The sequence below is a fragment of the Rhineura floridana genome, chromosome 5 (assembly GCF_030035675.1).
Source record: "Rhineura floridana isolate rRhiFlo1 chromosome 5, rRhiFlo1.hap2, whole genome shotgun sequence".
Lineage (NCBI taxonomy): Eukaryota > Metazoa > Chordata > Lepidosauria > Squamata > Rhineuridae > Rhineura > Rhineura floridana.
The window spans coordinates 101,507,392-101,714,480 of record NC_084484.1 but is presented as its reverse complement, the minus strand read 5'-3'; the positions used below and the strand labels follow the sequence as shown (position 1 = coordinate 101,714,480).

Genomic DNA, 207,089 nt, shown 5'->3' with positions numbered 1-207,089 from the left:
TTGCTTTTTTAAAATGTGTTCTTAAATTTGTGCATTTGTTTTTAATGTTTTAAATTGTTGTAAACCGACGAGAGAGCTTCGGCTATGGGGCGGTATACAAATGCAATAAATAAATAAAATAAACAAATAAAAAGATTTGGCTGTTCTTGGCATGCTGAATTGATCCCAAGACAAATACAAGGTCTGTTCTTGTACAACTAGTCTCTTGGCTACTAGCCATGATAAATTACTTCTACACATATTGCGTGGCTGTGTAAGATCTGATACAAAAAAAGTTAAAGCATAATTTTGGGTATTTGTAACTCAATCCTTATTCATTGTATGTAGAAAAATCTCATTTAATTCAATGAGATTTGCTTCCAAGTACTCAGCCTCAAATTTTAGAAAAAGAGAAAAATTGAACAATCTCTGCTCTTAATGGCCAGCAACACAGCCCACTTTGTGTTTTAAAATTAATTAGCAAAAAGAAACAGAGGTTACATAAGTCATTCCTTTTGAAGGATTCCGCAGAAGGTTCATTCACATATTTAATGGTTCAAAAGTGCAGATTAAAAAGTGTATGCTGGCCCATAAGAACAAGAATCAGTCACTTTTAGGAGGGTGGCTTCCTCGCAAGCATTTTACAGAACCAAAAATGGAATTTCAGTACAATTGCATTTTCCAGTTTTGCAATCACTAGCACGGGGGGGGGGGAGGAATAATTATTGTAAAAATGGTCTTGTAGATGGTATTAAAGCCTAAGGTACACTAAATATCGATCCATTTCAAACTATCAAATCCAAACACTGAAGTACCAACAACAACTACTTAAGGAGACCCATTTTTATTGTTTCCATCATAGAACTGAAAAGGCTTTAATGAAAAAACATCTCAGGGTGAATGCTAGACAGTCTCTTTCATGATCTTGCTTAATTTCTGAATCTTGGTCTTTGTAGACATGTCAGCGTATTTATCTCCAATGCTGACAATCATTCCTCCCAGGATTGTTGGATCAATCTAGGAAAAAACAGGAGCATTTCCAATTAGACAGCAGACTAGTGGGAATGACTGGCTACATATTATTCATTATTAATTAATTAATTAAATTAATATCCTGCCCTTCCTCCTAGAGGGAGCCTAGGGCAGCAAACAAAAACACTAAAAGCACTTTAAAACATATTAAAACAAAACATCTTTAAAAGCATCTTAAAAAGCAATTCCAGCACAGACGCAGACTGGGATAAGGTCTCTACTTAAAAAAGGCCTGTTGAAAGAGGAAGGTCTTCAAGTAGACACTGAAAAGATAAGAGATGTCACCTGTCTAATATTTAAGGGGAGAAAATTCCTGTGCCACAAAAGTCAGTGCCACAACACTAAAGGTCTGCTTCCTATGTTGTGCAGAATGGACCTCCTGATAAGATAATATCTGCAAGAAGCCTTCACCTACTGAGCACATTGATTTACTGGATATTGTAACAGAAAAGGCTACAATGCTTGCATTTACACCTCATTAAATCAATAGTATTAAGACAGATTTCATAACATGGATATAGATATCAAGTTCCTTTACATAGAAGCATTTTTATAGGTTGCTCTAGCTCAAACTCTTTACATTTTGTTCAAAAACAGTCCTTATACAACAAACTTTACAATGCTAGAACAAAATGCGACTTTATATGTCTAATATTTACATATGTATCCTGTTTCTTTTGACTGCTCTGTTGTCAAGGTTTAAATGTTCTCTCTTCAGAGGTCTGAAAAAATACTAGGATTAGGATCTTAAATGGGACAAAAGCCAGAATGTCCATTTCACTAACCATTCTCCTCCCTGTTAAAGGCTGGATAGAAATGTGAGATCTGTTGTTCTTCTGTCTCTCTTTGTCTATTTGTCCCTACAAATTATGACAGGGATAGGGAACCTCTGGCCAGCGGGCCAAATTTAGCCTGCAAGGCCATTTCCCAAACCATGCCAACCTGCCTCACACCATGTCAGGTGTGATGTCACGTGGGGCAGGGAGAGACATGATTGGATCAGTTGCACATCCAGTCTCCCTGTGGGGAACTCAGTTGCACAGCTGAACCCTACAGCAGGGTTGAATAAAGATGTCAGGTGATTGGCAGGTGGGTTGTCCCACAGAGGTGGGGATAGAAAGCAATCTGACCTGCCGAACTAAAAAGACTCCTCACCCCTGGTTTATGGTAAGTCTGGACAACTGAACTGCCCAATTTGCATTAGATACATTTGGAAAGTGTTTTATTTTTTAACTAAGAGAGGCTTTCTAGGACTGATTAAGAAATTTGGATTGTTGAGGTGGCCCTTCATACCTAATTTACTAGAGAAATTATTTTGCTTTACATAAAATGTACATAGTTGTAGCCACACCTTTGTCTCCAATTTCAGTACTTCTCCTTTAGCTAAAAAGCCATTCAAAGCTGTCTTCAACTCAGGAAGATGGGCTTCATCCAAGGGCTAAAAGGTTCAGACAAAAATATAGAAAGTTAACATGTAATACTGTAATAGAAAGAAATGTATGTCAGACCTGGGGCATGAACAACTAGAAGTTCCAAGTATCTCTAGGTTTGGAAACAGAATGAGGCTGCATCCTAGCTAGTTTAGTTGATGGCATTTTGATATTTTAATTGTGTAAACTGAAATTCACTTTTTAGGAGACAACATGTCTGCAAGACCCATTTTACTCCATGGCATTTTTTGAGTAAAAAAAACGGTTTTAAGAAGTACCATACACTCACAAGTATGTTTTCAGTATAGAGATGTAGGGCCTGGACTAAATCAAAATTAGCTACATTTAATTTCTTTTTTAAAAAAGGAATCTTTCCAGGTACTACAATGTAACCTAACAGTCTTTCATGAATCAGTTCTATAAGGAAAGAGTAAGATAAGAAGACTCCCTTTCCCCTTCTCTTATTTTGCAAGCCTATTTTCTATTTTGCATGGAACAAGAGTGGAAAAATGAGAAGAGCTCTAAGAAATGGACTGGCAGAATGGTATATAGGATGTAGAGCAGTGGTTCCCAACCTTTATGAGTACGGGACCCCCTTTATAAGCTTAAAACCTTTTGTGACCCCCTCCCCGCAGGGAGGCAGGCTGGCTGCCAGGAAGGAAGGGGAAAAGCAGCCTTTATTTGCAGCCTTGCTTCTTTTTGCTTCACAAAAAAAGCCGTCTCCTCTCATTCTGAGTAAGGGTGTCGTCAGCAGCAGCAGTGCAAGGAGATGGCAGTCAGTGATAGTATTCCCCTCTTCTTCCTGGTAGCTCCACCCTCAGCCTCCTTTGGCATCTGCCATGTGTTCTATAGGCAGATGCCTGCCCTTGGTGTGCCTGAAAGACACTCTGGCACTTCAGCAAAAATCCTCCCCTCTTGTTTGGGGCAAGGGGGAGGTGTCATCTGCAGCCACAGTGAGAAGCAGAAAGTGTCCAGGGAGTGAAGACTAAAAAAAAAATTCACTTCTTTACTATTTGTGGCCCCCTCTGATTACTTCGTGCCCCCCTGGGGGTCACGGCCCCCAGGTTGGGAACCACTGATGTAGAGTGCTAATAAAACTCTAAAACTTGGTAGCCTCTAAATGTTAGACTACAATCCCCTTCAGCCCCAATCTGCACAGTCAAAGGCAAGGATGAGTTATAGTCCAAAACATCTGGAGAATAACAGGTATGGGAAGGCAGCTTTAGACTATCTATGAAACCACCAAAGACTCTCCCAAAATAGCCAAAAAGAGTCTAAGGCTGCAATCCATTTCTACTCAGACATAAGCTCCACTGGGTTCAATGGGACTTACTCCCAAGTAACGTGTATTGGATTGCAACCTTATATGCCATTTGCTTACCTGAGCAGTGGTTACAGAGCATAGTACTTCTCCACGGTATGCACTCATAATCTTACCAAATGCAGAAATTACACCTGGAGTGTAACGCAAGCGACCATTTTCAGCAAGCACATCTGGGGGGAAGGGGGAAGACTGAGTAAGTATTACTTATATACATTCAAACTGTACACTGTACCAAAAGTGCAATGAAACACTGACAAATTGTAAAGTAAACCTCCTTCCAGTCTATTATTCAAAGCACAGTTGTGGAGCCCAACCCATATTATTGTGTACATCCATCGATTACTACTTACTGATAAAGTTGACGGTGACAGGTGACAGTTTCTCTTTAAGTAAAACATCATTCACAGTCTTTTGCTTTACTACACTCTTTATGTGAGGGTTCATGACAATGCCAGATAGTTTAGGATCCTTCATAAGTGCCTGGATTTGTAATAAAAGCATGTGTGGGTCAAAATCAGATCTGCTTCTAGTAAATTCGATGACTGCAACATAATTAGAACTGTCAAAAGGTATTTAACAGGTGCTCTTAACTAAATCATAGTAGAGCAGGTTTAAATCCTACTTCTCTGGCTCTATAATAAACCATGGGAATAAGAATTTTTCCTTAACCAAGAAGAAAATATCATAAGCAAAAAAGGGGTTGCATCAATTTCTTCAGCGAAAATCAATACAGTACTAAGGTGTGCAACAGGGATATACAAAATCATATTACCATAACTCGAGCCAGCTCTTTCTCTATCTGTTCCAACTTCTTCTGCTTAGAAGCAGCAGAGTAGAGTGCAGTGGCATATCGGCCTTCCAGCCCATATACTTGAATTGGTGGCTTCGGGGACGGACGGACACAAAACAAATTATAAAAATTAATGCACAAGACAAGACTGATGCCGGATAAAATTTGCAAAAGGTGCTCAAGCACATTGCAACCTAAGGAATCCCACTCCATAGGATACAGAGATTTAAGATTTCATTAAGAGGGGCCTTACAACAATATATTTATTTATAGAAGTATTTATATCCCACCATCTCATGAAACATCAGGGCAATGTACAGCAACATAAAAACCAGTAAAAGCATGACAGAACAATCATTCAAATGACTGCCTACTTGAGAACAGTTTAAACAACTGCATAGGCCTGTCAGCATAAAAAAGTCCTCGAGAGATGCCTGAAAGTCAAAAGTGAGGATGCCTGCCGAATCTCTGCTGGAAGAGTGTTCCACAGCATGGAATTAGCAACATTAAATGCCCAACTTCTGGTTGAGACCAGATGGGCTTCTGTAACATGGAGGACAACTAACTGCTCCACCAGATTATCTCAGTGATACTGTAGCATATCCCTGGTATGTGTATTACCCAAGCCTCTGATAGAAGGAACTTTTGTCTCAGGATCAAGGATATAGTTCTCTCTTGGGAAGGGGTGCCAATTGCAAGGGTCCTCACTAAGGGAGAATCTGTGCCTTAACAGACTCTGGCCCTGGTTTTCTCAGGGGAGCTACAGACCTCATTTTCCCCAGCTCCTAACTTAACATTGTATTTCTAGGCAACCTTCCCCTTCCCCCAGTTTTCTTTTTCAACTGTTTCCCAATGATCCATTGCCTAATAAGCATGGTGGGGAGGAGGCTTCTCCCTTAGGCTACATTTTCAAAACATTTTTGTATTTCTGTAAACTTCGGAGTTCTCCCAAGAATGTTGATACCTCCCTGCTGTGCATGAGTGTTGCCATTTTGGTTACACAAAAATTGGCACTCACCCCCCACCCCAAGCATTGCTAACAGAGTGAGTGAATTAAAACTAGAACACTTAAAAGAAAATAGAATCCCCATGGTCCACTGATGAGTTTAACAAAACAAAACTGCACAGTTAGGATTACTTAACATTAAGGCATAACCAATTTGTGTTAAATAACCCCACTCTTGCTTAAGAACATGAGGGAAATCTTGCAGATCAGACCAAGATCTATCCAATCCATCGGCCTTTCCAGGAATCCCAGCAACTAACAGATATTAAGTGATCTACTGGAAACTGGTCAGTGACAAGTGTTCAAGACAAAGGCATGCGATGTCCACTAAACTCACTACACAGCAGCTGGATCAATTTGAAGAGCTGGTTGCTTGCGTCTGTCACTACATGATTACTAGCTACGCATATGGACATCAACACTGATTTAAGTGACACACGTGCTCCTGCTTTCTGTATTCATATCTTGTCACAAATATATCTAAAATCCTTATATTTATTTGGAACTAAATCACACTAACACCAGTGGAGTCTCTTTCTAGATAAGCATTTTCAAGCTCTACAGGTCACTTCAGTCGTATATACTTGCGACCTGCAATGACGTCCATATTACTGTAACACTTGCACAAGGTCATTTTTGTACTGCTATACCAAAGTACTGGATACCCCTTATCTACACGCTATCCTAAACAATGAGCACTCCTAATATCTTCTTAACAGCTGGAATAGCACAGTGGGGAGGAGAGCCTGGCTAGGAGTCCAGAGTCTGTGAGTTCAAATCCCCACTCATGTCTCCTGGGCGTCAAGGGCCAGGTAAAGATCACCCCCACAGTGAGTGGCTCAGGGGTTACATGCCTTGCCACCTGTGGGCAAGCTGCATAGTCCCAAGGAGCCCAGTTGCCCCCCAGTTGGCAGTTGAGGACAAGGAAGGGGCTGGCTTGTGCAGCTGTGGCAAGCTGAGCAGGCCCTAGCCAGCAGGGGAGAACTAGCCTCAGAGGGAGGCAATGGTAACCCCCCTCTGAATACCGCTTACCATGAAAACCCTATTCATAGGGTAGCCATAAGTAGAGATCGACTTGAAGGCAGTCAATTTCCATTTTCAATATCTTCTTATATGGGTCCTAGGCTATGGTCTGGAGGCACATAAGGCCAGCACCCTGCTGAAGCTAAGCAGGGTCAGGTGTGATCAGTGCCTGGATGGGAGACCACCTGGGAACCATATATAAGCCGCCTTGGGTTTCTATCATGGAAAGAAAGGCGGGGTATAAATAAATAAGTAGAATGGGTCACTATTAAATTGAATCAAGGAGCAATCCTATACATATCTACTCAAAAGTCCCATTGAGTTTAATGACACTTATTCCCAGGCAGAGAACTGCAGACTTAAATTGCACAAAGGCTTTTTAATTATCACAATTTTTTTAAAAAAAATACTCAAACTTACCTGTACCAATTTTGATACTGGTCTGATTAGAGAGGTACTGAAGTGACGGACCTACAAGAAGAAAAAGTCATTTACACTCTCTTTTTTAAAAAACAGTGGATAATATCCAACATAATAATAATAATAATAATAATAATAATAATAAATTTAATTTCTTTGTCGCCTATCTGGCCAATGGCCACTCTAGGCGACTTACAAAATCATTAAAATACAATTAATAAAATACAGTAATACAATATAAAAACAATACAACAACAATATTAAAACTGGGCAGGAGGCATTACAGTTATAACAATTAACCCTCCCCGGATACCCCGAAGGCCTGTTGGAAGAGCCAGGTCTTTAAGGCTTTCCAAAATACATTTAGGGAAGAGGCGTGCCGGAGATCTTGTGGGAGGGAGTTCCAAAGAGTGGGGGCTGCCACTGAGAATGCCCACTCTCTTGTACCCGCCAATCTGGCTGTTTTTGTTGGCGGGATTGAGAGAAGGCCCTGTGTGGCCGATCTTGTCGGACGGCATAATTGGTGGCATTGAAGGCGCTCCGTGAGATAAACTGGGCCGAAACCGTGTAGGGATTTAAAGGTCAATACATTTAAACATTAATCATACACACAGTAAACCCATTGAAATAAATGGACTTAAGCAACTTACTCAAAGTATGACTTGGCCGAATATCACCAAGCCAAAAAAATACAAAAATTCCAAACATAAACCGACGTGATCGTAACATGACTAGCAATTGGTACTTTGACTAGTGCTATTAGTAACCTAGTTCTATGGAAGTCAAAAGGATTTACTTCAAAATAACTTCAGTAAGGATTAGGTTAAGAATCAGGCCATCCTGAAATTGACTTGTATATATTCTGTACATTTTAACCTGCTATAACTTGAGGCACACAAATATAAGATACTCTCAGGAGATACTTCAATAGCTCTGTCAGTTAGACAAAAGATCCCAACTCATACCAGCATTGTGTTCCAACACACAGCAAAATGCAATTATAATTAATAGTGATGTCCTTACTGTCACATACCCTTAGCAAGTGCAAATATTTGACCTTTGTACTCTAATACTATAGGTATGGTAGCAAAATTGAGGTGATCGGGGGAGGTGTCTCATCATTAGCCCTCTATACATTCAAACTAGCATGACAAAATGTATTATTAAACTGAAACCAAATTATGTAGAATTCAAGCTATGTTGAGAAAAATAATCAAACATGGTGAAGAATCTTTGTCTGATGTAAAAGTTAATAGCATATATTCTGAGAGGAGAGGGGCACCAGGAACATTACTCTAGTATCTGCAAGAGATTCTTATTGTCTAGAGTACAATCCAAGTACTGATTTTGACTTCTAGAGTTTGAAATAGCTGGGAGCTGACATAACTAAGAGAATGTCTCTTCTTGCCAAATCACATACTTGTACTGATGGGAGAGCTCCTTAGGAGAATCACCACACCAAAATACATTTCACTGAAAAAGACATTCTTAGCAGCTGCCCCAAAATGCAGGCACTTCCTCTGGAAACACAAAGTCTGTCTGAGCATCTAAGGCTGCAGTTGGACAACAAGACATAATCTGGATGCTGTGTACATGTAAATGCTTCAAACCTACCTGTTTAACTATTATTTTAATCAATTCTAAATTTAGCACTAACTAAATTGGCACTGACTTTGGGCAAGATAAAAAAAAATCTAAACAAAAACACTTTCTAGTAATCTCTTTGGTCTGAATAGAACAAATACACTATGCTAAATAGTTTTTTTTAAATAGCAGGCTACATCATTTTGAACAACAGATTCCATCCAAGATGACACTGGCAATGAGGCTCCTAGAAACAGGGCATGCTATGTCAACTCAGGCACCTTTTGCAATGGGTCTCCGGATGCTGAGAACTACTACAACTGCCTTCACTGCAAAAAATAATCAGGTGTGGAGGCAATGGTCTCCAATTGGCTGTCTCCACGTGTGCAAGGCAATGCTACAGCACACAGATTAGAACTCAAGAATCTTATTTGTCTTTTAAGTCATTTTGCATGGCTTTCTCAACTAGCCAGTTGCATTCAGCATTTCTCCCCAAGAGACAAGCATCCCCAAACACCAAGGCAGACACAACCTACGGATAAATGCATCTCTCAAACACAAAACTCCTTCTCTACCCCCCCTCAGCTCTGGAATGTTTTTTTAAGTCCCTGGTTCCTCCTCCTCGGTGTTTCTCATGTAGCTTTCATCATAGGCAGGAAACCCCACAAGTCTCCTGTCAGAACCCTACCCTTGGTTACTATGACCTACTGAAGGGAGATCGGGTCTGGGGCAAGATCCACACAGTCAAATGAAACAGGGCAATGGGCCATAGCTCAATATCATAGGATATGTCCTCCATGTGGACGATCCCAGGTTCAGTCCCCAGCATCCCCACACAGGGGTGGGCAAACTCCATCTGAAACCCTGGAGAGCCGTTTCCAGTCAACAATACTGAGATAGATGGACCAATGGTCTGCCTCAGAGTAAGGCAGCTACATATGTGACAACGTAAGGAGAGTGTAGCATAAGAACATAAAAACCGCCTGCTGGATCAGACCAATGACCCATTTAATCCAGCATCCTGTTCTCACAGTGGCCAACCAGATGCCTCTGGGAAGTCCACAAGCAGAACCTGAGTGCAAGAGCACTCCCTTCTCCTGCGGTTTCAGGCAACTGGCATTCAGAAGCATACTGCCTCTGACTATGGAGGCGGAGCATAGCCATCACTGGCTAGTAGCCATTGATAGCCTTATCCTCCATGAATTTAAAGCCCTCTAAGTTGGTGGCCATCACTGCCTCTTTGTAGAAAAGCATGCCATAGTCCAGCCTTTCCCAACCAGTGTGCCTCCAGATGTTGTTGGACCACAACTCCCATCAGCCTCAGCCAGCATTGCCAATGGTCAGGAAGATGGGAGTTGTGGTCCAACAACATCTGGAGGCACACTGGTTGGGAAAGGCTGCCATAGTCTAACTTTGTGCTGTGTGAAGAAGTACTTTCTTTTGTCTGTCCTGAATCTTCCAGCATTCCGCTTTGTTGGATGTCCACGAATTCTAGTGTTATGAGAGAGAGAGAGAGAGAGAGAGAGAGAGAGAGACGTCTCTCCATCCACTCTCCCCAAAGTAGACCAGCTTGCTAAGGTTTCTTCCTCATCTTTTGTTTATTTTTACCGCGCTGGGTTCCTTCGGCAGGAAAGACGGGATATAAATTCAAATAGGATATATGAATGGAAACCTTGGCTGCAGACCATACGCACATCAGCCCCACAACCCCTGCAAATCCTCGGAGTGCCACCTCTCTTCCTACAAGAATCTTCTTGTTCTCACCCTCACAACAGCACAAGCGTGCCCAGTCTCAGAAACCAAAAGAAACACCTTTAGGTGCAGTAAAAGCCCCCAGCAGGGCCACCTCTTCCTCCCCACAGCTTCACAGCTCACCTTCTGAGACAACCCCGCTGCCGCCGCCATCTTCTCCTCCTGTAGGTCAAACCGGGCCCTTTCCTGTCCTACCTACAACAGCAGCGCATGCGCAAGGCCTCGACCCCGGTCACGCAGACACATGGCTTTCTGGGAATCGTAGTTTCTGTAATGCCGTCCACCCGAGTTGGGGGTGGGTGGGAAGCAGTAAGGCGGAAAACCATAAATTTGCATTAACGAAAAGGCTGACTATGTGACGTTGGGTCTCGGGGCAATATTTTTTCCTCAATCATAGCGAGGAATACAGCGAGGTAAACAGCTTTGCGTTTTAAATATCGTGCTTTGCAAACACTAGTGCCTGTATGGTGAGAAGAAAAGAAATGCTTAATAGAAGCAAGGCACGAAGTTTTTTTTTTTAAATGAAAAAGAAGCATCATTTACACCTCAACCATAACTTACTGACTTTTCGAAGCGAAGCTTACGGCTTATGTTGCGGTCGTACGGACACCCGTTTCTCTAAGTAGCTGTTTTTGTTGTTGTTATGTGCCTTCAAGTCGAATATGACTTATGGCGACCCTATGAATCAGTGACCTCCAAGAGCATCTGTCATGGACCACCCTGTTCAGATCTTGTAACTTCAGGTTTGCGGCTTCCTTTGGAATTAATCTATCTCTTGTTTGGCCTTCCTCTTTTTCTACTCCCTCCTTTCCCCCCCAGCATTATTGTATTTTCTAGTGAATCAGGTCTTCTCATGATGTGTACAAAGTATGATAACCTCAGTTTCATCATTTTAGCTTCTAGTCACAGTTCTGCTTTAATTTGTTATATCCTATTATTTGTCTTTTTTGCAGTCCATGGTATGCGCAAAGCTCTCCTCCAACACCACATTTCAAAGGAGTTGATTTTTCTCTTACCTGCTTTTTTCACTGTCCAACTTTCACAGCCATACAGAGATCGGCAATACCATGGTCTGAATGATCCTGACTTTCGTGTTCAGTGATACGTCTTTGCATTTGAGGACCTTTTCTAGTTCTCTCATAGCTGCCCTCCCCAGTCCTAGCCTTCTTCTGATTTCTTGACTATTATCTCCATTTTGGTTAATGACTATGCCAAGGTATTCATAATCCTTGACAAGTTCAATGTCCTCATTGTCAACTTTAAAGCTACATAAATCTTCTGTTGTCATTACTTTCTTCTTTTTGACGTTCAGCTGTAGCCCTGCTTTTGTGTTTTCCTCTTTAACTTTCATGAGCATTTGTTTCAAATCATTACTGGTTTCTGCTAGTAGTATGGTATCATCTGCGTATCTTAAATTATTAATATTACTCCCTCCAATTTTTACACCTCCTTCATCTTGCTCCAATCCCGCTTTCCATATGATATGTTGTGCATACAGATTTAACAAATACGATGATAAAATACACCCCTGTATCACACCCTTTCCTATTGGGAACCAATCGGTTTCTCCATATTCTGTCCTTACAGTAGCCTCTTGTCCAGAGTATAGGTTGCACATCAGGACAATCAGATGCTGTGGCACCCCCATTTCTTTTAAAGCATTCCATAGTTTTTCATGATCTACACAGTCAAAGGCTTTGTTGTAATCTATAAAGCACAGGGGGATTTTCTTCTGAAATTCCTTTCTCCGTTCCAATATCCAACGTATGTTTGCAATATGATCTCTGGTGCCTCTTCCCTTTCTAAATCCAGCTTGGACGTCTGGCATTTCTCGCTCCATATATGGTAAGAGCTTTTGTTGTAGAATCTTGAGCATTACTTTACTTGCATGGGATATTAAGGCAATAGTTCGATAATTACTGCATTCCCTGGGATTCCTTCTTTGGAACTGGGATATATATTGAACGCTTCCAGTCTGTGGGCCATTGTTTATTTTTCCATATTTGTTGACATATTTTTGTCAATATTTGGACATATTCAGTCTCAGTAGCTTGTAGCAACAATATACGGTTTCGGCCCAGTTTATCGGAAGGAGCGCCTCCAGAATCACCAAGTATGCCGCCTGACGAGATCAGCCTCACAAGACCTTCTCTCGGTTCCACCGGTTAAAACAGCTAGGCTGGTGCGGACCAGAGAGAGGGCATTTTCGGTTGTGGCCCCCACCCTCTGGAACTCCCTTCCTTTTGATCTTCGACATGCTCCCTCCCTACAGGATTGGGGTGGATTAGTTTTATACTGGATTAACTGAAGGTTGATTTTAGATTAATTATGCTTGTTTTGATATGTATATTGTGTCTATTTTGTGTTTATATTATTGTACGTCGCCTAGAGTGTCCATTGCCCCGGACAGATAGGCAACTCAAAAATAAAATTTTATTATTATTATTATTAGCAACTCTATTGGTATGCCATCTATTCCTGGTGATTTGTTTCTTCCGGTATTTTAAGAGCAGCTTTCAACTCACATTCTAAAATTTCTGGTTCTTCATCATACGGTTCCTCCGTGAATGAATCTGTCATCCTTGCGTCTCTTTTATAGAGTTTTTCAGTGTATTGCTTCCAGCTTCCTTTTATTTCATCTCGGTCAGTCAGTGTATTCCCCTGTTGATTTTTCAACATCCCTACTCTCAGTTTAAATTTCCCTTTCATTTTTCTAATCTTTTGGAATAGGACTCTTGTTCTACCCTTTTTGTTGTCCTCTTCTATTTCTATACAATAACTATTGTAATAGTTCTCTTTGTCCCTATGTACTAGTCGTTGTATTGTTGCATTTATGGTTCTGACCGTGTTTCTGTCTCCTTTTGCTTTTGCTTTCCTTCTCTCTTTAACCATTTTAAGAGTTTCTTTAGTCTTTCTCTCTTTTTAACAAGAGGTATTGTCTTTTTGCATTCTTCCCTGATAATGTCTTTGACTTCACTCCATAATTCTTCTGGTTCTCTGTCAACTACGTTTAAAGCCTCAAATCTGTTCTTTATTTGATCTTTATATTCTTCTGGGATGTTATTTAAATTGTAGTTTGGCATTATGATTGCTTTGTTGTTCTTCTTTACCTTTACCCTGATTTTCGATATGACCAGTTCATGATCTGTACCGCAGTCTGCTCCTGGTCTTGTTTTTGCAGAAAGTATGGAACTTCTCCATCTTCTGTTACCAATTATATAATCAATGTGATTCCTATATTGATCATCTGGTGATGTCCACGTGTACAGTCATCTTTCTGGTTGCTCAAAAAATGTGTTTGCAAGAAACGAATTATTGTCTTCACAGAATTCAAGAAGTCTTGCTCCTGCTTCATTTCTGTCTCCTAAGCCCCATTTCCCCACAATTCCTAGTTCTTCTCTGTTCCCTACTTTTGCATTCCAATCCCCCATGATTATCATCACATCTTGTTTTGGTGTGTGATCAATTTCCTCCTGTACTTCTGCGTAAAATCTCTCCAATTCTTCTGCTGCTGCTTTTGCTGTTGGAGCGTAGACTTGGATGATGGTTATGTTAATGGGTTTCCTGTTTAATCTCCTTGATATAACTTGCTCAGACTTTGCATTGTAGCTCCTAATTGCTTTTGCTACATCACTTCTCACTATTAAAGCAACCCCATTTATTCTTGATTTCTCATTTCCTCCCAAAAATATTTTGTAGTTGCCTGATTGAAAATGTCCCATTCCCATCCATTTTAATTCACTCATGCCAAGTATTGTAATGTTGATATGTTCCATTTCTTGCTTGACAATTTCTAACTTTCCCTGGTTCATGCTTCTCACATTCCATGTTCCTATTGTGTGCGTCATACAGCTCCGAACTCTCCTTTCACATCTGTGCGCATCGCCCTCTGGGCCTTCCTCTGAGTTTGGATGCATCTTAGTCTGGTGTCTCAGCTTTGACCATTCCACCTTGGGTGCCCCTGCTAGGAGTCTAGCCTCTAGGTCTAGACTCCTGACGGCATTGCTCTCAGCTTCTTCAACACTCTCAAACCCCCTCACCATGTTAAGGTGTGCATCCTAAAGTTGCTGTGCATTTTCTTTTTCTTTTTCAGATGACTACTAAGATCCTCCCTATGCTGTCCCTGTCAGCATGTTTTCTTTTATTTATTTATTTATTTATTTAATTTATATCCCACCCTTCCTCCCAGCAGGAGCCCAGGGCTGCAAACAGAAACGCTAAAAACACTTTAAAACATCATAAAAAGACCTTAAAATGCATTAAAACAAAACAACATTAAAACATTTTAAAAAAAGCTTTAAAAACATTTTTAACATTTTTAACCATTCTTTTTGTCACTTAGTATGACTCAGTTTTCAGCAAAGAATAACTTTTTACCCCCAAGAACTGCCAGCCTCCTTTTTTTATCTGTTTTCCTAAAGCGTAAATATTCATATTCTGTACCCCTTTCATTATCTCTTGTTAGGTTAGGGTGTAATCATTACCAACTGAGGGGCGGTAGGATTTGGAAGACTATTCCAGAACCTCAGATATGCTGCTGCTGCCACCATGATGGATACTGGCAGCATATGCTGGCAGAAAATTGCACCAGCAACATTATTTTGCCAGCCAAGATATGTTGACGGAATGGCTAAAAAGGGACGAAGTTGTGGATGGGATGATGGGAAACTGGAGTTGTGTGAGGTGCTTCAGAGGCTTCAGATCCCTGTCTGGAAGGATACCTGATGACTGGCAGTAATGGAATTTCTGCTGGCTGAGCCACTGACTGGGGGCTGATGGAGTGGCTCTGGTGTTATTTTGTGTAGTGTGTGTGGTGATGCAGGGCATGTGTGCTAAGGGTGTGTCCCTGTCATCATAAGATCATTGGCTCTCTCTGGCTGTCAGCAGTATGTGGGCATCCTTGACCATTACGGGCACAAACCCCAATTGGTGGACTGTCAGTTTTTACAGGAATGCTAGGGGCAGGGTGGGTGGTTTTTTTACAGTATTCATTGGTATGGAGTACTGGCACCTCTTTTGTTTGCTGCCCATAGCAGCCAATTTGTACTGGCACCTACAGTACTTTTATCAATATATGAGTATTGGCATCTCCTTTGTCAACAAAAAAGCACAGGCTGGGGGTGTCTTTTACACCATTTTTGTGTTATCTAGTGTATTTTTCACCTCCCCTGCCAGGCTGAACACACATTGGTTGTGGGGGCAGTGTAACAGTGGTGTATCTTTGACCGTGGCATAATGCAAGTGTAGGGTTACTCACATGATCAATGCAAGAAATTCACAAGTTGAAGCACAATGGTGGCAGAATGCCCACATGTTCTTACTCTGTCCAGTGTACACACACAAGTACAACTAAGAAGTCAAGTTGCCTCTCCCTACATAAGCCCTATGTCACCATGACCAGATTCACACCAGCAGCATCAGGAAATGAAGGCAGCTGTGCTCTCTGTTACCTTCAGCAGCATACGTTGCCTCTCGCACCAGCAGTATAGCACCAATATTGTAGTTACACCAGTGTATCCTTACAGTGGTGCAATGCTAGTGTAGACAGCAGCATATTTTGATCATATATTTGGCCAGTGGACTGGATATAACTGTAGGTTTGAAAAGTATCTGAGTGCTTTGATTTGGTGATATGTAGCAAACTTCCTATGGATTGTTTCACATGCACATTGTCATTACTTGATGCCTGCAACATCAAACGGTGGCTCACATGGCTGAATGGGCTATCACAAGCAGAAGTTTCATATTGCAGTGTTTTTCAGTGACTCTGTTCACACATTCAGCAGCCGATCGTCAATTGTTGATCTATCAAGTGCATATGTGTTCAAGCCCTAAATCTTTTGCATTTCTCTGCCTCCAGTCTTCATCCTGATAAAAACTGTGATCATCCTGGACCTGAGTGAAAGCATGTTTATGCTGTATTTCTTGCCAGAGTAAGACCTAGTCTACACATGCATCAGAACTGAGTGGTAATGAGGTGGCAGAGTCTTGAGATGGTAGAATGGATGGCATCATTTCAGAATGCAGGCAGGGACATCAAAGAATGCTTAATCACAGAAAAATCTCCCTGCATGTAGAAATCTAGCACAGCAGAAAGTGACATCCTAGATGTGTGTTTGTTTTTCAGTTGGTGGGGAATACATGATGGTTGGGGCATTCAAAAATGGCACGTTCCACCTAGAGTCAACTTCCCCATCTCATTCTGCTGCAAGTGTAGACCAGACCTATGTGAATTCTCCATTCCTGAAGAATATTATGAAGATACAAATGGGAACCTGTGTAAAATAATAGCGAGTGGAGGGGCTGTAGTAGGATGTGGAAGATGATTCTGTGTTCCTCTGCATGGCCATCCCTTACCCCACTTCCTCATGCATTTACAAAGTTACTCAAAGGCCCCTGCGAGCCTCAGCACTTCCAAACAAAACTTCAGCCGGGCCATTGTGGAATGAATAACATGGCTGCCCATTTACACACACATCCCCAGCATAACACAGCTGATTTGGCCTTTGTTCGAAAACACTTTGGTTTTCATTGTTGGAGTAAAAATCTTTTATGCTTTTATTGTTAGATTTTCAAGTAACTTTGTCATTTTGATTGTAAGCCATCATGGAGTCCTGTGAATCAAACAGGCAGCTGAAAAATAAGTGTCCAGCAACTTCAGCATTTAACAAGAACCAACATTCTTTTGGTGGGAAGACTTTGGTGAGAAGGCAAACACAATGATTTGGGTACAGCTAAAGATGTGAAGACCCAAAAAAAATCAGGAACAAAATGGGAAAAACATTTTACCCCAGTTTTACAGTCTTTTTCCAGCCCTTCACATTTCTAGGTACAACTGAACAGAATATGACGTATTGAGGGAGGGATGAGTGACCGTGTGACTAATCCTTCCATCCCAGCCTAATGTAACTGGCCTCAGCTAGCAATGTATGTACACTGGCCTACTGCTGAGAGAGTACCAGTGAACTGTATCTAGGATGTGTGTACTAGTTACAGAACAACTTAGGAGTGGTGGGGATGGACCATGGGCTGTCTTGCCTTATCCCTGGGCTGTGGTACACATTCCTTCAACTTGCACAGTGCAAATTTGGCAGGAGATGCTTTGAACACTAGATGCTGCTGTTGCTACAGACTGAGTCCTGATAACTAATAGAGTCAAATTTGGAGAATGGCATTATTGTAATACCTTAACCTTGATGTTCGGCAGCAACTGGGAGAAAAAAGTCATTAAGGGCCTCTCCCCATAGATGGCAGCTGGCAAATTGGCCATTACAGTCATTCTGTTTCTCACGATCCATTCCATCCCCTTAGCACTTTCAAGCAGAGAGGCGGGAAGAGATTGAAGTTAATGGGTGAGCCATGAGAAAACATGAAGCTGCTTTATACCAAGAGGAAAGGCTGTGGCTCAGTGGTAGAGCACATTCTTTGCATACAAAAGCTCCCAGGTTAAATCTGAGCATCTCCAGGTAGGGCTGGGAATGCCCACATCCCCATTTGAAACATGGGAGTGCTGCAGCTAGTCAATGTTGACCGCACTGAGATATATGGAACATTGGTCTTACTTGGTTTAAGGCCCCTTCCTAGGTTCTTATGACCCCTCTGACATGAGCAGGCTGCGGGGCCACAGAGGGTAGCCCTGCTCCCTGCTGACCATGTGTTCAGCAAGTATGAGGAGAGACCCTACATGTGTACCAATGTGTGCATGTAGAGTTTCTCCACACAAGGGAGAATCACTTTGCATGCGGAGCTCTATGTACATACATTCCTGCATGCATAGGGCCCCTTGACAAATGTGTGTCAGCAGGGCATAAAATGGGGAAAGCCATGTGCACCACCTCGAGCTCTTTGGAGTCCTACTTGCTGGCTTCCCATAGGCATCTGGTTGGCCATTTTGAGAAAAAGATGCTAGGCAAGATTGGTCTTCAGATATACCAGTGGCTTGATTTGTTTTCAGGCAGCTTTCTGTGTTCCTCCTGTGCCCGTGGGTACTTGAGTGTTCTACACCACATTCCTTTTGAGGGCAGAGAGAGGTAAGGAGAGTATTTGGCAGGCATGACTTCTCCCTTCTTTGCTTACCTGCGTGGGGTGTTTGTAGCCCAAACTGCAGCAATAGAATTCCTGCTATGTCGGTGAAGTCCTGAAATTGACAGCTGGTTAGATCTTTTGAGAATACAAGTGTTAGTAACATGTCCTTTCCATGTTGTTGTTCTCTTCTGTTTTGTCTGCAAAAGTGCCCTTTCACAATAGTTTCCATCGCCAAAGTTCTTACTTGTGGGTTCTAACTTCTTAGACATGAGAGCATAGTCTGATACAGTACTCCTTGATGGACAGCCTTCCCCAACCTGGTGCCCTCCAGATGTTTAGGAGTACAACTCCCATCAGCCTCAGCCAGAACAGCTGATGTGGAAATGTGTTCACTGGATGGAGCATATGTCCTACTCACTGTGTGCTATGAATAGATACAATAGAGTTTGGAATCTTATCCTTCTATAGGGGCAGGGACAAAGGAGGGCCTCTCTATTGAGTGTTGTAACTTGTTCCACCTTTCTTTCTTTTTGGCAAATGTAACATGCTGAAGTGGGGGTGATCTCTGAGCAAGCATAGGAATCCAACTTAACCAAAGGTAGGGAACCAGGTGTTGTGGGGCATGGCCAATAGTGAGGGATGATAGGAGCTGTGGTCCAACAGCATCTGGAGGGCCACAGGTATCCCATCCCCAATCTATTATTTCTCTACTGTACTCTAATCCCACTCCTCCTGCACTGGTGGAATCACTGGTGCATATGCTAGGCCAACTGTGGTGCAACACCCCATTGTCAGAAGCAGTGTGCTCCATAGTCAGAGGCAGTAGGTTTCCAAATACCAGTTACTGGAGACCGCAGGAGGGGAGAGTACTCTTGTTTGTGGGCTTCTCATGGGCAACTGGTTGGCCACTGTAAGAACAGGATGCTAGACTAGATGGGCCATTGGCCTGATCCAGCAGGCTTTTCTTATGTTCTTATACTGGCTCATCTTTGCATTCTGCCAAAGTAAAGGGGTCTTACTGGCTCTCATATTCTTCTGCAGTGGGTGTAATTTATGGATAGGATATGGATGAGACCTGCCTGGCATAATTGGAAAGAAGCAATCTAGTAATTTCCTTGCTCTCTTGTGATCACAGAGGTATGGCAGATGTGCATAATTGTGTAAGACCTCTGATAATGAGCAAACAGTGATGTCTTTAGGGGAAAGGTATTTATTTTAGGGATTTATACCCCTTTTGCTCTTCCATAAAATTCCTAGGGCAGCTAAATATTGCAAAGCATTGGAAGAGTGTTAGAATGAAGCTTTCAATTTTGTTTTCAAGGCTTGATCCTGCTACTATTAAAATAGTGTTTTAGATCAGGGATTGCCAGTTGTTTTGGGTCAGTGGGCACACTTGGAATTTTGAGAAATTACCATGGGTGCCAGTCACAAAATGATTGTTATAGGGATTGGCATAACACAAAAAGGCTGCCGTGGTATCATGTAGGAGAGGTCAAGGCAGTGTACACAGGAACAGAGCAGGAAGAGTGAGCATTTTCTCATGCGTTGTGTTTTTTTGAGGGAATGTTAACGGAGACCTTTGACACACTGGCACCCGTGGGTGCTGTGTTGACTACCCTTGTTTTAGATTGCCATCTTGTTTCCATCATTTCCCCCTTTTTTGTAAGTTATTTTTACTTTGTAGTTTTGCAGTGGGCAAGTAATGATAGGCCTTTTCATCTGTAAAACAATCCCAATTTAATTGTGCCTTGTTTCCTGCATCTCTACCCTTTAAGCCTCTCATGTCTGTGTTCTGAATGTTTTTCCCCCTCCTCACTCAGTCTTCCAGCAATATTGAGGGTAGGTACCTGTTTACTCACCCACCTGCTAGCCTGGAAGAAAAACCTCCAAATGTCATAATGAACTTCAAGAAAGCAGAAAAACAAGCAAACTTAGCATGCGGAATTCAAGTCTGCTTTGGCACTGTCTATCTTTAGCTGCAGTAGTGAGTCACATCATTGTGATCTGACTGTATAGCTAGGTTGAGGTAATACACAGGCCAGGGGACTAAGACAAAGCATGATGGGATTAAGCTGTAAAATTCCACTACTCTCCAAATCAGGTTTATAGGGACTTAAGAGGCTGTTGCTATTTTTCAGTCAAATAATATTTACAGAATGTTGTATAACATAATGCAGCTCCACACTTCTTCAAAGAGTTACCAAAGAAAATGGAATAATATCCGGAATCCACCAAAATTTCCTTGAGCACAGTGTGCACATTTATGTGTATCTCAGTCTGCTAAGTGTCATGTCTAACTAGCCCCACCAGCCACTCCAAGGGAATGCTTGATTTTTCTTGGATGATGCCTTGTTGCTTAGCAACATTGCTAGGCAGCAGGGCTATACATGATGCATAGAATTGGCTACTGTGTTGTGCAGGGCTGATTACAATTATTGTTTCTTAAGCTGTAAAATATTAATTTGCAGTTTGCAAATAGAAACTCTCTTTAAGAGATTAGAGGCCTCCTTCTCCTGCCCCCACCTCCATTGGTGGCTCGCAGCAATAGCTGATTTTAATAAAGACTACAGGCAGCCCCAAGGTGAATTTAACCTGATGTATTGAAAACATGGGATGGAATTCATGGGATACAAATACTTCTCATGCCTGGGGTAAAAGAGGCTGACGTGTGCAAACACTTCTCAAGGTGACATCGTGCAAATGATGTGGCATTTATGTACAGGCACTCAACTTGGTGGTGGTGGGGAAAGTAACCCTATTTTTTTCAGTTGCAGAAATATGTGGTTGGGAGGGGTGCTATTCAGAGGGAATGAAAAAAGACTGATCTTTGGTAAAATGTTAACTGGTTTATCGAAAACAAATCTTACCAGAGAACTGTTAACACAAATTCAGATTATGGTTACTCATATCTGCTCTGCCATCCATTGTGCATGATGTCTCTTGGAGGAGACATCTGCCTAATAAAACGTCTGCCTAGGAGCACCTAACTGGATTTTCTAAAGATTTCTAAGAAGCTGTTTTAAGGTAGCAGACAATGGAGGGAGGGGATGTAAAGCACTGAAACAATTTAAACATCTAAAAACAATTCCAGTACCGATGCTTACTATAAAAGATCTCTACTTAAAAGGTTTGTTGAAAGAGAAAGGTTTTCAGTATGTGCCGAAAAGACCACAGAGGTGGCATCTGTCTGATATTTAATGGGAGGGAATTCCAAAGGTTAGGTGCCATGACTAAAGGCCTGATTTCTATATTGTACAGAATGGATCTCCTGATAAGAGTGCAGTGATCAATTGGGTATATAAAAGGGGTGAGATCTTTTAGATACCTACATTAGGCACCACTGCACTCACAGAGAGAAGCTGTTTGCATTTTCCTCTGTTCAGAACAGATGGGAGGATGGGCATCTAATGAAATCCCGCCATCCATTGAAATTTGGGTATATTGAAGGATTGTGTTCAGTGTCGAAGAGTTCAAGGCAATGCCAACAGGAACTGACCAGAAAGAGCAAACACTCCTCTTGTGCATTGTAGACTTTCGAGGTGATATTTACTGAGACCTTACGCAGGCATCATAGGAGGTACTGCCAGCAGATTGGTGCCCACAGGGGCCATGTTGGTAAGGTTGCCATATGCCAGTCCTACAAATCCAGGCAGGCTATTTTGCATATTATGGAAATCATTTGCTAATTATGGAAATTAAGCATATTAATAGTTGCATTATCCAGTTGTTTTGTTTTTGTACTTTGTAATTATCAATAAAACTGAAGGAATATGTGAGAAAACTTTTTTTTTAAAATCTACATTTTCAGCCTTAAATGCCTAGGCTGTAGTTTCCAACACTATGGAATATTTAATTATGTATTAAGAAGATTTATATCCTGCCCTTCTACTGTTAAAAACAGAGCTCAGGGCAGCTTACAAATGTAATAAAAACAATAAAAGTGTAACTTTTAAGGAAAAGTTTGGGAACCCTTGGTGTAAGGCATCTGCCTAGTGCCTTTGCTGCTCTCACCCCTCATTTAGGTGCCTGGGATGCTTGCGTGTGGACATACTTCTTTATAGTAATGGAAAGTGATTCTTAATAATGTGTTATCTGCTCTAGATCTCCAGACACAAGGTTGCATAGGTGTTTATAGGCGTGATCATAAAATATTTTGTGAAGTTCAAGTTCTATATGACATCATTTAGTAAATGTGCTTAGGATCACACCAGTGGAATTTCCAAATAAGTACTTTCATACAGACTTTGGTTTTCCATAACACAGTGTTTGTCCAAGCTTTCATACTTGGGGGGCGCACTACTTGCACACCCCTTCCATAAGCACATCAAGGCTGGATACACACCTTAACCAAGACACAGACAACAGGGCACTCAAAACAAAAATAAAAAAGTGTGTTTTTGTTTTCTGAGGAGGAAGCTCTTCCTTGGGAAAGTATTATTATTATTAGCATTAGCATTAGCATTTAAATCTCACCTTTTCTCAAAGGAGCTCAAGGTGGAGTACACAGTTCTAGCCATTCTCACTTAATCGCCACAACAACCCTGTGACAGGTTAGACTGGCCCAGGATCACCCAGCAAGCTTCATGGCTGAGTGCAGATTCAACCCTAGTCTCCCAGGTCTTTGTCCAACACGCTAACCACTATGCCACACTGGTTCTCAACTTTGAAAACTCACCGCCCCCCCAATTTCAAAGAAAGCAAGACCTGCAGACAACAGGTGATCCATTTACAGGTCTGAGCTGGCCAAGTCCCCCCCCCAATGCTTCCAAATGCTGCCTTCACTCAAGACACAAAGAGACACTTTCCACCAACAGCATCCTGGGAAGAGCAAGGAACTCAAATCAGGAGGGGGGGGGAAGAGGAGAGGAAGGGAAACCATGCCTCCAATTTTCTCGGCAGGCCAGAGGAGGAGAAAAGTGGGTGGAAGCTGCAGACACTTTAAAGCAAAGGAACAGGAAGACATGCAGGTTGCTGCTACTGCTGCTGCTTTGCTCTGGAGGTGACTCCCCCATCCCTAGTTGGTTGGTTGGGGGCTGCAGTTGGCCAAGGCAGGGAGCTCAGTGCGCACGTGCACACACATACAGTGGGCTCATTCACAGGGGAGCTGAGAAGGATGCTTACTCCCTCCAGAGTATCCCTATTGCTAATGGAGAAGGAGATGGGTTTTTGTATCAGTTTCATTGTTTTTGTCAATTGCATGCCTCTCCCTGCTTCATCCTGGGGTGCAATTGACATGAAACTGATTAGAGGGGGGAAGTGAGTGAAGTAGGCAAACAGAAGAGTATGGTTCTTTGTTGTCAGTTGCATGCCCCTCCCCTGACTGTTTTCAGGTCATCTCTAAGCTTTCTGTGAAACCACATTGGCTTCTTCTGTCTTCCCCCTTTTTTCCTCAACGGAATTGTTTGCCATTGTACCTTTAGAATTTTCTCTTTTAGAAACTCCCATCTTGGACTCCTTTTCTCATTAGGGCCGCTTGCCATGGAACCTTACTTACTATTGTTCTGAGTTTATTAAAATTATATTTCCTGAAGTCCAGGGTACATGTATAGCTACTCTCAGCTTTTGCTTCCTTTAAAATCAACTCTAGTATAGCGTGGTCACTTTTCCCCAGAGTTCCTGTAACTGCCACTTCATCCACCAAGTCATTTCTGTTGGTTAAAATAAAGGATAGCTGATCCTCTAGTTGCTTCCTCTACTTTCTGTAGGAGAAAGTTATTTCCAACACAAGGGGTTGTGTTTGGCAGAATTTGTCTCCCAATAGATATCGGTTTAATTGAAGTCCCCCATTACTACTACATCATGCCTCCTCAAAACACTGGCAATTTGCTTTGCAAAAGTTTCATCCTCGTCTTCTCCTTGATTGGATGGTCAATAGTAGTCTCCAAAATGTTCCTTTTATTCCTTGCTTTTATTTTAATCCAGATACTACCAAGCTCATAAGAACATAAGAAGAGCCTGCTGGATCAGGCCAGTGGCCCATCTAGTCCAGCATCCTGTTCTCACAGTGGCCAACCAGGTGCCTGGGGGAAGCCCGCAAGCAGGACCCGAGTGCAAGAACACTCTCCCCTCCTGAGGCTTCCGGCAACTGGTTTTCAGAAGCATGCTGCCTCTGACTAGGGTGGCAGAGCACAGCCATCATGGCTAGTAGCCATTGATAGCCCTGTCCTCCATGAATTTGTCTAATCTTCTTTTAAAGCCATCCAAGCTGGTGGCCATCACTGCGTCTTGTGGGAGCAAATTCCATAGTTTAACTATGCACTGAGTAAAGAAGTACTTCCTTTTGTCTGTCCTGAATCTTCCAACATTCAGCTTCTTTGAATGTCCACAAGTTCTAGTATTATGAGAGAGGGAGAAAAACTTTTTTCTATTCACTTTCTCAATGCCATGCATAATTTTATACACTTCTATCATGTCTCCTCTGACCCGCCTTTTCTCTAAACTAAAAAGCCCCAAATGCTGCAACCTTTCCTCGTAAGGGAGTCGCTCCATCCCCTTGATCATTCTGGTTGCCCTCTTCTGAACCTTTTCCAACTCTATAATATCCTTTTTGAGATGAGGCGACCAGAACTGTACACAGTATTCCAAATGCAGCCGCACCATAGATTTATACAACGGCATTATGATATCAGCTGTTTTATTTTCAATACCTTTCCTAATTATCGCTAGCATGGAATTTGCCTTTTTCACAGCTGCCGCACACTGGGTCGACATTTTCATCGTGCTGTCCACTACAACCCCGAGCTCTCTCCTGGTTGGTCACCACCAGTTCAGACCCCATGAGTGTATATGTGAAATTAAGATTTTTTCCTCCAATATGCATAATTTTACACTTGTTTATATTGAATTGCGTTTGCCATTTTTCCGCCCATTCACTCAGTTTGGACCCATTCACTCAGTTTTTCTGTGCAGGGATATATATTTTCAACATATAGCATGACTCTGCCTCTCTTTCTATTCCTTCTGTTCTTTTTGAACAAGTTATATCCTTCAATCGCTGTATTCCAGTCATGGGAGTTGTCCCACCAAGTTTCAGTTATACCTATCAAGTCATATTTACTTTCCTGTATTAAGAGTTCAAGTTTGTCCTGTTTGTTTCCCATACTCTGGGCATTGGTATACAGACATCGAAGACCATGTGATTTATGGCCTGGCTTCTTTCCTACATTTTTATGAAGACTATTACTGGGCCCCATTAGAACCATTATCTCAGTTCCTCTCATCCATTGTGGATGAGAAACTGAACTCTAACTTCCAATTAGATTCTGTAGCAAAAATGTGTCAGAGTCAGGATGGTACTGTTGACAGCCATACCTGAGCCCAGATGTGGGTGTGTCATTTTCAACTCAAGGCCCCTGTGTTCAGTTGTCAGGCCTTGAGTGAGAACTGCAGAAGAACTGTGCTGACCAGGCAAGGGCAGACTCATAATATTTATACCAGGAATGAGGAACCAGTCAATGCTACTGATCCTCTAGACTACAGTTCCCACCATCACTGGATTTACCCCATATCGGTACATCTAAGGCATGCCTTTGCTGCGCTTAGGCTCCAGACGATGCCAAGTGCGGCCCTTTTTGGCCGGTACCATCAGATACCGTGGGAGCAACGACTATGCATCTGCGGATCTGGGGTTGTGGAAGATCTGCCCCACTACCTACTGGACTGCCCACTGTACGCACATCCCAGGTCCAAATTCTTAGGTGATCTGACTTCGCGGATGGGAGTTTGCCAGGACATCCAGCTCATCGCTTTTCTATTAGCCGACAATGATTATATGGTCACATACAGGGTAGCCCAATTTGCCCTGGCAGCGCAAAAACTGCGGGCCAAACATTTGGATGGCCCCCAGCCTCAGGGACAATAATACCGTACACTACCCTTATGGGGGAGTCTGCTAATTTGCATGATTTTAAATGTGCAAGGTTGGTCTGGAGCTGCTGGGGCAAATATTAATCCCGAATGATATCACATGTTTGTAACCTCAGACTTACAGGGAGTACCCTGTTCTTTTAGGAGATTTTAACTAATGCTGTGTTGTTATGTATTGTGTTTGTTATGTATTGCGGCAGCTTAATGGCTATGCAATAAACTTTCTACTACTACCATCACTGGATTCAGGTGTGGCCACCAACAGTCCCATCATCCCTGATGGGAGTTGTAGTCCAGCCCATTGATCATGTTAGCTGAAGCTGGTGGTATCTGGAGTCTCACCACATCTGGAGGGCCACAGGTTTCCATCCCTGATTTATACCAAGCGTTGCTAATTAGAGGGTTCATACTGCCTCCTGATTAAAAGCTTCTAGATGTAGTGCATACTTTAATTACATTAGATACATAATTTCCAACCATTACAAAAGATGTTTATTTTGCACATGTGTAAACAATTTGGGATCATTCTTTTACGGTATGATGTTTTGAATTAACACTTTTTTTAACTACACTGTTTCGCTTTTTTAAAGGACCAGACTTGTTCCTGGCATTCTGGAAAGAATGCAAAATATCATAGTTCTTTTCAGGTTCCTTTTCTGCAAATCTACTGGGCCCAGAGCCCTGTGGATCAAACTCTGGCTGTTTATGTCTTTGGAGCAGCTAGCCAAAAGAAGTTATTGTTGACAGTTCCAGCTAGGGTATTCACATCATAGCCCAGAATTCTCTTGGCCTGAGAAGTCAGGTGACGACAGAAGACCAGTCTGGGTCCACTTTTATTAATTTATTTATTATTTAATTTATATCCCACCCTTCCTCCCATCAGGAGCCCAGGGTGGCAAACAAAAGCAGTAAAAACACTTTAAAACCTCATAAAAACAAACCTTAAAATACATTAAAACAAAACAACTTTAAAAACATTCTTTAAAAAAGCTTTAAAAACATCTTAAATGAAAAGGGGGGGAAAGGTTTTTTAAAAAACATATTAAAAGCAATTCCAACACAGACGCAGACTGGGATAGGTCTTAACTTAAAAGGCTTGTTGAAAGAGGAGAGTCTTCAGTAGGCGCCGAAAAGATAACAGAGATGGCGCCTGCCTAATTTTTAAGGGGAGGGAATTCCACAGGGTAGGTGCCACCACACTAAAACTCCCAGAGATGCTACCTTCCCTCAGTTGCTGAGGGAGACCACGTGTCTCCCCCTTTATGCCTTAGAGCTTGTTGCTGAGGAAGGCAGGCAATACTCATCCTTCCCCAAATATTTACCTGCCCTAAGGCCTTAGAGCGCACCACTCTCTGTTTGCATCTACTTGTGTGTCATGTTAGGCCTTACACTACATAATTACACCCACATAGGCGCAACATCACAGCTGTGCTACTGAGCCCTTTGCACAGGTGCAATGCTGGAGCTACATAGCAAAGTCATTCCTGACATGGGCATACGGGTATAATCCTATCACACCTTGATAGAAACAAGGTGTTAAAATAAAAAATATATAAGGAGTAAAGCAATAATATGAATCCTCTATATGGTTATTAAAAAAGGTAATCATATAACATAATGATGGGGAAATCTATTAGCTCATCAGCCCCCTGCCAGCACAATACTATTCCCTACAGGATAGTCTCAATCGTTTTTTCCAGTTCATTTCTAAATTAATCTCAATAGCTTTGGCAATTATCATTCAGATCTCTTGCCATACATATTCTGCATGAACTCTGTTCAAGTTAGCAATTAGCTATTAAATATTAAGCTTACCCTGCTATGATGAATATGCAAAGTTAGGAAAATCTAAATGCAGAATGTAAGGATCAGTGGATTCCTTGGATTGGAAAGCAAATGCAAGACTGCAGTCCTCAGCATGCCTATTAGGAGGAAGCCACTTGAACTCAAGGGGACTCACTTCCAAGCATTCCATTTAGGATTACATAGCTTGGGGATGGTTCTGGCCAGGGCCAGCTCCAAAGGGAGGCTAGGTGGGGCCCTGGCCGAGGACCCCTGGGGCTACAAGGGCCCCTGAGGGGCCTCCCTCTCCCCTTCCACGATCTGTGGAGCTTCCAAGCCGCCTGCCATTCCCTCACACCACCTACCTTTCTCTGCTGACTTCTTTTGCAGCTGCCATTAACCAAGATGGCGGTTGAGGTTTCCCTGAGGTGCTGATGTCCCTGCTGCCATCTTGGTTGATGGCAGAGGTGCGCACGCATGAGTGCCATCAACCAAGATGGTGGCAGAGGCTTCAGCCCCTTAGAGAAACCTTGGCCACCATCTTGGTTAACGTAGTGCTGCTCACGCAGCCCACATAGCCTCAAAAGACAGGAGACAGGTAGGTGGGGCGTGCACATGGCTGCACATGCATGTGTGCTTGTGTGCGTGCACGTCCCAGGGCTCAGGGCAAGCTGGTGCCCAAGGGCCCCAGCTCTGGGTCTGAATCTGGTGCTATTCCTGTATAGCCAGGTGACAGTGATGACAAGGAATGCTTTTTAACAAGCTTAGATTGGTATGCCAGCTGTGCTCTTTAGTAATATCCTTATAAAAAATACTTCAATCTGTTGAGCTGCTATTTAAGACTTTTCCAAAACTTTACTGGTTCAAAATCCAGATGCAATAATATAACCAGCGAGAATTATATGCTTACTGTACAGAGTATATAACTATTAATATTGTTGAGCGCCTCTCCAAGCGGTGAGATTCCAGGGGTCCCTGCACTCGTCCTTGGCTTGGTTTCCTTGCGAAGAAGGTCAGCGGATACTGCGGTGTCTTTATGAAATATGGTTTGTTTATTTACACACATTCCAACCTGAGCTTAGGATGGAGGGGTTCAAGGCATCAGCAGTCCAATATCCAGCTTTTCCATCAGGGTTGCAGGAGGCATCCTAAAGCCATGGTGCAGAGAGCCAGCCTCTCTGCCTGCCTCCGGTTCCCAGGCATTCTCAGACAACTCTAAACACACTCAAAACACAAACCTCTGCTAGCTGCCGGGGGAGGGGGGGAAGGCTCTGCTGAAGAGTTTCAATGACAAAAGGATCTTCCTGGTCCATTCACCAGTTGCTGGGCACCTGAAAGACCCATTAGCAAACCGGCCACACTATTAGCTTGACAAAAGAAACTCATCTGGCCAGCAGAGCCGGCCCCTCACCCCAAGGCACAGGATTCCTAATCAGAGGCTGGAAGGGGACGCACAGGAATCATCCATTCTAACCCCCAAACTCACAACAATATTGTTCCATCTTCACTGGTTGTCCATTTGTTTCAGAGTCCAATTCAAAGGGCTGCTTTTGATCTTTACAGGCATAAGTGGTTTATCTCATGGACAGCCTCCTCCCATATGGACCAGCCCAGGTACTCACATCAACATCTGTCCTTTAGTTTGTGGGCTGCTCTCCTGAGAGAGACCTACTTGGCTCCAAAACTACCTCTCTTTTGGCAGCCAGTGGTTGTTTCAGAGGGCCTGTGGGATTAGGGCAAGCTCTATTGCTGATTAGACCCAAGATTCTACCTGAAGCATCCAGGATATCAGAAACCTTGGAAAATTGATTTTTCATTATTTATGATGACTATTCACTAATAAGCAAAAAACCTTGTGGTTTAAGAATATACCCCACAGATATTTCTATCAAACTTTTAAAAGCAGGGAAATTGGGCAGCTATAGTGAATGCACCAGGGGAGCAGGAGACCTGACCTCCTCTCTGAGATATTGTACTGCCCTACAAATTTGTCAAAATGCAATCAGAATTCGGGTTGGTCTTTCACAGTCTAATCCACTTCCTGTGTAGCTTGGAAGAATTTGGTAACATGCAAACTACACTTCCCAGGATTCTCTGAGGGAAGCCATGACTGTCTCACATGACATCAAGGTTTGGTGTGGCTGTGGCCCCCTAATTAGGCAAGCCCAGCAGCTGGGAGTCTGGCTTTTAGAACACTGACAGTTGGTTCTTACTGAGCATGCCCAACACTATCATTGAGTTCAAGGCAAAATTTCTTAAATTAATTAAAAATCAGCCAGGCATTTTTTTAACTTTTAAACTGCAGAAGATGAAGGTCAGAGTATGGGACAAGGTCAGCAACAGGATTACAGGTCCTCTGTGAACATGGCTGATTTTTAAATGAATTTCAACATGAGAACTCTCAGAGAAAAAGTCCAAAAGGGGTCTGAGTTTTTTTTCTCTCTCTCTAGACTTTGAACTCTTGATTCTTTCTGACTGTTTTGTTTATCGCCATGAAAATTGAGAGGGTTGTTAAGCAAGCGTTTCTGAAATGAGGAGTATAAGCTTTGTTAGGTTTTGTTTTGAAATTAGCTTATGGGAAGCATCAGAATGGCATGGGGGTATTTTCAATTTAACATTGCGGAATGTGACAAATCCATGCTGGCTATAGTATACAGCCACTCTCGTGGCTGTATAATTATGCCTGAGGAAGTATGTAGAGCAGGAACTGGGAAGCAGCAGTCCTCTAGATGTTGCTGAACTCCAACTCCTATGGGCCTCAGCCAGTGGTCAGAGATGACAGAAGCTGCAGTCCAGCAACACCAAGAGGAATACAGGCTCCTTGTCGCTGATCTAGACTAGAACTAAACACATCTTGATGGAGACCCCTGCTAGGTGCCTTCATTATCATCCCTGTCACCACTGCTGGATAAGTATTGATGGGAGGTGGTAGGGAGGGCTGGGTAAGCCCATTCTGAAGTAGTAATTTGTCACAATATTGAATGGGTTCAGGGATCCTAAAACCTTGAACTTTTGCCTTCAATATTCTGCCACCCTTTTTATTGAAAGGCAGCTGGTATAGCACAGTGGGGAGGAGAGCCTGGCTGAGAGTCCAGAGTCTGTGAGTTCAAATCCCCACTCGTGTCTCCTGGGTGTAAAGGGTCAGGTAAAGATCACCCCCACAGTGAGTGGCTCATGGGTTACGTGCCGTGACACCTGTGCAGCCGTGGGCAAGCTGCATAGTCCCAAGGAGCCCAGTTGCCCCCCCCAGCTGGCAGTTGCAGACAAGGAAGGGGCTGGCTTGTGCAGCTGTGGCAAGCTGAGCAGGCCCTAACCAGCTGGGGAGGACTAGCCTCAGAGGGAGGCAATGGTAAACCCCCTCTGAATACCGCTTACCATGAAAGCCCTATTCATAGGGTAGCCATAAGTTGGGATCGACTTGAAGGCAGTCCATTTCCATTTTCCATTTTTATTGAAACTGTACAATACAAAACTGTAAACAGCAACAAGTTCAACAGCAAAATAACATTGCAACTCTTTTATTAGGAAAGACCCTTTATTAGAGAAGACCCTTTTCTAGTCCCTTATTACTGACATCATGACTTGCAAATGATCATGCTGACCTCACAAGTATCAACCTATTTGTCGTCCCCAGTCTTCATAATTTCTCTTTGTGACCTTCCCCTTTTTTTGTGATAATGTTTAGGTAATCAGTTGGAGTTATTGTTGGATTGTTATGTTTTGAAATGATTTGAAACAATTGTTATGTTTTTTAATTAATTGCTATTGATGTCATCATTTGCATTTTTGTAAGCCACTTTGAGCATATTTGTATGGAAAAGTGGGATATAATTTCAATAAATAAAGAAATAAATAAACTTTTTCCAAATGGAAACATTCCCCTTTTGGGGCTTACTGTATTATTATAAAGTCATTCCACAGAACAAAATATGATTCTGGTTTTGCTAACCTTTGGATTGCATGCCTCCGATGCATAAGCTTCCCTGCTACTGCTACCTTCCAAAACGAACTCTATGGACAGCTCTATAGAATTTTTCCAATTTTGTGTAATAACAAATCTCACTACAATCAATGTAAAGTATACAAGCTTGTTTGGTTTCACATATTTGTTGTCTTTTTCAAAAACAGAAATCAGTGTTAGTCTGGGAGTTTTCACAATTTGCCCTATACTTTTAGACATTTTTTGCCTCTACCTGTGGACATTCCCACCAAAGATGTGTATAAGTCTCCTTTCCCCCACAGTTTGGGGACTCATTTCTCTGCGTATGTGTATTAATTGCACAGGGGTATAGTACTATTTGTGCAATATTTTCACAGAATTCTTCCAAATGTATGCCAACACAGATTAATTTGGCTTTGTTACCCACAAGCTTAGACTGCCAAGGTTCTAGGCCTCCCTTCCCCACTTTGGCTGGGGCTGCTTGGAGTTATAGTCCAAAAAAAATCTTCAGGGTACCAGATTAGGAAAGGCTGTTCTAGGATGAGGATTCCAAGTTGATTGTGTGGCAAACACTGGAGGTTTATTCTGAGGGAGGACAAGTTTCCTTACAAAAGCTGTGAGCTGGGATTTCCTTGATTTGGAAGCAGTGATGGATAGTACATGATGCTCTACAGTGATAAAAAAATTAGCAAGAGACTATGGTGGAGGAACAAGTAGTGACATAGGACACAAAACAATAATGCCATAAGCACCAGCTTTCTCATGTTTTGAACTACATTTCTGCCTTAGTCTAATGAATATATAATGGCAGCATTTGCCACCTCTTCATACCTTTGCATAATTGATAATAAAAAACTGTGGGAGACTAAGAACAGCCATATTTCCCATGATCAACAAAACTGAAATGAAATGAATTCAGAAACTGTAACCAATTTAACAATGCATATGCAGGGAACCCTTACACCAGCTAATTTTAGAATAATCAAATAAATCCAATGTGGTTTCCCTGTGAACTTTTTGTCATTGTAAAACTGTGTAAAACAGTAGTCCTCTGAACATTAGTCCCCTGTTGCAACTGTTCCTTTGTATGCAGACAAGGGATCAGAACACAACACTTCAGAATATGCAGATTTGAGGAATGTGATGTTAATTTAACTACTAGCAAATTTATAGTTTGTGTCTGGGTTTTTAACACTCTGAACAGGTCTAGTTGATAGTGTTTGATTCACAGCCCTCTGTTGTTTGCTCTGAAATGTCACAGGCTAATAGTTAAAGACTATTTTAAAGTGGATTGACTCCAGTTAGCTTACAGATTTGGGATTTGTTTTCCAGAGAAACATAACTGAAGCTATATCACCTGTGAACTCCTCACCTCCACCTCTCCAGGAAAAACAACAATGAGGTATTGTCACTTTTTCCATATTCCCATTACAATAACCTTGTTGGCACAGGGAAATTTCCTGGGGATTAATGTCCAGCTGGAGTTAATGGCTCTCAGCTGTGCTTCAGTTCATCCGCTCCCCTTGGCTGGTTATTTATCCCCAGGACATGCCTTGTACCTAAATGGCTGTTGCTAAACAAAACTACTGTCTGATGGGACTAAAAAACACTTTAGAAAATGCAGTTAGGTGTGCCACTTCAAATTATACATTTACCCATGTCTCATTTCAGTATGGCATCAAGTGATGCTTTTCCTTGCACTACTTATATCCCCATTTCCAGTAATTGCCAGAGGAGGGAACCGGATGGTTTCTCCACCATGGGTCAGCAGATCACAGGTAGCTCAAATGGGTTAGCTTCCTCTCTCTATGGAAAAAACCCAACTATAATCCTTTTTTTAAAAAAATTTAAAAATATTCTTAGGCCACTTTTCTGGACAAATGCCTTTCTAAAGCAGCTTACAATTAAAAACAATAAAGATAAAAAGAACAATTTTAGAACAAAACTGCAATTTAGCAACACCATAGATATTATTCAACTAAATTCTTGTGCATGCTCCCCACTCTCCTAACCCCCATGCCATCCCCAAATCTTAGGGAAAACCCAGAACAGATTTAGGCGGTAAAGGGAGAGGAGGAGAGGGAGAGATAATTCTGTTGCACAAGGAAAAATCCTTGTGCTGATGGAACATTCAACTTAGCACTGTGTTGAATACAACCATATATATATTGCACTTGCTTGAGAAAAGATCTAAGGATAATGAGTAACAACTGTGCATATGTTGCTTTACAGACAGATTGTCTAACAAGGCCCTGAATGCCCTGTGTGAGGGACAGGAAACCTGTAGTCCTCCAGATGTTGTTGGACTTCAATTCCCATCAGCCCCATCCAGCAAGACAAATGGATAGGGATGATGTACGTTTATTTATTTTATTTATTAAATGTGTATCTTGCCCTTCCTTCTAGAAGGAGCCCAGGGTGACAGACAAGAACACTAAAAACACTAAAACATCTTAAAAACAAAATACTTTAAAACTTAATAAAACAAAACAGCTTTAAAAACATCTTAAAAAGCAATTCCAGCACAAATGCAGACTGGGATAACATCGCTACTTAAAAGGTTTGTTGAAAGAGGAAGGTTGTTAGTAGGCCAGTTGGAGTCCAACAACATCTGGAGAGTCACAGGTTCCCCATCCCTGCTCTGTATTATCTAAAAGTCTTCAGAAAGACGCTAACAAGCAGAAGGGAAAAAACATCAAGGTATAAACATACTATTTAAATTAATGCAGTTGCTTTGGCAAGAACCTGTTATAACTTAGGAGGACATGTACAGAGAGGAAAATGTATTCACTGGGATTATTATTTCTAGTATAATATTTGCATTACATTGTATTTTACATTTATTTTAACTGGAATTTTTGAAACTTCAGGAAATAATAATAATAATAATAATAATAATAATAATAATAATAAATTTAATTTCTGTGTTGCCTATCTGGCCAATGGCCACTGTAGGCGACGTACAACAGTTAAAACATAATATGATAAAATACAATACAATGATACAATATAAAAACAATATGAGAACAATACAGCAGCAGACAATAATATTAAAACAGGGTAGGAGGCATTCCAGTCTTAATAATTAACCCTCCCCGGAAATCCCGAAGGCCTGTTGAAAGAGCCAGGTCTTTAAGGCTGTACGAAATGTATTTAGGGAAGAGGCATGCCGGAGATCTTGTGGGAGGGAGTTCCAGAGTGTGGGGGCCGCCACTGAGAATGCCCTCTCTCTAGTACCCGCCAATCTAGCTGTTTTTGTCGGCGGGATTGAGAGAAGGCCCTGTGTGGCTGATCTTGTCAGGCGGCATAATTGGTGGCGTTGAAGGCGCTCCGTAAGATAAACTGGGCCGAGACCGTATAGGGATTTAAAGGTTAATACCAACACCTTGAATTGGGCCCGGAAAACAACTGGAAGCCAGTGTAGATCGAACAACACTGGTGTGATGTGATCCCGGCGGCGACTGTTCGTAAGTAGTCGAGCTGCCGCATTTTGTATCAGTTGTAATTTCCGGACCGTTTTCAAGGGTAACCCCACGTAGAGCGCATTACAGTAGTCCAAACGAGAGGTGATCAGGGCGTGTACCACCAGTGGGAGCTGATGAACAGGAAGGTAGGGTTGCAGCCTTCGTATGAGGTGTAGTTGGTACCAGGCTGCCTGGCTCACTGCCGAAATCTGAGCCTCCATGGACAGCCTGGAATCAAGCACAACCCCAAGGCTGCGGACCTGGTCCTTTAGGGGTAAACTCACCCCATTGAACTTCAGGTCAATGTCACCCAACCTTCTCTTGTCCCCCACAAGTAGTACCTCGGTTTTATCAGGGTTCAACTTCAGCTTGTTCCTTCCCATCCATCCACTCATGGATTCCAGGCACTTGGACAAGGTCTCCACAGCCGACTCTGGTGAAGATTTAAACGAGAGATAGAGCTGAGTGTCATCTGCATATTGGTGACACTGCAGCCCAAATCTCCTAATGATTGTCCCTAGCGGCTTCATATAAATGTTAAACAGCATGGGAGAGAGGATAGAGCCCTGTGGCACACCACAGTTGAGAGGCCAAGGGTCTGAAACCTCCTCCCCCAATGCTACTTGTTGATACCTATCAGAGAGAAAGGAATGGAACCACTGTAATACAGTACCTCCAATTCCCAAGTTGGAACCTAACTTAAGTGTCAAACAAAGCTTTCAAACATTGTTTAAATGTTCAAAGATCCCCCCCTTTACTTCAAAGGTACAGGGGAATTGCAGAATGGGAGCAATGTCATAAGTGGGTCACTTAAGGCTCTGGCTAGTCTATTATAAATGAAAAATACTTTTGATAATGTCAGCTGGTGTCCTTTGCTCCTTGTTTTTTTGCCACCGCTGCAGGAGCATTTACCTTCTTATGTAGTGGTGTCAGCCTTCAGTCACATGTTTTGGTTACGTGGAGGCTCAAAGTTTATTGCTATAATATGACATGTTTTATGCTGGCTTTCTAGGAGTCCCTTCATTAAAAATGTGGGTTTTATTCTGATACAGATCATTCCTCTTCTTTTCAGAACTATGATGATTTTATTAAAGATTTAATGAGCCTCCCAGATGCTTTTGAAATGTAGTATTCTCCAAGTCACAGAAAAAGTAAAGGTAGCTCTGCTGGCCCACAAGAAAAATTCCTAAATCTATATTAGGGCAATACCTTTATTAGGCCACCTAAAATGGCACAAAGGCACAGACAAGCTTTTGAGTTCTCCAGAACTCTTCATCAGGCTGGATGGCAAACAAAGTAAAGGGGGGGGGGAAGAAGAGAGGAAAGGAAGGAAAAAACTTCGCTGATGGTAAAGCCATGGAATCTGCATCTGGTTAGCAGCAACATTTTCCCCCTTCAGCCTCCCTCCTTTGCTTTGTTTACCTTCTAGCCTGGCAAAGAGTTCTGGAGAACTCAAAAGCTTGCAACTATTTTGTGACATTTTAGTTGGCCTAATAAAAGTAGTCCCTTAATATCAATTTCAGCATTTTAATGTAGAGTTTTGAAATAAATTAATGTTTCTTAGCTTGACTATCCATCCTGGTAGGCAGTTTGATTCTCTGGTATCCTAGCATACCAGCTGCTAGGGCTAATGCCAGCATAGCATAGTCATGATCCTGTGTTCAACCACCAACTAAAACCAATAGCTATAGAAACAATAGGCAAAGTATGCAAATTGATAGAGGTGCCCACAGCATCCTGGTAACTCCACTGCCATCCACCAGGCATGAGATCATATACTCACTTCCAGTGTATGACACCTACAAATCACAATCGGGCAAGCGCAAAGTGACCACCATGTTCTTTCTACTACCGAATGCTATAGGGCATTGTGCAAGGGAGCAGCAAATGACATCTGTAGCTCCAGGGCTCTCTGTCAACAAGAATTTGAATCCCCTGTCAGGGCAAACACAAGAAGCATATAACGCAGAGGTGAGGATGAATCATTTTCAGCTGAAAGGCCACATTATTCCATCATAGGCAGCCTTCTGGGAGCTGCATGCCAGTGGTGGGTGTGGCCAGGGGGTAAAAGCAGCCAGATGATTGGTTGCAACATTTATCTTTGTACAGTAGGCTACATTCCAGTCACACAAAAGCCAGAGGTTTCTACACACCCACATGTGTCACCATCCTTCATCAAGGCAATGAACTGACATTATCACAGTTCAAGGACACATTCCAGCCAGAGAAAATCACTCAAGGAGGGTGGAGAGCAGGACTGGTGATGGGTGTGGCCTGGGAAGAGTCCCAAGTGCCAAAGAGAGAGGCCTAAGTGTGGGTGGTGGTGGCTCTGTGTCAGTGGGGCAGTGGAATCCGCTATGGGCTTTAGCCTAAAATGTCAAGGAGCTGTCCAAGGTGCTGAATCACCCTAGACAGCTCCTTGAAAGTTTGGACTTAGGCCTATTCACACCACTTATTTATTCCACTATTGTTCCACTTGCACAGTCATGGCTTCCCCTAAAGGATCCTGGGAAGTGTAGTTTGTGAAAGGTACTGAGAGCTGTTAGGAGAGCCCTGTTCCCTTCACAGAGCTATAGTGGGCAGAGTAGTTTAACAGTCAGTCCCTCTTCCCACAGAACTCCGGGACTTGTAGCTCTGTAAGGATCTCCTAACAACTCTCATCACCCTTCACAAACTATACTTCCCAGGATTCTTTAGGAGAAGTCATGACTGAGTGGAATAATAGTGGCAAAAATATATGGTGTGAATTTGGACTAAAACCCAGAGTGGATTCCACTGCACCATTGACATAGAACCACCAGCTGCCATTGAGAGGCCTTGATAGCTGCATTTGGCCCATGGGCCTGAGTCCCTCCCCCCACTCCCCCTTTAAAGGGCCACCCCTTTGCCAGGGAACAAGACAGGGCCAGACAAGGAAGGAATGAGTGTCATGCCAGTCAAAACACTGAGCCAGCCCCACAGTGAAGCAGGCAGACAGCTCCCTAGCAGGAGGGGTCAAACCCCATGGTAGGAATCATGCTTTTACACAGGTGTCCATCAAAACACGCAACGCAGCCCCAGGGCTCAGTTGGAGGGCACACATTGCAACCCCCTTGCTGAAGCTGCGCAGATTTGGGTCTGGTCAGCATCTGGATTGAAGACTGCCTGGCAGAGCCCGTGTATGCTGTCTGAATTGCCATGATGGGAGAAAGGCAGCATATATATATATATATACTGAATCAATAAATACAGCTGCCTGTGTGAAGGGAACCATCTCCTTTGCCAGGCCAAGAGCCACAAGCACAAAGAAGAGTGGAAGCCACAATAGGAAGTTCACAGAGATCTGTGCTCAAAGCCACTTCATAGCTCAGTGGGAAAGTGTCTTGCCATAGAAGATGTGGACTTAAGAGAACATGATGAAGTTACCAGTACAAGGCAAAGTTTATCTTTGGGTTGTTCAGACAGCAACAAGAGCTCCTACTGAGAGGAAGGGCAGGAGATGATAGATAGATAGATAGATAGATAGATAGATAGATAGATAGATAGATAGATAGATAGATAGATAGATAGATAGATAGATAGATAGATAGATAGATAGATAGATGCAAATGGGACAAGGGGGCAGCAGGCTATGCTGTGTACATATCATACATTTAAAGTACATGACGCCCCCCCCCCCAAGGAATCCTGGAAACTGTAGTTTAGCCCTCACAGAGCTACAATCCAGCACCTTTAACAAACTACCGTTTTTAGGATTCTTTGGGGGAAGTCATGTGCTGTAAATGTGCTTTAAATGTATGGTGTGTACACAGCCTCTAATCTCCCACTCACAGAGCCACTTCCTAGCCTTTATAGTTAATATAGGGGCAGATGGTGCTCAACATTCAGATAAACCACTCATGCCTCAGAATGCCTGCTATGTTGTCCAGACACATTTATCTTTTGTTGATTGCTAGTGCCTGCCAGTTTTGTTCCGGGCAGATATTGTTATCAAGCTCATCCTACCTCATATCATGGCAGTTATAAACTGCTTGGTTCATTATCACACTAGCAGCTAGTGGGAGTGGTGGAGTAGGGCAAGAGAGAATTAGGAAGACATTAAGCCACTGTGGTCTCCCCTTTGTCTTGTTTATGCCCTAAATTGCAAGTTCTCTTAATGGGATAATGCGGTGAGCCCACTGCCTATCTTTCCAGAGAGGTTGGCCCAGTGGGAAGAAAGCCAAAGTGAGTTGCAAAGCAGGATCCCCCTTAGCTAATCATCATCAAAAGAAGAGAGGGAGAGCTGAAACAGGGATAACATTTATTTAATACAGGGGCCCTCCAGACTGGAGGTAGTGGATTTTTTTGCAGGTATATTGTGCAACATATTATTGACGCAATAATAGTGCTATTAGACACACTCCAGTCACCAAGCAGTGTGAGAATTTCTCTAGCACATACTCAGGATTTGGCTTCCTTAGAAGGAAGGGCACTGGAGACTGTGGTGTCTTTAGGATATATTTACACATATATACAACCTGAGCATAAGATGGAAGGGCTCACAGCATTAACACCCCAATAGCTCTTGTTTCCCCATTAGGTTGCTAGCCATAGATTTGGATTCAGCACAGAGAGCAAGTCAAGCCTTTCTGTATTCCCAGCTCCCAATCAGACTAGCAAATGCTAGCTCCTGGGCTATTCTAGCTACAAGATTACCTTCAGCCAGGTATGGGAGGGAGGGAGAGATTTCCTGAAACAGCATCATCAGTCAGTTATTCTTATGGCAACATGACCAATATTTTAGTCATGCAGATAGGATGCTAACAGACTTGGCCAGGGCCATTCTCCTATTGAACGAACTGGCTTGGCTAGTTTAATAGTCCCTGCTGCTACAAATTCCATCCTCACAGATACAGAATTATAGGCTTTGGAGGGGACCCAAAGACATAATCCAAATCAATTGAAAAGTTACAGGATTTCAGTAGGAAGTTATGGGGTATGCACCTATTGGAAACTTTTGCAGGTGCAAACAGTATTGAAAACAGGATCGAATATGATTGCCCTAATACCATCATGAATACAAATAATCATGAATGCACAATAAAAATGACATCTGGAGGAGTCTAACATCAGGGAGTGTATTCTGCATGTCATAAAGAGAAGTGGGGAAGTCAACCTTTCCATTTATGCAGGGCCCCTGTGACTGTCCCCCCTCACTGTATATATTACTGGAGGGGCTGAGGAGCTCTGAGAAGACAAAGGTGGCAGTTCCACAGAGAAACTTCTGTCATCCCAGTGGTTATTGCTGCTGTGTAGGCAGATATAGGGAGCATCATTGTCTTTGTGACTGTTGTGGGCTGTTCTGGTGCCTGTAGAGAGGACCACAAAAACATGGGAAGTATGATGAGTAAGAAGGTACCATCAAGAACAGATAGGAAGAGCCTGTGAGTGGGTGCTTGTTGACCAGATGATTGAAAGTAAGCCCCTGTTCCATCCAGCAGATGTAATTCAGGGAAAGGATCTTTTTATTATTATTATTATTATTATTATTAGTTATTATTAGTTACATTTTTATACCGCCCCACTAGCATAGCTCTTTGGGCGGTGTACAACAAAGCAATACAAATATATACAATAAAATCCAATAATAACATACAACAAAAATACAAAAAATACAAAAAGCTAAAAACAATTACAACACATTTTAAAACTAAATTAAGTTAGATTAAAAAGCCTCAGAAAAGAGGAAGGTTTTAACTTGGCGCCGAAAGGATAACAATGTCGGCGCCAAGCGCACCTCATCGGGGAGACTGTTCCACAGTTCGGGGGCCACCACTGAGAAGGCCCTAGTTCTTGTTACCACCCTCCGAGCTTCTCTATGAGCCGGAACTCGGAGGAGGGCCTTCGATGTAGAACGCAGTGTACGGGGAGGTTCGTATCGGGAGAGGCGTTCCAACAGATATTGTGGTCCTGCGCCGTATAAGGCTTTATAGGTCAAAACCAGCACTTTGAATCTGGCCCGGAAGCAAATTGGAAGCCAGTGCAGGCGAGCCAGAACAGGTGTTATATGTTCAGACCGCTTGGTCCTCGTTATCAATCTGGCCGCCGCGTTTTGCACAAGCTGTAGCTTCCGAACTGTCTTCAGAGGCAGCCCTACGTAGAGCGCATTGCAGTAATCCAGTCGCGAGGTTACCAGAGCATGTACAACTGATGTGATGTGAAGCAGTCTTCTATTTTACTTCATAAACATGATGTCATTGCTGCTACATTGGCTCTCATTTGTACCAGAATTGTTTTGTATCCTCCTTTGCTGCTGGAAGTGCAGACGACTGTGATTACGCAATTGGCATTACACCAAATTTACACTGTTAGTGGCTGCTAGGATAGCAAGACCATAAGACTGCATCGTTGAGCTGTTGTTTCAACTGTTTTCCTCTGCTGCTGCTCTGAAGCACATTTTCATAACCTCTCCCAGTAACTTGGATAGTCCTTGGATTCTTTGTGCAGCTTTAAGAAACAACACCTGCAGCCCTATGCCATATTCCATTAACTTCTCAGAGAACAGTGCCTTGGACATCTGATAGTCTTGGAGTATCTGGAGTGTCGCTTGTGGTTTTGGGTCCTCCACAGTTTTCCTCCTGGAGCCCAGCCAGTTGCCTGCAGCTGCAGTTGTACCTCTGCAGGGGGGTTAATGCAGCCTCTGTTCTTGGGGAGGAGAGAGCCAGGAAGGGTTGGCTCACCTCCAAGTCACCAACTCTTTAAAAAGCAGTGGACAGTGAAGCTGCACACAGACCAATGTGGTAGCAACAGTTCTGAGAACAATTGGAAGGTGGGTGGCAGGAAGGAAAGAAAGAAAGGAGGCAGTACAGTGGAAAACAAGTCTTCCATGCTCAGTGGACAGATGGAAAGAGGAAGGGGTGGAGCTACTGGCTAAGCATAAAGGGGGGATTCCTAGCATGTGAAATGGAGCCCCTTTAAGACTCTTGGGCATGTGGTTAAAGGCACAATTCTGTCTCCAGTTGCTGTCCCTTCTCTTATCAGAGGAGACTTTGCTCTAGTCTTTGCTATTCTTTCTGGCAACCTGCTTATCAGGGTAAACAAACAGTAGAGAACACACACAAAAAGAACCTTTCATATAACTTTGTAGCCTCAATATTTATATTTACGATATTTTTGTAAGGAGGACCAGTTCACACAGTAAGTTTTTTTCTTCATGTGGATACTTGTGATCATTCCAGGAATGAATTTGTGCGGGGCAAATGTTGTGACTGGGCAATAATGAATATGACCACCAAAAGCAATTCCTGTGTATGTGTTTGTGGCAGCAGGGAAGAGTACCACCCCCTACAAACACTAAACTTGCAGCCTGCCATAACCATGATTATCCATTTCCTATTAGGCATTCAGCTAGACTAAAGTGCCAGAACCTAGAACTGCTTGCATGGAGAACCAGTTCTAAATATAAACATGACACAGAAATCTAATGCATTGGTCTTCTTGCATGAACAGGGGCATTCAAATTTTCTATCTGTGTGCATGAATCAGCTTGCAAGGGATGCATAGGGCACTGTACACGCATCAGTTTTATTATGTGCACAACTGAGAACAGAGCTGGAGAAAGAATTGTGTCTTGGATCCTCTTGCCATACATTCACTGACCAGGGATATACCAGAAATGTGCGGCAACTGCAAGGTGCTTATCTTTTCTTAAAGGATGCAACATTCCTTTGCTTGGTTTTGCGTCAGTCCACACAGTTTCATAGGGTAGGAATGGCTACATAGGCCACAGATGATTGGTTTGTATTAATTGTACTAGCCTGATGTGCTGGAAAATGGCTTGGGGCAGATTTGAACTCTGACCGATAAATACATGGAACTTTGTTGACTGCAGCTGGCTCTTGTTCAGGCTTGAATACAAAGTTTCAGATCTCTACCCCTCCAGAGTCCAGGTCACATATGGCATTTTTGTCATGGCTGCTAACAGAAAACAGATTTCCTGGTTCTGGTCTGATGCCCCAGCCTTAATAAGAAGAGGCTGCATGCAATGACAGAAAGGGCACAGAGGACATGTTTTAATACACATATATCAAGCTCTAATCTGCTTTTGCCCTCTCTTAGGTACATAAGAACACAGGAAGCTGCATAGGAATCAGATCATTGGACCATGTAGCTTAGTATTGCCTACACTGGTTGGCAGCAGCTCCCTAGGGTTTTAGAGAGGGGACATTCCCAGCCCTACCTGGAAATGCCGAGGACTAAACCTGGAACCTTCTGCATGCTAAGCAGATGTTCTACCATTGAGCTACAGTTGTTGTTGTTAGATTTATATCCCACCCCTCCTCCCAGCAGAAGCCCAGGGCAGTAATGTTGCAATGACTATTTCTATTACACAGAGTGTGGGGAAAAGACTCGAGCTGGTAATTTTTGACCCATTGACTACTGAAATCTCCACCTCAAAAATATTAATAAAATAGTTGTTCTGATTCATGTACAGAGATTTATGACTTTACTCCTATCTCACTGGTTTAAAAGTGTACTGCTTGTATAGAGTATTTGATCAGACAATCTATCCAATGTGCTAAAGCTAAACATTGCAATAATTGGCACCACTAGCAGCAGGAAAACAATTTTGACTAGGCTTATTGTCATGATGATTAATACATAGTTAACAAAAAATCCCTAACAGCTCCTTTTTTTCTACTTTTAGGTTTTTTTAAAAAAAGTTTGTAAAATACAATTTAATTTTATTACTATTTAATACAACAGGTAAATAACTTTAAACATATTATGCTTTCTGTGTTTATGTACTAGCTGTTTTGCACTTGATTGGACTTTTTTTGAAATGCAAATTGCAGGTGCCAGGGGCTGGTCCAGATGTGGATAGCAATTAAAATCAAAGGGTTAAAGCCCTCCTGGTGCTCACTAGGGATGGATGGATCTGTCAATTTCAGCTCTCTCATTTTTCCAATCTTAAATTCAGTTCACATTTCTGCAGCAATTTGCAATTTTCTATTTTAAAAAATCACTAAAATTCATCAGCATTTTACTGTGAATTTCTCCTAATAAACACATTTTGTATGCAATTTCCCCTAACATATACATTTTTGCAAAGCAATGTTCCTTAATATAATGCATTTTTGTATATTATTTTCACTAATATATGAATTTTAGTGCACACTTTACCCTAGTATATGCATTTTTGTACACATTACTCGGCTGGAGAACTGAATAGCAAAATTGAATAGTGCAAATTTCAATGGATGGCTGTGTTTCAGTTTGTGTACTGTTTTGGAAAGTGCTAATTTGATATGTTCACCTTTAAATATGAACTTAAATTTCTCCCCCATGCCTAGTCCTCACACTAGGTTGTGGATGAGTAGTCCCCATGTTGGCACTTTCTGAAAAAAATCCTTGTACTCAAGGATTTCCATCTCCTGGAAAAGAAGTCATATGTAGTTTGGTCCTCTGTTTACACCACCTAGACAAGAAAAAGAACACTACTTATACTTTGCTTTGTTAAAAATAATTAGCAGAAGGAATATAGTTTGCCCTGCTCCATATTACACTAGACGTATGATTTCCAGATTTTTTTAAAAAAATTATATGACCATCTGAAATATCATCAAAAGAAGGAATGGAAAATTAATGTATTTTCACTTTAGATCTCATGTGGAGTTAGAAATCAAGGGTTGTTAATTCCCCTCTCTCCAAATTGCCTCAAGCATTTATCTGCACAAATATTATGTAAAATATTCCAGTCCAACTCCAAATAAACTTTATTGCAGAGCCGTAGGCCATCGCAAATACAGCACAGCCCACATTAAAATGGTTAAAACCAATACTAAAAGGGCATTTAACAGAGTTATCACAGGGCATTTTAGTCATAACCCATTAATAAAATCATTAGTAAAATCATTATAAAATGAGCAAACAGCTCAGCGAAGCGTACAAAATTTATCAAATCAAGGACTTATACCATCACTGGGTAAAACAAAATTAGAATCAACATACTAATTCGACATGTACTGTGCACGTAATTTCTGAGCTGCCAAAGCATATAAAGACACTCTATGGGTAACATCAGCGTTTACACTGGCCATCAAATAGCATATTTTTTCGCGATCAGAAATCAGATCCTGACCTGCCAACAGTCCTGTCAGATATTTAACCTGAGGGTTCGAATAAATAGGACAGAGCAGCAAGTAGTGGGGAAGGTCCTCGACCTCCCGTCCGCCGCATACACAGAATCTCTGAGCCCATGGAGTCCCAGTGAAACGCCCCTCTCTAATTGCATTTGGCATTGAATAAAAGCAAAGAGCTGTAAATGCCTGTCTAAGTATTACAGGGATGGAAAGAGTCAAATATGCAGCTCTGGCATGATCAAATTTAAAAGTCCAATACCAACAGGAAACTCTGGAGTTAATCAAAGACAAACCATCTGTATAATAGCTATACTGATAGATGGTGTTGCGTAACTTCACTTTATTAGCTAAAAGAGAGGAGTCTTGGGGTAGTATGTGGTATATTTGGAGTAAATTATCAGCTCTTAAACTCCATAACTTAACACCTAGAGCTTGGTCAAAACAGAGATTAAGTAGTACTTTAGCCGGGGTTTCTTTTAGCGATCTCCGAAAATTAAGAAGAATGTTATGAATGCGAGCTCTCAGCGTTTCTGCTCGGAGCATTGCTGCAGGGGTACCAGAGGGTAACGCCAAGAGCCTTCTCAAAAAATTATTTTGGATAGACTCTAGGCTTAAGATGGAAGATTCATCCCAACCCCATACTGCTGCACCATACAAGATCTGGGAAATAACCTTACTCTGGAAAATTTTTAAAGCGGGATCAACTAGATTACCACCCGTCGTGCGGTAAAATTTTAAAATAGCCCCTGATGTTTTAATCGCAAGCACTTTAGTCATTTCAATGTGTTTTTTCCAGGAAAGTGTGACTGTAAAGTATATTCCCAAATATTTAAAAACTCGGCATTGTTCTAGGTGGTGATCGGCTATTGACCATTTGAGCTTGACGTGTCTTTTGCCAAATACCATTACTTTTGTCTTCTCGTAGTTAACCTGCAACTTTTCCTTGGAACAATAATCCTGGAGTTTCCGCAGAATTCTCCGTAGGCCAATAGGGACAATAGACAAAAGGATCATATCATCAGCATATAGCAACACTGAAACTTTTTTGCTCCCTATAGAGGGGGAAAAAAATTCAGAACCCAATAGTTCAGAGACAATATTATTCAAGTAGATATTAAAAAGCAAAGGAGCCAAGAGGCAGCCTTGCTTTACCCCCTTATCTACCACTATGGGGTCTGATAATGCACCTAAGGTACCCACCCTCACATGTGTCGATGTATTGGTGTACAGTGTCTTTAACAAAAATAAAAGGTGGCTATCGATATTAAGATTGGCCATTTTGGTCCACAAAAGATTCCGGTCTATTGAATCGAAGGCAGCTGCCAAATCCACAAATGCAACGTATAGATGTTTTGTTGGCCCAAGAATACTTTGTTTGGCCAAATAATAAAGAGTCAGACAATGATCAATAGGACAAAGACTCTTTTTAAATCCCGCTTGTTCTGGGAAAATGAATTGGTTTTCAGTTTCCCAGTCTTCCAGCTTATTTAGAAGATACTTACTATATAGCTTCGCCGCTACATTTAATAAGTTAATTGGGAGGTAATTACCAGGATCCTGCCTATCCCCTTTTTTGTAAATCGGTACAAGTATACTTTGTCGCCAGCCATCGGGAACAATGCCCGAGTCGTTAATCTGCGTAAAAAGCTTGGCAAGAATAGGAGCCCACCAGTCCGGAAACTGCTTAAAAATTTCGGAGGGTAAAAAATCCTCACCGGGGGCTTTACCGGCTCTAAGAGAGTCAATAAGCAATCTTACTTGGATTGGCGTGACCGGTGGCCAAGATGGTAAAGACGATTCAGTGGTGCCGACAAGGGCTTTAGGGGGGGTAGAGTATGATGCATAAAGTCGGCTAAAATGTGAATGCCAAGCTGACGCTGATATCTGTCCTAAAATTATAGGCCTAGATGTACCCATACCTGTCACCACGAGGTCCCAGAACTGTTGTTCCTTTTTTTCTGTCACCGTCATAGCTAATTGTAGCCAGCGGGATTCCGCAAAAGCAACTTTTTTTTGTTTCAGGAGACGTTTATATGAAGATCTCAAGGCCTCCAAAAGGTCAGGGGAGAAATTCCTCGGACACCTACCTATCTGTCGAAAGCAGGACGCCAACCTTCTCTTGGCAATCTTACATTCCTGGTCAAACCAGACATTGGCATTATGTTTATTACCCGTAGGGTGATCTTTCCAGGTCAATTTAGGTTTTAAATAGGCCAAAATCGTCTGGTATGCTATCAAAGGGACCACCTCAGAATTCAGGACTCCCAAACGAAGGGATTGGAGAAAGTTATCCTCAACAAGTTTTGCAATAGATAGACACAAATTATTAGACCAACGGGCTCTCCGTTCTGCCACCACTAAACCATCAGAAAGTGGCAAAGAATGCAAAAAAGTTGAGAAAATTGGACTTAGATGTAACCGAAGGGGAAAGTGATCACTTTCCGTCCTGTGATCAACAACAAATCCAAGGATGTCTGATAGTAGTGTATGGGAAACCATCATATAATCAATTGTGCTGGCACCCCGGGTATTTAAATAAGTGAAAGCACCCTTGGAAAAGTCGACATCTGAGCCATTCAGTATTTCAAGGTGATGTGCCAATGCAAGTTCTACCAAACGCTTACCCTGGCCATTCGATTTTTTATCTTGTAGGATCTTACAAAACGTGCCAGTCTGACAGGGTGGACCCCAGTTGGTAGATGTTACACCACCAGACCATAGATCACCCAATCTGGCGTTAAAATCCCCACAAAGGAGGAGGCGGTCGTTAGCAAATTGAAGCTCTACTTGTATAAGAGTTTCAGCTAGCTGGTCCCAAACACTATTGTGACCCAGGGACTTTGCTTGCAAAGGGGGAAAGTAGATGTTTATACAAATAAGGGATCCTACAGGTTTGCCCTTAATCCTGAGGATCTGGACATATTGCGGGAGAGTAGTGGGCAAATGATAAACCTCAGCTGACAGATCAGCTGAGATAAAGGTAGTGAGTCCTCCACTACGACCTTTTAATGATTGTTTTACCGCTGGGGTGGAGAAAGCACAATAACCATGCAAATACATTTTACCCAGATTTACAACCCAGGTTTCCTGGAGACAAATGATCTTAAACTTACAGACAGAGTCAACAAAATCCTCGTCATATAACTTACTCTCCCAGCCCATGATGTTCCAGGATAGAGCTGACAATTGTCAGTCTATACACATTAAATCACAGTCCACAGAGGTACTGATACAGCCCTTAAGAATGGGAGGTGATATTAGGGCCTGCAGGCTTTCCCCCTTTACTACTGTCTTACTGGGCTGACTTTGGGACTTAGCTGGAACACAAAGTGGTTCCAGAGGGAGCTGGGATGGAGGGCTTTGTAAACCTCTGTTCCCAAGAACAGCTCCTCAGGTTCCAGAAATCTCATCCTAGTCCAAAGATCAGGCGATGCTGGTTTCACATGTCTGGCTAAATTATATTCCAGTCAAGTCTTAGAACATTCCAGTTTTCTTCAATGGCTGCTTCTGGCTATTTCCCATAGTATCGCCCTACAAAAGGGATCTCCCATGTAAACTTGATGCTTCAATGTCATCTCTGAACTGTGGCTTCTGAGCAGTTTCTGAGTTAGCATGTGGCTAAATGATTTCCTTAAAGGATGTCATTAAAGTTAAGGGCTGCAACATTAATGAATCAGACTGATATACCTGATGATTGTTCAATTCATTAGTGAGCCTGTGGATTTCATTTGCTGCCTTTTGAAAGCTAGTTTCCAAGAACCAGTTGCACTGGAGGAAGTAGGTAATTTTTGGCTGGACTTAATGGTCTTCCTGACTTCTTTAGATGGTAATGTGTGATACTTCACCAAATGGATTAAATAGTAATGTATAGAACATAACATAACAACATAAGGAGAGCCTGCTAGATCAGCCCAATGGCCCATCTATAGCATATATACTATTTCACTTGCTTAAAAATTAAGTACGCCAGTCCTGCTGCATTTGGGGAGCCCTCCTGCCTACTCTGATTGGGGCCCCAGGACATTTGACCAAAAGTACTGCTCTGAGTCACTATGCACTCTTACCATTGAACTGTTAACTGGTCACTGGGGAGACCCAGGCAATTCAATGTAAACAAATGTAAAATGATGTCAGGGTTGGGGGCAATCTTAATATCACATATATGCTCATGGGTTCTGAACTGGGGAGTGACTGACCAGGAACAAACCCTTGGGGTTGTCGTGGATAGCTCAGTGAAGATGTTGTCATAGTGTTCGGCAGCTGGGAAAAGGTGAATTTGTGCTAGGAATAATTAGAAAAGGAATTAAAATAAAACCTCCTAGTGTTGGTGAGTAATCTTTAGATCCTTTGCACTCGTTGGCCAGAGTACTGAACATTGTGAGCATATTTGCTTCTTACTGAGCCGAGTGGGATAAAGATGGCATGTTTTTTCCTTGTACCTCTACAAGTAACCCCCTCTAAGATGCACACCTTAACGTGGTGAGGGGGTTTGAGAGTGTTGAAGAAGCTAAGAGCAATGCTATCAGGAGTCTAGACCAAGAGGCTAGACTCCTAGCAGGGGAACCCAAGGTGGAATGGTCAAAGCTGAGACAACAGACTAAGGGCTCATCCAAATGGAGCGGGATAATCCACGTTTTCCATATCCGGTTCGTCATCTGACAGTCCTCACTTTGCCTGTTTGTTCGCTCTTTCCCAATAAAAAAACCCACACATGCAGCGAGAGGACCCGTACTTCTTCTCGCTTTTTCCCAGCTCCCCCCTATCAGCCAATTGGTCCGCAAAAATATACGAGCGCGAAAGTTTGAATTTCCTGATGGTTTGGTAGTAGTGGCTGTAATGGAGTTCCTTGTCGCTCATCACTCTGGAGCAGCGCTGGGCAGGGGGGTGTCTCCAGGTGCCCCTGACCATCCAGGGGGATTGTGGGCAGTGCAAGGGATAAGTGTTTGCAATCACTGGGCGAATCCCCCGTAACCCTTGGGCTCATTTACTGCAGGGTTCAGCCCCGGACCGTTATGTGGCTCGGCGGCAGGAATGCTGCCCCTGAGGGAAGCAAACAGCCCCCCCCCACAGGTGGCTGCTCTTGGCTCGGGCAGGGAATGTGGGCAAACAGCCCGACGTGCTGCTGTGTCAATCTGTGCTGAAGCACAGGCTTTGTGGTGTTTCCTCTGATAAAAGAAACATGCAAACCACTTATATGCCTATAATTACTGTATTTTTGTTTGTTTGTATTAGCGATATTTCGCAAAACCAACTGTATGCTTTTCTACCTTTAACGTTTCTGGAGATACACATGATTGCAATTCCACTTATTTTTCCAGAACAGCAAGTAATAATGTGTCATGTCTAGGAAGGTAGACCACCAGTCTCTATGGTTGCGGGTGGCTGAGACGCTCTAGCAAACCACTTATATGCCAATAATTCCTGTGGGTTTTTTGCTTGTATTTGCCATATTTCGCAAAAGCGACTATATGCTTTTCAGCTCCGGCTGCGGAGAACCTGCAGGCTGTGGTTGAAATTGACAAGACTCAAAGAGTCTTTCTGGCCTTGCAGGCCGGAAAGCGAAATTGACTAAGGGTGCCTGAGTGTCTGTAATGCAAGAGGAAAGCCTCTATTTCTCTTTCCCCCCCCTCCCTCGACTCTGGATGCCTGGAAGCAAAGACCAATACGTTCAAGAAGGGCATTTGATGCGGGGTGGGGGTGAGGGGTGGGAGGGGGAGGTTAGGCAAAGATAAATATTTTCTCCCTTGAAAAAGGTTACAAACAACCACAATTGCGGATCTCACCCTGAGCGGCTGCCCAGTTTGCAGGCTGGCTAAAAATTAACCGCTGCTGCTGCTTCTGCGCAAATGCGCTTTTTTGCATCTGCGCAGTAGAAGTTGCAAGCCCCCCCCCAACACCATACCATTGCTGTGATAGGTTCATTTTTCCCGGGCTTTCCCTGGACAGTCGCGCACATGTGCAACAGTGGAAATATGTGATTGGCTGAGAATGAGGGAAGGGATATGGGGATCCGCCCAAGAACCGCCCATCAAACGCCCACAGCTGTAAAGTCTGCGGTATTGCATCCGAGTGCCTGAAGATACAGCAGATGATTCCCAGTTTAAAAAAGCAAATCGCATGATTTGCGGTATTGCAGGAGCGGATTTAACCGCACGAAAATGCACAAAAGCGTGCGGCATCATATGGACTGAAAAATAATGAAAACACAAAGCGATCATGTCACACATTTTACAGTCGTCTGGATGAGCCCTAAGATGCATCCAAACTCAGAGGAAGGCAATGGTAAACCATCTCTGAATACCTCTTACCACAAAAACCCTATGAACAGAGTATCCAAAATGCAACACGAGGTAGTGCTGGAAAATGAGACCCCCAGGTCAGAAGACACTCAACAAGCTACTGGGGAAGAACAAAGGACAAGTATGAGTAGCACTGTGATTAATGATGCAGCTGAGTCAAAGCCAAAAGAAAGCCCAGAGGCTGATGTGCACAGATGCGAAAGGAGAGTCCAGGGTTGTACGATGCACACAATAGGAATATGGAATGTGAGAAGCATGAACCAGGGAAAGTTAGAAATTGTCAAGCAAGAAATGGAGCGTATCAACATTACAATACTTGGCGTGAGTGAATTAAAATGGACGGGGACGGGACATTTTCAATCAGGCAAATACAAAATATTTTATGCAGGAAATGAGAAATCAAGAAGAAATGGGGTTGCCTTAATAGTGAGAAGTGATATAGCAAAAACAATTAGGAGGTCTAACGCAAGGTCTGAGCGAGTGATATCAATGAGATTTAACGGGAAACTTATTAACATAAGCATCATCCAAGTCTACATTCCAATGGCAAATACAGAAGAAGAGGAACTGGAGATATTTTATGTACAGGAAGACATTGATCACATACCAAAACAAGATGTGCTGATAATCATGGGGGACTGGAATTTATTTATTTATTTTTATTTATTTAATTTAATTTATATACCGCCCTAAGCCCGAAGGCTCTCTGGGCGGTGTACATAAAAGATAAAACAAGCACAGTGTATAAGTACAATAAATACAATAAATCAAGAACCAAAAACAAACAAACAATAAAAGAACCAAACAACGTCCAAAATACAAGATAATAGTGAAATACTGTTAAAATACACTTTAAAATGCCTGGGAGTATAAAAAGGTTTTCACCTGGCGCCGAAAAGATAGTAGCGTCGGCGCCAGGCGCACCTCATCGGGGAGACTATTCCACAGTTCGGGGGCCACCACTGAAAAGGCCCTAGTTCTAGTCACCACCCTCCGAGCTTCTCGATGGGATGGCACTCGGAGGAGGGCCTTAGATGTTGAGCGCAGTGTACGGGTAGGTTCATATTGGGAGAGGCATTCCACCAGGTATTGCGGTCCCATGCCGTGTAGGGCTTTATAGGTCAAAACCAGCACTTTGAATCTAGCCCGGAAACAAATAGGAAGCCAGTGCAGACGGGCCAGAACAGGTGTTATGTGAGCAGACCTTCTGGTCCGCGTCAGCAATCTGGCCGCTGCATTCTGAACTAGCTGTAGTTTCCGAACAGTCTTCAAGGGCAGCCCAACGTAGAGCGCATTGCAGTAGTCCAATCTAGAAGTTACCAGAGCATGAACGACTGAGGCGAGGTCGTCAATATCCAGATAGGGACGTAGCTGGGCTACCAATCGAAGATGGTAAAAAGCATTCCGTGCCACCGAGGCCACCTGGGCCTCAAGATGCAAAAGTAGGGAACAGAGAAGAACTAGGAATTGTGGGGAAAATGGGGCTTGGGAGACAGAATGAAGCAGGAGAAAGACTTATTGAATTCTGTGAAGCCAATAATTTATTTATTGCAAACACATTTTTTGAGCAACCAAAAAGATGACTGTACACGTGGACATCACTAAATGGTCAGTATAGAAATCAAATTGATTATATAATTGGTAGCAGAAGATGGAGAAGCTCCATACTTTCTGCGAAAACAAGACCAGGAGCAGACTGCGGTACAGATCATGAACAGGTTGTATCGAAAATCAGAGTAAAGCTAAAGAACAACAACAAAGCAATGATAATGCCAAAATACAATTTAAATAACATCCCAGAAGAATATAAAGATCAAGTAAGGAACAGATTTGAGGCTTTAAACGTAGTTGACAGAGAACCAGAAGAACTACAGAGTGAAATCAGAGAGATTATCAGAGAAGAATGCAAAAAGACAATACCTCTAGTCAGGGCTGGCTCCAGGCATGCCAGGGCCCTTGGGCATCAGCTTGCCCTGGGTCCCGGTGTGTGTGCGCATTCACGTTCGCGTGCGCGCGCCCCCACCTACCTGTCTCCAGTCTTTTACTATTGCCATTAACCAAGATGGTGGCCACTGTTTCCCTAAGGGGATGAAGTCTCCACCACCATCTTTGTTGATGGCATGGGCTTCAGTATGTTAGGGAAACCACGGTCGCCATCTTCATTAAGGGCAATACTAAAAGGCAGGAGACAGGTAAGTTGGGGGCATGGGGGGGTAGCGGATTTCTGCGGATCACAGAAGGGGAGCGGAGGGGCCGCTGAGGGCCCCCCTGTTACCCTGTAGCTCCAGGCGCCCTCGGGCCAGTGCCCCACCTGGCTGCCCTTTAGAACCAGCCCTGCCTCTAGTTAATTTAAGTTAATTTAATTTGTAAAATTTTGTTGTAATTGATTTTTGACTGTTTTTATATGTTTTGCTGTAACATATTGTGTGATTTTATTGTATTCTTTGTGTTCACCGCCCAGAGAGCTATTGCTAGTCAAGCGGTATAAAAGCCTAATAAATAAATAAAAAGAGAGAAAGACCTCAATGGATGACTGAAGAAACTCTTAAAATGGTTAAAGAGAGAAGGAAAGCAAAAGCAAAAGGAGATAGAAACTCGGTCAGAACCCTAAATGCAACAATACAGGGACTAGTACGTAGGGACAAAGAGAACTATTACAATAGTTATTGTATAGAAATAGAAGAGGACAACAAAAAGGGAAGAACAAGAGTCCTATTCCAAAAGATTAGAGAAATGAAAGGGAAATTCAAACCAAGAGTAGGCATGTTAAATAATAAACAGGGGGATACACTGACTGACCAAGACGAAATAAAAGGAAGATGGAAGCAATATACTGAAGAACTTTATAAAAGAGATACAAGGATGACAGATTCATTCACAGAGGAACAGTATGATGAAGAACCAGAAATTTTAGAATGTGAGGTGAAAGCTGTTCTTAAAATATTTGGAAGAAACAAATCACCAGGACCAGATGGCATACCAATAGAGTTGCTGGAAGCTACTGAGACTGAATCTGTCCAAATGTTGACAAAAAATTGTCAGCAAATATGGAAAACTAAACAATGGCCCACAGACTGGAAGCGTTCAATATACATCCCAATTCCAAAGAAAGGGGATCCCAGGGAATGCAGTAATTATTGAACTATTGTGGGATTGGACCAAGATGAAGGAGATGAAGGAGATGTGAAAATTGGAGGGAGAAATATCAATAATTTAAGATATGCAGATGATACCATACTACTAGCAGAAATGATTTTAAACAAATGCTGATGAAAATTAAAGAGGAAAACACAAAAGCAGGACTACAGCTGAACGTCAAAAAGAAGAAAGTAATGCCAACAGAAGATTTATGTAACTTTAAAGTTGACAATGAGGACATTGAACTTGTCAAGGATTATCAATACCTAGGCACAGTCATTAACCAAAATGGAGACAACAGTAAAGAAATCAGAAGAAGGCTAGGATTGGGGAGGGCAGCTATGAAAGAACTAGAAAAGGTCCTCAAATGCAAAGATGTATCATTAACACCAAAGTCAGGATCATTCAGACCATGGTATTCCCAATCTCTATGTATGGATCTGAAAATTGGACAGTGAAAAAAGCAGATAAGAGAAAAAATCAACTTTGTGCATACCATGGACTGTGAAAAAGACAAATAATAGGATGTTAGAACAAATTAAAGCAGAACTGTGACTAGAAGCTAAAATGATGAATCTGAGCTTATCATACTTTGGACACATCATGAGAAGACATGATTCACTAGAAAAGACAATGATGCAGAACAGAAGGGAGTAGAAAAAGAGGAAGGCCAAACAAGAGATGAATTGATTCCAGAAAGGAAGCCACAGACCTGAACTTACAAGATCTGAACAGGGTGGTTCATGACAGATGCTATTGGAGGTTGCTAATTCATAGGGTCACCATAAGTCAAAACCGACTTGAAGACACATAACAACAAACTATAAGTAAAGGGTCCAGAGACTTGGTTGCTGTTAGTTTTTTTTAATGAAAGTTTAAAAATGAACCTTCAAGAATGGAGACAGTCCTTTCTATGCTATATCCCAGTTACTATTTTCATACATACTCTGGCACACGCGATTGGGGGGGGGGAAGTGATTGCACTTCTTTGCAATCATAATTTCCCCTCATCCTCAGGGTGTGTAAGTGTGTATGTCAATGTCACGAGACCCAAGACCTCCAGGCTGTGTAAACTTCAAAGACCTATCCTAGGGACTGTGTTCTGTTATGAATCAAGAATACCTTGTGAGCATGCTGTCAGCTTCAGAACACTAACTAGTCAGCATTAATGAAGAAGATTATATCAGCCTGTTGGATCTAATGAATTCAGTAGGAGCCTTCAAAGGGCACTGTGTCAGCTTAAAACCTGCAGTGAAAGTTATCAGACTCCTTTTGTTTGATTTTCTTTGAAAATCAGGGCAGTGCTATTCTTTGCTTGCCAACATAGGTAATAAAAGCCCAAAGGTTGCTTATGCTAGCTAAAGCTGGTGAAGAACAGAGACAAGCTGTGGTAGAGACGGAATAAAGAAATGCTTTGCTTAGACCAGGGGTGGCCAGTTTTGCGGAGCCCTTGCCTCCCTAGTTGCTTCTCTTCCTCTCTCCTGGGTCACTCCACCCACCCACCCTCCCTCCCTGGACAACCAAAGAGAAAGTGCACACCACCTTTCACTTTCCTGTACTTTTCAAGGCTCAGATTGATAGCATGGATACTGCTCACAGCCCTGAAAAGCACATCGAGCTGAAAGAGGAAGTGGGAGATACCGTCACTCTTCCAACACTCTCCTTCAGCAACTCAAGGGAGGAAAATCCATTGCCATTTCCTGGACAAGAGGACAGAATGTGGGAAATGCTAAGAGGCATTGCTTGCACCAGGGGAAGTTCTCAAAGGTGCCATTGTGCCCATGGGTGCCACACTGATGACCCTAAGCTCAGCTATTTCCATTGCTTTTCGGCTGGAACTCAAACCCAAGCTGCTTTTCTCCTCTTTAGGTTGCAGAGAAGCAATTGCATGGTAAACATGTATCTGGAACCCTACAACCAGAGAAGCAGGTCAGGGCTGCCAGGTTCATGGCCTGAGACTGATCCTGTATCTTTAGGAGAAGAGAAAGTCAGCCAAGTGCAGGTTTTCTTGCAACACTGTAATGAGAAAAACCACAAGGTGGGATTCTCCCTTCCCCCTGCACAACCTTTAAAGATACGGAAGACCTCTTGGAGGCCAGGCCTGGCAACCAAGAGGTCTTCTGTATCTTTAAAAGTTGTGTAAGGGGAAGAGAGAATTCCACCTTGTGGTTTTTCCCATTAGAGTTGCAGGAACACCTGCACTTGGCTGACTTTCTCTTCTCCTAAAGATACAGGATCAGTCTCAGACCATGAACCTGGTAACCCTAAAGCAGGTGGAGTGCTGATGAGATTGCTGTGAAAAAGAGCATTCCATTGCTGTTTCTCCTCAGCAAATTGCTCCTTCCTGAATGTGCTTTGCCTAGGACAAGTGTGGGGAACCTGTGGCCCTCAAGGTGTTGTTGGACTCCAACTCCCATCAGCCCCAGCCACTGCAGCCAATGGTGAGGGATGATGGGAGTTAATGCAACAACATTCCAAGTGCCACACATTCCTCATCCCTGGCCTAGAAGAAGTCACCATTGCTCTGCTCTCAAACTGGCTACAAAAAGATACCCAGAGTCACAGTTCTCAAAACAACTGGAGAGGAACACAGAGACTAGATGGGAATAGCAGATGCCAAAGCCATGTTGAAAAAATGAGTGGAAGAAAGAAAAGAAGTCCAACAGATGTCCAGAAACAGTTTATTATGAAAAACAATGCTGTAGCCATTTCATTATAGCATGCTAAAATATCCAAGCCACACACATTTATGAGATCAAAAACAGTGGAGATCAAGGCTCTGTGTATTGCATAATATGGAAGCAGAAGCTCTTCTGAGAAAAACTAGTGGCAAGGGAGAGGAGATGGGTATTAGGCCCATGTGCAAAATAAATTCCATGCTGTAGCTCCTACATGCACTCAGCCTAGTAAGACTTTATTGAAAAAACAACCTGAGGCGACTGGACTTCAACCAGAACACAACTCAGCCAGTTATTCTTGGCTGGCATAACTGTCCCTGAGGGCCTGTTACCAAACCAGCAGAATTTAAAGCAGGCTAGGATTGGGATAGAAAAGGGGGAAATAGCTTAAAATCACCTTTGTTCCATATTCACATTTTTTCTGAGCCAAGTCCATTGCAGCACCCCTAAGTCTGATTGGGGGACCCTCTAGTGCAGATTTAGGAGTGGAGCTGCAGGGAAGAGGGGAAACTGCTGAGAATTGCTTTCCTCCCCATTCTGCTGATGGAGGTCTTACACTGAACCACACTATTGAATACAACCCTTGGAGCTTATTTGTGTTGGGATAAGCAAGCTTGCATGCTTTTAATAGGGAGATGTCCCGTCTAGCCAGACACCTCTATGCTTGTTTACTGTGATGTCAGTTCCTATTGATAGGTGTTATTTCCCTTCTTGTCTTCCTCTTCTTGTTAAGAGATGCTGTTCTCTTATAAGCATAATACTTCATTAAGCCACAGGAGAGAGTTTTGCTGTTGTTTTTGCAACCAAGCTCTTCTCAGACCAGCAACAAAGAATGTATTTGCAAGACAATAAAGCTTTTACCAGAAAAATGCCAAAGCTAAGTGCTCTTAATTTTCAACAATGGTAAGATAGAATAAAAATTGCACTAGAAGCAAATGAAGTTTATTCCCGTATTGAAAACCCAAAACCAGAGGGAGATGGCCAAGGGATAAGAGATTGGGAAAAGAAAAATGCCATTGCAAAAGCTATTATTTTTGATTTTCTGGAAGATGAGCAGCTGATTCACATAAGGGAATATAGTGCAGCTAAAGAAATGCTGGAGGGCCTTCAAGCCTCATTTGGCTTTACAAGTTTCAAATCTCAAACAGTATGGATCAGAGAGATGGTGAAACAGACTGGAATCAAAGAAAGATTGTGAAAAGCATATAACTTCTTTGATTACTATATTTGATAAACTGAAGTCAATTGAAGTCCCTGCCATGGATTTTGATTTATCAGAAATTGACATATAGACCTTTGAATTCAGGTTACACAGTCCCCCTAAGTACTCAATAGCCATCAACCTGGCTCAATACTAGCATGTTTCCCTATGACATCCAGAGCTTGGAAAAGTTACTTTTTTGAACTACAACTCCCATCAGCCCAATCCAGTGGCCATGCTGGCTGGGGCTGATGGGAGTTGTAGTTCAAAAAAAGTAACTTTCCCAAGCTCTGAGACATCAGAATGGTTAAAAGTGTACTGGTCCTCATGCATGCTGATAGGATATTGTTATTGAGGTTAACAATCTGCCCAATTCACAAGTACCTTGCACAGGCAATGCCCTATTTTGCTTATGTTTCAGCATATGGATTCAGTTTCATGTTGTGTTCCTAGCAGACACAGGGACAAAATCATTCCATGAAGAGCCTTTCCTAAGTCAGTCACTGACTGGCTTTTTCTAGCACAGCCATTGATGAATATTTTAAATATAGCATATGGCTTTGCTTCTCAGCCTGGACACTCCAGGATTTCAAAACTGAGACTGGCACAAGTACTGATTTTCCCTATTGTGGGGGTCACATGCAGTCCCCCATCAACATCAACATGACGTCCACCCTCTTTAGCCCCCAGCTAAAGCCCATCCTGCTCTCTGATCACAACCTGCCTCCCGGAGAGATGCTCCGCCTTCAGAACAATGGACACACAGGCCTACCGAGGCTTGAGTCCTGGAGCCTTGCAGCTGGCAGGTGCTCCCCCCGCCCCCCCCCGGCAAGAAGGAGAGGCAAGAGAAATGGCGACAAGCCACACCAGGGGAGCAACAACCTTTTATCTGCTTGCCGCTCTCCTTCATGGTCAACATAATTTCAGTTTTCTGACACTTTCATAGAGCGGGGAGGGCTGCATACGGGCTTCCCTTGGTGAATTCTGACTTTCATACTGTGTTTATGAAAATGTTTATGTATATGGATATTGTTTAAGTATTTTGCTTTGTAAATTAATTTGATGTTTTTATTGTACCTTGTGTATTCTATTATAAACCACAATGAGATCTTTTAGTAAGCAGTCTATAAACGGAAATAATAATAATAATATTAATAAGTAATGGCTGCTTGAAATGATATCTAGAATTAAGTCTGCCCCTTAAGAGAACACACACACTCACACAGTTAGCTGCAGCTGAGCCTTAGGAAGGTTATACATTTTTTTTTTTTCAATAATTTTTATTCAGATTTTCATAAAACATACAAGACAAAATCATAAAACATTCAAAGACAAAAAACAAAATCAAAAATAGTTAAACAAAAAGAAAAAAAGAAAAAAAAAAACAAAAATAAAAAATAAAGAGTAAAATATTGACTTCCCATTTGTCAAAGATCAAATCAGTTATAAGTCTATAATATATAACAATCCTGTCTCTTAAGTCATATTATAAAATCACTTTCCTCCAGTAGTTATCTTACTTAATCATCAAATCTCATAAACATTACTTTATTCTTTCCACAAAAAGTCAAAGAGAGGTTTCAATTCTTTAAGAAATATATCTATCAATTTTTTTTTCCAGATAAGCATATCGATTAATCCATCTCATTACTAATTATGATAATCTTATTGTCATAACCATAGTCAAAATAAACATTTCAATTAATCCATCACATCAGAATCTGTTAGGTTCAATAATTTCAGTAGCCATTGTTCTATTATCTCTATTAGTTCCATTTTCCATCTTCCATCTTCAGTAGTCTTGTTAAGTCCAGTAATTTCAATATCCAATCTTCCATTATCAGTATTCCATAATAATCTTGCTGTCAAAGCCATAGTCATATAGTAAGAGTCTGATGGGAATTACCTCTATCCCAAATATTTTCTTGCCATCCATTCTGAATAGGTTGCTGAAATACTGCTGTAAAATCATATCTCTGTTCTTTTTTTCAAAATACACTGGGTCATCTCTTAAAAGTTTTTCCATTGTCACATGGCTGCAGTTAATTCCATAGATTTTCTCTATATTGGGCTCCATCACATCATTCCAGTCCAGAAGATTATCCATGCCATTGATAACTTTATCTCTAGAATCTTCATTCATTTCTTCAGAGATAACATTGAGTTCCAAACAATAGATTTTATTTCTAAAGTCCATAGACTCCAAATCTTGTTCCTGTTCCACGTTGGTTCCAATCTCCGGGATCTCCTCTCTCACAGGGACCCCTATTCCAGTCTCCAGGGTCTCCTCTCTCACAGGGACCCCTGTTCCAATCTCCGGGGTCTCCTCTCTCACAGGGACCCCTTCCAGGGTCACCTCTCTCACAGGGACCCTTATATCTTTAATCTCCTGCTTCATTTTACTCAATTCAATTTTCATTATCTCAATCTCATCCATTATTTTCTGAAACATAGTTATTTCCAGATTTTCAGCCACTTTCTTAATTGCCATTTTAAAAGAAAAATATAGGAAAACCACTTCTTATTTCAGCAACAATTGGGTTAATACTCCAAACTTGGTGACATCACAGTATAAACAGAGCAGACAGCCTTATCTCTCCAATAGTTAAGTAAACAAAATGCAGTTCCCAGGATCGAAACAATTAATGGCAATCGTCAAGAAACAGATTCGTCAAAATAAAATAGACCAAAAAGAGAGTAGTCTCAAAACAGTATAATATTTTTCAAAATAAAAATCTGGAATAGAAATCCCTCTTCTGTGTATATCTTTAGAATGCAAATCCAGGACAGCTTTTTGCAACAAAAACAGAGATAAGCTATTAATTAGTGCGTAGCAGAGAGAAGTTATGGCTCCCCAGTGAGATGTCAAAAACTGATCAATCTGGCAAATCTCTTTTAAACAGCAACAATTTAAGTCAAGTAAAAGAAAAATATAGAAAGAAGGGTGCTTGCCTGTTAGTGCGTTCTCTCTTAGAAGATAAGATGAACGTTCGCTTTAACAGATAGAGCTTGCTGTTGAAAATCCGTCCCACCTTCGTCGGCTGGACCTCGTCCCATAAATTAATGAGATCTGGTCGTCCCAACAAAAATAGGCTTTGAGGTTAATCTCTTCGTTTCTCCCTACCCGGGAGAAGTTTAATCAGTCAAAAAAAAAAAAGAAAAAACTGACTGATATATCTGAATAAGCTTCTTTTGAGGCAGGAGCCCGTCTCAAAAGCAGGCACAGGCTAAGTCACCCTTCCCGGAAGTCAGGAAGGTTATACATTTGAAAGGTACTGTGCAGTGGCATTTTGTGTATCCTTAGGATTATCTTTTTTGCATCAAGAAACTAAGAAGGTCACCACAGGATTGTTCTAATTCCATCATTTTTGCTTTGTTTTACTGAGGTAGTCACCATTTGATTTCTGTTTATGATTATAGAGGGTGAGAATTCTATGTGTGTGTGTGCATGTATGCATGTTCGTGATATGTTTGCCAGTAAAAATGGCAGATTTTATTGCTGTGTTTGTAAAATCTTTTTAGATCTCTTAAAATGAATTTTGGTTGATTTTTTTAATTACAGGAGTCATAATTTCAGGACAGAGAAAGAGAATAAAACATGAATTGTGAGGTACCACAACATATGATTAAACCTTCTTAGTCTATAGAATGTAGAAAAAGGTCAGTGGTTAATGGGCCTGGACACTTGGCTACGTTCCTGAAGAGTATATAAATCCTAGACATATTCATTTGAAAACATGTCCTCTTGATTTAAGTGGAACTTAATTCCTAATGTGTATTCATAGCAATGTAGCCTAGACTGAATCTGTCTGGATCACACATCTGATAATAAACCTCAGTCACATCAGTTAAATGAGATCTTGGTTCATTCATCAGGAAAGTTAGTCAAACAGAAAGTTGGATGAATAACTCTCTTGTATACAACAGGCCAAAAAAGGCCTGATTTATTATTTCTATGAAATCAAGTATGTAGTTGCCAGTTAAGACTCAGGGCCTTTCCAAATTATAGTTCTGAAGCACTTCTTCAATGCATTTTCCTTCACAGGAAACAAGATCCCCTTGCTAATACAATGCTCCATGATCCCCACTTCTCAGAGAAGTAGGACATCCCAAGGTGAGACTTTTATAGGGTCAGTTTCCTGTAAAGAATGCTGAGTGGGCAGTGGGGTGAGGCAGATGTACAGAGTACTAGTTTTTAAAATGGTGTCTGCATCCTTATAGCTCCCAAGGGAGGCTGTGTGGATCCAGAATTGGCATCCACAGTCACTTAAGGACCCACTGTTAAAGACCTTATCTTCGAAGACAATCTTACTCGGCCATGAGTGATCGCCAATGAAAATGAGCTCCCAAGGCTGCTCCTTGCTGACCAGTTGCAAAAACTCAAGTTGACTTTCTTTCACTGGCCTACATTCTAAGACTGAAAAACTGTTTTTACATATTGTCATGAGTGTGACCAATTTTCTTAGCTCTAGGACTACCTATTCCCACTAAGCAAGCAACTTTAACAAGCAAGGTATATAAAAGCCTAAAGAGGTAGACATCTCATCACTTGACACAACACAGTAGCGCTCCCATAATATTACCATAGCTATGCCATCCATTATAAGGACTCCTGCTCTTCAGCTAAAAAAGGTTCCCAGAGTGGCTTACAGATTAATATGGGCAAGGCAAGACAGTCCCTGCCCTCAGACTTACAATCTAAAAAGACATGACGCAAAAGGAAAATGGATTGGGAGAGAGGAGGAAACAATTACATTCAGGTTCTTAGTACAAGTTCTTCTAATGACCAGCTACAGTGGAAAAGTTCAAAGAGAGGTGGAGCCAAAAGTTGCTGGTATCTTAGCTGCACCAATGGAGTTCTCCTTTATTCCTTCTTTTCCCTCCTCTGTTACAGCCTGCTATTACAATTGAGGGAGAGAGGAGCCTAACTACTACTGGCCGTGGCCAACTGAATTGGAGCAGTATGCTGTAGAGCTTTTCTTCTGAAGACAATTCTTGCTTGGTCACTGAGTGGGTTCTAGGCATATCTTCAATATGCAAACTAATATGCTTGAACTAAAATGTGGGCTTGCCTTCTGTGCTAGTTTTTTGATAAGATTGATAGAGTAATTCTCTACTTTAAAGAAACGCAAGATGAGAAAGCTCTCTGCATCATCCTTTGTGTATATAATAACTTGTGGTTTAGGACACAGGTAGGGATGGGGAAATTTTTTATTCTGTTCACGTGAACCTACCTATTTTGCACTTTCTAAAACAATACACCAACTGAAACACAGCTATGTTTCAAAATTCACGTGTCTCCAGATTTCACATTTTCACAATGCAGTTCTCCAGTCAAGTAATGTGTACAAAAATAATACACTAGGCTAGAGTGTCCAAAAAATTCATAGTGAAAATAAAATAAAAATCCATTCTTTTAGGGAAAATTGCATTGCAAAAATGTGTGTATTCGGCAAAATTGCATACAAACTTGTATACTAGGAGAAATTTGCACTAAAATGCTGATGAATTTTCATCAGATTTTTAAAAAATAAAATACCCACTGATGTAGAAATATGGAGGGCTGAACTTAAGACTGGAAAAATGAGAAACTGAGCAAAACAGAAATCGAGAGATTTGCCCATCCCTAGACATAGATAACCTAATTTGCAATCACATTGTCTGGTATTCCTGCCTGACATTGGTGAGTGCTTGTTAAAATCAAAGGAATAACTATGGCTGGGGTGGGAAATCTTTTGCAGCCCAAGGGCCTCGTTATTTCACAGAGAAACATCCAGGAGCCGCATGCCAGCAGTCACCAGAGCCATAGCAAACGTGAGCAGACATAGGTGAAAGTGGGCAGCGTAATGGATGTGACTCCTACCTTTGTACAGTAGGCTACATTCCACATACACACAAGTCAGAGGTTTCAGTACCCACACAATTCCCCATCCTGCCAAGCAAAAGGTATTATCACAGTCCCAGGATACATTCCAGCCAAGCAAAAGCATTGAGGAGGACACAAAGGAGGGGCAGTGAACAGTGTGGCCTGAGGAGAGAGGGTGTGGCCTAGGAAGAGTCCCAAGGGCCCAACAGAGAAGCCTGGAAGGTTGGCCACATTTGGTCCACAAGCCTGAGGTCCCCACCACTGGACTATGGACTCAGTCATTCAAAGGACCACCATTAAGATCCATCCCATTTGAGAAGGTGAGAATAAGGTGGGGAGAAAGAGTGGATAAATGTATACCAAATCAATAAATAATTACTAGGGCTTCCCATGGGCATCTAGTTGAGAACAGTGGTGCTAGACTAATGGGCCTTCTTTTATTCTTATGAAAAGCCCCTACCTGGAACACCAAACCAGGGCTGTATGAATATTGCTGTTTCCTTGTTGAACTTTTTAAAATTTGTTTTCACATTTTTCAAATGCCTGTACGTTTCTGATTCCCTCAACAAATCCACAACTGTACTTTTTATTTTTTTTATTTTTTATGTCAGAGAGTTGTGTAAGAGTTATTTTTTGTTCTGCTCCACAATCTTGGCTACTCCACATTTAGCCATACAGGCAACAGACTTGGTGAATCTACCCTGGATACAGGGAATTCCCTTTTTAAGCATTTGGCAAACATCCCAGAAGTATTTGGAGGTCCATATAGAAACATTCTTTGCAAAGTGTGTCCTCTTTCCTGAATTTTTAAACAGCTGGTGGCAGCGTCTACTCTTAACAGGAGACAATAACGTTTCTGAAAATATTTGTAAGCTACATTTTTTACATGAGAAAATGGGATCCGCTTTAACAAATCTCAGTTCAGAAAACTTCTAGTTCAATCAATAATATATTTATCTTTGGAGAGTACAAGCTGTTTTTAAAAAAATTAAAATAAGATAAGCTGTTTTTATTAATAATCTGTATTAATATATACATAGATGTACAATCATATATCATTTTTAGTACAGTCCATTTTCCGTTGTTCCCTGTGAAACTGTTAGTTTAATCTTCTGATATTCATCTTGTAGCAGTGGAAAACTATGATAGGAGATGGTGGGTATAAAACTAGAAAATCCTGCAAGTGCTATTTAGTAGTAGTGTCTGATCTCGATAACAGACCAAAGAAATTGAAAATAACTCAGCTTTTGATTAGAATAGAGTTGCCTCAGAAAGAATTTGCAAGCTGAATGCTGTGATCAAAAAAATTAAGAATGCCAAGAGAAAAATGTCAGTTGTTTTTCTTAATTTGCACATATCTGGATGTATATTTTGTACGTTTTCTTGAAGGGCTGATTGGAGGGAATGGCTGAGCTAACAGGAGATGGAGGGGAAACGGTGTGCAGAAGAGAGGGAATGGCTGCCATAGTGCAGATATTTACCTTCTAGCTGTGTTAAGCTCTATCTAGTTTCTGTTAAACTCTTCACAGGCAATACGAGGCAAGGTGAGGGAATCTCAGCTGGGACACCATCATCCTTGTGATTCCATATTGTAAAACTGGGGTCTGCAGGAGGACTGCTAAAATGGTCAAGCCAGTTCCTTTTTATTAAGTAAATAGCCATGACCAAGTCTAAGTTCCCCCTTTTGTAATGTAAGCAAGGACAATATGTTGCCACAGGAACTAAATAGGTGGAGACACTTCAAATAAGGCCCAAGAGAGTGTCTTCCTTCTCCCTTCCTGGGTTGGAAGTGATGTCATTGAAATGCAATAATTTTGGAAGTGGGCCAAACATATGAAAGACAATGTGTATGGTAATTTACAAGTGACAGGCTTCTCCTTCACACATACACCCAGGGATGTGGGAGATACTTCCCTGTGAGGCTATCACACACTACTGAAGAGTATGTATGACAACTGCAATAATGCTGACATAGCAGTGGCATGAGATTGTGCCTTGCAGAATGTATTCATGTGACTTGGTTTATATGTATCTGTTAAGATAAGGTGAAAACTCTAGACTGGAGAAGAAGACAGCTTTAGAGTGTAAGACGTTTGATCATTCTGCTTGGATATTTATTCCTTCCTTCCTTTTTAGGAACATAGGAAGTTGACTTATGTCAAGTCAGACCATTGGTCCACCCAGCTCAGTATTGTCCACACTGACTAGCGGCAGCTCTCCAGGGTTTCAGACATTGGATATTCTCAGCCCTAGTTGGAGAGGCCAGGCATTGAATCTGGGATCTTCTGAAATCAATGCATATACTCTGCCACTGAGCTGTGGCCCTTATGGAGAGACCATAGCCCAATAGTAGAGCAGCTGCTGCACATGCAAGAAGTCCCAGGTTCAATCCCTGCCACTTCCAGGAGAGTTGCTGCCAGTCAGAGTAGACAGTCCTGGCCTAGATGGACCAATGGTCTGACAACTTCCTAATTTTTAAATGCCCTTCAGCAAGTAGAGATTCCAGAGTGGTTTATAATACATTATATAAAACAACTACAAACTCACAAAAACAAAACACAGATTATAAAGTTACAAAAACCAAACTAAAGCAGCAACCTAAAGTTTTCTATAGATTAAAAAAAATCATTACACACTATAGATATAACAGCAACAGTATTAAAACCTTAAACAATCAAAGCAAATTCCTCCTGAAGCCTGGGTGAACAAGTCTGTCCTAACCTGACACCAGAAGTCCAATACTGTAGGGGCCATCTCCTACTCTAGGGAGAGGTAATTCCAGATTCAGGGTGCTGCTACTGTGAAGGATCTAGCCCAGGTCATCTGATATGGGGAGAGATGTACTGTCAATTATCTGGGTCCCAAGTCATTTAGGGTAAATCTGGGTCCCAAGTCATTTAGGGCTAATTTGTATTAACACTTTATAATGGACAGATGCTGAAGAACTGGTATTATATAACTCGGTCCAGATGCATCTGTCAGCACTCTGGTGGCTATGTTCTGCACTAACTGAAGTTTCTGTACTGTCTTCAAGGGTAGCCCTATGTAGAACACATTGCAGTAGTCTAAATGTGAGGTCAGTAGAGCATGGATTACAGTGGCAAAGCTAACCTAGTCCAGGAATGCTGGCTGGGGCTGATGGGAGTTGTAGTTCAAAAAAGTAACTTTTCCAAGCTCTGGTGAGTGTGACTCCATCTAGAACAGGCCATTCATCCAATTCTAGGACATGGGAGCCACTGACCAACAGTGCCTTCATCTTGTCAGGATTCAGTTTCAGTTTCACATGTGTAGGGCTGACCCTCATCCAACGCATTACTACCTCCAGGCACCACTTCAGCACCAATGCAGCTTCCTGTGGTACACAGGAAGTATGGAGAAGTGGAGCTAGGTGCCACCTGCTGATTGGTCATTTATGCATGTTTTTGTTCAGCCTTTCAAATAATTCGTAGCTAATCCGAAATGTGCAACAATTTATTACTATATTTGCTTTCTTAATCACTGTGCAATCAGTCAATATACAGTAGTCTCCAATCCTGTATAACAGGATTAGAAAAATATGTGAATTCTTGTTATGCTTAACAGAGCTCCTAAGACGCCCTAAGTGCAACAAGTGATATTGTTCGTTGCAACACAAAAGACTTATAAACAAAGGAGTCTTTATTTTAGAAAATATTTCCATTGCAATTAGTAATAGAAAGTCCATAAAAGGGTATAAATTGGCTCTTTCATTTCAGAAGAAAAATAAAATACCCACCCACTTGGTAGCACACATAGTAAGAGTCCAAAGTGAGCAGTTTGTTTGAGGCATTTACAGTTTTAGGCAGACACTCAAGAAAAAGAGGGTAGGGGAGGAGAGGATGAAATCAGAGGGGAGGACCTAGAAGCTATATGTTGTGCAATGTAATCATAATGGTGCTGTATTTGAATTATATAGCCACAGATTAAACAGAAGCAAGGGGCTAGCATGTTTGCTTAATATGCAGTTGGAAAAGGACAGGGAGGTGGGGAAGGGCTGTGTGTGAGAAAAAGTTAATCCTGTGAACTCTTCCAGATCTATTTTTTGTGTTCCTGTTATTCACATGGGAAAATAACTGGGCATTCCAACCACATCATTTGGCAGAAGCCAAATCTAAATGCTCCAGTTGGAGTTTCAATAAATCAGCACAGAAATTGGCACAGTCACATTATAAACTCTGGGGCATTCGCTTGACTACCCTTTAGATCCCTCTTTTGTCACGAGGCAGTGCCTTTTAAAATCAGGAACTGTTGACGAAGAAGCCAAGGATTTATTTTCACTCTAATAAGAACAAGCGACATATTATTTAGCATGTGTGAAGGACAGGAGTGTGTGTGGCAGATTAAAAACATAGAACAGAAGGCCAGCATTTTCAGTACTTTGAACAGGACCAGATATTTATTTTCTTTCTGAGCCCAGGACTGGGTCTTTCATGATGCCTGTGGGGAGGGGGAGTAGTTGATAAGACAGACATCCTGGCATTGGTAATCAAATTAGCAAGGTATGTGTGGGGTTGTTGCACACTTCCAGGCCCAGTTTCATTTTGAGTGTGGAGGTGGAACCTGTGTAGATGTGGTTGATCAAAGGGAGAAGAAATTTTGAGTTAAGCAAAGCTCTGCATTTATAAAACCTAAGAAACATACAGATACTTTAAATGTCTGAGTGCCTGCACCAGTGGAATACTGGAGGAACTTGTAAAACTTGCTGCAACAGTATTTAGAACGGAGCATGTGGTGTGAAAGACTCCTTTTCCTAACATTTTGGCTTCTTGTTTTTCTCCACCCACCACATCTCTGAAATATATCGTATATGTAATGGTTAACCATACTACTGCCCTGCCTTACTTTATGTTTGTTGCTATTTTGTGTTTTTATTATGTTTTTATATTGATTGTGTATTTTTATTGTTTTTATTATATTTGTAAGCTGTGCTGAGCTCTGTTTTTAACAGCAGAAGGGCAGGATATAAATCTTCTTAATCAATCAATAAATATTCCATAGTGTTGGAAACTAGAGTCTAGGCATTTCAGGCTGAAAATGTTGCTTAAAAAAAAAGATTTCTCACATCTTTCCCCAGTTTTTGGTGGTAATTCCTAGGCACAAAAACAAAACTGGACAATCCAAATATTAATATGCAAATAATTTGCATAATATGCAAATATGCAAATAATTTGAATAATTTGCAAATATGCCTGCCCAGATTTGTGGAACTGGAATATGGCAACCCTACACAGAAGCCTCACATTGGTAGCAAAATTGTACTGCTGCCCATGCAAGGCCTCTCCTGGTCTCGTCTCCTTCACCCTGTTTCAGTCTGAGAAAGGGCCAGGGGGAGTTCTTTGTGAGAGTGATGCGTTCTGGATGAGGTGGCTGTCTCCCCAGCCACCAGTATGCCATAGTGGCTAGAAGTTTTGTTTAAACTTAGGTAAAATTACTTAAGTTTAAACAAGACATATAGCTATAACTGTTTTTACTTGTGACAGAAGTGGATTAAATTTTCAGGCTGATCTATAGTAGGTCAAATCTGCCAAATTATAGGTAAATATATCCAAGGGCTTTTGTGCTGGGCACCTTCAGAGTGTTTTTTAGTGGTTTTTTTAAAAGAAACATCTATAACTTTTTAAATTTTGGAATAGAATTGGATGAAATTTATAGGCAAGGTCATTATGAGGGCATGAATCCTGTCAAATTTCTGAAGGATAGCTTCAGCAGCTTTCCTGCAAGGGCTGCCTTTATAGTAAGGAATCAGTTAATCTACCCTAGTATTTTATGGGCAATTGGTCTGAAAATTGCAGACATAAGCGAGGTGCCCCTGGGTAAAAAACCTGCCAAACTAAGTACAGATAGATCCAGTGACTTTAATGCTAGATACCTTTAAAGTTACTTCAGGGGCAGAACTAAAAAGAATTCACTTTCTGGATAAAACCATACCCTCTGATTAAAGCTTTACCTGGCAGTCAAATAAAGCTCTCTCTCTGCCTTCTCCTTTTCTGGTGTTGTTCTTTATATGGTAAGGTTAGAAGCAGTACTTTCATTTTTAGCAGACACATTTAGCAGATTTTTGATGTCTTGGTTGTTGAGGCTCCACAAAACACTTCAGGAACTCATGTTGCCTTGTATAGAGCCCGCTTTACCACACTGACAAACCCAAAATCCCTCTGAAGCACCTCATTTCAGCTTACTATGCTTACTATGGACATCTAGGGATGGAAAGATCTGTCTATTTTAGTTCTCAGTTTATTTTTCCAATGTTAAATCCAGTTCTCTACATTTCTTTAGCAATCTGCAAATTTTTCTTTAAAAAAATCCTCATGAAAATTCTCCACCATTTTAGTGCGAATTTCTCAAACTAAACACATTTTTGTAGGCAGTTTTGACAAAGGTACAAATTTTTGCAAGCCATTTCTCATCATTTCTTGCCTTTTTGCATGTTATTTTCATGCATGTATTCATTTTTATGCGCACTTTCCCCTAATATATGCATTTTTGTAAATGTTGTTTAATGGCGAACTGCATCCCAAAATTCTAATAAATGTGAAATTCAAAGGATGGCTGTGTTTTGGTTCTCATATTGTTTCGGAAATGGTGAATTTGATAAATTCTGCTTGAAATGCGAAGTGAATCAAAATTCTCACCTATCCCTATGGACAGCAACTTATACTGAACAAAATCTGATCATTATTGGTCATGAGTAATGCTTTTATTATACCATTCGCCTTTCCCATCCCAGGAATGGAATGCCTGACTGCCCAACTCTACTCACCTCAAGTAAGGAGTATTTACAAAAGGTACTTGATGTGAGTACATTTTCTAATCTGTTTGCCAGGAGAAAACCTTTGAATTTGCATGCCGCTGCATATCTTTTCCGTATTCTTTGAATGGTGTCATGCAAAATTGTAGGGAACTAATCAGATGTCTCATTTGCCATGCTCTTTAAATGTATGTTGAATGTACTTTAAATGTATGGCGAGAAACTGTCCCAGGAACAATTAGTCACAAGATTACCATCATTCTGGATTTGATCTGAACTCTCTGAACTTTCAAATATCATCTCCAGGCCACTGCATGACAGCAGTTAATTCTCACCAGTACAGTCTTGTGCTTATATATTAATGAAAGCTCAAATTAAAACTCAGCACTCTGTATATAGGAAGATTTGGATCTTAGTTGCTGTACAGACTATTTATTTAAAGCTTCAATATTTAAAAAAGGAAGATGCAGTAACAGGAAGCGAAGAGACAGATCACCTCCATTTGATTGAAAGTGTCCTAAGTGACATGCCCACGCAATAAAATGTAAGGAAGTTAAGTTAATGGAAGGTTGGCTGCTGTGAGAACAGGATGCTGGACTAGATGGGCCACTGGCCTGATCCAGGAGGCTCTTCTTATGTTCTTAAGGGAAGTCTTCTATACCCTCCTTCCGATATATCTACCTCTCCAGAAGGTTGGAGTCTGCTCTGGAATAATCTGGAATGCATCTCTGGGGGGGCTGATAGGGACAGGGAAAATTGACTAAAACAGTGCTTGAATCCTAACAAGTTAACTTATGAAAGTTCACAGAAGGCTAGTTTCCTGTTCCCTCCTTTCTCCAGCCATCCCCCATTCTCCATTGTTCAGGGAGACCCTGCCCCAATTCTCCAGGGAGGTTCTTTGGGGGTTGCAGGTGACAACAGTGAGAGAAGACAAAAAACTTTATTTCTGTGAGCGTCCTTATCTTAGGATCGCAGCCTATGCTTTTAATTTTCTAGGCTTTCATTACCTTCCTCTTTCAACAAGCCTTTTAAGTAGAGACCTTATCCTAGTCTGTGTCTGTGCTGGAGCTGTTTTTTAAGATGTTTTAAAAGATTTTGATATTTTGTTGTTAAAGATGTTTTGTTTTTAATATTTTTAGTCAAAAAAACTTTGTTCATAAGATGATCAGTTGCCATATATTTACTTTCTATCACTTTAGGCAAATAGTGGAAGATGAAAACGAATGATCAGTGGTAGGTCATCATATGGTGATTAATGCTGGCATCTTGAAAGTTGGAATCCACCCCTCAACATAAAAAACACTAAGATTTTCACTTGTGCACAAAGTTTAGAATAACTCTATTGTTGACAATGGTACCCTAGAAGTTGTGTTTCATTAGTTCAGTTGCTGGAGAGGTATGTTAATTGCTGAAGGCTTTTCTGGGCCAGAGCTGAGGGTATATGTGGCTCAATATGCTGCTCTTAATATGCTGCTCAAAGACATTGCATGTGAGTCATTGATCTTAATGGAAATAAAAAAAAATATTTTGGTAGTATTGGGCAAAAAGAATATTTCTCACCAGCCTCGAGAATGTATCTGCAATTCACTTACTGAACAACTGGGAATATGGACAAGATTTTATTTTAGGACCTCTTCACGAACAAGTCTTGTCTTTTATAGCAAAGAAAAATTATGGTTAATATTGTAATACTAAATGTCAACAAAAATCAGAAAAAGAAAAATAGTCCTTGATGAGGATAACAAGAAGAAAACAAAGATCAAGGTGTGAACACACTAAAAACAATATGCAAATAAGTGCTGAAGTAAAAAAGAATATCTAATGAAGGACAGAATGTACCAATATGCCCAAAATAAAATATTTAGGCACTTTTAATAGATGGGTATGCTGTATATGGTTGTTAATGAATAAAATATAATAAAAACATAGTACAAAAGTACAAGAACAATAATATAGAGGTAGTGACTACAAAATATACAGAACATAAACACTGAGCAAAAACATTTTTTCACATCAGAAATAAATACAGTAAGAATGTCAATAAAATGCACACCAAGAAAACTGGATTGCAATGAAGGTGCCTTGTATGCACACCAAAATAAATAAATGTAACAAAGGAGCTAGACGCGTTTCGACTTTAAGGAAGTCACTCTTGGATGAGACCGATTATCTGGATCCATTTCAGTCAGGTTTCAGGCCTGGTTTTGGCACGGAAACAGCCTTGGTCGCCCTGTATGATGACCTCTGTCCGGAGAGAGACAGGGGGAGTGTGACTCTGTTGATTCTCCTTGATCTCTCTGTGGCTTTCGATACCATCGACCATGGTATTCTTCTGGGAAGACTGGCTGAGTTGGGAGTGGGAGGGACTGCATTGCAGTGGTTCCACTCCTACTTGGCAGGTCGGCTCCAGAAGGTGGTGCTTGGGAAACATTGCTCAACACCCTGGACTCTCCAGTATGGGGTTCCCCCATACTGTTCAACATCTACATGAAACCGTTGGGTTTGGTCATCCGGAGTTTTGGAGTGCGTTGCCATCAGTATGCTGATGACACGCAGCTCTATTTCTCCTTTTCATCTTCTTCAGGTGAGGCTGTCAATGTGCTGAACCGGTGCCTGGCTGTGACAATGGACTGGATGAGGGCTAATAAACTGAGGCTCAATCCAGTCAAGACTGAGATGCTGCTAGTGGGTGGTTCATCCTGTCCTGGATGGGGCCGCGCTCCCCCTGAAGGAGCAGGTTTGTAGCTTATGGGTTCTCCTAGAACCATCTCTGTCACTTGAGGCTCAGATAACTTCAGTGGCACAGAGTGCCTTCTACCAACTTTGGTTGGTGGCCCAGCTACGCCCCTATCCGGACAGGGATAACCTGGCTTCAGTTGTCCATGCTCTGGTAACCTCCAAGTTAATTACTGCAATGCTTTCTACGTGGGGCTGCCTTTGAAGATGGTTTGGAAGCTGCAGCTTGTGCAAAATGCAGCAGCCAGATTGGTAACAGGGACCAGATGGTTCGAACATGAAAAACCAATTCTGACCTACTTGCATTAGCTGCCTGTATGTTTCCGAGCTTGATTCAATGTGTTGGTTTTAAACTACAAAGCCTTACACGGCTTAGGACCACAATACCTGATGGAACACCTCTCCCGACATGAACCCACTCATACACTATGCTCAACATCAAAGGTCCTCCTCCGGGTGCCTACTCCAAGGGAAGCTGGGAGGATGGCAACAAGGGAGAGGGCCTTCTCAGTGGTGGCCTCCAAATTGTGGAATGATCTGCTTGAGGAGGTGCGCCTGGTGCCAACACTGTTATCTTTTTGGTGCCAGGTTAAGACTTTCCTCTTCTCTCAGGCATTTTAGCATGTGTTTTTAAATGGCTTTTTAAAAATGTGTTTTTTAAAATTTGCGTATTTGTTTTTAATGTTTTTAATTGTTGTAAACCGCCCAGAGAGCTTCGGCTATGGGGCAGTATATGAATGCAATAAATAAATAAAACAGTCTTCCTCAGTGATTTCTCCTTAAAACAATTTGTGCTATTCAATTCACTGCTGCTGCTGCTGCTACAATTAACATATATAAATGTTTGCAGTCCTTTTATGAGGCATCAGAATGTAAGCCCACTGGTCAGATTGTAAGTAAAATAAATACAGTGCTGATTGCTTGCATTTACATGTTATTGTCTCAAAAGCAGCACTTCCACACTTCCCCCATTCCTCCGCCCGCCACCCCAAGAAAAGAGATGAGCATGCAATACCCATGGCCACCAACCTCCTCCTCCTATCTGTGTAACTAAGGAAAACTGTGTTCTGTCATTCAGTGCAAAGTATCAGTGTCCTCCACATAGATGTTGATACACAAACACACCCCAAGAACAGCAGTACATAGAATAAAACCTCATTTATTACAATCGGTGTAAGTGCAATCCAGTGCATAGTTTCCTGCGAGTAAACACCATTGAACTCAGTGGTGCTTACTTTGACTGCATAGACTCCACAAGTTAAAGATATTGAGCTTTAACAAAGTATCTTATGCCAGCTGAAATATAACCTTTAGCTTTTAATTAGAAATGTAAACAATATTGCTTGTGTGAACCCCATTTAAGAAAAGAAGTATCCAGGCTCTTCTTTCTTAATTTCCTCGTTCTGTGACTATGCTAATCAGTCACAAGCTAACTTGAAAGCCTCACTATCACCTCATGCACTTGCCAGAGCAAGGAGGGCCTATTGATTACCGTTGCACTCCAGCAGATTATTTTTATTTATTAGATTTCTTACCCTTTACCATAAGGCCCCAGGATAGATTACAACAATCAAATATACAATTATAAGACAAATAAAACAGATACAACCCTAAAACTAAAAAACCTGTAAAAACAATTAGAAACAGTTCCATATATTAAACAATTAAAAATAATTCCATATATAAACACAATACAACCATTTAAAAACAATTCCATATATAATTCCATACTAAATGTCACTGCATATAATACACACATACAATATTAGTAAGGAATTAAGCATTTTGGAAGACACTGAAGTTGAGCCTATACTCTCAAGGCAATGATTCAACACATACACACACACACACACGAGTCTCCTAATCATACACATGTAAACCTACCCTATCTTCTTTCCCTCTCTCTCACATACACATATTGTCCTGCCCAGAGTCCATGAGACGAGATGGAGATGAGACTGGAATTAATTCTTGTTTTATTAGAGTAATGATTACATCAAAAGCAGTGCGCTTCAAAGATCTCTCTATGCTGACTCACTACTGACCCTAACTAGACTACTTAACCATGCTCCGCAGTGTGTGGAGTAAGTTGACTCAGCACCCTAATCAGGGGGGTGCCGCCTCAAATAGGAAAGGTCTTTGCCTGTAATCTGACTCCTTTGAAGTTACACCTTCTGACCGACCCACTTCTTGCGGCATCTTGCGTGGGGTGAGTGGAGGTGAGCCTCCGCCTGCTCATCTGACAGCGCAGGCTCACTAGGTGCCGGCTCGACTTCAGGGGGTAGGGAACCCACTGGCGGGGAAGCATTTGAAGTGCCAGGCTGGGAGTCCTGGGGGGAATGGAGTTGGTGCAGCTCTGTTGGGGCGCTTGTAGATAGAGTGAGCTCTGTGTTGACAGGAGGACTGTCAGTGGGAACTGGCGGGCTGTCAACTTCACCCCTTCCCTCAATGCTCTCAAAAACCCTCATCCACCTCTGGCTCCTCTCCCTGATCTATCTGGGGAAGCTGGGGCTTGACCGACTCCTCTCCCTGCTCCTCCTGGGGGAGTTGGGGCTCAACACATATTTATTTATTATACTTATATACCGCCCCATAGCCAAAGCTCTCTGGGCAGTTTACAGTAACTAAAACATTAAAACAAATATTAAAAATTAAAACATTAAAAACACATCTTTTAAAAACATTTTAAAACACAATTCAAAAATTTAAAACAATTTAAATTTAAAACATATGTACATTCACCCCACCTTCTCTCTGTCTTCCTAAATGCCACCTTCTTTTGGCAACTGATAAGGGTTCAGAGTTGATGGGGGGCTGCCCTAGCAACACTGTTGGGGAGCAGCTGTGCAAACGAGCCAGACCAGCCAAATGTAGTGCACGTTCCTAACTTTGTTTTCACTGCATGCTGCTTTTAACATCTGGACTCCAGAGCAAGCAAAAGAAGAACTGACCAGTCTCCTCCTCATCTCTGTTGTCCCAAGAGCAGCATCAGCCAGGCATAGGCCCATTTCACAGTACTGTACAATTTCCCATGAAATTAAACTAAAAGCAAACATTTTCCATTTTCAAGGTTGAGAACGGTGGCAGAACATACCAGTATCAATGCTTTCAACTATTCTAGTTTTAGTCTAGTTTCCAGCAAAAGCAGAATGCAAAAATAAACTGACATTCATGTAAAATCCTGTTATGTCTTTTCTTTATTATTAGAGGATAGATGTCTACAGTGATGGGCAGAAGTCATGCTTAACCAGATTATGACAACATTACGCATCAACGCCATCACTTTGTCCAATTGTTTGTTCTTGTTTTCCAGGCAATACTAATCATTTCAAGCATTGTTGATATATTTGCTACAAAATTCGCTTTGCTGAAAAGAGATAAGTACTCTTAAAGTACTGTGGGTAACAGATTGTGGCACGCAAAATGAACCAACTTAAATATGTGTTGTGGCTAATATAAAATTTGAAAGATGTGGTGGAATAAGCTCAGAAAAATGTTCTTCCTTAAAGTTCATCTATAAATTCTCAATGTAGATTGACAGAACAGACCTTATGCATAAGTAAGGAAGTACAAACCAGAAGGTTATGTACTGTACCTCTTAAAACAACTCGGCCAGTCGTGGGTTCTATGAACCTTGATTAGGGGGTGGCGTTTGCTGTTCCATCTGAGGCAGCAAAATGTCTTGGGTTAGTCCTCAATGTATGAATATTCACCCCCCCACACACACACACTATCTGCCTTTGATCTGCCTGTCTTCCACACAGCACAACTCGAATACAGCACATGCACAGATCTTTACACTAAGGCTAGAAAGTTGATTAAAATGAATCCACTACATAGGTCAGAGGTGGCTACCAGTTTGGGAGCCTGACATGACTCCTCAAACAACTTTTCCTGGCCCTCCACTAATCTTGATGGCAAGAACAAAAATTAAAAATAATAATAGAAGCACAATGCTGGGCAATACCATCCCCCTCAACTAAGAGTATGTGGGGTGAACACACCTACTGCTGATATGTGGCTCCCTGAGTCAGTCAATGATGGATGCGGCCCTTAGGCCAGATAAGGCTACTTTTCCCTGTGATAGTGATCTCAGGTCTAACTGCAAATTCCTGTTATTTTCACACTGTCTCTTATTTTGAGGGACAAAATAGAATATCATTTCATTTTCATTCATTTTATTTTATTTTAAATTATATCCTGTCTACTTAAATAAGAATCCAAAGTAGGTTCATTAATTAAAAAAGTTAAGCTATAATTAACCAATGGATATTTGTTAGAAAACATTATCTTTTGTTTTAGAGTTAGAATGTTATTTATAATTACATCTCACATATTAGGTCGCCACCCCCACCCTGACTGGCACAGTGTGAGAATTTGTTTTGCCTTGCCAACATAGATTCCACACTCCTGTGGAATTTAAAGTGTGGGCTGTAATAATGCTGCTTCTTTTATATCCTATCACATCCCCAGCCATACTTGCTGCTGCCTGCCAGCCAATTAATTATAACAGATGGACATGTTGTCTAAAAAATTATTTGGACACCTCTCCCCTAGCATGCTGCTTTTATATTTATATGATATGCAAACATGTCCTATGGGATGCTGGCCTTAAAAAAAAGTATATGCACACATATATTGGGTGGATAAGTCAGTTCTCTGTTATTCCAAATGAGGAATCTTCCCAGTTTGACACATAACCATGAGTAATACTGCCTAATTAAAAACACAAGAAAAAGGTTTGATAGTTTGGAACTGACAGAGCAATCCCATACATGTCTACTCAGAAGTTAGACCCATTGGGTTCAATGGAACTTATTCTCACGTAACTATGTATAGGATTGCAGCCTGACTGCAATCCAATAACACCTATCTGGGAGTAGGTCCCATTGAACCCAATGGAGCTTACTTCTGAGTAAACATGCATTGGATTGCAGCCTTTGTATGTAATCTTATATACACTTACTTGAGGGTAAGTCTCATGGACCTCCATGGGTTTCCTTCTGAGCAGACAAGTACACATTTACACTGCACAGCTTTATAGTTCCTGCTTTCTAAAAAGAAGTCCAGGAATTATTTCTAATACTGGAGATTTAAAGCATGCAATAAAATGGTTATGAAGTGCATTGCTGAAACAAAAAACCCTGTACAATATAATTGGTTTTTCAAAGAAGGGATTCAAAAGTATTTTTAAAACTCTCCAAACTTTGAAAACTATTTTCCCACTATATAAGCATAAAGAAGATAAACTAGGATGTGGTACATATTAGCACTTGAGCTTCAGAAATTGTTTGTAGGTTTACTTACTCTTGGTAAAGTGGGACTACATGTGACAGCAACAGACCTGAGTCTTCATGCCATACACCCATTAAGGGCTTATCCACACAACGATTTACTGTGTCTTAGGGTTGCCAGGTTCAATCCCTGAGACTGATCCTGTATCTTCAGGAGAAAAGAAAGTCAGCCAAGTGCAGGTGTTCTTGCAACCCTGTAATGGGAAAAACCACAAGGTGGAATTCTCCCTCCCCCCTGAACAACTTTTAAAGATACAAAAGACCTCTTGGAAGCTGGGCCTAGCAACCAAGAGGTCTTCTGTATCTTTAAAAGTTGTGGAGAGGGAAGGGAGAATTCCACCTTGTGGTTTTTCCCATTACAGGGTTGCAAGAACACCTGCACTTGGCTGACTTTCTTTTCTCCTAAAGATACAGGATCAGTCTCAGGGATTGAACCTGGCACCCTAGCCTAGATGGATAATGGAGAGTATCAAATATATAGAAATCTATGACTTTTGTGTGGCTGAAATGTAGCCTACTTCAAAAAAATTAAGAGTCACATCTATTGCTTTGCCTACTTTTTCTTGGGAGCTGCCCTCAACTGGGATTTGGCCCTGCTACAGTTGTTCATGAGACTGTGGCCCGCAGGCTGAAAAAAATTCCCTCATTCCTGTCCTAGGAATAAACAAATAATTTTTAGCAGTGTACACATATGTTAAAACAAAGATTTAAAAAAATTAATAATCCCTAACCAGCAATTTATTATAATGTACATATAGAGGTCTGGGACAAAAAAATTAAATAAAATCCCTTGTCTAAACATCAGTATGCAATCTTTGTTACTCCAATATCAATAGCATCCAGTCATAACCTTTGATGCAATATATTAAAAATCCTGTTACAAATACAATTTCTCAAATCTCATCTATAGTAGAGCCAAAACAGAGACATATAGCATAAAAACAACCACGGCAAATCGGCACACACAGTTTAAATTCAAATTTTAAATCAAAACCATCAGACTATTTTGATGAACAAGACAGATTTGCATCTCAACGCTTTTATAACTGCACAGTTATAAATGAATACAGGCTGTTCAAACCAGTATTGAAAAGTTACTTTAACAACGTATAGTTAAAACTCATACAAGCAAAAACTAAAAATATATTCAGATATGTACAATCTTTACTAAAATTTTTACAAATAACAATGATTCTGTATGTTTGTGTCTTTTCTACATGTAATGTAGAACTTGTAATGTTTGTATATTACATTTTACATGCTTCACACCAGCCCTATTTAGGCATTTTTCTATCCAAGCTGCTGACCCCACCCCAAAAATATCCATGTGTTGCAGGCAGAGCTGAAGGCAGGGAAGCCTTCTGAACATTTTTAGGCTGTCTTTGTGAGCTGCAGACTGTCCCCCAGTGTGTGGACAGCATGGGGTCAGGAGTCAGCTCACCAGCTTACCAGGCCTGGGCGATGGGAGTGACCCCCCCCCCCCAGCTATGCTTCCCTCCCCGGATTTTTTTGGGAAATTGTCTTCCTTTTAATTTGTGACATGAAAGACAACCACCTTAATTTAAAGAATGACAGCTTGTTTAGGAACAGGAGCAATTTAAGAATAAGACCCTCTGAAAAATTCAGTGAATAAGACAGGGCAAGCGCACAACAAAAGCCTCATCTGGAAGGGCCTCCCAAAGTCTGCTCACACAAGACTTTCCCTGACTGAGCATGGAGTTTTCATGATCACAATCACCCTATAATTACTTAAGTGATCCTGAAAAAAACCCAGCTTGTATAATAACATGACCCTTGAAGAGTTAAGTATTAGTACTAGACATTACAGGCTAGAGTTAGACTCCATCCCTTGGATTTTCCTTTGCTCTGCTTTTTATTTTCAGTTGTGCTGTCTACCAAGCCAGCAACAAAGAAGCATGTTTATTTGCCTATAGTAAGAAGTAAGAGTTTATTTTGTAGTTATTATAATGGGTAGAACGGGATTGGGTGCTTATTGCTCACCCAAGCAAACATTTTCCCCCGAGATGCAAAAAAGTTAAAATATTGTAAATGCATCACAGTAGCTAGAGAGGGTGGTGGAGACCACTTTGTGTGCCAAGTACAAACACAGTATACACACACACACATACACATTGTCATCTTTCACCTCCACAGTTCTTTATCTCCATTCTGCTGCTCCCTTCTCCTCCTTTACCCACGTTCTTGCACTCCAGCTCCTTTCTCCCTCCACTCCATTCTTCTCCACCACCATCCACTGTTTTCTCCACTCCAGCCCTGTGTCGCTCTCCACCTCCTCCCTCGTCGCCTCCTCCCCACCTCCAGAACATGAGGGGAGAGCAATGCTGCAGAGAAGCCCAGTTTGAGGCACATGGTTTTCATCCACAAATCAGAGGAGCAGAAGACTTCCCCTGCTTCCCCCCCCTCCCGTAATGGCCGAAAGTAATGCTGGAAACATTACAATTACTCTACAAAAGTAATAAAATTACTCCTAGTTCTGTTACAATCAAAATGTAAAGGAATTACCCACTCGTTCTTCAAAAAAGTAATGAATTACAAGTAATTTGTTACTTGTAACAAATTACTTCCAAGCTCTGCTTGTTAATGCCTTATCCTACCTACAACAGACATCCGAAGGAGCTAATCAGAATGAAAGGGGTGTTAGCTACTGAGAAGAGTCTTCTCAGTGGTTGACTCACCTCCTTTAACTCTGATTGGCTCCACTTAGCAGGAAACGACAAGGAAGCATGTTAGAAGACTCTTTTCAGTGGCTAACATGCTCCCCTTTCATGCTGATTGGCTCCCAGGATGCTTGAGATGGACACTGCTGGGACCTGACTCCCAAAAAGGTAAAGGATCCAAGACTCCCTGAGAACCTGGATGACTGCACCCTTGTATGTGGTGGAAAAGGAGTTGCTGCTCCTGGTAGTGCATACTTGGGCTGGTGTTTGTATTGGGGGAACCAAGTTGTAGTGATGTTTCTGGAACACGGAGAAATTTGCGTATGCGCATAATCGCTTTTCAGAGGAATGCCTGGGTGCCGCTGTCACTTATGTACACACGTGGGCGGAATCGCGAGTTTCTCCTTTTCTTTCGCAGCGCATTTTTTTCCTGGCATTGAAACGGCGTTTAATCTTTGCGAAGCTACAGGTGTTTCTAGAAGCTTCTATAACACCAGCGATGAATGAAGGAGTATAGCATTGTAGGTCTCATCATCACACGGGCCCCTTCCGCTTTTTGTCTCTGTCTGCGGATGTTAAAACTGGCTTGTTGGCCGCCAGTTTTGAGGGCGGGTGTGTTACGTTAAAGAGAGGGATTTCACGTGTAAGGGCTCGCTGTGCCCGTGACTTCCCCTCAAGGGAAAGAGTAAGAGAGGAGAGGGGGAGTGCTCGGAGGAGAGGCGGGTTTTAGTGGAAATTTCCACTCCCTGCAGTAGTAACTGCGGCCACGGAAAAAAGGGCAGGACTGACATCGCAGTATGAAAGGAGAGGCGGTACCTGAGGTTTCCGATCCTTCTGGAGCAAAACCACTTTTCAGACGAAAACTTTTAGTTAAAAAAAAAAGTGTCTCCCCTTTCTCCGGGTGTAATTTGGGACTATGTATGAAATGACTCGCTTTATTTAACCCGGGAACAGCGAGCAAAGAAGAGGGGAGGACCGGGAAGCGTCGCCTGACGCCAGCAAGGGAGGCGGCACCGCCGCGTGCGCGCAGCAACCGACCTCTTTTAACCGCGCCACACGCCCGCCGCTTCCTAGTCGGTACAGCGTGGGACCAGAGGCGTGTCGGACCTGCAGTTCAGTGCCAGCCACAGACCGTTCCGCCTCTACTCTTCCTTTCTCAGGGGTTCCCCCCCCCGAGCTGCTCCTCTTCCTCAAAAGATGCCCCGTTATGAGCTGGCTTTGATCCTAAAAGCCATGCAGAGGGTGAGTGCGTGTATGTGTGTACGTATGAGGGGGAAAAACCCTTGTCCTGCGCCCTTGCCCTTTCCTCCCCCCCATCCGCCATTCTCAGCTGCTCTGAGCTTCCCGCGCCAGCCCTGCTTCCAGCGGCTTCCCATGTCTCTCTTGTCTCTACGGCCCCTGCCGTTTCCCGTCAGCTCTGTCCTCCTGTCCTTCCGTCCTTCCCCTCCGCGGCGCAGCAGTGGGTGGCGCTGGAAGAACGTGGTCCTCTTGTCCTTCGCTGTTCTCCTTCCCCCTTTCCGCATTTGCACACGAGCTTTGGGGATGGAAGAAGGGAAGTGACTTTCCTAATGAAAATACAGGATCGGCTTTCTTGTCATCTTACGCTATCCTTCCCCCCCCTCCCCAAACGCACGTGTACTTCGCCTTGCAAGCAAAAAATATAAACTACTGTTAAAGGAATTGGCGTTCCTATGGTAAAAAAAGGTTGGCAGTGTTATCTCAAAACTGAAGTGGTTGAAAGTGCAGAAGGCACGAACAGAAAAACGGTTTAGCGAGATACACGTAGGGGCTTCCTTTTTTCATACACGTTCTGCTGCCTAATGTCAATCCTTAGTGACGTTTTGCGGTACCAGATCATTTTTGTGCTTGTCGTGGGAGCGAGATGATTTAGATTAGGTCTCGGGATACGTTATTTAGTTTCTCCATCCCGTCGTAGGCTTTGATTTCCAGTATGTGCGGATTATGTTTTAATTCCATCTATATAGGAGCAGGCCCAACCCCCCCCCTAATTTTTTTTCTGCCTCCCCCTATTATTTTACAGATAATTAAATTTATTAGTTTTTTCCCTCCCTAATTTTTTGTGCGTTTAGGCTGTGTGTGTGTGTGTGTGTGTGTGTGTGTGTGTGTCTACACACACACGTTTATGAGCCTGTATAGGAGAATGAATTTTTGAAGAGCTGAACATAGCTAAAAACTTCATATATTCCACCATTGTTTACACTGGCTGAGTTTCCCAGATGATAGTGTAGAAAGCATGCTAGGTTCTTTACTTTATTGTCAAGTGAGTGTAAATGATGGCCTGTGACAATACGGATGGCAGCTGCTGGTCTGTGCTGCTGGCTGTAAAAGGCCAAAACCGAGGTACTGTTCGTGGGAGACAAGGGAAGGTTAGGGGATTTGGACCTGGTGCTCAGTGGGGTACAATTGCCCCTAAAAGACCAGGTCTGTGGCCTTGGGGTCATTCTGTCCATGGAAGCTCAAGTTTCGGCTGTGAGCCGGGCAGCGCTGTATCAACTCCATCTGATACGGAGGCTATGACCCTACCTTCCCAATCATCTGCTCTCATCGGTGGTGCATGCCCTGGTCTCCTCTTGCCTAGACTACTGTAATGCGCTCTACATGGGGCTACCCTTGAAAACGGTCAGGAAACTGCAACTGGTACAGAACGCAGCGGCGCGCCTGATTAAAGGCAGTCGCTGGTGAGATCATATCACTCCAGTGCTCAAAGAGCTACACTGGTTACCAGTTGCTTACTGGGCCCAATTCAAGGTGTTGGTTTTGACCTTTAAAACCCTACACGGTTTCGGCCCAGTCTATCTAAAGGAGCGCCTCCAGCATCATCAGCTATGCTGCCCAACAAGATCAGCCTCAAAAGACCTTCTCTCCATCCCATCAGTCAAAACAGCCAAACTGGTGAGGACTAGAGAGAGGGCTTTTTCAATTGTGCCCCCCACCCTGTGGAACTCCCTCCAAAATGATCTCTGCCATGCCCCTTCTATGATGAGTTTCCGCCGGGCCTTGAAGACCTGGCTCTTCATGCAGACTTTTGGGGTGGGCTAGATTTTATCTTCATTGTTTTTAGATTTTCAATGTCTAGGTATTATATGCCTATGTTGTACGTTGCCCAGAGTGGCTGGACAGCCAGCCAGATGGGCGACTAATAAATTCTATAAATAAATAGATAAAAACAGTGTGTTAGAGCACCTGCTTTTCATGCAGAAGGTCCCAGGTTCAATTCCCAACAGCTGCAGGTAGGGCTGAGAAAGTTCCTTGCCTGAAACAATGCAGAGCCACTGCCATACAGTATTGAATTCGTTGGACTAATGGCTGACTCTGTATAAGACAGATTCCTAGGTTGATGAATCTAGGAGTGTGAAATAATGTTCTTTTAAAAATGTAGAATACCATATGTGTTCTTAATCCAAGTAACCAATTGGCAAGTCTTACTCTTATCCCTCATTTTTCTTAAAAGAACCCATTTCACCTATGCAAGGATTACTGTGCAGTATGTTTTATAATAATAATAATATTAAATTTATTAGTCGCCTATCTGGCTGGATGTCCAGCCACTCTGGGCGATGTATAAGATAAAAACAATACATTAAAACGTTAACATTTAAAACCATAACAATAAAAACCTAACCCACCCCAAAAGGTATTTGACAAATACCTGAGAGTGCAAATCTATGCATGCCAGCTCAGAAATAAGTCCGATTGGTTTCAGTGAGACTTTCACTCTCAAGTAAGTTTATATACGTTGCATTCTGTATATAGCAATCTGTTTAGCTGTTTGTTTATTCCGCCAGCGTGGCACAGTTCAGAGACCAGGGTTCAAATCCCTGCTCGGCCATAAAACTTACTAGGTGACCTTGGTCCTATCACTGTCTCTTAGTCTAGCCTACCTCACAGGTTAGTTGTGGTGATAAAATTGGGAAGAGAACCATGTTTGTATGCCACCTTGCATTCCTTGAAAAAGCAGGGATAGAAATGCAATAATAAATAAACTAAATAATAAACATAGATTAAAAAATGCAATCTGTATATTCTAAGCACGCACTTTTTGAAAATGAATGCTAGCTTTTGTTTGAGTTTCATGTTGGGTAATTTAGAGAATTTATGCATTCTTAATTTTTGCAGTTACTGGAGGGTGTCAGTACTCATCTATTCTATGTATACCTATATATTTCCATTCATTTTAGATCTGACCACTACATTTTACCACAGAATTTCACAGATTCCCTGACATATTGCAAGACAAAGGCCTATATTTCAGACATGACTCTGAATACTGGCTTTTAAGAAGCGCTGATGTTCCTTGAATTACAGAGAGGTGCTCAGTTGCAGAATGAGTCTTGCTTCTTTATCTCAAACGTTAGCACATCCATCTAAAATACAGTTCAGAAAGCATATAAACATATTGTCAAACAATCAGCACCAACCAATCTTCTGAGCCAACAGTACATGGGAATCTTTGGATGAGTATTAGGATATGTACAAAAGAACAAGAGACGTTGTAGCAACTTCAGAATAACATATCTGGGATTGTGAGCTGTAAGTCCAAGCCATCCTAGACAGGGTTCAGGGGTGGTGGGAGTACCACATTGGGTACCCCCATAGTAATGATTGGGACCTGCAACTGGGTTCTTTTCCAATCAGCGGTACAACCTTATTTTTTTTCTTTATTTTTTTTAAGAGATGAGAGAAAGAGTACAGAAACGAAGGGAGAGACTTGTTTTGAGTGGGTCCTGTGCTTCATGTTGGGGATATAGTGGATCCAGAACTTGAAAAGGCTCCTCCCCAATCTAATTTAAAATAGCACAGCAAATTTGTGCTGTAAATTCCAAATGCTCACAGTATTTGCTAGATGCATAGAGGATGTTAAAGATCTGGAAATGTAGCCTATAAGGTAGTCTGCTCTATGCTCAGAAGCTTAGATTTCGTTTCTGAACATACTTGGAATTGGAAGTAAGCAGTTTGATTTCATTGGAAGTCACTTCTATGTAAAATTTATGTTCAGTAGGTTTGAGGTGTCAGTCTTAATTGCTGCTCTGTATATTCACCAGGAGAGGGTGGTAAGAAATACTTCTTGCTAAAACTGCATAGAGCACAAAGCTTTTCATTTGACCTCATTCATAATAATCTGGTTCACTGCTGCTTGCCTGGTGAACTTGTCAAGTTGGTGAGCAATGGAAAAGTATTCTATACCTAGAGTTAAATTGGCTCTGATTTTAAACACAAAGTTAACCAAAGAAATATTATTTCAAATTACTGTGGAAGTTTTGAAACTATTTTCCTTTTTAATTAATATCGTTATTCAATGATACGTATGGCAATACAATATAGCAACTACTTCCCATATAAATCTCATATTTTTGGTGTCTCATTTTGTTGGAAGAGCACATCTAGAGATGTTACAGAGGTGGAAGTTGTTAATGTTGAAATACATAAAAGAGAGGAAGAGAGAAAAAAACCAAAATATGTGAAAGAAAGGAACAAGAATTGGGTGAGGTGGGGAGAGAGAACAATGGTTCACTAAACAATTTGCTTGACCTCTTAGCATTATGAGTACATGCTATGATTTCCTCAGGCACTTTGTGAATTCACCTGGGAAATGCGGCCTCTTCTTTTCACCCTATTCATTTTTTTAGACTTAATTGTACTTTTCTAAAAAAAAAAAAATCTTAGTTGCATTTCAAGAGGCTAGTATAAGCTCGTTTGTTTTTTTAGGAATGCCCATTACTGTCTGTTTGGGATGCCCACCATTGTCTGTTGCTTGCTTTGAGTCATTACATTAGTTGCTTGCTTTTAACAATGGACATCTGTTCTTGAATATTGGCTGTATAGGTGCTCTACAGTTGGGCTGCATCAGACATGTGATTTGCCATGTCTAGTTACCTTTGTCAACTAGCAGTTGCATTCAGGTGAGCAGGTGAATGGCCAACTGCATGCCATGTAGTAGTACATCTTTAAGGCAGGGGTGGTGCATTCTTACAAGAGAAATATTGGGGGGGGCTGCATGCCTGCAGTAGGTGGGGCCACCTTGTTCTCTTGCTGCTGTGGGGAGAGAGAGATTCCAGAGGTCTGAACTGATGAATTGCACTCATCTGCTTTGGCCCTTCCTTGTGTTTTCCCGTCATGTCTGGGCTCTCCCACCTGCATGAAATTAGGCCAAGGGTAGAAATAGGAAAGCCCAGGAAAAAACAGAAAGATCGGAACCCCCATGCTTCCCATTTTTTCTATTTTTTTCCAACCCCCTCCCCCTTTTTTCTGTTTTTTCTCTAGCCAAGGGCTTCAGGTGCCAACCCCTGCTTTATGGGGATAGGTTATTGGCTTGGGGACCAAAATACGATTGGCAGCAGACCTGTGCCTTTAAATTTGGGTCTGTTTCACTCATGTAGTGCAGGAGATGGGGAACGTGAATAGGGCAGGATGGGCGTGGGTAGGTTTTAGCAGTTCCCACCCTCATACCTCTTTGGTTGTTAAAATAATTTTCTGCTCTACATATACGCTTATAAAGATAGACATCTGCTGTCAACATATTTACTTGGGGTCTGAGAGCCATGTTTGCAGTTGACAGAATTGTTTGTCTTTCTAGAAAGCAGCAGCAGTGACCATTCACGTTGTCAGTACTAGTTTTAAACAACTTGGATGGACTTCGGGGAGGAGGGCACATAGCTAGTGTCAGGAAACAAATAAGGTGAGTATAGCAAGGAGCCAGTGTGACGTAGTGGTTAGAGTGTTGGACTATCACCTGGGAGACGAGGGTTCAGATCCCCACACAGCTATGAAGCTCACTGGGTGCCCTTAGGCCAATCACTGCCTCTTAGCCTTGGAGGGAGGCAATGGTAAACTACCTCTGAATACTACTTACCATGAAAACCCTATTCACAGGGTTGCCGTAAGTCAGAATTGACTTGAAGGCAGTTCATTTCATTTCATTTTGAGAGCCAGTGTGGCATAGTGGTTAATGTGTTGGACTACGACCTGGGAGACCAGGGTTCAAATCCCCACACAGCCATGAAGCTCACTGGGTGACCTTGGGCCAGTCACCGCCTCTCAGCCTCAGAGGGAGGCAATGGTAAACCCCCTCTGAATACCGCTTACCGTGAAAACCGTATTCATAGGGTCGCCATAAGTTGAGATCGACTTGAAGGCAGTCCATTTCCAGCAAGCGGAGAGCAACTGCTGTATGAATTATGGCTACACTGTTGATAATTATGAACCTCACTAAAAGTAGATAGTATTCATGAAATCTGAAATGGTCAGGAGAAGAATAAACATTAATGTTATGTCTATATTCCTGTCCTTTAAGATTTTATTTAGGCTGAGAAATAGAATAACTTGCCTTTTGTTGCCTCACTCAGTAGGAAGAACATTTTCATATGTGTAATTGATATGGTGGGGTTCAGAGAGCTCCTTCTGTGAGGAAAAGGCTCTTCCGTTTCTACAAGGTGTGTGTGTATATAGTGATTTCTGTTAAATCTGCTCTCTGTGTTTGGGAGATGGAGTGTAGGGGGCTGAAGCAGAGAAGAGGAGGTAGAAAAGCCCCAGATCCAGTTTTGTTCTCTGGATCCTGCCCATAGCATATTTGCATAGCAAATAAAGGTTAAACAGGTTACCAGACAGTATTAAGTGTATTGTGCCTGAATGATATGTGCTTGTTCTGAAAACTTGTTAAAACAATCTAAGGATGCCGCTGCTTTAGGTCTTAGTTTTTGCATTACTTCCTTTTTTGTATATTTAATAGTTTATAATGAGATATTGGTACGCCGCCTTTCTTATTTTATAGAAAGGTGAATTAGAAATCTTGGGCATAACAAGGGAGGACAATTGGTTGAACCTGCCTTAAAAAAATTGGGTAGCAAAGTGGTCACATAAATGCTTTATGGCACAGAAATCTGGGGGTCTGATATAGATACCTTAAAAAAACTGGAAATAGTACAGAATAATTTTTTTTGAAAACTATATTCTCTTCCACCAGGAATTCCAGCAGCTTTTCTGAGACCTGAATCTGGTTGGCCGTCAATAAAGACAAGAGTGGAGTGGGTACAGTTAAAGTATCTTAAACGAATAGCCATTCTGTCAAATGAACGCCTTCCAGCATTGTGCTATATGGAAATGAATAATAATCAAAATTGGAAGGTAACATCCCACAGGCTCTTATATAGTTACCATCTTCCCGAGTTGAATCCTCTCCTGGGTATGGATAACAGGCACTTAAGGGACTGGCTCTTCTGGATAGATGCTAGAAGGGATTTACAATTAATTAAGACCTCCAGATTCTCTCCATGGCTTGCTTTTGTGAAAACAGAACACTTTAGAGCCAGTTATTTGACAAAATTAATGCCAGTCCCCATAAGAAATGCTTTTATGGAACTACGTTTCCAAGTTATGCCAACTGCAGTATTAGATGGACTTTACCAGAAGGTGCCATTTGAAAATAGATTGTGTATCTGTGATCAAGCTCAGGTGGAGGACATTGTACATTATATGTTAACATGCCTCCTCTATCGGCACCCAAGAGAGAGATTCCTGAAACCTCTGCTGTCTCAGGGAAGCAGGAATGCCCCAGTAGCATCGGTACAATTTCTCCTGAGCTATACTAACGGCCACGTGACATACAAAGTGGCTCTTTTTGCGCTTGCTGCGAAAAAGATCAGAAAGAAAGAACTAGATAAAATGGCAATAAAGTGTTCGGGAGATTCAGATTTTTAAATTGTGCTCGCTGATGCTAATTCTGAAATTCTTTTACACTACAGGTAGCAACAACTTGTCCTTTGTATACTTTCACATACTTCTGTATGTTTTTACATTTCATGGTTTTTACATTTTAAAGTATTTGTCATGGTCTTTGGCTAGTTTTATATATACATATATCTTGGGCATAAATAAAAGACGAGTACCGAGGTGTCCCAAAGGATCTGATACTGCTGATCATTCACTGTTGGGTGTTTGCATTTCATTTTAGCTAGTTCTGTAATGATAGCAGTGAAAAATGTTCCAATTTACTAGTAGCAATGATATTGAAGAGTTATAGTCCTTGTTACTACGGGAGAACATTTGATAACAACAATTCACTGTATGGACAATTTCTTACCACAGGTAAAATTACTTCTCCAGAAAGATATATTAAAGTAGTTCCTGTAATGTAGATGGCTTCTTAGTTTGACTTATAGAAGGATTTGACCACCATACAGGAAAATTGATCATATGTATCTTGCTATAAGTCAAGAGTGGCAGAAGGCAGATCATAGTGGACCACTGACCAGTTTTTGGGTAGATCACCTAGTGCCTGTTGGTTGCTGGGACTCTTGTGAAGAATACTGATCCTGGTGGATCTTAGCCTGATACAGCAAGACAATTGTGCTCTTAAGCAGGTTTGAGAGCACTCTAGTTTAACACATGCCAACTGTGGCTCTTGCTCTGTACATTTAAAACATTCCTGACTACGGGAATTCTAGTCAAACAAGCAGACAGCATGAGTGTGAAGCTATTTGACCCCTTAGTCAGTGGTCTACAATGAATCACGTTCTGCCCATCCCTACTTTAAAACACAGAGTAGGATATCTTACTGTTGCAATCTGAATTAGTGTGCTTATAAATAATACAAAATTGTGAGAGATGCAAAGAATTTAAGGCAGTCTTCCCCAAACAGGTCAAGATGTTGATGGACTGAAACATCAGTCTGGGTCAGCATGGCAAATGGATGGGTATGATGGGATTTGTAGTCCAACAATATCTGGAGGGCACTAGGTCGGAGAAAGCTAATATAAGGGATCGTGTAAAGTGGGATGGGGAGCCTCTGGATGATGAGACCATTTCCCCCAAACAAATCTCACCTCCCCATAGGTAATGCCACTTGTGATGATGAGCAGGGTGTTAAATCCTGAGAGATTTGTTTGTGTGTGATTGTGTGGACCACGCATATCATGTGCATTTAGTTTTGTAAGTTTGAGTTCACATTTGCTTGTAACCTATTTTATTTTTCTGCCCTTGCTGTTCCTTCTTTCTACTCTCCTGTATGCATATCTACATCCCCTTTTATTCTCTTTGATTTCCTCATTCCCTGTGCATTCACCCTTCTTGAAACTTGTGGATGAGTTACCTTGTTTATGAATGTTTGCCTTTTTCCTACTGGTAGTGCAGTTTCCGCTTACTATGGTGGTCCTCTCAGCTTTAAAAAGCAAAGGAAAATTACAAAGAGGAAAGAAAAATGAAAGCTATTTTGAGCAATAGTCTAGATTAATACACAGGTTTCCCTCCGCTCTCTCCAAACATACAAAGATACAACTCATGGGTCATAATTAGATAGGTACATGGGGAGGGGGAGACTTGTAAAGGCAGAAGAAAGGGACAGCTGTATTGTATTACATTCTATATAAAATATTCTTACCACAGAAAGTGGCACTGTAGTGGCACAGAACATGATAAAAACCAACTTAGGTTTCCATGCTAAAACTAACTTTTGCCAGCCTTTCTGCCTTCTCCTGTCCCATTTTTAACAGCAGTTGTGCCCAGCCTTTTTTGTACATATTATTCAAGTCATGTTGACAGTAAGAGACTGTGTAATTCTACAGCACATTGCAATATCTATGCAGCCCTGTTATGCCATGATGTGATTTTGCCTCTAGACTACTAACCAAGGGAGCTGTGCAGCACTGGAGAGGCACATGGTGGTGTAGATCCTATTTTGTGTCATACTCAGAGCATGAGTCTTCCTACTCCAGTCATACTATAAACTTCTAGTGCCTGTGCCACAGATTGGTCACTCAAGCCTTATAAATTCTAGGCACTTGCGCGCTGGATTGTCTAGGCTCCTCTTATCCTATCTCCTCACCAACACTCCCCCCTAGGCTACTACCCCCTTCCTGTTGTGTTTTTGCAACTCTCTGACCATTATTGTTGGAGAAATGTAGCACAATGCTATGGTATGTGTGTGGATGTATGCTTTTCTGCTCTTGGCTTTGAAATAACTCTGGAAGACTGGATTCAGACAGAGACTGTGTATGTGTGTAGGTGCCATAACACTACTTTTCTCTAATTAGTGGAAGGGTAGTAGACGCATTAGTGGTAACTGTTTGGAGAGGCAAATGTATGGGTGAAGGAACATAGTGTGCAAGTTGCCACTCAGTAAAACTTTTGCTGTAAATGTGACACAGTGGTGTATTGTATATATAATCTGTTGGCATAGCATTATACATTGACATTGACTGACCACAAAGTCATGGTTTGGAAACTGGTGATAAATTTAAATGAATTGTAAATGTAATGTTATAGCATATAGCCTGAATAAAGTCTAATAGTGTCTCTGTGTGTTTATCATTCTGAAAAAAAAAGAATTTCTCTGGCCAGGAAGATACATATGTACATACTGCTACAAGTTTGCCATCTTGTTGATAGAAAACAGTACACATGCTGTTAGCTTATTAGTGAACTCTGTTTATAGTCTTTGAAATGTATTTTTTGCCTGATGCAAAATTCTACAAAATATTTACAAAGAAAAAAAAGCTCTATTCAGCTACTTGTTATGACAGAATTCATTTTTTTCTGATTCTTAGTAAAAAGCCTTCTCTAATTCAATCTTTATCTTTTGTCTTTGCTGCCTTGCAGGGTTGGTACAGTAGGCCTCACTAGACTTAGCTGCAACTAAGAATTTCTCCTACATCAACAAAGTTAATGGTGATGCTCTTGTGGATTGGCGAATAAAAGTGCGTGCTAAATATTTAAGAAGCAGAGACAACAATTTTTGTCTTCTCAAAGTTGTACCACAACTGCTACCTTCAAGAGAGCAAACCAATGGACAAAGAATTTGATCCACAGTATTTGTAAAACTAAACTGATTTCTTTTACTAAGGCTTGGGGTCTGTGACCGGACATCAGCTTTTGGAAATTACCCGGTTTACAAAAATGAGGGCAGCTTTGGAACCAGTAGACATTGCCATTGTGGCATTGTATTTTGTGCTTGTGCTGTGCATAGGCTTTTTTGCCATGTGGAAATACAATCGAAGCACTGTGAGTGGGTACTTCCTGGCAGGGCGATCTATGACATGGATAGCAATTGGTGCTTCCTTGTTTGTGAGCAACATTGGGAGTGAACACTTCATTGGGCTTGCAGGATCTGGAGCAGCAAGTGGATTTGCCGTGGGGGCATGGGAGTTCAATGCCTTAATGCTTTTGCAGCTCTTAGGATGGATCTTTGTTCCAGTTTACATACATTCTGGAATATACACCATGCCTGGATACTTATCCAAACGTTTTGGAGGGCATAGAATTCAAGTATACTTTGCAGTGTTGTCTCTAATTCTATACATCTTCACCAAACTTTCAGTAGATTTGTATTCAGGTGCATTGTTTATTCAAGAATCACTAGGCTGGAATATTTATTTGTCAGTAATACTGTTGATTGGAATGACTGCATTGTTGACTGTGACTGGAGGTCTCGTAGCAGTTATCTACACAGACACTATTCAAGCTTTGCTTATGATTTTTGGTGCCCTCACACTTATGATTATAAGTATGATAGAAGTTGGTGGGTTTGAAGAGGTTAAAAGAAGATACATGTTGGCAAAACCAAATATTACATCGATCTTGTTGAAATATAACCTTTCCAATACAAATTCCTGTCACGTTGATCCAAAGCCTGATTCACTTAGAATGCTGCGTGAACCAACTGATGAAGATATTCCATGGCCTGGTTTCATTTTGGGACAGACACCAGCTTCTGTCTGGTACTGGTGTGCAGACCAAGTCATTGTTCAGAGGGTTTTAGCAGCAAAAAACATTGCTCATGCCAAAGGATCCACCCTAATGGCAGGTTTTTTAAAGCTTTTGCCAATGTTCCTTATAGTTGTTCCCGGTATGATTTCACGAATACTGTTTGTAGATGATATTGCATGTATCAATCCAGAACACTGTATGCAAGTTTGTGGAAGCAGAGCTGGATGTTCCAACATTGCCTATCCACATTTGGTAATGAAGCTTGTTCCTGTTGGCCTGCGAGGCCTTATGATGGCTGTAATGATTGCTGCACTAATGAGTGATTTGGATTCTATCTTTAATAGCGCCAGTACCATATTCACTCTTGATGTCTACAAGCTCCTTATACGTAAGAATGCATCGTCTAAAGAACTGATGATTGTTGGAAGAGTTTTTGTTGCTTTCATGGTGGCAATAAGCATTGCTTGGGTCCCCATAATAGTAGAAATGCAAGGAGGCCAAATGTATCTCTATATACAAGAGGTAGCTGATTATTTGACTCCACCAGTGGCTGCTATTTTTCTGTTGGGCGTATTTTGGAAGCGTTGCAATGAGCAAGGGGCCTTCTTTGGTGGAATGGTTGGATTTGTGCTTGGAGCTGTACGACTGATACTGGCATTTGTCTATCGTGTTCCTGAATGTAACCAACCAGATACCAGACCATACTTCATCAAAAGTATCCATTACATGTATGTAGCTACTGCACTGTTTTGGATCACTGGAATTGTGGCTATAATAATAAGCTTGCTTACAACACCACCTTCAAATGAACAAATTCGGACAACAACGTTCTGGTCTGTGAAAAACAGGACTGTACAAGAAAGCACTTCAACAGACAATTCATTCAAAGCACAAGAGAAGACCATCTTAAAATACAATGACACACCCAATCATATCACTTCAAATGGGAAATCTGAAGAAAATGTTAAAAATGATCAGCCTGAAAATGTCAATCTCCTAATTACTTGCAGAGATGACAGCAATCCAGTGATTTCGATAAGTAACTCTGAAGTTGAGACTCCAGTGGATAGTTATTCTAATGGACAGGCAGCTCTTATGGGTAAAAAGAAGACTGAAGAAGAGACTGAGAGTAGTGCTAAACACTGGGAATTCATAGATTGGTTCTGTGGGTTTAAAAGCAAAAACATGAACGATAGAGTTAAAGATACGGGGGAGGAAGAAAAAAGTATTTGTCTACAAATGCTGGAAGAGACTCCAAAAGTTAAATTACTACTAAACAGTGGACTATTTTGTGTGTGCTCACTTGGAATATTCATGTTTGTTTATTTCTCTGTATGAACAAGTGAGAATCATAAGGCTTTGGTCAGACATATAGACATAGGGATAGAGGACCTTGGAGAAATATTTATGTGTGTGTGTTTGTGTCTTACATCTCAGGCATCCTTTACACTATATTGTCAGTCAAATTATTTTTCAACCAATTTGAAAATCATTAGAGTTTTTATATCTTAGCATTTCCATTTTAATGCAAAATGTTTGTGGGATTTTGTGCAGTACTATACGTTGGGTTTTAGTATACCAAAGTAAGAAATTAGTGTGTTAAGAGGTAAAATATTAATGCACCTAGTCAGAGGTCCAGCAAAACTGAAAATGGTGTTAAAGATGTAATATTAGCACTTAAAATTGATAAACAGTACATTATAAAGAGCATTCCAGAGTACTCTTGAGTGTCAGAAGATGTTATCTTCTTGGTATCCTGATCAAACAACATGTTTACGTTTTCTCCCCCTCTCTCCATTATTCTTCAAACACCAGATCTGGGTATGTTCCCAACAAATATCTAATATACTGAATAAATGTTACTTGACTTCTGGTATTTCAAATGGCCAGAAATTTTGCTAAATCTACAATGACCTTTCCTCCTTTCTATATAAAACCACATATTTTAAAACAACAATCTGTAGTCTTGCTATAGGTTGGAAGTATGTTAATGGCAATGAATAAAGCCACCATGTTCAAATAAAAATAAAAGATGAGATCCAAATAAGTCATACTTGGAGTAGGCCAATTGAAATCTATGGCCCCAGCTCCTGCATATGACTAATGGTCATTGGGTCTGATCTGCAAATGACAAATGCTAGATATCATGGTTTGGCCTTCAAAGCAGTGCAGAAAGAATGTCCCAGATGATGGAGAGGGAAGGAGTCTGACTTGTACGTTGAAACCAAATACTCTTCATGCACATCTGGAGTTTTTTTATATTTGAATTTTGCCCATTAATATATGCATAGAATTACAATTGCTCCCCAAAGTGAATATTTCAAGAAGAAAGATCCTAGCACCCCTTCACAAAGTATTTATTGTGTAATGATTTGTCTGAAACAGATGACAGTTGGATGTGGAAACAACAAATAGCGCAAGTCTTTGATAACAATGAGTCTGTATTGGAATTAGTCAAAGTAATATTGCAAACTTTTTCTATTGTATGCGAGTTTATTTTTCTTTGGGCTGGGTGGGAATAAAAAGAGAGAATAAAACTTCTTAGGGTTTCCTCTTTAAAAACACCACTTCCTTTTGATTCCAAGGCATGTATAGGTTACACGTTGAGGCTACATGTCTCCTACAGATATTGTGAAGAATATTATATAAAGATTTTATACAGAAGTTCTACAGGGAGAAAGGGCGGGATATAAATCTAATAATAATAATAAAGTAAGGCTCTGATTATCAGAGCAGAGCCCCCCCCCCAAAAAAAAAGAAATCCTTGTGCCGTGAATGCTTACATATCAGTGTGGAGGAGGATAGATACACTTCCCTGCTGGAGCATTGTCAGCCACAAGGTAATGGAGACTACAGGAACCATGGGAGATGCCAATTAAAAGCAAATTTAGAATTATTGGGGAGAACTCTTGACCATTCTGCAAGTCATTTGTAATTGCTGGTCCCAATTCAATTTGAGCTTAGCAGAGTTTGCCCTAGTTTTTAGGATTAGAGCTGAACACTCCAGTTTAATAAAAAGTATTCCTGTAATACTTAGAGGGTGCAGTACTGAAGTCTGAGATCCCATGTCTAATAATCCCTTTTTATACTTTTTAAATAGTTGTACCTTGCAAATCCTAAAGTTGCAAGGGCTCACAAAACTGCTGACAACAATATTCTAGACAACTAAAACTAACAACTAAAAATAAAATTGGGTAAATGCTGATTGCTACCATCTTCAGTTGTGTTGCTCTTATTTCTCCCATAATATCAGGAACAACTTGCTTACTAAGGTGTCCAGTTGTTGCTAAGCGGACGTAGAAAATGAATGGAAGAGGTACATGTATTCTATTCAACTATTGAGTTTAACTTTGTATAACTGATACAATTTTAGAAGCAACATACTGTATAAATGTACTACAGAGACTTTGGTTTAGATTGCCTCTGTTCTTGATTACTAGATGAACTGAGAGCTTCCTTGTGCACTGGACCAAGAGCTAGCTTAAACTAGAGGCCTTCCAGGGCCAAAGGGAATGAATGATGCAAGCTTTGAGATGTGGATAAGTACCATTGTTGATAAGTAGTGTAGGAACGTTGGTTTTCTGGTATTTGTAGAGATGGCTTTGTTGAATGATTTGCCAGCTGTCATGTTGCAGGTGGGCTAGCTCGGATCTGTTTGGCTCCCAGCTTTCCTCTCCAAGATGCCTTGTATAAACTAAGCCATGTTCCAGGCCTTAGTGGCACATTAAAATAGCAATGTCTAATACTCCCTCGGTCCTAATTCCAAGTTATTTAATGTTTATGCAGTGTTATGTATGTATATGGCAGAGTTTGCTTTGGATCTATTTTAAATTGACTCTTAATGCAATACAGCCATATTCCAAGTGACAATGCCGTGCATAAAATCCTCTAAATATTGGACCATTTCACAGTTTTAACAATAGTGGAAAAATTGCCAAAGTCCATACAAAAACGTTACCTTCCATTTTGCTTTCCTAACTATCTGTACATGGTTTGTGTAGCCTGCATTGTTAACTGTTCTATTTAGGCAGCTATTCTCCTTGCGAGGTTCCAAAACAGAGACTCTGTCTGTCACTTTAAAGATACATAGTGAGTGAGTATGCAACAGTTGCAGTGTCATCTAATGCTCTGCTGTTTGATCTCTAGGGCAACTACAAACGGGGCTTTTAGTGTTGCAGCTCCTGCTCCCTGGAATCAGTTACTAGCCAAAATAAAACAGGCACCTAGTGTGTTGATGTTCAAGTGCCTACTGAAGATAAGCTTTCTCTGAGGTGTAACCCAGTCATTTATGGAATTACCAGTTTTATATCTGATAAAAATGTTTTTGTTTAGAGTTTGTATGGATGGTTTTATTATTTTTAGCGTTTGTTGAATTGGGTTTATTATTGTTAGCACTTGTGTTTGTGTGTTCTTTTTTTATCTTGTACACCACTTCAATGGAATTATGTTATGAAGCAGTCTATAAATTAATTCATAGTACCTATAAGTCCTGGTTAACCACAGCAGTTGGAAAGTAATTGTTGTGGATTGTTGGGCCATTGGAGTGAAAGGTAAACTTCTTGCTGTATACAGACTCTGGGGATTGGTTCTGATTATTCTAAATGAAGCTAAAACCAAACCAGGATATCAAGCCATGGATTCATACCTTGGTTTGTTTATTTATTTTGTTAAATTTCTATACCGCCCCATAGCCGAAGCTCTCTGGGCGGTTTACAACAATCAACATCAAATACAATAAGCTACATATAAACAATATAAAACTATCTTAAAACTTTCTTTAAACTTTAAATTATAAAATTCACCAGAAGAATCAAAGACAGTTGTCAACACATACTAAATATTAAAATGTTAAAATGTTAAAAATTAAAATGATTAAAATGCCTGGGAGAAAAGTTTTAACCTGGCGCCTAAAAGATAGCAATGTTGGCGCCAGCCGTACCTCATCAGGGAGATTGTTCCATAATTCAGGGGCCACCACTGAGAAGGCCCTTTTTCTTGTTGCCACCCTCCGAGCTTCCCTATGGGTAGGTACCCGGAGGAGGGTCTTCGATGTAGAGCGTAGTGTATGGGTAGGTTCATATCGGGGGAGGCGTTCCACCAGGTATTGTGGGCCCGCGCCGTATAAGGCTTTATAGGTTAAAACCAGCACTTTGAACCTGGCCCGGAAACATATAGGCAGCCCCAATGCAGGTGGGCCAGAATCAGTGTTATATGATCGGAACGCCTAGTCCCTGTTATCAATCTGGCCACCGCATTTTGTACAAGCTGCAGCTTCCGGACCGTCTTCAAAGGCAGCCCCACGTAGAGCGCATTGCAGTAATCTAGTTTCGAGGTTACCAGAGCATGGACAACCAAAGCGAGGTTCTCTCTGTCCAGATAGCGGCGTAGCTGGGCCACCAGCCGGAGTTGGTAAAAAGCATTCCGTGCCACCGAGGCTACCTGAGCCTCAAGTGACAGGGATGGATCTAAAAGAACTCCCAAGCTACGAACCTGCTCCTTCAGGGGGAGTGTAACCCCATCCAGAACAGGTCGAGCATCCACCATCTGGTCAGGAGAAGCACCCACTAACAGCACCTCAGTCTTGTCTGGATTGAGCCTCAGTTTATTAGCTCTCATCCAGTCCATTGTCGCAGTCAGGCATCGGTTCAGCATATCGACAGCCTCACCTGAAAAAGATGAAAAGGAGAAGTAGAGTTGCGTGTCATCAGCATACTGACGGCAACGCACCCCAAAACTCCTGATGACCATGCCCAGCGGCTTCATATAGATATTAAAAAGCATGGGGGACAGAACTAACCCCTGCGGAACCCCATACTGGAGAGCCCAGGGTGCCGAGCAATGTTCCCCAAGCACTACCTTCTGGAGATGGCCCGCCAAGTAGGAGCGGAACCACTGCCAAGCAGTACCGCCAACTCCCAGCTCAGCGAGCCTCCCCAAAAGGATACCATGGTCGATGGTATCAAAAGCCGCTGAGAGATCAAGGAGAATCAACAGAGTCACACTCCCCCTGTCTCTCTCCCGACAAAGGTCATCATACAGGGCGACCAAGGCTGTCTCCGTGCCAAAACCGTTACCTTAATTTTGGTTAGAAGAACTGACCACAGTTTCGAGTTTGTACCCAACATGGAACACTGGTTTATATGTGTGTAGAAGACAAGAAATGAGGACTCTGCAAGTCATAGGCTCAATGTGACTTGTTTACAATATAACTGTCTCCTTCTTTCATAAAGCTAGAATCCGGGGCCATCCAATGGAGCTGAATTTTGGAAGCTTCAGGACATGCAAAATATGGTGATGGCCACTGTGACGTCCTTCCCTGGTTCTCCCTGTCAGGTTCCCACCTGCTTGTGGCTACTGCCTTTCACTAGGCACCACCAGGGATACCACCAGTCCGGACCGTCCTTTTTATGGTTTCTCACTCCGCTCTAGCACAGATCTCACTAGATCCCCCTGCTAGGCAGCACCACCAGTCACGTCCTATAACCAATACTCCCAGAGACTTTGCCTGAGTCTCTCTCTAGCTGGTTACTTTTGTGACTGCGTGCTTATGCTGTTCCCAACCCCCTTGTATCTTTATAGATAACGCATACAACTCTGGGTTGCTCTGGATACTTGACTTGTTACAATATCTCCCTTCACCGCTGCCACCATTAGATACAGTTTCTGTTCAGCCTTGGTAATTACCTTGCCCTCCCTTCTGGTATGTATATCCCCCAGCCAAGGATCAGGCCTTTGGTAAACCAAATAAGTATTTATTAAATATCAGAAATAACAAGATTAGTTTTAGAATGTTTCACAAGCGTATGGTTTCATCTATTGCTGTTTTGTACTTGACTTATTATTAATCAGAACTCCAACTCCCTCTTTCTCCACACTCCCGACCTCCACCCTCAAACACCTTCTTCTCCACCCTACTAACATTCACCCAGATTCAACTGTCATTCTTCCATTTATACTTCCAGCCATTCAAACGCTCAGCCAATCATCCAGCATTCTACTGCTCATGTACTCCCCCTCCTCTTTCACTCCACTTACCATATGTCTTCTATATAAACAGCACTTACCATATTTACACTATAATAAAATAATAATAATAAAATTTTATTTGTTAGTCGCCTATCTGTCCGAACTAACGGACACTCTAGGCGACGTACAACAATATAAAATACAATATACAAATCAAAAAGCCACAATCGTCAATTAATCTAAAACCATCCTTCAATTAATACATCATAAAAACTAATCCACCCCAGAAATCCTATAGGTCTGCCTGAATAGCCAGGTCTTTAAGGCTCGGCGAAAACCCATCAGGGAGGAGGCATGTCGAAGGTCAAAAGGAAGTGAATTCCAGAGGGTGGGGGCCACAATCGAAAATGCCCTCTCTCTGGTCCGTACCAGCCTAGCTGTTTTAACCGGTGGGACCGAGAGGAGGTCTTGTGAGGCTGATCTTGTCTGGCGGCATAATTGGTGATACTGGAGGCGGTCCTTCAGATAAACTGGGCCGAAACCGTATAGGGTTTTAAAGGTTAACACCAACACCTTGAATTGGGCCCGGTAAACAACTGGTAACCAGTGTAGCTCCACCAACACTGGAGTAATATGATCCCGGTGATGGCTATGCTTTATCAAGCATGCCGCCGCATTCTGTACCAGCTGCAATTTCCGGACCGTTTTCAAGGGTAACCCCACGTAGAGCGCATTACAGTAGTCTAACCGAGAGGAGACCAGGGCATGTATCACTCGTGGGAGCAGATGCACAGGAAGGTAGGGTCGCAGCCTCTGTATCAGATGTAATTGATACCAAGCTGCCCGGCTCACTGCTGAAACCTGAGCCTCCATGGACAGGTGGCAGTCCAGAATGACCCCTAGGCTGCGGACCTGGTCCTTCAGGGGTAATCTCTCCCCATTAAGCACCAAGTCTAAATCTCCCAACCTTCCCTTGTCACCCACAAGCAGCACCTCGGTCTTGTCAGGGTTTAGCTTCAGCCTGTTCTCTCCCATCCATCCACTTACGGACTCCAGGCACTTGGACATGGTATTCACAGCCAACTCTGGTGAGGACTTAAATGAGAGATAGAGCTGAGTGTCATCCGCATATTGGTGACACTGCAGCCCAAAACTCCTGATGATGGCTCCCAGCGGTTTCACATAGATGTTGAATAGCATGGGGGAGAGGATAGAGCCCTGTGGCACTCCACAATTGAGAGGCCAAGGGTCTGAAACCTCATCCCCCAATGCTACCCGTTGATGCCTATCTGAGAGATAGGAACGGAACCACCGTAAAACAGTGCCCCCTATTCCTAATCCCTCAAGGCGATTTAAAAGGATACCATGGTCAACGGTATCAAAGGCCGCTGAGAGATCCAGGAGGACGAGGAATGTGTATTCTCCCCTGTCCAACGCCCTCCTCATATCATCCACCAGAGCGACCAAGGCTGTTTCAGTTCCATGTCCAGTCCTGAAGCCCCATTGGAAAGGATCTAAGTAATCTGCTTCATCCAAGTGTGTCTGTAACTGTTTGGCCACCACTCGCTCAATCACCTTGCCCAAGAATGGTAAATTAGAGACCGGGCGAAAGTTATTCAACTCTTGGGGATCCAAGGAGGGCTTTTTCAAGATGGGCTTTATCACTGCCTCCTTGAGGGCTGATGGCAATGCACCCTTTTCCAAGGATGCATTTACCACTGCCTTGATCCCTTCGCCCAGTCTCTCTTTGCAGCTCATGATGAGCCACGAAGGGCAAGGATCCAGCAAACAAGTGGTTGGCTTCACAGTAGAGAGCACCTTGTCCACTTCCTCAGAGGGAAGAGGCTGAAACCGATCCCACCAGACCGGAATGCAACTGGCCGACTCTGGCCCACTTCCTGTATCCACGGCGTACAGAATCATGTTCTTCAGGCGCTCGATTTTATCGGCAAAGTGTTTAGCAAATGTGTCACAGGAGGCTTTAGAATGCTCCATGGGTTCCTGAGCAACTGGACCGACCAGGCTTCGGACCACTTGGAACAACCTCCTGGGACAGCACTCTGCCGATGCAATAGAGGCAGCAAAGAATTGCCTCTTTGCTGCCTTTGTTGCCACCTGGTAGGCCGCTATTGCTGCTCTAACCAGTGTCCGATCGTCTTCAGTGCGAGATTTCCGCCACCAGCGTTCTAGTCGTCTCACCTCCTGTCTCAGACCCTGCAACCGTGGTGTATACCAGGGTGCTGTCTGAGTTCTATTCAGGGGGAGAGGACGTTTCGGAGCCACCCGGTCTATCGCCCTAGTGATGTCCCTGTTCCACTCCACCACCAGGGTTTCGACCGGGCGTCCTTCAGTCAGCTCCAAATCACCCAGCGCATTCAGGAATCCCTTAGGCTCCATCAGGCGTCTGGGGCGGACCATCCTAATAGGTCCTTGTCCCCTGCGGAGGGTGTGCGGCATTGAGAGGTCCATATTCACCAGGTAGTGATCTGACCATGACACGGGGTTCGAAGAGACAGCCCCCATTTTCAGAACACTTCCCTCCCCTCTCGAGACAAACACTATAAGCAGGAACATCACAGCCACCAACTTGGATGGCTTTAAAACAGAATTAGATGAATCCATGGAGGATAAAACTATAATTGGCTACTAGCCATGATGGCTCTATTCTTCTTCCACTGTTGTGGCAATATTCTTCTGTATGCCAGTTTGTGGAAATTATGAGTGGGAGAGTGCTGCTGTACTCAGATCCTGCTTCTGGGCTTCTCTTGGGCATCTGGTTGGCCACTGTGAGATCAGGAAGCTGAACTAGATGGGCCTTTGATCTGACCCAGTGTGGTTCTTCCTCTGTTAACCGATCTTTCTCAACCTTGTGCCCTCCAGATGTTGTGGACTACAACTCCCATAATCTCTAGCCATTGGCTATGCTGTCAGGGGCCAATTGGAGTTGTAGTCCACAACATCTGGAGAGCACCAGGTTGGGGTAGACTGAAGCATTGTTGGATTGTCTAACCCAGCTCTTAAGTGACAGGCAGTTTCTCTGGGGCTGGAACCTGGCAGCCCTATTTCCTGCTGTTTATGTCTTTAGCAGAAGATAATGAAAACATCACTTCCTAATTCAGTCCTCCCTTGGTTGTAAGAACCATAATTTAATTGGGTTTCACATATTCTTTTTACTACTGAACATTCCTTTTAGAATATTTTGTAACTATATGATTTCCTTTTCAGGCAAGTAAGTAAATATGTAATAGCTTGTTACAGTGCCTTTTAGAAGCAAAATATAACCTCATTAAGTTAGTACATCTCATCTGTGATGCAATACTTGCTGATTCTTCACAATTCTGTGTATACCATCCCTGTGGCTGATGGGAGTTATAGTTTAAAAAAGTAACTTTTCCAAGCTCTGGATTCACGTGGTGGTGATGAAATGCCTTGTGCTACCATTTTACTACAGTAAATGTGTTATTACTAGTTCATATACATTTGCCATTTATGAAGGAGTCGGAATTGGAGTCGGTACATTTCTACCGACTCCACCCAAAATTGCTCCTGACTCCAACTCCACGACTCTGACTCCACAGCCTAGATCATAGGTTGCCAGTGCAATGCATGAGGGCACCAATGTGCCAACCAGTATCCCCAATGATGCTGGAAAGACCTCAGATATCCATTCAAAAATCCACAAGTATGCAAGAGACTGTTTGCCCTTCTTGTCAGTTCTTGTTTGCACTGGATGCCAGGATTCGACACCCATCCACCCTTCCATTTTGAACAGAGCAGAGATGCAAAGAGATTTTCTCTGTGAATGAGCACAAGCAGTGACTGTTGTAAGTGCTCTTTTTTTTAGATGTGGAGGCTATTTTGTACTATACCATGCCCCCACAGCATCCACTTTATGACTAGTGCCCACAGTATTTTTTCAAAACTCCAAATGTGCCCAGTGGCTATAAGGTTGGCAACCCCTGGTCTAAATACTGAAACTAAATACTGAAGCATTCCAACACTGGACCTGACCAAATGTGTGCTAATTCCTTCTGGGTTTCTGTGGCAATTTATCACTTTTAACATGACATTTGACAAAGCCCTACTTTAGACACTCAAATGATTTCATATTTTTAAACATCATTTGGATGTTTAAACCAACAGAAGTATAATCTAGAAAGCTGTATGAAACCCTTAGTTTTCCACTGTTTTCAGGGAAAGCATATCTTCTGTTTTGGCAAGTAGTTTTTTATTCCCTTTGTTGCCATTTTTTTCCTCTTCTCTTTCTAGCTAGAAGCAACAGAAGGCTAAGTGACTAATGTGATGTACAGTTCCCGCCCTTTTCTGCTACCACCATCTCAATAATACCAGCATGGTACTTGTACTGTGCCTCATAAATAATTTGATTAGTGTAAAATAGCTTACTGAAAAAGGAAGGGGGAGGAGTGTAGGCTATCATTTACTTGTAAAATGTAGACAGGAAAATGTGTTTGTGTTAAATCACATAGCTTTATTTTTAAATCCTTATCCTAAGGTAAATTGTGATGTATTGGATGTGTGTGACACCTCCCTGCCCCAAAGTATACATATTGAACTTGCAAATACAGTTTTTAAGGAAAAAAATGTAAAATTGGGTGATGTATTTAAAATGTAGATATTTACTGTGTGTTCAGTATACTGTTATGTTTGTGCCCTTAAAAGTAATGTTTGAAAAGTAAATGTTTTGAAAATAAAGCTAACATTGTTACATGTTTTAAATCAAAGGTTTGTGAAATGTTTAAAGGTTCTTTTGACAGATACTGTGTATAACTTAGTGGTTTTAAATGTGTTGTTCTTAACTCTAGGGTAAAGAGTAGTTCTAGAATATAAGTATATATAATTAGGATTTCTAATTTCACTGTGAGGTCTTTAAACTCTTGTTGGCAAAATAGCTTTTGTTTTTGACAAAAATAGTTCTGGGGTATGTGGGGGTGTTGGTTTAAAAGTTAAATGTTTTGTTTTTGTTCTGATTGCATCTAATACAAAATGTTATGTAGTGACATCTGGTGACACTACTTTTCCATAGCATTTATCAGCTTCACTGGGCAAAGGCAGACACTGAGCAAAACTGGTGATGGCATATGACAATACTGTGTCTAAGAATACATGCTTTTAAATGAGGTGGATATAAAAAATAGTTGCTGTGCAAAAAAAAGTAGTAGTCTTCTTCAAGAAGAAAGCAAATTCTTTTCTAATAATGCTAGAGAAATCCTTTTTTGTTCATTCTTAGTTTTAAGAACAGTGTCAGTGTGATGCTGCTTCTACCTTGTACCTTTTTGGTATAAGTATTATACTTTTTTAGAGATGTGTGAAGTGCTTTAGTTGCTGTTGTACTTTCTGTAGCTTTTATATAAATTACGATTGCTTTGATTTTTTAAAGAGACATTAAACTAAAATATTTTGCAGACCAAAAACCAATGTTGTGCAGCATGTTAAGTCTTTAACTCCAACCAAACTTTGTGTTTGTGTGTGTTGTGGGGGGGGGATTAACCAAATGGATGCAATGAACCTACTTCATTCCAGAGCTGTCAAGTTTTTTTTAATGTTCATGATCTGACAAGAGAGGACACTATATTCAAAACTTCTTATAGTGGGAACATAAATCTAGAAATGTTAAGAAAACTGATATTTCGTAATTGTACATTGCTGCCATCCATAACTATAAATTTGCCATAGAAAAATGGTTTGATCCAGAGTATAGAACATTGCTAATATGACATTAAGTAAATTCTGATGTAAAATTCAGTTTTCCTTGCTAGCCCTGTGTTTATTATTTGTATATTGTATGCTTATTTTACCTTCTGCATTAGTCTTAAAAATAAAACTCTTATTAGAGTATTTGGACAATTAAAACTGTATTTCTTACAGTTTACATTCTTTTTGAATATGAAACTTTTGTCTTGTCAAAGTTATTGTATGGAAATGTTTAAACTTCTGTACAAAGTTTAAATAAAAGTACAAAACACTACAAGTATCTGAAGCTACTTTGGAAATGTTAGACAATCAATTAAATTTCCAGGAATATTTTAAGTTCAGTCAGTTGATTGGTGCCTTTCATTGTGAAGGATTCAATGAATTACCCTATTATCAGTGGCTCGTAAATGCTCTTATATGGTACATTTCGGATAAGCTTTGTTTTAAGGAGTGGTTTGTATGTCAGCCTTTTTGAGAGGCAACATGTATACATGGCTTGTTTCTGATCTCAAGATGAAGGCACACTCCTCACCTAGTGATAAATAGGCAGGCGTGACTTGAACATATTTAGCACTCTTATCCATTTGCCATGCTTCACATTCCTTGTAAGGAGGGGTCCTCTACACCCATCACACTCACTCTAGGCACTAGCAGCTGCTATTCAGCTTTCCCCCTTTGCTCCTGTCCCCATAACTTAGTTGGGCTCTCTGTGATTTAGTCCCTGCCCCATGCTGCCCTCCCCAAGTGTTCAGTGGGGCAACAGTAAGTAGCCAGAGCAACTGAGTGTAGGTGGAATACAGTAACAGTCAGAGGCTATTAGTGCTGGGAGTATGTGTAGCATTGACAAGTCCTCCTTGCAGAGAAAACAAACCATGGCAAGTGGGTACCTATTAACAGTTTTTCAGCCTTGGTGACTGCCTTTTGCTGCTGATTTTTTCAGTAATGAGTGATGGGCATATATAATATATAGTAGGGGTTCCCAAACTGTGGTCCGTGGAGCACCAGTGGTCTGCGAACCTCAGGTAGTCCATAGTATGTCTTTATTAAATATTCACATGGATTTTTCATTGTATTTGCTTCTTTTATTTCTTACATTGTATTTTATTGTACTATAATATGAATTCTATGGAATGCAAATTTTAATACAATAAAATACAACATAAGAAATAAAAGAAGCAATAAAAATACAATTAAAAATCATACCACAACTAGCACAGCACATTACAGTTGTTACAGCCAGCAGAAAAATCATTAAGTGGTCTGACAAGACCACCAGCAATTTTCATGGGGAAAAAAGTTTGGGAACCACTGATATTTATAACCTTGGAAAGAGTTCAAATGTGACCTGGCCCATAAAGCTGAAATTCTGAGTCCTTATGGTAGACAAAACAGTCATGAAAATAAAGCCTTCTGTTTTTGTCTTTAAAAGCCATGCATGCATTTGGCAAAATACCATAAGGTGCTTGATATGAGATGAAGCAGGAATAAGATTCTCCTTCTGCATTATAAGTGGCCCAGCTGAGAAGAACAGAGCAGTTAAAGCAGTAAAATGGCAGAACCAAGTGTAGCTACTACAGATGGCAGCATGTGTGTAGTTACCTGTAATCCTGGCTAGGTATGTGGTGGGTATGCCACTATTATAGTAAGTTGCAGCTGTGTTGCTTATTAACAAGCAAAGATTGTAGCTGTAAATTTGGAACCTTGGCTATATTTGTTCAACATATTTCAAGTAATAACTATAGATTCAATATCAGTGCTATTATGGTTTACTTTTGTTGACCCTGAAGATGCATCACCTGATGGATAGAACAAATTTATTTATTTATTTATTGCATTCATATGCACAAGGCTCTTGCCCTCCTCATTTTATCCAGACAACAATCGAGTGAAGTATGCTAGCCTGAGAGACTGTGACTGGCCCAAGCTTACTCAGTGAGCTTCATGGCTGAGTGGGTGTCAAACCCTGGTCTCAGGTCATAGTCCAGCACTCTAACCATTATACCACATTGGCTCACTATGGTTAGCATGCTTATCAAAGCATGCTTGTTCAAGAGCTGCATAAGGATGGCTTCAGTTAACATGAAAAAAGCCTGCTGAACTTATTGTGAAACCTCCCTTCAGATTTTATGATTCTGTTCTACCAGCTGAACATGGAAGTTACCCATGTTATTGGGTTCTCAAGTTCACCCACATACCTAAAACAATAGTGCTGTTGTTGAAACTGATATTTATCCCATAGTTGTAAAGACCTGGGATGAATGGAAAAAGTTCTTTCCAGCTGTTTCGGTTCATTTTTTCCAAATCCATCTGTGGATATGGTGGCAGACACGAAGGAAAAGTGTGGGCATCAACACACATGTATTGGCCCAACACACATATACCTACACTGCATATACATGCACAGAGTCTCTTGGAGTGGAAAAGCTTCATGCTAAGCTGTATTCTACAAAGCTGGTTGCCAAGGGTATGAAATGCATATAGCAAAATCAAATAGGGAGAACAATCCTTTAGCTGCACCAGACAAGTCCATTGTCAGTGAGAACCCCACAGTTCCTGCCTTCATATTATTCCACCAAAGCAAATTTGTTTATGATCAGGAATTTGGTTTTGGAAACATCACCATCCACAAAATGTGTCTGACAAAACAAATACTTCCATTCATCCCAAGCCTTTTGTGGTGATAAAAGTTGTCCAAGAGGTTATGTTGTATTTTAAGGGAATTCTACACTGTCTGTGAAAACAATGCCATCAGTGATGGGAACTTTGTGACAAAGATTCTGAAAGATATGTTGGATGGGTTGTTGCAACAATTTATTACATTTATATTCCACATAGGAAATTGCCTTATACAATTGGTCCATCTAGCTTGGTATAGACTACATCAGGGGTTGCAAACCTTTTTGGACCAGTGAGCACATTTTGAATTTAGAAAGCTCTGTGGGCATCAGTCACAAAATGGCTGCTGAGGGGGCATGACATAACACAAAACCAGAAAGAGTACAGTCATTGCTCCTCCCACCCCCAGACAACCTCACACTTGCTTTGGGAAGTCACCTATGTCCTGCTTGCCTTCATTGTGGAGATCACACAATATATATTCCCATCCCCTGCACACACAACAATGCTGTTGCTGTCTAATAACAGAGAGCATTCCCCAGTATCAGCAAAATTATACAAGGTTGCCACACCACACCCTCTGTTGCATGCACAAACAGGCCACAGACATGCATCTTTCTCACACGCATACTTGCCATACACATATCTCTCCCTCTGTCCAGGTGTCTGTCTCTATCTCTCTATTGCAGCATGCTACAGTACCTCCCCCACATTCAGAAAAGCCCCTCCATGGGCAAAGGAAGTGCCAACCATTTCACTCCCCAAATCCCCCCCAATTGCTATTTTCTTTAAAAAAAAATCCCCAAACCCCACAATTGCAATCAATGGGGCACCTATGGAGCTAAGTTGGCAACCCCTGACCTACACTGGCTGGCATTGGTACTTCTTGATAAACAACTTTTGATTAAGAACTAGATTAAATAATAAATATTTTAAAAATTAAGAGATCTTATAACTGGTGTGTGTGCTAGGAAGGTGACTTAAAACACCCAGTTTTCCAGATCCACATGAACATGAATTTGGTCCTGTACTTAATACCTGAAATAAGCACACTGAAAGCAGAAGGACTAGAGCAACCCCACTTTTTCCCACTTCTGTCATGGGGCTATTGAACAAGGAGATCTTTGAACTGAGATCGAAGAATTCCAAAAGCCATCTGAGTCTCAGACCTTACCGTGGTGGGTGATCATTGGCTTCCATTATCTTTTCATACATTGCATGAGGAAAAGACAATTGCTCAGGTTCCTTCGTACATTAATGGATCCTGAGTAAATGGCAATAACTGGTTAAGAAGCTGGGGGGGGGCTTAAGAATTACAGGGCTAAAAAGTAGTAGAGGAAAGTAAGAAATGGCCTCTCAAGGATCAGTATTAGGACCAGTAGTCTGTAACTTGTTCACCAACTATTTGGTGCTAGCAGTGACGTTTGACACCAGATTATTCAGGATGCTAAAAAAAACCCAACAGGCGATGAAGAGCTCCAGATAAATTTCTCCATTTGGTGAATGGGGAACAAAATGGCAAATGACATTTAATGTAAAGTTGTCTATGTTGGAGCAGAAACTCCTAACGTCATATGTACACTGAATGGGTCTGAATTGTTAGTGACTAATCAGAAGATTTTGGGGTTATGGTTGATAGCTTAACGAAAACACTGACTCAATGTGTAGCAGCTGTGAAAACAGCAAATTCCATGCTTGGGATTGTTATTAAGGAGATTGAAAACGAAACTGCCAGCGTCATAGTGCCCTACAGAAATTTATATTACAGCCAAGGTTGGAATACAGTGTACTATTCTGGTGATCCCATCTCAGACATGGAAAATGTGGATGACCAGAAAACGGCAACCAAAAAGATGACTGTGTTAGAGCACCTTCCCAAAGAGGAAAGGATAGAGCTTTTGTAGCTTTTACGTTTAGAAATAAGGATACTAAGGGAAGACAATGATGAGGTTTATAAAATGGTGAATAGTATGAGAAAATGGATAAGAGAGCTCTTCCAGTGGAATGAATAGGCAGTAGTTTCAGGACAGAGGAAAAGGTTCTACTCCACATAGTGCATACTAAGGGAATTTGCTGCCACAAGATATGGTGGTGGGTCTTGGAGGACAGATATATTAGCGATTGGCTAATACTGCTGAATAACTGTTGCTGAGAAGCAGCAGTGGGAAATGGCTGTCCCCTTCATGCTTTGATAATGGGCTTCTGTGGGCCACTGTGGGAAGGAGGATGCCAGATGGACCCTTGGTCTGATCTATCAGGATTCTCTTAAACATGTTTCATCCTAAGAACATAAAACAAAACATACTTTTCACAAATATGTAAAAATTGAATTCAAAACATTTTTGTTTCTTTGTAGAGCATTCTCTGAGTATGCTCACTTTTCCCACAGATCCATCTAATGTAATGCTATTTAAATGGAATATGAAATAATCAGCCTGCATGGTATAATAGGTCAATCTTCATGAGTTAATTACAACATGGATGGAGATAAAACAAAGTTCAGAAGTGACACGTTTCTGTATGTCTTTCCCTATTGTATTTCTGAAGAATAATGACTGGGTATTAAAGATGTTTAATGCTGTTAAAAATGAACATTTACTTCCAAGTAAGTTCCTCTGAATTGAGCTTAACTGTGAGGAAACATGTATACAGTGGTGCTGTTAATGATTGTTATACTCTGATACAACACCCATGAAGGTGACAGAAGAATCAAGCCTTCAAAATATTTCAGATTCCTCTCCCCCTTCTAGTTTCTTCCTTCTTTAATCAGCTTGATTCTTTTCTTGCCAGATAAGTATAGGGAGTACTTGTCATTAATTGCACTATAAACACATTTGTGTGTTCTTCTTTCTGTTTAAAGCCTGAGACAGCTGCAACACTGAAACGCACAGTGGAAGCTTTGATGGAGAGAGGAGCAGTGGTGAGGAATTTGGAAAATTTGGGGGAAAGAGCACTGCCATATAGAATCTTAAAGCACAATGAAGATCACACCAGAGGAAGGTATGAGCTTCATAAGCCTTGTATCTAGTGTTTAATAGAATTTTTAAAAAAATAAATGTTCAAGTCTGTAATCCAAAGAGAAGGTAGGAGCATATAGAAGCACAGTGCATGAAGTTGAGGCTTTACTGCTTAGGGACAGGGTGGTCATTAACCAAAGCTGTGAATGCACCTCTTCCCTGCATACACACATCACTTATTTGGATTGTAGTCCAGTGCAAAAATTATTGTTAAAGGCCTCTTAATTTCCATTGAGAAATCAGTGTAACTTTAGATACATATGCCTCTTTCTGTCCTGAGTTTCCTGAAAAACACTCTGAAAAGCATTTGAATCAGGTTTTTTAATAATTCCAAAATAAGAGAATATTGTTCATATTGATCTGCTAGTTAATGCATGCAAACATTGACTCTTCATTATTTGCTTTCCCCCCAGTATTGTAAATTTAGAAGTTAAAATGTCTTTAACATTTCTTTCGTTCAGAATTATCTTTCTTTATGTAGGCTCTTCCATTCCAGGGTAACATTTTTCTTTCACAAAAGCCAATTTAAGATGATGACGACTATTTCACTTTTGGGGTACTAGTTCAGGGTGGATTTTATTCCCTATGACTTATCCAAACCAAAGTATATTTTTGAGGCTGTTTTTAATGGTGCAATCATTATTGAAGATTACTGTGCATGATTATAAGAAGAAAGGTGATTATTGTAGCTACTGATTTTAAGGTAAACATTTTCAACAAAAGAAAGTATTGCATGTCATGTTAAAAATTAAGATGCTTTAGAGATAAGAGGAGAATGGACTGCAGAATTTATCGGATCATTGCTTAATATTGTTTTGTTACTGCTGTTAAACTCCCTGAGAATACCTTTTGAAAAAGAGCTGCAGCTCAACAAGTATGGAGAAATGTTGCTAGGCAACCAGGATTGCATAGAGACTTCATTCAATAATCGGAATAATGATTTGCAGTCTTTCTCCCTGGCATTTTAAAATACAAATGTGCATACTTTGATGGGCAGCTGCTGCAGCTTATTATCTGTTTTCATTTGGGGATATTCAAACAGTACTATTGCACATAAGTGCAGAGATGCAGCTCTAAAATGCTAGCCACTCAAAAGTTGATGATATTTTGAGATATTACTTTCTTTATTTCCTCCCTCAAATATCTGTGTTTATTATACAGCCATGAGAGTGGCTGTATACTATAGCCAGCATGGATTTTTCTCATTCCTCAATGTTAAATTGAAAATATCCCCCATGCCATTCTGCTGCTTCCCATAAGCTCATTTCAAAACAAAACCTTACAAAACTTACAGTCCTGAACTCAGAAACGCTTGCTTAACAACCCTTTAAGCTTTCAGGGCGCTCCACAAAACACTCAGAGAGAATCGAGAGTTCAAAGTGTAAAACAAAATAAATAAAATTCAGATACCTGTTAGACTTTTTTTTGTCAGAGTTCTCATAATTTGTTGAAATTAATTAAAACTCTGCCATGTTCACAGAGTACCTGTAAGCCTAGTACTGACCTTGCCCCATACTCTGACCTTCATCTTCTGCAGTTTAAAAGTTAAAAAAAATGCCTGGCTGATTTTTAATTACTTTAAGAAATTTAGCATTGAACTCAATGGTAACTCCGGGCATGCTCAGTAAGAGCCATCTGTGTTCTAAAAGTCAGACTCACAGCTGCTTGGCTTGGCTAATCAGGGCCACACCCACACCAGACCTTTATTTCACTTTAGACAGTCATGGCTTCCCCCAAAGAATCCTGGGAAGTGTAGTCTTCCAAGCTACACAGGAAATGGATTGGACTGTGAAAGACCAACCGTAATGGTGTTTGCATTTTGACCAATTTGTAGGGCAGTACAATATCTCAGAGAGGAGGTCAGGTCTCCTGCTCCCCTGGTGCATTCACTATAGCTGCCCAATTTCCCTGCTTTTTAAAGTTTGATAGAAATAGCTGTGGGCTATAGGTACATTCTTAAACCGCAAGGTTTTTTGCCTATTAGCGAATTTCCCTGCTTTTTAATCTGGGAGGTAAGAGATGGGATCCTGTGCAAGTTAGCAGCAGCAGTAATCAAAATAGTTCAGCAGTGTATTTTAAATGTTATATTACCATCAAGAATGCCTTTACTTTTACAAGAGGGTCATGGCTTAGCGGCAGAGAACATGCTTTGCATGCAAAAGTTCCCACATTCAATACCCAGCATCTCCAATTAGGGCTGGGAGAGATCCTTATCTGAAACCTTGTCAGTCAGTACTGAGCTAGGGACGTCTATTGTTATAGGAGAAGGCATTAAAAAGGATCTTATTCTCAACCCAGCAGCAAAAAAAGAAGGAGGGGCATGGCTGTGACTATCATGAAGAGACCCTGCACTTTTTAATTTGCTACTGCACTTCTGGTCACAAACAGAAAAACCACTTGGCCACCTCATTAGTGTAATATGGTATTACACTAACTGCAAATGTTTGATGCCCCTGCAAATGTTTGATGAAGACCTGTTCTCTGCAAAAGATGAAGAGGAAAATGCCTCTTCCCTATACGGCAAAGGCTTTCACAAAAGTGGGAGATAGTGGCCAACACAGCACTAATTTCAGATGGGGGCTTCAACACAGGACTAATTTCAGAGAGTGAGTGAGTGAGTGAGTGAGTGAGTGAGTGAGTGAGTGAGTGAGTGAGTGAAAGAGATTTAAGATTAAACAACCAAGAGCTAAATTCAAGATTAAAGTGTTAAAAACAAAGAGTCGCATCAAATCTCAAAATAACTACAGCAATGAGCACAGGTCAAACAGCCACACACACTTTAAACAAAAAGTATTTGAGCTTTTGTCATTTATAAACCCATTTATAAACCCACCAGCATCAACCCAAACACAAGAAGCCTCTGTTTTTCTCCCATGAGTGGGAAAGCAATGATCCCTCCACCCATTGCTGCCCTGGGCTCCTTCTGGGAGGAATGGTGGGATATAAATTTAATAAAGAAATAAATGCTGCTGCTACAGTCAATTTAAAAGTTCTTTTCAAAAAAGAAAAAACACAAAACCAAGAGACTGAACAACACTGGACTACACTTCAGGGTTGTCATACACAACTCCCTCTCAGCCCCCCACCCAATATTTGTACAGCCACACTAGGCTACTTTGCAGGGCTGCTGTAACCTATCCAGCACTATATCCACCCCTTCCCACTGCTGCACTATGCATATACTAATGATTGTGTGTGTGTGTGTGTGTGTGTGTATGTGAGAGGGAGAGAGAGATTTAAGAACCAAGAGCTAAATTCAGGATTAAAGTGTTACAAAGAGTCTCATACAATCTCAAAATAACTACAACAATGTTATGAGCACAGGTCAAACAGCCACACACGCTGCAAACAAAAAGTATTTGAGCTTTTGTCATTTATAAACCCATTTAAGGGTAGGAGTGGCAGGGCGATTGAGCCAGCAGAAAGAGCAGGCTGCGGGAGACAGCGGGGGTGGGAACACACACACACATCACCAGCACTCACCTCCATTCTGCTGCTGCCTTCTCCGTCATCCTTGCCCTCTGGCTTTTTCCCTCCACCGGCCATTTTTCTCTCTCTCTCGTGCTTCCTCACACAGAGCATGAGGGAAGAGCAAGCTCAGCAGAAGGCCAGTGTGATTCACATGTCTGTTGCCCACCAATCACTGGAGCAGACTTCCCCTGCTTCCTCCAAGTAACTGGAAGGGGAGGGGGAAGGGGAGGGGGGAGGGGGAAGGGGAGGGGAGTAAAATGAAAGAATTCCTGCTTTCTACTGCGCCTGCGTGACGTTATAACCCACGGTAATGCATTTTTTAATCTATTAATTAAAAACTAACCATGCCTTTTTTTTTTACTTTAAACCTACTGAAGATGAAGGTCTGTGTTTGGGGCAAGCTCTGGGATTTGATTAGAGATACCTTACAGTCATCTCTGATTTTTAATGAATTTCAAAAGATTATGAAAATTTCTCAAGGAAAAAAGTCTAGACGGCTTCTTGTTTTTCTCTCTCCCGTTTTTCACTTTAACCTGTGAATTCTCCCTGGGGGGGTTGTGTATCACCAAGAAAACTTTCAGAGTTGTAGAGCAAGCGATTCTGAATCCAACAGTATAACACTTGTAAGTTTTTGTTTTGAATTAGGACCATATAAAGCACCAGAAAGGGGTGTGGGGGGTATTTTCATTTAACATGGTAGAACATGAAAAATCCCTACTGGCTATAGTATACACCCACTCTTGTGGTTGTATAATAACATTACAATCTTAAACAGGTCACATTACACCACTTGGCAATATGACAAAAAGAAAAGAAAATTAAGACAGTTTCAGCTTGGCTCCTAGAAACACCCCACCCATGATGTTACTCGCAGTAAATTTGTAAGGCAAATTTGTAAGGCAGTACAATATCTCAGAAAGGATGTCAGGTCTTCTGCTTCTGTGGTGCATTCGCTATAGCTGCCCAGTTTCCCTGCTTTTTAAAGTTTGATAGAAATTTCTGTTGGCTATAGGTATGTTCTTAAACTGCAAGGTTTTTTTTTCCTATTAGTGAATATTTATTTATAAACATATTTATAACTTTCGTCCTAACCGTTTACCCTCAGGAGGCATACAAAACACAGTAAAACCAAATTTTAAAAATGCACCAAATTAAGAACAGAGCAAAAATATATTACAAACCAGGAGGAGTGGAATCAAACCTAATTGAAAGCTGCGCAGAGTAAAAATATTTTTACTGCTTGCCTGAAAGTAAGCAAAGACCTCCTTTGGGAGGGAGTTTCATATTCTGGGCACAGCCACAGAAAAGGCTCTTTAGGTTGCTAAAGAAAGCACATCTCATGGCTTATTTTCAAAGAACAGAACAAAACACTGTATCTTGCAAATATTCTATATTGGAAGCATTTGTGCGCACAAGAAACTGCATGTGGGTAGTCATGCGTGAGATAGGAATATAGGAAGCTGCCTTACACTGAGTCACACCATCTAACTTGGTACTGGCTGCATAGACTTGGAAGTAGCTCAGGGGCTAAATCTGGGACCGTTTGCACATAGGGCATGAGACATACTGCTGGCTTATGGCTCTTGCACCCATGGCTGTTTTGTTACATGTGTACATGCTGGGCAACCTTACAACCTCGTTTGCTTTGTGTTTTTATCATCTGCTGAATTGTGCGGAAATATTGCTACAGTGCCTTGCAAACATAATCAGACCCTGACCAATGCTCTCATATTACTGAATTACAAATGGTTGTAATTTCATTCTGTATGATATTTTATTTTGAAACACTGAAACTCAAAATCAATTATTGTAAGGTGACAGTGGTTTTATGCTCTTTGGTCTTCATATTCCTTCAGATCCACAGCCTGACCAATGATCCTTCAACAGTGGGGTTTTTATCCTGACAATGTGACAGCAACTTTAATGGTTCACAGGTGGAGGCCAATGGTAAGGTAACTGTGTCCTCGATAGGGCAATTTCTTTCATCTGCGTAAACTGGAAGCTTCTACAGCACAGGAGTTGACTACTTATGCAAGCATCATGTTTCAGTTTTTTATGTTTCTTACAAACATTTCCTAGTATAAAACTAATGTCACCTTACAATAATTGGTTTTGAGTTTCAGTGTTTCAAAATTAAAATACCATACAGCATGAAATTACAATGTACCATTTGTAATTCAGTAATATGAGAGCATTAGTCAGGGGTCTGATTACTTTTGCAAGGCACTGTATTTGTTGGCAGGCAAGCCGTGACAACAAGTGCTATGGCTTGTGCTATGAAGTTCATTAAAAATCCACTTGTTTACCACTAGCATTCTTCCTGTTAAACTTAAGTCATGGTATTTTATTGATTGATTGACTGCATTTATATCCCACCTTTTCTCCAAGGAGCTCAAGGTGGTGTACATTATTACTCACCCAGTGAACTTCATGGCCAAGTGGAAATTTGAACCCTGGTTTCCTAGTCCTGGGTCTAGCACTCTAGCCACTACACCACACATAGCATCCTGTTCAAGTGTTTTGCAAGTGAAATTTAAGAGCTGAGAGATGCTGCATGTCTGCTTAAAATCTGTTGGTGCTATCCAGCAAATGTTAAGCGCACTTAAGTTCCATTGATTGAGCACTTGATTTCAGTGGGAGGTAAAGTGCATCTACTTTCTTTCATTTATTGTACCCTGTGAGAAAAGGATTAGGTAGCAGCAGCACTTTAGAGACAGATTTGTAAGTTATAATGAACACAAACTGGAGATGGGTTGTCAGTGTGATTCACTTACCCAAAAGGCAAGCAATAAAGGTTGCATTTGATGGAGTCTGCTAATAATATTCCTTGCTGTACTTGCATCCAGTACAATATTTTGCTTAGAAATTCTGGTTGGAAATATTATAGCTGAGCGATGCAGGATCTATATTGATAGCTACTTGATTATTTTTTGGGTGTGTGTATTGTATTTCATTTTAGTATGATTTGTTGGTCATGCTGTTTCTATACTGCTCTGGTATCTGGAAGGGTAAAGGCTGGTTTAAAAGTATTTTTAATAAATAAATAGCTTAGATGGCTTTAAAATGAGGATTGACAAATTCTTGGTGGATAAGTCTATCATTGGCTCTTAGGCATGATGCATTATCCTGGTATGGAATTAGTTATGTCATTAAATAACAGCTGCCTGGGGACCAACAGTGGTAGAGTGCTATTGTCTTTACATCCTGTGTATGGGCTGCCCAGGGGCATCTAGTTGGCCACTGTGGGAAAACAGGATGTCTGACTAGATGGACCATCAGTTTGATCCAGCAGGGTTCATCTTACGTTTATACAAAAATGGGTTCTGTACCTGTGTGCTAGAGAAAAAGTTTGTGTAGAAAGAGGAGGAGAAAGCATGCAAAGGGAACTGTTTAAGTGATGTTACAATTACCTGTGTATGTGTTGCAAACATAGAAGGCCTTCCATGTTATTTCAAAAGCCATATAAAGAAAATAGAAGTCTTTTTATAAAAGCTGAGGGCATGAAAACTGAGTTGAAACAAATATGTCATTGGTGTTCAGTATGAAAGGGACTCTTGTTTCCTCTTTCCTAGAGCATGGCAATGTCTTTGGGGTTTTTTAAAAGTTGAGTTGTGGACATAAATGCCTACCATATGGCAGGTTTCCTAGCACATTGAATCATGAAATTATTGCTTGGCATGAGGCATTTTTCTTGATGACTTTCCACATAAATACACTTGTGTTCAGTTGGACAGAAATCTCCATGAGTTGATATTGGCTGTTAGGGATGACTATGCTTTTCTTTCAAAGACTTTGCCTGCTTCTTCTGAGCTGAAGGAACCTTAAAAAAAACTTTAGCACATTGGATTGGAATACACCGTGTACTCCAAATGTAAAGTTGTTTGTTTTGCCAAGTGCGTAAATACTTAAGTTGAAGTTGTTATATAAAAGGCAACAAAGGCTGCAGTCCAAAACTCACTTACCTGGGAATATGCCCCATTGAACTAGGTGGAACTTCTGTAAGATAGGTATAGTATTGCCCTATAAAAGCCTCATCCTTAGGATCAGCTTTGCTGTGCTCAGCCCAAGAACCCCTCGCTCCCCCCCCACCCATGAAGGCTAAAAATTGTGGTGGCATGTAGAAAAGCTAAAGTTGACTCTTCATAAAACACGGACATTTCCTGGGCACTGTTTTAACCAGGTTCTCCCTTGGGCACTTAGTCACACTAGATCGGCTGAGAACTGCTTTTATAGGATTCCAAAGCAAACTTTGGTCCAGGTGCTTCTCTGGTGCTATCCCATATAGAAATACAATTGTTTAATGTATTTAAAATCCCACGATTTTAATCTTAATCCAGCCTTTATTTTATTACCATTTGATTGATCTGAAATAAATCCTCAGTGAAATTTTCAGTTAACTTTTTAAAGTACTAATATTTTGGCAGGAAAAAAGTATTAATGTTCTATGACCTTTTATGTATAGTGCACCAAAATTACCAAAATAACTACAGTGTGCAATGAATAATAAATAATAATAATAAATTTAATTTTTGTGTCACCTATCTGGCCGAAGCCACTCTAGGCGACGTACATATTAAAATTCAATAAAATACAATATAATTACAGAAGAAAATACAATGCAGTCAACACTAATGCAGGCGTAAAACTCTATAGGGCAACCAGTAAACAATTTTCACAAAAACAATAAACAATCACAGAAAAGTTAGCCCACCCCGGAGATCCCAAAGGCCTGTCCAAAGAGCCAAGTTTTTAAGGCTCGGCGAAATGTATCCAGGGAAGGGGCATGGCGAAGATCAAACGGGAGGGAGTTCCAGAGAGTGGGGGCCGCCACTGAGAATGCCCTCTCTCTAGTCCCCACCAACCTAGCTGTTTTCGTTGGCGGGACTGAGAGAAGGCCCTGCGTGGCTGATCTAGTCGGCCGGCATAGTTTGTGGTACTGGAGGTGCTCCTTCAGGTAAACTGGGCCGAGACCGTATAGGGATTTAAAGGTTAACACCAACACCTTGAATTGGGCCTGGAAAACAACTGGGAGCCAATGTAGATGAAATAACACTGGTGTGATGTGATTGCGGCGGCGGCTGTTTGTAAGCAACCAAGCCGCCGCATTCTACACTAGTTGTAGTTTCCGGACCGTTTTCAAGGGTAACCCCACATAGAGCGCATTGCAGTAGTCTAATCGGGAGGTGACCAGGGCATGAATCAGTAGGATCTCTCTTTCCCCCCTCCCACCCCCCATACTGGTGGTGTTGCTGACATCCAGAGAGCTGGAGTTGTATTTCATCAATTTTGCCTGCAAATTAATGATGCATCTCTGTAAATATCTCTTGGCCTGTGTTTCTCTTCCCCGACCACCTTTCTTCTTCCTCCTCCCAACCCCAAACCATACATACCAGGTACTGTTACTTCACATGAGAAGCTGTAGTTATAATATTTGCATACCTGTTCACAGCTCATTGCTTTATAAAGGGAAACATGAAGCTGCATCGCACATTATGAAGCTGCTGGGTTGTACAAAATACAATTGCTGCTGGCTTGATTGCCTATTAACAGAAAATAAGTTGAGCTTCAGCTCACCTCCCAAAGTGCAGTTGCTTTTTCTGTTTACTTCCTTCCTTGCTTGCTTGTGTGTTTCAGGCATACTTAGGCTATAAAGGACTGAAGCAGGCGCTCTTGAACATAGATTCTTATTGGATCCATGGCCTCGCTCCAGTGCTGGCAAGAAAGGAGTGTTTGATACATTTAATAAACTCTCTAGCTGCAGCTGGTGTTTTTTCCTATCTTCAGATAAAATTTCTTGCTGCTGAAAAGGCAAAGACAGTGCAGCAGCAGCAGCAGCAGCTCATCATCTCTCCCATCCCCCAACATTGTCTTTTGTTAACAACAGCACTGCAGTGGAAATTTCCACTGCCTGCCTATGCAAGCTGGATAAAACGTGAAGTTCTAAACCATCCTTTTGGGGACAAAATCCATTTCTGTTTAAAAGGCATGCTAGAAAGCAGCCCACTGTTCTCATTTAGCAATGTAGTAGAGAAATTAGTAAAATGTAGAAAGGGGCTATGTTGTGAGAGCATGATTAGTATTACCTGAGGATGCAGACTTGGTACATTCAGTTAGAACGTACATTCTACAGCTTTATGTTCTGGCAGGATTAGAGGAACACAACCTCCAGGAAAACGTTAAGATTTGTAATTTTTGTTTTGTGATTACGAGTTGTAATGGATTCTGCAAGATGATTGTTATGATAACATAGCTAAAATATGCTTTTACTGAAAGCTTCACATTCTTAATTTGTGGATCATCTGTAGGGTTGCACTCTTGAGTGGATTGGGTTACATTAATTGATCTAGAAGTTTTTAATTTTAAAAGATATTTTAAAAGCAGCAGACTTTTTAAAAGCTTTGTTTGTTTAAATACTTATAAGCCTTGTCCACTCAAGAAGTGAACAAAATTCAAGCATAAAAATACAATAATATAATAATAAAACTTTAAATACCAAAAATACATTAAAATATAATTAAGCCAGTATGAAAACCATTTTGGAGATACAGCAATCAAATATCAATAAATCAGCATGACTAATAACACACCATATAAAAATAATTTGAAAGAGCTGAGGGAGCCATCTGCGCATTTTTAGAAGGGAGTTCCATAAGGTTGAGGCCACTACTGAAAAGGCATTGTCCTAGTGCCTGCCAGTGTTAACTGATCTTAATGGCAGGTTAACAGTACTTTAAAAAACTAAGAACGAACAGCACTATTTTAAGAGGTATTCCCACTTGTTCCTCTCACATACAATGCCTTTTCCAAGGTGGTGTTTGCATCAGTTTGTGTACATCATAAATCAAAGAATGCTGCCCCCCCCCGAGCTATTTATGTGGCTGTGGTTGGCTGGTCATTTAAAACTCACATGTTTTCTTTAACCTTCCAAGGATACTATTCTCTCTTTCTGAGGATTACACTTGAATTTATACCCAGGCATGTCTAGCAAAACACCAGTGGCCACTTCCGTAAGGGAAAAACAGTTTTTGGAAGGAAAGAGTCAGTTTTGACTGGAGAAGTGGTGAGTATGTGTGTTTTAACCCTTCTCATGTCTGCCAGCTTTCCATTACTGGTCCTCCTTCAAGCAAGTTTCCAGATGCATGTTGCTCTTTTCAAACTCTTGCCTAGAACACTGCTGGAAGGATTTTGTAGTACAAGAGAGGTGAGAAATGTCTGGGGGAATCTCTCCCATCCTATTACTGTTTCTTCCCAATGGAAGTGGACACTGGTTTTGTCTTCCATTTCAAACCCAGTAATTCCTTCCTCAAAACTGAAGCTACTTGGGTGTTCATTATTACAGTGAAGGTTTGAAAATCTGTCTTTGCTCCCATGAGACAAATTCTTGCTTGCACATGAGAAATATAGACAAGAGGAAATATTCTTGTGCAAGGTACAGGAATACCTCACATTAACGTACTCAATGGGACCAGAGCGAGTACGTAAACCGAAAATGTCCTTAAAGTGAAGCACTACCTTTTAAAACTTTTTTTACCTCTCCTTCATGCGGAGCCTCAAAGTCCCGCGTTAAAGCGTCTGCTGCTGCGCTGCCATGCCTCTCAGCTGATCTGTGGTGGCGCGATCACGTCTATTTCCACCCCTCACGCTAAAGCCTCTGCTGCTGCGCTGCCGCACCTCCCAGCTGATTACTATCGTGCCTCCCAGCTGATTTGCGGTGGCGTGATTGCGTCTATTTCCACCCCCACGCGCTAAAGCCTCTGCTGCTGTGCTGCCGCACCTCTCAGGTGATCACGATCGTGCCTCCCAGCTGATTTGCGGTGGCGCGATCGCGTCTATTTCCACCCCCAGGCACTAAAGCCTCTGCTGCTGCGCTGCGTTTCTGGAGAAATACAGGCATACGGAGCATGTATGTTATAGCCAGGCGACGTTAAGTGAAGCGATGTTAAGTGGGGTATGCCTGTATACACTATATTTGTCAAAGTAAAGATGGAAGACAGGAGAATATTTGAATCGATACTAAGAATTTCAGGCAGTACTAGAAGTGTGTGAAAATTAAATCACTGCAGTGTTGCAAAGGTCACAGATACCTATAGTATGATATGTAGAGCTGCTGAATGAATGCCAAACTGCTTAAGTTGGGTCTGCCTGTCTGCAGATATGACTTCTGTCCTCAGTATTTTGAACTTTTTTTGTTAAAAAAAAGGACAGTTAATACCTGCTGCTTTTGTGGCTATGCTTTTATAGAAAAATGCCTTCTTGCCGGAACAAATTTTGGATGGGAAACATACATATCTTGCAATATGTAACTATAAATCTCTGATATTGGACACCTGTTCCTGGTAGCATGCATGTAACATTAGGGTGGTCCCCAGTTGTTGGGGCGGGGGGAGTGCATGGGATACAAAGACTTATTTATTGTCTCTTTAGAGTCACACATGCAAGTTCTGTCCCTGCACAGAGCAACAATAAAACGGCACTCTGGGAGCTTGCTCTAAATTCATAAAACCTATATACTAGAAAGTCTCTTTGAAATGTATTTCTTTCTTGGAACTTTGTTCTCCAAATGTCCAGACAACCTCAATTTGATTTTGGAACTGTGGTGATTATAAAGGAAAGGACTTTATAATTTTTGGTATTTTTGATGGATGCCAATTTAGAAGCCTTTAAATGGGGATTAGACAATTTTATGGAGGATACGGTCAATGGCTGTGAGTCTTGAAAGCTATATACTACCTCCAGAATCAGAGGAAGATGCTGGGGAACAGCAATAGGAGAGTACTACTGCTCTCATGTCATAGTTGTGAGCGTCCCATAAGTATATGGTTGGTTACTGTAGGACATGGGGTATTGGACTAAATAGACGTTGTATTGGATTCACTAGGGCTCTTTTCTTGCATTTTTATAGTTTTATTTTTATTGTATTTTTCTGTCTTTCTAGGTATTTTCTGGTAGACTTCAATTCTCCACCAACAGTTGTTTCAGCCATGATGGACCATTTAGGACGTGACATTGATGTTATCCGGTCTACTGTTGTAAAGCACCGTGTGGTAAAGCCAGAAGAATGTATGGGCATAATACCAGTCAGTAATGAAGAAAAACTAGCTAAGAAGTAGTAATAAATAACTGAAAGCCATAGAGACATTATTACTACTAATTTGAACCCAGTTGTAAGGATCTACAAATTATGCCGTGTGTGTAGATGTATATTTCAACATAATGTTGCTTTTGGCTATTCTGCAGCAAATAAAGTTTTATATGTATTCTTAAATCTGTGTATTTGAAAATCAGTTTTTAGTTTTACTTTTAAAATATTACATCTATTGTTGAAGTTATGTTTGTCCTGCCCTGAAGACTTTCAGGCTAATGAATATTTTTTTAAAAAAATTAAAAAGCAAGCCTCTTTGAACAAATTAGGATTTCAACATGCCTATGGTCAGACTCTTAAACTAGCATTGGTTTTCAGTTGTGACCTTTCAGACTGTAATGCTCTTCTTTGGTGCAAATACTATTTAATGGAAAATTTGTTAATGAATGTAATAAAAAGTTACAAAAAGAACTCTTTACTGGCTGGTTTACAGGGGTTATAAAAGGAAATAAATTTTAGCAAATTCATTCTGTTTACTAGCATGCTGTGCCTTGATTTCAGTGCAAATAAATGCTGTTGGGTACTAGTTAATGGAAGTGTAAGAAAATGGGGTGCCTATATAAAAATGTATGGTTTTTATTATTTTCAAAATTGAGCCAGATGATATCTTCCTATTTATTTTTAATATATTCCTAAATAAAACAATCTGCTGGCTTCTGCTTCTCTTTATAGATATACCGATGATGTTGGTTAATAACAATAACAACAATTTCAGTTGAGAAAGCAGCAGGTAGGTTTCATCATTCTAATCACACACACACCACAAGACATCTCTTTGAATAAATAGTTTCAATAAATCCTTGGCAATTTCCTCATTCTATTCTCATTTTCCTTTCTTTTCTTCCCTCCGAGACTTCAGTAAGATTGCTAGTGTTGTTCCTTTTTCTTTTAAGGTTAGGGAAGACGTCTTAATTAAACATTCAATCTTTGGAGTTTACCCTTGCCAAACAAAGCTAACTTTGTACTTAAAGGATGGGGAAAGGATTAAAATATTTTATGTGAGTAGCTAATATGGCTGTTTGTATTGTTGAGCTATATCCATTAAAGTGTAGCTAGAAACCTGAATACTATTTATTTGTAACCTCTTCTTACAAAAGGGTCTCCCCTTGGTCTGGCACTCAGAACTGATCAGATTTCTACCCTTCTTAGCTTCAGCAATGCTTCAGAATCAGGTGTTCCAAGGCCATTCACTAGAGAGATCCTTTATAGCTCTTAAAGGTTTATGTTCTAGGTCAAAGTGCATGCTTAGTACACTAGTGCTGTAAGCCTGGCTGAGCCTGAAAGGTATCTGCTGATTCTGTTCCGACACAAATCAACAGAGTCCATATTCCATTGATTTAGGCAAGAACGTGGATGTTGTAAAAACAACCATCCCATGCTTGAGATAAAAGGAAGCTATTATGGTTAAAAAAATGGTCTGGAAGCTGCAACTGGGACAGAATGCGGCGGCTCGTCTGATTAAAGGCAGCCGCCGGCAAGATCACATCACTCCAGTGCTGAAGGAGTTGCACTGGCTACCGGTTATTTACCGGGCCCAATTCAAGGTGTTGGTTTTGACCTTTAAAACCCTACACGGTTTTAGCCCAGTCTATCTGAAGGAGCGCCTCCAGCATCGTCAGGGATGCCGCTCAACAAGATCAGCCTCAGAAGACCTTCTCTCGATCCCACCGGTTAAAACAGCTAGACTGGTGAGGACTAGAGAGAGGGCTTTTTCAATAGTGGCCCCCACCCTGTGGAACTCTCTTCCAAATGATCTCCGCCATGCCCCTTCTATGATGAGCTTCCGCCAGGCCTTGAAGACCTGGCTCTTCAGGCAGGCTTTTGGGGTGGGTTAGGTTTTTACTGTTACGGTTTTAAATTTTAACGTTTTAATGTATTGTTTTTTATCTTGTACGTCGCCCAGAGTGGCTGGACAACCAGCCAGATGGGCGACTAATAAATTTAATAAATAAATAAATAATTATACAGTCATGAGAGTGACTGTATACCATAGCCAGCATGGACTTTTCACATTCCATATTATTAAATTGAAAATACCCCCCATGTCATTGTGCTGCTTCCCATAAGCTCACTTCAAAACAAAACCTTACAGAACTTATAATCCTGAACTCATAAACGCTTGCTTAACAACCCGCTGAGTTTTCATGGCAATACACAAAACACTCAAGAGAGAATAGAGAGTTCAAAGTGTAAAACGAGAGAGAAAAAATTCAGATACCTGTTAGACTTTTTTGTCAGAGTTCTTATAATTTGTTGAAATTAATTAAAACTCTGCCATGTTCACAGAGTACCTGTAAGCCTAGTACTGACCTTGCCCCATACTTTGACCTTCATCTTATGCAGTTTAAAAGTTTTAAAAAATGCCTGGCTGATTTTTAATTAAATAAGAAATTTAGCATTGAACTCAATGATAAATCCGGGCATGCTCAGTAAGAGCCAACTGTGTTCTAAAAGTCAGACTCACAGCTGCTTGGCTTTGCTAATCAGAGGGCCACACCCACACCAGACCTTTATTTCACTTTAGACAGTCATGGCTTCCCTCAAAGAATCCTGGGAAATGTAGTCTGCCAAGCTACACAGGAAGTGGATTGGACTGTGAAAGACCAACCCAAATGGTGTTTTCATTTTTACAAATGTGTAATGCAGTACAATATCTCAGATAGGGTATCAGGTCTCCTGCTCTCCTGGTGCATTTACTATAGCTGCCCGATTTCCCTGCTTTTTAAATTTTGATAGAAATATCTGTTGGCTATAGGTATGTTCTTAAACTGCAAGAGGGTTTTTTTGCCTATTAGTTAATATTATACTAGTTCTATATTAGTGCCCAAATATGCCTTTGCTGAACTTGTGTGTAAAAGGTCCATTTCATTTAGTAGCTAATTCACACTAATACATATTCGCGTCTTCCAGTCTTTCTACACCCACCCACCATACACTCTCCTTTTCTGCTCCCAATATACATTATATGTTTGCTGCCCAGGTCAGGTTAGTAGCTATTTTAAGCTAGTAGCAGGTAACAGCTTTTAAAACCTTGTATACCTGAAACTCTGGAGTATACATTGACTTAATGCCAAAGTGTTCAAGTATTCTTGGGCAAATAACATTTTTTGTAAGCTGAGTAAAAACCCTGCTATAAAATGAGCAGAAAATCCCCAAAATTGATTTCCCAGTAATATGCCTTATATTACGGGGTTTACATTTGGGTTAGCTTGTATCAGTACCATTATTAATGTCTAAAAGTGTTGTTTATTTTGAAGAGCTGGAATCCTTATAATCTATTAAAATATGTTATGAGAGTGGCTGTATATTATAGCACAGGCATGCCCAGTAAGAACCAACTGTCAGTGTTTTAAAAACCAGACTAACTGCTGTTTGGTTTGGCTAATCAGGGTCCACACCCACACCAAACATTTTTCCACTTTAGACAGTCATGGCTTCCCCCAAAGAATCCTGGGAAGTGACATTTGTGAAGGGTACTGAGAGTTGTTAGATGAATCCTATTCCCCTGACAGCTCCAGTGGCCAGAGTTGTTTAACAGTCAGCCCCTCTTCTGGGGATTTTAGCTTTGTGAGAGGAATAGGGCATCTAGCAACTCTCAGCACCCTTCACAAACTGCACTTCCCAGGATTCTTTGGGGAAGCCATGACTGTTTAAAGTAGAATACATGTCTGGTGTAGATGTGGCCAGGGACCGTTTCGGTGGGAGACTACATGTGCCTGCTATAGAATAAAAAGGTGTGGGGGAAAACCCAAAATAATGATCCTGTTATGTTTTCCTTTTGGAAAGGAAAGGGGCTTTTCCTCTGCCCAGTGCCCACCCACCCAATCTCATCCCCTCCCTCTTCATCCGCCTCTCTGCCCCCCCAGCTCAGTTTCACCTGTCCTAAGCATGATTGCAGAGGAGTACCTCCCAAGACTCAAGAATTGTTGAGTGGGGTCTCCTCTATCCTCCACCTACATTGACAACTGCTGGTGACCTGTGAGCTTAGGTGAACTAACTTTCAACATATAAGGACTCTAAGTAGACACGGAGGAAGGGAGAAAGCAAAAACCCTCAACCCTGTGCATTCACGAGAAGGGAGGCAGCCTTGCCAGTATCACTGTGTAGCTTGGAAGAATTTGGTAACATACCTCTGATCATATGGTGAGTGATAGCAATTAGGACTGCATCGCCAAAGATGGAGAATTATAGTTTTGGTATATTTGTTGATGTTCTTCTTACTTTGCTTCTTTTCTGTGTTACTACTGTTTCTTCAGAGAATCTAGCCTTAAAAATATATATTTCTCATTATTCATCCCAGAAATCTTTGTCAAATTTATTTTTATTAATTTCAAAGCCTTTTTATTGGTCAATGTCATATGATAGTGAAGATAGCCTTTTGTGTTTCCAACTGGAGGTTATGCTCTATTTCTGTTTTTGGGTGCTTTAACAGTTGAATCTGAAACTGCAGTTTGATGTAAAATTAGACTGATTACAATATGTTGCTACTTAAGCAATGAATCTAGCTGTTGGAAAAAACAAACTTGGCCTGCCCAAGATGCATATCTTTAGCCTGCTATGCTTAAACCACCCCACTTAAAGAAGGGTAGGAAATGTCAATTAAAAACATAGAGCACACCTAGAAATTTGCTAGAAAATTTATTTATTTATTTATTTTATTTTATTTCATTTTTAAACCGCCCATAGCGAATAGCTCTCTGGGCGGTGTACAAAATATTTCACCTCCCACTATTTTATCTTATGCAAACTGAGACACTCCTCATATCCATTGGAGATTATTCTGCAGAATAGTCAGTGCCATTATGCCACAATTGTTTTTGGAGGTTTTTTTTTTTACTGTAAATTAAGCTATCAATTTAAGCTTGTGTTGAGCATGGGGTTAGACTAGACTATTGACAGAAACAGAAGGAAAAGAAAATAATTTACTATAGGAAACTTCATTAAAATTGCAAAGTAAATCAAACATATATAAAGTGATTATCTGAACTATTTCAAGTGTCTTAACATTGTTGCTTCCTCCCTGCCAAACAAGCCAGCCAGATACTACTGCCCATGCTGCCACTGCCGCTCTCCACCTTCTCATCAGAAAAAAGTATCGCCTGCCTGGCCAACACACTGCCTCTTTTTAGGCTTCTAGATTTCTTTACTATCCTCCTTACTACTCACAGGAACTGAGTTGGGGGTTCACTTCAGAAACAGCTTATTTCTCTGTTGTGCACACGCCTCCTAAAAGCGGAGAACACATTCTTTCTGTATGGAGCTGAACTGGTTGCCCACTGCAAGGCTACCAATCTTCCTTCCAGCTCTGCTCAGAAGGAAGCCCTTTGATCTGCAGCCGGGAGCGGAAAGGCTATGCACTTTCTTGGAAGTTGCATAAGTAAGTAGCAAGCACTACGTAAGTAAACAAGCAACCCCACAAAACCCCTTTACGCAGTAAGCTAAGAAAACCTATAAAAAAAGGGGGGGACAAAGCACACTCTACACAATGTTTCACTGTGACATACTGTCTTGCTTTTACATAAGATTGTTGGCTTGCCATGTTGGCACTTTAAAATAAATAAAAATATTTACCAAAAAAACCCCCACCAATTTTTGCTGCTGCTGCTTCAAAGTTGTGAGTGAGGTAATGACGATATGTGTTTTCTGCTTTTTTCCCCTTTTTTTTGGAGCCCAAGTCTGCAATATGCTTTTCTCCCTTCCCCTGCCTCAAAAAAGCCATGCTAGAAACTTCAGCTGCTCTTTTGAAAGTGTTTTCCCTATTCTTGAGTTCTGGTAGTGATATCTTTCAAATGGGAAGGATTTGTAGATAATATGAAACTGCCTTTTACAAAATCCAACCATCAGGGCTGGGGCCAGGGGGCAGCCAGGTCGGGCCCCTCCTTAGGGTGGGAGGGTAGCGCTCCCGTTCTGCGATCTGCGGAAGCGTTGGATCCCAACCCTGCTGCAGATCACAGAGAGGGAGTTCCCAGGCACCTCCCCCCAATACATTCAGTGTGGGCCATGCATTGCATGCCCCACCTACCTCTATCGCTCCTGTAAATGATTTGTGCGCATGCCTGCCATCAACCGAGATGGTGGCAGAGGCTTCCCTAAGGGGCTGTTGCCCCCACTGCCAACTTGGATGATGGCAGACAGGCACACACGTCATTTACAGGAGCAATAGAGTTGGTGGGATGTGCAGGCAGGTTTATTAGCTCCACACATCCTGTATGGGGGGGGTTGTTCTGGCACCGCTGGCCTGGGGCAGGCTGGTGCCCAAGGTCAGATATGCCTGGTGCCAGTCCTGCCAACCATTGGTGTACCTAACTCAGTGCTGTCCACTCCCCAGTCTTGCTTTTAAATTTGTTCACAAATGACCTGGAGTTAGAGGTGAACACTGAGGTGTCCAAATTTACTGCTGATGACACTCCGTTGTTCAGGATAGTTAAAAGTTAAAGGGGTCACAAAGAACTCTAAAAGCATCTCTCGAAACTGGATGAATGAGCATTAAAATGGCAAATCTGGGTCAGTGTAAGCAAGTGTAAAGTGGTGTATGTTGGGACAAAAATCCTAATTTTACCTATACACTAATGGTGTCTGTCACCCACCCCTTTTAGAAAATAAATAAATTTAAACCCCATCAGATCTGTCTGCTTGTAGCCAATGGTGGCGCAGAGCTTGGAAAAGTTACTTTTTTTGAACTACATCTCCCATCAGCCCCAGCCAGCATGGCCACTGGATTGGGCTGGTGGGAGTTGTAGTTCAAAAAAGTAACTTTTCCTGTGGTGGCAGCAGCTTTTACCCCGTCCTTTTTCCTTTCTGCTCCCTGAAGAGAGAGCAAAGTCCAACTGGATCTCCCCTCCTCCCTTACCCACCCCTCTCAAAAAGCTAACTAACCTAGAAACTCTTTATTTTCCCAATTCTTGAATTTTGGTATTCTGAATGAGGAGGATTTGCAGAGGCCAATCTAGCACATCATTTTGTAGGCTGAACGGCAGTGGCTTTCCAGAGTTTCAGACAGGAAATATTCTCAGCCCAACCTGGACTTGCCAGGGATTGAGCAAGGGATCTTTTGCATGTTAATATGCACATTTTCTGTTTACATCTAAGTTAGGGCTCAAATTCAATATGTGACAGTGCAATCCTATATACATGTCTACTCAGATGGAAGTCTCTATGAATCTGTATATTTTATTTATTTATTCAGTTTATATCACACTTTTCCTCCCAAAGGAGCCCAGGGTGGCAGGTAAGTGTGCATAGGATTGCAGATTAAGTTATATATTTAAGTTATATGGTTGACAAAAATTCAAAAGACACCTAATTGAATACTAAAGTTTGTGGGTGTTTTATTTTGACAATAACTGGTTGTCACATCGGTCAAAATTTGTTTTAATTTGAAGGGGAAGAGCCAAGATGGAGGGGTGTGGTTTAAGAAGGAAAGGATGGGGCCAAAGGACCTTCTGGCATCCTGTGCCCAGGGGCCCCAAGAAACCTGGAGCTGGCCCTGCATGTTACCAAATTCTTCCAAGCTACACAGGATGTGGATTCAACTATGAAAGCCCAACCCAAATTGTGTTTGCATTTGTACAAATTTGTAGGGCAGTACAATATCTCAGATAGGAGCTTAGGTCTCCTGGTCCCCTGGTGCATTCACTATAGATACCCCATTTCCCTTCTTTTTAAAGCTTGATAGAAATATATCTTGGCTATAGGTACCTTCTTAAACCACAAGGGTTTTTTGCCTATTAGTGAATTACATTCTACTTAATATATAGATCTGGAATAGGTACAAAAAATAGCAGTTTAAATTACTATAAGTTAGAATACCTCTAGGACCAGGGATTTAAAGAGAGTGGAACCTAAAGGATAAAGGGCAGCTTAAGAAAGTGCTTTGTAGAGGTTTTGCTTTATTTTTATTTTGACTAAGTGAAAAAATAGTATCCTAAGTGGAAAAGAAGATAAGAAGAGTCTGTTGGCTCAGGCCAGTGGCCCATCTAGTCCAGTATCCTGTTATCACAGTGGTAAACCAGAAAACCACGAGAAGGCCACAAGCAGGACCCCTCCTGCAGTTTCCAGCAACTGGTATTCAGAAGTGTAGTGCCTCTGACTGTGAAGGGCAGAGCATAACCATCAGGGTTAGTAGCCATTGATAGCCTGATCCTCCATGAATTTGTCTAATCCTCTTTTAAAGCCATCCAAGTTGTTGCACATCACTGCCTCTTTTGGGAGCTTATGTGCTGTGTGAAGAAGTACTTTATTTTGTCTGTTGTGAATCTTTCAACATTAGCTTCCTTGGATGTCCATGAGTTCTAGTGTTATGAGAGAGGGAGAAAAACTTTTCTGTATCCACTTTCTCTATGCCATGCATAAACCTATACACTTCTATCACGTCACTTCTTACTTGCCTTTTCTTTAAACTAAAAAGTTCAACCTTTCCTCATAGGGGAGTTGCTCTATCCTCTTGACCATTCTGGGTGCCCTTTTCTGAAACTTTTCCAACTCTACAATATTATTTTTAGGTGAGGCGACCAGAACTGTACACAATATTCCAAATATGGCTGCACCATAGATTTCTCTAATGGCATTATGATATTGGCAGTTTTATTTTCAATACCTTTCCTAATGATCCCTAGCATGGAATTTGCCTTTTTTACAGCCACTGCAAACTGGGTTGACATTTTAATCAAGCTATCCACTATGACCCAAAAGTTTCACTCCTGGTCAGTCATTGCTAGTTTAGATTCCATGAGTGTATATGTGAAATAATTCCCCCCCCCCTCAAATATGCATAACTTTACACTTGTTTACTTTGAATTGCATTTGCTATTTTACCGCCCATTCATTCAGTTTGGAGAGGTCCTTTCGGAGCTCTTTGCAATCCCTTTTTATTTTAACAACTTTGAACAGTTTAGTATCATCAGCAAACTTGTCAAATTACTGCTCACCCCTAATTCTAGATTGTTTATGATAATTAAAAATCACAGATCCCAATACCGATCCTTGGGAGACTCTACTTTCTACATCTCTCCAGTGGGATAACTGTCCATTTATTCCGGCCCTCTGCTTTCTGTTTCCTAGCCAGTTCCTGATCCACAAGAGGACCTCTTCTCCTGTTCCATGATTGCTAAGCTTACTCAGGAGTTTTTGGTGAGGTACCTTGTCAAAAGCTTTTTAAAAGTCCAAAACTAGATCACTTCTATCTATATGCTTATTGACACTCTCAAAGAACTCTAGCAGTTAGTGAGACAGGACTTAACCTTGCAGAAGCCATGCTGGTTCTATTTTAGCAAGACTTGTTCTTCTATGTGCTTGGTTATTTTATATTTAACAATACTTGGCTATGTGAGTGGAGCCAGTAGCATTTCAGAGAAAGCTATCTTGGAGGTCCTGACTTACAGCAACTTAAATTTTGCTTCCAGGACCTCACAACTACATTGCCCATGTCATTGGAGCCAACATGCACCACAACCACTGACTTCTCCACAGCATTATCTACCAGACTATCTCGATTATGGCTGACATCTTCAACCTTCGTGTCAAATCACCCCACACTCTGCATGCCCCTCACACACCCGGCTATCTAAATCACTCACTACCAGGATCCCCCCAGTCCCCCTCCCCAAAACGTATCCTTAGCATGAGAGGATAGCTGCTTGTCCTCCAAGGAATAGATCCATTCTAAGAGATCGTTTCCCTCTTCCTCAGAGCAATGCTTTCCTTCCCTGAGGCCCTCATTCTGCACTATATCAGGGGAGCTATCACCTTGGGAATGGGACACAGCTATAATGTCCCCAAAGGCCTCATCATCAACCTCTCTGCCTATCTGCTGCTCTGGGCTCCTACTGGGAGGAAGGGCGGGATATAAATAAATAAATAAATAATAGCTCAGTTTTTCCAGGTCAGCCACCAGAGAACCAGGAGCTCATTGCAACTGAGGGCACACCTACAACTTTCTTTCAACAGATAGACATACATGTGCAAAACACTGGAAAGCCCCCACACCTGCTGGCTTCCTACGTGTATAAACATGTTTATTTGTTTATTAAAATATTTTTGTTGGTTTGAAGTACTTACATAGCTCTTTTCAGGCAAACCTCCCAAAGCAGATTACAACAAATACTTAAAATAAGCATTGGTTATATTTACTATTGTATTTTTAATCTACATGGGGGTGAGATTTTTGAAAGTTAGATCTCTTGAGCTAGACTTCTGTTGGCCTCGTGATGGCTCAATTTGGAATATACTGCTGCCATTTTGTGTAATACTTTGGCAGAGAGAAAAGCTTCCAAGTTTTGCAAAGCATCTTTCTTTGTTGAAGTAGAAAATGCAGGAAGTAAGGAATAATTTTTCCTTGGATTAAGTAACTTTTAAAAAACAAATCAGTATAGATGTGCATGTGTTCTCAGTCTCCCATTTCAAGAATGTGGGTTACCTTAAGCAGAAAAATCTGTGTAAATAGTTGGTTTCTTTAGACATTTCTATTTGGACTGGCAGTGAAGATACATCTGAGGTGAAATAGCTGTCTTAACTCTTTATAGTTCTAAGTGTATGGTGCTCAGTATTAGAGTTGGGAGATGCTGCCCTCTCCAGTGTTTGCTATCAGTGGGTGGGATAATATTGCCCTCTGAAGAAAATTACTATCATGGGTGGCAATCTTATATGCACTTACCTGGGAATAAGTCCTGTTGAATTCCATGGTGCTTAATTCTGAGTAGCCGTACATAGGATTGTAAAGCTCCAATACTGCTCCATTAAAGCCACTGGGAGTTTTGCTATAGTTGAAAGGGACAAAGGCATCTCTAATTCATTCTCCTTCAAAAAACATTCATCTCATTCCCTGCTGATCACAGGGATTCACAAGAACTTAGAACAAAAAGTTGCATTGCTAAAGCATGCCCAAAGACAAGATCTGAGTCACAAGCCACAGTGAAAGAAAACTGAATTGTACAATTGTCAGATCTATGTTACATCTAAGGGCCAAAGTAGATGAAATATAGGATCTGATCTGTACATGTGCACTCCTTTATATGTGTATTGGAAATAGATGGTGCCCTGAGATACACAAAAGATCTCTCTATGCTTAGCGTGAAACTAGACTGGCAGTTTAGTTCAGACTAAACAGCATGATGACTGAGGGTAAATCCCCATTACCTGGAGTTCTTCTCCCTCCTTCCCTTCCAGGTACTTTTACACAGATAAAAAGATGTCATAAGATCCAGTTATGCTTCTCCTATGTCACAGATAGTTTTGCCCTGAGTGCAAACAGTTCTCTTGTGTATCTTTGGTTTCTTTGATTCCAGTAGAAGCGCAACACATAATGAAATGTGTATGTCTAAACTGATGTTTCTATATGCTTAAAATAAATACCTGGAGCAGGCAAGCAAAAAACAAAGCAAGAGAACATGTTAAATGGGATTACACATGAGTTAAGTGGTCTGAAATTTGCTACCTAATCCTAAAGGTGGCTCTGCATTTCATATGATAAATGTATTTTCCACAGCAAACATAGATAGCATTCCATTATCTTAAACAACTGGTGTACATGCAGCTGGAAACTCTGGGCCAATCAGATGTCTATTAGCATATACAGGAGTCTTTAAAAATTGATGCACTGTCCAGTCTTTATATGTTTCTTGCCAGAAACACCAGTGTACATGCAGCAAACAGAAGTGTGGATTTACCTAAGACCAAACAGTTAAGGTCCTAACTGCACACAATGTATCATGGGTTTCCTATCAGATTTCTGAGACTAGAGCTATCAGTGTGGGTTGTCCTGGGGCAATACTTCAACTAGACACTGTTAATAGACTAGTGAAGTGTTTCCATGGGAACTAATGGTTAAGCCAATTTCCTGAATTGCTAGGAAATACTGAAAGGGCACAAGGCAAACTTTCACCTCTCCTAGCTAAGGATGTGGTGGTCCAGATGTCTGTGTGAAGAAAAACCGCAGCTTGAGTCATAGGTGAAGAGAGATGGAGAGATGGCTCTGTAAGTGGCTTAGGTTGTTGTCTCTCTGGAGATCCAATGTGGGAGCCGTGGACTTTGGCTATCTGAGAGAATGAGTGTTTCCCTGTTGTTTATTCAACATCTCTACTCTTAGTGTAAATTTCCCTTTGATTTCTCTAATCTTTGGAATAGGTTTCTTGTTCTACCTTTTTTATTATCCTCTTCTATTTCTATACAATAATTATTGTAGTAGTTCTCCTTGTCCCTATGTACTAGTTGCTGTACATTTAGGGTTCTAACCATGTTTCTCTCTCCTTTTGCCTTCCTTCTATCTTTAACCATTTTAAAAGTTTCGTCAGTCATCCATTGAGGACTTTCTCTCTTTTTAATTAGGGGTATTGTCTTTTTGCATTCTTCCCTGATGATGTCTCTGACTTCACTCCATAGTTCTTCTGGTTCTCTGTCAACTAAGCTTAAAGCCTCAAATCTGTTCTTTATTTGATTGCTATATTCTTCTGGGATGTTATTTAAATTGTATTTTGGCATTATGATTGCTTTGTTGTTGTTCTTTAGCTTTACTCTGATGTTCGATATGACCAGTTCATGATCTGTACCGCAATCTGCTCCTGGTCTTGTTTTCACAGAAAGTATGGAACTTCTCCATCTTCTGCTTCCAATTACATAATCGATTTGATTCCTATATTGACCATTTGGTGATGTCCACATGTATAGTTGTCTTTTTGGTTGCTCAAAAAATGTATTTGCAAAAACAAATTAACAGAATTCAATAAGTTTCTCTCCTGCTTCATTTTTATCTCCTAAGCCCCATTTCCCCCACAATTTCTAGTTCTTCTCTGTTCCCTACTTTTGCATTCCAGTCCCCCATGAATATCAGAGCATCCTGTTTTGGTGTGTGAGCAATTTCTTCCTGTACTTCTGCATAAAATCTCTTCAATTCCTCTTCTTCTGTGTTTGCCATTGGAGCATAGACTTGGATGATGGTTACGTTGATAGGTTTCCTGTTAAGTCTCATTGATATCACTCGCTCAGACCTTGCATTAGATCTCCTAATTGTTTTTGCTATATCACTTCTCACTATTAGAGCAACCCATTTCTTCTTAATTTATCATTTCCTGCATAAAATATTTTGTAGTTGCCTGATTGAAAGTGTCCCATTCCTGTCCGTTTTAATTCACTCACACCAACTATTGTAATATTGATACATTCCATTTCTTTCTTGACAATTTCTAAATTTCGCTGGTTCATGCTCCTCACATTCCATGTTCCTGTTGTGTACGTTGTACAACTCTGGGCTCTCATTTCGCATATGTGCACTTCAGCCTCTGGGCTTTCTTTTGGCTATGACCGAGTTGCATCATTAGTCACAGTGCTACTCGTACTTGTCCATTGTTCTTCCCAAGTAGCTCAATGAGTGCCATCTGACCTGGGGGTCACATCTTCCAGCACTATCTCGTGTTGCATTTTGGATAGTCTATTCATAGGGTTTCATGGTAAAAGGTATTCAGAGGTAGTTTACCATTGCCTTCCTCTGAGTCTGGATGCATCTAGTTTGTTGTCTCAACTTTGACCATTCTGCCTTGGGTTCCCCTGCTAGGAGTCTAGCCTCTTGGTCTAGACTTCATTGCTCTCAGCTTCTTCGATACTCTCAAACCCTCTCACCACATTAGGGTGTGCATCCTAGAGGGAGGCTTCAGTACTGGAGAATGAAAATTAATTGCATTAAGTGGATGTCAGGATATTTATAAGGCTACTTTACAAGGTTTTGCAGAGAGTCTTCACAGGTGCAGAGCTCCATATGCATGACTATAAGACTCCACTCAAAGATAATCAATTACAAGTAAGTAACTTCTGTATTTGCAAACATTACTGGAACCATTAGACCATTAGGACTGAATGGTCCATCATGGTCTGCCTTCTCCTTGAGTTAAGTTATATTTCTTTGTCAAATTTTCTCTATAATGTCCTCAGGGAAGAGAACTTAGCCTTTTGGGGAAGATTGAACCCTTAGTAGTAAGGCATGCATACCAAGTACATGCAGAATATCCCAAGCTCAGTGCCAAGCATCTCTGCTTATAGGGTATCTGAAAAGGCTCTGAAGAACTACCACCCATCTGAAGAGACTAATTGTACCAATGGCCCGACTCTCTGTAAGGTAGCTTCTTATGTATACACTGCAGTATGAAATACCTGGTTTTAATTTAACCTGGAATTTGCCTCTACAGCTCTATTTTGAAGTGTCTAATGAATTGTGAAGGGGATGTGCAAGGGCAAACAGTCACAAGCCTAAGTACAGAACAACCTTGTTTTGTTTTAAAAGGTAGCCTGTAAAATAAAAAATAATGAATTCACTTTTAATTGATCCACAGAGTCATATTTTAGTAAAAGGGCAGCTTCACTGATCCACAAACACCATCCATCACCTATGGCCTCCTTAATAGCCTTAGCTAAAGTGAGAGTGTATGTCTGATCAGAGGGTTAGCAACGCTGAGCATTAGCGGGGTAGGAAAGCAGGATATGTAATGTGCTTACACAGAGTGGAACACTGAACGTTCCTGGTGACTATGGGGCCATGCCTAGGCTCAGAGTTTAAACACAAGAAGCAAGGCTATGCCAGATTTCTCAATATAAATCAAACCAAAACTGTTTGATCATTCGACCTGTTAACTCTTAACTAACATGAATTATTTCAAATTACAAGAATCACCGGTAAGCACAGACTATTTCCTTTGGTAATTCCTGTAATGCGTTATGAATACTATTCCTCCTCTCCATTGGTGAAAAGTTGCATCAGTGAACTGCTTGGCCAAAGGAAAACTAAATAAAGTGTGTGGGTGGTGGGGAATAAATCAACCCATCAAGTTTTGATCTTGGTTGGACCTATCTTGGCCATGTTTGGAAGGCAGGCCTCCTGCCAAGGGACTACTACTGCTTTGACTCAGGATGGGAAAAGCTTAGTTCCCAAGACACTTCAGAGCAAAGGTTAGAGGAGAAGGGCTCTGTTTGTTTGTAGGGAAGAGGCTGAATTAACACAGCAGGACTTAAGAATCAGGGACTGGGTCCCAGGGTTTTCATTGGAAGGCCCCAGGTCTCTATTCTAACCAGACTATAGGTGCTTGAAAGAGCCTTTTCACACATAACAGTCTTGATGTACACCTCCCAAATGTCATGTGTGAATGAGACAAGCATGCACTTTGATACAGATACACCAACAGGAGACACAGGGTTAACTAAAACCAATTCTGTCAAATGTATATGTGGCTTCAGACTTGCGTTTGTGCTGCAAAAAACATACAGTTAAAATCTATTGCTAGTATTTATTCAACACTTAGCAAGAATGTTCATGGGTACCACTTGTAGACTAGACACCTGAATTACAAGAAATGGTCCAAAAATATGCATTACAGATCGTTAGAACATCATTATTTTTGTTAACTGAATTCTACACAGTGTTTAACATTTCATAAGAACAGCCTGATGGATCTGGCCAATGGCCCATCTAGTCCAGCATCCTGTTCTCACAGCGGCCAACCAGTTCCCAGAGAAAACCCACAAGCAGGACCTGAATGCAAAGGGCATTCTCCTCTTTTACAGTTTCCAGCAACTGGTATTTGGAAACATACTGCCTATGACTATAGAGGCAGAGCATAGCTATCATGGCTAGTAGCCATTGATAGCCTTTTCCTCAGGTAAGCAAGGTAAGCATGGCAGGAGGGTGCAATGCTTGAGGGGCGCCAAAGCCGCCCCTAAGGCTGGGAAAAAATAATTAAAACACCTGGAAAAACGCTCTTCTCATGCGCCCTCCCTCGCTTCTGCCTCTCTGCTCGCAGCCATTCCAGCTCCAGCTCTGCCGCCGCCAGCCCCCTCCAGCGGCTCCTGACATCAGCATCGCCTTCTCCAGGGTCTGCTGGAGCAGATGGGGAGCAGAACGCCGAAGGCGCCTCATCCCAGTCCTAGAAGTGCGTCCCCTCTGCGCCCGTCTGAAGACTTGGGGCATGCGGGCCTCTCTGTCTCTCTCACTTGGCAGAGACTGCTTGCCGGCTGGTTTGTGCTTTGCACGTAGGCAGGAGTGGAGGCGACATCAGGAGAGAAAGGATGGGGAAGGTTATGGGGGGGAGGGAAGAGACCTGTACCTTGGGGAGATCGGGGCAGAGCCTCTTCGCGTTTCAAAAACACGTGCCTCTCTGGACCTGTGCCTCTGGGCATGTGCAGAGACAGTCAGTCGAGCCGCCAGGTTTCGGTGAAGTGTCTGGGTTCCAGCTTTCTTCTGAGGGCCAAACTAGACGGGACCGGGGTGATCCATTTCTTTGTCTCTGGTTCAAAGCAGCTGTTTTAGCCAGGGTTGGGATTTAGATCAGGGTCACAGCACTGGGGAAGGATCTGCCAACCCTTTCTCTCTCCGTGGTGGGACAGCGTTTGGAATGCTGTGTATGGTTCTGGTTGCGTCACATCAGAAAGGATATTATTGAGTTGGAAAAGGTTCAGATAAGGGCAACCAAAACGATCAAGGGGATGGAGGGACTCCCCTATGAGGAAAGGTTGCAGCATTGGGGGCTTTTTAGTTCAAAGAAAAGGCCAGTAAGAGGTGACATGATAGACGTGTATAAAATTATGCATGGCATTGAGAAGGGGAAGTTTTTCTGCCTCTCTCATAAAACTAGAACTTGTGGACATCCACAGAAGCTGAATGTTGGAAGATTCAGGACCAGTAGTGTAGTGGCATATTCAGAGGTGTGGGGTTTCTTCATGTTAGTCACAACCACGCTCCTCCCCCCTTTTTTTGCTGCTGGGATGAGAATGACATCCTTGTTAACACCTTCTCCCACAACAGCAGAAGTCCCTAGGAGCCAATAAACAAGAAAGAGGAGAGTGTTAGCTACCGAGAAGAATGTTCTCAGTGGCTGACTTACCTCCTTTCACTCTGATTGGCTCCAATCAGCAGTAAAGGGCAAGGAAGCATGTTAGAAGACTCTTCTCACTGGCTAACACATTCCCCTTTCAAGTTGATTGGCTAGTAGGATGCTGGAGACACAGGGACCCTGCGGGGAGCCTGCTCCCCAAAATGTAAGGGGTCTAAGACTCCCTGAGACCCTGGACAACTATACTCCTGTTTAGGACAGAAAAAAAGTATTTCTACACACAGAGCATAGTTAAACTATGGCATTTACTCCCACAGGAGGCAGTGTTGGCCACCAACTTGGAGAGCTTTAAAAAAGGATTAGACAAATACATGGAGGATAAGGCTACTTATGGCTACTAGCCATGGTGGCTATGTTCTGCCTCCATGGCCAGAGGCAGTATGCTTCTGAATAGAGTTGCTGGAAATAGCAGGAGGGGAGAGTGCTGTTGAACTCGGGTCCTGCTTGTGGGCTTCCTATGGGTATCTGGTTGGCCACTGTGAGAAGAGGATACTGGACTAGATGGGCCATTGTCCTGATCCAACAGGGCTCGATTCTTATGTTCTCTCTATGTGTGGCTTTGCTGACTCAAATTGCTCCCACCCACCTGAAGCTACTACAAGCAGCAGAAGGCTGATGGTGGTGGTAGACAAGTACCTGTAGTTTATTTGCCTACCCGCCCCCATTAATAGGTTTAACAGAAAACCTGTCAACATAACCATCATCCAAGTCTATGCTCCAACAGCATAACACAGAAGAAGAGGAATTGGAGATATTTTACGCAGAACTACAGGAAGAAATTGATCATACACCAAAGCAAGATGTGCTGATAATCATGGGGGACTGGAAAGGAAAAGTAGGGAGCAGACAAAAACTAGAAATTGTGGAAAAATGGGGCTTAAGAGACAGAAATGAGGCAGGAGAAACACTTATTGAGTTCTGTGAAGCCAATAATTTGTTTCTTGCAAACAACTTTTTGATCAACAAAAAAGACAACAGTACATGTGGACATCACCAAATGGTCAATATAGGAATCAAATTGATTATATAATTGGCAACAGAAGATGGAGAAGTTCCATACTTTCTGCAAAAACAAGACCAGGAGCAGATTGCGGTACAGATCATGAACTGGTCATATCGAACATCAGAGTAAAGCTAAAGAACAACAACAAAGCAATCATAATGCCAAAATACAATTTAAATAACATCCCAGAAGAATATAGCAATCAAATAAAGAACAGATTTGAGGCTTTAAGCTTAGTTGACAGAGAACCAGAAGAACTATGGAGTGAAGTCAGAGACATCATCAGGGAAGAATGCAAAAAGACAATACCTCTAGTTAAAAAGAGAGAAAGACCTCAACAGATGACTGAAGAAACTCTTCAAACGGTTAAAGAGAGAAGGAAAGCAAAAGCAAAAGGAGCCAGGGACGTGGTTAGAACCCTAAATGCAACCATACAGCGACTAGTACATAGGGACAAAGAGAATTATTACAATAGTTATTGTATAGAAATAAAAGAGGACAACAAAAAGGGTAGAACAAGAGTCCTATTCCAAAAGATTAGAAAAATGAAAGAGAAATTTAAACTGAGAGTAGGGATGTTGAAAAATCAACAGGGGAATACACTGACTGACCGAGATGAAATAAAAGGAAGCTGGAAGCAATACACTGAAAAACTCTATAAAAGAGACGCAAGGATGACAGATTCATTCACGGAGGAACCGTATGATGAAGAACCAGAAATTTTAGAATGTGAGTTGAAAGCTGCTCTTAAAATACCGGAAGAAACAAATCACCAGGAATAGATGGCATACCAATAGAGTTGCTAATAATAATAATAATAAAATTTTATTTTTGAGTCGCCTATCTGTCCGGGGCAATGGACACTCTAGGCGACGTACAATAATATAAACACAAAATAGACACAATATACATAACAAAACAAGCATAATTAATCTAAAATCAACCTTCAGTTAATCCAGTATAAAACTAATCCACCCCAATCCTGTAGGGAGGGAGCATGTCGAAGATCAAAAGGAAGGGAGTTCCAGAGGGTGGGGGCCACAACCGAAAATGCCCTCTCTCTGGTCCGCACCAGCCTAGCTGTTTTAACCGGTGGGACCGAGAGGAGGTCTTGTGAGGCTGATCTTGTCTGGCGGCATAATTGGTGATACTGGAGGCGGTCCTTCAGATAAACTGGGCCAAAACCGTATAGGGTTTTAAAGGTTAACACCAACACCTTGAATTGGGCCCGGTAAACAACTGGTAACCAGTGTAGCTCCACCAACACTGGAGTAATATGATCCCGGCGACGGCTATGCTTTATCAAGCGTGCCGCCGCATTCTGTACCAGCTGCAATTTCCGGACCGTTTTCAAGGGTAACCCCACGTAGAGCGCATTACAGTAGTCTAAGCGGGAGGAGACCAGGGCATGTATCACTCGTGGGAGCAGATGAACAGGAAGGTATGGTCGCAGTCTCTGTATCAGATGTAATTGAACCAGTCACTGCTAAAACCTGAGCCTCCATGGACAGCTGGGAGTCAAGAATGACCCCGAGGCTGCGGACCTGGTCCTTCAGGGGTAAACTCACCCCATTAAGCACCAGGTCTGTAATTCCCAACCTTCTTTTGTCTCCCACAAGCAGCACCTCGGTCTTATCAGGATTTAGCTTCAGCCTATTCTCTCCCATCCATCCACTTACGGATTCCAGGCACTTGGACATGGTATTCACAGCCAACTCTGGTGAGGACTTGAATGAGAGATAGAGCTGAGTGTCATCCGCATATTGGTGACACTGCAGCCCAAAACTCCTGATGATGGCCCCCAGCGGTTTCACATAGATGTTGAACAGCATGGGGGAGAGGATAGAACCCTGTGGCACTCCACAATTAAGAGGCCAAAGGTCTGAAACCTCATCCCCCAATGCCACCCGTTGGTGTCTGTCTGAGAGATAGGAACGGAACCACTGTAAAACAGTGCCCCCTATTCCTAATCCCTCTAGACGATTTAAAAGGATACCGTGGTCGACGGTATCGAAAGCCGCTGAGAGATCCAGGAGGATGAGGAAGGTATATTCTCCCCTATCCAACGCCCTCCTCATATTATCCAGAGCGACCAAGGCTGTTTCAGTTCCATGACCAGTTCTGAAACCCGATTGGAATGGATCTAAATAATCCGCTTCATCCAAGTGTGTCTGTAATTGTTTAGCCACCACTCTCTCAATCACCTTGCCCAAGAATGGTAAATTAGAGACTGGGTGAAAGTTATTCAACTCTTGGGGATCCAAGGAGGGTTTTTTTAAGATGGGCTTTATCACTGCCTCCTTGAGGGCTGATGGCAATGCACCCTCTTCCAAGGATGCATTTACCACTGCCTTGATCCCTTCGCTCAGTCTCTCTTTGCAACTCATAATGAGCCACGAAGGGCAAGGATCAACCAGACAAGTGGTTGGCTTCACAGTACTGAGCACCTTGTCCACTTCCTCAGCGGGAAGAGGCTGAAACCAATCCTACCGGACTGGAATGCAACTGGCCGACTCTAGCCCACTTCCTGTATCCACGGCGAGCGGAATCATGCTCTTCAGGCGCTCGATTTTATCGGCAAAGTGTTTAGCAGAAGTATCACAGGAGGCTTTAGAATGCTCCATAGGTTCCTGAGCAACTGGACCGACCAGGCTTCGGACCACTTGGAACAATCTCCTGGGACAGCACTCTGCCGACGCAATAGAGGCAGCAAAGAATTCTCTCTTTGCTGCCTTTGTTGCCACCTGGTAGGCCGCTATTGCTGCTCTAACCAGTGTCCGGTCGTCTTCAGTGCGAGATTTCCGCCACCAGCGCTCAAGTCGTCTCACCTCCTCTCTCAGACCCTGCAACCATGGTGTATACCAGGGTGCAATCTGAGCTCTATTCAGGGGGAGAGGACGTTTCGGAGCCACCCGGTCCACTGCTCTAGTGATCTCTGTGACGCCCTTCCCTGGCTCTCCCTGTCAGGTTCCTACCTGCTCGTGGCTACTGCCTTTCACTAGGCACCACCACCAGGGACTCCACCAGTCCAGACTGTCCTTTTTTATGGTTTCTCTCTCCGCTCTAGCACAGATCTCAATAGATCCCCCTGCTAGGCAGCACCACCAGTCACGTTCTACAACCAATGTTCCCAGAGACCTTGCCTGAGTCTCTCTATCCGGTTACATTCGTGACTGCGTGCCTATGCTGTTCCCAACTCCCTTGTATCAATGCAGATAACTCATAACTCGGGGTTGCTCTGGATACTTATAATGTTATCTTCTCCTCTTCACCGCTGCCACCATTTGTTACTGTTTCCCTTCAGCCTTGGTTATTACCTTACCCTCCCTTCTGGTCTGTGAAACCCCAGCCAAGGATCAGGCCTTCGGTAAACCAAATATAGTTTTTATTAAATAACAGAGATAACAAGATAACTTTGATAATGATCTACAAGCTTATGGTTTCATCTATTACTGTGATATTTGACTTATTACTAATCCGAACTCCACCTCCCTCTTTCTCCACACTCTCCTGACATACACCAACTCACACCCACCTCCAAACTCCACCAAAACAACCCACTCACGTCCACCTAGATTCAACTGTCATCCTTCCATTTATACTCTCAGCCATCCAAACACTCAGCCAATCATCCAGCATTCTACTGCTCATTTACTCCCCCCTCCTGTTTCATTCCACTTACCACATATCTTCTATACAAACAGCACTTACCATATATACATTAATACAGGAACATCACAATCTCCCTATTCCACTTCATCACCAGGGTTTCGACCAGGCGCCCTTCAGTCAGCTCCATATCACCCAGCGCATTCAGGAATCCCTTGGGCTCCATCAGGCGTCTGGGGCGGACCATCCTAATAGGTCCTTGTCCCCTGCGGAGGGTGTGTGGCATCAAGAGGTCTATATTCACCAGATAGTGATCTGACCATGACATGGGATTAGAGGAAATGGCCCCCATTTTCAGAACACTTCCCTCCCCTCCTGAGACAAACACAAGGTCAATAGCATGACCGGCTACATGGGTAGGCCCTGTATTACTAAGGTGCAGATCCCAAGAAGTCATGGTTTCCATGAAATCCCGAGGGGCTCCCGTGAGGGCAGTCTCAGCGTGTACGTTAAAGTCTCCCCCAACCAATAGGTTGGGGGAAAGCAACCGCACGCCCGAGACCACCTCAAGCACCTCGGTCAGGGAGTCTGCTGTGCAGCGGGGTGGGCGGTACACAAGTAGAATCCCTAAACTGCCCTTTGGGCCCAACCTCCAGTACATGCAATCGACAAACTTGGTCTCGTGGAGAGGGGGTCTGGTGAAACACAAAGACCCCGATAGATGACTGCCACTCCCACTCCCCGCCTACCAATCCTCGGCTGCTGTGCGTACTGGAAACCGGCTGGACACATGGCCTCAAGTATCTGAGGAGCTGAGGCCTCATCCAGACAGGTCTCCATAATACATACCAGGTCTGCATTCTCATCCAAGATCATATCATGGATGAGTGTTGTTTTCTGTACCACAGACCTGGCATTGCACAACAGCAGTCGAAGATTGGATGGAGTCCTGCCTCCCCCAGTTATCTTCTGGTTGTGAACAGGCCCAGAACAAGGGATGGATATTATGCATCCATCCCTTGTTCCCCTAAACTGGCATGGCCTGCCACCCGCGCCCCTCCAGGATCTGCCGCCTAGCCTTTTAATATGTTGGCTCCCCACCCACCCCACAACATCCCCCTCCGGTCTACACATATCTCCCTCCTATTCGCCAATCAGGCAGGCCCTCTGCCCCTAATAAATGTAAATAGGTTGCCCGTGTCTCTCTTGCCCACCAAGTGGGGTAGGTTCGCCTGCAGCCGGTGGCCTCTACAAGTTACTGAGACTGAATCTGTCCAAATTTTGACAAAAATTTGTCAACAGATATAGAAAACTAAACAATGGCCCACAGACTGGAAGCATTCCATAGACATCCCAATTCCAAAGAAAGGGGATCCCAGGGAATGCAGTAATTATTGAAGTATTGCCTTAATATCCCATGCAAGTAAAGTAATGCTCAAGATTCTACAACAAAGCTCTTACCATATATGGAGTGAGAAATGCCAGACGTCCAAGCTGGATTTAGAAAGGGAAGAGGCACCAGAGATCACATCGCAAACATGTGTTGGATAATGAATCGGACCAAAGAATTTCAGAAGAAAGTCACCCTGGGCTTTATAGATTACAGCAAAGCCTTTGATTGTGTCGATCACAAAAAACTATGGGATGCTTTAAAAAAGATGGGGGTGCCACAGCATCTGTTTGTCCTGATGCGCAACCTATACTCTGGACAAAAGGCTACTGTAAAGACAGAATATGGAGAAACCCATTGGTTCCCAATAGAAAGGATGTGAAAAGGATGTGTGTTCCCAATTAAACATTAGTGAACTAATTCATAAGTTCGCCAATGAATGAAAATTCATAAGTTCACAAACATGAAAGCATGTAAGGCTAAATTTGTGTAACTATGTATCTTTGCATAAAGGCAATACAAAAAGGTCATTTTCTTTTTACTTTATTTTACTATTCACACAAAACATTTTCCTACTCCATAATGATTTTCTTATTTGTCCTTATTTGCCTTGTTACATTTTTTATAACATTTGAATTGAAAAATGAACAAAACAAATTATAACAGGTAAGGGCGCCGATGTATAATTTGCAGGGGGTGCTGAACACGCCAGCACCGGCCCTGTTATGTACCTTCAAGTTGATTACGACTTATGACAACCCTATGAATCAGCGACCTCCAATAGCATCTGTCAGGGACCATCCTTTTCAGATCTTGTAAGTTCAGGTCTGTGGCTTCCTTTATGGAATCAATCCATCTCTTGTTTGGCCTTCCTCTTTTTCTACTCCCTTCTGTTTTTCCCAGTATTATGGACTTTTCTAGTGAACCCTGTATTCTCATTATGTGTCCAAAGTATGATAACCTCAGTTTCATCATTTTAGCTTCTAGTGACAGTTCTGGTTTAATTTGTTCTAACACCCAATTATTTGTCTTTTTCACAGTCCATGGTATGCGCAAAGCTCTCTTCCAACACCACATTTCAAATGAGTTGATTTTTCTCTTATCCACTTTTTTCACCAGCCTGGAGGTTACCAATGCATGGATAACAGTGGTCAGGCTATCCTGGTCCAGAAACAGCCGCAGCTGTCTTACCAGCCAAAGCTTGTAAAAGGCACTCCTAGCCACAGAGGTCACCTGGTCCTCTAGCAACAAAGATGGATCCAGGAGCACCCCGAGACTTCAGACTTGCTCTTTCAGAGGGAGTACAAACCCATCCAAAGCAGGCAACTGATCAATTATCCGAACTCAGAAACCACCAACCCACAGTGCCTCCATCTTGCTAGGATTCAAACTCAGTTTATTGGCCCTCATCCAGCCCACCACAGAGTCCAGGCACTGGTCCAGGGCTTGCACAGCCTGTCATGATTCAGTTGTTACAGAGAAATAGAACTGGGTATCATCAGTGTATTGCTGACACCTTGCCCCGAATCTCCTGATGACCACTCCTAAGGGCTTCATATAGATGTTAAACAGCATGGGGAACAAGATGGTATCCTGTGGCACCCCACAGCACAACTGCCAGGGGGCTAAAAGACAATCGCCTAATGCTATTCTCTGAAAATGACCCTGGAGGTAGGATCGGAACCACTGTAAAACAGTGCCTCCAGTGCCCATCTCACCAAGTCGGCCCAAAAGGATTCCATTTTCAATGGTATCAAAAGCCGCAGAGAGGTAAAGTAAGAATAACAGGGTTGCACTCCCCCTGTTCTTCTTCTGATAAAGGTCATCCATCAGAGCAACCAAGGGCAATTTAGTTCCATAACCAGGCCTAAACCCAGACTGGAATGGGTCAAGATAATCTGTTTGATCCAAGAGTACAGTACTTGCCATTGCTGGGCCATTGCTACAATTGCTGTATTGGATTGCAGCCTAAACCAGCACACTAACATTTTATTACGCAGGTCTCTGTATGTCAAAAATTGACAGATATTTTACTCCCCCCAACTCCCCCCCCCAAAAAAATGACATGAGGGAAGTAGAGAGCAGCCACTCCTAATGAAGTGTCTGCCTCGTGATGAAATAACAAGATAAACAGTTAACAAGGTTAAACAAAGAAAGGTTACAACCTTTGGGGGTTTTCAGTTTAGAAACAAGGTAAGTAAGAGGACATGACAAGAGTTTCTCTACTAGAATCTGGGGTCATCCAATTAAGCTGAATGGTGGGAGATTCAGGACAGTCAAAAAGAATCACTTTGTCACACAGCAGCACACATGATGGAATTTGCTTCCACAAGATGTGATGATGGCCACCCACTTAAGCAGCTTTAAATGAGGATTAAACCCTTTCATGGAGGATAAGGCTATCGGTAGCTACTACTAAGCATGATAGCAATGTTACTTCCACTATCAGATTCCACTGGGGATTACAAGTGGGAGCCCTTCCTAGAGCAAGGTAAAATGGTAGAACATTATAATTTGAGTTATATAGACCGCTAGGTATCAGGGTACATTAACAGATCAGTACAGGCCTTCAGCGTTATGATTATATATCCACATAGAATGCTTTTGCTTTTGGCTTTAGCAAGTGCAAGAATTTGCTCTGTGGGATTCAGACAGTGTTGACTATGGGATTCAAACAGTTTTAACAGGCAGGAAGGGATTCAACAACTTTATCTAAGGCTGTAGAGTTTTGCACTCCCAGTACTTGCAAACTACATGGAGGCACTCCTGTCTGTGACGGCAGCTGTCCCCACCCATTCATACTGAAAACTTTGGCACTTGTGGGACTAGTATTGGCAGGATTGTCTGATGCTTACCAGGTACTTGATTTTTAAAGGCACTTCTGGTTTAGCATAAGTAAGATCAATAGGACACTTCCACGTGGGCCCTTTGTCAGTGGAATTCATTTCCTTATAATAATTTAGTAATGCTTTTACAGACAACACTGATGATGGGTGTGTTTTATAACATTCTTGTATGCAACATTACTGCACCAGATTAAAATCTTCTATTCAATTCTGGAATGGCTTTCAACATAGCACTTAAAATCAAGGGCAGCCTGCCCTCCTCTTCCTCCTCTAAAACCATCACAGCAAAAGATCAATTCCAAGAGTTATTGTGTTAGCACAGGATGGGAGACATCAATACCTGTACCAATACATAATATCACAATTGATTATGCTGGGAGTGCAGTAACATGATGCCAACATCACTGTTTAGAAATACAAGGGACCAGTAGCGCTTTAAATATCAAATGCATGTTTCAGTTGCTGTAAATAATCAGCGTATTATAGCCACTCACAGTCAAGAAGTAAAAATTAAAAAGAGAAGCAAAGCTGGTATTCAAAATTGAGAGATTTATTGGAAAATATACTATACCCAACACCTTTTGGCAACTTATTATCTTCAATGCAAAAAGAGTTCCACTTCTTGCGGAAGTTGACTCAAATCATGTTGTTTCAAACATGCAGCCTGTAATGTCTCAGGAAAGAATCCCACAGTAGATATATTTAGAGCATTAAAAAGATAAAACTGGAATTTGCAGCTGTGAGACCCAGCCGGGGGGGACGGACAAATGGATTCAAACCTAAGAATTTGATAGATGGGTGTTCTTATTTAGAAAAGAAAACTGCAAAATATCCAAACATCCGCATATGAAGTCCATCTGCCCATTCATCTTCTTGGGGTTGACAAGGTTTCTGGATACTACCATGCTCCCACTCAGATTCTTGTCTTATACACTGACTCTAAACTCAAGAGATGGAAGCACTTTTCATTGCTGTTACAGTGTGCAGTGTTTATGAGCAAAGCACTATTGCTACAACTCAGATTTAAGTTAATCCTTAATGCTCTCCCTACCCATTTCTCCTTCTAGAAGTTTGTCCTTATTTCACTCTACTTTGAGACTAACACTGAACTCTGGATGCATCTGTTCTGGTGGAGACATGTATTCATTATCTTTTGCACATTATAGATTTCCAAGCAATCCTTTTCTCTCACACACTTGTATCTCTATAGTACATGCACCCACTCATTGCATCTCTATCTATTCACCCATTAACCTTACTGCTAATACCTCTCTCTCTCTCTCTCTCTCTCTCTCTCTCTCTCTCTCTCTCAAAGGTCCACTATTGGTCCTTTTTCTCTTACCCAGTCTCCTTTTCAGCATTTGCACACCAATAACCACCTTCAGAGACCTAATCATTTCCAAACTATTTCCTTTTGTCATCTGCTACTTTTGTTACCTTTATTATTTGTTCCAATAACACCTTTTTCTTCCCTGACCTTTTATCTAGCCTAAAAAAAAATCAGGTTCTTATATAACATGTTCTTTCTTTCTTTCTTTCTTTCTTTCTTTCTTTCTTTCTTTCTTTCTTTCTTTCTTTCTTTCTTTCTTTCTTTCTTTCTTTCTTTCTTTCGGTTCACTTCTTCTTCCTACTAATGATTGAAATTTGGAGGGGTGGGATTCAAAGTTAAAGCTCCAATCCTGTGCACGCTTACCTGGGACATCCCATCAAACTCAATGGGATTTACTTCTGAGTAAACAGAAATGGTATTGCACTACTTGTTGCTTTTAATTTTCAATTCATCTAAACACTTTCCCCTGATTGTCCGGTTCACCCTCTTGTTCTCTCCTTTCCCAAATACCACCCAACAGAGTTGTATCCCTGGCTTTTGCATACTTTCCTTAAGTTATTGCCCAAACTATTTGATGATCCGAACACCATATGCCTCTACCTGTGCTCCATACTAAAGCATAAACCACTCCTGTCCTCTTTTACAGCGGCCAGACAATGCGAAAGGATCCTGCATAGAAATACAGGAGCTAGGTAATGTGAAAGCACCAGTTCAGTTCATAGAGGTGGGGACATTTTAGGCATAGGAGATTAATATATTTATGAGGCTGGGGCTAGAAGAGAGAAGGAAGGGGCCAGCTAGGTTGACAAACCAAAGACACCCCTGAAGACATCGCTAGTGAGATCCTTTCTTCTCCTTCCTAGCCCTATACATTCAGGAGCAAGGGGTTTTTGGAAGGACCTCCCAGCATTATAACCTGAAGAACAAACAACCTGTACAAAGAAGGGGCTGGTCTGGATCATACCCAAACTGACTTGACAGCAGTTTGCCTTTTCTACATTATAGTTCTTGAAATGTTTAGCAATGTAGATCATTATCAGGCTACATTTTATAGCTAAGGAAATCAAGGAAACAAAAGGAGCCATCGTGACTTTGCCATGTCCCAGGCAAAACAAATAAGCCTGTACCCTACATTTGAGCCAATGAATATAAAAAATGCTAAATTCAAACACAATAAGGATTTACCTGAACTGTTCATCTGATTGAGTGCGGAAGAAAAACAAAGGGGGAAAGAGGTGTGGGAGGGAGCTCTTCTTTCTGAGCAGTACCAGGATAGTGTTCCCCCATTTACTGTACATTTGCAAATTTTAGTCCCGAAATAGAGGAAAGGAAAGGGATGCAAGTGTTGCTTAATTAGACTAAAAACCAATAAAGCAATCACAAAGACAGAGAAAACCCTATATTTAAAATAAAATAAAAAGTCTTCCTTTTGAAATACGAAATTAGGATTGAAAGTGTTTTTTGGCTGCCATGCTAACACCACTTTCCTGAGAGTAAGCCCCATTGAATTCAGTAGGACTTACATGGTTAGGATTTTGCTGTTATCCTAAATTAAAGGCCTAGAGATGGCCTACAGATACACAGTTGACTCTAGGCTAACATCTGCCATAATTCTGAGCATGCAATGATCATATTACCTGTTTCCCTAAGAAATTTGTACTTAAAAGTACAGGGTTTAGTGTCTTCCTTGCAAAGTTGCTAATTCCTCTTGACTAACAATAATAAAGCCTCACAGAAAACAAGAAAGGATACTGAAGTCGCCAATGAGAGTGGAGTAGGATTAACCTCATTTGTGGGTTGTTGTTTTTTAATTTGGAGAAGAAAAAAACAGCCTAAGGATGTAAAAAAGTAAACATTTTAAATAAACTGAAAGGACTCTGCTAATGAAGAAAGGAAAAATACTCTGTGATTGTCTTCTCCAAAAGATGCCATCTGTGTGGCTGAATGGCATGATGGCATCTATTATTTATTTATCTACAGAAGCTTAGATGAATATAAACTACGTGCTTGATCCAGACTGTGAAAATAAGAACATTTTCACAGAAGAAATTCATTTTGAAGCTGATCAGTATTTGAACATTACATTTTGAACAACCATTAAGGCTGCAATCCAATCCATGTCTCCTCAAAAGTAAGCTCCACTGGATTGAATGAGACTTACTCCCCCATAAGTGTGTATTGGTTTGCAAGCCAAGCCATTTCACAAGCACACACAGAGGCTTAACTTGGCCAAACCACAACATTGTTAATTTCACCTGAACCCACCTTACTCATGTAAATTCCATCCTGCATTGTGGTGTTGTACCCCCAGCCTTTTGCCAATGTGGTACCCTTCAGCTGTTTTGCACTACAACACCCTTTCGCCCCAGCCAGCATGGACAGATGCGAGCTGTAGTCCTATATAGCTAGAGCGCACTAGATTGGCAAAGGCTGTATGCACCCAATAACCAGCAGTGGATTTTATTAAGAGTTGGCCTCTAAGTGTGTAGGGGGAAGTAATCTGTTTCATGGCTAGAAATTTATTTTATAGAGAATTATTTTAAGGATCATGAACTTGATTTTGTACTTCACTACTTCTCATCTCTCCCCCACACCCTCTTTTCCTTCTTGCGGTCTCAGAAAGATATGCAAGTTTCCACCTGGTATTGCAAACATGCAGTTCCTTGCATGTATGCAGCTATTTGCCAGCTAATTTTTCTAACACGAGGGCTGTGTGTACCTTCCATGTATATATCCAGCCATCCCTCTTCTTCCCAGTGCCTTTGACCCTTATGCCAACCATGTCTATTTGGAGATGCTAGGCCTAGCTGTCACCCTGCAGATGCTGAAAATGAATCCTTGAATGTGTCCAAACACTTGCCTATAGCTGTGCATGCTGCAGAAAAAGATCAGTAAGAATGGACAACGCATACTTTGGTTATGGCAGCAAACAGCCCCAATTCTCATCATGGAACTCCAGCTTCTACAGAGCCTGAGGAATCTTAGGAACAAAGTGTGAAAAGTAGGGATTTAGGAAAGAGATGACTAAAGCACAAACATGTGGTTTAAATATCAACAGAAAAGAGCAAATAATTAAATTCAATATCATATATGCATAGGAGCAGTATTTGCTAAAACATGTTGTTATGTGCCTTCAAGTTGATTACGACTTATCAGCAACCTCCAATAGCATGAACCACCCTGTTCAGATCTTGTAAGTTTAGGTCTGTGGCTTCCTTTATGGAATCAATCCATCTCTTGTTTGGTCTTCCTCTTTTTCTACTCCCTTCTGTTTTCCCCAGCATTATTGTCTTTTCTAGTGAATCATGTCTTCTCATGATGTCTCCAAAGTATGATAACCTCAGTTTCATCATTTTAGCTTCTAGTGATAGTTCTGGTTTAATTTGTTCTAACACCCAATTATTTGTCTTTTTCATAGTCCATGGTACCTGCAAAGCTCTCCTCCAACACCACATTTCAAATGAGTTGATTTTTCTCTGACAACTAATTAAATGTGTATACTTTGTGAATGTGCATGCCTACATATGCTTACAGTGCATGCATGTGAATGCACACAAAAACAAGCACATACATGCATTCCCTAATGTATAAAGGATACTCTATTTTAAAGTGCCAGTAGTGTACACTAGACTAAATCTGGCTTTACAATTCTCTCTTTAGGGCAGCCAGTCTCATGCCAAATTTGATAGATGTTCAGTGCCAGGTGGAGACTTTAAAAAAAAATTCCAGTCCTTTCCAAATTGCCTGTTTTACGTTTGTCTTATATTGGTATTTTTCTTGGTTATGTTGCTGAATTGTATAGTTACTGATTCATAGTTTTATCTGTCTGTTGCTAAAGATTCTTAACGTCTTCTTGTAAGCTGCTCTGAAAAGCTTGTTGTATTGAAAACAAGGGTTATATATTTTTATTTGCAGATTATTCTACATGAATTTCATTCTTGTACGCCTATTTATTTCTGTGGAGCAATGTGACATGAAGTCCCCCAAAGATCGATATTAGGACCTGTGCTTTTTAACTTGTGCATAACTGAAGTAAAGGATGAGCAGTGGAGTGACCAAGTTTGCTGATGATATTAAATTGTTCAGGGTTGTTAAAACAAAAAGGGATTGCGAAGAGCTCTGAAAGGACTTCTCCAAACTGAGTGAATGGATGGTAAAATGGCAAATGCAATTCAATGTAACCAAATGTAAAGTTATGTATATTGAAACAAAAAATCTTAATTTCACATATACAGTCATGGGGTCTGAACTAACAGTGTCTGACTAGAAACGAGACCTTGAGGTTGTAGCAGATAGCTTGATGATGATGTCAACCCAGAGTGCAGTGGCTGTGAGAAAGGCAAATTCTAGGGATCATTAGGAAAGGTATTGAAAATAAAACTTTTGATACCAAAATACTGTTACACAAATCTATGGTGCGACCGCATTTGGAATACTGTGTACAGTTCTGGTTGCCTCACCTCAAAAAGGATATTATAGAGCTGGAGAGGCTTCAAAAAAGGGCAGCCAAGATTATCAAGGGGATGGAGCAACTCCCCTATGAGGAAAGTCTGCAGCATTTGAGGCTTTTTAGTTTAGAGAAAAGACTAGTAAGAGGTGACATGATAGAAATGCATAAAATTATGCACGGCATAGAGAAAGTGGATAGAGAAAACTTTTTCTCCTTCTCTCATGACACTAGAACTTGTGGACATCCATTGAATCTGAATGTTCGAAGATTCAGGTCAGACAAAAGAAAGTACTTCTTCTCATAGTGCATAGTTAAACTATGGATTTTGTTCCCACAGGAGGTAGCAATGGCCACCAACTTGGATGGCTTTAAAAAGGATTAAACAAATTCATGGAGGAAAAGCAGGGCCGGTGCTGGCTTGTTCAGCGCCCCCCTGCAAATTATAAATCGGCGCCCTTAGCTTTTATAATTTGTTTTGTTCATTTTTCAATTCAAATGTTATAAAAAATGTAACAAGGCAAATAAGGACAAATAAGAAAATCATTATGGAGTAGGAAAATGTTTTGTGTGAATAGTAAAATAAAGTAAAAAGAAAATGACCTTTTTGTATTGCCTTTATGCAAAGATACATAGTTACACAAATTTAGCCTTACATGCTTTCATGTTTGTGAACTTATGAATTTTCATTCATTGGCGAACTTATGAATTAGTTCACTAATGTTTAATTGGGAACACACATCCTTTTCACATCCTTTCTATTGGGAACCAATAGGTTTCTCCATATTCTGTCTTTACAGTAGCCTTTTGTCCAGAGTATAGGTTGCACATCAGGACAAACAGATGCTGTGGCACCCCCATTTTTTTTTAAAGCATCCCATAGTTTTTTGTGATCTACACAATCAAAGGCTTTGCTGTAATCTATAAAGCCCAGGGTGACTTTCTTCTGAAATTCTTTGGTCCGTTTCATTATCCACCATATGTTTGCGATGTGATCTCTGGTGCCTCTTCTCTTTCTAAATCCAGCTTGGACGTCTGGCATTTCTCACTCCATATATGGTAAGAGCCATTGTTGTAGAATCTTGAGCATTACTTTACTTGCATGGGATATTAAGGCAATACTTCAATAATTACTGCATTTCCTGGGATCCCCTTTCTTTGGAATTGGGATGTATATGGAACGCTTCCATATACATTAGTTTTCTATATCTATTGACAAGTTTTTGTCAAAATTTGGACAGATTCAGTCTCAGTAACTTGTAGCAACTCTATTGGTATGCCATCTATTCCTGGTGATTTGTTTCTTCCACGTATTTTCAGAGCAGCTTTCAACTCACATTCTAAAATTTCTGGTTCTTCATCATACGGTTCCTCCGTGAATGAATCTGTCATCCTTGTGTCTCTTTTATACAGTTCTTCAGTGTATTGCTTCCAGCTTCCTTTTATTTCATCTCGGTCAGTCAGTGTGTTTTCCTGTTGATTTTTCAACATCCCTACTCTCGGTTTAAATTTCCCTTTCATTTCTCTAATCTTTTGGAATAGGGCTCTTGTTCTTCCCTTTTTGTTGTCCTCTTCTATTTCTATACAATAACTATTGTAATAGCTCTTTTTATCCCTACGTCCTAGTCGCTGTACTGTTGCATTTAGGGTTCTAACTGTACAGAATATGGAGAAACCAATTGGTTCCCCATCAGAAAGGGTGTGAGACAGGGGTGTATTTTATCACCCTATTTGTTTAATCTGTATGCAGAACATATCATATGGAAAGCAGGATTGGGCCAACAGGAAGGAGGTGTGAAAACTGGAGGAAGAAATATCAATAATTTAAGATGTGCTAACGATACCATACTATTAGCAGAAACCAGTAGTGATTTGAAACAAATGCTGATGAAAGTTAAAGAGGAAAGCACAAAAGCAGGACTACAGCTGACCGTCAAAAAGACTTAAGTAATGACAACAGAAGATTTATGTAACTTTATAGTTGACAATGAGGACATTGAACTTGTCAAGGATTATCAATACCTCGGCACAGTCATTAACCAAAATGGAGACAAGAGTCAAGAAATCAGAAGAAGGCTAGGACTGGGGAGGGTAGATGTGAGAGAACTAGAAAAGGTCCTCAAATGCAAAGATGTAGCACTGAATACCAAAGTCAGGATCATTCAGACCATGGTATTCCTGATTTCTATGTATGGATATGAAAGTTGGACAGTGAAAAAGGCAGATAAAAGAAAAATAAACTCATTTGAAATGTGGTGCTGGAGGAGAGCTTTGCACATACCATAGACTGCGAAAAAGACAAATAATTGGGTGTTAGAACAAATTAAACCAGAACTGTGACTAGAAGCTAAATGATGAAACTGAGGTTATCATATTTTGGACACATCATGAGAAGACCTGATTCACTAGAAAAGAGAATAATGCTGGGAAAAACAGAAAGGAGTAGAAAAAGAGGAAGGCCAAACAAGAGATGGATTAATTCCATAAAGGAAGCCACAGACCTGAACTTACAAGATCTGAACAGGGTGGTCCATGACAGATGCTCTTGGAGGTCACTGATTCATAGGGTCGCCATAAGTCATAATTGACTTGAAGGCACATAACAACAACAACATAGCTGGCCAATGTGTTAGAAATGGTTTGTTGCCAATTCCCTAGAAAGGAGGGAAGGTGCAGGAAATTTAAAGTAACTGGGCAGGTGGGGGCCTTCCCTCATCAGTACTTCCTACCCAGATCACTTCTTTCTAGTCCTATTCCTCCTGGTTGTGATCTGGACCAGAAGTCACTTCACCTGGGAGAGAAACAGTTGGGGAGGAGTTAAGTGTTGTTGGGGGACATGTTCTGCTATTCATGAATGGTTGCTGAAACTAATGAGAGAGGTTAGATGCCAGTATTTCTACATCGCTGCTAGAGGCGTTAAATAACCCTCTAGATCAGCCTTTCTCCCCAGATTCCCATAATTCTTGACCATTGGCCATGCTCGTTAGGGCTGATGGCTGTTGTAGTCCAACAACATCTGGGGACCCAAAGGTTGGGAAACCTAGATGAAAGGGAAGTCTGTATTCAGTTCATTGCAACCCAGCTCTTTAACTATGTATAAGCGAAATACCACTGAGGAGAATGCAACTATGCCAGTGTAAGTGACCAATATATAATGTCCTCGTGTCTTGGTTTCCTCTTGCAAAAATGGCATGACATCCTTTCTTGATCTTGCTGAGGATAGTGAGAATAATTAGACTAAAACTCTGAGGTACGCTAGTGTGGGCATGGATGGATTGGGGTCCATGTCAGTTTTGCATGAGTTCATTCATAAGTCCATTCCATTCTTTCCCATTCTACAATTATTATTTTTAAAAAACACCAAAAATCATATTTTTGTATGTATGTATTTTTCACAAAATAGACATTTTAATGCATTTTGCACATATTTAACTAAAGTATGCATTTTTATACACATTTTGGAACATTTTTGAGCTGAGGGCTGTATCACAAAATTTGAAGAAGTACAAAAAACGAAGAACAACTGATTTGTATATTAGTCCAGAAAGTGTAATTCAGGCCTCTTCATTGAAAAATGTGGACTATACAAGGTTCTTGAGCATCACTATACTAATGCCATGGCAATGTGAGCAATATAAGTAAGTGAAATACTTGAAACTTCATCTTAGAGTTTTCTTTTATGCCTGGGCAGCTCAAGGCTGGGCAGCACATGGCTCTTTCTACATAAAATCTTATTTCTTTCCCAGTGTGGAATGTGCTGCTGCGCAATATCCAATACCAAAATAAGGAATTCTTATTTTTATATGCCTTCAAAATGGCATAGTCCAGGAAAGTGACCAGCTTTAATTGACTGCAGTGACAGCTGGGATTCCACTGCCCCACTGATAGACCATCAAGCATGGTGGCAGTTTTTTTCAGAAATACTACCTTTTGGTATGAAATTATAGCATAATGCTTGATGAAATGGTTACCCTGTGGGAATCATGCAGGTCAGTCATGAGTGATTCAGTATTGAATTGTCTGCAGAACTTAACTTTTCAGCTAAGCCTGCCACTAAAAATGTTCTAGAAAAGGAGCAGACAGTCTGCAGCCTTTGGACCACATGTTTACCTTGGCCTCATAGTATGTAACCCATATCCTAATTTCTGAAGCTGCCTGTAGGAGATGAGTTCAGACCACTGGCAAGAGTGATCTAGTTGTCCCTCAGAAGTTTGCTGGATAAGGTAGAAGCAGGAGTGGGGGGAGAGAGAAGGGAGAGCAGAAGGAAAGAGAGGAAAGGTAAGACCCCTACCCACATTTTGTTCTGATCCTGCTCATACTTTGGTCAATCTCATCCACGGTTGGCATGTGGCCCCTGACAGATTACCCCTGAGGGAATGTGGCCCTTGACAGTAAAAAGATGGCCCACCCCTGTTTTATAAGATATTGTAGGCCAGTGGTTCCCAAACCTTTCCCCTCCCCCACAGACCATTTGAAAATAGCTGAGGGTCTTGGCAGACCACTGAATGATTTTACTACCTGTTGTAGCAATTGTAATGCACTGTGCTAGATGCTTGTATGATTTTTCATTTTATTTTTACTGCTTCTTCCACTTCTGGTATATTGTATTTTATTGTTTTACAACCCATATTCAATAGAATGGTCTCCAGTACTGTATCAATAGAATAGTATTAAACAAATAAAATAATACTTTAACAATGCAAAGGAATAATAAAATTTGGTAGAACTTCAGTATTAGCACCAATTTAAACCATAAAGCATATAAGCAACAGCAACTATTCCGGACCAGATTCCCTGAAAGACTGCCTTTCCCTCTACTACTCGGTAAGGGCATTAAGATCAACAAATGGAACCTGGTTAGCCATGGCCTGATGAATATTGGCTTGTGGTAATGCTGACGTAGCACCGGTGTTATGGAATGCACTCCCTGCTGAAATATGAGAGGCCCCTTCTGTACAGGCATTCCACAAGCTTTTGAAGACATACCTGTTTACACAGGCATGTCTTTGATTACTTGACCTGAGTCTCCTGTTTTTAATTGCTGTATTATTCTATTGTGTGTTTTAATTATGGATATTTATATGTTACTATTTGTGTAACAAAAATTTTAAGAAAATTGTTAACAAAAATTCTGCACTGCAATGTTTTGTGGGCTGCATGGGCTGAATTGTGCTCTTAGGTGGTATAAAAGCTTTATTTAGCACCAAACTAACATGTTTGTAAGTGTTAGAGCAGCCAATTTGTTCAGGAAACATAATTTCATAGTGGGAAACTTGATTTCAGCCATCGGTCATTTAAATAATGAGATAAACAGATGACTTAAATCACCTTGATCTACATGTATCCATCTTGTCTAATTGTTAACAACACTATGTTGTCTAGATTGGATTTCAGTCTATTCATCCTCACTCAGTTCATCACTGCTTGCAGGCAACCATTCAAAATTTCTGCTACTTCATCTGGTCTGTAGAAAATGAGAAATAGAGCCGGGGAAGGAGCATCATCAGCACATTGCTGATACCTCACTCCAAAACTGCATGCAACCTCTCCCAATGATTTTATGTAGATGTTAATTAGGATACAAATCAAAATTGTACAGTAGGAGTAGAGCCACTGTAATGTGGTATCTCTAGCTTCCAACCTACCAGCTGCCCCAGAACAGGTGTACAGAAAAGAGAAATTAATAACAAAAACAATATATCATAAAAACAATATTCAGATGATCAAAATGCTAGCAGTAGGAAAAACAAAACAAATCTGATAAGGCTTGGGTGAAAAGTGGATTCCTGCCTTATTTCCATGGAAAGGGCATTCTAAAGAGCTGGCGCCACCCCCCTGAAGGCCCTGTTCAGGGGGCAAAATATATATGAACCATATTTGCCCCTACATATCTAGGGACTGTGTTAACAGAGCATCAGATCTTACAAGTGAGATGTTAGATTCTTTATTCAACATCTTTATAACCTGTCCTTCAGGGCTGGGTAAATTGTGATTCCTTCTCTTTTGAAATAGTTGTAAATTAATCTATGATAAAAAAGGCTGCTTAAATAAATAATAGCATTCTGTTGCTTTCTATTGACGTTCATGGGAACTATCTTCTGTACATCTACACAGAATACTGCACTGTGTTTTGTCCTTCAGATATTTGGAAGGACATTTGAGTCTTAGTTTTTGCTGTACTTCATTTAGTCTGCAGTGTTTGAAGAGCTGGTTTGCACAACTGCAAATGGGGTTTTGTTTTCAGCCTGCAGGGGTTATAATGGCTAGCAGATTATATTAACCCGGTGGCCATGAGCACAAATCATTGGCCTTCACATGCCAAACTCTATGAGAAAATCCATGTCTATCATGTAATGTAGGGCTGCCATATGGCCTGGATGGTTGGATGTTGTCTACATTCTGGACAAGTCGCCAGGTACCTGTTTGGACCATTAGTTAAGTCAGATTTCCAGCTTTCATTTGTTAAAAAACAAAAAGTCTGAAGCAGAACTCAAGATACAAAGCAAAATGGGCAGACAGTTGGTATATGCTGAATATTTACTGCAGCCGATTCAGGTCAACACTCAATCCAGGCTGGAAAAAAAATGTATGGCTTGAAATATGAGTTTGTGTGAACTGGCTGTTACTTCCCTGTACTCAATAGACCTCCATTGCTCTAAAACTGATATAACAGCAAGCAAGCTATATGCCTATTCCCACTCTGTCATCCTCTTGTATGCAGGCTGCAAGTATACAATTACTCCTTCATGAGCTTCATAGTGGCAACAGCCTGATACAAGCGATGGAATTGTTGGATGTAGACAATACAATAGTTATTTTCTCAGCTGAAAATGTGTGCCAGTTTATCTGCTGTTACAACGAACAAGAGACAACATTTCAGGCAGCATCATATGTGCAATTTCAACAGTCAAATTTTCCCATTGAAATAAACGAGTGAATAAACTGCAGTCCATTCTGAAGGCTCTCAGTAATGTAGAAATGCCGAGGGAGCTCATTTTTCTCTTTCCTGCCTCTTGTCTCTCTTGTAGGAAGCTCCTCCTTGGAGGTGGAATCCTAGTAGTGGGCGATTCAATCATAATTTCTAGGACTGCATGACAAATTAAAAACTGACAAATAACCATGCAGATGGCATCCACCCAAAAGTTCTTAAAGAACTGAAATGTGAAATTGTTGATCCAACAAAAATATGTAATTTGTCCTAAGATCAGCCGCTATACTTGAGGACTGGAAAGTGGCCAATGCAACACCAATGTTTTAAAAAAGGATCTGGATGGGATCCAGGAAATTACAGGTTGGTTAGCTTAATGTCTGATTGGTAAAAACTGATGGAAAGCAATACTAAAGATAGAAATCTTCCTGAAGCAGAACCAGCATGGCTTCTGCAAGGGTAAATCCTTTTCACTAAACTTTTAGAGTTGTTGTAAAGCATCAAGCATGTAAAGAGAGGTGATCCAATTGACACTGTGTAGATTTTGATAAAGTATCTCACCAAAGACTCATGAGTAAGAATAGCAGTCATGGCATAAGAGGAAAGGTCCTGTTATGGATCAGTAGCTGGTTAAGGAACAAGAAGCAAAGAGTAGGAATGAATGTGTAGTTCTCCCAATGAAGGAATGTGGAAAGTGGAGTCTTCCAAGGTTCGGATTTGGTACCTGTGCTTTTTAACTTGTTCATAAATAATCTAGAGTTAGACATGAGCACGGTGGTAGCCAAGTTTGATGATGATACCTACATGTTCAGGGTGTAAAACAAAAAGGGATTGTAAAGAACTCCAAAAGGATCTCTCGCAATTGGGTAAATGGGCAGTAAAATGTCAAATTTCAATATAAGCAGGTGTAAAGGGCCAATTTGGCCAGTTTCCCCCTCTAATTTTACATATATGCTAATGGGGTTTAAATAGGCAGTGACTCACCTGATATTAGACCTTGAGGTCATAGAGGATAGTTCAATGTCAACCCAGTGTGGGGCAGCTGTAGAAAAAGTGAATTCCATGTTAGGAATCATTAGGAAAAGAATTCAAAAGAAAAATGCGAATATCATAATGCTATTATACAAATTTATGGTGCAACCCACACTTGAAATATTATGTACAATTCAGGTCACCTCACCTCAAAAAGAATATTGTAGAGTTGGGAAAGGTTCAAGAAGGTGTAACTGAAATGATCAAGGGGCTGGAGCAACTCCCCTATGAGGAAAGGTTACAGCATTTGGGGCTTTTTAGATGTGAAAAAAGGCGAGTAAGGGGGACACGTTAGAGTTGTACAAGTTTATGTATGGTGCGGCAAAAGGGAATTTTTCACCTCTCATAAAGAAGCTGAATATTGAAAGATTCAGGACACAAGTAAGTACTTCACACAGGACATATTTTAACTGTAGAATTCACTCCTAAAAGATTTAGTGATGGCCACCAACTTGGATGGCTTTAATAGAGAATTAGACAAATTAATGGAGGATAAGGCCACCAATGGCTATTAGCCACAAGAGCTGTGTCCAAGTGTTAGAGACAGTATGTCTCAAAATACCAGTTTTTGGGGAGCACAAGTGGGAAGAATGCTGTCGTGTCAGGCCCTGCTTATGGGCTTCCCAGAGGCATCTGGTTGGCCATGATGAGAACAGGATGCTGGACTGGATGGGCCTTTGGCCTGATCCAAAACGGTTCCTCTTATGTTCTTATGTGATGCTTGCCACATGAATCTAACTTCTCCCTATGCACATTCATTACATGAATATACAATTGTATGAATGATAGAGCTTCCAAGTCAGAGCTTGGAAGTAACTAGTTACAAGTAACAAATTACGTGGAATTTATTACTTTTTTGAGTAACGAGTGGGTAACTTCATTACATTTTGCTGGTAATAGAATGAGTGGTAACTTCATTAGTTTTGAGGAGCAATTGTAATGTTTCCAGCATTACTTTTGCGCATTACTTGCACAAGGGAAGTCTTCTGCTTCTCTGATTTGTGAATAAAAATCATGTGCTTCAAATTGGGCTTCTGTGCAGCGTTGTTCTTCCTTCATGCTCTATGGGTGCTTAGGAGGCACCGAGGGAGGAGGCGGAGAGCGAGACAGGGTGGAGAAAACAATTGTTTAAAAATTGACAGGAGTGGAAGGAGAAAAGAACTGGAGGCAATAGATATATACAAAAATATGTGTGGTGGTGGGGTGAGGCGATGTGAGATTCTGTTATGCCATTCTGTTAATCTTATGGATAAAAAAATTATTCTACTACTCTCTCTCTCTGTGTGCTTATTTTTAATGTTGTTTTAAGCTACTTAGATGTGAAGCAGCCAAGGCCAGCACCTTGTAGGCAATTTTGTTTTTTAAAAAAAGTAACTAAAATGTAATTGTAGCAATTACTTCTGAGTAAAAGTAAAGCAATCAGTTACTTTCAGAGCAATTGTAATTGTAACAGTAATTACTACTTTTGGGGGGCCATGTAACTGTAACTGTAATTTATTACTTTTTAAAAGTAATCTTCCAAGCTCTGCTGTTGCTAAATCTGATTGGGTATCAGATTCCTGTTATATTTGTTTATTTTCAATTGTATTTCCCCACCTCTGTCTTGGTTTTGGTTATTTAATTTTCTACAACAATTTAAAAATGTTGTTAGCCACTCTATAGATCTTTGTATACTAAACTTGGGAAGCACATGATAGCGATCGGCTGAGGAGAAGGAACTGTTATGAGAAAGATAGAAATTGTCAGCAGCTCTATTTAGAATGAATTATACATTTTGGGTCTACACAGTTAAAAGTTATTTGAGAAGTATAAATAGTTTCATGCCTTTAATAAAAGCATTTTCTATAAAAGGAGCGTTGAAGCTATGTATGGCATGACTGAACTTTTCTCTGGAAAGAGTGTTTGTGAGCAAGGCGGCATAGAGTCTGGCACTTAATTCTCAACCATCACTAATATTGGTACTTATTGCAGCTTATTTCTGAGCTGCTTATTATCATTGCTACTTATCCATCTGTGCACTTGGAACAATATAAAGCTGACAAGAAGTATGCCCACTCTGTTGAGGAACTTACCATCTACAGATAGACCAGAATACAGAGCAAAAAGACAAGGAGACAGAAGAATAAAATAAGGGTTATGTGTCAAGTTTGCAAGCCGATAACATTGGCACCCAGTTCTATGCATGGGAATGGTCTTACCCTTTTGCACACAGGGTAGAGGGCATTGTTTGTGTGTTCTTTTACTGCAAAGAGCAGAGCTAAAGACTACTCTCTCATATACTCTCTTTTTTGCTCACATTTAACAGCAGGGATTTGTTTTTACAACATTAAAAAATTATGATGAATATTGGGTTTTTTTTAAAAAAAATCATATGTTTTATCATGTATCCACTGAAGAAGACTTCCTTTTGAAATGTATCAGCTGTAGAAGAAAAATTAAAAAGGGGTTTACTTTTACTCTCCTCCAGAGCAAGTCTGAAAGAAGCTTTTTTCAAGATTGATGTACCTTTTGGCATAGCTCTATATTGTTGTGAGTTTGGGGGTTGAAATGGATAATTTCTATGAGTCCCCTTCCAGCCTCTGATTTGGAATCCTGTGCCTGGGGTGAGAAACTCGCTCTGCTGGTCAGATGAGTTTCTTTGTTAAGCTAATAGAGTGGCCAGGTGGGTTGATGGGTCTGTTAGGTCCCCATCAACTGGTGAATGGGCCAGGCAGATCCTTTTGTCATTGAAACTCTTCAGGAGAGCATCCCCACCCTTCTGGGGCCAAGGAGAGGCTTGTGTTTTTCAGTTGTGTCTGAGAAAGGCTGGGAACTGGAGGCAGGCAGAGAGACTGGCTTTCTGCACCATGACTTTAGGATGCCTCCTGTAACCCTGATGGAAAAGCTGGATATTGGGCTGCTGATGCCTTAAACCTCTCCATCCTAAGCTCAGGTTGGAATGTGAGTAAATAAACAAACCATATTTCATAAAGACACCACAGTCTCCGCTGACCTTCTTCCCAAGGAACCAAACCCAGGGTGAGCACAGGGACCCCTGGAAACCTCACCGCTCAGAGATTGGGGTGGCGTGCAACAATATTTTCATCTAGCCCTTGTTTTAGGTCAGACCTTTTTCTCTGACACTACTTCTAACAGCCCAACAGAATATTGAGCAGACAGGCTCTTGGCCCAACTCAGTAAAACTGTTTTGATACTATTTTCACAGCCAGAGCATTTGCAAGGTCAGATATCCTTTCTTCTTCTAGCCTCAATTACGCAGCATACAATTCTGTATGTTTTGGTCTGCTTTGATTTTGAATAGATGTCCTCCTCCGTGCCCTGTGCCCAGCAGAAGCTCTGGGCCAGGCGGGATGCAGTGGCATCTCGTAGAGGACACCCTCCCCTTTCCTGGGGTATATGATTTGTCCTGGCCTAGAACAGAGTTTGGGGTGGGCACCCCCAGTTACTTATTTTTTATGATTTTATGACATCATTATGTATTTTTGATAATATCAGAAGCTTGGTGATTTTGACTGCATAAATGTATTGTTATTCTTGACGGGGAGTCTGCCGAACACAGTGATATATCATACAAGGTACCCCAACATATATTTTGGAGTTCAGAGACATGTTAAGTTTGGTTTGAAGTTGCTGTAGTTGTCAACTCTTCTTCTTTTTTAGTGTTTTGAACTTTCAAGCAAATAAGGAACTGGGAACTAGGAACCAACTTCAGCGTCATATCAGTTAAATAGATTAAACAGTTGCGGGGGCGGCGGCTGATGTTTTGGTGTATGTCTTGGAAACCAGACCACCTAGAAACTTTTTTTTTTAATTGAAGCTGAGAGTCTGGAGATTAAGGGGTGCTAGCCGGAGAGCCAGAGAGCCCCCCAAAAAACCAGAGACTCTGGCCGAAAACCGGAGACCTGGTAACTCTACTCCTAGGGGTTGTGACTGTAAATCCTTCCACAGGCTCTATCAATGTAGCTCCTGGTAATAGTTGCGGCCAAAGGCTATTAGGATATTGCACATGTCTGTTGCACACATCTGTCCAGACCTACCTATCTAAGGTCTCCTTCTGTACCATGTACTTTGCTATAGGTACTATGCTGTTTCTGGCAAAATGCCTGCCTGGCAAAATCATGCCAACAAACATTTCAGATCTTGTCACATTTCAAATCTGTCAGACTAGAAAGCAAAGAATCAAGCAATTTTCTCTTTCTGCAGAAGAATGTAGTACTTCACTTTCTAGATTTGGCAAAGGCAGTACAGCAATCCTGACATTTGCTTGATATATTTTCTGTATAGTGCTCTGGTCGCATGATTCAAATATTTGTTGCTTAGTTCTGTTAATTATCATATCCCTGGTGTCACCACATATAAACAGCTATATGATATGCCTATTTGTCTGACACCTTTCTCCACTTTGCCTCCCCCTGCCCCCTCAAATTAGTTTCCTTGAAATTCTGACAGTGAGAACAAGATACAGGCTTTTGTCTAATCCAGCAGGGCACTTACATTGTTGTGCAAACTCTCCTCTTCAAATGTTATCTAAATCACTGACAAGGGATATAATCTTTCTTTTTGTCTATCTCTTCTAAATTTTGAAATGGTATTTGTTGTGGTTATGTGCCTTCAAGTCGATCACGACTTATGGCAACCCCCTGAATCAGTGACCTCCAATAGCATCTGTCGTGAACCACCCTGTTCAGATCTTGTAAGTTCAGGTCTGGGGCTTCCTTTATGTGAAATGATATACCAATGTTTAAAAGACTACCAACAGTGAAATCTTGTTAAAAACAGTATTGTCAGGGCCTTAAGTATAACTTGTACGGAATTCCTCTCCAACTCCAAGTGGCCAGCATAGTACTGATTTAATGCCCATGTGGTGTGAAGGTATTTACAGTCATTATGACTTGCTTTGGTCAGGATGCTGCATGGGTGTAGTGGCATCTGATAAATTTCTCCATGGCATTCAGCTAGTAAAAACCAACCAGCAGCCTTTGAATTAGAAGTTAGCTGGCATATTCATGCAAGGTATTTGGATAAGGATGTCTCTAATTGCAGCTCCCATGCTCAGGAAGGTCAAAAGTCTCCATGAAAGACTGTATGGCTTTCTGCACTCCTCTTGCATTAATTTCACTGTGGCCCCTCACTCCCAAAAGGAGGAAAGGAAAAACTTGGAACAGGATTGTGGGGAAACTGGGTTTAGCTTCTGCTTGTATTAAGAGTCAAAATTATTAAGATGAATATAGATATGTGAGCCAGGTTTGCCACTTTTGGGGAGAGGAGGTAAGGGCAGCAGATTAAGTCTATCACTGTGTCGACTTTTCTTTGCAACCAATAATTTTAGTAAACCTTACTTAATAACTTATAAAATAATAACTATTAGGGCTAAATGCTGCTAAACACTGGGATCCTGCCAGACTGTAGAATACAAACTCCAGCTCCCCTAAAATGGTGGGGAAATGGAGGATTCTGGGGATTTCTTAGATATTATCTGGAATTATTCATCTATCCATTGGTGGAAATAACTGAATTCTCACCTTTTGGTCTGTTTGACCAGAACAGAATTATGCAATGCAGCATTGACCGAAAGGATAGAAACAGATCTGTTTCCATTGCTATTGCATTTGTTTACACACGCTTTGTCAGTGCAATCTCTCAAGAATAAGTGCCAAGAATGGCACTTACGGTATTGCTAGGTCTCACACAGTAACCTATTTTCTTTTGTAAAGGCCCAGCTCCTGACATGATTTAAGAAACTCAACTTTTCAAAAATTCCTCTAAATTAACCCTCTGTTTCCAAGAAAGGTTTTAAACTATGACACTGTGAAGTGTGTCAAGTGTAAAGAAGACAAGTATATTAGCAGAAGAATAAAGTCTAAAGCTGCAGTCCTAAGCACCCTTGCTAGGGAGAAAGCCCCATTAAATACAGTGGGGCTGACGTCTCGTCTTTGTGTAAACATATGTGTAAGATTGTACTTCACAAAGCACTTTGAGCAGAGTATGGTTGCGGTGTTGGGCCCAGAGCATGAGATAGACAAAGCCATTAAACAAATAGGTTTGCATGAATAGATTTCTTTTGTTAAAGCTTTTTGGGTTTCTGTGAGCCTCTTCTCCATTTTTTAAAGTTTTATTTGTTCTATGTTCTCAGAAATGGAATTTTATTTTTGCATGGGCAAAAAATGTCAGATACACACAGACATACACACCTACCTATCTTTATATACATGTATGCACAGGGACAGGAATGCTCTCAAACTCACTCAAGCACATGCCTATATATCTATGAGCATTAAAATGAACATAAACCTATTTTTTTATTTCAAATAGCCAGCCAAGTCTATGAAGTGTATGACCGCTGACCTATTTATTACAAAGGAAGAAAGAACTATCCTAGCAGTAATTAAAAAACATGTCCAAGACCTCAAATGCTGTCTTTCAGATGCTCACATTTATTCATTTAAAATATTCTGACTGTTTTCTCAAATGTTCAAGGTGGTTCACATAAAAAGTCAGGAACACACATCCTGAAAACAAACAAACTGAATACATGATTTAAAAACACACAATAACTTACATAAATTACATTCATAACATACAAGGCAATATCCAACCCAAAGGGTCCCCCAACTTTCCAGAGTAGATTTTGAGAGCACATCAGGGGCTGCAGGGGGGATGAGGGGAATTCTTGGTGAGTGAGTCAAAGTGTGTTCCTCAAATGGGCTGACCTGATACCATGGTTTGTCACCGTTTATGGCATGTGCGAATATACTTAATGATGGAATGAAAATGGAAGAGAAATTCCCAGGTCTGTTCTTGCCACTGAATCACTGGCCAGTTGAAGAAAAATGCCTATTTAAGCCTCAGATGTGAAAAAACATTGAAAAAATGTTATGACATTTCTTCAACTAACTTGGGGCATGAGCTTTTGCAGGCAACAAACGAACATCTCTCCTACTGATTTTATCCTTCTTATTCTGTCCTACTGATGGGACCATTTTGACCTTGTACTGCTCAAGTCATGCATGAAATGGAGCTTTCCCTAAGCCCAAGAGAACTTGTTCACATAGCAGAGGTTTGAATTAAGCTACCCTCTCTGACCCTTAAAAGCTGCCTTCATATCGTCAGGGAGGGATCTAGTAATATTGGCTTCAGCAAACACTGTGGCAGGTTCTACACTGTTCAATAAACTATTTACAGGGATGGAGTATGGAGATACCGATCACTTCCCTTCTTTCCATAGCTTGATTTTTATCTGCAAGGCACATGAGGACTTAATCTTGTTTATCTGAAGTCTGAAACATGGTAGTAGTTTGCCTCATGTTTTGTTGGTTTTCTGTTGCTTGAAATTAAAATTCAAAGCTAGACTTACAAGGATGATTTGTTCATAATTTTAGCTTTACTATTTATCTGTTTAATTTCACAGACATAGTCACTGTATTTTGATTTACTAGATTTAGAAAAATCATGCTCCTTCTCTTCTGTGCTAATATTAAAAGAGCCTAAGATGAAAACCAGACCAAACATTAAGTCTATAATTTCTCTACAGCTGCCCTTGTTGGACAACACACAATTATTGTGGTGTGTTAAACACTCACATATATGTTCCCCAACCCAAACGTTCTAAGCATCCCCCCTATTTATGCTGAATATTTTCCTTGTTTGCTCTTAACTTCTGAGTCAACTTTTTGCACTTGGTGGTACAGTGAAACTGATCAGAAGGAAGAATTGTGCTGATAATAACAGCTTTTTCTTTTAACTTCTTTCTTCAAGTCTCACATAGATATGAATCATCATCCTAGAATGAAAATTGGCATCAGTCTAATGATTGCATCATGCATATGAGGTTCCTAATATATATATGTTCTGGTAACCATTAGGCTAGATTACTGCAATATGCTGTGTGTGGGGCTGCCTTTGAAGACAGATTGGAAACTGTAGCTATTGCAGAATGCCACAGTAAGGCTGTGGATAGAGAGTAGATGGTCTGACCGCATAACACCAGTCTTGACATAACTGTATTGGCAGGACCGGCACCAGGCATGACTGGGCTCTTAGGCACCAGCTTGCCCCAGGTCTGCGGCACCATAGCTCAACACCCCCCTACAGGCGGCATGGAGCTAATAAGCCCACCAGCATGCCTCACCTACCTCTTGTGTTGTGTGAATGATGTGCATGCCTGCCATCAACCAAGATGACAGCAGGTCATCAGCCCCTTAAGGAAGCCCCTACTGCTGTCTTGGGTGATGGCAGGCATGCGCCACAGCGTGCACAGCATTCACACTTACAGGAGAGGTAAGTGTGGCATGCAGACGGTCTTATTGACACCTGCACTGTCTGTACTTGGGGGGTGCCTGGGAGCTCCCTCTCTGCGATAGGGCCAGGTTGTAGGATCTGATGCTGCCATGGATATATAAATGCATTAAAATATAAATAAATGGATCATGGAACAGGCGCACCACCCTCCCACCCTAAGGGGGGCCCTTCAGGGGCCCCTCTGGGCTACACAGGCCCTCGGCCAGGGCCCAACCAGGCTGCCCTCTGGTGCTGGCCCTGTGCACTGTCTACTTGTATATTTCTGGGCTCAATCCAAAGGGATGGTTTTAACCTATAAAGCCTTATATGATTCAGGGTCCCAGTATCTCATGGGACACTTCTCCCAGCATGAATCTACTCCAACCCTAAGATCATCCTCTGAAATCCTTCTCTGGGTGCCCCCTCTGAGAGAGGCTCAGAGAGTGCCAGCAAGGGAGAGGGTCTTTTTGAGTGTTGCTCCTCACCTGTGGAATGCACTGAAGCAGACATCTCTTTGATTAAGGCTCCCAGGTATTTGATCAGATATGATTCACCTGTGTCAGTGCTTTATCAGTGTTGCTCTTGGTTCCTGATATTTTTTTTCCCTGTGGAAGATGTTGTTTTTATGTTTTATATATTGATTTGTCAAATTTTGATGGTAATTTTAGCAATTTTATATTTTTAAAAAAACTGAAGTCACTTATTTAGGTGACAACAACAACAACAGCAATAGAAAGTTGGTGGTGTGGACAACTTAGTTTCTCACAAAGGTCAGACATACCCGTATGGTATGAGTTGAAATCAGCTAATTCTGTCTATTTTTTACTAAATTTACTGTGCTAAAAATGTTAGCCCTGTTCAGTACATACGTATTAATCAGGACTTCCTGCTGGCTGCAACTCCCATGCATGTTTCAAAGGGTGACTCTAGGCTAGAGCTAATACTTGATGCTGTCTAAATGCATCTCTTTGGAATGTGCTTCCTGTATATCACTCAAAAAATTACTTTGGAAACTCAAGCAAATTTCAGAAGCCACATTAGGACTGTGGTTGGAAAAAGAGGGAAACCACAGACCAGGTACAGGGAGGCTCTTACATACGCCTAAGGGCCTCTTTGGCTCCCAGCATTGGTTGGTTCTCATGGCATAAGCAACAGGTTACCCATCCGTCATTCAGAACAGAAAGCAGAAGTCTGTGTCATTAATCTGGAAAACTCTCTGATGATCCATTTACATATATTTAAATAGTCTATTTCCTATCATTGTTATAAGTCTCTTCTTCACCTCCCCCACTCCTTCCTACCTCCTTTCTCTCCTCCTGTAGAATATCACTCTTGAAATAAAATAAGGCTTTAGATCACTTTACTGCTAGAGCACTAGCCATTACCCAAGGATGCCAGGAAACAGATCACATTGAAGTGGCACTTAAATATAAACTGTTGAGTAAGGTTGCTTAAAGGAGGCTGTTTTTAAAAAATGACTTTAAAGTGATTGCAACGCACATTGGCAATGTCACTGGTAAAACCTAGTTGTACTAAGCAGCATCCAAAACACGATCAGTGAATTGTTTGGCACACAATTCTTAGAAAGGCACTTCTATGGTGGAGCTGCTGAGCTGCTGAGTTCGACACAAACAGATCCAATACAATACAAACAAATTCCATTATACCAAATGTTTAGTTAAGAAACATTTCCACATTGAAACATCAAAACAAATAGTGAATATCACATTCATTTCTTTCATCCTATCAAAATGTGCCTTTGCAAACTTTATAATGCATGGATTGCTTCTAAGCGTAATGAAAAGCTGTTTTATCATTTTGTGTCAAATCTTTCTCTCACCCTACTGGTCATTATTGGAATAATTATTGTAAGTGTTACAGTTGAAAATTAGTTGAATGTTGAAAAATTAAGTTGGACATGTCTATTAAGTGTGATTCTTTAGTGTTTGCCAGACTGCTAACCCTGAATTTTATTTTGAGGAATTGAGGAGCACTGGAGGAAAAGTATTGTCTCCACGGTTGCAAATGGGGGACATTCCCAAGTCTACCTAGAGATGCCGGGGATTGAACCAGGGACCTTCTGCACGCAAAGCAGATGCTCTATCACTGAGTTTCAGCTCTTCCCCGCCCCCGTACTGTTACTCTGTACGGTGCCACATTTAAAACAAAACAAACTGCCTCTCACATGACTTTCAGTTATTAGACAGTCATAGCAAAAGTTGAAGTATTCCACCCATCCAAGTTGAACTGATTTGTAGTTAGAATTTTGCCCTTTTATCGTACAGGAATGATCCACAGTAGGTATATCTGGCCTGCCCAGGTTTCTGCCTTACAACAGCCTTCTGTTGCTGTTTGGCTTGACTTTTCTACAAGTTGGGCATTCTGGGGAGGCACAGTCAGGCCTTCCTTTAGGTAAAGGCAGAGTGAAGCAGCTGCCTCTAGCAGCAGATTCTGGATGGCATGGAGTGATGACAAAGTGAGAGAGGATGCTTTTTCTGTTTTAATTTATTTCAAGAATTTTGCAATGGAGGTGAAAAAGGGTTAGCTCTAGGATGATGCTCTCAGCATGGGATTCTCCAGTGGGCCCCTCATATCTGGGGCTGCCTTTCTATGCCAGCAGGTTACTCCCCTTTCTTTCTCCCTCTCCTCTTTACTTCCACCAGTCTTGTGAGGGAAGGGAGCCTACCAGAGGAGGAAAATAGAATACACTACTACTAGTAAGAGGAAAGTGGCCCGCCATTGTAACTGCCTAGTGCCCACATTGCACCAGAAGAATATAACATTGCTCCAAGGCACTGTGGGCAATTAGAGTGGCAGCTGACCATGCCCAGTGCTCTTCCAAGTTCAAGGAAGGGGTTCCAGGGCCCTGGCATCAGCAGTGGTAAGCCATCAGCAACTGCCTGAGGATACCACCTGATGGTACTGGACCTGGCCATAAAACCATATTAAGGGTGTTGGTGTTGGGGAGATTCTTGGCATGTGATTTAAGGAGATTTTTGTTATGTGATAGACATATTCTTGGCCTTTGTGTGTGAGAGGTGTTTTTACTGGAGTTTGAAATTTAGCTACAGTTTGAATCAGATTGATTAATTTATTCACTAATAGGCAAAAAAACCCCTTGAGGTTTAAGAACATACCTATAGCCAACAGATATTTCTATCAAACCTTAAAAAGCAGGGAAATTGGGCAGCTATAGTAAATGCACCAGGGGAGCAGGAGACCTGACCTCTCCGAGATATTGTGCTACCCTACAAATTTGTAAAAATGGAGACACTATTTGGGTTGGTCTTTCACAGTCCAATCCACTTCCTGTGTAGCTTGGAAGAATTTGGTAACATGTGCCTCTGAGCATATGGTGAGTGGTGGCAACACCTGCAATCAGCCCAAATAACAGAAACAAGATGTGTGCTGTGCTGATCTTCTTTTAGCAGGGAGGAAGCAACAATATTAAGACAATAAATAAATAAATAAATAAAATTGATATAGTTCAGATAGTCACTTTAAATAATTTGATTTACTTTAGTTTCCTACAGTATATCATTTTCTTTGATGGAAATAAGTTTGACAGAAAGTTTGATAGAAATATCTATTGGCTATAGGTACATTCTTAAACCGCAAGGTTTTTTTTACCTATTAGTAAATTTCTCTGCTTTTTAATCTGGGAGGTAAGAAATGTGATCCTGTGCAAGTTTGCTGAGAATGGATTGATCATTTGTATGCTTATTGAGTTCAATGAGATTTACTCTCCTGCAACCATGCTTAGAATAGATGAAACTGACCACGGGGGGATGGGGAGGGGAGGAGGAGGGAGGGGAGGAGGAAGGGCAGGTCTGATCATTTGCATGCTTATTGAGTTCAGTGGGATTTATTCCCATGCAATCATGCTTAGGATAGGTGAAATTGACCATGGAAGAGGAGGGAAAGAGGGACGGAGGTCTGGAGTGGGCAGGGGAGGAGAAAGAAGGAAGAGGGGAGAGGAGGAGGAAGGGAGGAGGATGGGAGAGGAGAGGGGAAGGAGAAGAAGGAAAGAGGAGAGGAGAGGGGAGGAGGGGAAGGCAGGTCTGATCATTTGCATGCTTAGTGAGTTCAATGGGATTTACTCCCGTGCAATCATGCTTAGAATAGGTAAAACTGACCACGGAGGAGAAGGAGGAGACAGGAAAGGGAACTGTGTGTTTTATGAAAAAAATGTGAGTGAATTTATCTGGCTCAGTTAAAGAAGAAGTGGTAGTGGATCAGGATCTGATTAAAGAGAAGATTTTCAAAACAAGCAAACTATCCTAACTATCCTAAGTGTGGGACAAATGTTTGGTGAAGTTAAGGGTCAGGGCTTATTCTACCTTATCTTGAACAGCTATGCCTCAGCAGCCCTGATCTGCTAAGACTTGTCCCTCCAGACTCTCTAGCATTCCATGGGTGTGTGAATCACTTTAACTCTAAATCTTTGGCTTGGAATAAAACTACTGTTGTCTCTTCATAGATGGCAAGTTCCTTTTACTGGTTACCTCTTGGAAACACATCTAACCCATATGTTTCAGAATAATGTTCTCTATGTCTCAGAGATAAGAGAGCTGACATTTGCAGGTTTCCAAAGCAGTATCTCCTTTCTCAATATGATCCTTATAATACAGTGCCTTGTGGCTTGCTCACATTGACATCAGAAGTCATGGGAAGAGCTTTCCAATGATATACTTTTACAAAACAGCCTTTAGCTCATAAACAAGAGTTTAACTGTAAGTAAACACTTGATTTTTAAAATATATTTGTCCAATACCCTGAAGGTCAAGTTCTTTGTATTACATGTTGTCTCATGAAAAACCCAGGCTTTATAGGACTTCAGAGTTAATATTGTGTGATTTTTAAGAATTTTGAGCTGTGAAGCAGACACCCTAAAAATAGAAATGCCCTTAGGATACCCTGCATATTGTCATTATAAAAGGGGAATGACAAGATTTGGAATAACAAAACTCAACCTTTTTTGCTGTTAAATTTGGCTTTCTTCCTTTGGTCTTAATGTAAATTAAAGAATCCATGTGTTGAAATGAACACACAGTAAAGCAATACATATTCCAAATAACTCAAGTATGGGGCACATCCAGCAAAACTCTTGATTGAATTCACATCCATATGCCTAGAATCTGCCAAAATTGCATAACAGAGAAGCATATGGGTCTGGTTCAAAGCTCAAGAAGTCATTGGCCAAATTCTGTTGCCTTTGAATGAGCCGCAATGACTGTGGCTATTCTGTGTCTTACATTGCTGCCAGACAACCTGTTTATTGGGCATTTATTCTGATTTATTTGCAAGGAGGTTAGGCAACCTTGCATGAAGCAAATGTTGTCCCACACTTTTCAGTGTATTTTCCAGTTACTTTCCTCATCACAAAAAGTCTGATGTTTGGGGGGAAGCAGGATTGGTGCACAAGAGCTCCAACTCAATTTTAATTGCACAACCGGAATATTATTGAATCGTACCCTAAACGATGACCCTATGTGCCCTTGAGGGCATCCTAGGGGTCATAAGATACATTGGCTCTCCCTCTCCAACATGCTGCCAACCCTGGGAGAAATGTATATCAGCCCAGGTGCTGGTGTGAATAAATTCCATTTATTTCCCTCCCATTGTTTACAATAAGAGGTGAATAATTTACAAAACAAACAAATAAAAATTGGAGAAGGACAAAGATGCTCAAGAACACTCCTCTATTCTCTCTTCTGCCACACCAGCTAGAGCCCAGCAGGACACTAGACAAGGTGAAGGAACCACTTTCAGTCCCTCTCCCTCCACCACACCTTATGATTGCAGTGAATTAATGCTGCAAACTAGAGGATATGTCTTATATAAAGAGCTGTCATTTCTTTTTAGGGGAATGCTGCTGTCTGCCATTATTTAACAGTTGTTTTGTAATATCATTGTGCTAGGCGCTGCACAAAAAGCATGATTGGTGCCAGTACCTGCCATGGTCAGGTAAATCCCCAGGAAACATTAATATTTAAATGGCTCAGTGGGCCAAGCCTGGACCTGGCATGATCATTTTATAGAATAATCGAGTTGGAAGGGGCCTATAAGGCCATCAAGTCAATGCAGGAATCCAAGTTCAAGAATACGCAACAGGTGGCTGTCTAGCTGTCTATCTTTTTCACTTCTAGGAAGAAAAGAGCAGGGATGCAGACATTATGTAAGTAGCATGCTTTCACTGGACAAGTACCCTCATTGTGCCTTTATATGCTCCTCTCCCTTGCCAATAACAGCTTTGGGATACTTATCACCCATTTGGGGTACATTTGCTTTAAGGAAAGAAAAAGACCCGGAGAGGTTTGATCCTGGATATCTTGTGTCACATGTAGTTTGGCCCTCAGTGACCCACTGAATCCAGGTGGCAAGCCCCACCTTCTGTGCACGTGCATGACACTCATGCTGCCTCTCTTCTGATGCAGTCTTTAAGCCATCCTCCTTGCTACTCTCTCGAGTGCTTCAGCGACCAAGATTAAGGATCGCAGAGAAAGTGAATGAGATACTCTCACTGGAATTGGCAGGGCTGCTGCCAGACATGGCAGGGCCCTTGGGCACCAGCCTGCCCCGGGCCCGTGGCACCCACCTACCCATCTCACCTACCTCTCCCATCGCTGTGAATGCCATGTGCACTGCGCTGTCATGCCTACCATCAATCAAGATAGTGGTGGGGATGTCAGCCTCTTAGGAAAGCCCCTGCTGCCATCTTGGTTGATGGCAGGCATGCAAGTGCAGTGCACATGACATTCACAGTGATGGAAGAGGTAGGTTGGACATGTGTGCAGGCTTACTGAAACCTTCACTGTCTGTGGGGGGTGTGTGTCTGGGAGCTCCCTGTCCTCAATCTGTGGCAGGATCAGGAGCAGCTGCTGCCGCAGATGGTAGAACAAGAGTGCTACCCTCCCACCCTAAGGAGGGGCCCTTCAGGAGCCCCTCTGGGCTGCAGGGGCCCTTGGCCTGGGCCCAACCCGGTTGCCCTCTGGCACCAGCCCTAGGGAACGGGGTAGGCATGGGTGTAGTCATCATGGGTCTCAGACCCCTTACTTTTTTGGAACAGGGTCCCAGCAGAGTCGCTATGTCTCCAGCATCCTACAAGTCAATCAGCATGAAAGGGGAGTGTGTTAGCCACTGATAAGAGTGCTAACATGTTTCCTTGTCCTTTCCTGCTGATTGGAGCCAATCAAAGTGAAAGAAGGTGAGATTCTTCTCAGTAGCTAACACTCTCCCCTTTTGTACTTATTGATTCCTAGGGATGTCTATTGTTGTGGGAGAAGGCATTTAATAATTATCTAAATGGTTAATCTCAGCAGCAAAAAAAGGAGGGAGGGGCATGGCTTTTGATACCATCGACCATGGTATCCTTCTGGGAAGGCTCACGGAGTTGGGAGTTGGGGGTATTGCTTGGCAGTGGCTCCGCTCCTACTTGGTGGGTTGTCAACAGAAGGTAGTGCTTGGGGAACACTGCTCGACACCCTGGACTCTCCATTGTGGAGTCCCACAGGGATCGGTACTGTCCCCCATGCTTTTCAACATCTATATGAAGCCGCTGGGTGCGGTCATCAGGAGTTTTGGAGTGCGTTGTCACCAGTACGCTGATGACACACAACTCTATTTCTCCTTTTCATCTTCCTCAGGTGAGGCTGTTAACATACTAAACTGTTGCCTGGCCGCGATAATGGATTGGACGGGAGCTAACAGACTGAAGCTTAATCCAGACAAGACCGAGACGCTGTTAGTGAGTGCCTTCTCTGCCCAGATGGTGGATGTTCACCCTGTTCTGGATGGGGTTACACTCCCCTTGAAAGAACAGGTTCGTAGCTTGGGAGTTCTCCTCGACTCTTCCCTGTCTCTTGAGGCTCAGGTAGCCTCAGTGGCACGGAATGCTTTTTACCATCTTCGATTGGTAGCCCAGCTACGTCCCTATCTGGACAGTGACGACCTCGCCTCAGTCGTTCATGCTCTGGTAACTTCTAGATTGGACTACTGCAATGCGCTCTACGTTGGGCTGCCCTTGAAGATAGTTCGGAAACTACAGTTAGTCCAGAATGCAGCGGCCAGATTGTTGACGCGGACCAGAAGGTCTGCTCATATAACACCTGTTCTGGCCATCTGCACTGGCTTCCTATTTGTTTCCAGGCTAAATTCAAAGTGCTGGTTTTGACCTATAAAGCCTTACACGGCATGGGACCGCAATACCTGGTGGAGCGCCTCTCCCAATATGAAACTACCTGTACACTGCGCTCAACATCTAAGGCCCTCCTCCGAGTTCCATCTCATCGAGAAGCTCGGAGGGTGGTAACTAGAAATAGGGCCTTTTAAGTTGTGGCTCCCGAACTATGGAATGGTCTCCCTGATGAGGTGCGCCTGGCGCCAACGCTGCTATCTTTTCGGCGCCAGGTGAAAACCTTTTTATACTCCCAGGCATTTTAAAGTGTATTTTACAGTATTTTAGCATTATTTTGTATTTTTGACGTTGTTTGGTTCTTGTATTGTTTGTCTGTTTTTGGTTTTTGATTCATTGTACTTATTGTATTTATATATTGTACTTGTTTTTATTTTATGTACACCGCCCAGAGAGCCTTCGGGCTTAGGGCGGTATATAAATTAAATTAAATGATAAATAAATAATAATAAATAATAATGGCTGTGACTAACATGTAGGGACCTTGGTCTTCTGAATTTGCCACCACACTACTGGGGGTAGGTAACTTGCCCAGTGCAGATTCAGCCCATGGATCTTTCCTAGCCATTCATCCATCACCCAGCTGGGAGGGAGAGTAATGATTGTATAGAGAAGATTCACATGAGTGCTCCATACCACATTTTCCTTTCTTTCTTTCATTCATTCACTCACACACAAACTCACATACATGGCAGTATGGGGGGTCCCACATTATTACAGGTGAATGTGAATGAGGCCTGTGGTTTGCCCAAGGGCAGGCAATGAGTCCTTGGCAGGCCAAAAATATTAACATCCTTAGGAGAAGTCTTGCATGCAGAAGGTCTCAGGGTTGATCCCTGGCATCTCCAGTTCAAAGGTTTACATATCAAGGAGCCCTTGGAAACCAACTGCCCACCAGAAGAGATGGTAGTGGGAAAGATGGACAAACAGTCTGACTTGATACAAGGCAACTTCCTCCCTTCCTATTGGACTTAAATTCCTTGAAGGACTGTCAGGAAGTATGTATGCATGTGCATGGATGTTTATCTGGTGTCTCTGTGGTTTTGCTGTTCACTTAAATGCACTAGCATTAATGTTATATGCACTATCCATAAACTTATTAAGAAATTATTTGGGGGAAGTATTTCATTTTCTAAAAGTATTGGAATGCTCTGACATTACAAAAAATGTGTAAGGAATAGTCCTCCATGTTTGAGGCACATTGAAATATGTGTTTTTAGCTCCAGATTCCTAACTAATGCGATAAATACTACTTGCTTGTAGCCATAGGCCGTTACATGGAATAGAAACAAAAAAGCAAATGTCTACAACACATATATACAATATGAGCAATTAAGTTTCCCAATTCATTCAGTGCACAGAACTTAGCTAAACTAAATCCTTAATAACTGCTATGGTTTCTCTTTATTTCATTTGTTCAAATTAATGAATCACTGTTATAGTCCACTGACATTTTGTTCAAAAAACCCACATTTTTTTGCTACATTTGCAAATAATGCAGCTTTGTAATCTATACACTCATATCTGAGAGTGAATATTACACAATATTTTCTGTTGACCATTAATGCATTGGGATTCATATTAGAACTGCTTCATTCTGAAATATGCACAAAGATTTGGAAAAATCAAGCAGCAATGCCATCTTCCCCCCCCCCAATGTCAAGATTCATTTCCAAATTCTTATCTGAAAGAGAGCTACTTATATGAGGTGCCTAAATGATTTGTATTCTGTATTTGTGTGTATCCGTTGTGACCTGCTTTGAAGGTCTTTTTCACCAAAAGGTGGCATAGAAATAAAGTACAGCATAGCATAGCATAGCATAGCATTAACCTCACCATATTATTGCTGCAGAACTCTACCCAGAATACTCTTAAGTAGTTTAGAATGTTGCTGTTGACTGCAGTGGGAGAATAATATGGGTGTTTAGTTTGCATTATTTTCAATATAAACAGGGCTGTTTGTCATGGTACATGCAGAATTTTGTGCAGGATCCACAATGACAGAATGTTAAAGTCTTCTCCTTAAAACAAAAAGGGAGAGAGAGACAGAGATAGAAGGGAGCCATTCTAAAACACACATTATTTGTCAAATTATTATTAATTTAAGGAATGTATGTGCACTGCCTGGCTACATGTCCTTCATTTCCAGCCTCCAGGCATGTTTACATAATCACTTCCCATGGGGCATCCCGAAGTGATTTACAATATAATAACATATATAAAAGAGTAACCTATATTAAAAGTTAAAACAATTGCATGCATATATATATATGTATGCACATTATATACACATTAGGGATGGGGTTCACTGCATGGTGCTGATCCGCATGCATTTCGATAGTCCGTCATTTCTTTACTGGTCCTTCCTTTTTTGCTTCTGCTTTCTCTGGCGCTTGCCATTTCTACCTGCTGCGTGCGTTTTGGGGTGATTTGATCCGCAGGTTTTTTGGGGGGTGGTGGAAAAATCACGTAATTGTTTTCATAGATGCTTATGTAAATGACAGCATTCCACGTAGTTTTTTTGGTGGCGGAGAAAAACATTGCGTAATTTTTAGGTCGCTTACGTGAATGATCACAGTGTTCCACGTGATTTTTTTTTTCAGCCACACAGTGACACACACACACGTTTAGCACAGAGAGAGAGAGAGAGAGAGAGAGAGACAGCCCTTGGTTAGCTCAGGACAGCAGCAACGAAAGAGGGGTGGGGGCACTGTGAGGCAGGTAGCATGGGTCAGTCTCATCATCGTAATATTTCCCACTCAAGAGATTCAGAATGGTCTGAGATATCTTGTTTGAAAAATATGACATTGCAGGATGATTTGACAATTAATATTGAAGACATATGTAGCCAAATTTTTTTTGCATTATATTTTGATAATAATGATTTTTTTTCATAATATATAATGGACAAATGGAAATCCTATGGTTGACATAACATCTTAATTATGAAAAAAATACGTAATATAGGGGGAGAATTTCAGGGTGGGAAATCTTGCCGATTGCAGTCATGGCTGTAAAATCTGGTGCTGATTACAGCTGTGGCCCGCCGCAAGTGATCAGTGTCTCTCCGAAGGAATAGTGAACTAGCAAATTCAGTTGGGATCCGGTACCAGGTTCGATTTTGTCGGATATTCTCCCCCATCCCTAATATACATACACTTTTTGAAAAAAATATAAATATAAAAACAGTAACTGTTATTGTTTTAAACAAATTAATACAAATCCAAGACGGACACAAACTGGGATAAAGGTTTTAAAGGGCTTGTTGAAAGAGGAACATCTTTAGCAGGTGCTGAAAAGACAATAGAATATTCACCTGTCCTTGATGCTCTGAATTCATTTTTCTTTCTGCCACTGAGACACTCTTTGGCAACATATTCCAAATTCTGTTGATGCCCAAAATGTGTTGCTGTGTCTGTTGTTAAATGAGTATCTGAGTTTTCCAACATGAACTCAGACTTCCATCAAGCATGTGTTTAGCTGAGTGAGTTCTTGGCACAAACATCTCCTTTCGGTAACCTGATTAATGCTCTATAGCACTTTAGTTGAACATGTGGGTAGGTGTGAACCGAACAACACATGGCATTATCTTTATTTTATTTATTATTAAATTCATATCCCGCCTTTCTTCCTAGAAGAAGCCCAAGGCATCAAACAAGCAATAAAACTGTAGCTGTGTGCATCTGCTAGGCCCTGTGATTAGGATCATAGTTATGAGCATACAAAAATCTTTCTCGTAAAGCCACTATTAATCCTGGGAGGGAAGCTCCATTTGGGACCAGAAGGAGCTCACTCCAACTCCACTCCCAAATAGGGGTGATTTTTGTTGGGACGGTAGTGTGGGAAAAAAGAGTTATGCATTCCATCCCCAGTGGCTGCTATAAAAGAATAATGCAACTGGAAATGATGGTTTAGCATCAGGTGTGGTTTGGGCCTGAGGATGGAAGGAAAGGTGGGAGTGATAACTGGTAGGATTATTAATTTTAAAATGAAACATTAAGTCTGGAATTGCTCATTACGATAAATTCAGGTCTTCTGGCCAAAATTGAACTGCAACCCCCCCTTAAGGAGCAGGTATGTATGTGTAGTCTGGCAGTACTGGGCTCCTTGGGGATGAAAAGGAAGATATAAATTTAATAAATAAATAAAATACTTTTGCATCCATCATTGTCATCAGAGGCCCAAGTGGCTATGAGTGCCTTTTTACGCTTTCAGCTGGTGTGCCAGCTATTGACAGTTCCTGGAGAAGGGGTAATCTAGCCACAATGACCAATGTGTTGAGATCTTCAAAATTAGATACACTGTAATGCGCTTTATGTGGGGCTGCCCCTAAGGTGGGTCCAAAGGCTACAGGCTTGTGCAAAATGCAGCAGATTGGGTGCTAACTGGGGCAGCCTCCTGTGAACATGTGGCTTGGTTGCTCAAAGGGCAGCACCAGCTCTGTTCCTGACTTACAAAGCCGTAAACAACTTGGGGCCTGGTTATCTGAGGGAACACTTTCACCCATATAGACCTCCTCAATTGTTGAGATTGCAGGATGAGGCCCTCTTGATTGTACCACAGTTTGCGGAAACCCTTCTGATGGCAACTAGGGGAGCATCTTTTCTGTTATGGCACTTAGCTTGTGGAATCTTTTCTGCCCTGAAATAAGGCAGGTGCTAATACTGCTGAACCTCCTGAAAATGTACCTGTTCATGCAGGCCTTTGCTGGTCATTGATACCAAACTAGCTACAGTACTACCTAAGTTAACAAATCCTCCAGGAAGCTCCTTTTAACAAAGCCTTTTTTGGAGGTGGGGGGTGGGCACACACTCTGACATAGTCAGAATGTGGTTGCTTGTCTACTGGATTGTGGCTGATGCAGGCAGCTCTCTCATGCATGGCTGGAATGGCACTCCTTGCCATGTGGCGCAGGAGCCTCTGCACTAAACCGTGCTTTCGGTGTCTTGGAAGTACTGTTTACTGCAGACAAGTCTGCTCGAGTGTAGAGGAAGATGGCAGAGAGACAGAGAGAGATCAAGCACAGGGGAGGGGTGGTGGCTGCCCCTTACCTGCCTGCTTGAGTGTATGGAGAGGAGAACTGTGCTCAGAGCTTTAGACTGCTATAGCAAGATGCTACATGATTTTTTTTTTTTTTTAAGACAAAGCAGGCATTTCTGGATGCATTTTGGATAGGGTTGCCAGGTCTCCTGTTTTCACCGGAGGTCCTCTCTGGGTCTCCGGGTGAGTCACCTTAATCTCTGGACTCTTAGCTTTCATTTTTTTTTAAAAAAAATAAGTTTCTAGGTGGTCTGGTTCAAAAGATATAAACCAAAATATCAGCCCCCCGCGCAACTTCTGTTAGTACTGGCTGCTCTAATTCATGCCCTTTCAGGTTTTTAGCCAATAAGTGAAGTCAGGGTTGTGATTGACAAGATTTGTTGACCACTAGGTAATAGCTAAATCCCATTTCAAGTTATGAGAAATTTCCTTTTCCTGCTTGTCTCACATCAGGAATCCAGTTAATATATAGCTTTCAGCAGCATGAAGAGTACTTTCTCTGTACAGGATTGGGAGTTGCTTTTCCGTCAACATGCAGAGGATTGCATTACAACAGAAGATCACAGCAAAATCTTGGTAGGCATAAAAGTGTACACGCAGGGTTTCTTTTTAATTACTTGCAAAACATGGCATATTATAAATTTCCTCTTTCAAATAATTTTTGAACAGAAGTTTTAAAAAGTGTACATGCTGCAGTCTTATACTTTTTAAATTAAGGAGTCAAGTTTAAATTTTACTGGACTGTTGAAGAGGGCAGTTTATTTGTCTTATTCATAACCTGTTTTGAAAACCTTCCCAATATGAAGCTTTCCTGGGTATAAAGCTGCAATGCAAATTCCACATACCTGAGAGCTAACCCCATTGAATTCAGTAGGACTTACTTTTGAGTAGACATGGTTAGGATTGTGCTGAAAATCAATAGGACTTTTGAGTGAACATTGAGTGAAATATTGTCAGTAAAGTGACTCTTAAAACTTATTGCTTGTCCGGCTCATTGCTTCAACTGGCATCTAGCCTGTCACTATACTGTTCTGCATCCTGGGCATCTGCTTGTGCCAGATACAACATCCAACAAGTGGTAGCAGAGGATGGTTACCTGGTGCTGATGGTTACCTGGTGCTGAGGATTGCAGAAAAGCGGCAGAGAAAAGCCAGAACTGCAGACCAGCGAGTAAAACAGCAGAAAGACGGAGAAACCGAAAGCTGAGCTGAAAGCTGTGAGAGAGCCGTGGGAATAACTGACTGAAGGACAGAGGTGAGAAGCTCCAATTACAAAGGCGGTGAACTGTGAAAAGCAAAAACATGTCTGTTACGTTATCGGCCGGGATTCCCTTGGAAAGGCTGACAGGGAAAAATTATGGCACTTGGAAACAGAGAATGCAGGCTTTTCTAGTGAAAGAAGACCTGTGGAAAGCTATCGCAGAAGACCCACCCGCCGTAGTGCCAATTCCAGCAGATCGGAGAAGGCTGGATGAGAGGGCAAAGGCGTTAATTGTTCTTGCTACTGATGATTCTCAATTACTGCACGTGCGTGATGCAACAACGGCAAAAGAAACCTGGGAAACTTTAAGAAATGTTCATGTGAGAAAGACTGCCAGTTCTAAAATATATCTTGCCAGAAGATTGTATCAGATGCGCTTATCTGGAGATAAAACCATGTCAGAGCATTTGTTGGAAATAAACAGACTGTTTACTGAGTTGTCAGAACGTGAAATTGAACATTCTCAAACGCAAAAAGTGTATATCACATTAGCTTCACTAGATTCAAGTTATGATAGTCTGGTGAGCTCTTTGGAAGCAATGGACGATGCAAATCTCAATATGGATTATATGGAAGGCAAACTTTTACAAGAATTCCAAAGGAGGCAGGAAATGGCAAAGCAGGAAAAGACTGAGTCTAAACACAATGTGGAAAAACAGAACAACAAAGCTGCACAAGAGAGACTGTATGGACAAAAGGCGTGTTATTTTTGTGGTTCCAGGCAACATCTTCAAAGGAATTGTGAAGCAAGAAGAAGAGAAAGAGGAAGAAAACCATGTGTACAGGTGATCTATGCTAGTAAGAATAAGCAATGTATTAACAATGAGCAGGGAAATAACTGTAAAGATTTATGGGCAATTGACAGTGGGGCAACAAATAGTATAATCAAAGATAAATCTATGTTTCATACATTTTGTGACGTAGAGGATCATGTAATAATGGCTGATGGATCTAAGAAAGAGATCAAAAGTAGGGGTACAGTGAAATTAGCAGGTTTCAATACCATTATGACAGATGTGCTGTTTGTTCCTGATATCAAATGTAACATTATGGCTGTGTCGAAACTCAATGAAATGGGGTTCACAGTAATGTTGAAAAGGGGTTCAGTGCATGTAATGAGAGGAGAAAAAATATTCATGAAAGGAATAGTAAGGGACTCATTGTTCTTCTTACACGTGAAACAAACAAATCATGTACTCATGTGTGCTAATAAGAAACCCCATAATAATTGTGTTCATTTATGGCACAGAAAACTAGGCCATATAGGATATGAAAATGTGGTGAAAACAACAGAGAACAGTAATGATGTGACATTGAGAAACTGTGAAAAATATGTAGACTGCCACGTGTGTAAACAAACTAGGGCAGTTGTGGCCGCAAAGAACAAAGAAGCCATGCCCAGTACAAATGCACCTTATCAAATAATACACGTGGACTTAGTGGGGCCATTTCAACCTACTCAGGGGGGTGCAAGATATTTCCTGACAATAGTTGATGATTTTTCAAAATTCTGCACTGTTTATTTACTAAAAGCTAAAAGTGAAGCTGCAGAGAAACTGAAAAGATTTATTACAAAAAATGAAGTGCAGTTTGGTGTCAAAATACAGAGAATAAGATCAGATCAAGGAGGAGAGTTCTTAGGACACTCTTTTACTGAATACTTGGATAAAAGAGGAATAAAACAGGAGTTAACAGCCCCTTATAGTCCTCATCAGAACGGGTTAGCTGAACGCTGGAACAGGTTGCTTCAGGACTCATTAAGATCAATGCTATGTGACTCCTCTTTAACGCAAGGTTTCTGGGGAGAGTGTGTTCTGTATTCAGCTTACATTCAAAACAGAATATTCCATAAGGCCACTGGAATGTCTCCTTATCAGAAATTGTATGACAGAAAACCCAGATTAAACCATTTGATTAGGTTTAGAGCAGAATGCTGGGTACATGTTCCCAAAAATAAAAGGACAGGGAAGCTGCAAAGGAGAGCAGACAAAGGGTATATGCTGGGATTTGAAAACACGTATTACAGAATATGGCTGCCAAAACAAAGGTCTGTAGTGTTAAGCAGAAGCGTGCAAGCAATAGAGCAAGATTGGGAAGAGAAAACATATGTGGAGTTGGGAAACACTGAAGGTAGTAATGAACAAGAACAGGCAGACACAGTACCAATAAAACAAGAAGAAACAGGCAGCAGTAGTGAATCAAGTTCTAGCTCTGAGAGAGAAACAGAGGAATTGCCTGACACAGACATAGACACTAAGGCAGAAATACAACCACGCAGATCAGAGAGAACAACAAAAGGGATTCCACCTGTTAGATTTAAAATAAATTCCATTAAACATATCGACTTCAGTGACTGGAAAAAGTGGGATGATGGAAATCATGAAGAGCAATGAAATGTAATGAAAATGATGCTGAGATTACAATGGAGTAACTGTATTACAAATAAAAGTGATGTAAACTGGAATAAAAGGAAATGTATCAGAAGAATAAAACCAAATGATGTAAATGTACTGACATGTAAAATGTAACACATGTAAATGGAAGAGAAATGTAACTGGCTGAATGTGGAAATTTAAGGTGGGGGATTGTTGGCTATTAAACCGAGAAAGCAGAGGTTAAATTTCCACAAGTGAGCTACGTGACTTAGCAGTGAAAGTCGGCAGAGCTCGAGCCATCTTCAAGGACACGTTGCTAAGAAACCTAGGCTCGGGCAGCTGGCCTTATCTATATAGAGGGCCAGCAGACACTTATGAGTGTGGGGGTTGAGGAGTTTGTACAGAGAGAGCTTGTGATATATTGTCAGTAAAGTGACTCTTAAAACTTATTGCTTGTCCGGCTCATTGCTTCAACTGGCATCTAGCCTGTCACTATACTGTTCTGCATCCTGGGCATCTGCTTGCGCCAGATACAACATCCAACAGATTGCACTATAAATATCTTTACAAGTTGTGTAAATAATAAACATCTTTGACATTCATGCTTATATAAATATTTCTTCATACTATGTCTTGATATGTACCTGATTTCACAATATGGTTGTAAATTATTATTTACAAATTATTATTTCCTCTACATCAGTGGTTCCCAACCTACGGGCTGTGACCCCTAGGGGGGGCCACAAAGTAATCCAGAGGGGGCCACGAACAGTAAAGAAATTGTTTATTATTATTTTTTTAAAGTCTTCACTCTCTGGACGCTATCTGCTCCCCACTGCTAATGCAGACGACACCTCGCCCTTGCTCCAAATGAAAGGGGAGGACTTTTGCTGAAGCACTAGAGCATCTTTCAGGCATGCCAAGGGCAGGTATCTGCCTCTAAAACATATGGTAGATGCCAAAGGAGGCTGGGTGAAGCTACCAAGAAGAAGAAGTTGCTATCACCGACTCCTGTCTCTTCGCACTGCCGCTGCTGACGACACCCTTACTCAGAATGAGTACTGCAGCTGAAATGTATTTATTTATTTATTATTGCATTTATATCTCACCTTTCCTCCACGTTGCACAAGGTGGTGCACATAGTTTCCCTCCATTTCCATTTTATCCTTACATCAACCCTGTGAGATAGGTCAGGCTGAGAGACTGTGTGTGACCCAAGGTCACCCAGTGGGCTTCATGACTGGGTGGGGATTTGAATCTGCTTCTTAGTCCAACACTGTAACCCACTGGTGTTGGGAGACAGGACTGTACATCTTCAGACTGTGGGGGTGAGACAGATACCAATTTGATGAACCTTTGCATTAAGAAAAGAAAGCAACACCTCCCTGTCTGCAGGGAACATTTTATGGAAAGGGATATTTGGAGATGTGATTTTGTCATGCACCATTTTTTCAATTAACGGAGGCTAAAATTACAATTAGTGTGGGGGGGGTGTCACAATTTTTTTGGAGCTTTTAAAAGGGGTCCCGTACTCATAAAGGTTGGGAACCACTGCTCTACATTTTAAGTGTGCCCTTCTTCCTTGGGGTGGTCATGGTTCCTCTCTGTTGTTTTCACATGAGGGGCAGTTTAGGCTGGGATGATGCGTAGCATACAGTTCACATGATAGTGTGGTGGGATTCATGTGCTTCAAATGTATGTTGAATGTGCTTTAAATGCATGGTGTGGATCTGCCCCAGGTGTGCCGTGCATTCATTAGCTAATTGAAAAGAAAAAATTAAAAATATCCTTTTTTAAACAGGGCTGTAGCTCAGTACTAGGGCACATGCTTTGCATGCAAAGGTCCAAAACCCAATCTCTGGAAGAGAATATTGCCTGGAATCCTGGAGAGCCAATGCTAGTCCATGTCATCAGTACTGAGCTAGATGGTACCAAATGGCATGACTCGGTACAAAAGAGGAAAGAGACCCAAGGGCCACAGTGACTCCAAAATTTATTTAGGTATTTTATTTACAATATTTATATGCTGCTTTATTGTAAGAAACCTCCAAGCACTTTATAGAATTAAAACAATAAAATTGGCATAAACAGTTAAAGACAGGTATTTAAAAATATTCAAAATAATAAAACCAACAATGAGATAAAAAGCATAATAGCTTCTACATGCCTGGGTAGGCTTGCCTAATCAAAAATGTTTTTAGCAGGTGCCAAAATGAGGACAATGAAGGCACCTGCTTAATGTAAATAGGCAGGGAGTTCCCAAGTGTAAGTACTGCCACACTAAAGGATTGATTTCTTACAAGAGCAGAACAAGTACTATGTGGCACCCATAACATGGAAAGCACACCTTGAACTTGGCCTGGTAGCATATCAGCAACCAGTGCAGATTTCAGAGCAGAGGTATTATGTGCTAATAGGGGCTTACTCATGTCAGCAATCGTGCCGCAGCATTCTGCCTAACTGCAACCCCTGGGTCAGGTTGTGTTGCACGGGGATTTCTGTGACCTTGGTTGACTGGATGCCAGGATTTTTTCAGTTTTTATTAGGAACCTTTACTGTTTGTGGGATGCTGAGTTTTCTGTTTTACTCATAGGAATCTTGTTGTGGTTGGTATGGTATTGCATTTAGGAAATCATCACTCTTGTTTTTGTTTTTCTATTTGCATTTCATTTACCTCTGACCTTACTCCCTTACATCCATAGAAGCAACAACAGTGGTCCCGTGTGGTCAGTTCAATCCCCTTAAAGCCACTGATATTGCCCCTTGTTATTTGGATGATGGTTTGTTTCTTGCCCAATAGTGGTAAAAGAGAATTCACATACTGGGAAGTGTGGCTTCAATTACTGTTGTTCCCAGTCAACTGCCTGTGGAGATAGACCAAACCATGTGTGTTTTCTCTCTGTTGTTTATTACTCACTGGAATTGGGTTGGCTGTCAGTGAGTTTATAGCAGCCCACAGGGTAGGCAGAAAAGAGTAGAGAATCTTCTTAATTCTTACTCATTTCTCAAACCTCTCTCCAGTGAAGAGGATCAAGTCTATAAAGAAGTTTGGAGCAGCCACGCTAAAAAGCAGGCAGCGGGTTGCCAACCATGCTTTGATATGGATATTGTTGCAGAGGATCCCTAGTCAAGCCTTACCAACAGCATAATTCTAACCATATCTAATAAGAAGTAAGTCCTGTTGAGTTCTATGGGGCTTAGTTCCTTAGTAAATGTGTTTCGAATTGCAGCCTTCAGGGGCATCCATCTTTATTCCTGAGTGCTCTCATCTAACATCTTCACAGCATTAAGCTTTCTTCCCACAATTGCCATCTGGTGACTGGCCTGGCCTGAGGGCACATCAACCCTTTTTGCCAGAAGCAAGTAGGCTAGATTAAATGTTCCCTACCCAGGCTCTTTGAGCTGGTGAAAAGGAATGATTCTGTCACTTCAGCTAGACCTGGAAATGCCTTCATTTAGCTAAGATTTCTATCTTAATTTCCAATCAGATAATTTTTTTGTTTGAGTGGTATGCTCCAAGCAATTGTGGTTGATGCTTAATGTATCATGCTTAATGACATCACTAGGGTTCACCCGTGAAATCTCACTGTTTGGGATGCTTCTGACCTGGCAACCCTAGTTTTGGAAGAAGCCTTCAAGTGGTCTGTGTGCGAGGGTTATCTGACTGGGTTGTTTCATTTCAGGCATGCGTATTATTAGTTTTGAATAAAACCTTTGCTGAAATATGTTGAACTGCTCTTCTTTTTTGTGGTGCAGGAACCTATCTCTATTATTTCCATGTGATTCCTACCTTTGGTACCAAAGATTCTGTTAAAGAAGTAATGTCCAGAAACGCATATACTTCGTTAACTGAGGTATTACTATACTGTGATGGTTGACATTTTTACTGCTTTTATTGGATTTTAATTGACTGTTTTAGTTGCATTGATGTTTATGTCTTGTAAACCAATCTGTAATTTTTAAGGAAGTGCATTTTAGACATATAAAAATATCTAAAATAAATAGATGGATATAGAGTAGAGTGTCATCGACATGCAGGTGATATTCAACTAGAGATGTGAAGGCTCAGAAAAAAACTGGAAAAATTGTTTTGGGGGGGAGAGATGTTTTCCCCCAATTTTTTCCATTTTTCCCCCTGGGCCTTCGTATTTCTATACACAGCTCTATTTCTGCATAACATCTGACTCAGATGAGACTATGCAAGTGCTGGAGCAGTGTCTGGAGGTGGTAATGGGCTGGATGAGGACAAAAAAACCTGAGACTGAATCCGAACAAGATGAAGTCACTCCAACCCTTTCCTTCCTGTTCTTGCACTTTTCTGGTAACTCCCCCTCCCCTCAAAGAAAAACCCTTTGGAGCTACTTTTGCCCCTGCAAATATGATTACCCATATCCTTTCTCCTGTGCAAAAAGAAGCAGTTTGGAAAGGGAGATTTTTAGGAGAAAAACTGGTAGGGTGAAAACTGCTAAGAACCCTTTCCCAAGCTCCCTTCTGTCTGCTGTTGCTTTCTTAGATGCATTTTGCACAAACAAAACATTGGGTGGTAGTGGTGAAACTACGCTTGACTGAACATCTCATATAGTTTGGTCTGGGAAGCGTTTGTGCTCATGAGGTTTAAAGCATTTACTTTGTTGGCAAATGCTTTGTGATACCACTAACTGTTGCTTAGAATGCTCATTCAAATTACAGGTGTTCCTTTGGATGTCGTAGTTTTGCATTAACTTTGAGCACACATTCGCATGGAAGGAAAGGCAATTTAAAACTCATGTATAAAAATGTCCTCAAAAGGGCTGAGGGATCAGGGACGTAACCCCATGACACAAACTTGCCTCTGGGCAAATTAAGACGGCAGGTGGTGGCTGGAATCTTAGTGGCACAGCACTTGGCACAGTTCAGCCACCCAGCAAGATAAGCAAGCTTTTTAAAAAGGTTAGAAAAGGGGGGAGGGGCAGGAGATCCAGGACCCAGTGCCAAAGATGCAGGCTGCCCCCTAATAATGCCCCTGCAAAGGAGTGTTTCTGATAAAGACCCTCTTAATCCAAACAATGAAATTGGGGTGGGGTGGTTAAATGTCTAAGCTGCAGAGTCTCCATGTTTTTCTTGCCGTGCATGATCACATCACAAACATATAAAGGATTTGGGGCACCCTTGTAGCCAATAGCTTTAAATGTCTTTAAATGTGTGCAGCAGCTGATTCATTATTATTCTCTCTGATGAAATGTGGAAGACACCTTTGCATTCCCGCCCCCCTCATTTTCCAGCAGCTAACAAAGCACGAAAACCACCGCTTAGATGAAGAGCCTGCAAAGTCAACAAAGTAGGCTGTGAGCTTTTCAGTTGCTGTTTTCTGAAATGGAGCCAGGTCAGATATGCCCTCCTCCTCCTCCCCTGATATAAAGTGTTGCTCTCAGAGAGCTCATCCTTTCATGGAAAAGTACTGAGCCTGCTCAATGCTTTCCTATTATTGCTAAGAACAGTGTACAGCAGCAGGTCAGTGGAAAATTAGAGAAAGTCATCTGCATGTAGAGCATTGGGGGCATTATTTTTAGATGTATCTTTTCTTTCTGACTTCAGATAATTCACTGTAGAAACAACAACAAGCCGTATCCCCACTGTCCGTTCTTGTGAGTTTATTGGCAGCTGATGCATTATGTATATTGCAATCGAAATGGGATACAGACAATAATAAATGGGAGGGAAACAGATCTATAAATATCTCCCATTCTCTAATAGTGGGGAAGGGCCACAGCTCATTGGTAGAGAGCATCTGTTTCGTGTGCAGAAGGTCCCTGGTTCAATCCAGTTAGGCCTGGGAGAAATTCCCTGGCTGAAACCCTAGAGAGCAGCTGCCAGTCAGTGTAGACAATACTGAGCTAGACAGACCAATGGCCTGACTTGGTATAAGGCAGCTTTCTATGTTCATTTGTTCCTATACATATGATCTTATTAGGGGAGAGATGGGTTGAAGCTCAGTGGTAGAGCTTTCCTAATAAGAGAACCAGGAAGGATGTCAAGATGAGCACAAGAGGACCTCTCTAATGATGTGAATTGATATATGCCCATTTGATGAAAGATGTAGATATAGATATGTAGTAAAACTACTGTTTTCTGCCAAGGGAAAGCCTCATTGCCTTTTAAGTACTTTTCCCTTTGACATGTAGAAGAAAACTGAGATTTCTCTAGGTTTGCTCAAAGCACCACACAGAGCTGATAATTTGAAAAACTCCAAGTCTGAGTTGAAACTGATAATTAAGCATCTAGTGCTAAAACAAACCCCATGAAATATCTGCCAGGAAATTTCATTTCCTTCCAATTAAGAGTGCCATGGGAGAGGTCTGGATAGGGTGTTTCCCCATTACCACCAAAAGAAACTACTGTGTGGTACAGGAAAGCTCCATACCTATAATATATTTTGGGTTGTGCAAAGAGTATAGCTTCTGCTATAAAGAGCTGCATTCTACTGAGGTTGTGTACATGTTCCTGCTTACTCTGCATCCAATGCGCTCCCACTGCTGGTTTGGGAAGTGGTATACATACGATGTAAGCCACAATACATATCTGTCCTGTAATTTCTTATAAAACACTGTACTTTGATGCGTTTTCCCCAAAACTAGCTTCAATCCGAATGGAGAAAAAGAACAACTTAGCTCTGTTTTAAATCAGTAGTGTATACATAGCCTTAGTCATATACTATTGTTCTATCTAGCCCCCTGCTGTCTTCTCTGAGGACCTAGTTCACATGCTATGTCATACCAGACATATGTTTGTCAGTGGAGAGCTATAGCCAGTCTTGGCTGCCTGGCATGTGTGACTGTAATATATATGTAGCTAAAAGTATGCATTGATCATGCAGATACATTGTGTTTTTAGGGATCTTTCCAGTTTTGGTATGGGAAATCCAGTAACAAGAGATGTGGCAGTTCAAGCCCCGGCCAATTTAAAACATGCCCTCTCCTGATCTGACTGTAGTTTTTTTCCAAGGCCGGCATAGGCTGAGCTCAGGATATGAATGCAAACTGCAGATGTTGAATGAGGACTTTGAGACAAACATACCCTTCATGTTTTATTTGCCTAATTGGCACTAACTTACAGTATCCACTCTCAAGAGCAAGAGGTCCCTTGGAATAACGGTGACTTCCTCCTCACCACACTCTTATCCCCCGTTTGCTTTTCCCACACACTTCCTGTTTCCTGTACTATACTGTAGTGTAGTGATCCGGAGAAAGTTATCAGTGTGCTAAAGAAAGATTTCAGTGCCTCTGTTCTCTGCTTCAAAGTGTTAACAGTGAGATAAGAACATTCTTCATCATCATAAAAAAACCTAAGCAACATACTTTGTCTTCCAGGTGACCAGAAAGATGACTTGATGGTTAACATTTCATAAACTATGACACACTGTAATATTGTATTGCTGTTGTTATTCTGTCACTGAAACAATTGTTTATTATAAGTGCAGCCTGTTGTGTGTGATGAAGCAGCAGGCATTCTGTTGTTGTGAAGCTGATAGATTTTGGAAAAGTGGACATTCCATGGATGGCTAATCTGTGGCCCTTCACAAGTTGCTGGATTCCAACTCCTATTGGCCCCAGCCAGCATGGCCAATGGTCAGGGATGATGGGAGGTGGGAGTCAAACAACATCTGGCGGATGCCGGGTTTCCCACCCCTGCTTTAAAATGAAAGTTGGAAGCTATTTTACATAAAGGGATAACAGCGCCTTTCATTCCAAGAACTTTTATCCACAGAATAACCCAGAGGCTAATTGAAAAGGAATCAAGTTATGTACACTTAAACCTTTAAAAGGAAAAGTAAATCTGAAAAGGAATCATAATTATAGTACTTCACTGAAGGCCTTATACAAACAGATCAGTCGATCTATACTTTAGAAAAGGAAGAAGCCTTATGTCAATTGCTATGGATCAAGGTACTTTAGAGATGAATGTTGCTTTCAGATAATTACATTGGGCAGGCTATTATTCAACAGTATCAAGTCCCTTTGGGTAAAATGGGAGTCAAACTACTTACAATTAAAGTAAAAGTGCATCAGAAAAAGTTTCATAATTATAGCACTACAAAGATATCTAGCTTCTAGAGTTGTTCAGTGAATGAATCAGCTGAAGATTCTCTGAATGCATCATTGCAAGGACCTCTACACAATGACTAATAATTAGACAGTGCAGTCTCCTGTCTTCAGCTGATTCATTCACACAGTAGCCCTGTTCCATTTTCCTTGCATTTTACATAAGAGAATGTGTATATTTCCATTTTACATAAAGGGGATATTAGTAATGACCTTCTCAAGTGCAATCAGTAAGTATGCAGAGATACAAACCCAGGTGAACTAGGTTCACATCCAACATGCTATGCCCAGGATCATGTTGGCTCTTGCTCATGACAGCCATTTATTGGGTAATAATGCTCTCTGACCTCTGTCAGTAAGAAAGTAAAGGGGGAAATTGTGAAGGTTATAAGTGTTTAATGTGGCCATCAACCACAATCAAAGAAGATAAAAAAGAAGACTGTTTGATCTTTCTTTAGAATAAGTCTTTAGCGCTGCCAATGGTAACTATGAATGAATACACTATATTCTTTTCTCTTAGCAGGGATGATGACTGAAAGAGAAACATTTTGTTTTTGCTTAGCATGATAGACAAAGAATGAGAACCACAATTTTATCTTTAAAATTCCATTTAGTTTTGTGGATCTCTCTCTCTCTCTCTCTCTCTCTCTCTGTCTCTGTCTCATAAGGGCCAAACCAGACGAACATGGGGTTTGAGTTTCTCTTGTAATGCTAACACGGAGGAATTTGCAGGGCAGAATTCACAGGTAGGAGAGGGTGCATCTGCCAGTTTCCCCTACAAACACTCCCCCAGTCATTTTTTTTGCCCCAACCAGGTTCCAAAATCAGAAGTGATTGGCTGACAGAAGAATTTTGCGGGGGGGGGGAGCAATCAATGAGAACTAGTGAGCATAAAAAGGTTAAGCATTCCTACCTCCTATCTATTGATTCTCCCCTTACAAGTTCCATTCCCCCATTATTTCGGGGTTGGAATCTATGTGTATACTGAAATATTTAGTCTGGCCCTCAGCTCACTATGGGAACATGTTGAGAAATGGTAGCAGGCTACTTGTTCTCATCTACAAGAAACAAATGTCCTATTAACTGTATGACGCAGTATGCATAAATCTAAGATGAAATTTCTAAATGTGAGGATTCAAAAGATATTCAGCTGCAGACATGCACTGTAAGATTTTCTAATCTTCGTCTAAGATTCTTCCTCTTTCAACAAGCCTTTCCTCTTTCAACAAGCCTTTTAAGTTGAGACCTTATTCCAGTCTGCTTCTGTGTTGGAATTGCTTTTTAATATGTTTTAAAACCTTTTTCTTTTTTTAAAGATGTTTGTAAAGCTTTTAAAAATGTTTTTAAACATGTTTTGTTTTAATATATTTTAAAGTCTATTTTTATGATGTTTTAAAGTGTTTTTAGTGTTTTTGTTTGCCACACTGGGCTCCTGCTGGGAGGAAGGGTGGGATATAAATCAAATAATGAATGAATGAATGAATCTCGTCAGTGAGTTCCAGACTTGTTAGTGAGGTCCTGTGGTTCCATCAAAACACAATATATATGAAGTTCTGTATCATGTAGCGGTCATGGTGATCATGTCACCTTCCAATACTGAATAGATAAATGTCTGTTGTGGATAGGCTGGTCAAACCTGCAGCCTCCTGAGGCTGCTTTTCAACTTTTTAAAAAATCCTGTTTGGACATCAGTTTGGGGCACTGCAGGGGAAAACATATAAGCATTTCTATAGTATCTGTATGGTTTTCCCTGCAAGGCAAATATCAGCTTTGCAGAGGGAAAGTGACACAGGGAAAGGTCAAGCCAGAACTCTAATTCCAATCTGTTTCCCTCTGACTGATTTTAACTTTTTTTAAAAATGGCTCGTCCTCTGATAGATCTCCTACAATCTCATCTAATTTGGCCCTCAATCATTTATTTGGAGCTATTCCACATCTTAAATAAAAGCAAAGCAAGCAATAGCGAAGTGATAGCTAGGTATCCTCTTCCTACTGCACCAACCAAATTTTCTCTCTCATCTGTGCAAACAGACTGCATGTGGAATCTCTAAATTATACAAAATGAAGTTATACAAATGTGTGTGTGTGTGTGTGTAAATCTTAGAATTTTGAAAAAAATGTTCCGAGATTTCATTTTTTTTAGATTCTCTATTTCAAAAGTGAGCGGGTCATTCTTGGAAGTTACAGAAACCTCCTCATCCAAACAAAACAACCAGCTTGTCAATTAATTTAGTGGCTTCAGCCAGTCATGTTAGCACTGAAGTTCTGAGCCAGCAGGCATCTTGATACAGCCCTCAGATGAGTTTCTACATTCTTACTTTTCCTGCCCCATCATCAATAGAGGAAAGAGGGGCTACTTCTGTAAATATGACTTGAGACAGGTCCGTGGCTTATCTTTTTGAGAGATGGTGATTTTTCTGTTGTGCTTGCCAAGGGCAATATAGAAAGCAAAGGCTCTGAGAAAGATAAGGGAGGCTTGCACTTCTCAAGGTTGTTTTGATTTGTTGAGTCCACTTAACTGAATACACAATGGGAACTGATTGCATTTTCCCTCTCCTTGACATTGTTTTCTACTCACTCCTCTCGTAGCTGTAAGCTGCATTATCTTGTTCCAAGGATGATCTTTTTCTGAAAAAAAGATTATTGTACTTGTGTCATTTTTCACAAACTAAAACCTACGACATGTGATTGAAGTCTCATTTAGAAGTCTCATTTATTAATGTAAACTAATCTGCTACCTCAATATCTGCTGAATATACATCCTTAGATCATTAAAAACTGCTTGCCTTACAAAGTCTATGCATTTAAGAACGAAGAGGCAGGTCCTTGGCTTGGCTTAAAATTCAGGGTTAGAGGGAAATACTGTTTGAGATCCAGATGTGTGTTAAAGGTGTAATGGTGCATGTGAAACTTTGTAAGTCTATGAACTTTGTATATGTAGAAAACCTGAAGTGGACATCTCTCAGTTGAAAGGCAGAAAGGTCATTGGGTTGCTTTGCATATTTCCTGCTGGTTAATTAATTTTCGGAAGAACTCTGGACATTGAGGGAGAGTGGTTGGAAGCCATTCAAAAGTGATCCATGGCAGTCAACAGGCATGCACACATGCCTGTTGCAGTAGCAGGTCATGATTTGGGAAGTTGTTTTGGCTTTGCCAGGCTACAGCATGAAATATTTGAAAATCTAAAAAATGGGTTTGATCAGAGACAGTGGAGAGATACAAAAATGAATATGTGTACTGTAGACAGTTTACTCAGGAATATTGCTTTAATGTCCTAAGAACTTGTTGTGTGTAGCCAGCTGATAACTGGAATTTACAAAAAACCCTAGTTTGAGTCTTACCCATTTTCATCATTCTATGATACTTTATTGCATAATATGTACATGTTCTGGGCTTTCTCTAATCTAGTTATTGTCCCAAGCATTGCCAAATAACAGGGATGTGATATATCTCATTAAAAGACAATGGTCACGATGCAGCTAGCTGACCCCAATGAACTTGGTAGTTGCTCAAGTTCTGATTCCAGTTGTGGAAGCACAACAGGTGGACCAATTCAGCACTTGCTATTCCAAACAAGCAATTCTTCTTTAAAAGCAGGTGTTGGACTAGTAATGTGGAAATCAAGTGTTTCTGAATAGTACCATCATGTTTACCTTGGCCTCTTTGTCCCACTCTACCTTTTGGTGGTTTGGTTTTCTTTTGTTAATGAAGTCAGTGGTGAATGACTTTATTTGGTAATGAATGAAAATGCACGAAGAAGATGCACGAACAATATGCCTTTCACATGTCAAGTGTAAATTGTATATTAAAGGGAGTGGGAGAAGTGAAGATGAGTCACAAACATTTTAGAAAACTGATGTTCTTGGTTTCTCTGGAAACAGTTAAAAACCTGCTTTTTGAAACAATTTTATCTTCATCAGATACAAATATTCTTTAATGCCATATAAATGACTTGGTTTTATGAATATAATTCACCTGTGCTATATACTTAGCCAGAAGTGTTGAATTTCAACAGGCTGACTTCGCACTCGGGAGATGTCCAAGGAATTCCTAATGGTAGGTGCCACAACACTAAAGCATTCAGCCTCAATTAGGCATCTAATGGCTGAAGAAGTAGAATGTCATAGTGCACAATAGCACCCACTGTTGAGTCAGCCTCTGTCCTGTAGATAACCACTTCTTAGTCCTGAAGATAGTGCAGAGATATGTATGAAGTATAATAGGAGCACAGTGGGCCATATTGGAGACCTCCATCCCACAGGCCTGAGGAGCCTCCAGCCCGCAAGCCTAATTAGGCCAGACATGGGTCCCAATTTGGCCCATGCGGCCATTTCCCCCCAACTATGTCCATCTGCCCCACAACTGAGCTGACATAATATGCTTCATCAGGAGGGGGGCAGGCAAGGGTGTGGCTACAAAGGAGCAATCAGGAGCTTTAAAAGCTTCCAGCTCTTCCTTTGCAAGTGGGGCTCACCAATAGCTCAGATCAGCCAGGATTGGTTGAACTAAGGAGCCCTCAGGCTTTGTATTTAATACCTTTTGGCTTAACCTTTATGTTGCTGTTCTGCAAGTGACTATCGTGTAAGAGACAGTAGAAGTGGAAGTACGATGAATAGATTTCTTCTGAAGAACACACAATGCTTCCATATGTTCTTTTAAGGATGAAGTCTAGTACTCTCCTAAGAGGACCAGAAATGGGGAAAGGTAAAACTTGATCAATCTCTTACCAAGAGACTTCCTTTGTCTCTTAGTGTCTTTAAACATTTGCCTGGAAGTAAGCCTAGGAGGGCTTACTTCTAAGTAGTCTTAGATATGATTGTGCTGTTACGCAGAAGCATATCCACTTCAGCTAATTTGTCCTCCTGTATCTACTGGCTTTGCTGAAATCTGAACCCAGATTCATATCAAATACATTATTCATTAGCCCATATTAGCTTGATGCGATTTTGAAAGATATGTGCTTAAAATTTGTTTTATTTGTCATGACTTTTAGGAACAAATACGTTTTTCAGCTGATCACTGTATGTCAGCTTTTTGTTATAATGTGGATAGTATTATGGGCATCCCTGACAAACAGTATGATTTTCTGTGCCTTGATTCTGTATTTCATTATTAATGAGCTATTCTTATTCTCCTTCTCTAGTGACCTTATTAATATTTATTTATTTATTATTTATTAAACTTCTATTTCACCCTTTCTCCCACAAGGAGCCCAGGGTGGCAAACAAAGGACAAAACACTTAAAACTTCTTTAAAAATCTTTTTAAAAGTCTTTGAAAACATCTTAAAAAGCAATTCCAACACAGACGCAAACTGGGATAAGGTCTCTACTTAAAAGGCTTGTTCGCTTTAATTATCCTACATTAATGTAAACTCAAATTTACACTCTGCCAAACATTCATACGTAATAAAAAACACATTAAATAATAAACTATTTAGTTTTCTCCAGATAGTTTCTAATCAGTTTTTTCACCCAGAAGAATGGGAACAATGTTTACTAGCTATCTATCTCTCCCAGTAGTTAGGGCAACCTGTTTTTCTCTGTCAACTACAACCCTATACCTATGTAACATGAACCAAGTGACTGAGGCTTGTGGAGGATTTACAACGACCTGTGGGTTTGGCAACAATGCATGCAAGACCCTAATAAAGGAACCTTGGTTCAAATCTATCTATCCTGATCTTACTACATACAAACAGGCTTCTGGTCTCCTCATGAGAAAAGCTGCATAGATGGTCAGTTGCAGGACTCGGATGGGCAGTGAGCAACAAAGACTGCATCACATTCACAACAGTCATCTTTTAAAGAGTGTCTGACCCAGGTGGGCCTTGACTGATAGGTGGCCTGACCAGCCAATCGTAAGTCATATCACATTCTTCAGGTAGAGATTTGACACCTTTGGGGAGCAGGGAAAGATGGCCATTATGGTGTAAAATACCACAGATTTGCCCTCCCTCTCTGCTAGACAAGTCTCATCTGTAACCAGTGGATTGGAGGGAAGTGATGTGCGTTCCTTGCTCAGGCAGAATGGCAGACAGAGATCAGGTCCTTTTGTCACAATGCACAAATATATGTTAGGATCCAAACCTGATTTGGGGCAATTTCCACTCCAACAGCTGCCCCTGTACTCCATCCCACATGCTCCCTCACCCTCCAGAAAGGCTTGGGAGGACTGCTAGAGGAGGAGGGAATGAAAAACTTTCCTTCCACTAACTTTCTTAAGTTAACTTTTTTTTAGGATCTAAGCCATAGTGCCCATGTCAAAACATAATCCACACATATATATCATAGCTTTTCAGAGAGCTGGATGTAGAATTGTAGAACTGTCATTGCTCACAGTATACAAGCTCACAATTGTTACCTAATCAAACTGGCTTCCTGGCTGAAATCTGTTTTTGTGGCCAGTTAGCATTCAGTTCTGGAATCTATTAAAAATAGTAAACTATGGGCAGGTCCACACCATACATTTAAAGCACATCCAAGACACATTTAAAGCACATGACTTCCCCCAAAGAACTCAGGGAACTATGGTCTTCTCTTCACAGAACTACACATTTCCAACCCTTAACAAACTACAGTCCCCATGATTCTTTGGGGGAAGTCATGTTCTTTAAATGTGTGTTGGATCATGGATGTGCTTTAAATGTGTGGTGTGAACCTGCTCATTTGTGCCAAGTACCTTTTCTATACTAGTGAGAGACTAACACCAATCCCCACATGGTTAGGATTGGAGCAAAGGGCATCATCAGAGGGAGTATCATATCATGCTGTGCGTAGGTATACAGAACCCCACATCTTTCAGGGGTGAGACTCAACTCCTCTCCTTTTAGATATGAAGCATTAAGCATTTAAGCCACGTGGAAGTGACTCCATTTAGCTTATCTGGCACAGGAACTGAAAGTCACAGCTAGTACAACTTTTGATTAGTCATTAACATTTCTGTTTGAACCAGACTTTTTGTTACTGATGTTGGTGCAGAATTTCTGGCGAGATTGCCTTCCCCCCCCCCAACTAACTAGCAGTAGGGGAGGGGGAATCTAAACTCAGACCAGTTTTAACTTCTTCAGGAATTAGTGAAGACATGCACTCATTTGAAAATATAATCTGTCTAGACAGAGAAGTGTTTGTGTTTGGTTATGGTCAGTGATGTGTATATGTGGGAGAGTGTGCATACATTGATAATGAAAGTGGAAAATGTTGTTTCTTTTGTTTCCAGAATGTTTGAGGAATACTTGGCATAGTTCACACTGTCCTTTTCACATTTGCATGAACCAGGCCAGCAGAATCAGAATTTATGAATGGGTCACATGGGGAAAGTGCTGCCATGTTAATACAAATTGCTGCAATCTGTTCATCTATTTTGGTCATGGTGTACATTATATTTTTCATAACGTACATGTCTTCTATGCAGATTATTTCTAAAGCATCTACTGATCCTGTTGTATAATTTATGCTTTGTGTGAACAAGCGTCATTGGGTGGTATGCAATGCTAATTCTACTCAGAGTAGACCCATTGAAGTTAATGGGCATGACTAACAGGCTCATTAATTTCAATGGGTCTACTCTGAGTAGGACTTAGTTGAATACAAACCATTAATCTGAAAATTCTCCTTGTTTTCAATGGAATACAATAAGTTGACTTGGAAGGTCTATAATCTCTTGAAGGAAAAACATCCTGACATAGTAAATCAATCCATCCATCTCAAAAGACCTCAGGTGTGAACATAAGAAGAGCCCTGCTAGATCATACATTGTGCCCATGTGCCCATCCTGTTCCCACCAATGAGATGGCCAATGAGGAAAGTCCACAAGCAGTTTATGCGGACATTCTTAGAACAGCATTTTAAATGGAATACTCCACTTTGATTCACAAAGCTTGGATTGGCCCTTGACATTGGTACAGTTATTTTTATTATGTGTTAACCAATGCTTGATGACTGCAGTTTCATTTCCAGTACTGTTGTTGGGGGCCCTAGTAATCCTTTCTAGCAAAAACCAGAAGCCATATGACAACAGCCAGTTAGGTTTGTTGTCAAACATGGAAATGGAAAGAATGTGGGGTCTCAACCAGTTTTAGAATTTGTCCACAAAGAGGGTTACCAACCGTACTCTTTTAAGAGTACATGTACTCTTTTTGAGATGGTGCAACAGCATACTCTTACTTTTCACTTATCGAAGCCAAATGTACTCTTTTTGAAATGACAAAATGATGGTAACCCTATCCACAAAGAAAGAAAGAATAACTTGCAGAAAATGCCTAGATTTTCAGTAGAGGCGATTTGTGTTGTGTTTAGTAACTTCATAGATGTAGCTGCCCATTCCAGGCTGCACAATGATAATCTGAATATAATTTTAGAATTGAGTGGTAAGGATGTTCTACTTGATCTCATCTTTCACAAGTTTGTGGTTTAAAGATATAATATGCACATTAAAGGAGCAGGAGAAAATCATTTCCAAGGTTTGTCAGCCATCTTACAATTTCAAGTTTCGTTCTTTGTTATCAGAACAACTCTGATTTCATAAATTGCAGAGGGATTAGATGAGGTTTTATTGCTAAATAGTAGGGAGATTACTGGAAGAAGGAGATTGGGGAAGCCCC

General features: G+C 41.3%; 3 protein-coding genes and 1 long non-coding RNA gene across 6 annotated transcripts; 3 read left to right on the top strand and 1 right to left on the bottom strand.

Annotated features, from left to right (window-relative positions):
* Window positions 1-807: 807 nt before the first annotated feature.
* On the bottom strand, window positions 808-10,568 carry ATP5PO (ATP synthase peripheral stalk subunit OSCP). The gene is made up of 7 exons (XM_061627734.1): window positions 10,464-10,568; window positions 7,005-7,055; window positions 4,538-4,648; window positions 4,116-4,245; window positions 3,823-3,935; window positions 2,363-2,449; window positions 808-996 (listed from the first exon to the last, which is right to left on the bottom strand). The coding sequence occupies exons 1-7, from the start codon at window positions 10,491-10,493 to the stop codon at window positions 883-885; spliced, it is 636 nt and encodes a 211-aa protein (XP_061483718.1). The 5' UTR covers window positions 10,494-10,568; the 3' UTR covers window positions 808-882.
* Window positions 10,569-10,591: 23 nt separating this feature from the next.
* Window positions 10,592-71,509, top strand: LOC133385196 (uncharacterized). Its single transcript, XR_009762811.1, has 3 exons — window positions 10,592-10,753; window positions 33,286-33,355; window positions 71,445-71,509. It is a non-coding gene; the product is annotated as an uncharacterized LOC133385196 (long non-coding RNA).
* Window positions 71,510-82,239: 10,730 nt separating this feature from the next.
* SLC5A3 (solute carrier family 5 member 3) lies at window positions 82,240-107,655 on the top strand. 3 transcript variants are annotated; one of them, XM_061627732.1, is made up of 4 exons: window positions 88,838-88,870; window positions 89,538-89,624; window positions 90,155-90,315; window positions 93,784-107,655. In XM_061627732.1, exon 4 carries the CDS (start codon window positions 94,081-94,083, stop codon window positions 96,226-96,228), a length of 2,148 nt encoding a protein of 715 aa, XP_061483716.1. In that variant the 5' UTR covers window positions 88,838-88,870; window positions 89,538-89,624; window positions 90,155-90,315; window positions 93,784-94,080; the 3' UTR covers window positions 96,229-107,655. The 3 variants fall into 3 exon arrangements, with proteins under 3 accessions (XP_061483717.1, XP_061483715.1, XP_061483716.1); XM_061627733.1 differs by lacking the exons at window positions 88,838-88,870; window positions 89,538-89,624; window positions 90,155-90,315 and adding an exon at window positions 82,240-82,341; XM_061627731.1 differs by lacking the exons at window positions 88,838-88,870; window positions 89,538-89,624; window positions 90,155-90,315 and adding an exon at window positions 83,330-83,415 and having other exon boundaries at window positions 93,784-107,651.
* Window positions 83,331-126,286, top strand: MRPS6 (mitochondrial ribosomal protein S6). Its single transcript, XM_061627735.1, has 3 exons — window positions 83,331-83,415; window positions 113,045-113,184; window positions 125,608-126,286. The coding sequence occupies exons 1-3, from the start codon at window positions 83,371-83,373 to the stop codon at window positions 125,780-125,782; spliced, it is 360 nt and encodes a 119-aa protein (XP_061483719.1). The 5' UTR covers window positions 83,331-83,370; the 3' UTR covers window positions 125,783-126,286.
* The last annotated feature ends 80,803 nt before the right edge of the window (window positions 126,287-207,089 follow it).

What these genes read in the sequence shown, in the direction of transcription:
- MRPS6 (XM_061627735.1), top strand. Translation starts at nt 83,371, where the DNA reads ATGCCCCGTTATGAGCTGGCTTTGATCCTAAAAGCCATGCAGAGG. An exon ending in TCCTAAAAGCCATGCAGAGG is followed by an intron (nt 83,416 to 113,044) that starts GTGAGTGCGTGT and finishes TTCTGTTTAAAG; the next exon opens with CCTGAGACAGCTGCAACACT. An exon ending in GAAGATCACACCAGAGGAAG is followed by an intron (nt 113,185 to 125,607) that starts GTATGAGCTTCA and finishes CTGTCTTTCTAG; the next exon opens with GTATTTTCTGGTAGACTTCA.
- ATP5PO (XM_061627734.1), bottom strand. Translation starts at nt 10,493, where the DNA reads ATGGCGGCGGCAGCGGGGTTGTCTCAGAAG. An exon ending in AAGAGCTGGCTCGAGTTATG is followed by an intron (nt 4,246 to 4,537) that starts GTAATATGATTT and finishes TTACAAATCCAG; the next exon opens with GCACTTATGAAGGATCCTAA. An exon ending in TACTGAAATTGGAGACAAAG is followed by an intron (nt 997 to 2,362) that starts GTGTGGCTACAA and finishes GTTTTTTCCTAG; the next exon opens with ATTGATCCAACAATCCTGGG.
- SLC5A3 (XM_061627733.1), top strand. Translation starts at nt 94,081, where the DNA reads ATGAGGGCAGCTTTGGAACCAGTAGACATTGCCATTGTGGCATTGTAT.